General features: G+C 40.8%; 2 protein-coding genes and 1 pseudogene across 7 annotated transcripts; 1 reads left to right on the top strand and 2 right to left on the bottom strand.

Annotated features, from left to right (window-relative positions):
* Window positions 1-9,495: 9,495 nt before the first annotated feature.
* LOC117020321 (stress-induced-phosphoprotein 1-like) lies at window positions 9,496-13,930 on the bottom strand (annotated as a pseudogene).
* A 16,446-nt stretch (window positions 13,931-30,376) lies between these two features.
* REPS2 (RALBP1 associated Eps domain containing 2) lies at window positions 30,377-238,171 on the bottom strand. Of its 6 annotated transcripts, none has more exons than XM_033109675.1 (18): window positions 237,766-238,171; window positions 191,536-191,659; window positions 185,424-185,572; window positions 181,360-181,486; window positions 175,237-175,334; window positions 157,248-157,383; window positions 150,917-150,980; window positions 148,714-148,856; window positions 141,892-141,986; window positions 136,616-136,682; window positions 135,101-135,154; window positions 130,321-130,366; window positions 127,072-127,208; window positions 102,684-102,745; window positions 58,395-58,478; window positions 57,186-57,331; window positions 46,489-46,594; window positions 30,377-35,852 (listed from the first exon to the last, which is right to left on the bottom strand). In XM_033109675.1, the coding sequence occupies exons 1-18, from the start codon at window positions 237,997-237,999 to the stop codon at window positions 35,784-35,786; spliced, it is 1,941 nt and encodes a 646-aa protein (XP_032965566.1). In that variant the 5' UTR covers window positions 238,000-238,171; the 3' UTR covers window positions 30,377-35,783. The 6 variants fall into 6 exon arrangements, with proteins under 6 accessions (XP_032965566.1, XP_032965556.1, XP_032965547.1 ...); XM_033109665.1 differs by having other exon boundaries at window positions 136,616-136,685; window positions 181,360-181,483; window positions 237,766-238,170; XM_033109656.1 differs by having other exon boundaries at window positions 136,616-136,685; window positions 237,766-238,170.
* A 46,015-nt stretch (window positions 238,172-284,186) lies between these two features.
* LOC117021425 (60S ribosomal protein L11-like) lies at window positions 284,187-284,813 on the top strand. Its single transcript, XM_033104550.1, has one exon. The coding sequence runs from the start codon at window positions 284,198-284,200 to the stop codon at window positions 284,735-284,737; it is 540 nt and encodes a 179-aa protein (XP_032960441.1). The 5' UTR covers window positions 284,187-284,197; the 3' UTR covers window positions 284,738-284,813.
* Window positions 284,814-288,358: the final 3,545 nt, after the last annotated feature.

The following is a 288,358-nucleotide window of genomic DNA, read 5'->3' on the forward strand; positions in this document are numbered from 1 at the left end:
GCCTCTGAGCACTGGGTGGGAGGTGGAGACATTCCAAGGCCACCATGAAGCACAGCTGAAGAGCTATAGCTGTCCTGGCCTTAGTTGGGCAGGCCAGGCCGAGGAGACTTGACAAATAGGCTGGAGCAGAGGAGGCGCCAACATCAGGGGACCTATAGGCCGGGTGTCTGGTGGTGTGGCCACAGGCAATAGGCAAATGGCCAGACAGAGAGGCACATGGAGTCAGGGACATTCTACAAAGTTTTCACTGCCTGGGACAGACCTGGCCTTGGGAGTCTGGCAGAGTGATGGGCAAAGGCTAGGTCAAGCCACTGTTGGTGCCAGGAAGCCAAGCTACTGGTAGCACTGCCACAGCTATGAGATGCTGAGGATGGCCTGTTGTCCCAAGGAGCAATTCTAAGGGACATGTCTCTCTCAGAAACATGTGGCCCCAAAACACTTCCAGGGACAGGCATGGAATTGCTCCCAGGATGAAAAGGGTAACGAATGAAAACTATCTCAATCTTGCTCAAGAAAACTCCTAAGGAATCCTCATGTTTCCTCAGGAGGGCCTGTCCCCACACTTACAAAGAAGAATTGAGAAGCCAAATGGCAGCATCCATTTTGTTTAGATGAGGAGCTCAGGGGTGCGTGGGGAAGAAGGAACAATATGTCCCAGACTCAGAAAGGACAGTGGCAAGCTTTTGTTGTTGTTGTTATCATCCTTTAAAAGAACCTTTTAAAAGATGTGTTCATTTTTGAAGATTTATCCTTTTAAGATTCCAATCCTAAAATGCCAGGACCAGTTTTAGAATTCACAACCAAACAGGTCAAAACAGATTTAGACATAAATATTTTCCTGTGCATATGGGACTGTCCACAATTGAGTCTCCTCTCCTGGAAGGAAGCTGTCTAACTTGAAAGCACTGTCTATCTTAGTGCTTTCCTTTGTTGCTCTCACAGCCAAGACCACATCCTGGTCATAGGCTCCTTAGGCCCAGAACATGGCAGGAGGCTTTTTACCTTGCTAAAGCCAGCAACACCAAATCTTTGAGGGGTCCAATACCCCAAAAACCTGTGAAGGTGCTTACATCAATCAGGGTGAGGAATGCTAGATGCTGTAACAAACAACCCCAAAATATCAATGACAACATGATCAGAGTTTACTTCTTGCTTATATGCAAAGTCTACTCAGATGAATGGTTCTCCTCTAAGGAGAGTCTCAGGAATTAAGGTTGTATCTGTCTTGTGGGTCTATCATCCTGTGTGTTCAAGGTTACCCTGGTATATCCAGCTGTCAGATAGGGCACAGGGAGAGCATGTGGGACCCTATACTTAATACCTGGCCGTCTCAGCCAGAAGATTACACACACCCCTACCACTCACATCCCATTGAAAAGAACTTGTCATGTGCGAAGAGAGCTGGGAAAATACAGTGTCTGGCTGAGCAGCCCATTTCTAATAACTGTACACTACAAATCTCTGGGAGTCAGCCAGCCATGTCTTCCATAATGCCTCTTTACCCATTGAATTACTTCCAACCTCTTTAGGATGACATTCAAGGCTTATCCTAATTCAAGTCAGGAAGGCCATCTTCTAGCCAATCAGGATGACCCAGTTTCTCCCCAGACATATTAGTTAGCTTGTGTTGCATAGCAAACAATTTCAAACCTCAGTGGCTTAAAAGAGCTATTTATTTAGTTCACGATCCTGCAGGTTGGCAATTTGAGTTGAGTTCAGCTGAGAGATTCTTCTGGTCCAGCTATGTTCACTCATGTGTCTATGGTCAGCTGCCAAGTTGGCTGAGGGCTTTGGGTCTAGAGGGTTCCTCAGCCGGGCCAGCTTGCCTTTGCTTCTCATGGTCTCTTATATTCTAGTAGGCTAGTCCTGGCTTATAAGCATAGCAATGGGAGGCTTATAAGAATGAGAGCAGAATAGCACAGAGCCACTTGAGGGCCAAGCTCAGAACTCACTCACTTCAGCAGCATTTTATTGGACAAAGCAAATCGCAAGGCCAGTTCAGATTTAAGGGGTAGAGAATAGATTTCTCCTCTTAATAGGAGGAGCTTCAAAACTACTACACCAGATATGTACTGTACTCTCCATGCCTTCCTGACAATGTGCCATCTGACAATTCCAGTTGAAATGCCTCCTATTCCACAATGGCTTTTGCTGTAGTTTAGGTTCTCCCAAAAGCAGAGCCCGAGACAAGGACTTAAATACAAATGTTGAGAGAAGTGAGGAGAATAAAACACAGATGGAGGGAAAAAACAACATAAGGGTGCTTTACTGAGATCCCGGCTGTAGGCAATAAGAAGTTGATTTCACAGGAATGCCTGAGAAACTATGGGGTTCCTCTCAGAATTGTCCATCCTTCAAAGAAGTGGAGCCCGGAGCCTTTATCCACCAGCAACCCTATTTTTATTGGTTGAGGGTTGCCCCTGAGGGCAGTATCTTCCCCACACCTTCGGGCTGCTCTTGCATATGGACGAAGCCAGCTCACACAGTATCAGAGGAAAGCCCCGAGGCAGAAAGAAAACACGTGCAGGCTGGTAGGGGGATGCTGTCAGGAGGACCCTGAGCTTGCCTGGAACGATCCACTACAGCTGTGTCTGAAATCAGAGACCAGGGGATGTTTTGTGAAGTACCAAAACCGCTAGGTGTAATTTCCCTGATGACTTTTTGGAGGGAATTCTCCTTCCTCAGGGATCGTGTGCTCTGAAGCTTCCATGAGTCCTATGACAGCTATTACACACTGTTTTTAATTGCAGACATTCATGTGTGTGTATAATCTCCTGGACTACAAGCTCCTGAAGGACAATGGCCACACTCGATAGAACTTTTTAGACCCCTATGACCAAGCCCTATCCGTTTTCTTGGCTGAGTAAAGGAAGAAACTCCTAGATCCAAGACATTGTCCTCTGTCACTCAAATACTCTTTCAACTGTAGGTAACTGTAGGTATCTATAGTGTGCAGTGCTAGAGGGGTGGTACAAAAAACAAAACAAAAAAATCTAAAACAAGCAGAAGACCCACACTCCCCAATCTTGAGATTGGGTATATTAACCAAACATATACACCATAAAGCCTGAGATGCCCAAAGCAAAAGGAAGCATGTCTAAGGCAGTGCCACGGGAGTAATCTGGGGGATGATGATTATGCAGGGAAGACTCAATGGTGGTGTTGTATTGGTCTGGCTGCCATAACGCAGGACTCACTGAAGGAGGAGATAATTCAATTAAAAGAAGGTGCCAACTTCACCAAATCATTCATTATTTTTATAATGTCCTCCTGGTCATAAATATGATACATGTGCAATACAGAAGGGTTACAAGATGCCAAAAAGAACAAAGAATAGAGTTGGCACTCCTTCATAATCCTACCACACAAAGGTAACCACTGAAAACATTTTGGCACAGTTCCTTCTTGCTTTCTTCCTACATATTTGTTACATGATTGAAGTCATACTGGATGTTGACTCCTGGTTTATTTAGCATGAGAACTAGAAGAGACAGAAAATGAAGTTCAACTTCCTCACTATATAAATGAAAAATGGAAGGCCCGAAGAAATCAAGGGATATCTGAAGGCCCCCGAGCTGAGACCTGAATGGAGGTCTCCCAATCCCAACCCAGTGCTCTTTTTATATGATGCTGCTTCTATTTACCTCTTCTTCCTCCTCACATAATTGTGAAGACAGACAAGAAACTTATGTTTGGGGGTTAAGATTTCCCAAATCAGTATGTACACTTAAAATTATCTGTCTAGGGCTGGCCCAGTGGCTCAGGCGGTTAGAGCTCCATGCTCCTAACTCCGAGGGCTACCGGTTCGATTCATGGGCCAGTGGGCTCTCAACCACAAGGTTGCCAGTTCAATTCCTCGAGTCCTGCAAGGGATGGTGGGCTCCGCCCCCTGCAACTAAGATTGAACACGGCACCTTGAGCTGAGCTGCCGCTGAGCTCCCGGATGGCTCAGTTGGTTGGAATGCGTCCTCTTAACCACAGGGTTGCTGGTTCGACTCCCACAAGGGATGGTGGGCTGTGCCCCCTGCAACTAGAAATGGCAACCGGACCTGGAGCTGAGCTGTGCCCTCCACAACTAAGACTGAAAGGACAACATCTTGACTTGGAAAAAAGGCCTGGAAGTACACACTGTTCCCCAATAAAGTCCTGTTCCCCTTCCCCAATAAAATCTTTTTTAAAAAAATTATCTGTCTACATGTTTATATATTGTGTGGAAAGAGATAATGGCTGCCAACAGGCCCACTGTGAGAGTTCAAGATGATAACATAAATGAGAAAGCACCCGGCATACAGCAGGGACTCCAGAGTGTGGCTGGGTGTACATGTGACGGGCATATAGAGCGAGGCAGAACAGAAATCCAGCTGTTTTTTCCACATGTCCTCAAGTGTAGGCTCACAATGTTCTGTTACCCATGCTGGAATATAAAATAACAAACTTCTCAGCCAGGAAGGTGGTTCTGCCAGGTCTCCTCTGTGTCTGGGTAGATTCATTTTTCTATAAACTTTATGGTCCTTTGCAAAGAATGACTACAAGGGCTGCAGATGTTGCAGGCTCCTGTGAGCAGATGTTCACAACTCTAAAAATCTCGGAAATTATACCTCAGCCTTTTAAGTCAATGAGCTAAAACCCAACATAACATTCTGGGCTCATTTATTATTTCCCCCATTACAGCAGGCTGTGGATTAGGAACAGTGCAACAAACGCACTTCCTGGGGAGTAGCCCATGGTCACCAGAGTCACAGACAAGCCCAACCTCTCAGTGTCTTAGCCACTATGATTATTGTCTGGGCTTAACCGACAACACAAACCCTCTGGTGTCAGAGGAGGAATATGTTCTGGGACTCTGTGGGTGGCAAAGAAGGCAACACCTCTCCCACCTGTCTTCCCACAAGCAACTTTCAACCCCTCCACTGCCATTGTCACCCATGCCAGGGGTAAGAGAATCGAAGCATCATAAAAAAGCTTTCGGATGATTGAACCTCCCTCCTGTGCTGGAACCCAGTGTAGTCATATAAAACTTATGTATAATAATCAGGAAGGCTTAAAGGAATTTTAGAAATAGAGCATTAGCAGAAGTCACAGTTTGTTTGCTTTCTCTCTTTCTTTGAGTAAATGCAAGAACCTCTCTTTTGTTCTCATATATCTGTCTAAACACACTTTATGGGGAGGGATCAGGTTACTTGTAGAAAGCTATGCATCATTTCTCTTCAAAAATAAGGACGGGGCATAACATTCTCACCACCATGAGCAAACAAGTACACAGGCTGTTCTCTTTCCTCCCCTCCACAAACCTCTCCTCCCTTCCCATCACCCCTTCCTCCCAAATTTGGAAGTCAATGAGTGGTGAATAACAATCTCGTGAGCATGATGTTTCATCATTAGGCCAGGGTATTGCAAAAAAGAAGACTCCTAGTAGCTTTCCAAAGTAGAGCCTGTTCAAAACCACACTCTGCTCCTCCCTCGGACAACTAAACAGGATGCAGACTGGTTCACAACCAGGATCCCTGCAGATTGGAAGAGAGTGGCACCCTTTGAAATAAAGTTGGGGGAAAAGCCACATAACAAATATTAGGCTCACGTTAAATGCCCAAGAAGAGAACAAGATTCCCAGGCACTGGGAACAATTTTTAACCAGCAAACAAATAGGCACTTCATTGCGGAGCCCCTCCTAAGCAAGGCAGCCAGGATCCAGTCTGGTTCTATTAGTGGCAGTGGGCAAAAGTCCAGGTTCCCTTACTTTATCCAAACTGGTTTGTCCATCTCTCACTTAAATGTGCAGAGTTTGTTCTCAAAACTCATTGCCAAGGGCTTTTCTCACAATCTGACTGACTCACAAGATCTCTTTGGTGGAGTAAACCAGGGCTGTTTAGTAAGTTTGGTGGTCAGAAGTTGAAGAAGTTCCCATCTGATGGCTTCTATTTTCTCTATAAAAATGATGACAAGTCTATTTCCTGTAAATTAAATGCAGGTGGTGTGTGTGTGTGTGTGTGTGTGTGTGTGTGTGTGTGTGCACGCGCGTGCACATGCATGCACACTGGTGGAGGGCAAGGTCAAGGAAAACAGAGATGGTTGAAATTAACTCTTGCAGATAATGGGAGAAAGAGAGCTGAGGACATAGAGAATGATTGTATAACAGTTTTGAGACCCCAGCTAATTTGGACAGTCTAACTTTCTTTGTGCCATTGTCTGATTTTTTTTCCCATGTGCCTAGCTAAAGATTGGATGAGTCTGAGATCTAGACTGACCTAGAGGCGGGTATTGTCAGGTGAGTGCAACAAAGGACAATAAGGCCACGAACTTGAGGATATTTTCAAGAGAGTGAAGAGTACCTGGAGAGAACATCAGAGAGAAGAATGCCTGGAGCTCACACAAGGCAAGATGCAGTGCCCGTTCACACCAACCAGATTGGAAAACCTTATGAGGCAATCAGGCAGAGTGCTCAGAAGCATTTTGCCTCAACAGTTGGAAATAATGATCCCTAAACTAGGCTCTAGTCCTGCCTAACAAATCTTAAAAACAAGACCCAAAAGAATCAACTGTTTCTAAGTAATCGAACAACATCCCAGAAAAAGGAGAAACTATTTAGAGGAATGCAAAAATATCCAACACCCAACAAGGTAAAATTCACAATGTCTGGAATTTAATTTAAAAAATACCAGAAAAGCAAAGAACAAGGAATATCAATCAACTGAAACTAGCCTAGAATGACAGAAATGATTGAATTAGTAGACAAAGTCATTAAAAGTTACTGTAATTATATTCTATATGTTCAAGAAGCTAGAGGAAAGAACACAAATTAAGTAGGGACAGAAATAGCAAAAATTTAGGTATAGTTCTTTAAAGCATGTGTGAAGGTCGAAAGCAAAACATATAATATTGTATGATGGGTTTCTCAATAGATGTAGATGTACTGTATAAGTCAACTATAGCATAAAGGGGGGAGAGTAATGGGATCTATATGGCAGTGAGCTTTCTACATTTTCACTGAGGTAGGAAAATACTGATTCTAAATAGACTGTGAAACGTTAAGTATGCATTCTGCAATCCCTAAAGCAACTACTAAAAGATAATCAGCTCTTTAAAATACACCACAGAACTGACCCAATGAAGGAAATCTGACTCTGATGCAATGAAAAAGTTAATAAACCATCAGAAAACTACCACCAGCATGATTATGGATCTAGGACAGGAGGTCAGCAAACTGCGGCCCGTGGGCCAAATATTTGTAAATAAAGTTTTATTGGAAACCAGCTATGTTCATTCACTTATATATCATATATGCCTGTTTTCATGCTACAATGACAGAGTTGAGGAGTTGCAACAAAGACCACATTGCCCACAAAGCCAAAATATTTACCATCTGGCCTTTTACAGAAGAAGTTTGTTGACGCCTGCTCAAGTACCATACAGCCTCAACCCAGGCCATAGCAACAAAATGAAAGCCCCACAATCTGCCTCTCAACACCCATAAAGCTAGAGCTTCACACGGGACCACTGTAACTGCTGCTGCAGGGAAACAAAACTCTATAACTGTATGTGCCACGGGAAGCATGGCATCCACTACATTTCCACTTTGCAAATCTCTCAGGGAGGTATTATCAGGGAAAAACCTGGGACACATATGGAAACCAAGCTGTAAGAGAAAATGAGAAGTGAATTTAGCTTTCCAGCCCCCAGCATGCAGTAAGGCATGCTATAGAGGTTTTGGAATGGAACTGGGTGGGCCAATTTGTACTATCTGCCAAACCACCCACCTTGGTGGTCATCTGAATAAGGAATCCACACCCAAGCCAACAGGATGGAGACAAGGAAAAGTTTTAAAGAGGAAAATAGAAGGCACTTACTTTGATTATTTAATTTGTATTGAGATATAAAAATGCAACCAGATGATGTACCATTTTACAATCTTAACAGAAACGTATGAGGTTCCAATTTCTCCACATCATTGCCCAAACTTGTTATTTTCTGTTTTTGTTTTTGTTTTGTTTTGTTTTGTTTATATTACCATGCTAGTGTGTATGAAGTGGTATCTCATCGTGGTTTTGACTTGCATTTTCTAATGACTACTTGTGTTGAAAATTTTTTCAAATGCTTGTTGGCCATTTGTGTATCTTCTCTGGAGATAAATCTATTCGAAGATTTCATCCATTTTAAAAATTGGGTTATTTGATTTTTATTGTTGAGTTGTAAAAGCTCTTTACATATTCTGGATACTAGTCCATTACTGGATATATGATTTATCAACATTTTATCCAATTCCATGAGTTGTCTTTTCACTTTCTTGATAGTACACTTTGAAGCACAAAGTTTTTAATTTGGTGAAATATGATTTATTTTTTTCTTTCATCACTTGTGTTTTTGCTGTCATAGCTAAGAAATTATTTCCTAATTCAGGTTATGAAAATTTACATGTACACTTTCTCCTAAGAGTTTTACAGTTTAACTTTTGCATTTAGGTCATTGGTCCATTTTTAAGTTAAAGTTTGCATATGACATGAGGTAGTAATCCAACTTCATTCTTTTACATATGGATATCTAGTTATCCCAGCTACATTTATTGGGAAGGCTATTTGTACCTTATTGAATTTTCTTGGCATCCTTGTAGAAAATCAATGGACCATAAATATAAGGGCTTATTTCTGGAATCTCAGTTCAATTCCATTGACTTATATGTCTATTCTTATGGCAGTGCCACACTGTCTTGATTACTGTTGCTTTGTAGTAATTTTGAAATTGCAAAGTGTAATTCTTTCAACTTTGTTTTTCTTTTTCAACATTGTTTTAGCTATTCTGGGTACTTCGAGTTTCCATATGAATTTTAGGAAATGCTTCTCAATTTATGCAAAAAAACAAGCAGCTGGGATTTCTTAATAGGGGTTACAGTGAATCTAAAGATCAATTTGGGGAGGACTGGCATCTTCTCTTTTAATCCGTGAACAAGAGACACCCTTCCATTTATTTAGGTCTTCTTTAATTTCTTCCACTGATGTTTTGTAGCTTTCAGGATACAAGTCTTGCACAACTTTTGTCCAATTTATTCCTAAGTGGGTTTTTTTTTGGTTGTTGTTGTTTTGTTTTTATAACCACGCCCATCTGGCTTGTTTAATTGGAGAAGAGGATGTGGAGTTACCAATGTGAAGACAATTGGGACATGAGGCTGGGAAGAACACCCTCCCCTCCCCATACATGCCCACTGCCCCAAATAAAAAATAACCAACTAGGGGAGAGCAGCTGAGACAGCAACTGGGGGCACGGGACGGGACGGAGACGTAACTCAAGGGCAGCTGAAGCGACCATGCATGTGCTGGGCGGGCCCAGAGGCAGCGGCTGTAGAGTAATGCAGGTACAAGTCTCTGTATCTTCCACACAGGTCTGTATAAATATATGGGGATTAAGTTGTTTGCTTTTCCCCCTTCTCTCCCTTCTGCTTGCCTCAGTCCCAGCTCCTCTTTCCACATGAGGACAAAAGGAAGGCAGATGATGAGCAAGTCATCATCACCGAATTGCGATGAGACCCACATCCATCAGCTTCTGGATCTTCTGCGCTATTACTGGATTCTTTAAGTGTTCTCTCAGTGCCTGGGGGTCCTTCTGCATCTGTTCCAGGATGAGCTGCATGGCCGGGTCGCTCATGATCTGCTACACCTCAGGATCGGCCCTGGCCCATTGCTGCACATCTTCGGGGCTGTCGTGTCAGTGTTGGTAACCATCTGGGGCCTCTTTACAGTTGGAGTCCAGCTCTAGTCCCTTCCGGTAGACATCCATAGCTTTTGTGTAGTCCTCCATCACTTCTAGGGCAGCTGCTTTCTGTGTATAACCCCTGATGAAGGTTGGCTCTAGCTGGATACATTCCTCACAGTCCTTGAGTGCCAGCTGAAACTCCAGGAGTTTGATGTAGCAGGCAGCTCAGTTGCTGTACAGTTGGGAATTTCTTGGGTTCTGTTTGATGGCTTCGGTATAATGCTTCATGGCCTGGGTATAGTCCCCTTTCTGAAAACATTCATTGCCTTTGTTCTTCTCCTCCAAAGCCAGGTCGGGGTTTATGTAAGCCAGCAGCTTTTGTTCCTTCAGGATTTTCTCTGCCTGTTGGCATTTCTTGAGCACATCTGGCGTTCGGTGCTCTGCCAGACACTTGTTGTAGAAATGGATGGCATCCTTGTACTTTTCTTCTTTGAAGTAGGAATTGCCAATTCGAGCGTAAGCCTTGGCAATCTGTCGATAGTCTTCCCGGTTTTCTCGCCCCACTTCAATGGCCTTCTCACAAAGCTCCCGGCATTTACTGTAGTCGCCCTTTTCGAAGTACACAGCTGCTTGATTGGTCAGGTAAGTCATGTTAGTGGGGTCCAGGTCCTTGGCTCTGTTGTAGTGCTTCAAAGCTGTGTCAAAGTCTCTTCGTGTAGGCATCATTCCCCAACTCTTTTTCTTTCAGTGCCTGTTTCTTATTCTCTGGAAGATCCCCTTCCATTGGCTCTGGCTTGGTCTCCTTTTTGGGAGGAGGAGGTGGTGGTGGTTTGCAACTTCCTCCTCATCATCCATACTGCCCAGATCGACTCCAAGGAGGACACTGAGAGTAGTCATGACCCGGGGATCTTGCAGTTTCGTGCCCAAGTCAGATGGCTTATTTCGTAGTTGTTCTATCAGTTCCCGGTAGGCAGGATCACTCAGCAGCGTCCTTTTCCTGGGATCACTCTCCAACTCCTGGTACAGATTGGGCGTGTTGAAAGTGTTCATGAATTTCCTCTCTGCCAATTGTGCCGCCATATTCTGTAAACCCTCTTTGAGCTAAGGATTATTTGCTTCATGTTTTAGACCCTCCTCATAGGTTTGCTTGGCTTCTTCAAATCGGTTTAAGAACTCAAGAGCTGCTGCTTTTCGCGAATAGCCCTTGCCCCAGTCAGGCTTTAAGTCAACCGTTTTGCAACCATCCTCATAAACCTTCTGGTAGTCTCCTTTCTTGGCGTAGGCTGCTGAGCGATTGCTGTAGAGGACATGGTTCTGGGGATCTAACTTAATTGCTTCAGAGTAGCACTGTAACGCATCGTCGATGTTGCCAGCACTCAGGGCCTTATTGCCCTTCTCTTTTAGCTCATTCACCTGCTCCTAGCCGGCCCCGTACTCCGTTGAATAGGCTCCTCCGTCCACTACGCATTCCCAACTCTCCTAAGTGTTTTATGCTTTTTGTTTCTTTTATAAATGGAATTGCTTTTTAAATTTCATTTTCAGATTCTTCATTGCTTAGTATATAGAAATACAACTAAATTTTAATATTGCTTGTGTGTCCTGCAACCTTGCTAAATTTGCTGATTAGCTCAAATTGTGTCTCCGTGTGTGTACGTGTACGTGTGTGTGAATTCCTCAGAATTTTCTATATATAAGACCATGTCACCTGCAAATAGAGATAGTTTTACTTTTTCCTTTCCAATCTGTATGCCTTTTCTTTCTTTTACTTGTCTGACTACCCTGGGTAGAACATCCAGTTATATATGAAATAGAAATAGCAATAAGGGCACATCCTTGTTTTGTTCTGATTCTTAGGGAGAAAGCCTTCAGTCCTAACTATGATGTTAGCTGTGGGTTTTTCATAGGTATCCTTTATTAAGTTAAAGAAGTTCCCTTCCATTCCTAGTTTGTTGATTTTTTTTTTTATAATGAAAATGTGTTGGATTTTGTCAAATGCTTTTTCTTTGTCTATTGAGGTGATCATAGGGTTTTGTCCTTCATTAATATGATGTATCACATTGATTCTCATACATTGAAACAATCTTACATAAGACAAATATCATTTGGTCATAGTACATGTGGATTTTGTTTGCTATTGCTTTCATAAGGATTTATGCATCAACAATTGTTATGGATATTGGTCTGCAGTTTTTTCTTCTAATGTCTGTTTCAGTATCAGGTAATACTAGCCACATGGAATGAGTTGATAAATGTTCCCTCCTCTCTATTTTTTGGAAGAGCTTGTGAAGTCTTGGTGTTAATTCTTCCTTAAACATTTGGTAGATTTCTCCAATGAAGTCATCTGGTCCTGGGATTTATTTTTGGGCAGTTTTTTGATTACTGATTCAATGTCTTTGCCTGTATTCAGATTTTCTATTTCTTCTTGACTCAGTTTCAGTACTCATGTCTTTCTGGAAATTTGTCTATGTCATCTAGATTATCGAATTTGTTGGCATACAATTGTTCATATTATTGTCTTCTAATCATTGTTATTTCTGTAAGGTCAGTAGTAATGTCTCCATATTCATTACTCACTTTAGTAATTTGAGTCTTCTCTTCTTTCTTGCTCAATCTAGTTAAAGGTTGGTCAATTTTATTGATCTTTTCAAAGGCCCATTGATATTTCTTTATTGTTTTCTATTTTGTATTTCATTAATTTCCACTCTAATCTTTTTCATTTCTTTCCTTCTGCTTGCTTTGGATTTAGTTAGATTTTCTTTTTCTAATTTCTTAAGGTAGAAGGTCAAATTATTGCTTTGAAATCTTTCTTCTTTTTAATGTAGGCATGTACACCTATAAAATTCTCTGTAAGCACTGCTTTAGCAGCATCCTATAAATTTTTATCTATTTATCCCTTCAATTTTGTCAGCTTTTGCTTCATGTATTTTGGAACTCTGCTGTTAGGTGCACATATGCTTATAACTGTTCTATCTTCCTGATGAATTGACCATTTAATCATTATAAAATGTCCTATGTAGTAATAATTTTTACCGTAAAGTCTATTTTGTCTGATATTAGTATAGCCACTCTAGGTCTTTTTAATTATGTTTTCATGATACCTTTTTCTGTCTTTTTACTTTCAACCCATTTGTGTCTTTGAATCTAAAGTGTGTCTCTGGTACATATATACAATGGAATATTACTCAGCCATAAGTAAAGATGAAATTCTGCCATTTGTGACAACACGGATGGATCTTGAGATTATCATCCTACGTTAAATAAGTCAGACAGAAAAGTGGAGAACCATATGACTTCACTCATATGTGGGATGTAAAACTGAAACCAACAAATGAACAAAACAAACAAATACTTATAGACACAGACAACAGTTCAGTGGTTACCAGAAGGTAAAGGGGGAGGGGGGAAGTAGAAGGGGGTCAAATATATGGTGACAGAAGGAGATTTGACTTTGGATGATGAATACACAATGCAATATATAGATGATGTATTACAGAATTGTACACCTAAAACCTATATAATTTTATTAACTAATGTCACCCCAATGAATTTAATAAAAAATAATTTAAAAAATAAAGTGGGTTTCCTGTAGATAGCATATTGTGGATCTTTTTTTTTATATTCATTCTGCCAATCTCTGCCTTTTGATGATTTAATCTGTTTATATTTAATAATATAGGATTTATAGTTACCGTTTACGATTTGTTTTCTACATGTATTATGTCTTTTTTGTTCCTATAATCTTCCATTATTGCCTTCTTTTATGCTAAATAGATATATTTAGTGTACCACTTTAATTCTCTTTTTCTGTATTTTACTATATTTTTATTTTCTTAGGGATTGCCCTGAGGATTAAAATTAATATCTTAATTTATCATCTAGTTTGGGTTAATACCAACTTAAAATCAAATATATAAAACTGTTGCTCCTATGTAGCTCCCTGGATTATTGTAAGCTTTTGGCTAATTTCCAGAGTTCTGAAAAAGTTAATTTTGACCATTTCTGCCAGTGTTCTTGTTGCTTTCATGCAGGAGAGGCTTTTTGGAGGTTCTTGCTCCAACTTCCCTAATGACATTATTCCCATAAACGGGTGCCTACAATCTTGGGAAGAAGTCCAATGGAGTAGCTAATGGTGTGGAAGTAAAGATAACTATTATTGCTTCTCAGTCAATATATAGCTATGGAGGATTGCATTGTTTCTAATTATCCACTCTCTCTTTACCTGTGCCCTCTGCCCTTGCAGTTCTTCCATCTAGAGGTGGAGTACACTTCCCGGTTCCACTGATAATGTGGCTTAGCCATATGCCTTTCTTTGGCCAAGTGGAATGTGGACAAAACAAGGGTGCCAGTTCTGAGCTTAGACCGTAAAGCAATTGATGTTTCCACTCACCGCTTTTGTGCTTCTGCTATCCCCATTGAAGAACATGTGCAGCTCGCCTGCTGGTCCAAGAAGGAAAAGAAAGACACGGAGCCAGCCTGGACTCAACCTAGAACTAAATTCACCCAAGCTTGGTCTACATCAAACGTCAGCCAACTCACAGGTGTGTGAACAAGAACAAATGATCCAAGCCACTGAATTTGGGGCTGGTTTATTATGCAACATTATTGTGGCAATAGCTGACTGATACGATACATATTGTTTTGATCACACCCTTTTAAAACCTGGACCTCAAATATATCTACCAGTTATTTGTGCCATCACCTCTTCCCTTCTCTCCCTCCTAACAAATGGAAGAGTTTGCTCCACATTATCTGGTCTAAGATAAGGAGCCATTTTTAGCTTTTTGTCAGTTATATATGAATATTTGGTATGAAAGGCAACAACGATATAAGATCTAGCACACTCAAGACAGCCTCAATCTCTCTGGGAAGCAGCCAGCAAATCATTCTCCAGACAGCAGAAACTCAAGGTCAAAAGACTAGGCCTTTTTTTTTTTTTTTAAAAGAGAAATGATTAATTCTTCCCTCTCTGAGGGGAACATTTTACAACAGGGAAAGCTATAATGGAAAATCACTTTCATTCCAAAGATTTTCCTCCAGAAAACTAGGTATTTCCTTCAGAGCAGTTTGAGATCACATTTTTCTCATTGGATGACATCATTTTGGGATGGAAAAGTGCTTTTGCCTCAGTATCTTTCTGGTCAAAATTTATTCAACTCCTGTAAGTTCTTGGTTCTGAAAAATGGTAGATTGTGAGGAAGATATGTGGGAGAATCATTGTTAAGATACTTGGTAAACTTTATAAGTGTTTTTTTTTTTTTTTTGAAGTGTTGGTAATTTTCTGTTGACTACTGCTACTGTGTCTTGCTCAGTTAAATTTTGTCTTTAATAGGTAAACTCTAATTTACTGATGATGTTAATCATGAATGATGACCATTTCCTGATCACTACATTAAGGAATGAAGTACAAGGTCGGACAATTAAGTTCGCGAACTCATCCTAGAAAAAGTGCTACATACCTCATTGCTCAATATCACTACAGTCACCTTCGAAGTACTCCCTTTGGGAAGCTATGCACTGACGCCAGTGCCTAGTCCACCCTTCAAAGCAATTTTGGAAGTTTCTTTCTGGAATGGCCATCAGAGCTGTCGTCATATTAACCTCGATATCCTGAATGTCATCAAAATGTCTTCCTTTCAATATTTCCTTATCTTCAGGTAAAGAGGAAGTCATTGGGGGCCAGATCAGGTGAGTAGGGAGGGTGTTCCAATACAGTTATTTGTTGACTGGCTACAAACACCCTCCCAGACAGTGTCATGTGAGCTGGTGCATTGTCGTGATGTAAGAGCCATGAATTGTTGGTGAAAAGTTCAGGTCGTCTAACTTTTTCATGCAGCCTTTTCAGCCCTTCCAAATAGTAAACTTGGTTAACTGTCCAGTTGATACAAATTCGTAATGAATAATCCCTCTGATATCAAAAAAGGTTAGCAACATCATTGCAACAAGTTCACGAACTTAATTGTCAGAACTCATATAGAAGAGTTGGTTAATTCTGTTCTGGATATAGGAAATAATGTGTTCTATGATGTGGGAAGTAAATGTACATGTATGAAAGTTTAAGCCTAGCATTTCACTAATGCCTCTGCCCTCAATCTTAAGACATGGTTTATGTATGTAACTCCCTTCACGAGGGGCTTATGTACATCAGAAGTATTGGTTTTTTAATGAAAGAGAAACATATTTTCTTGAGATCCAAAGAGTAAACCAAGTACAACTGCCACTTTTTTTCACATATGGTTATCTAGTTGTTCTGGCACTATTTATTGAAAGATTATCCTCTTTCTATATTGAATTACCTTGGCATCATTTTAAAAAATTAATTGGCCATATATGTAGTGGATTATTTCTAGACTATATTTTGTTCCGATGATCTGTATGTCTATTTTTATGCCAATGCCATGCTGTCTTGATTACTGTAGCTTTATAGTAAATCTTCTAATCAGATAGTGAGAGTCCTCCAACTTTGACCTTTTTGTTTTCAAAATTATCTTGGCTATTTCGGTTTCTTTAATTTTCCATATAAATTTTAGAGTCAGCCTGTCAGTTCTACAAAAAAGGATTCTAGGATTGGATTTTCACTAGGATTGCTTTGAATCTATAGGTAATTTAAGAAGCATTGACAACGTAACATGTTTGAGCCTTCTGATCCATGAGCATGGTATATCAAGAAAGAAAAATAAAATTCAGTCTTGTTTAAGACACTGTTACTTACAGTTTGTTGTTACATGCAGCCAAGCCTAATGCTAACCAATAGAGGCATCCACAACTCCTTATAAATGCATAAAATACTCAATTAAAAAAAAATGGATGGAGATGCTCTTTTAAAAAAAGGATGTCAAAAGGACACCAGAGTCAACCTGAAGGAGTTTCCAATTGCCAAAAGTGAAACAATTTGAGCAATAAAATACACAATGATAGCACTGAATTTATAATCCAAAGAATAAACTAAATATCCATGAGTCCATACTGATATAAATAAATGGGGAATAAGAAACAAATAGTCCTTACAGAAGAATTTCAAGTAACATATATAGAAAGAATGAGATAAATTAAAAAATCACCCTTAGAACACCACAGCAGTCATTGCTGCAGGCAAGATTCATTGATACGTATGCATACTCGTATGTCAAATTCATCAAATTGTACACTTTACATATGTGCAGACTGTTCATCAATTATACCTTAATAACACTAAGAAATTATTGATTTTGTTTAATTTTATTCTCTAATAAAAAGTTAACAATTTGTTGCTTTCACTCTAGTAAAGGAGGTGAACTTTCTTCACTACAGCAAAGAACTGTTTGAATATCTATAGTTTGTATCAGAGCATATCCAAGGGACTCAGAGTAGGCCTTGTTCATGGTCTGCCCTTATGCTCTCCCCCTTACCACTTCAGGTGCTGGCCCAACTTCTGACAGCTGGCACCTGCATTTGCCTGATGGACTTCTCTGAGTGCTGAAGCCTACTTTGCCTGTCCATTTGTCAGGCCAGAAGTGTCAGAGAATTAATGCCCCCAGAGGAACTGCCCTCAACTAGTGACGGCTGAGAATTGATCGGTGTATAAATATCCCAGCTTCCTCCCCCCCTCTTGGGTGGAGTAACTCTGAAAAGCATGTTCCACGCTATTTCCCAGAGTTCCATTACAAGATTATGCTCTCCAGTTACCTACAGAGCTAACTGGCTCAATAACGTACCCTTTATTGGCTGCTTTCCCATCCTGTCTCACTTCCCCACTTCCCCACTGGCATTTCCTTTACTTTCAAATAAGCCACTTGCACTACTTCCCTCAGGGCTAGCTTCTGGGGGAACTCAAACTAAGACAAATATGTAGTGGGCACCTTTAGTGAACACATGAGCATCTCTTAGAAAAATTGCTAAGGAACATATGCCTCTTGTAGAAAAACTACCAAAAATTTCAAGAACCTAAAACTTGGGTTTTTTCCAGCCTACAAATATGCTTTAAAATTACTCTATAAACAAGTGCAATTAAAAATAAGTAGTAATATATGCAACTGGCTTAAAGTTGACCTGCTTTTCACCACTTCTGATGGATATGGGCAATCTTGGCCACCACTCAGTTTATTCTCAAACAGTATATATTTGTCTATTTGTCATTGTTCAGCAACTCTTCACTCCTGGGGTTTTTGTTTTTGCTATCCCTTACTTGTTTGTTTTCATAAGACAGCTGAGAAGAAAAGAGAAGGGCAAGCTCATTGCACAAAGCTTCAGCTTTATAAGGCAATTACTTACCCTAATAAGAAGGAGTGCTGAGCTCAAGGCTTGAACACAATGGGTTGACAATGAAGAATTTGCATCATTCATGAACATGGTAATTAAAAGCCATGAGAAATCTAGATATTGGAAATGAAATGGTTCTAGAAGTAGCAGCAGCTGACATGGGTTCTTATCACCTCTAAGGAGAGAGTGTTGTTGGTAATTGTAATAGATTGCAAAAATTGCCCAATTCTTAACCTTTCCCTGTATCCACACCCCCGTTTGCCATGTAATTTTTAAGTGTTCTTCTGCTTTAACTTGGGGCTCAGCCATGTGGCTTACTTTAGGTCAACAGGATACAGGAGAACATTATACAAGTAGAGGCTTGAAAAGAGCTTTCATGGTTGGATTTGCTTCGTCCTGTCCTCTGCCATGACCACAAGAACATGCTCAGGATGGATGCTAGTGGATGAAAGACAAGTGGAGCAGAGCCAAGTCGCCCCACTCACTTTAGCCAAGGCTATCTTGAACCAGCTGATAGTCAGCTAATCGCCAGATATGTGAGTGAGCCCAGGCAAGACCAGATATACTGCCCAGCTGAGGCCAGCTTAAATTGCCAACCTGCAGACACATTAAATTTATACTTAATATTTGAAGCCACTGAGTTTCACTGTGGTTTGTTACACAGCATTTTGATGGAGACAGATAATGAATACAGTAAGGTTGGAGATTAGGCAGTATAACGTTTCTTGGGACAATAAGGCCCCAAATTCACATAAAAATGGATAAATTCAGCAAGTCATCTAAATACTCATAAATATCTAGATAAGTGATGGATTCTAAAACACCCAGCTCAGAGGTTGCAAACTAATGGCCCACCATCCACATCCAGTCTAGAGATGTGTTCCTATGGAATACCGAAAGCATGATTTCTTGTCTTAAGTCAGAGAGAATAAGTGAGTCTACATTAAAGAGCTCACCTCTATTAATTTAAACTTCTTTCTCTACTATGAATCGGATGTAAAAGCTAAAGCTAAACCCTGGGGTCAGGAAAACTTGACTCTGTGGATCAGACAGGGCTCAGTCAGAGAAACAGAACTACTAGGAATGACACAGAATAGGAATTTATTATAGAGATTTAACCTTAAGCAATTATGGGAGCTGGTAAAACAGTCTCAGTTGGGCTGTTTCTTCTGCATCTGGTGCAGAGCCTATAGCCGGGTAGGCATGAGGAAGGTGAGAACAGGAGTAACTGACACCTGCGAGGAACAAGCTGGAATGGGCATTGGCCTTTCCCCTCTCCAAGCCTCCAACCTTGCTGCTTTGGGCGACCTACAGAAGTTGGTGCTCTTGCCATGAAGCCACACTGACACCTGGCCTAGGATTTAGAGAAGCTGAAGGAAGTGATCCTGCAATATGTGGAACTACAAGCCTGGCTGTTGCTCCAGAAACAAGGTGCACCAGCCATGAAAAGGTGCACAAGCGGTAACATGGCCTGACCTACACTGACCTCCTGACAGCCAACATGGCTACTGTTTCATTTCCACCTTCCAATTCTGTTATAAATTTCTCCTGTGGCTGACTCTAACTAGAATCATACAGGGAGGGGAACTCTGGGAAATATAGTACCAGCTTAGCCAAGTTGACACATTTTAAAGCCACCACATCTTGACAATTATGTGAACAAGTGAAAACTTAGCTGGAAATCAGGAAGCCAGCTGTTATATCCTAAGTCTTAAATTTCTGGATGAAAACTAGAGAGAGAAGAGCTCTCTAGTTCATGCTGTGTGTCTCAGGAAACTTTTGACTGCAAGTGAGTCAAACTGGCTTAAATGTTTGGAGATTTCTGGTCTCATATAATAAGAAGTTCAAAAGCAGTATGGTTTCAAAGAAGGCTAATTAATGGGTCAATGACTCCATCTAGGATCCACGTTCTTCCATCTTTTTGCTCGCTATCCTCAGCATGTTGGATTTGTCCTCAGGCTTGTGTCTTCCTGGTCACAAGGTGTCTGAAGCAGTTCCAACTATCACATCCCCACACACTAATAACCAAAATTGTCTATTTTTGACACGAGAAGAAACCTTTCCCAGAAGTTTCCTTAGCAGACCTCTTTTGACATCCCATTGGCCCAAACTGGTCACATGTCCACCCTAAACCAATCACTGGCAAAAGGAATGGGTTTATACAAATTTAGCTTCCTAGCCTATGATCATCTCCACACAACTTTTTCTCTCATTTTAATTATCTGCTTATGATATAGTCTCCAAAGTACAATTATTAGGTCAAAAGGCATGATAGTACTTTTCATTTTTTTCAAAAAGTATAAAGCTAAATAGGCCCTGTTATTAACGTTACTTTTCCTCCCTGACTTCATCTTTGGATTATTTATATACTAAGCCAACCAGTGTCTAAATGGGTTAGCCTTCTCAGAATCACATGGTTACCCATTACCTGAACCAAACTGGGTTTCTATTAGCAAAGAATAATAGGAAAGATGGGTGAACAAGGGCTTTTTTTTGTGGCTATTCATTCACTTGGCATTTATTTTACATCTGCAACCGTATCAAGAGCACCAGATATGAAAGCTCCACAGAAAACATGTAGGGAAGGGGGAAGAATTTCTCCTTAGCCCAAAGAAATAAAGTGTGACCATCTTCTGAGTTCTAGAGGGAAGCTTAAAAATAGACACGAAACAGCCAACAAGCACATAAAAAGATGTCCAACATAATTAATCATTAGGGAAATGTAACTCAAAACCACAAGGAACCACTTCACACCCACTAGATTTTCCCAAAACAAGGAAAATAAGTGTTGGTGAGGATATGGAGAAATTGAAACCCTGATATATTGCTGGTGGGAATGTAAAATGGTACAGCTGCTGTGGAAGAGTTTGGCAGTTCCTCAAAAAGTTAAACAGAATTATCATCACCCAGCAATTTTAGTCCTAGGTTCCCCTCCAATACAAATATTTGTGCCCACAAAAACTTGTACACAAATATTCATATCAGCATTATTGATAATAACCCAAAAGTGGAAACAACCCAAATGTCCACCACTGAATGACTAAACAAATTGTGGTTTGGACAAAGGAATATTATACAGCCATAAAAAGGAAGGAAATACTGCTACATGCTACAATGTAGATGAACCTTGAAAACATGATGCTAAGTGAAAGAAACCTGACACAAAAGGTGACATATTATATGATTCCATTTATATAAAATGTCCAGAATGGGCAAATCTATATTGATAGAAAGCAGATTAGTAGTTGCCTGGGACTGGGGGAAGGAGGAATGGGTAACGATTGCTCAATTAAACCTCACTGAATTTCTGGGATGATGAACACGTTTTGAACTAGACAGAGGTGGTGGTTGTACCTCACTGTGAATGTACTGCCACTGGGCTGTTCGCTTTAAGATGGTTTATTTCAATTTTTTAAAATCTTAAAAAAATAAAATGGACACATGAGAGAAAATAGCTTTTCCCACCTTGTTAAGAATAAAGTAGTTGGAAGCACTAAAGCCACCTTGTGGTCAGGGAGACACAAGTCTGAGGAATAACAAGCTTCTAAAAGTGGCAGAGCAAAAACATGGAAAGGACCTGGGTTCTACATGGCTTGTCAAGCCATTTACCTGATCTGCCATAAAAACACACTTCCGCGGGACTTTTTTATTTTGTGAGATAATAAATTCCCCCATTAATAAGCCCTAGGGATGTAGTATTTCCCACATGCTTTCATGTTTTTCTTTTATTTATATTTGCTGCCTGGAAGCTAGCAGCCGTCTAGAAATTTCCCTGAATGACTCCAGGTATTCCCATAATCATTTTCAGGCACCTCAGGTTTTGAAAACACTCCTCATCTACTCACCTGCAGAAACCAGACACGCACCATTCCTGCTGATATAAAACCAAAGCCCTGTGAACCTAACCACTTACCGAAGCTAACCATTCCAGACCTCCCAGAACACAGGCACATTCTGTCCAGAGCTTATCTATAGTCCACAGGCACTTGAAATTCCATAATCAAAAGGAACCTGACCTTCAACAGAATGGATCTCTTTTTAGTCTCAATCTCACTTCGATTAATTTTCATGTTTCTGTATATGCTGCTGGGGCCTCTTGCCGTTCCCACTACTGTATTCGTACACACATGCATATAAACACACTTCACTGTATGTTCCTGGAGAAAGGTCACTCAGAAATGGTAATGCCACAAATCCCTCAATGTAGTTTTACCTCAGCTTCCCCCACGCCATCTCCCAAGAAAACCATCTTTGGGTGGAAGTGGAAAGGAGGCAGGAAGGCAGTTTGCCACTTCCTGCCCCTGCTCCACCCTGAGCCGTGAAGGAGGGAGACATCCTTTGGGATGCTTGAGTTATGGTTGTGGGGGTCTCACGTTGGCAGCCACATCTGCCATTCAGCAGGAGCCAAGGCAGGGTCTCCTTTGTATTCTCTAAGACATTTTGTATGAATAACTCGGTTAACGTCCATTGATTTAAGTTTTATGTCAGGTGTAACAAATCCCAACTGACGGATGTGATACTGTAGAGCTGACAAAATGCTTCCACATGCATCACGTTATTTAATTGGGCCTACAGTACTTCATGGTGGGTCATCTTGTCCCAACTTCATGACAGGAAGCCAAGGAGACGTTAGGAGAAGTGACTTCCACCTAGCACAACCTGGTAGTGGCAGCCGGGATGCCAGCCCAAGCCTTCTGATCCCAGATGGCTTGCTTTTTCTGTTCCCGGTTGTGGACATCTGGGGCCCACCCAGCCTCTGGTACTTGCCCTCACAGTCCTCCTCTGAAGGACTTGGGAATCTCCGGGGATGCCCAGTTGCCAGCCCACAGTCTAAGCTGTCTGAGGCGTCCTTTCCTAATGTCACTGTTACAACATCTATCTGCGACTGTGCTAAGAAATGTTGCTTTCAAGGCCAGGCTCATGAACTAGGGAGAAAATAATAACTGTGTAGGGCTGATGTACCTAAGAACAGACTCGCCTCTAGACACCCACTAGAAACACCTGCTGTACCTCTATGACCATTGTTTTATTTTTCAAAAGACAGTCTTTCATAAAAGAGAATGACTGCTCAGAGAGGTCAGAAAAAGCCTTTTATCTTTTGGCCTCTCCCTCATCCCTTCTTACCCAACCCCAGGAAATTCCTGGTAGACATCATAATGTTGGTAGTTGAATGAAGACTTTGTATTAGTTTCCTATTGCTGCCATAACAAATTACCACAAATTTCAAGGTTTGCAAAAACATACATTTACACAACCAGTTTTATAAAATGGCTCTGTAAAAAATAAATTCATTAGTGCGATGGAAAACAAAACACATACATTTATTATCTGACACGTTTGAAGGTCAGAAGTCTAGATACAGGATGGCTCAACTGGGTCCTCTGCTTAGAGTTTCTCAAAAACAAAATCAAGGTGTTGGCAGAGCTATATTCACTTCTGGAGGCTCTGGGACTGAATCTGCTTTCTCGCACATTCAAGTTGCTGGCAGAATTCAGCTCCTTGTGATCACAGGGCTGAGGTCCTTGTTTCCTGGTTGGCGGTCAGCGAGAAGCCTCTCTCCGCTCCCCATGGCCACCTGCATTCCTCATCACACTGCCCCTGCCCCTGCAGGTCCCTCTCATGCTTCACACCTTTCTGCCTTCCTCTTCTGCCTGTAAGGGCTTATGTGATTACATTGGGCCCATTGGATAACCCAGGATAATCTCTTTAAAGTCAGCTGATTAACAGCCGTAATTACATCGGCAAAGTCCCCTTTGCCAGGTAACGTGGTATCACCACAGGAGTACCATCAGAGGGCAAAGACGATGGGGGGCAAAACTGTGCTTACCACAACCCAGCTTCCGGTGGTTCCCACGCGTCTTGTCCATTCCACGTGCGTCCATTCATCATGGTCTCCAAGTCCAGATGTCTACTAAGTCTCTTTGCAGTGTTTAGGCTTTCTCTACGGTGATTTAGGATTTTTCTATAATTGTCCTTAATCCCTCAGAGTTCTCAACAATAGTCTTTAATATCCACATTTCTACTAACAGTCTGTTCAAGGCAATCTATGCTTTTTTCTATCACGCTGCCATGTCCTGGGTACGTTACTTTACTTCTCAGGGTTAAAAATTTCTTCATCTACATAATAGTTCTAGTTTCAAATTTCAGGAGCAAGAACACCCCACAGAATGATCTTAATCCTCTCCCATGTGGCTTTGGATTTCAGCCGCTACCAGGTTCCATAGGAAGAATGTCATCAAACCGTCCAGGGGGTCACATTTTGGCCTGTTCAAGAAAGGAGGGGGAGCAGTTTGGCCAAGTTGTTTGCTGGTCTTGAAATCAGGGATGGGCTGGTGGTCTCTGAAACGATCTCTGAGACAGAGGTCCCTGTATCTTCTACTTCCCAAGGCTGGACACACTGCCACAGCCTGACAACAACCAACCAACAGTCCATTTTTAATTTAACAAACACATGTGTTGCACTTAGTAGGCACTAAGCATTAATATTTTACATTTATATTAACATATGGGCACCCTTACTGGTAACTTATGGAAGAGGAAGTGAGGCACCGAGAAGCAAGGAACTTGCCTAAGATCACATAGCTAGCTGTTAAGGGATGAAGCCAGGATCAGAATCCAGGCAGTCACACTCCAGAGCTCAAGCTTTTAACCACTATGTTATGCTGCCACACTGCCATCTTTTGGGCCCCCTCTTCTTATTCATCCTAACAGTGGGGTCAGAAGAGGTGACAGGATGAAATGATCCTCCCCACCTCACCCCACTGCCTCCAACAGGACCATCAGAGAATTAAGGAAGAGCAGTGCTTGGGAGAACAAGAAAACCAAAACCAGAGTTAGAGAAGAGGTGGAAAGTAAGGAAGTTGGACAACAATGAGCTCAAAAGGTTAAACATTTAAACTCTGTTTCTCCATGTCTTCTGCCTCACTGCAGCTTGAAGCTGACTTGCGGGGATGCTGAGAAATCCTCGAGCCACAGAGCAGAGTGAAACAGGAATCAGCTGGGGTCTTCACAGGGCCCAGCAGGCTGAACACACAGTGGGGGCAATAAAAAAACTTGGTAAAATCATATTTTAAAATAAATTCCTGAATTATTGTTGTCTATAAGAGGAGGAGGAAGTACTATATAAAACCTAAATTCACTATGACCAGTCATTCCGCCATCTAAGAGAAAAATTTCTATTATTGAGAAATAGGAATTGTCTCTTCCCCTTACAGAGGCTGGGAAGGAAAGAATGAGAAAATATGGAAATGTGAGCACTTCAACCATTCTTCTATGCTGCTAAAGGTGAGGTCGCAAACTGGCAATGCATGGGTTCCAGCTAGCTCGCAGACATGTTTTGTTTGGCCTTCATAATGGTAGCCTGCAGTGATTTTCCCCTCTCAGTGTTTTAAATTGCAAATAGTTGCCAACATATAAAAAAATAGGCAAGAATCTTTTGACAGATATACTGCAAATAAGTTCTGTTCCACAGCTTGCCAAAACTCTTGGTTGTGAATTTTGATAAACAGAAGTTCTTAATGAAATCTAATTTATCAATCTTTCCCTTTATGGTTAGTGCTTTGTATACCGTGTTTTAAAAGCTCTTTATGAAATTCCGGAAGATATTATCCTATGCTTTCTGCTAGAAACTATTGTTTCACCTCTCACATTTAGATCTATGACCCATATTGAATTAATTTTTGTGCAGGGTAGGGATCCAGGTTCATTTTTTTTCCACATGGCTATCCAATGGCTCCGTCACCGTTTATTGAAAAGACCATCTTTCCCTGCCACTGAATTATGATGGCATCTTTACTGTAAATCAAGGGATCATATATGTGTGGACGTGTTTTGAGGCTCTCTATTCTGTACATTGATCTATTTGTCTAACATTAGTAATACCACACTTTTAATTACTGTGGCTTTGTGTCATGAAATCTAGTCCTCAAACTTTGTTCTCCTTCAAGATTATCTTGAGGATGATAACCTTGGTATTATCTTGATACTCTTCATTGGGATGCACACTCACCAAGGGTGCATGTATGTATGTTATTACTCAATAAAAGAGTAAGTATCATAAAAAAAAAAGAGTAAGTAACACAAAAGGGACTTTCTGGAGGGTGAGGGAGATGAGATATTGAACCCCTCTCAAGGAATCAGAAATCTAGCAACACAGGAGCCTATGTGATAATAATGTAGAGCTGTCTCTACAGGCGGAGTATACAAGCTCCAATCTGTCATGGGCCCCACCTCTTGTCCCCTATCACTGAGGCAGATGGGCTAATGCCACTTTCCTTAGTCCTGACTGGCTCCACTCATTTAAATTGCTGCTTGGATTCCTGGACTAATTTAGCAGAGCCTGTTCATGTGGCTTTGACCCCGAGAAGGGGTGGCTCTGGTAATGGTGAGGGGAAGGCTCCATGGCTCTGGATGATTGAGGGAAATGGAGGGAAACCTGAGGGGCTCCTTTAGCGCAGGTTTCTCCACCTCAGCACTATACTGACATTTGGGGCAGGATCATTCTGTGGTGGGGCTGTCCTGTGCACATAGGACGTTTACCCCTGGCCTCTACCCACTAGATGCCCCTCCAAGTTGTGACAACCAAAAATGTTTGTAGACATTGCCCAGTGTTCCCTGGGGGACAGGGGCAGATTTGCACCCAGTTGAGAACTACTGGCCTAGACCTAGAGCAGAAACAGGAAGGGCAGGAGATCGGCAGTGCAGGTATGGGCACCGGTCCCAAATATTGGCAGGATGCCAGAGGTTCCCACCTGCCCCCCCACCCCGTTCCCTCAGCCAGAAGCAGAACAGGACACTTTGAGAGAGAAAGAGTGGACTGTGCAGCACGGAGCTGTAAACAGGACAGAGGCATCACAGGCTCCAAGGGGCATCTTCTGCATAGAACGCAATGTGAACAATATCCCCTCGAGTTGTATGATGTGGTCGCCCTGGATATAAGCTATTTACGAGCTCCCATCTCCCTAAGGATTCTGAAATGCTGCCCCTTTCCCATTCCTCCCCATTGCCCATACACAGACACCCAACGCCTCCTGTAAATGATGCTTAGGGGAAAATAGATGGCTCACCTATCAAACTCATGCCTAGGAAGCCCGAGCCAGAAGTGACTAGGATAAAAATCTCACTTCTTCCACCGTTACCTCTGCCTCGCAGAAAGACCGAGATGCAGGCTCTCACCACACGTGGGTTGAGGTTCAAGCCAATGTCATTTGCATTTCAAAGGCCCAGCATCACAAATCTCTGTATCTGTATTTAATTTCATTCCCCAAGCATTATCTTTCCTCCTCTTGGCTTTCCGTCAGCCTTGTAGTTTTGATTAAGTCTAATACAGGGGTGGAGGCACATGCTCTGTTCCAAAGTGATGTACCCAGAATGGGAGTGGTCCACCCCAGGCACAAGAATAAGGGATGCATTCTCTGCAGAACATTTTAAAACAATAACAAAAACGGACTAAAAGTCAGTCTGCTCTTATTATCACCATGCACCAGGAATTCTAAAATGTTTTAGACACTGGTCAATGATAAAATGCTCCTCCCCCAATGAATATTCTGTTGGTCTATGTTCTAAACAATTACTGTGGCTATTGTTGTTTTAAATGTGTATATGTAATTTTATGTTTATAACATAAGCAACACTAGCAAGGCATAAATATTACATATATACACACACATATACACGTGTAGTATTTATGTCTTCTGCTGATGTTGCTTTTGTTTGTGATGCTGGAGAACACAGTAAGTCTCTATTTAACATCGATAGGTTCTGTGAGTAAGCAAAATGACGTAAAATGAAACCAATTTTATCACAACAAACTAACTGATGTATAAATAAGACTTAAGTTTCTACAGCATCTCATCAACATTATAACAAAACAACGTAGAATAAAATGACGTTATTTAAGGACCTGCTTGTACTCACAGGTGATTCTTGAAAATTTTTGCAGTTTCTGAGCCAAATCCTTTTTTTCTGCCAAATCTGCTAAGAGGATTTCAGGGCAAATAACTGAAGGTATATCTGGGTTACAATCTTAAAGATCCTTCTTAGTCTATGTTTGAAACAAAAATGGAATATCTGCAAATGCTAATGTTCACACTTCCAGAACACCTCATATTTGAAAACAATATGAAGTGGGAGTTTGCCATGGAGACGTTACACTTGGAACATTTTTGCCCCCAGGCTTGGGAATATTTCAGAATTGTTAAATAACCTCAACTGAGAACTCTTGTTCAAAAGGAACTGGATATTTCAGCTTCATTTCCAAACTCTTTATTTCTGCACTTTGACAAGCCTTCTTGCCAAAAAAAGAGACTTTCACCTCTCGGTCATCTCGGGGCCCCTGATTTCCCCCACCCAAAAAAAAAAAATGCTGAGGATGGAAAAAGTCTCACGTCATCCAATGGGACTCCTGCCTACCAGGGTTCAGTCCCTTGTGTTCTGGGCACTGGTCCTTTCTCCAAGTACACGCCAGAAGACATGTAACAAATCAAACAAACAGGCTGGGTTTATGTTAGAAACACTAGTTTACAATCTTCCAGTGAAGCATTTCCTTTTTAGGGGGCAGAAAAAAACCGGGAGAACACAAATCACTCCTGGAAGACTAGTGAAGTGACTTCATGCATTTGTGCTTAAATCTCAAAAGGGGCTGTAATTTCAGGGTGCTTTATGTCTTCTCATGATGTGCAAGGCCTTCCCATCTGGCCTTGTGTACAACTCTTGCCATTTCCCCCCCTCTACATGCCACATCCACCCGTGCTATCCAGAGGAGAATCTTTCGCAGTTCCCAGAATACCCCTCACTCTTACCCTCCCTTGCCTTAGCATACACAGCCCCCTCTGCCTGGAACACCCTCCTCTTCTAAGTTAATGCCTAGCCATTCTTTTAAGACTCTTCCATGAAGACTTCCTGGATCCCTACAGTCTGAATTGGATGCCCCTCCAGTGTGCTCTTTTTCTCCTGAGTTCACAGCTAGACTACATTTCCCAGTGTCCCTTGGAATTAACTGTTGTCATATGACCGAGCTTTGGGAAATGAAATATGCCAAGATGTGTGTCACTTCTGTGAAGATAAATTATATCCTCTCCACAATCTCTCTTTTCTCCACACGCTGGCTAAAAGCAGAAAACTCTCTAGCCCTAGAGGAAGAGGGAGGCACACGCAGGAAGAGTCTGGGTCCCTGCATAAGCATAAAGAAAATGGAACGACTATGACCACCCCCTGTGGACTGTAAGGTAAGTGAGAAACCAAATTCCACTGTGTCAAGCTGCTGAACACTTGGAGTTCTTTGTTACAGCAATTAGCTGACCGTGACTAGTACATCAGAGCACCTATCCCACACTGAACTGAATTCATTTGCAGGTGTCTGTGAGCTCCTTGAGGGAAGGGATTCTGCCTTGAAGGTCTCATCTCTAGCTCCTGTCACCGTGCTTGATACACAGTAGGAACACAGTACATATCTGTGGCAGGGAAGGAGGAGAGGGAACAAACTCATGAATGGACACTGTAGCACAGCAGTCTGCCCTGGAAACATTTTTATCCTTTGCTCCGAATTAGCTGAGCCCCTGGATGAGTATTTTGCTGCTGTGCACATTTCCTTGACTGTAAAATGGGGTTAGCTAGCTCAGAAGTTCAGCTTTAGTGTGCATCAGCGTCACTGGGAGGGCTTGTTAACACCCGGACTGCCAGGCCTTCTCCCCGAGTTCCAGACTCAGTTAGTCTGAGGTGGGTCCCAAGACTTTCATTTCTAGTAAGTTCCCTGATGACGCTGAGATTGCTGGTCTGGGGACACATTTTGGGAAACGCATGCCTAGACGGTCTCAGATCTCTTTCATCTCTGAAGTGAGTGACCTGGTGACCCTCACCAGTACTTGGGAAAGCTCAGGGCCTGGTGATCTCCAGTGTTAAGCTTATGAGCCAAATCGTGGATGCTATGTCAGAGTGAGTCTGGCATTCAGAACTACCTGATCAGAAGCAGCCTACGTGTGGCCCAACATTTACATCTACACTACAGAGTAAAACCCCCACCTGTTGGAGACTGGTGCCTCCTACAAATATTCAAATTTTAAATGTAAGAAACTGCAACTGAGATGCCAGATTACTTGGTCAGAAGCCAACTCTTCCTGATCCCTCCCCTTCGCCCCCACTCCAACTAAGGACATTATGATGGGAACATTTTTCAACAAAAAGAACACCAACAAGATAAAGCAAATAACCTGACCCCAAGCCAAGTTTTCAATTCAGTGGATCTTTAAAATGCACTGTGAATTAGCAATGATTTTCCATGACTGCCCGGTATGTACTGTGTACAGATATTTAAGGACTAGCTCAGATAGATCACGAGGAGGTGAAAATAACCAAATCTCAGACTTTGATTTAATTGAGAAAACCTCCAGCTCCTTTTAATATCACCTGCATTAAAAGCACAAGACCAAATGCAGACCATAAATATACTGACACCAAGACTCTATAAAAGCCACACTTAGTTATCATACATTTATTTTTAACAGAGCACCTCAGTTTCACATCATGTACATTTTCCAAAGTTCGAGATTCTTAACTTATGTTCTTCACAGACTTTCCAACAAGTGTGAAAAAGAGGCAGGAAGGTTAGCTTGAGTTTACAAGTCACAATCCAAATATAGGATACCCTATATTTATGTTTAAGATCAATATACATAATGTTCCCAATGCTTAACAAATGAATGAAGCTCTGGCTGAATAAAATATTAACACAACTTGTTAGCACATTATCATGAAAAGACAGAAGGCATCAAATATATATTTTGCTGTTACTCATTTTACCGTTCAATGTAGCTGTCGTGAAAAAATATACATGTTTGCTTTCGACGTTAAAATAGACCATCAGCTCATTATTTCTCCTGGCCCGCTGCTACAAAAACTAAAATGGCTCTTCCCGCCTTTGGCTCACTTGAACATCGTATTTGTGCTCAAGACAGAAAGGATGGTAGTGCTAAAGAAAAGGGTATGCTCGGCTCCCAAGGTGGGTGCAGCTGAAACCCTCACACCAGCTGCCTTAAAACAAAACAAAACAATACAACTCAGCTGACCCAATCGTCAGACAATGGGGTTATTGCATCAACTGCAGGAGCTTTGGGCTCTAGTCCTGTTGTCCAACAGAATGCCTGAGGGCATAACTGGTACCTGAACGTTTCCTTATTGTGGTCCCCAAAGTCCAATTCAAGCCAGTGTTCTCTGGTCTTCAGTCATAAACCCACTTTCTTCAACCTCACACAGCCATTAACTTAGCTTAGAGCAAGATAGGAGAACTCACAAAACACAAAAAATAGACACTCCTCTATGTTAAGAGCAAAGCAAGGCTCCTGTAACTGGAACAAGTCCTCTCAGTTGAAACCCTGCAATATCTTTTAGAAAAGGTTCCTTTAATATCATCTGTGTTAGTCAATGGAGAAAATAACTATAGAAGCCTAAAAGCAACTATCTACCTGGAATGTCTTGCTCACACAACAGACTGGCTGTTTCAGGGAATGCTTGGAAGGCAGCCTCTGAAAGCCTATTTTTGAGGAGGGAAGCGGCTCTTAGAATCTGCCATTGCTTTGGAAGTCTGGCCGTCCATGTCTGTTCTTACAGTTGCTGGGTCACATAACTAGATGCATTTCTCACTGCAAACCAGCAAAACAGGGTGGCTCGCAGAGTAAGACCCACACTCAAGTATCCCTCAGTGAGTGATCTGTTGGCATTGGTGGGCAGTCCCCCTTAGCTTGTGCTGAAGAAGAAGCAAGGTATGCCAGCTCAAGATTTCAAAGACCCAAATTCCCACTTCTTACTAGGAACTTGAACCACACTGAGTCATGATGCAAAAAACCCATAACAAAACACCAATAACTAAAGTGTAAATTCAAGTGATCCTTTGATCAGTTTTAAGAGTACATTTGAAACAGAATAAACCAGTTGGAAAGAGAAACCAGTTACTAGTATTCTAACCAGAGGAGAAAAAGGCCCCTCAACGGATATTTCATTCTGTTCACATTTATCATTTTCAAACCACAACCTACTGAGTCCTACTTGTCAATACTATAGAAAGACCTGGTTGCTATGACATTTGAAATTTTTTTATATGTTTAAAATCACATTCCCTTGGTGATATCTAGCCAGGAGGGGTGATTCTACTTTGTGTTGAACAAATGTTTTTAGCTCTAAGGCGTTATACTACAATTGAGATCTTTCAAACTACAGCTTAGAAGAAGACATTTGTAAAAGCTTGTCTTAATTGCAAGAAACACATCCCTGTTCCTGATTATTTTCTTATTGATCTTATGAGTATACATCTATTATTACCATGATTGTGAGATCACTTAACAAATAGACAATATCATCTAGAAGCAGACTACAGAATCAAGTCACATATGAGAAGAATGCATCATAATAGTTCAGACATTGGTAGGAAATCAAAGGAAAACTCATGTTTTTGATCACTCACCCTAAAGTATGCTGAAATTGAACATTTGCAACCCAAGTAACTAAAGATATACTGAAGAAAACTATAACTTATTACATATTGAGTTCATTTCAATCACAGTAGTCTATTTTAAAAACAAACTCCCATAAGGAATATAGGAATGGAATCTATTCAAAGCAACAGCTCTTAAAAGTTCTGCCAAGAAACTCGGTAATTTATTGCATCATGAAAGGTGAGGTGTTCAGAAGAATAGTTCAATCATATTTTTCCCTTCAGATTTTATTTTTTGTATCAATCCAAGAGAAATATCTAGATCTAAAACTCATTAAAACATGTTTTGATATTTTAAGACTGATATTTTAAGTACATAAAATTCAACTAGGTAAACAGAAGAAACCCTTCTAATCTAATTTTAGCACTGCTAGAGGCTAGAGGACCTAACTTAGAATCCATAAAATCATGCTGGCAGCCCAACTCTGCCAGTAGTTACCTCTTTCTATGGATTCTTGGGCTAGGAACTGCGGTTTCTCAGGGCCTCAGTTTCCCCACAAACAGCAAGAGATGGGTACAGGTCCTCTCAGCTCAGAATTCCTATTCTCCAGTGACAGGAAAATGGGCATAGCTTCCAGTTAAACTGCCTCCTCTCCCAGGCAGGCCCAAAGCACTTCTCAAATATGAATAAAGCAATTACATCCTTCCAACTAAAACAAATATCTGCCTGGAGGACAACATGTACCACCATTCCAGATATCTACCTTTTGGGTTTGCTTCATGTCTGCCGGAGAGGGAGGTTGCAAAAGCAATATGCCACACACAAGAGACACTGAGGTACCCAATACAACTGCTTTCAACTCCTATTGTGCTTTCATCCTTGGGAATACAGGACCCCTACGGAGAGGACCACTTAACAACAAGGTTATTAAATCCCCACAGATGGAGGCAACACTGGCCTTCTGTCCACAGAATTCTGCCCAACAAGCATGTCTAATTTTGGAGTAGTATCATAGAAGAGGTATAATGGTGATTTCAATAACCCAGCCTTCCTATAAATCACAGTAAAGGCTCAGAGAGACATTATCAGGAGTTATAGTCCTAAATCGAAAGTGCACATCCTAAAAAAACAGATACAGGATGAGCACTCGTTAGGTAATAATAATATGTAAGTATAAGTATGTGTATGTGTTTGTATTTGTTTTTTAATCCACTTCTAAGCTACTAATAAACTGTGGTCACTATAAGCCCAGTCACAAAAGTTGGGTATAGATTATTATTGGTGTGTGCTTTCATGCAATGCCCACTTGAAAGTATTAGTGAGACTGCGCAACTCATGGGGCTTTGATTGTCCAATGCAAGTTTGTTTGTTTTTTCATGAAAACTAAAGCCTAGTAAACAAAACCCCAGCCTCATGTGGCTCACTCTGGCGTTGGCTCAATGAGGAAGACATGTCAATATTTTAAAACTGCAAGATATAGAGTAACATTCCTTAGTTTATATGTCTGCTTACTATCTCGAGTGAGTGTATATGTGCTGGAAGATTATCAGATAAAGTGCACATACTAGTCTTTCCTGGATTGAATGTAACAAAAGGCAAACATGCTATAAAATGTCTGCAACAAGGACACTGTTGATAAAATTTGTTGCAGCCCCCAGATCTCAGAACATGGGAAAAGAGATTAACTTTGCACTGACCCATTCATGATCTTAGGAAGGGTTTAAACGGATTCCAAACCCTTCCTACAGGGATCCCCCCACACACACAAAAAAAGGCAGCCAAAAGGGAAGACAAAGGGGAATAGAGAAATATTCAAGATTTGTGATTTTCAAAATCAAATCAATTCAAAAGCTTTTAATATGCGCAGAACAGAATAAACAAAGTTTTTTTCCTTGGAAAAACATCATCTGTTTGAGCCTTTCTCTTCTGCCATTAAGCTATTGATAAAGCTTGCCAATGGAATAAGGAAGTATTAAATAAACTCCGACTTTTCCAAAAGCTGTCAACTCTATTGAAACCAATGGCTTAGTCTCATGCTGCAAACCTATCCTAAACCACTTCAAAAAGGACCCTAGGCACACCCCAGCCCTCTATCCTAAGAATGGGTGAAGTAGTAAAATGCTGAAGAGACAGCATTTCTTGCCATCAATCTCTCAAAGTGATGTTAAAGCTGGTGTACCCTGATCCCTGTGACGGCCGGTCAATTCCCACTTTCATCTTGAGCTCTCAGGAGACGCAGCAGCTATCAGAATTTCTATAGGATACTGACTTCTGCAATTCGAGCTCACTGTTTAACAGCACTTACGCTGGAGTCAGTTGGGCCCCTTTGGACTGCATGTAAACCAATCATTTCCCAAGGGTACACTGCACAGAGAACCAAATAGTTGTATATCCAGTATCAGAATTGGCTTTCTTTCATTATTTCTTCATACCCAATAATACACTCACAATCCAAGTTAAAATAACAGACAAAAATAATTACCAGAGATCATTGGATTGTTGGTAACAACCATTCCCCCCCTTCTTCCCGTTTGAATAACTGGGTTCAAACAACAAATATTTATCAATCCAAACAGTCTCATCAGACTCTCCTATTTGAGGTGTAGTTCCCAAATTCATGCATTTACAGATGTGTTATCCCATGCAGGGTAAAAGTAGAGATCTGGCAACTATTTATTTAATGTGATTGGGCAAGTTAAAGCACATTGCTCTTGTCCAAAAATGTACATGAAAGGACTGAGTTATCTGGGTTGACGGCCTAGCTGGGCCAAGTTCAACAGATCACTGACAAAATGTCCACTTTACAGGGGTGTAAAGACCCAGTAAGTCTTTGACATTCAGTAGAAAACAATAGTCATGTATTATTTATAGCTAGATATAATATCAAAATGGCACTAGAGAAGCAATTTTTGGCATGTGGTGGTAGAGGGCACAGCGCCAGTCTAAATCTGATGCTTTTGTTTTATTTTAGCTTTTGTTTTTATTATCATCATGCCAAAGACTATCCAGTTAGAATTCCAATTATTCAGGAAACCAACCTACTGTACATGATATACATACAAAAATAAAACAAGCATCCTGAAGGTACTGGTTATAAGGTTTTGTACAAATCATAAATTCTTCAAATAAATAATGCTATAAATTGCTATTTGCTAGAAGACTGATTTTTGGTAAGGAGCAACATCTAACACCTTGAGGAAGTATTTAAGAATGGGAGAGAAATTCCACGGATAATTACAATTTCAAGTGTCATAATCAGTTGTATTTTTCCACCACAGTAAAACATATGAGTGAAGTACAAGAGAAAAGGTGACATGGATTCTATTCCGCTGCTCACAGCTTTTGACACAGTCAAACATAGATGACAAGTAGTTGGATTGAAACATTCGAAGGAAAGATCTTGGCAGAAAAGGTCACCCACTATATTACTTGGACCTTAGGTGATCACAACACGGTGACTGGACGAAGTTGTTCCAATTGGTTTTCCAATGCAATCCGTTCTTGATGAACCTCCTGAGTTGTATAAAACAGAGAGAAGAGAGACAAAAAAAGCAAAGGGGTCATTTCCTGGGTTCATTCCCTACTTCATCAGATATTAAAAAGAAACTTATAACTGGACCTACAAAGATTTAAGTGCCATAAGGCTCAAGGATGGGTAGACTGGAAGGTATCATGTTTACAGCTGGTGACTACACAAAGGAAGCTTCACATTTTGTAATCTCTCAACTCCTTTCTGAAGATGATGAAATGAAACTGACTGAGCACCCCACCCCACCCCCACTCTCCCGCTGCCACTTCAATCTCACCCTCATTTTTAACAGGATCAGTGGCTGGCAGAGAATGTTAAAAATGAAAAGACTGATCAGGAGGCGGTAGAAAAGCAAAAGCAGACTCCTAATACTAAGAAGTAAGCCACCAGGGACTCAATTTCTAGTTCAGCCTCTGGTTTCTAATCCAGCACCATACTCAGACAGGTCTGAGGGATGAAAAAGTACACTGGTCATCCCTCCACCAAAGTCTCGTCCAGGCTCCTGCACAAAATACAGCTGAAGGTGTGACTTCTGGGTGAAAGGCAGAAAAAAGGATCAACAATATGCTATATGAGAATTCAAAGTTTCAGCCCTAACACAGATTTACTGGCAGGGACAGAGGGGGACACATAAAGGCATTCTTAAGTAGAATAAAAGTGGGAAAGAGTTCTATATAAAGGCTCAATTCTGAGATGCCCCACAAGAACCAAAATGCTAACAGCTAGCATACAACTCAACAAGCATTTATTCACTCAGCTTCCCACCTGCCCATCCAACAGTCTTTGACCTCTATCTACAATGATTTTGCTCTAGGTTGCTGGTACCAGCAAAGAACAAGACAGATCAGACCAATGCCCTCATAGGGCTTATACTCGAAAGGCTACAGAAAGACAATACATTTAAAGAACAAGATACTTTCAGAAGGAAACAAGTAAGATGATGTAACAGAGAGTAATGGGGAATCTGGGGAAAAGGTGGAGGTGGCGGTCAGAAAAGGCTTCTTGGAGGTGATGCTATTTGAGCAAAGACTTGAATGAAGTGAGGGGTGAGCCATGTGAAGACATGGGGGAAGGATATTCAGGGAGACAAAATGGCAACTGCAAAGACCCTGAGGGAGGGAACAAACTTAGTGTTTGATGAACAAAAAGATCTATGTGACCAGGGCAGAAGGAGCAAGAAAGATGTTGGCAAGAGGTGACGTCAGAGAGTCAGGCAGGGGACTTATGGGCAGAGTAAGGAATGTGTACACCATTCAAAGTGCAGGGGTGCAGCCTAAAGGGCTCTGAATCAGAGAAAGCACATGGCCTGATTTGGAATTCAAGTTTTTCACTCTGGCTACTGAGTAGTGGGGCAAGAGTGGAAGCAGGGAGCAGCTGGGAGGCCACTGCATGGACCCAGGTAAAAAATGAAAAGATTTTCGATTAGGGTAGCAGCCATGAAGATGGATAGAAGTGGATGGATTCTGGATATATTTTGAATCTAGAACAGATAAAACTCGTTCATAGAGTTGATGTAGGAGAGAAGGGAGGGGATTTTGAATTGAACAAGTGGGTGCTGGTAGTGGCATTGAGAAAAAGAAGACTAGATGAGAAATAGGCATTTCAAGGAGAGGCTGGGGAATTAAGCATCTGAGGTGTATATATTATATACATTAGGAGAAACAGTTCAGTACGCAGTTGTAAATGGATGTCTAGCACTCGGAGGAAAGAGAAGTAGGGCTTAAAATATAAACTTAGGGTCGCCAGGCTATGGATGGTCTTCAAAGCCATAGGACCATATGACATCATCTAGCAAAAAAATATATAGATAGAGGTTATGAGTAAAATGGAACTGAACACATGCACCATACTCATTCCCTTCTGGAACGCTACTAAAAAAAAACAAAAAAAAATTATTTTCAAGTCACAGACACACAAGGACAGGGAAAGCAAAAGGAAAGAGGTAATGGCAATAAAATTTGTAAGCTGGAAGGCAAACTGATGAATGGTAAATGACTTAGCAAATCCAAGAAAAATAAATGTGGAGATTCTACCAGTTGCTGAATATGTCTCTTCCAATTAAGCATTATGGAACTGAAGAAATCACCACAAAGATTCAGGAATCCACTGGACCCACTGTGAGGTGGACCTAAGCTATAATTCCACTGATCACCTGACCTCCACAAGCTCCTACTCTGCTTGGTGCATCACAGTGACATTTTGGGTCTCCTGGAATTAGTGTTAGTTCAGAACCAGTGTCCAGTAATCCCCATAAAATCTGATTATTCCCTTTCCCCAGTGCACAGTCACCCTGACAAATAGTCACAGGTTTCTTTGGGAAAGCCTAGGAGAAAGATTAACAGTATAAAATTTTGGCTGCATAATGGGGTCATTCCTTCTGGGGACCCAGATGCCTCTTTATTCAAGGGGTTCTGCATTTGTAAACTGAAGAGTTTGGGAGTTGATTGAGAGGCTGTGAGTAGAGCTCTGTTTTGATGGTTAATCAGACTTGCATTCACCAGACCTGGAAGTTTTTCAGTCACAGATCAAGTAAAGAAAACTGAACGGTAAAGTAAGCATGAAGATAAAAAAAAGAACCAACCTGATTTTACCCAGAATAATCCCTGAAATACTCAAAATGGCAGCACCAGATACCTATGAAAGTAGGCCTGAAAGAGGGCAGGAGGACTCGCTAAAATAAGTATTGGTTGAAAGTCTGCTTCAGAAGCAATTATATTTCCAGATCCTTTCTGCCACCATGGCAGAACGCTGAAGATTTATTCCTTGAAAAGGTAAAAGAGAGGGTCCCAAAACATGCTATTAACTTCCAATGAGTGTTTTCACACTCCTTCTAAATATAAGCAAAGAAGGACCATCAAATATTAAAGGAAAGCATCGAATGAGAAATACACACAACAAAATAAAAAAAGCAAGTATTCAGGAAGAAGGAAAACACTATCATCAAAAGAAGATATTACAACAATGAGACAAGAATAGGATACCATCAAAAAGAAACAGAACAAAAAATGAACTTTATTAAACAAGGGGATATTTAGAATTTAAAATTAAGTAAGGAGGAGGAGGAGGAAGGAGAAGACAACGATGACAACGACAATGAAGACGAAGACGACGAAGACAAAGACGACAAAGAAGACAAAAAAAAAATTTAAAGAACTGAACTAAGAAGTCCAATGTCTGAAAAACATCAGCAAGGGAGAACAGTGAAAATGGCAGGGAGGGATAATCAACAGCAACAAAAGTAAAGAAAAGTCTCAGAACTGAAGAATATGGGTTTCCAAATTAAAAGGCCTTACCAGTATAGAGACCGATGGATGAAACTGACGTACACCAAAGGAGAGAGAGAAGGAAGGAAAAACAAAACCAAATAAAGTACAAAATAAAAATAAGGTCACATACAAAGATTCATAAAACAGAATGAAGTTTAACATTTTAAAAATAATTTTATTCTTTATTATCATACGCTAAAATTGACTTTTTTCTTTTAGTGAACAGTTCTATAAATTTTAACACATGCACCGACACATACCCACAAAGAGGATGCAATACATTTCCAATAAGCAAAAAGCTCTCTGATCCTACTCATTCATATACAAACTCTCACCTCATACGTAACCCCGGACAACCACTGGCCTATTTTCCAGCACTATAGTTTTGTTTTTTCAAGAATGTCAAGTAAAAGGAGTCATGCAGTACATAACCTTTTGACACTGACTTGTCTCACTCAGCATCGTGTCTTTGAGGTTCATCCAAGTTGTGTGCATCATTCCTTTTTACTGCTGAGTACTACTCCACTGTGTGAATGTACCAGAGTTTATCCATTCATCCTTTGAAGGACATTTGGATTGTTTCCAGGTTGTAGCTATACCATAAAACTACAATGAACATTCATGTACAGGTTTTTGAGTAAACATAAGTTTTCATTTCTCTAAGGTAGATATCCAGGAGTCGGACTGCTGGGTCATATGGTAAGTGTATATGTAACTTCATTAAGATACTGCCAAATGATTTTTCAGAATGGGGTACCATTTTGCATTCCCATCACCAATGCATGAGAGTTCCAGTTGCCAGCACTTGGTGTTACCACTATTTTCTGTTTTAGCAATTACAGTACGTGTGCAGCGGTATGTAATCATGGTTTTCATTTGCATTTCCCTAATGGCTAATGATGCTGAATTATCTTCTCACATGTTTATATGCCATTATTATATCCTCTTTGGTGAAGCATCTATTCAAGTCCTTTGTCCATTTTTGAGTTGAGTTTTGAAAATTCTTATTATTGAGTTTTAAGAGTTCTTTATATAATCTAGATACAAGTACTTTGTAAAATATGTGGGTCATAAATGTTTTATCCCAATCTGTAGCTTGTCTCTTAATTCTCTTGACAGTGTTTTTGGCAGAGCAAGTTTTTAATTTTGATGAAGTCCAATTTATTGATTTTTTTTTTTATAGATTGTGCTTTTGGTGTCATTTCTAACCCCACGTCATGAAGATTTTTTCCTGTATTTTCTTCTAAAAATTTTATACCTTTATGTTTTACATTTGCATCTATGACTCATTTCACAATCTTTGTATAGGGTAGTGAGGTTTAAATCAAGGTTCATTTTTTTACATATGGAAGACCAATTATTACAAAACAATTTGTTAAAAAGACTATCCCTTCTCCATGAATTGATTTCATGCCTTTGTCAAAGATCAAATGGATGTATTCATGTGGTATATTTCAGGACTCTCTATCCTGCTCTACTGATCTATGCATGAAGTTTGATATTAAAACGATTCCTCCATATTGTCCATCTTTTTCAAATTTGTTTTAGCTATTCTAGTCCCTTGGCCCTTACATGTAAGTTAGAGGATTAGCTGGTCTATACCTACAAAAAGTCCTGCTGGGATTTTCACTGGTATTGCATTTAATCTATAGATTACTTTGGAGAAAACATCACTACTATGTTAAATCTTCCAATCCACAAATAGCAGATGCCTCTTCATTTATTTTGGTCTTCTTGGATTTCTTTTAGCAGCACTTTATAGTTTTCAGTATGCAGATCCTGTGTGTTTTGATTACTGTATAATACCTAAGTATACATTTGGGGGAGGGGGCAAGCCATTGTGAATGGTTATTTTTTTCAAATTTCCACTACCAGTTGTTCATTGCTTATATATAGGAATTATTGCTTTCTGTGTGTTGACTTTGTATTCTGTGACATTCATAAACTCAATTAGAAAATGAAATTTAAAAATACAATTCAATTTGCAAAAAAAATTTAATGCCACAAAAAATTCAATACCACAATTGATCATTTAAAATTCAATATCACAAAATACTGGGAATTTAACAAAAGATATGTAATACTTTGTATACTAAGAACCACTGACAGGAATTTTACAAAATCTAAATAAATGGAGAGATGCAGTCTGCTCACAGATTGGCAGACACAACATTGTTTAGATGTAAATTCTCCTTAAACTAGTCAATAGATTCAATGCAAACCCAGTCATAATCCTAGCAGGTTACTGAGTAGCAAAGGACACACCAATTCTAAAATTTACATGAATCAAAGGGCCCAAAATATTCAAAGGAATCTTGAAAGAAATCAGGTTGAAAAAGTTACGCTACCTGATTTCAAGACTTACTATAAAGCAACACTAATCAAGACTGCCTGGTACAGGTATAAGGATCAACAAATTGATTAATGGAACAGAATATAAACCCAGAAATAAAGCTATACTTATATGTTCATTACATTTTTCATAAGGGAACCAAAATAATCCAAGAGACTCACTCCAGCTTGCAGGTCACACACATAGGCTCAAAGTAAAGGGATGGAAAAGATATTTCATGAAGTAGACACCAAAAGATAACAGGGTTAGCTATACTTATACTGCACAATAGACTTTAAATGAAAACTGTAACAAGAGACAGAGAAGGTCATTATATTATGTGAAAAGAGTTAATTCATCAAGAAAACATAACAATCGTGAATAGATATGTACACAACATCACAGCACCTAAAGATATTAAGCAAATACTAACAGATCTGAAGGAAGAAATAGACAATATTAATAGGGGACTTCAATGGCCCACTGTCAACAATGAGTGTATCATCCAGACAGAAAATCAGTAAGGAAATGTTGGACTTGGACCATACTTTAAACCAAATGGACCTAACGGACATATACAAAACATTCCATCCAACAGTAGCAGAATACATATTCTTTTCAAGCACACATGAAACATTCTCCAGGATATATCATATGATAAGTCACAAAACAAATATTGGCAAATTTAAGAAGACTGAAATCACACCAAGTATCTTTTCCAACCATAATGTTATGTATGAAACTAGAAACCAATTAACAGGAGAAAAGTTAGAAAATTCACAGGTATGTGGAAATTAAACAACATACACCTGAACAAACAATGAGTCAAAAAAACAAATAAATAAAAAGGGAAATCAAAAAGAATACTGAAACAAAAGAAAATAGAAACACACCATACCAAAACAAATGGTCAACCAGTACTCAACACCACTAATTGTGAAAGAAATGCAAACCAAAACCACCATGAGATATCACCTCATACCTGTTAGAATGGTTATTATCAAAAAGACAAGAGATAAGTGTTGACAAGGACGCGAGGAAAAGGGAACCCTTGGCACTGTTGGTGGGTATATAAATTGGCAGAGCGACTACTAAAAAAACAATATGGATGCTCCTCAAAAAACAAAAAACTATCACATAATCCAGCAATCCTATTTCTAGGTATATATCAAAGGAAATGAAATCAAGACCTCAGAGGGATATCTGCATGTCCATGTTCATGGCAGCATTATTTACAATAACCAAGATGTGGAGGTAACCTGGCTGTCCATCAATGGATGAATGGATAAAGAGAGGTGTACATGAGGTCTGACAATTAAGTTCACGAGCTTGTAGCAATGATGTTGATAACCTTTTTTTGATATCAGAGGGATTATTCATTACGAATTTGTACCAACTGGACAGTTAACCAAGTTTACTATTTGGAAGGGCTGAAAAGGCTGCGTAAAAAAGTTAGACAACCTGAACTTTTCTCCAACAATTCATGGCTCTTGCCTCACGACAATGCACCAGCTCACACAGCAGCGTCTGGGAGGGAGATTTTAGCCAGTAAACAAATAACTATTGGAACACCCTCCCTACTCAGCTGACCTGGCCCCCAAAGACTTCTTTCTTTACCCGAAGAGAAAGGAAATATTGGAAAGAAGACATTTTGATGACATTCAGGACATCAAGGGTTATATGATGACAGCTCTGATGGCCATTCCAGAAAACCAGTTCCAAAATTGCTTGGACTAGGCGCTGGTGTCGGTACATAGCTTCCCAAGGGGAGTACTTCGAAGGTGACCGCAGTGATATTCAGCAATAAGGTATGTAGCACTTTTTCTAGGGTGAGTTCACGAACTTAATTGTCTGACTTCGTATATATAAAATGGAGTATTACTCAGCCATAATAAAACAATGAAATCTTGCCATCTGCAACAACATGGATGGACCTAGAGGGTACTGTGCTGAGTGAAGTAAGTCAGACAAAGAAAGACAAATGCCATATGATTTCACTTACATGTGGAATCTAAAGAACAAACTAAATAAACAAACAAAACAGAAACAGAAACAAACTCATAGATACAGAGAGCACTTTGAAGGTTGCCAGATAGGAGGCGGGTTAGGTGGTGGGTGAAAAAGAAGGAGGGGTTAAGAAGTACACATTGGTAGTTACAAAACAGTCATGGGGATGTAAAGTACAACATAGGGAATATAGTCAATAATATTGTAATAACTATGTATGGTGTCAGATGGGTACTAGGTTTATCGGGGTGATGACTTTGTAAGTTATATAAATGTCTAATCACTATGTTGTACACCTAGTTGTAATCACTATGTTGTACACCTAGAAAGTAGTATAATATTGTATGCCAACTGTAATTGAAAAATACTTATTTTAAAAAGAGAAATACAATAAATTACACTTTATCAAAATTAAAAACTTCTATTTATGAAAAGATACAGTTAAGAAAATGAACAGGTAAAACAAAGACTGGAAGAAAACATTCATAAAGCATACATCTGACAAAGGACTGGTAACCAAGATAATATAAAAAGCATCTACCTACAACTCCACACACACACAAAAGACTAAAAACTCAATTTAAAAAATGGCCCCAAATTTTAAAAAGCACTTCATAAAAAAAAATATATGACAGGTAAATAATCACATAGAAAAGTGCTCAACGTAAGCATCAAAGAGATGCAAAATAAAAAATAAATCACCACAAGACTGGCTAAAATTAAAAGAATAATACCAAATGTTGGCGAGGATGTGGAACAATTGGAACACTCATACATTAGTGGGGGCAGTACAAAGTGCTACAGCTACTTTGGAAAGAGCTCTAGCAGTTTTAATAAAACGAATCACACAAGTCACCATATTATAATATCCACTAATCCTAATCCTAGGTATTTACCCCAGAGAAATGAGAATGTATTCCACACAAAGACTTATTCAAGAACGCACTTTTATACAAAATAGCCAAAAACTGGAAACAGCTCACGTGTCCATTAATGGGAGAATTGATAACCAAATTGTGGCATATTCCCTCAACAGAATACTCAGCAATAAAAAGGAGCAGATTGCTGACACATGCAACACTGTAAGTGAATTTCAAAAACATAACACTAAGTAAAAAGTTTTACACAAAAGTACATGTTAGAGGACAGCATTTCCATAAAGTTATAGAATAGGCAACACAATGCCATCAAAAATTTAGAAGAGTGGTTACCTCAGTGCGAATGGGGCAGGAAATGACTGGGAAGGAGCAAGAGGGAGCTTCCCGGAATGATGGGAATGTTCTATATCCTGAAAGGCATTTGGGTTTCGTAAGTGTACGCGTTTGTTAAAAACCCAGCAAACGTACCCGCAAGATTTGTGCATTCATTGTATGCAAAATTTACATCATAAGAAAAACCTGTAAAAATACTGAACTCTAGTAAATGATATGCATGCTAGAATATTTAGAGGACATGCACAGATGTCTTCAATTTATTTGGAAATATGTTGAAAATAAGATGGACTGATGGACAAGAAGGATGGATAAAGGAATAGATAGGTGATAAAACAAGTACAGGAAAATGTTAATGGTAGAACCAAAGTGGTGGCTATCAAAGTATTTACTGTATGATGGTTTCAACTTTCTTGTATGCTTGAAAATATACATAATGAAATACTGGGGCAAAGGTTGGGGGATGGGTAACAAAAGAGAAATCGAAGAAGGAAGAGACAGCAGAGAATGCTAAGGAGGAAGCACTGGTGAAGGAGAGCCAAGTCTAGTTTCCCACATGTCAGTTAGAAAAGTAACTTCAGAGGAGGGAATGGCCAATTGCATAGATAATTCTGAATTCAAATAATAATAAAACAGGCCCATTGGAATTGGCCATTGAGAGGGGTGTGAGTGGTGGAGAGTGAAGCCACACTGAAATGGAGGGAGTGAAAACTGTTGGTGAGGAAGCAGAGATGGGAAATAAAAAGAACTACTAAGAATCGTGGCTGTGAAGAAGACCAGAGGTCAGCATTAGCTGCACAGGATGTGGAGTCACGATGAGGGACACTACCAGAGCGTGTGCACACGTGGATGGAAATGACCCAGTAGAGATCAGGGGAGGGGACACAGTGTGCAGAACTGTGTTCCCTAAAAAGATATGTTTAAGTCCTAACCTCCAGTGCCTGTGAATGTGACCTTACATGGACATAGGATCTTTGAGGATGTAATTTGGTTAAAATAAAGTTACACTAGATTAGGCCAGGCCCTAATCCAATGACATGTGTCCTTATAAGAAGAGGACACAATAAGAAGAGGAATTTGGACAGAGAGAGACACAGAAAGAAAGCCCTGGGGGAGCGAAGGCGGAGACTGGAGTGACGCGTCTACAAGCCAAGGAATGAACGCCAAGCTGCCCGCCACCAGCAGACCCTGGGAAGACGAGAGGCAGCATCCGCCCGACAGCCCTCGGAGGGACACGTGGCTGTGCTGACACCCGATTTCAGACTTTCAGCCTCCAGAGCTCGGAGACCACCGAGTGTAGTACTGTTGTGGCAGCCCTGGAAAGCTGATACACGGAAGACTAATAGTGAAGAGAAACAGGCAATAAAGACGGGTGACGTCCTCAACAAGGTGATCTGGCACCATTTCCAAGATATCAGGGGAGGAGGCAGCCTTTGATAGTATCAGAGCCAACCTCTTCCACTGAAATAAGTATGGCGTCATTCAGGGCAGACCTAAACAATTAAGGGTTTACCCAGACGCTTGGGACAAGAAAAAATGCTTCAAACAGCCTTTGTAATAGAGTCTCTGCTCTTTAATTGACACACAATATGCAGTCCACATATTAGTCACTAGTCTTCCACTAAGCACCCAAGAACCAACCCATGACACTTAAGTACAGCAATGCTCTGCCCTCCAAAGGAGTCTGAGAACAAAGAGGCAAGTCTCACCAAGAGGAATAGAACCAGATGCTCGGCCAATGGTCAAAACAGAACAAAACAACCAGGTGGAAAGCCTGACAATCCCACTTTGGGAAGCCCCTTACCTTGAGCTGCTGCTGGAGTTCACTGTTCAACCGAGCCAGCACCGCATTCGCCTCTTTATTTTTGCGGATAGCAGTTTGAATAGCCTTCTTCTGCTTGGAAGACTGTCTACAAAAAGGTACAAAGAGTTCAGTGAAACAGAACTTAGAGGTCTGGACCCTGGACCCTTGTCAGAAATCTCTGATTCATGAGAAGTGCTCAACTAACAAGGGTCTAACGTCATAGGGCTCCACAAATAAAACCATACATTTGCAAGCAGGCAGGCAGGCACACACCAAAAGAAACAAATTTGTTGGGATGAATTATTTACACTTGAAGTAATTCCCATTTTGTAACTTGAAGAAAAGTTGTGAATTGGGCCTTTTCGAACACTTTGCATTCCCTTTATTCCAAGACATTTTAATAAATATTTCTTCCTGGCAAACCACATTAACTGGAATGCCCTTTTTGGGTAAGCATTAATGGCATTTAAGAGACCTGCAGGTGGCCCCTGTGGACAAGTCTGAAGGAAAAAAAGTAGAAGAACATTCTCTTTAGCAAAGATCCTGCATTAACTGAGCCAACCTACAGAACTCTCCGGTACTCCTTCATTATTAGGCATGAGTGCCTGAGTGTGTATGTGTGTGAGCCTGCACATACATCTGTAGCACTTGAGAAATACACAGAAATGTTTTAATACTACTATTCCCAAATAGAGTCAATAGTAAATTCACAGAAAACGTTTAAGTAGGGTGACCATATGTCCCACTTTGCCCATTACAGTCCCCGCCTACACAACTTGCCTGGCCCTAATTATTCTTAGCACCCTTTTTACCCCCCTCGAAACTGTCCATAGTTTGGATAAAAAATCAACATGGTTGTATGACCTACAACCTTATATCCTACAGCAAGAAATACTGAATTCTCAGAGCAAAATGGCAATTTAAATTCCCCTAGAAAAACACACATATTTGTAATCACTGGGAGATGGGTTCTAGGCCAGAGCAACGGAACTGGAATGCACTGTCCCCACTGTAGAGATCTGATTAATATTCAGAGAATATACTCTATGCTAGCCACTCTACTAATCTGTAGAAGACATACATATTCCCTTCCCCAACAAATTTAAAGATTATTTTTTTAAATCTACTTAAAATCTACTTTTAAAAATGCATAAACTGGATTTTGGTTTCAGGACACACTTCTCTCTATTCCTCCTATTAAGTATGTACAGTTAAAACCCTGGACATAATGTGTAAAACAAACATAAGATGACTCCAAAAAATGGAATGAAGACAGCAAACCAACTAGGGAACTTGGCACCCAGGGAAACATATAACAGTGAATGCTCTGGGTTTTCATTTTTGCTTCATAGATGGACAATAGAGAAGTTGGCAATCCATAAATGCCAATGAGGGCAGACCAAAAAACTTCTCCCAAAATCCTGCTCTCCAATCAAAGAACTTGGAAAGAGGCAGCCTAGCAAGACAGAAAGTGGACACAATATCCCTCTTGAATATAGATGCAAACTCTTTTAACAAAATATCAGCAAATATAATTCAGCTACATATATCATGACCAAGAGGAGTTCATTCCAAAGATGCAAGACTGATTCAATATTCAAAAATCAATCAACGTAATCCACCATCTTAACAGGTGAAAGAAGAAAAATCACACGACCATATCAATTGATGTAGAAAAAGCACCTGATAACACTCAACACCCATTCATGATAAAAACTCAGAAAACTATGAATAGAGGTGAACTTCCTCAACCTGATAAAGAATCTCTGCAAAAAAATCTACAGCTAACATATTTAATGAAAAACAGTGTTTTCCTTCCTAAGATTAGGAGGAACAAAACAAGAATTTCTACTCTCATCACTATTTTCAACAAAGTGCTGGAAGTGCTAGCCAGCACAATAATGTGAGAAAGGGAAATAAAAGGCACACATCTTGAAAAGGAAGAAATGGAATTATCCGTATTTGCAGATGACATGAAGGTCTATGTAGAAAATCCCAAGGAATCTACAAAAAGACTCCTACAACTAATAAGTTATTTCAGATGTATAGAAGTGAGTTTGTAGGATAGAAGATTAATATACAATCATTAATGGTATTTCAACATAATAACATTTGGAAATCAGAATAAAAAATGATATCATTTACAAAGATTCAAACTGAGATCCTTAGATATATCAAAACACATACAGAATTCACATGCTGAAAACTATACAACACTGATAAAAAGAAATAAGATCTAAATAAATGGAGAAATAAATCATGAGGTGTGATCACAAATACAGTGAATGCTTAAATAAAAGAATTACAGTAAAAGACACATTGCTATTAATCCCCCTCAAAATACTCCCCCTCACTTCAAACACACTTATCCCACCTTTCTTGCCACTTTCTGAAGCAGTTCTGGCAGTCCTCTTTCATGAGTGTCTTTAGTTGCGCTGTCGTGGCTGCCTCGATGTCCTGAATCGATTCAAAACATTTACCTTTCATGGTCATTTTGACTTTGGGGAAGAGCCAGAGTTCGCAACATGCCAGATCCAGTGAATAAAGGTGGATGAGGACACACTATAATGTTTTTGTTTTACAGAAATTGCCATACCAGAAGCAATGTGTGACACGGAGACTTTCTGTTGTGATCACAAAATACAGTGAATGCTGCTGCTGAGTGCCATCCAACGGAAAGGCAGGGACCTTCAACATGGGAAATGGCACGATGAACCTTAGTTAACAAGTGACAAGTTTCAGCTTGTTTGGTGCAGTCAGTTGGGTGTGAACTATGGTTGAGAGAAGGTGTGTTTTAAAGTGTGCTATAAATCATCCTCCATCATGACAACGTTCTGTGTCACACATTGCTTCTGGTATACGGCAATTTCTGTCAAATAAAAACATTACGGTGTGTCCTCATCCACCTTATTCACTGGAGCTGGCACCGTGTGACTCCTGACTCTTTCCTAAAGTCAAAATGACCGTGAAAGGTAAACCTTTTGAATGGATTCAGGACATTGAAGCAGCCACGACAGTGCAACTAAAGACACTCATGAAAGAGGACTTCCAGAACTGCTTCAGACAGTGGCAAGAACGATGGGATAAGTGTGTTCGAAGCGAGGGGGAGTATTTAAAGGGGAATTAAGGGCAATGTATCTTTTACTGTAATAAATTTTTTAATTTAAACATTCACCATATTGTTCGATCACACCTCATATTCATGGATTGGAAGATTCAACATACTAAAGACGTCAACTCTCCCCAGATTGATAGAAAGGTTTATTACAATTTCTGTCGAAATCTTAGCAAGATTTTCTATAATTCAAGACAAAATTATTCTAAAATTTATAATGAAGTCAAAGGAATTAGAATAGCTGAAACAATTTTGAAAAATAACAAAGTGGGAGAAGAAATAGAAGATTTATATACAGGTATAGTATCAAGCAATGTAGACAGTAACCACAACTGTGTGGTATTGGCAGAGGGAAAGACACATACGTAGATCAATGGAAGACAACAGAGAACCCAGAAACAGACTCACATTAGTACAGTCAGCTTATTTTTGACAGAGGTTCAAAAGCAAGTCAATGGAGAAAGAATAGCCTTTTTCAGCCAACAGTGCTGAAGCAATTCAACATCCATAGACAAAAAAAGAACCTTGACCCAAACCTCACATCTTATATAAAAACACAAATGGACCACCAATTTAAAGGTAGAGTGTAAAATTATAAAAACTTTTAGAAGAAAACATAAAAGAAAATCTTCAGTACCTAGGGCTTGCTGAAGAGCTTTTCGATGCAACACGAAAAGCACAAGCCATACAAGAAAAAAAAAATCAATAAGTTGGACTTCATCAAAATTTTTAAAAATCTTGCTCTGTGAGACTCCATTAAGAGTATAAAAAAGACAGGCCACAGACTGGGAGAAAATATGTGCAAACCACAGATAAGACAATTGATTTGTATTTAGAATATATAAAGAACTCCCAAACTCAACAGTAAAAAGAAAAAAAATTCAATTAGAAAATGGGCAAAGGACATGAAGATACATGTCACCAAAAAGGATATACGATGGTAAATACACACATGATAAAATGTTCAACATTACTAGCCATTAGAGAAAGACCACAATGGGACAGCACTACACACTCATTAGAACAGCTAAAGCAAAATAAAAAAATAGTGACAATACCAAATGCTGGCAAGGATGTGGAGAAACTGAATCTCTCAAACATTGCTGGTGGGAACATAAAATGGTACAGCCATTTTGGAAAGCGACTTGGCAGTTTCTTTAGAAAACAAACCTGGATCAGCAATCACATTCCTGGATATTTATCCCAGAGAAATGAAAACTTAGGTATACCCAAGACCCTGTACACAGATGCTCACAGCAGCTTTATTTGTAACACTCAACAACTAGATATAACCAAAATGTCTCCAAACAGGTGAATGGCTAAAAGAACTGTGGTACATCCATGCAATACAATACTGCTTTGCAGTACTGATTGAGATACATAAAGACTTGGATGCATGTCAAGGGTATTATACCAGGTGAAAAAAGCCAAACTCAAAAGGTCACATGCTGTGTGATTCTATTTATATCACATTCTTAAAATGACAAAATTGTAGAGACAGAAAACAGGTCAGTTATTGCCAGGGGTAAGGAATGGTAGGGAAGAGAGGGTAGGTGTGACTCCTGTATCTTCATAACAGTGCTGGCTACAAGAGTCTACACATGTGAAAAATAACACAGAACTATAGTTGACCCTTCAACAACACAGTTTTGAACTGCATGGGTCCACTTACATGCAGATTTTTTTCAATAAACACCTGTACTGTTTTTGATCCACGGTTGGGAGTCAACGGATGCAGAGGGCTGACTATATGCATTGATTGACCCATTTTATTTATTTAATTTTTTAATTTTTTTTAAATTAAAATTATTGGTGTAACAATGGTTAGTAAAGTTACATAGGTTTCAGGTGTACAATTCTGTAATACATCATCTATATCTCATGTTGTGTGTTCACCACCCAGAGTCAGTTCTCCTTCCATCACCATATATTAGATGCCGTTTACCCTCTTCTACCACCCCACCCCGACCCTCTGGTAACCACTAAACTATTGGACTGACCTATTTTATATACGGGACTTGACCAACTATGAATTTTGGTATTTGCAGGGTGTCCTGGCACCAATCTCCGGCAGATACCTAGGGACAACTAAGTTTTGGGGGAGTAAAAACTTATACATGGATTTTTCAACTGCATGGAGGTTTGTGACCCTAACTCCTATGTTGCTCAAGGGCCAACTGCATACACATACACTTTCCCAGTGCCAAATTCGTGGTTTTGCTATTATCTATAGTTAGGTAAAATGTAATCATTGGGAGAAACTAGGTGAAAGATACACAGTACTTCTTTATACTATTTCTGTAATTTTCTTTGAATCTATACTCAAAATTAAAAAAACAAACGACCAACTTTGTTGCTAAGAACTGGATGCCCCTTCTTAAACTACTACCACACTGTGTGTGCCCAGCTTATAAAAGTTTCTCCCTTCTCTGGGAACTGTCTTCATTCCCTTCCCCCTCCTCCACAGGGATGGGCTCCTGGCAGGCAGCCCTATTTGCTGTAAGGAAACCTCCTCTCTATTTTCACACTTGCATGGATGCTGGCTCATGCTGAGCTGACCACATTCTCTCTCCCAGGGATGTGAGTTATGGCTAAGAGTTCAGTCCAGCCTGGCCCTGCAGTGTGAGAATGTAAGCCATGGAGCTGAAGGTGGTCAAGAAGTCATCATAGATAAAAATGACAAAAAACTCTCTAAGAAAATTAAGAAGAATCAGAAGGAGCCCCAAAAGGTTTACAATCATCTCTTCAGTCCATTCCTGCCACCAGTTTCCATGAGTCACCCCTATATCCTTATAATGAAGTACATGGTTTTGCTACCTCAAGTTGCTTTTTATTATTTGCAACCACAGGAGCCCTAAATAATGCAAAGAGAGGATTAGGCCCAGCATACCTCTGAAGGGTTCAGCAAAGGCTAGCTTGCCTTACCCTCTTTAAAGTGCTTCTAGAGTTTGCCTGTTCATATTCTCCTAATATTGCTATTCACTGTTCCAGGCTGGGGTCTAACCAGCCTGATTTCCAAGGAGGAAGATAAAGGAATAACAGTTCAGCAGACATTAATCTTGCACAGTTCTGTTGCTTATTATGCTATCGATTTAGAATTGCAGCACTTGGAGGCACCGTTCCACTCAAGGTTTTGTGGCAGAGTATCCTCAAAAGCCTATTCTTATTTTCAGTTGCATATCATCCTGAGTGTGAGCTAGGCACATGGCCATCCAGCTAGAAATGACATTTCCCTGTTTCCCTTGCAGGTAGGTAAGGCCGTATGACAAAGTTTGGGCCAAAGGGATCAGAGAGAAGTGATGTGTGCCCCTTACGAGCCATGCCCTGAAAAGTAATCCGTTTTCTCTCCATTTGTTCCTTCTCTTTTCCTGGGGCGGGGAGCCGGAACATGTTCATGGAGAGACATCTTCTACCATATGGATACAGGCAACCCCCACGGGGATCCAGAACAAGAAGACAGAAGGTACCTGGGTTCCTTGAAAAAGCTACCCTATGCTTCTGGAACACTCATCAACTCAGACTTTTACATTCAAAATAAGTTAATTTCTATGTTATTTGAGCAATTGTTACCTGGTTTTTGTTCAAGCAGTTAAACTAATATTTGAAAGAATATAAACTGGGGTCTCTAGATGAGAAAAATCTTTTTAACCTTCACCGTGGGCCTTGGTTTCTCACAAGGAATTCTGAGTACAGCTTCTATGCACTGAACTTGTATTGCCTTTTCTCTACTTGAAAATGGTAGGCTTTCATTTGAGATGCCAATCATGGACCCCACAGACATTCTAGTACTGCCAAACGTGACCCCAGGCACATAACGAACACCATGCAGGTGAGCAGACAGTGGCTATGGGGCACGCCCTGGGGCAGTACAGGACACCTCCCTGTAACCTTGTCTGAGGTTACAGAGAAGAGCAGAAGCCAGAGAGGCCGGCATAGGCTCAGCCGTACTACTGTCACACAACATCCTCTATCTCCAGACTGCACAGACCATTCTATTTTCCCAAAGTGCATCCAAAGCAAATACACGAGATGTGGGGGGAAACCAACTAAACCAAATTATTTTTATGAAAACCCACTTTTGTTCCTATGGGAAGCTCATTAATGACGATACAATCTGAGAGCTGTTTATTACTTATAACCTGGACTCAGCAGCTCACTTGGAAGGAACATTTTATTAGTTGCTTTGCCCTAAATGGAGTAGACAATAATTACATCTGAAGGAGAATTTGTTTCTTATCATAGGCCAGTTCTGATGCTCGTTTCCCAAAGAGCTGATGACCCTTTTTTAGCCTTTCTTAACCAGTGTTCTGTTAGAGAATTAAGAAAATGACTTGTGACTCTTTTCTCAATTTCCCCAAAGATAACACATAGTAGAGATGACTCTAGATCAGGGGTGTCCAAACTTTTTTCAACGTTTTTCACCAAGGGCCATATGCGATAAAATACACAAACAGCCGGGCCACTCACTCGAAGTGAAGTACATAGTACCTCACCTGGTTTATTTAAGTAAACTAAATATATTTTTGGAATTTGCTGCAGGCCAATTAACAATGGATTGTGGGCCGCAGTTTGAACACCCCTGCTCTAGATGAACAGAAGAAAGGTTAACTTACTATAGACAATGGATGTCTAAGGGCTTCAGAGCTTAATTCTCTCCTAGAACCCTGGTTGAGAAAGGACCGTATAGACTAACCACCATGTGTCTGGCTGGCTGTCTCTTCAGGGATTAAAACGTTATGAATCCTAACTTGCTTCTTATCACTCCAAAATAAAGTGGTCTGTGGATTAAAATAAGTTATATGAAGTTCCCTGATTCCAAAGCTTACATCCCTGCCATTTTAGCACGATTTGTGTTGCTTGTGGGTGCTGGTCTCTCAGCCTGACACCATGTGGTTACTTACCTAGTGACAGAGTATCATGGTGAGGGACAGTCACCAAATTGGCAGATAAATATCTCCTTTCAACAAATGGTGCTGGGACAACTGGATATCCACATGCAAAAGAATGAAGTTGTACCCCTTCCTCATACTATACACACACAAAAATGAACTCAAAATAGACCATAGGCTTCAATCTAAGACCTAAAACTATAAAACTTTTAGAAGCAAACACAGGAACAAATCTTCATAAACTTGGGTTAGGCATTGGTTTCCTAGATATGACACCAAAAGTACAAGCAACAAAGAAAAAAATTGATAAGTTGGACTTCATCAAAATTTAAAACTTTTGTATTGCAAATAATACCGTCAAGAAAGTGAAAACACGACATACAGAATGGCAGAAAATAACTGCAAATCATATACTGACAAAGGACTTGTATCTATAATATGTAAAGAACTCATAACTAAAAATAAAGATAAACAATCCAAGTACGAATGGGCAAAGGATCTGAATAGACATTTCTCCAAAGAAGATATACAAATAGCCAATAAGCACATGAAAAGATGCTCAACATCCTTAGTCATCATGAAAATGCAAATCAAAACCATGAGATACACTTTATACCCTCTAGGATGGCTATAATTTAAAAAAAACAGATAATAATAAGTATTGGCAAGGACGATAAATTGGAACTAATACATACATTACTAGCAGGATTGTAAAATGCTGCAGCCACTGAGAAAAACAGTTTGGCAGGTCCTTAAACTGTAAAACATAGACTTACCGTAAGGGCCAGCAATCCCACTCCTAGGTATATACTCAAGACAACTGAAAATGTAAGTCCACACAAGAACTTGTACACAAATGGTACAGCAGCATCATTCGTAATAGCAGAAAAAGTAGAAACAACCCAAATGGTCATCAACTGATGAATAGATGACTAAAATGTGGTCTATCCATACAATGGGCCATTATTCAGCAGTAAAAAGTTAAGTTCTGATTCAGGCTATAACATGGATGGACCCTGAAAACACTATGCTAAATCAAAGAACACAAAAGGCCACATGTATGATTCCATTTACACGAAATAGCCAGAAGAGGCAAATCTATAAAGACAGAAAGCACTAGATTAGTAGTTGCGTAGGATTTGGGGGAAGAAAGAATGGAAAGTGACTGCTAATGGGCACAGAATTTGTTTTCAGGGTGATGAAAATGTTTGAAAATTAGATTGTGGTAATGGTTGCACAGCTTTGTGAATATACTAAAAATCTCTGAACTGTACACTTAAAAGGGTGAATTGTATGCTATGTGAACTATATCTTCATAGAGCTGTTAAAAACAGATGAAGAAAAGAAAATGAAAAAGATCTCTGCGTGAACTCGGCCAGCTGCCCTGCCAATCCACTTTGGAGGATGTTGCAGCCTCCACTAACTAACTAGCATTCATGTGAAGCAGAGATTAAAGTGCAAAGCTGGGGTAGAACAGGCAAGTTTAGCCATCTTTATCTCTGATAAAGATCTATCCTCTAGGCTTGAGGGTGGCTGGCAGATGACCATTAAGGACAAAATCTACTTCCTTTATGCACTGACAGCACCAGGGAACTGTCCATTCGGAAAAACCAAAACCAAAAGCAGCGTCTAAAGAAGAGTGCTGCCCAGATTCAGAATGGGGCTTTGGCTTCAAAGGCAAGCTGCACCCACAGAACCTGTTGCTTTTCTTTCCATCACCGTGTAAGCAGGAGAAAACCCACAGCAGCCACTGAGATTGCAAGGCCCCTAGAGCAGTGTCATGATGTATCTTGACCATTTACATTAGTGGCCAGTTGGGCTCACTTGAAGTCATGCACAGCAGGTTTCTGCCCTCAACACCTGGCTCAATTTCACGACAGGGAAACTGAGGCAAGTGATCGCCCTTCTTAAAGCCAAAGCCTTCTGCAGAAAGATGGTTTGTCCAGAGCATTGCTCTCGGTCCCTGCCCCCTCCAATGTCTGTTATAGCTGGTTACATAGATATCTTGGAGGCTCTGTAGGTGACCATTCTGTGCTGAGATGATAAACAACAGAAACTCTTCATGGGGATTGAAAAGATCACAGGGATGTAAAATATAGAATAGGGAATAGAGTCAATAACATCGCAATAACTATGTACGGTGACAGATGGGTACTACACTTACGGGGTGATCACTTTGTAAGGAATATAAATGTTGAATCCCTATGTGGCACACCTGAAACTAATATAAAACTATATGTCGATTATAATTAAAAATCAATTAATTAAAAAAATTACATGCCATGTCTATGAAAGTTGGGTCTGAGGGTCATGAACCTAGCCAGTTGCCCGAGGGAAACATCAGGTAACACAGGCAAGGAGGGAAAACTGACACTTACATCACTGTCTTCTTCCCAAGAAAATGACAGCCAGCACAAGACAGAAATCAGAAGGAGAGGAAGAGGAGAAATCCAACCAAACCAAAACACACCACGGCCTTGTCCTGGCTTGTCCCTTGGGTCAGGATAAGTCCCACAGCTTAGAAAGCCTCTTTCTATGTGACTTGGAAAATATAACCCTATCATATAGATGAGGAAGGTAAGACTACAATCATAAAAACATGCCTGTTTATGGGTATGAGTGTAAAGTAAACATGTACATGAAGATGTAAAACCAAGTCTCCAACCCTGCTCTCACTTATCTGTTCTACTTACTTTTGGACTGTTGGATGGGGTTTCACGGCTCCCACAGAAGCTGGCCCGCCAACGGTGGTAGACGCCTCTTGGTTTTCTGTAGCTTGATTTTCAGGTCGTAGTTTCCTACGGATAGGCTTTGATGGGGGCTGAGAGTGTGTCACATCCTGCAGATTACAAACAAAATGAAAAACGCAAAAAGCTGAAAAAGGCAATGCTCTCCCCCATCATGCCAATGCCCTCTGTTCCTCTAAGCCCATCCCCAAGGGCAAGCATGTGCTCTATTCAAACTCCACACTCGACTATTCATGGCTCAGCAAGAACTGGAGGGACAGGGCGTGAGATTCCAGGGGACTTCCTTTCTTCCTCATTTTTTTTTCATGCCTGCAGCCTATTACCTCTTTTTGTCACCTGGAAGGACATGAATGAGATTCCAGGGGCCCAGCCACCCTCCTTTCCTTTCTTTTCTAAATTCTATGCACATCTTACACCACGGAGCCTTTTCTAACTGAAGACAAAATTCGCTTTTGCCTCACTTTGGGCTTTTTGGACTGTGTTATAAGTTTTGTAACGGTCTCAGTCATGTACTCAGCATTCTCCTACCCCCAATTCCTACATGAAGTCAAGCTCCAGAGCCAGTGTCTTCTGGAAGGAGACAGTTGGCATGCTTGTCAGAGGCCCCTGCCTCACCTGTGTTCCCGAGCCCAGGGCTCGCTCTCTATCCTGGGAGAAGGGGCTGAGAAAATGGGGAAGGACGGAAGAGGGTGAGAAGATGAAAGGACAGCACAGTGAGTGCTGCTTATTGAGCAAGTGACGTGTGACTCAGTGACACGGCTGGGCTGAGGTGAAGACGCTGGGACGCAGAGACCACAGCAGAAAGATGGAGGTGGGGAACTACTGTGCCCTCCAGAGGCCTTCCTAGAGGCTTAGCAGTGTGCCACGTTCTGCTAAAGGCCACTGTCCCTCCCCACCGCAATCGTTCATCTTGCCGAAAGCAAGGCTGCCATATTTAGCTGGGAGGCTGAAGAAGAAAGTACAAATTGTCAGCGACATCAAGGTCCAGCCTAGGAATCATCAGGATCCCATCTTCACAAAGAACCCCAATTCTACGAAATCTAGGTCATTAACATTCACGTCAGGACCTGAGAACCTTAAAGAGTAGATGTGCGGACAGAGGCCCAGGGGAGGGCTCATGGCACCACGACAGTGGCACATCCGTGCTGGCCATACCTTCTTTGTTGGACTACTCTCTGCAGCTTGAGAGGGGGCTCTGTTCAGCTGGGGGTGTAACTCAGCCTCGGACGCTTGTTCAGACTGCAGCAAAAGATCAGAGAGGATACAGAATTGTACACCTGAAATTTATGTAATTTTACTAACAATTGTCACCCCAATAAATTTAAAAAAAAAAAAAAGCAAAACCATAACCATCCAAATACACCATGAAGAGCACTCAGGAAAACAGTCACTATGGGGAAACGGATTTAGAGCAAGTTGCAGCCAAGCATGGGCAGGTCTGCTGATCCTTGGGAAAACCTTCCATAGACCCTGCTCTTCCCTCCTGTCCCTCCTCCCAGCATTGTTCAACCTTAGGAAAAGGAGTCATGGGGATATCATCTATAAGTGCACACATGCATTGTGAAAAACCAGCGCTTCACGAGCTGAAATTAAAAATAGCAAGGCTTATCGGAGCAATAAGGTTGGGGAAGAAATGAAAAATTTAACCCAAGACTAACAAAAATAATAATCATAATAAAGAACACAGAAATTTAAAAAATATATTAAATTCCTAATAAAGAAACCATCTAGTACGCATGACTTTTTACCTTAAATAAGGTTGTGCGTGTAAGCGTGATGGAAGGAGTAAACAAAGAGGGTTCTGCTGCTGAGTGTTACAAAATCAGTGAATGAATTCACAAAGATGGTTAAGGCCTGCCCCCAGAGCCCTTTCAGACAGAGCAGGCACCCAATAGCCAAGCGAAGACCCAGGAAGCCTGGGCGCCATGTCTCCCCCTACCTCCGAGGTTACCACATTCAGCTGTGCTCGACTACTTTGCTAGCAGGCACTGATGCAAAACAACATGCTGAGAGAAAAACCCTCCATGTGAACCAACAACTGTACTGACATCAGTCCTGTACCCACACACGAACCTGCGTTACAGAAACACACACGCAGCACACGTGTGCCCACGTCATCCCTAACCTGGCCCTCTCTAACCTCGTGTGTGTGGCTTCTTCCTTCCTGCCTCTTCTGAAAAGGCTTGTCCCCAAGAGTGCCACTGCTCTCCTATTTAGCAGATTCTAGTTGCCTCTTCTCGTCTTCTCCAGACCTTCTGCTCAGCACAGAACCGTTGACTACCCTTTAAAACCTCAGTCCCTGGCATCTGATAAGCCACGGTCTCCTACTTTCTTTCCTGTTGACTCCTCTTATCCCCAGATTTAAGATTTCTCAAGGTTCTGTCTTCAGTTCCCCTGACCCTCTTTGTCCATTCTTTCCCAGAGTAATCCCATCTGCTCCTCCATTTTTACTGCCCAAGCTAGAAACTTCGATTCCCAACCAACTCCCCACCTGGTCTAAACCTACTGTGCAGGCACTCAGCATGCCTGATTTCTAGTTCCAACTTTTTGTTATATAGCCTTCTCCTTTTCACTAAGGCTAACTATATTACTATGATGACTATTAATAGATATTACAAAACACAGAACACTATACGTTACACACGGCTCTAGGTGCTTTGCATGGATTTACTGCAGTAAATTTCAGCATCGCAGCCTAGGAAGTGGTTATTATCCCCATCTTATTAGTGAAGAAATTGAGGATCAAGAAATTAAGCAACTCACCCAAGATCACACAAATAGTACATTCTGAGCCCAAGCCTCAGGTCCCAAGCTTGTTTTGTGATATTACACTCTACAACATCAGCTACTCTTGGGCCAAGAACTATTTATTGAACAGCTACTACAGGCAGGCCCTATGCTGCCACTGGTACTCAAGGATGAACAAGCCCCAAACCCTGTTTACAAGGAACGTGAAGTCTAGCAGGAGGCAGAGAAATAACTAGCCAAACATGCCTCAGTGGAATTAGGACGATGGTAGGGAAGTGTGGGGGCTCCAGGAGTATCCAGCCTTGAGGGTCAGCAAAGACTCAGGGGAAGATGATGTCCCAGTGGAGACCTGAGTGATAAGCAGGGTGCAGCCAACCAGAGGGGCACTGCATAGGGATGGTGAGAAAAGAGGCTTCAAAGGCCTCTTACGCTCCGACACCCAGAATATCAGCCTGGGGTACCCCAAGAACACAGAGGCCACTCACCAACATGGGAAGCATGGGAGCAGCAGGTGTGAGGGGGAGCTTGCTTTTTCAGCGTAGTGAGTTTGAAGTTCGTGGGAAACATCTAGGCGAGGCCGTCCAGGAGCCACTCAGTGTCAGGAGTCTGGGTGATGGAGACCCACCTCCCCTGACTGTTCTGACAAATGGCATCTTACTTCAACATCTGCTAGCCTACTGTCTGCTTTATTGATGGCCGAGTGAGGGCCCAATAAGCCCATGAGCTGTGCTAAAGAACTGCAGCTTGGACCCGGGGACCGCTTCCTGCGTTCCGCATGAAAATCTGTTGCTCAGAACCCATATGTTCTGGCACCAAGCCCATGGGCGCAGCCCCCTGCATGGGCCCTGGCTGTGCATCGCATGTCCCACTGGCCAAGCAGAGAGGAAAGGAGTCACAGACCAGCCACCCTGCCTTTCAATCAGTCAGCTCCCCTCTACCATCAGGCAGACAGAGAGAAGCGTTTGCCCTACCGCTCCCTTTCCAGGGGAGATGAGTGAAATTTCCTTGTGGAAATACTGAGGAAAACGATCATTTGGATTCTCTTTTGAACAAAAATGAGGATCCTGAATACAGCAAAAGTACTCAAATGTCTTTGTCATCACCTTTGTTTTCACTTAAATATCTCTAAAACCACAAACAACAATGGGTTGGGGGTTTGGAAGGAGGAGAAAGCAGTTGTGAGACCGGTCTGATGTTTTTTTCATTTACAAATTTACCTTCCCAAAATGGCATCCAAGGGCCTGGGTTTTCTAGCTCTGTGACTAGTAACAAAGCACTCCCCATTGTTAGGTCAGGCTAGGTGTAACCACCAATCTCCTTACAAAGAAACTCAAGACCTTCCCACCCCTTTCTACTGCTTCATGACTGATTCTAAATGGGTCCGTTTGTTGAACATTCAGAGGACTGAATCTCATGAGGGGCCTGGAACACAGGAATCAGGAAGGTCCTGGAAAGGCAGAAAGTCACCAGAGCCAGAAACTATCCCAGGAAAAGAGATGGGGAAGGAAAACTAGCTTTGTGGTTTAAAAACAAAACCAAAAAACCCAAAAAAAACTAAACATGAGATTTAGATATGAAAAGCCCTTTCTTCCCAATAAACTATTTCACTTCAGGAAAATAGTATGAGCCTTACATTAGACTTAGCAGCTGGAAAGCAGAACAAACTGGGGAGATTTCTTTGCTTCTCTTCAGACTTTTTGAAGTGAACAATTTGGGGAGTATGATAACCCAAGAAAGCAGGGGGACCTCAGTGGCTCCCTTTTTTCTCCATGTGTTAGAGAAAGGAGGAAAAACTCTGCTATCGATATGGACAATATACCCTTGTCCAAAAGTTTTGGTTATCTAAGCTGAAATCCAATGCCTGCATCTTGTGAAAGAAACAAATGTTTAGATTACAATTAATATTGCAAATGGCAGTCCTTCCCTCATTGCTCCATGTGTAACAACATGTACTCAGCCAGGATGTGGCAAGCCAGGAAAAATTTACTTTTAGCCAAGAACTCATTGAAACTCGAGCTAAGGTTCCTTTTAAAAATATATGTCATATTTTAATATTAATACTCCCCTACCCACAAATGAGAAATATATTTTCATTCTAATTTTGCAACAAAAAGCCTGGATAGGTCACATGAACTTGGAAGGTGCTGCTACTCAGGATGTGGAGACCTGCTCTGGGGCTTTGCCCATTGCCATGGTTGACAGGACAAAATGGCTCCTGCTCAGCTGGCTCCCCAGAAATGGACATAGGCCCAGAGAGGCTAAGCATGTTGATTCTCTACCAGAAGGGTTTATTCAGTTATTCAGATATTTATTTTATTCATTTGATGTGTCACGTTCCAAGAATCTCAGGTTCTGCTTCTAGGGAACTGGACCTCAAACACCGGGAAAGTGCTCCCAGAAGAGGGGGGTAAGCACTGTAGGATGGTCCTCCTTTGTCTCTCAGATCACTTGTTCTGGGGAAGCCAGCTGCCATGCTGTGAGGACACTCAAGCAGTCCTAACAAGGAGCCCATGTAGCAAGGACATGAGGCCTCCTGCCAACGGCCATGTGGGGGAACCATCTTAGAAGTGGATCCTCCAGCCCCAGTCGAGCCTTCATATGACTACAGCCTTGACCGACATCTTGACTACAGCCCAACGAGAGACCCTGGAGCACAACCACCCAGATTAGTTGCTCTTGAATCTCTAACCCACAGAAATCATGAGATAATAAATGTGAATTGTTTGGGGCTTCTAAACAACCACTCTAGTATGTCTGGAATTCGGGGTCTAGTGGGGTGGAATAAGGGTGAACAGTGGAGAGGAACGGGAGAGCGGAAGCTGGAGAAGGGCAGTGGAGGGGATCAAATGTGGTCTTACAGATCATTGCCCTGGATTGTCTATTAGCCACTCAACCCCATCTTCTGCTTCTATGACCTTCCCTATATTGCAGGGGGGTAGAAGCCTGGGAACTACAGTTATAGAGTTCCACAGAGTTCCTTCTTGGCACTGAGAGTCATGCACATGAAACCAAGAAGGTGAAAGAAAAGCCATGTTATTGCTCCTCTGGCAGCGGTGGGCAGAAAAGCCTGTGTTTCAGCCCTCAGAAGGCCTTGTAGTGGCCTCGGACATTTTCCTTGAAATCACAGCTTAAGTGCTATAGGCAGGCTGAACGTCCTGAACTGTATCCTTCAGTTCTTACAATGTCTTAAATTTTCAGAAAGTTGTGCCAAACCCTAATGTGGTGCCCTTCCCTCATCTGTGTTCCTCTAACACATCCAATTTTTTTTGTTTAAGTACCAAATTCCTTGAATGAAATCTCTTCCGGTGAAATACCTAGAGTGGTTTGTTTTCCTGACTAGACTTGGTTGACATCCCTGTTCGGGATTTGGAAATTATCCTGAGGGCCCCAGGGGCCCCCAAAGTATTTTAAGTAGGGAAGTGATCTAACTAAATTTGTATTTCAGAAAGATTAATCTGGATCCAGTGAAAAATGGATTGGAAGCAATGCACAGTGGGGGAAGGGAACTCAATTAGAAGGCCAAATAAGAAAACAAGACAAAAGATGACGGTCACTGAAACCAGTGTGGTGGGAGTGAGTACAGGCAGAGTTGAGAGCTATTTAGATTGTACACTGGTGCATCGTTGGTGATTGGTAGAATGTGGTAAGTGAAAGAAAAGAACAATGGCACATGAAACCCAGGTTTGATCTTATGGGTAAATGCTTCACAGAGAAAACAGTTAAAAACAAGACGAAAGAAATGTGTCAGCATAGTAGCTGAGTAACATGAAGCAGGTCATCACAAAGCCGTACTAGAAGAACCCATCAAATAGGGGTTCCAGGGAACCCCAGTTCCACGAATTCTCTAGAGCAGGGACTGGTAAACTTTTTCTGTAAATAGCCAGACAGTGAATATTTTCAGTTGCCCTGGCCATTCGATGGCTGGGTCTCCAGGTCTCCATTTGCAACTTGCCAACCTGCTCTTGAGTGCTAAAGCAGCAGAGACACTACAATGAATGGGCGAGGCTGTGCTCCAATAAACTTTACTTACAAAAACAGGTGGCGGGACAGCTTTGGCCTGTGGCTCACGGTTTGCCAGCCACTAGCCCAGAGGGAAAAAGAATTAGATAAGCTTAAGAAACACTGCATAGTCTATCTCCCTCTTAGAAACTCGGAGCACATAGCAGTCACACGCTCTGAGATCCTGTGAGGTAAAGGGAGCCACTACCTTCGATTAACCCAGCAAACTTATACAGCTACTTACAAAAATTCTTCTCATGTAACTTCTCATGTAACAAAACTTCTTCTCATGTAACTCCTATTAACATCCAGCAGAACTAGTGTTCTGTGGAACACACTTTGGGAAACACAAAACTACAGACTGGGTTATAGAGGAACAAAGGAAAAACATTCCATTTCACTTGAATGCCAAATGCCATGTTGCACACCCAATCCTTCAAGAGGAGCATTCTCTACAGGGGTTAGTAGATCCAAGTCCAGGGGCCCCTACTGTACACCTGTCCCCCTCTCACCTTCGCCAAGAGCATGAGGCAGGGTGAGGATGGGGTGGCTGCCTGGCAAAAAGGGCTCCTCTCCCTTCTTTCCCTTCCCCCCATGCCGCAGTAGCAGCTGCTGCTGCCAACGACTCTGCACGAATTTATTTACTGGGCTCTTTTAAAACCTTCTGGACACAAATACAATAAAAATAATTCATTATAACAGTTAAAGCAGATGAACGCAACACTGATAAATTATGAATTTTTGTAGGTAGCTTAAAAACGACATGTCTCAGATTCCAGTTCCAGCCAGGCAGTCCCACTTGACAAAGGTCCCATAGCACCCATTGGACTCCACGTGCTCATCACATCTCATGCCTGGGCCACTGCAAACATTTCAGCAGATCTTTTCCCAGCCTTCAGTTTTTCCCCCAGTCCACTCCACCCTGCACACCACTGAGGAACTAATTTTGTAAGGCACCTTCTCATCAAAACACTTTTTCTCAAAGAGCCTCAATGGGTCCCTAAGGCCTATGGCACACAACACAATCCCTCAGCCAGTTCAAGACCTTCCATCATCTGGTTCCAATTTACTTCAGCATCATGACGACGTTAGTTTGCCAATATAGAACTAACTCCAGGCACATTTTTTAAATTTTTTTCTTTTTTAAAGTTTATTGCAGTGACAATTGTGAGTAAAGTTACATAGATTTCAGGTGTACAATTCTGTATTACATCATCTATAAATCCCATTGTGTGTTCACCACCCAGAGTCAGTTCTCCTTCCATCTCCATATATTTGATCCCCCTTACCCTCATCTCCCACCCCCCATCCCCCTTACCCTCTGGTAACCACTAAACTATTGTCTATCAGTTTTGTTTCTCATTTGTTTGTCTTGTTCTTTTGTTGTTTTTGGTTTATATACCACATATCAGTGAAATCATATGGTTCTCTGCTTTTTCTGTCTGACTTATTTCGCTTAGCATCATACTCTCAAGATCCAGCCATGTTGTCACAAATGGTCCTATATCATCTTTTCTTACCGCCGAATAGTATTCCATTGTGTATACATACCACAACTTCTTTATCCATTCATCTATTGAAGGACATTTTGGTTGTTTCCATGTCTTGGCCACCATAAATAAAGCTGCAATGAACATTGGAGCACACGTGTCTTTATGTATAAATGTTTTCAGATTTTTTGGGTAGATACCCAGGAGAGGGATTGCTGGGTCATACAGTAATTCTATTCTTAATTTTTTGAGGAACCTCCACACTGCCTTCCACAGCGGCTGCACCAGTCTGCATTCCCACCAACAGTGTATGAGGGTTCCTTTTTGTCAACAGCCTCTCCAACACTTGTTACTATTTGTCTTGTTGATGATAGCCATTCTGACTGGGGTGAGGTGATATCTCATTGTGGATTTTACTTGCATTTCTCTGATGATTAGTGATGTGGAGCATTTTTTCATATGTCTATTTGCCATTTGCATGTCTTCTTTGGAGAAATGTCTCTTCAGGTCCTCTGCCCATTTTTTTTTTTAATTTATTGGGGTGACAATTGTTAGTAAAATTACAGAGATTTCAGGTGTACAATTCTGTATCACATCATCTATAAATTACATTGTGTGTTCACCACCCAGAGTCAGTTCTCCTTCCATCTCCATATATTTGATCCCCTTTACCCTCATCTCCCACCCCCCACCCCCCTTACCCTCTGGTAACCACTAAACTATTGTCTGTCTTGTCTATGAGGTGTTTTTTTTTTCTTAGACATTTATCATTTCTATCTCTCACACTGTGGACCCCCCGCCCCCCATCCACTATCTCTCGGACATCGCACCGAGCCATCCCATTTCCTCTATCTGCACTCCCAATGCTGTACTCTGCCTCTTGTAAATGTATACATACCTATATATACATATATATATAATATTATAGTTGGCATTCATTATTGTTCAGCTTCAGGTGTACAGTGCAGCCTCTGCCCATTTTTCAATTGGGTTGTTTCTTTTTTGTTGTTGAGTTTCACGAGTTCCTTGTATATTTTGGATATTAGCCCCTTATCGGAGGCACTGTTTGCAAAAATCTTCTCCCATTCAGTTGGTTGCCTCTTTATTTTGTCTATGGTTTCTTTCGCTGTGCAGAAGCTTTTAAGTTTCATATAGTCCCATTCATTTATTTCAGCTTTGACTTCCTTTGCCTTTGGAGTCAAATTCATAAAACGCTCTTTGAACCCAAGGTCCATAAGTTTAGTACCTATGTTTTCTTCTATGTAGTTTATTGTGTTAGGTCTTTTTTTTTTTTTTTTTTTTTTTTTATATATTCTTTTTTATTTATTGGGGTGACAATTGTTAGTAGAATTACATAGATTTCAGTTGTGCAATTCTGAATCACATCATCCATAAATCACACTGTGTGTTCACCACCCAGAGTCAGCTCCCCTTCCATCACCGTACATTTGATCCCCCTCACCCTCATCCCCCACCCCCCAACCCCCTTACGCTCTGGTAACCACCAAATTACGTTCCCCAGATTAATTTTCAAACCCCGTGGCCATCCTGTGGTCACCGACTGCCCTCCAATCCCCTCACCTTCCCCCCCACCCCCCACTCCCCCCGCCCATCTAGCAACCCTCAGTTTTTCCTCATTGTCTCCCAAACAGTTTCTGATTAGTTCATTCACTTATTCTTTTCTTTAGAATCCGCAAATAAGTGAGATCATATGGAACTTATCTTTCTCTGTCTGACTTATTTCACTTAACATAATGTTCTCTAGATCCATCCATGTTGTTGCAAATGGTAAGATTTCTTTCTTCCTTATGGCTGCATAATACTCCATTGTATAAATGTACCACAGTTTCTTAATCCAGTCATCTACCGATGGGCATTTTGGTTGTTTCCATGTCTTAGCTATTGTGTATAGTGCTGCAATAAACATAGGAGTGCATAGAGATTTTTGAATTGAAGTTCTGGATTTCTCCGGATAGATACCTAGGAGTGGAATTACTGGATCATAAGGTAGTTCCATTTTCAGAATTTTGAGATACCTCCATACTGTTTTCCATAGCGGCTGCACCAGTCTGCAATCCCACCAACAGTGCACAAGCGTTCCCTTTTCTCCACATCCGCGCCAGCACTTGTTGTTTGTTGATTTATTGATGATAGCCATTCTGACTGGGGTGAGGTGGTATCTCATTGTGGTTTTTATTTGCATTTCTCTGATGGTTAGCGAGGTTGAGCATTTCTTCATATGTCTGTTTGCCATCTGTATGTCCTTTTCAGAAAAATGTCTCTTCAAGTCCTCTGCCCATTTTTTAATTGGATCGTTTGTTTTTTTGGAGTTGGGTTGAGTAAGTTTTCCATAGATTTGTGATATTAATCCCTTATCAGATATATCACTGGCAAATATCTTTTCCCATTCAGTAGGATCCCTTCTTGTTTTATTGATGGTTTCCTTTGCTGTGAAAAAACTTTTTAGTTTGATATAATCCCACATGTTTATTCTTTCTCTTAGTTCCCTCGCGCGAGGGTGTATATCAGTAAGAATCTTACTCCGGGTAATGTCTGAGAAGTTTCTTCCTATGTTTTCTTCTAGGTATTTTATGGTTTCAGACCTTACATTTAAGTCTTTAAGCCATTTTGAATTTATTTTTGTATATGGTGTAAGGAGGTGGTCCAACTTCATTTTTTTGCATGTGTCTGTCCAGGTTTCCCAGCACCATTTATTGAATAGACTGTCATTACTCCATCGTACATTCTTGCTTCCATTGTCGTAGATTAAATGGCCATATAGGCGTGGATTTATTTCTGGACTCTCTATTCTGTTCCATTGATCTATGTGTCTGTTTTTATGCCAGTACCATGCTGTTTTGATTACTGTAGCCTTGTAGTATAATCTGAAGTCAGGTATTGTTATACCTCCCACTTTGTTCTTATTTCTCAAGATTGCCTTTGCTATTCGGGGTCTTTTATGGTCCCATATAAATTTTAGGATTATATGTTCTATTTCTGTGAAAAACGACGTTGGCAGTTTGATAGGAATTGCATTGAATATGTATATTGCCTTAGGCAGTATGGACATTTTAACTATATTAATTCTTCCTATCCATGAACATGATATGTGTTTCCATCTATTTATATCTTCCTTCATTCCTTTCATCAGTGTCTTATAATTTTCTGAGTATAGATCTTTTACTTCTTTGGTTAAATTTATTCCCAGGTATTTTATAGTCTTTGGAGCGATTGTAAATGGGATTGTTTTTTTAATTTCTCCTTCTGATGTTTTATTATTGGTATATACAAATGCAACTGATTTCTCAATATTAATTTTGTATCCTGCCACTTTACTAAATTCATCTATCAGCTCTAATAGCTTCTTGGTGGAGTCTTTAGGGTTCTCTATATATAGTATCATATCATCTGCATACAATGATAACTTTACTTCCTCCTTACCAATCTGGATGCCTTTTATTTCTTTTTCTTGTCTGATTGCTGTGGCAAGAACTTCCAGAACTATGTTGAATAGAAGCGGAGATAATGGGCATCCTTGCCTTGTTCCTGATCTTAGGGGGAATGGTTTTAGCTTTTCCCCATTGAGTATGATGTTAGCTGTGGGTTTGTCATATATGGCCTTTATTATGTTGAGATAAGATCCCTCTATTCCCACTTTCTTAAGGGTTTTTATCATAAATGGCTGTTGGATTTTATCAAATGCTTTTTCTGCATCTATTGATATGATCATGTGATTTTTATTTTTCATTTTGTTAATGTGGTGTATCACATTAATAGATTTGCGGATGTTGAACCACCCCTGCATACCAGGGATGAATCCCACTTGATCGTGGTGAATGATCTTTTTAATGTATTGCTGAATTCTGTTTGCTAATATTTTGTTGAGGATTTTTGCATCTATGTTCATTAAAGATATCGGCCTGTAGTTTTCTTTTTTTGTGGTGTCTTTGTCTAATTTTGGGATCAGGGTGATTGTGGCTTCGTAAAAAGTGTTTGGGAGTCTTCCCTCCTTCTGGATTTTTTGGAAGAGCTTGAGGAGAATTGGTGATAATTCTTTTTTGAACGCTTTGTAAAATTCACCTGTAAAGCCATCTGGTCCAGGGCTTTTGTTTGTTGGGAGACTGTTGATTACTGATTCAATTTCCGTGGTGGTAATCAGTCTATTCAGGTTTTCTGTTTCTTCTTGAGTTAGCCTTGGAAGGTTGTACGCCTCTAGAAAATTGTCCATTTCTTCCAAATTGTCAAATTTGTTGGCATATAGTTGCTCATAGTAACTTCTTAAAACTCTTTGTATTTCTGCAGTGTCCGTTGTCACTTCTCCTCTTTCGTTTCTGATTTTATTAATTTGGGTCCTCTCTCTCTTTTTTTTAGTGAGTCTGGCTAATGGTTTGTCGATTTTGTTTATCTTCTCTAAGAACCAACTCTTGGATTCATTGATCTTTTGTATTGTTTTTCTGGTTTCTATTTCATTTAATTCTGCTCTGATCTTTATTATCTCCTTCCTTGTGTTCCCTTTGGGCTTATTTTGCTGTTCTTTTTCCAGATCCCTTAAATGTGAAGATAAACTGTTGATTAGTGATGTTTCTTGTTTCTTTAGGTAGGCCTGCAAAGCTATGAATTTCCCTCTTAGGACTGCTTTCGCGGCATCCCAAAGATTTTGGGTCGTCGTGTTTTCATTTTCATTTATCTCGAAATATCTTTTGATTTCTTCCTTGATCTCCTGCTTGACCCATTCATTATTTAGTAATAAGTTATTCAGCCTCCATGAATTGGTGTGTCTTCCCGTTTTTTTCCTGTAGTTCATTTCTAATTTCATAGCATTGTGATCAGAGAAGACAATTGGTATGATTTCAATTTTCTTAAATTTATCAAGACTTGTTTTGTGGCCTAACATATGATCTATCTTGGAAAATGTTCCATGTGCGCTTGAGAAGAAAGTGTATTTTGCAGCATTGGGGTGAAATGTTCTGAAAATATCGATTAAATCCAAGTGGTCCAATGTATCATTTAAGGCTGTTGTTTCCATATTGATTTTCTGTCTGGAAGACCTGTCCCTTGTGGTCAGAGGTGTGTTGAAGTCCCCGACTATAATAGTGTTACTGTTGATCTCTGCCTTTATGTCAGTCAGTACCTGTTTTATATATTTAGGTGCTCCTATGTTGGGTGCATAGATGTTTACTAGGGTTATGTCCTCTTGTCGGATCGATCCCTTTATTATTATATAGTGCCCATCTTTATCTTTTAGTATGTTCTTCATTTTAAAGTCTATTTTGTCAGAAATAAGTATTGCAACTCCAGATTTTTTCTCGTTTCCATTTGCATGAAATATCTTACTCCAACCCTTCACTTTCAGCCTGTGTGTGTCTTTTGTTCTGAGGTGAGTCTCTTGTATACAGCATATACAAGGGTCTTGCTGTCTTATCCAGTCAGCCACCCTATGTCTTTTGATTGGAGCATTTAATCCATTTACATTTAAAGTGATTATTGATAGGTACATAGATATTGCCATTTTTAAATTTGTAGTTAGGTTGTTTTGATCTTTCTTCTATTTACAGAAGACCTTTTAGTATTTCTTGCAATGCTGGCTTGGTGGTAATAAATTCCTTTAGCTTATTTTTTTCTGGAAAGCTCTTTATCTCTCCATCAACTTTAAATGATAGCCTTGCTGGATAAAGCAATCTAGGTTGTAGGCCTTTGTTTTCCATCACTTTAAGTATCTCCTGCCACTCCCTCCTGGCCTTCAATGTTTCTGTAGAAAAATCATTTGATAGTCTTATGGGAGTTCCCTTGTATGTAACCCTCCGTCTTTCTCTTGCTGCTTTTAGGATTCTCTCTTTGTCTTTAAGCTTTGCCATTTTAACTATAATGTGTCTTGGTGTGGACCTGTTTGGGTTAATCCTGGTTGGAACTCTCTGCACTTCCTGGACTTGTATGTTGGTTTCCTTCATCAGGTTGGGGAAGTTTTCAGACATTATTACTTCAAATATGTTCTCAATCCCTTGCTTGCTCTCTTCACCTTCTGGTATTCCTATGATGCGCATGTTGTTGCGCTTGATGTTATCCCAGAGGTCTCTTAGGCCATCTTCATTGTTTTTTATTCTTTTTTCTTTTTGTTGTTCCGTTTGGGTGATCTCTGCTACCTTGTCTTCTAAGTCGCTGATTCGATCCTCTGCTTCATCTAGCCTGCTGGTAATTCCTTCAAGTGAGTTCTTAATTTCGGTAATTGTGTTCTTTAGTTCCAACTGGTTTTTCGTTATGATTTCTACATCCTTCTTTATGTTTTCTCTAAGCTCGTTTGTTATGATTTCTACATCCTTCTTTATGTCTTCTCTAAGCTCCTTAAACATTCTTATCACCAGTGTTCTGAACTCTGTCTCTGAGAGGTTGGTTACGTCTGCTTCATTTGGTTCCAGTTGTGGAAGCTTCTTCTGTTCTTTTATTTGGGACGTGTATCTTTGTTTCCCCATTCTGGCTGACTGTGTTTATTTTGATATATTAGGTAGATCCCCTAGAGTTCTTAGTTCTTGCTAGGTTATCTTGTGTAGTATGTGTCCTTTATATTTGACTCGCACCACGTCGTCCTCCTCTGCGTGTGCTCCAAAGGTGAGTCTTGTGTTGTGTACACTGTCCCGTTCAAGAAGATCTTTAATTGCTTCCCGCTAATGAGCAGGTGGGGTCAACTCCTGGGCTGACCTGCCGTGAGACTTGGCTCTGCCCCCCGCAGGGCACTCTGCTGCGTGAGGGTTGACCACCCCAATGTGTTTTGGCCTCTATGGGCTCCAGAGCCTGCCGAGAACCCCCTCTAGGTATGTGACCTGCAGGTCAACCCCGGCTGCACTCAGATTTGGTCTGGAGTTGGCCCCCAGATATGCCGAGTCCCGTGCCACCCAAGCTGGGCCCCGGCAGGGAAGTCCCAGAACAAGGCAAATCACCAAGCACAGCAGCAATGACAACAGCAAAGAAGAAAAGAAAAAAAAAAAAAAAAAAAAAAAACAAACAAACAAAAAAAAAACAGCCGATAACCCCCGCTCGACACAGGCAAAGATATCAAAGATACAAGATAAAGCAAAACAAAACCAAGCAAAGCAAAACAAAGCAAAACAAAAAGCAGCGACCGTCTCGGCCTGAGCCCATCAAGCAATGACCAGGTTGTCCTCTGCTGTACCAAAGAGCCCCCTGCTTATTGCGCAGGCAGAGCCGGTCACCTGGTGCTCAGAGAGACTTTGGGACTGCAGACTTAAAAGCGTGGGCCTGAGGGGTCTGGATGATAGTCTCCACAAAGTCAGTGCAGCTTCTGCCCTTGTCCGCACGTATGCACACCGAGAGGAGCACCACCAGTCCTTTGTCCAGAGCTCGTGAGTCCTAGGGCACTCCTTCAGTGTGTGTGTATGGGTGCGGGCGGGAGATTTCTGATCTGCTGACCGTGCCTCACAAGCTGGGCCCCGGCAGGGCAGTTTCAGAACAAAGCAAATCACCAAGCACAACAACAACAACAACAACAAAGAAAAATATCAAATACGTTCACATGCAAAAACCACCTGATAACCCCACTCGACATAGGCAAAGATATCAAAGATATAAAGACAAAGCAAAACAAGACAAAACAAAGCAATACAAAAAGCAGCGACAGTCTCGGCCTAAGCCCACCAAGCAATGTCCAGGTTGTTCTCTGCTGTACCAAGGAGCCCCCTGCTTATTGCGCAGGCAGAGCCGGTCACCTGGTGCCCAGAGAGACTTTGGGACTGCAGACTTAAAAGCGTGGGCCTGAGGGGTCTGGATGATAGTTTTTACAATATCAGTGCAGTTTCTGCCCTTGCCTGCACAAATGCAGACTGAGAGTGGCACCACCAGATATGTGACCAAAACTCTTGAGTCTTAAGGCACCTCTTCAGTGTGTGTGTGTGAGTGCGGGCAGGAGATTTCTGATCTGCTGGAAGCCCAGAGCTGCGCCTGCCTCACTGCTGATCTCTGGGTGTGTCTCGGCCGCTGCACCCACCCCACCCTAGGCAAGCCAGGAAGGGTGGGGGCTGGAGATGGAGGGGTCTTCACTCTCCCAGCCCAGCCGTGCGTCGCCCTCTTCCCGCAGGCCAGAAAAGGTGGTGGCTGGGGGTGGAGGCGTCTCTTCTCTCCTAGCGCAGCCAAAATCACGCACACTGCCCAGACTGCCTGGGTCAGGGCTGCCCGTCAGGCTTCCCAAAGCGTGAGCTTTTGATACCACTTCTCGGTTCAGGGGCCGGTTTAAGTCTCTGGAAGGGCGGGGTAAGATTGGAAGAGCGCGGCGGGGGAGGGGCCTAGGTATGGAGACTGCGCCCCCCGTCCGCCGCAGGGCGCGCCGCCTTCCCGGCGGGAGAAATCAGCCGCGGGACGCAGGGAAAGAGCCGCCACCCGGTCTCTGCGCTCTCCGCTCTGCCTGGGCCCCTGTGCGCGCCCGGCACAGCGGGGCTGCACCGCGGTTTCCAGTCCTAGTCTCTGGAAGGGCGGGGTAGGATTGGGAGAGCAGGGGGGGAGGGGCCCAGGTATGGAGACTGCGCCCCCCGTCCGCCGCAGGGCGCGCCGCCTTCCCGGCGGGAGAAATCAGCCGTGGGACGCAGGGAAAGGGCCTACCCCCGGTCTCTGCGCTCTCCGCTCTGCCTGGGATCCCGCGCCTGCCCGGCTCCGTGGTTTTCGGTCCTCGCCCCCGCCAGCTGAGGCTCCGCTGGGGGCTGGGCTCTCCCGCCGCTGCCGGCCGGGCGCTCCCACACCGCTTCTCCTCCTCCTCTCCTTGCTCCGTCCAGTTAGCTTACCCCTAAGAATTTCTTAGCTTCAAGCAATCCACGAATCTCTCCACTACATTGTGTGGTGAGCGAAAATTTCCTCGATGGGTTATAGTTCCCGTTTGCAACAAGATCTGGAGGAGAACTCAGAAAGTGCGCCCTGCTGCCGCCATTCCTATGACGTCACTCCCTGTGTTAGGTCTTATATTTAGGTCATTGATCCATTTTGAATTAATTTTGGTACACAGTGACAGACAGCAGTCTAATTTCACTCTTTTGCATGTGGCTTTTTAATTCTCCCAGCACCATTTATTGAAGAGGCTGTCTTTCCTCCATTGTATGTTTTTTGCTTCTTTGTCAAAAATTATTTGTCCATAATCACGTGGGTTTATTTCTGGGTTCTCAAGTCTATTCCATTTGTCTATGTGTCTGTTTTTCTGCCAAGCCCATGCTGTTTTGATTATTGTAGCCCTGTAGTACAACCAAAACTCAGGGAATGTGATACCTCCAGCATTGTTCGTTTTTCTTAAGATTGCTTTGGCTTTCGGGGTCTTTTATGGTTCCATACAAATCTGATAATTTTTTGTTCTAGTTCTTTAAAAAATGCCATTGGGATTTTGATGGGGATTGCATTAAATCTGTATATTGCTTTGGGTAATATGACCCTTTTAACTATGTTGATTCTTCCAATCCATGAGCATGGAATGTCTTTCCATGTCTTTGTGTCTTCTTCAATTTTTTAAAAAAACGTCTTATTGGTTTCAGCGTATAGGTCTTTCACATCGTTGGTTAAGTTTATTCCTAGGTATTTTATTCTTTTTGTTGCAATTTCAAAAGGACTGGTTTTTTTTTTCTTTCTTTTTCTGAGAATTCATTGCTAGTATATAGGAATACAATGGACTTTTGTACGTTGATTTTGTAGCCAGCAACTTTACTGTATTCGTTTATTGCTTCTAATAGCTTTTTGGTGGGGTCTTTAGGGTTTTCTATATATAGCATCATGTCATCTGCAAAGTGATAATTTAACTTCTTCATTCCCAATTTGGATGCCTTTTATTTCTTTCTCTTACCTGATTGCCCTGGCAAGGACTTCCAACACTATGTTGAAAAGCAGAGGTGATAGGGGACAGCCGTGCCATGTTCCTGAACATAGAGCAAAGGGCTTTGGTTTTTCACAGTTAATTATGAGATTAGCTGAGGGTTTGTCATATATGGCCTTTATCATGTCAAGGTATTTTCCTTCTATACCTATTTTATTAAGTGTTTTAATCATAAATGGATGTTGTATCTTCCCAAACGCTTTTTCTCCATCTATTGATATAATCATATGATTTTTGTCCTTCGTTTATGTAGTGTATCACATTGAAGGATTTGCACATGTTGAACCATCCTTGTTTCCCGGGGATGAAACCCACTTGGTCGTGATGAATAATCTTTTTAATGCATTTTTGCATTCAATTTGCTAGAATTTTGTTTAGGATTTTTGCACCTGTATTCATCAGAGATACTGGTCTGTCGTTTTCTTTTTTTGTGTTGTCCTTACCAGGTTTTGGTATCAGGGTACTGTTGGCCTCATAAAATGAGTTAGGGAGTATTGTGTCTTCTTCAATTTTTTGGAAGAGTTTCAGTAGGACAGGTATTACATCCTCTTTGAATGTTTGGTAGAATTCACTAGTGAAGCCATCTGGTCCCAGACTTTTGCTTTTGGAAAGGTTTCTGATAACTGATTCAATTTCCTTACTGGTGATCGGTCTATTTAGATTTTCCAATTCTTCATGATTCAGCCTGGGAAGGCTATATGTTTCTAAGAACTTGTCCAGTTCTTCTTGTTTATTGAATTTGGGGGCATATAGTCCTTCATAGTATTCTTTGATGATCCTTTGTATCTCTGTGGCATCCTTGATAACTTCCCCTCTTTCATTTCTGATTTTGTTTATTGGTGTCTTTTCTCTTTTTATCTTAGTGAGTCTAGCCAAGGGCTTTTCAATTTTGTTAACCTTTTCAAAGAACCAGCTCTTTGTCACATTAAGTTTTTCCATTGTGTTTTTGTTCTCTATTTCATTCAATTCTGCTCTGATTTTTATTATTTCCTTTCTTCTGCTGACCTTGGGTTTCATTTGTTCTTCTTTTTCTAGTTCTTTAAGGTGTAACGTGAGATTATTTATCTGGGATTTTTCTTGTTTCTTGAGATAGGCCTGTAATGATATAACTTTCCCTCTTAAAACTGCTTTCACTGCATCCCAAAAATTTTGGTAGGATGTATTCTCCTCCTCATTTGTTTCTATGTATCATTTGATCTCTACTCTTATTTCTTCCTGGGCCCAATCATTCTTTAAAAGTATGTTGTTTAATCTCCACATATTTGTGGTTTTTCCTGCTTTCTTTTTGCAGTTGATATCCAATTTCAAAGCCTTGTGATCAGAGAATATGCTTGGTATGATTTCAATCTTCTTAAATTTGCTGAGGCTGATTTTATGTCCCAATATATGGTCTATCCTTGAGAATGTTCCATGTACACTAGAAAAGAATGTATAGTCTGATGTTTTAGGATGCAGTGCTCTATATATGTCAATTATGTCCATTTCATCTAATGTGTCATTTAGGGCTGCTATTTCCTTATTTATTTTCTGTTTGGATGATCTATCCATAGCTGTTAGTGATGTATTTAGGTCTCCTAGTATAATTGTGTTTTGGTCAATTTCTCCCTTTAGTTCTGTTAGTAGTTGCTTGGTATATTTCGGTGCTCCCTGATTGGGGGCATAAATATTGATGACTGTTATGTCTTCTTGTTCTATAGTCCCCTTTACCGTTATGAAATGTCCATCTTTGTCTCTTGTTACCTGTTTTATCCTGAAGCCTCTTTCATCTGATACCAGTATGGCTACACCTGATTTTCTCTGGGTACCATTCGCTTGGAGTGCCAATTTTTACCCTTTCACTTTGAGTCTATGCTTGTCCTTGTAGCTGAGATGTGTCTCTTGGAGACAGCATATGGTTGGGTTTAGTTTTTTTGATCCAATCTGCTACTCTGTGCCTTTTTATTGGTGAGTTCAGTCAATTTACATTTAGGGTGATTATTGATATGTGAGGATTTCCTGTCATTCTCTCTTTAGTTTTCTGGTAAGGCTGTGTCTCCATTGTTTCTTTGCCGTTTTGTTGTTGCCTATTATTTCTGTGTGGTGGTATTCTACAATGTTTCCCTCTGTTTCTTCTTTTATTACAATATATATTTCAGTACTAGATTTTTTTTTGAGTGGTTACCATTAAGTTTATGTAAAAGAAAATTTAATATTTAGAGTATTTCATTTTCTTCAGCATGCTTACTTTCTCCATTCCCATATTCCAGTTCAGGCCTTTACTCTCCCCCCTTTTATGTTTTGGTTTTCACAAATTATCCCTATTTATGATGGTTGAATAGCCTCCTTCAGTATTTCTTGTAATGCACGTTGTGTATTAGAAAATTCCCTCAGCTTCTGTATGTCTGGAAAGGTCTTTATTCCTCCTTCATATCTAAAGGATATCTTTGATGGATATATTATTCTTGGTTCACAATTTCTGACTGTCAATAGTCTGAATATTTTATTCCACTCCCACCTGGCTTGTAGAGTTTCTGCTGAAAAATCTGATGATAATCTAATGGGCTTTCCTTTGTAGGTTACCGTCTTCTTTTCCCTGGCTGCCTTGAGGATTCTTTGTTGTTGATTTTAGACAGCTTCAATACAATGTGCCTTGGAGAAGGCCTGTTGGGATTGAGGTAATTAGGTGTTCTATTTCCGTCTTGGATTTGAGGATCCAGTTCTTTCCACAAGTTTGGGAAGTTCTCATTGAGGATTTGTTTGAATATATTCTCTGTTCCCTTCTCTCTTTCTTCTCCTTCTGGTATGCCCATTATTCTTATATTGCTCTTTCTGATAGAGTCAGAAAGTTCTTGTAGAGTTCTTTCATTTCTTTTAAGTCTCAAGTCTCTTTCTTCTTCCATCTGTGTAATTTCCAGGTTTCTATCTTCGATGTCACTGATCCTTTCCTCCATCTGGTCAACTCTATTACCTAAGCTGGCTATTTCATTCTTCATTTCTTTTATTGAGTTCTTAATCTCCAGAAATTCTATTTGGTTCTTTTTTAAAATTTCAATCTCTTTGGTAAAATGTTCATTTTGTTCTTTGATTGTGTTTCTGAGTTCATTAAACTGCCTGTCTGTGTTTTCTTGCATCTTGTTGAGATTTTTAAGAACTGCAATCTTGAATTCTCTGTCATTTAAGTCACATATTTCCATGACTTGCAGTTCATTTCCTAGAGACTTTTCATTTCCTTTCTGAGCTGTCTTGTTACCTTGGTTTTTCATGGCAATTAATGGTTTATTATTTCTCTTCCTGGACGTCTACAGGAGTGGGTTCTGCAACAGGTTGATAGAGGTCTTTCTTTTGTTTTTCAGTAGGTGTTGGTAGAATGTTTTATTTTCTCTCCGACTGCAGCCTTCTATTCTCTCTCACACTGTAGTGTTCTGTTTTCTCTACACTATTCTGGCTTCTCACACAATAGGGGGATTCCCTGGAAGGCGGGCTTCTCCTCTGTGAACAGTTCACCTGGGTCACAGGGCGGAGTGTCTGTGTGGGTATGCAGAGAGCTTTTGAAGTTCCCAAGTTCTTCCTGCACCAGATTCAGAGCCCGTGTGCTTCAGCAGCTCTGTTTACTCCTGCAGGGATCCACCCAGATTGGTGGGGCCAGGGGCGGGGTGGGTGTGAGATGTGGCCCGAGCAATGGGGGCGACCACCACCACAGCCGGTCCTGCTTCCACAGCTCCCTCCCCTTTGCCGGAACTAGTTGGGCTTCGAATCTGTGTCTGTGGACCACAGTTCTCAGAACAGCAAATATTCTGTTCTTTTGATCTGACACTGCTACTGTTCCGCTTCTAGCACCGGGCAGGTGGGGGCGGGGCGAGCTCTGGGAGGGTGGGAGAAGCCAGCTAGTCTCAGGGCCTAAGGCTTCCAAACCACCATTTTCAGCCTTCTTACCTCAGTCTTTGCTCCGAGGTCTCTGCCGTGAGCGTTGGGTTCAGCCGTGTTATATGCTGTCCCCTCAGCCCTGTGGGCCATAAGTGGAGCCCTAGCAGTCCAAGTTCTTCCCTCTCCCGCAGCTGCGGTAGTTCTGGGATGCAGCGAGCTCGGAGCACCAAGCTAGGTCTGTGTCCTGCGCCTGTGCGGCTCTGTCTCCGCACTTCTCCCTTCCCCCCTCCCCCACTCACGCTATTCGCCCACCTTTAGGTGATTTCAGTAGTGGGCCTCTTTGTCCTGCCTGTCTGCTGTGCAGGGAGTCCTTTGTGGAGTTATAGTTGTTCAGTTTGTTGTAAATTCTAGGGGAGATTTCAAGAGGCTCACCTCACGCCGCCATTTTTATGACGTCCTCCCAGGCACATTTTTTACCTCAATCTTCAAACACACCAGCAGTTTCTTCCCAAATCAGTTATGTTTGTTCTAGACCACCTAGCCCAGTGGATCCAAAATATTGCTGCACAGGAAAATTATCTAGGGAACTTTTATAAATTACAGATTTTTAGATACTACCCCAGGCTTTCCTAAGTATAATCTCCTACAAGTGGAGTATTTGAAACTTCTGTTTTATCAAGCTCCCTGGGTGATTTATATAGAGCCAGTGCAGACCAACTGAACCACTGATGGTCCAAACTCTTCATTTAAGAGATGAGAAAACCAAATATCCAAGGTTCTAGACTGGAAAGGGCCACAGGTGCTCCAGCAAAAACTAACTAGAATTCTTAATTGTTTTCTTGTCCATTTACTATGGAGGGAATAGGGGGTGTATGCAATATGGTTCCATAAATATATGTATATGAAGCTGAGCAAAATCTTCAGCAATTAGACTTAAGTCAAACTTGCAACAAAAAAGAGTCAAATCTCATTTAAAAACTAAGTAGTCTAATTGCAGAACTAATTGCTAGGGTGGGGATAATTGGTGACTTTTTAAAAAATATGTAATATTCATGCTACTGACAGATTAGAAATAGAAACTAGTTTCACTTATCACCCAAGAATCCAGGCAGATCCCAAGAGTGGGGATCACACCAGCAGTGGCACATGAGCAGACAATCCCTCTACAACCTCTAAGGGCTCTACAGCATCTTACTCCTATTCTAAATGTCACTCGGTGCCTAACTTTCACCTGACCCCATCTCTGCTAGGTAAGGGCAAACCATGTGGTCAAACTCCAGCATAGAAGATGCAAAACCAATGGCCAGCAGCACACTTGCCATAGCAAAGCCCATCATCCCCCAACAGTCTCAAGAGAGTGTCCAAAGGACTGCATTCTCTGTAAGAACAATTACCAAAACCCATGACCCAAGTGACCTGTGAGAGGTAGAAAGAGAACTGAAGTATAAGCACCTGGAGGACAGGATCTGCATCTTATTTCACTATACTTTTCCTGGTGCCTAAGCTGAACCAGCAAATAGGAGGTCCTCTGATCGACGTGTGCAGTGAGCTAGTAATGAACCCAACACCGTTTCATGTTCCACTGGACAAGTCAAGAATTCATCCCACAGTGACTAGAGCCATAAAGCACAGCAGTTACCAGGCACAGGCTTCGGAATCAAACCCAGGTTTTGCAATTGTTTGTTGTATAATCTAGGCATATGCTTAACCTCGCTGAGCCACAATTTTCTTTGTCTGCAAAAGGGGATAATCCACCCAAACTCCTAGCATGGTGAAAATTAAGTGAAGCATCTGTGTAGAGTGCTAAGCACAATTTTATAGTAGCTGTTCAATAATGGCAGCTACTATCATAATCAGAAGTAAAATTACAACTGGTTTCCCAGCCAATTCAACACAGGGACTTTTCCCCTCTTGCCAAAAGATGAAAACCTAGACTGAGAAAGTGCTGACTGCAGTTTAGATTATAAGCAGATCTCCTAAAGCAGGCTATCCACAATCCAAATTTGTGCTACTGCTACCAATACTGGAGAGAAGAGATTTTTTATTTTAAATAAAGCCCTTTCAGACTTTCAGATTTCATCATCACTGCCTCAAACATCTCAGGCAGTTTGCACTGAATGTCTCTGGTGGCCCCCTATGACTGGCCAATCCAACACTGGAGACACCCGGGGGAACACTGACAGAGGTGCTCAGGGACAATTCTGACAGAAGTGGATAATCAGGAACTATAATGGGAAACTAGCCCCTGGACACAGCAGTGGCACAGCATAACCCCTTGGGGATTCCTGGAACCTCCTGGATTATGGCCAACATCCATGAAACTGACTTACTGTTACAATTATAGGTCTATGGACACTGTATTTTGGTCTAAAAGACAAATATTTTGACCACAACTAGGGTTTTGTTCTTCTATTTCCAATTTCTAGTAATAGAATAGAGACCTGATCAAGTCTGAGCCACACCCTCTACTCATCACATACCTAAAGCCATATTATAATGCCATTTGCATAGCCAACAACCTGGACCTCACATATAAGGTGATCTATGGGACGATTCGCTTGAGAATGAGCCTCTTGAGACTCATGTTCCCCACTGGATAAAGCTTAAGAAAGATGTGACATGCAGGCCTCTTGCCACACCAAACAGACCCTTACTAAAACAGACACCCATCACCATCACAATTCAAAGGCATCTGGTTATGACGCCTTTAGAAATCCTTTTTGCTGGTCCCCAATCCTAGATCTATATAGGCCTGGCAACAATACCTAAAATAAATAAACATTTCAAAGTCCTAGCCACTCCCAATATGTTGCCATACTTATCATTTTGAATCCCCTTCTACATTCCATTGTTCTGTATTAGTGATGGAATTTTTGAATAACATCTTTTCTAACTACTGATAGCTCATACTTAGACTATGAAAAATGTCCCCTTTTGGGTTGACACCGCCCTTCCTGCATGAGCTATGTCTATCAGAGGAGGGTTGCTTTAGAAAAAAGTCCAATTAGAAATAACTGGTTAGAGAGAGAGAGCTATAAAAATTATGTTTAAGAGTTAGGAACCAGCCATAACATAAATTCAGTATTGATGAGGATGTCAAACTAAAATGAGAATACCGTTGGAGTATAAATTACTACAAATACTTTATAAAACTGTTTGGCAGTATCCACTAAAGCTGCACACATGCTTACCGTGTGACCCGGAAATTCTATTCCGGGTAGAGACCCCAAAGAAATGAAAACCTATATCTACTCAAAAATTTGTAGATGAATACGCATAGCAGCATTATTTATAATTGCCAAAATTTGAAAACTACCCAAATGTCCACGAACAGTATAAAACAGTGATATATTTGCACACACAATGGAATACTATACAGCAATGATCTACAATTACACACAATATGGATGAATCACACAACAGCATTTAAGTAAAATAAGCCAGACACAAGCGTATATACTGCACAGTTCCAATTGCATAAGGTAGAAAACAAGTAAAACTCATCTGTGCTGTTAGAAGTCAGAATAGCGGTAACACTAAGAATAAAGAATAAAAACCAGAAAAGAGCATAAAAGGGGCTTTCTGAGGTGCTAGTCATATTCTGCTTTTTTATTTCAGTGCTGATTACACACGTGTGTTTAGCTTGTAAAAATTCACTGAGTTGCATGTTCGATGTGCACTTTTCAATATGCATATTACACTTCAATACAAAGTTAAAAAAAAAATCCAGTAGAGCCAATTTCCTGGAATGTCCTTAAAGTGCCACCTAGTGGTACAAGTTAAATGTAAACAAGAAGGATGATTCCTCTCTAGTGACTTCAAAAATATGGCCCCATTTCTAACAGCACATTCTGGAATTGGGCTGAAACAGTGCCCTACCTAAACTTAAAAAAACAAAAACAACACCTCTCCCTGGCACACACAATCCTGACAGCAGGATTCAGCAGCAAGTAAAGCTGTCTGCTACACAGCACACTGGTTCCACTGAGCCCGAGGCACATCTCTTCCTGACTCCGCCTGCAATCAGCCATGTTGGGAGTATTTACAACACAGACATTGGCCAAGGCTATAAACTGAGGCTTTTTCTTTTTTCAGAGAGGTTTACAAGCACATCGGTAGGTGATACCTACAGAGCTTGCTGAGCAGAGCAGGGTATTTAGGAGGGAGTCCCGAGGAAAGAAATCCTTTATCCCATTTTCCCTGACAGGTTCATTGTCCTCTTCCTCACCTTGGCATAACTCTTCTAATTATGCTTGAGAAACACAGAGTTGGGAAGGACCACCCACAGTAAGCCTTTGAAGCTGCCAGTTGAATAAAGGATAATTGCTCAAGGTTTTGCTTGTACAGTCTGAAAGACGGCATCTTGGTCAGACAAAGGTCCTCAGGCCAAAGCCACAACCTACAGACACAGACATTGTGATCCTTGAGTCAGGAGACGGCGTGTTAAAAGGCTGGTGAGGGACCAATCTGTCTGTCCACCGAGTCTTCTCCTGATGATGTGGACTTGGCTTGCTGACCCCATATAGGCATAGGGCCAGCCCATGAAAGGTCACAAAAGTGGGAAAGAACGTGATCCTGCTACAAGTGGTTTAGTAAGCCAGTCTGGCACTAATTCTGGACTTGTGACCACTAACTTCTGGCTATCCTGAGTCTGTTCTTCTGTGTTTGCCAACTAGACCCTGTCTGTATGTCACTGGGCCCGCAATAATAATAATTATAACAGCTAATTGTCGTTGAGGACTGACCATATGCCAGGCACCGTTATAAGCTTTACAGATATTAACTCACTTAAGCATCACACCAACCCTATGAGTACATACAATCATTATCCCCATTTTACAGATGATGAAATTGAGACACAGAGAGGCTAAGTAACTTGCCCAACAACACACAGGCAGTAAGAGGCAGAGAGATAGCATTTGAACCCTGGGCCTGCGTTCTTAACTACACTGTCCGACTGCCTTCCTGGGCCGACCTCTGGTGTCCTCCATTGCCTTTTCCCATTAATACCATAGCACATTTAAGCATACTCCAATCCAGCCCCACTTCTGCACTTGCTCCTCCCCCGACACTTACAAATGCTTCCTGGTTTCTGTCACTGTGTGGTGGGGGGGTTAAGAGAAGAGAAATAAGGATTCTATTGTTCAGGAACCTAAAAGCCAACCATAACTGACCCCCAGGGTAAAAACTGGGCTATTTGTTAGTTATAGGAAACAACCCTACAACCCTTGACAATACAGCATGAGGAAATAGGTTTAAATGAGACACATGGAAAATGCCAGTTATATATGTACAGCATGAGGAACCACAGAATGGATGGCATTAGGCATCACTGCCTTCAGAAGGCGAGGCAGGATGAAGGAGCTACGGGATAAGGAGCATACCGCCACCTTTGACCTTTGTGCTCTCACAGTTCTTAGCGAAGTGTGGGCCTCTGATAAATACATTCCATTAACACCTGATGAATTATTAGATGAACTTATGGCATCTTCCAGAGGAATGATGTTAGTTAGGAAAGTAGGCTGTATATGATAATATTATGAGCACAATCTAATAAGGACGGGAAAACTAAGAAAGAAAACAAGCTATCAGTGGTGGGGTCAAGCTAATTTATGAAGCGGTTTCAGAACATAAACTGTATCCCTGATAAAGATAACATGTCAACTCAGTTGTTAAGAAGAGAGAGATTAAGAAACTAATTCGGAGATGTGGATCCACAGCAGGATAGGAGGAGCTGGCACTCTGTAGCTAGATAGCCAGGGTTAGAATCGCAGCTTTAACTTGCTGCGGGTGACATGGGGCAAATTCCTGAAGTTCTCTGTGCCTTATTTTATTTATCGGCAAAATGAGGATAGCAACAGAACCTACTGTACATGGTTGCTAGGATTAAATGGCTTAATATTTGTAAAGCACTTGGAAGAACATCTGGCACATAAGCACTATACTTAAGTGCTTAGTAAATTAATAAAATAAATGGATCACAAAGCCTCTATGGTTTGTCTATTTCTAAAATCAATTTTGAAGTGCATAAATCACAGTTGTTTATGATGCAAAAGTTTTGCCTTTTTGTTCCCTTTTAGAAGGTGAGATAAGGATTACACTTGGCCTTTTGCTAAACCAAATATGACCACACTGACCAAAATGTGAAAGCTATTTTGGCCAAGATGAATGTAAGTTTGCACTGGGTAAGGCATTTTAAAAATAAGCATTTTAGCTTAATGTAAGGAAATACTTCATATTTACAAAATTATTGGTGGGCACAGAGACAGGAAATTCTTGTTAACTTTTGCTTAGCAGATCTATATTAATTTTTGTGACATGCAACAAATGAGTTTTCTCTCTCTAAACGTTTATCATTAAATTTCTAGCACCTCCATGAAATCCTTTCCCAGCTCTCTTCTACAACAGCTGGATCTGTCACTCACTAGGTTCCAAGTAGCTCACCTTTGCTTTCTGAACCTCAACTTCCTCTTCTATAAAAATGATATGCAATGACAGATTTGAGGGCATGAGCACAAAATTAAAGACTTAGACTCACAAGCCAGATAAAGATCCGGGTGGAGCCAAAACATAAAGTGGCAGATTCGGAAGCAGGCAGAGGCAGCAGAGAGCTCACAAACAGCAGAATAACAGGCATTTAAATGCCCCATGAGGCAGGGAACTTGCTCCAAGTTCATTCCCTGAAGCCAGGGGTGAAGGTGGTGTTTCATGACCGGTAAAGCTGCAAAACCATGATGGAGCCCGTGAAGGTACTCGGGGTTGTCTATTTAAGAAAGGAAGCAGATATAACATTGCAGCCTGGTCTTGGGCGAAGCCATCATCTGGTGCCATCTGCACAATCCCTGACAACTGAATCAGATGGAAGTGCTGCACCTCAAGTATAAGAACTGGTCCTAGACTGGAGGCCCATGGGTGCAGGGCTGTGAGGTGTGGTTGGCAGAGAATCCACTGAACTGCTAGGAAGGGAGGCACTCAGAGAACTGAGAATGAAATTTAAACTCCAATTCAAAATAAGACTGCTAAACAAATTTCAAAAAAACATGAAGAATAAAACCAACACTAAGCACAGCCAAAAAAAAAAAAAACTTACCCCTGACAAAAATGAAAATAGAACAACTGGAAAATAATGTTTAGAATCCTCTCAAAATTAAAAGTAGGAAATGTATTCTAAAAAAGAACAGTATGTACCACAAATTGGGAGAGTCAAACAAGAATAGATATAAAAAAGAATGGATTCTAAAACCTTGAATCACACACAGTTATAGAAAAAGAGTTATTAATTTGGAAGACAGAAATTTCATCCAGGACCAGCCTACAGAGATCACAACATAAAAAGATAAAAGAGCCATTACTAGAAGTAAAAGATGTGTTGACAGGCATAGAAACACAGCTAATTGGAGTTCAAGAAGAAAATAGAATAGAGAATAAAAACCCACAGAGATACGACTAAGAGTGTTGTAAAATTAAAGACATGATTTGCCAGATGGAAAATGCATACCAAACATCACCTTGGAATAAATAAGTTTAAATCTATGCCTAGATGCATCACAGTGAAATTGAAACGGAACATCAAAAATAATGATAAAGTTTTAAAAGCCACCCTAGAGAAAAGAAACCAAAAAATAGACTGACAGTAGAATTCTCAATGGCAGCAACAACAAAAGCCAGAAGAGAAGGAGGTAATACATTCAAAATGCTGAGGGAAAATAATCTTCAACTTAGAATTCTGTACACAGTAAAATTACCATTTAAGAGAAAGGGCAGTAAGAATTTACCACCCAGAGAACACGGATGAAAAAAACTACCAGATGATATATTTCAGTAAGCTGTTTATTTGACCCTGACAACAGGCTGGAATCATCCTAACTATATGATTATGCATTATTATAAGTCTTATCACAAGTTCTGAACTCGTGGTCTCTAAAAGTAGCCCCCAATGGTTATTTTACCCGGATGAAGCTGTGAATGACTTTTTCATTCCAGTTGTCATATCACAGAGCATTTTTTCCCTTTCCCTCAATCCTTAATTATAAAAGGAAACCTTTAAAAAATAAGCTGCCTAATTTCCCCACCAAAATATCTTATTTAAAATTCTACCAACTGCTTAGCAGTCTATCTCCAAGTGCTTAACAGTAGACATTGACATTTAGCACTGAAACGTCTGGAGATCTTCATAGATACCTCAATCACACACATACTACACAGAGCCTCCCCAAAATAGAGAATGTACTTATATAAACAAATTAGCATAAGATACATAAATTATAAATTAATTACTTAAGTGACTCCTTTAGACAGCTAAAAAAAAGTTAGTGGAACCACAAGTGCCGGCATGGATGTGGAGAAAAGGGAACGCTTGTGCACTGTTGGTGGGATTGCAGATTGGTGCAGCCACTATGGAAAACAGTATGGAGGTATCTCAAAAATCTGAAAATGGAACTACCTTATGATCCAGTAATTCCACTCCTAGGTATCTATCCGGAGAAATCCAAAACTCCAATTCAAAAATCTTTATGCACTCCTATGTTTATTGCAGCACTATACACAATAGCTAAGACATGGAAACAACCGAAATGCCCATCAGTAGATGACTGGATTAAGAAACTGTGGTACATTTATACAATGGAGTATTACGCAGCCATAAAGAAGAAAGAAATCTTACCATTTGCAACAACATGGATGGACCTAGAGAACATTATGTTAAGTGAAATAAGTCAGACAGAGAAAGATAAGTACCATATGATCTCACTTATATGCGGAATCTAAAGAAAAGAATAAGTGAATGAACTAATCAGAAACAGTTTTGGAGACAAAGAGGAAAAACTGAGGGTTGCTAGATGGGCAGGGGGGTGGGGGTAAGGGAGAAGGTGAGGGGATTAGAAAACAATCAGTAACCATAAGATGGCCACGGGGATTGAAAATTAATCTGGGGAACATACTTTAGTGGTTACCAGAGGGTAAAGGGGTTGGGGGTGGGAGATGAGGGTAAGGGGGATCAAATATGTGGTGATGGAAGGAGAACTGACTCTGGATGGTGAATACATAATGTAATTTATAGATGATGTGATACAGAATTGCACACCTTAAATCTATGTAATTTTACTAACAATTGTCACCCCAATAAATTTAATAAAAAAAATACATAGAAACAAATGACAATCAAAATACATCCTATCAAAATTTTGGAGATGCAGCGAAAGCAGTTATAAGAGGGAAATTTATATCATTACAGGCCTATCTCAAGAAACAAGAAAAATCCCAAATAAATAACCTCATGTTACACCTTAAAGAACTAGAAAAAGATGAACAAGTGAAACCCAAGGTCAGCAGAAGAAAGGAAATAACAAAAATCAGAGCAGAACTAAATGAAATAGAGAACAAAAAGACAATAGAAAACATTAATGTGACAAAGAGCTGGTTCTTTGAAAAAGTTAACAAAATTGACAAACCCTTGGCTAGACTCACTAAGATAAAAAGAGAGAAGACACTAACAAAATCAGAAATGAAAAAGGGGAAGTTATCACGGACACCACAGAAACACAAAGGATCATCCAAGAATACTATGAAGCCACCAAAATTATATATATATATATGCCACCAAATTCAATAACCTAGAAGAAATGGAAAAGTTCTTAGAAACATATAGCCTTCCAAGCCTGAACCATGAAGAACTGGAAAATCTAAACAGACCGATCACCAGTAACGAAATTGAATCAGTCATCCAAATGAGAAACAAGAACTCATAGACACACACAATAGTTTAGTGGTTACCAGAGGGTAAGGGGGGTGGGGGGTGGGAGATGAGGGTAAGGGGGATCAAATATATGGTGATGGAAGGAGAACTGACTCCGGGTGGTGAACACACAATGGGATTTATAGATGATGTAATGCAGAACTGTATACCTGAAATCTATGTACTTTTACTGACAATTGTCACCCCAATAAATTTAAAAATAAAATAAAAATAAATAAAAAAAATAAAATAAATAAATAAATAAATAAATAAATAAATAAATAAATAAATAAAAGAAACTGAATCAGTCATCCCAAACCTTCCCAAAAGCAAAAGTCCAGGACCAGATGGATGCACTAGTGAATTCTACCAAACCTTCAAAGAGGATATAATACCAATCCTGCTCAAACTCTTCCAAAAACTGAGGAAGAGACAGTACTCCCTAACTCATTTTATGAGGCCAACAGTACCCTGATACCAAAACCTGGCAAGGACAACACAAAAAAAGAAAACTACAGACCAATATCTCTGATGAATACAGATGCAAAAATCCTAAACAAAATTCTAGCAAATCGAATACAAAAATGCATTAAAAAGATTATTCATCACGACCAAGTGGGGTTCATCCCCAGGGCACAAGGATGGTTCAACATTCGCAAATCCATCAACGTGATACATCACATAAACAAAATAAAGGACAAAAATCATATGATTATATCAATTGATGCAGAAAAAGCATTTGACAAGATACAACATCCATTTATGATAAAACACTTAATAAAATAGGTATAGAAGGAAAGCACCTTAACATAATAAAGGTCATATATGACAAGCCCTCAGCAAATCTCATAATTAATGGTGAAAAACTGAAGCGCTTTGCTCTACGTTCAGGAACACGACAGGGCTGTCCCCTATAACCTCTGCTTTTCAACACAGTGTTGGAAGTCCTTGCCAGAGCAATCAGGCAAGAGAAAGAAATAAAAGGCATCCAAATTGGGAATGAAGAAGTTCAACTGTCAGTCTTTGCAGATGACATGATGCTATATATAGAAAACCCGAAAGACTCCACCAAAAAGCTATTAGAAACAATCAACGAATACAGTAAAGTTGCCGGCTACAAAATCAATGTACAAAAGTCCATTGCATTCCTATATACTAACAATGAAATCTCAGACAAGAAATACAAAAATCAATTCCTTTTGCAATTGCAGCAAAAACAATAAAATACCTAGGAATAAACGTAACCAAGGATGTGAAGGACCTATATGCTGAAAACTATAACACATTTTTGAAACAAATTGAAGAAGACACAAAGAAATGGAAAGACATTCCATGCTCATGGACTGGGAGAATCAACATCGTTAAAATGGCCATATTACCAAAAGCAATATACAGATTTAATGCAATCCCCATCAAAATCCCAATGGCATTTTTTAAAGAAATAGAACAAAAAATCATCAGATTTGTTTGGAACCACAAAAGACCCCGAAAGCCAAAGCAATCTTAAGAAAAAAGAACAATGCTGGAGGTATCACACTCCCTGACTTTAGCTCGTACTACTTGGCTACAATAATCAAAACAGCATGGTATTGGCAGAAAAACAGACACATAGACCAATGGAATAGAACTGAGAATCCAGAAATAAAACCACATAAATATGGACAGATAATTTTTGACAAAGAAGCTAAAAACATACAATGGAAGAAAGACAGCCTCTTCAATAAATGGTGCTGGGAGAATTGGATAGCCATGTGCAAAAGAATGAAACTGGACTATCTGTCACCATGTACCAAAATTAATTCAAAATGGACCAAAGACTTAAGCATAAGACCTGACACAATAAACTGCATAGAAGAAAACATAGGTACTAAACTTATGGACCTTGGGTTCAAAGAGCATTTTATGAATTTGACTCCAAAGGCAATGGAAGTAAAAGCTAAAATAAACGAATGGGACTACATGAAACTTAAAAGCTTCTGCACAGCAAAAGAAACCATCGACAAAATAAAGAGGCAACCAACTGAATGGGAGAAGATTTTTGCAAACAGTGCCTCCGACGAGGGGCTAATATCCAAAATATATAAGGAACTCATGAAACTCAACAACAAAAAAACAAACAACCCAATTGAAAAATGGGCAGAGGACCTGAAGAGACATTTCTCCAAAGAGGACATACAAATGGCAAATAGACATATGAAAAAATGCTCAACATCACTAATCATCAGAGAAATGCAAATAAAAACCACAATGAGATATCACCTCACCCCAGTCAGAATGGCTATCATCAACAAGGCAAATAGTAACAAGTGTTGGAGAGGCTGTGGAGAAAAAGGAACCCTCATACACTGTTGGTGGGAATGCAGACTGGTGCAGCCGTTATGGAAGGCAGTGTGGAGGTTCCTCAAAAAATTACGAATAGAATTACCATATGATCCAGCAATCCCTCTCCTGGGTATCTACCAAAAAAAATCTGAAAACATTTATACATAAAGACACGTGTACTCCAATGTTCATTGCAGCTTTGTTTACGGTGCCCAAGACATGGAAACAACCAAAACGTCCTTCGATAGATGAATGGATAAAGAAGTTGTGGTATATATACACAATGGAATACTATTCGGTGGTAAGAAAAGATGATATAGGACCATTTGTGACAACATGGATGGATCTTGAGATTATAATGCTAAGTGAAATAAGTCAGACAGAAAAAGCAGAGAACCATATGATTTCACTGATATGTGGTATATAAACCAAAAACAACAAAAGAACAAGACAAACAAATGAGAAACAAAACTGATAGACACAGACAATAGTTTAGTGGTTACCAGAGGGTAAGGGGGTGGGGGGTGGGAGATGAGGGTAAGGGGGATCCAATATATGGTGATGGAAGGAGAACTGACTCTGGGTGGTGAACACACAATGGGATTTATAGATTGTGTAATACAGAATTGTACACCTGCAATCTATGTAATTTCACTAACAATTGTCACCCCAATAAATTTAAAAAAAAAAAGGTTTACTGTGTACTTCTATGCAGTACAATCAGGAAATATTTCTGTATTTGGCTGTTACCCCTTTCCTACTACCTTCCATATACTCATTTCAGTGGATGTCTAATATTCTGTTAGGCGGATATACAATACGCTTAATCAGAGCCTCTATCTTGGACATTTATGTTGTATTGTTTTTATTTTTATCGATAGTAAAACAGATGTCATCACAGACCTTTTATTTTCTTTTAAGTTAGTTCTCGGGATAAAATCTAATGGCATTTGTTGATAGTTGGCAAAACTTTGAGTGCGCCTTTTTAAAAAGTGGGATTTATACTTAATCTTTTCTCTTCTATTCCAATGCCAGTATTTCGTCACTATTTCTCTGTCTCTTGTCCTTGAACTTATCATTACGGCCATTTCTTTTGCCTTCTGAATTTCTCATTCAGTGCCAACTGTTTGAGAATAATAGTTTTCAAATTCCTTTCATAAATCTGTAGAAGAGGACTTGTAGAACTCTCGAGATTCAATGAACAGAAGTTGGTCTAAACCACAGCTGTTGCTTTATGCTACACTGACCTGGAGCTATGATTAGCTCTTTGAATAATCTATGAACCAATTCTACAACTAGCAAACATATAATAAAATGTATTGTCAAAGTCAATGCAGGAAAAAACATCTTACACAAAACAATCATTTACTTGAATATTCAACCTTGATAAATTCAAAACAATGTCACCTACAGTAAGAGATAAATTTATCAGAACCTGGTTTTAATGAAAATAGTCTTCTATTTTGACCAGAGAACAACACAAGCTTAAATACATGCGTGGTCAGTCTAGCTAAAGGTTTGTCAATACCTGTATTATTGATCTTTCCAAAAACCAGCTTTTGGTTTCAGTGATTTCTCCATTGTTTTTCTATTCACTACTTCATCTATCGCCTCTCTACTCTTTATTTTCTTCCTTCTCCTAGCTTTGGTTTATCTTGCTCTTCTTTTGCTAGTTTCTTATGGTAAAGCTGGCTGATTGATTTTGGGGCCTTTCTTATTTTTTCCAGTTTTACTGAGATATAACTGACATACAGCTCTGTATAAGTTTAAAGTGTACTACATAATAACCAATACACACATATTGCAAATGATTCCCACAATGTTCAGTTAATATCCAATCTGCTCATGTAGTTACAATAATTTTTTTTCCTTCTAATGAGAGCTTTTAGGATCTACTCTTCTAGCGACTTTCAAATATATCATAGAGCAGTATTAACTATAGTCACCGTGCTGTACATTATATCCCCAGGACTTATTTCTTATAACCGGAAATTTGTACCTTTTCACCACCTTCATCCAATTCCTCCACCCCCAACCCTTGCCTCTGGTAAGCACAAATCCGGTTTTTTCCTATGAATTTGGCTTTTTATTTTGTTTTAGATTCCACATGTAAGTTACATCACACAGCATTCGTCTTTCTCTGACTTATTTTACTTAGCATAATGCCTTCAAGGTCCTGGATCCCTTTTTTGTTCTCAATATAAGTGTTTACAACTACAAATTTCCCTAAGTACTGCTATCACTGCATCCCATAGGTTTTGTTACATTTTGTTTACATTCATCTCACGGTATTTCCTAATTTTACTTGTAATTTCTTCTTTGACCCATTTGTATTTTAAGTCAGACAGAGAAAGACAAATACCATATGATCTCACTTATATGAGGAATCTAAAGAAAACAGTTTTGGAGACAAAGAGGAAAAACTGAGCATTGCTAGATGGGCGGGGGGGTGGGGGTAAGGGGGAAGGTGAGGGGATTAGAAAACAGTCGGTAACCACAAGATGGCCACGGGGTTTTGAAAATTAATTTGGGGAACGTAATCAATAATGTTGTAAAGATTTTGTAGGGTATCCGATGGACACGTGTCCCATTTGGGAGACCACCTCAGGGGAGATGCAGATGCCTGATCACTGCACTGTACACTTGAAGCTGAACAATAATGAATGCCAACTATAATTTTATATATATGTATGTATATATACGTATGTATATACTTACAAGAAGCGCAGTACAGCATTAGGAATAGAGACAGTGAAAATGTAATGGCTGTGCGATGTCAGAGGGATAGTGGATGGGGGGAGGGGGGTTCACACAGTGTGAGGGAAAGAAATGATAAACGTCTAAGTATTACTTTGTCTTGTGCACCTGGAACTAATAAAAAAAAAAAGAGTATGTTGTCTAATTTCCACATATTAGTGAATCTTCCAGTTTTCCTTCTGCTATTTATAGTTTTACTCCATTGTGGTCAGAGAAGATACTCTGTATGATTTCAATCTTTTTAAATTTATTGAGCGGCAGCCGAATGGCTGAGTTGGTTAGAGTGTGAGCTCTAAACAACAGCGTTGCCTGTTGCCTGAACGCTAAACATCAGCGTTTCTGATTCCCACTGAGCCAGTGGGCTGCGCCCTCCACGACTAGATTGAAGACAACGAGCTGCCGGAGGGGCAGCCGGATGGCTCAGTTGGTTAGAGCGCAAGCTCTCAACAACAATGTTGGAGGTTCAATTCCTGCATGGGATGGTGGGCTGCACCCCCTGCAACTAAGACTGAGAACGGCGACTGGACTTGGAGCTGAGCTGCACCCTCCACAATGAGATTGAAGGACAACAACTTGGAGCTGATGGGCCCTGGAGAAACTGTTCCCCAATATTCCCCAATAAAAAATTTTTTGAAAAAATTTATTGAGACTTGTTTTGTGCCCTAACATACTCTATGTGCACTTGAGAAAAATGTATATTCTACTGTTGTTGAGTGGAGTGTTCTATAGATGTCTGTTTGTTAGGTCTAGCTGATTTATAGTGTTTTTCAAGTCCTCTACTTCCTTATTGGTCTTCTATCCATTATTGAAAGGGAGATAGAGAAGTCTCTATTATTATAGAACTGTCTATTACTCCCTTCAATTCTGTTAAGTTGTGCTTCGTGTATCTTCGAGCTCTGTTGTTAGGTGTGTATAATTTTATGATTTATCTTCTTAATGGATTGACCCTTTTATCAATACATAATGTCCTTCTATGTCTCTTGTAACAATTTTTGTCTTTAAATCTATTTTGTCTGATATTAGTATAGCCTCCCCAGCTCTCTTTTGGTTACTATTTGCATGGAATATCTTTTCCCATTCCCTTACTTTCAACCTATTTGTACTATTGGATCTAACGTCAGTCTCCTGTAGACAGTACATAGTTGGATATTTTTTAATCCATTCTGTCTCTGCCTTTTAATTGGAGATTTTAATCCACTTAAAGTAATCACTAATAAGGAAAGATTTAATTCTGCGATTTTGCTATTTGTTTTCTGTGTTATACCTGTTTTGTTCCTCAATTCCTCCATCACTGTCTTCTCCTGTGAATGAATTTTATCTGGTGTACCATTTTTACTACCTTCTCATTTTTTTCTATATATATATTTTTTTCTTAATGGTTACCCTAGGAATTATAAACATCGTAACTTTATAACAATCAAGTTTGAATTAATACCAACTTAGTTTCAATAGTATACAAAAACTCTGCTTTACAGCCCCACCATCCCCTTTATATTATTGTCACAAATTACACAGTTATACATGTTTGCCCATTAGCATAGATTTATAATTATTGTTTTAAGCATTTCCCTTTTAAATCATATAGAAACAAAGAGAGTTTTAAAAAAACAACACTGCAACACTACTGGCTTTTATATTTACCGTGTTTCCCTGAAAATAAGACCTAGCCAGACAATCAGATCTAATGCGTCTTTTGGAGCAACAGTTAATATAAGACCCAGTCTTATTTTTCTATAAGACTGGGTACAATATAAATATATTAATACAATATAAGACCGGGTCTTATATTAATTGTTGCTCCAAAAGACGCATTACAGCTGATTGTCCAGCTAGGTCTAATTTTCGGGGAAACAGGGTACCAATGTAGCTACCTTCACCATTTTTCATTTCTTTGTGGCTTTGAGGCACTGTTCAGGGTCCTTTCATTTTAGCCTGGAAGACTCCCTTTAACATCTCCTATAGGGCAGGTCTACTAGTGACAAAGTCCTTGAGCTCTTGCTTATCTGGGAATGCCTCAGTCTCCAGTGACACTGTCTGTAGGGCCTGTAAAGTGCCTCCCCAGGCCACCTGCTGCCATCAGGCTCGGGTTAAGAGACAATCTCCCCCTTTGGTCTCTGCTGAAGCCATTTCTGCTGGGTAGGAAAGCACTACCCCAGGCTGTCTGTTGCCACCAGATGAGGGACAAGAGATCAGATTCCCCAGTCGGTCTCTGTTGACACCAGAGGGAAGGGCATCTGTAGTGTTTGGCTGGGGTAGGGACGATATTGTCAAACAGGTTTATATCCAGCTTGGCTGCTCCTTTCCCAGTCCTCTGGCCAGACAGTAGACTTTTCTTGGGACTGTGTTTTTTTCGTCTGTATCCATTGATGGTTCCAGGTTGTAGGCTTATCTAGTGCCCAGTCCAGGATACATTGGAGACTTAAAAAAACTCAGAGAACTCATTGCCATGCCATTCCTCAAGTCCTAAGATCCTAGCCAGTCTGCTTTCCTCTTTATATCTTTCAAAGTCCTCCTTCTGTTATATTATGTCCAGGGTTTTTAGTTGTACTTAGCAGAGGAGAGCACGGAGAAATTACTCTAAGCCCCCAATTGTGTTTTACAGTGTTTCATCTATATTTGCAACAAAAACTTTCTTGGACAGGGGAAAACAATACATAATCAGAGACCTTAAGCACTAGAAGGATCCACGTAGTCTAATTTTCTCATTTTATAGAAGAGGCAGTAGGTCTTGGAGACTAATTTGCTCACTTCCCAAAAAGCAATAGAGCTACACAGTAGTAGGGCTAAGAGTAAGACCACAGATAGACACATTCACCCAGTGTTGTACAGCTTTCAGTAGGTTCTTTCATCATCACAGATGAAGATAAATCCTGGGCCTAGATCTTCCTCCCTTAATCACTGCAATATTCATTAACACACTGTGATTTTCAGCTAATCTACAGCATGTACTATAGGACAGAACAGAGTAAACACTTTGGAAGAAAATGAAGATGGCATCTTAGGTGATGTGTGTTTGTAAATTCTCCTCAGAATAATTACTGAGTTTCTAATACATAAATACATAGAAAAACACCTCTTGACATATACTAAATTTATATGTTAATGAGTGAAAATTAGGATGTTGTATATACTTTAGAAAGCTCACAAATACGCTTTACCAACACAGCCAATGTATTCAAGTTAATTCAGTGACTAATGTACATTACATGAGGTCATGTGAATATATTATAGCAAAAGATCTCATGGTATTTGATGTATGCCCACAGAGTTTTAATTTGATAAAGAAAAAGGCCATGAAATTTTAGAAGCAGTGACATTTGTATATTGTTTATACTTAAAGAATGTTTCTTCCTGTTTTCTTACAGATATTTGAAAGTTCCAATGAGATAATACTTCATTTTACTCCCTTAAAAATGGATTTAGTATACGGCCAAAATGGATTCAGCATGTATATACTTTAATCAAATTTACATCTTAAAAAATATATTAGGTAACCCTGATAAGAGGCTTACATAATCACTAGTAATGCCAAAAAAAGAGAGGTCTAAAACTTTTAATTTCTCCCAGGAAAATTTACTATTTTGTATCATCAACTGTGTATTAACCATGGAAAGAATACTTGAAGTGATAGGATATTCATTTACAAGGACTGGGTACAGTTTTTTTAAAGCACAGAGTGTCAAATATTTCAGAAGAAGTTTAGGACCTACAGATGCCCATTTGAGTTTAAGTGAACCTCAGTCTTTCCTTCTAAATGAAACAAAGGCAGTAATTTATAAAAAGTTGTATCTAAGAAATTTGGCTTTGAAATAGAGCAGCATGCCCAGCATATTCCGTGGGGTTCCGTATTGCCTTAGGGACCTGATTCTGTGTAGCCAGATGACAAAGTCAGATGAGGGATTAGCTGTATATGTTCATGGCTAGTCCTTCATAATAGTACCCATAGGACCTGAGGCACAGTGACCAGTCCTTCCAGCAAGACCTTTCCATCGTGCCCTCTGATCCTGCTGATATCAGTCATTTCAAGAAGCCCGACTCCCATGCCATCCGTTGTAATCTGGGTTCCTGTCCCCATGGGGTGGGTCTATGTACATCTCCTAACCTGACCTCGTGCGTCCCACTCTCCCCAACTCAAGAAAGCCTTCCACTGTCCCCTTTAAGAACTCCTGGCACAGCATCAACAAACCCCCACATTCTCAACTTCTTCACTGAACAATCCTTCTTCTTGCCTTAATTCAGTGCTTCTCAATCCTGGCTGCACTTCAGAATCACCTGGGCAGCTTCTTAAAACTCCCCATGCCCTGGCCTCACCCCACACCAAAATCTCTGGGGGTGGGACCCCGGCCTCAGTAGGTTTAGCTCCCCCAGATGATTCCAGTGCACACAAGGGCTAAGTGACACCCTGCGCTCTCTCCTCAGGGGCCGCTCCCCAGGCAGAACTCCCTGTCAGGAGGCCCTTTCTCTCCTACATCCCAGGCACCACTGGGACTTGAGTGAGCAGGCCACTTGCTCTACACTGCCACCTCCAAACATTAAATCCCTCGCCCTAAGACTTCGTAGCTTTCCAAATTTCGGGCAGTTCCTCAAACCGCCTTGCAGAGGAGGTTTCTTTGCACTTGCTTTTTCTCTACAGTAAAGCTGTGAATACCTCAGCCATCTAAAAAGTTTTTGTTTCTTGAAAACTCATTTCATTGGTCACCTCCGCCCTTCCATGAAGCCCTCTTGGTCTCTCTAAGCTTAATATTGATAAAATGCTTCCTCCACAGTGCTTTCATCTTATAGTGCTATTTTAGTACTCGTTACACTGCTAGCAAGGCACACCTGCCATTATAAGGTGAGAAATTACGAGTATAAATAGGAAAATTCTGAGTACATTAGTCTACCGGGAGCCTCAATTCATCGAATGTGGTGCTAACATAATATTGAAAAGATTATCCTTTGTATTGAAAAACCTTTTCTTTATTAAAGATAATTACACTGAAGCTGTGCCTCTATCACAATTGCCACAAGAAATTTGTCATGAGATCAACACTATTAAAGGGATTTAGTTGCTGAAGTACCAAATAGGCCCTCAGCAGAGAACTGACCTACAGGGCAAGCACCAACTCTGTAGATGGCATTTGACTCCGTTCATACGCACACAAACAGTGAGCTAATAAGTTTAACTAACTCTCATTTTAACACTGCTCCCTAGGACCTTATGAAACAGTTAACTATAATTACTGTTTAGTCATATATGCTATGAATCAGTCTTTAAAACAAAACAATGTGTCATCTCTCCTGAGCTGAGCCAAAACACCCTGCCCTGGTCCCTAGTCTGTCCACGGGGAAACGTGGGGCACAAACCACTTGATTCCTTATATATTCACTTGGTCCTTCTTGATCTTACCTACAGTATGAAAAATAAAAAGATCTGGTTCTTTGAATTGATTCCTTTTCCTAATGCTAGGGCCCCATTTGTATAACGTAACCCAGATGTGCATTTCATAGCAGTGCCAGCTAAACTGCATTTTCTGCTGAAAACCTATACTTCATCTCTCTCACTTGATAACAGTAGAGAGATGCTTTGGATGTACGTAGAAATGATCTATATAAACCTTTATGCACATAGCTGCAAACATACAAACTCTTTTATATACTTAATATCTGGAAGTACAACACTGATTGGCCACACAGTTTTTAAAATAGTGTCCCTTTTTAGGGAATAAAACATTTTCTTGTTTGTTACAATCTAGTTTTCCCATTTATCAAGTTAAATAACATGAAAAACTTAAATCCAAGAATAATCCAAAAACATTTTATTTTAATCTCTTCTTAGAGCTACTGATAAATATACTGATTTAAATTATATCATCAGGCTTCCTGGTTTCTCCCTTAGGTACTACAGTTTAAACCCCGTAACAGAAGTCTCTGTAGTTAAGTGTGTGTGTGTGTGTGTGTGTGTGTGTGTGTGTGTGTATGTGTATGTGTGTATATATATATATATATATATATATATATATATATATATATATACATACATATATATATATTTTCCAAAGTCAGGATTATTGTCCATATATAGCAAGGAACATTCAAAAAAATTAACAGAGTAAAAGAATTTAGCATGTTAAAGTGGTTAAAATGACCCCATGAGAGAAAGCAAGAAGGAATAGAAAAACAAGGAAGAAAACAAAACACACTGAAAACATGACAATTTGAAATCCCAAGCTAATGTGCAGTAAATTTTATTTTTCATTTTCAACTCTTCTAGAAAAAAACTATTGGCATAAGATATAAAAATTTAACTTTAAGCACATAATATAGAGATGAGGTGACAGATGAAAGAGGTTTGGAAACGTTCTTACCAATACCTTAAGTCTGGTGTATAATAATGTTTCCTAACCACTAAGCCCTCCGGATATTAATAGGTATTTTATAAATAAAGAGATGAATGGTCACACAAGCTAGGAAATTGCCAGCTTTAACAAAATTGACCAGGTTTCTTTACTGTGGGACTTCAAAGCCTTTCCTGGGCTCATATGCCCTGGGAGCCTCCCAAAGCGGGTACAGAGGCAGCAGCCTGCATATCTCCCAGAAGGCTATTTTATCACAAGTAGTGTGAAGACAAGGTATCCAGGTGCCCCATACAGGTGGTCAGGTGAGTTTGTCCTGGTGCCAGCATTCAGAATCGGGCACTGCACAAAGACCCCAGACAAGCATGTGTGTATTACCCAGGACTTCCTCTTTGGAATGTGTGTGTCCCACTTAGAGGGGACGAAAGGGGGAGGGGGGAGTGGCACGGGGGCTTTCTGCCCGCATTTCTTACACACCTGTCTCTGTAGTCTGAGATCTCCAGAGTCAGGCAGCTGAGGCTCCCTGTTCACATTGTGATGGGAAGTCTAGCAGACAAAGCAGCAGTCTCATTTGTTAACAGTGACTTGAGAATTCCCAGTGCCCTGTCAGATCCTCAAGCCCCAAAGCAGGCAGGAAGCCCACCTGAAGCAGCTCAGATTAGGACTGCTGATCGCAGCATTTCCCAACCAGGAAGGAACTGTTGGCACTTGCACAGCAGGGGGAAGATAAGGAGGTTGGCCACAAAAGCCCTTTCAGGCAGGTCTTCCACTCATTCATCCAGGTGGCTCCCAAGCCCCACTTTGAAAGCAGCAGTTGGCAGAATGCCCACTAATTTTGTTGTGACAAAGTCCAGGTTTGCTGTTGGTGCAAATCCAGCGCCTCCTCTCATCTAGGTCCTCCGTAGGGGACTTGGTAAAAGCCTCAATTGCCAGAGCCACGGATCACTGTCTTCCTGTACACCCAGACACTCTGACTCCAGTGATGCGGAGGGGAGGGACCCTTAGACACGGACCTCGGTTTGGGAGCGGGCTCTACTATTTACTTGCTATGTCACCTTGGGTGACTGGCTTAACCCCTGTGTGCTTCAATTTCCTCATCTGTAAGAAAAGGATTATATTAGCACCTACTTCATAGGGTTTTTGTGGAGATTAGATAATGCACTGAAAGCACTTAGCACAATTCCTGGTCTATTGTGGATACTCAATGAACAGCCAATAATTAAATGAGCAGAAATAATGACCAGCAAAAGGCTTAGGATAGAACTAAAGCTTGGCATCAGATACACAGCAGGGACTCAATAAATACTTGTTGACTGATTAACCAATAATCTCCTAAAGGCAATGCTGGAGTATTGGAAAGGGGGTTCTCACTGGTTTATATGTGGGCGGGAAGAACGGGGCTTTCACCCATCAAACTGAAGCAGGAAGCCAGGACCTTATGTTATTTGCATCTCAAGTTTGAGTGGACGCTAAAAACCATCTAATTCTCCAAAAGAAGAACAAGCAAATGTTAAAAGTGGTTTCAGTGACTCAGCAAGTGATGAGACGCGCCATATGAAAAGGTATGCTCTGAACCACCCAGAGCAATGAGGTAGAAACTGGGACTGTTTATAGAGAAACTGCCTAACATTTTCTACCAAAAGTCAGAGAGGACTTTTAAAGATAAAAAGTTTCTTCAGCAGTAATTAATGAAAGGCAGAGTCCGTAGCACCCTTTATTACACTCCACAGATTTGCTGCTTGCTTCTCATTTTCAGCTCTACAAAGATTGTTGACGAATAAGGCCAGAGTAGCACATGTAAATAACGCAGAATAAATTCACAGGGGAGACAGATTTTGGTGACACGCTCTCCCAACTCCCGCTGTTACAGCTTACTGTTCCCAGGGAAACTACCCTCCTAAAGAAAGTGTTGTGGGCCCAAACCACAGCACTAACCCCAGGTTGATGACATTTTTAGTTTATGCAGAATAAACCAGCTCCTAAAACACTGATCAGAATATAGGCACCCAGACTGCACATGCTATACAGGAAAACCATGTCCCCCACACCAAATGGAGAGGAGCCCCTTCTACTCCTTTCTCTGGATGAAAACCACATGCAACCCTGTACAGCCAAGAGTGAACTAGGACACATTTGCTTAGTTGCTTATTGAGGAAACTTTCCCTTTTCCATATGAGGTTTAGAGACAGGAGGGGCTGGCTGGATAAGAAGAAATTTAAGCACTCTCTGCTCTCTTCAGCCAGATGCTATCTTGGGAACCTGACCAGCCAGTTCTGTGGTGATCCGTCTTCACAAAGGAAGCACAGTGGAAGGACAACTTCCCTACTACCCAACGGTTTACAGAAATCAACATCTGTCTCCTACCTGTGATGGACAAGGTCTCGGAGGGAGCGCTGGTGGCAGTGGTAACAATCCGGACTTAGTAGCTGAAAATAAAAACACAAACTATTAAGGCCCACCGAAAACAAAAGAAAATACCCTTCCATTTGTTAACTAGGATAGCAGTAGCATTTAATATGTTTAAGTTTTTAAAATCCATCTGAAGGCTTAATAAAAAAATCAAGGGAATATATGCTTTTCCTAATCCCGTTTTCATTTTCGTCCTACCCAAAATCCAAGGATAGGCTATTGTGATTAAGACAGTGTAAAACGGCACCATACACAGTTATTACAATATTATTGACTATATTTCCTAAACGGAGGGATCACTTTGTAAATTATATACATGTTTAACCACTATGCTGTACACCTGAAACTAATATAAAATAATACTGAATGTCAACTATCATTGAAAAATAATACTTTTAAATATTATTTTTAAAAAGACAGTGTAAAACGATAAGGAAAAGACACCCTTTGATCAAAAGACTGGAACCCAGCACAGGAAAGGCAGTCAATTCCTCATTATTCTGCTGTTAATTTTTTTTAAATTTATTGGGGTGACAATTGTTAGTAAAATTACACATAATTTTTTAGTTTCAAATAATCTAGGACCTGTGGCTTCTCTATTTCTCCCCAGTTCTCGGCCATTACACTGCTCATTAGCTCAGCAAGCAGGCTGGAGAAGCTAAGAGAGCAAGGGTCCCAACCAGGCAGCTCTACTGCCAAGTGAGTGGTTCTGAGAAGAGCAGGAGAGGCTGGAAGTAAAGGGCTAAAATGATAGTTAGGGATTCTTCCAAGATCTCCATTTCCTTTTCTCTCCCTGATACTTATTTTCATGGATGAGTAAATCTGTTTCTAAAATAATCTGGCCCCATTTGAAAGATCTTTTGAAAGAAAGTTTCAAGTCTAATTTTTTTTTTAATTTTGTGAGATACAGAGAAAATTTAGTTAAGCCAAGAATGTCTGAACTGTAACTTAAGGAAAATAAACATCTGCTATTGAATTATAAACAAAGCTATAATCACAAAGAAATAAGTTTATCATCACACACTGGCAAGTTAAACCACATTCTTAATAAATTTCTTATAAAAGCACACCATGCCCTATATAACTATAAGTATATACAACTATTTTTGTGTGTGTGTGTTTTTTTGCAAATCTGTAATATGTGTGCTAATATTTAGACAATTTTCTCTGCCTCAAAAATAAATCATAGCAACGTGCCAAGAACATAGAAGTTTCTGCAAATCACTTTTGATTTGACCTAGCTAGATCAGACAAGCTAGAAGATGGAGTTCGGGGCTTTCCACAAAGGTAATTTCATAGAGATTTTACATTCTGAGCCAATGCACGGATATGGTACAACCATGTGGACCCATCAATGATTTCTCTCAATCTGTCTTTCATTAAAATTTATGAAATACATCACTGGGTCAAAACTCCAGAGGTGGTGAGACCTTGAACAGTCTTCGACAACAAAGCACGTAGCAGCAGAGAATGACAAAAGCCTCAGGAACCATCTCAGGCCCCTGCTCTGTAGGTCCTTAAGGACTGGGCCTTTAAACTACCAGTTACTTTGAAAACAAAATGAAAACACAAACAAAAAACAAAATCTATTCATGCTTTCAAGGGAAAAGCCTTGCGCTAGAATAAAGTGTTTGTTAAAATAACCCTTTATTAACAAAAGACGACTAAGAAGTAAGCCATGTAATTAAACTGACTTCTGCTTCCAGCCAAGATGGAATAACAGAGACCAGATTTACCCTCCCATTTGAAATAGGCAAAAACAAACATATGGTGTTTTTTATATAAAACAACAGTTTAAGACCCTAGAACAAAACATATAAAACAAGTTTTCAAGACAGTAGGAAATTAGGCAACAAAAGACAGTGATCCCCGAGAGACAGGAAATAAACATGTGACTGTCCCTGCTTACTGCCCTGAGAGTTACTAGAAACAGGACCTATATCCAGATTCATGTCTACGCGTAATTTCATTTTCACTCTTACTTAACTTTGAAAAACAAACAAATGTCCTATTTTTGTAAAACATGATGTAAGGGTGTTTCTGAATATACTTTTGCATAAAATTATATAACCTACAAATATTAACAGCAGTTTTGTTTCCTCATTTCGGTGCCTTTATCTATTTTTTTGTTTTTGCTCTTACCTGGCTAGAACATCTAATGTAAAGTTGAATTATAATGGTGATAAGAGCATTCTTGTCTTCTCTTGATCTTAAAGATAAGGCTTTCACTATATCACCATTAAGTATGGTATTTGCTGTACGTTTGTTTTACATACCCTTTAATGGATTATGAAAATTCCCATCTATTTTTGAGATTTTTTTATCATAATTTATTGTTGAATTTTTTAACCAAAGATGCATCTCCATCGAGACAATGGTATGATATTTTCCTTATAATTTGTTAATATGATAAATTACATTATGAATTTTTTGATATTAAAACACCTTTGCAGACCTAGGATAATCCCAACTTGGTCAAGTTTTTCTATCTGCTAGATTTAGTTAGCAATAGTTTGTTTAGGATTTTTGCAACTACATAAGACTGACAAGTGAGTTTCCTTTCTCATCTGGTCCTCTGTTACACTTGATTCAGCTGGAGAATGCTCCCGTCTATACTCTGGAACAGGTTGTGTAAGATTGAAAATCTCTGGTTGTTGCTGAATGTCAAGTAAAGCTTGAAGGCAGAACCATCTGGGCCTGGAGTTTTCTTTGAAAGAAAATTTCTAATCATTTTGCTTAATTGTCACAGGATTATTCAAAGTTTCTAATTCTTAAATCAGTTTTGATAAATATTTTTCTACGCATTTATTCATTTTGTCTAAATGTTCACATTTAATGCCATAAAGGTGCTCATATCCCCTTTATCATCTTAATCTCTGCATATGTGATTTTCTTTTTCCATTTCTAATACTATTTGTGTCATCACTCTAGTTTTCCTTCATTAATCTCACCTGACATTTGTCAGTTTTATTACTTTTCAAAAAAAAAAAAAAAAACTTTGAACATTTTTGAGCCTCTATATTGTATGCTTGCTTTCTGTTTCATTAATGTCTGTCATCTCCTCCCATTTACTTTCTTTGGGCTTATCCTATTTTTCTTTATCTAGCTTAAATTGGTTGCTTAGCTCACTAATTTCTAGTTTTTCTTCTTTTCTAACATAAACATTTAGGGTATAAAACTTCTTTTCTAACATAAGCATTTAATGTATAAATTTTCTTCCAAGTATCTCTTTAATAGAATCTCACAGGTTCTAATATGTGATATCATTCACTTTTAAAATTTTTCCTAATTTCCATTACAATTTCTTTATGATGTTACCTTCTGTTTGAAGTTCATTCTTTACAATTTCCTTCATTGAGAGTCTATTAGCAGCAAGCTTAGTCAGTTTACGTGACTGGAAAGCCTTTATTTTGCCCTCATTCTTGAAAGATGATTTCATTGGGTATAGAATTCTAGACTGACAGCGATTTTCTCCCAGCACATTGAAAATAAGATTTCACTGTCTTCTGGCTTCCATTATTGCTATTGAGAAATCGGATATCAACAGAATCACTGTGTTTTTTTTTAATTAAAGTTTATTGGGGTGACAATGGTTAGTAAAGTTACATAGGTTTCAGAATTACTCTTTTTTAGTAGGTAGTCTGTCTTCTCTCTGGTTGCTTTTAAGATCTTCTCCAGTTTTGGTGCTTTGCAGTACTAAACTTTACCCTGTGTCTGCATATGTATTTCTTCATCCTCTTTTTCTTGCGTAACCTGCTGAGCTTCACTGGAACTTTAGAACCAAGTGGCAGCCTATTAACTTTGAGAAATTCCCAGGGATTCTTAAAATATTGTCTTCCCACCATTTCCTCTTAACTCTCCTTTGGGAGCTATTTGTTTAACTGTGCTGCATTTTGGATAATTTTCTAAGATCTATTGTCCAATTACCCACCTCCCTCTTCAACTGTACTTAATGTCCTGTTAATCCAGTCTTTGAATTTATTTCAATTACTAAATTTTTCATCTCTAGATGTTCTATTTGGTCTTTTTTCAAAATGGCTTTTTCATTTTTAAAATTTCTTGACTACTCACTTATTTTCTTCATCTCTTTTCTTCCAACATATTAAACATATTTATGTAACAGTCTGTGTCTGATAATTCCATAATCTGAGAGCTTTGAATTTTCTACTGTTTTGTTGCTTCTGTTGGCTTTCTCTTACCGTGTTCCACTTCCTAGAGTGTATGGCAACCTCTGACTCTGAAAGCATATTCCTCGGAACTTTATCTGTTGAAATACTTCACGGGCTGGGTAGAAATCGATTAAATAGTTCAAGAAAACTTCCCAGAAATGAAGAATATGAGTTTCTAAATTTAAAAAACCCACTGAGTATCCAAGACAATGGGGGAATAAACAGATTCATGGCAAGGCACATCAACACAAAATTTTAAAATACTGGAGTTAGAAGATTCTACAAGTTTCCAGCAGAGGGTGGGAAAGGAGAGCAAGCCACATACTGTGTTTTCCCGAAAATAAGATCTAACTGGAAAATAAGCCCTAGCATGATTTTTCAGGATGCTTGCAATATAAAATAAGCCCTACCGTATTTCCTCAAAAGTAAGACTGAGTCTTATACTAATTTTTGCTCCAAAAGACGCATTAGGGCTTATTTTATATTATGAACATCCTGAAAAATCATACTACAGCTTATTTTTTGGTTAGGTCTTATTTTTTGGGAAACAAGGTGCAAATGATCAGGCATCCACATGGTTTTACACATCTTAACGTACCATTGGAAGCTAGACTTCATTGGAGCAATGCTATCAAAATTCTGAAAACTTATTTCCAACTGACGATTGCATACCCAAACTAGAAGCCTGCATGGTGGCTCAATTAAAGATGTTTTTAGACATTCAGGGTCTTAAATTGAAGTCTATGTACCCTTTCCAAGAAAACTACTCAAGGATGTTCTCTACCAAAACGACAGTAAACCAAAAAAGAGCAATACAAGTGCGCTGATGATATACGCGTAGGATAAAGGAGATCCAACATAGGAAAAAGAGGGAGGGAATCCTTGGATGACAGTATAGGGAGATGCCATGATAAAAAACTATGTAACACACATAGAAAGACTGTCACTTCAGATTTCTTCAAAAAGATCAAACTAATACCTGATATGCCAGAATTTCATAACAACAACTTTGGAAAATTGAGGGAGTCTACAGTTTATTTGGGGGCAAGTACAATAGAAAAAGAAACAAGTTGATTATTCACTCCAAGGCAACCAAAAACCTGTGCAAGTAATACAAGTAAATTATTTATCATATGGTTTACATAGCCAAAATTATAATGTAAACACTAAATATGAATTAAGCAAATTTACAATATAACTATACTGGGAGGGTGGAAGAAGGGAAAGTTACTACGAAAGAGAAGATAGTAGATGATGACTAAAACTGAAATGTCAACAAGAGGTTATACAAATATGTTATTAATATGAAGGAAATGCCAAAATAATCAACATTAAAAAATCCTGTAGCAAGAGTGTATTCTCCGAAGTCTTGAGGTATGTCAATGGCCTTGGAGGAACTTGTCAGACTTCAGTTTGTCCCCTCAGTTCAGCATGGAGCCCTGGACCTTCCCCTTCAGCATGTCAGGATATCAGCTGGGATGATTCACTTTTCCAGCTTCTTCCCTATCTTTCCAGACTTCATGTCCACTGACTCCCAGTCAAGAGAAGGGAAAACTAAAAGTACCTACTCACTTCACTTCACTCCAGACTTGGAGTATCAGTAAGAAATCTCAAGATTAGCCTACTCACACACATGGCTTCTGGAGGGAGGCAGGCAGTCGAGAGTGCTCCCAAAGCCTCAGATCTTCCCTTAGCTGCCACTCTTTCCAAAACAAAACATTTGATAGCATTGCTCCAAAAAGAAATGCCATTAGCTCATGTATCATTCCTCGTTTGGATGCTGCTGAAAAATCTCTTCCATGCGTTCATGATTCTGTGTTCATTTCCTTTAATGGTAGGAGATATTAATCTAGCTTCATTCTACCAATTTTATGTCTGATTCATTTTTTTGTCTCCCATAGCACCTAAACATACTGCTTTGTGTTTAGTAAGTACTCACACAGTGAGCAAATACTTGAAATTGAATTTAGTAAAGCAAAATCTCCTCTTACAATATTTTTAGTCCGTTCATGACCTTCAATTAGACTCAAATATTTTATCCAGCATGTTCTAATCCATTTTTTAAAAAAGAAAAAGTAGGGGCGGCCAGATGGCTCAGTTGGATAGAGCACGAGCTCTTAATAACAAGGTTGCCAGTTCAATTCCTGCATGGGATGGTGGGCTGAGGCCTTGGAACTAGATTGAAAATGGCAACTGGACTTGGAGCTGAGCTGCATCCTCCACAACTAAATTGAAGGACAATGACTTGACTTGGAGCTCATGGGCCCTGGAAAAACACACTGTTCCCCAACATTCCCCAATAAAAAAACTGAAAGAAAAAGTATACCTTCATGCAAAGTAAAACTGAAAAAACACTTTGGCTTAATAATCCAGTATATACATGCACAAGATGACAACGCACCTGTTAATAACAACAGTGCTTTCCCAGAAGGGAAGAGAAGGAAAGAAGAGGGGAGAACATTTTTTCAGCAGACATTAAAAGCTAACACACTCGTGAAGCAATGGCAGGTTTATCTCTGAAGACTTACAGTTAATAAGGTTGAACACCAGATTATCAGCAAGGCTTTGCGAAATCAAAAAGTTTTGTAAGTGTAATTATAGAAAAATAATAAATACCCAAATCCTAAAAAATGGATTAAAAAGTTCATGAAACTGCCATTGAATTCTAAATTCAGAAAACGCAGTAATAATTTCCAGTGTTTATTAAATCTGTTGAAAGATGTGCATTTTTTGACACTAATTCACTAAATCTCAGCTTTTTGATATCTTCATCCAGAACTCTAACCTCTAAAATTTTGTATCCTCTTACTTCATTATGCTTAGAAATTTCCAGGCAAAGTATTATTCATAGATATTACTGTCTATTTAACTAATTTCCTTCAGATTTTTACAAAGCCCCAAATCAATGACTAAATGAAAACATGTTCCAACTTACTGAGTGGAAATAAAGCAGCAGATGTGGCAACTGAAAGCTTCAAGGAACAGAAAGTCGATTCTTCAGGAGAGTGAAACTTGGAATAACTTCAGCTGTGGAAAAGGGCTCCCATCCCCCCGACTCGGAATATTTTATGAAGAAAATAAAAGCATTCAAATGCCAAAGAACAAAACACTTATAGGATGGAAAATGTTGAAAGGAGCCTGCCAGTGGGACCTACACTTTTAAGTATCAATCAAGTAGAGAGTTAGCCATATGCAAAGCTTCAAGGATTTCATCAGGAAGGACCATTCCTCTTCTTGGCAAGTTCATCAAAATGGCTATTTCTTTGTAATAGAAATCGTTCTTTCTTTCTCTCCTTTCTAATCACAAAAGCATGTGCAAGCCCATGCCTATTCCCCTGATCACCCAGTTACACATTGTGATGGCTTCCTACGTCATATACACCTATATACATGATAAAATGTTTGCCAAGACTACCTTTCCAACAATACCTGCCTCGATCCCCTAATGATGCCCCCACTTATCCCCCTAGATACAAGCTCATTCAATTCTCTGTTAAACAGAACAATTTTTTTTCCCACGGGTTAAAAGAGATGAACTTACACATGCCTTGGAAATGTTCAACAGGGAAAATGTTAATGACTGAGTTTAGAAAAGTAATAAGATCACATTCAGTTCTTTCACTTTGAAGGTGTGAAAATGGAGGCCTGGAAAAGTAAAATTATGTCACCGAGTTCACAAGGCTACTTTCATGCAGCAATCGGTATCACATTTTGAGTCTACAGGACAGGTAGTGGTAAAGAGCAGAAAAGGGCACTGAGATGGGGCTAAGCAGCTGGACAGGGGCTTAGTCTATTTCCAGAAAATAAATATGTCAGAAGGCTGCAAAGCAAGAAAGCACTGCAATTTTAAGGAACTGAAAAAATGCTTCTAACTATGCTATACACCACTAAGTCAGATAAACAAGGTGCTAAACACTATCTAAAACTGTGCCACTGTAGCAAATATTTAGCCTTCTGATTCACATGATCACCACTTCACAAGACTGCATCTTACTCCCCTGATGTAAAATTCACTGCAGTACAGGCATAAGGACATATAGATCAATGGAACAGAGTGAAGTCCAGAAATAAACCCTTATGTTCACAGTCAAGTGTTTCAACAAAGGTGTCAAGGCAATTCAACAGGGAAAGGAGAGTCTTTTGCAACAAGTAGTGCTGAGACAACTGTATATCCACATACCAAGAGATGAACTTGGACCCTTACCTCACACTGTACACGAGAATTAAACCAAAATGGATTAGAGACATGAATGTAAGAGCTAAAATTATATCACTTTTAGAAGAAAACAGGAGAAAATCTTCAAGACCTTGGGTTAGGCAAAGATTTCATAGATCTGATACTAAAAGCACAATCAAAACAGGAAAGAACTGATAAATTACACGTCATCAAAATTCAAAGCTTTGGTGCTTCAAAAGACACCATTAAGAAAATAAAAAGACTGTTTGCAAAAATCTTCTCCCATTCAGTTGGTTGCCTCTTTATTTTGTCGATGGTTTCTTTTGCTGTGCAGAAGCTTTTAAGTTTCATATAGTCCCATTGGTTTATTTTAGCTTTTACTTCCATTGCCTTTGGAGTCAAATTCATAAAATGCTCTTTGAACCCAAGGTCCGTAAGTTTAGTACCTATGTTTTCTTCTATGCAGTTTATTGTGTCAGGTCTTATGCTTAAGTCTTTGATCCATTTTGAATTAATTTTGGTACATGGTGTCAGATAGCAGTCCAGTTTCATTCTTTTGCACATGGCTATCCAATTCTCCCAGCACCATTTATTGAAGAGGCTGTCTTTTCTCCATTGTATGTTTTTAGCTTCTTTGTCAAAAATTATCTGTCCATATATGATTCCACTGGTATGTGGTATATAAACCAAACACAACAAAAGAACAAGACAAACAAATGAGAAACAAAAACTCATAGACACAGACAATAGTTTAGTGGTTACCAGAGGGTAAGGGGGGTGGGGGGTGGGAGATGAGGGTGAGGGGGATCAAATATATGGTGATGGAAGGAGAACTGACTCTGGGTGGTGAACACACAATGGGATTTATAGATGATGTAATAAAGAATTGTACACCTGAAATCTATGTAATTTCACTAACAATTGTCACCCCAATAAATTTAAGAAAAAAGGAAAACAAGAGAATAAAAAGACAAGGTGCCGACTGGGAAAAAATATTTGCAAATCACATATCTGACAAAGGACTTGTATGCAGAAGATAACAAAGAACTCCAGGATACACAACTCAACAATAAGAAGACAAACACCCAATTAAAAAATGGGCAAATAATTTGAGCAGACAGTTCACCAAAGAAGCTATAGGAATCACTAATAAACACATGCAAAGATATTCAGCATCATTAGTCACTAGGAAAATGCAAATCAAAACCACAACAAAATACCACTTCACACCTACTGAGATGGCCATAATAAAAAAGATAACCAATGTTAGTGAAGATGTGAAAAAACAGTAATCTTCACATATTGCTGGTAGGAATGCAAAATGGTACACACTTTAGCAAATAGTTTGGCAGCTTATCAAGTTAAACATAAATTTACCATATACCCAGCAATTCTCTTAGCTGTGTACCTGCAAGAAATTAAAATACGTCTATACCAAGACCTGTATTCAAATGTTCACAGCAGCATGATGCATAATAGGCAAAAAGTAGAAATAACTAAAATATCCATCATAAAACTAAAGAATGGATAGACACAACGTGGTACAACCATACAATGAATGCTAGTCAGCAATAAAAAGAAATGAAATACTGATACGTGCCACAACATGGATGAACCTCAAAAACATTATACAAAGTAAAGGAAGCCAGACACAAAAGGTCCCATACTATATGAATCTATTTATATAAAATGTCAAGAAAAGACAACTCTATAGAGACAGAAAGTAGATCAGTGGTTGGCTGGGCATAGGAATTAACTGTAAGAAGGGAATTAACTGTAATAATAAGGGATATTATTGGGGTGTTGAAAGTGTTCTAAAACTGAATTATGATGACAGTAGCACAATTTGGTGAGTTTACTAGAAATCACTGAATTGTATGCTTAAAATGGATGAACTTTATGGTCTGCAAATTATACCTTGATCATTTTTTAAAGCTAAGGATGGAAACAAGTATAATTAATCATATGGGAGGGAAAATATAGATGAAACAAAAGGGGCCATAGTTTATCATTGTTAAAACCAGGCGTTCAGTATACTATTCCTTTTCTTTTTTTATATATATTTTAAATTTTTGATAAGTTTTTGATTATTAAAAAAGAAATAGGTATATTCCTAAGATCTCCAAGTATTTATGAAGGCAAACTTTCTTTCCTGTCTCCATGAACTGCCTCACGGAAATCTGCCCAACTTTGTAAATCACATAGAAGAGAACACAGGAAAACAATATTAGTTTCCCGCATCTAGAGGGCACCATATTTATTCTATATCTTTTAACGTTAGATATTAGTGTTATTATCTATAGAAAAGTAATGTGTGGCCCCTCCCAAGTTAAATTAATATAGACTGCTTTCTCTGATAACAAATCTACTGCAACAAAGATTTGAACAAAGATTTCCCCATCTTCAAAGCAGTCTGATGGAGAACAAAGCAATTGCATTCTCTGGATCTCAGTCTCCTCGCCTGTAATACGTGAGAGTTGGCCAAGCTGACATTTAAGTTCTCTTTTAGCACTGACACTCTATGATTCTAGACTTTATTTGCCAGTGTTTACCAATAACTTTTTCTTCCTGATAAGGGTTAACTAAGTCCCAGATGGAGACATAGGCATAGTTAAGTGACAGAAACACATGAGATGTAACCTTGTGAAAATCGGTTCATTTCTCATATTACATTTATATAAATGCATTTCTCCTAATTTTACTATTAAACTCCTGAGGTTGGTTTAAAACAAGCTGTGAGTGTGTGTGCGTGTGTGTGTGTGTGTGTGTGTGTATGCGCACACGCATATACTCACTGAAGGGAAGGAAGGTAGGTAGGCAGGCAACCGGGGAAAAAGAGTCTATTCAGAAAAAGTCGAGAACCATATGATTTCATTGATATGTGGTATATAAAACTGAAAATAACAAAGGAACAAGACAACTGAAGAAAGAAAAACTCATAGACACAGAAATAGTTTAGTGGTTACCAGAGGGTAAGGAGGAGGGGATGGTAGATGAGGGTAAAGGGGATCAAATACATGGTGATGGAAGGAGAACTGACTCTGGGTGGTGAACACACAATGGGATTTATAGATGATGTATCACAGAATTGTACACCTCAACCCTAGTAATTTTACTAACCATTGCCACCCAATAAATTTAATTTTAAAAAAGTCTATTATCTTGACACTGTCGCTTTTCCATCATGAATTTTAAAAATGTGACATACAGGCAGACCGGCTTCTAAGTCTTAAGCATTTCAAAATGAGCTTGTGATGACCACTCCACACTAAAGTTTCTCAATCACTCCACAACCTTTTGCAATGTGGATTAAACCTAGACTGCAATAAACTGTTCTAAGACTTCCTAGGGACAGAGTTTACAAACTCCATCTCCCCTACTCTCCAGTCTTTTTGTCCAGTCAGCAGACTTTAGAGTTCGGGTCTGCAATTACTCCTGAAATATACTTTTCCGGGGGCATGCCAGGCCATGGTACTATGTGAACTCATATATTCTCATGGATTCAGGTCCAGTTGTCAGGACAAAGAAAGTTGGTATTTACATAGGAGGTCCTAAAGGATTCTGACTAGGGAAGTGACATCATAGTTGTGCTTAAGAAAATTAATCCTAGGCCGGCTTGGTGGCTCAGGCGGTTGGAGCTCCATGCACCTAACGCCGACGGCTGCCGGATCGATTTCCACATGGGCCAGTGGGCTCTCAACCACAAGGATGCTGGTTCGATTCCTCAACTCCTGCAAGGGATGGTGGGCTGCGCCCCATGCAGCTAGCAACGGCAACTGAACTGGAGCTGAGCTGTGCCCTCCACAACTAAGACTGAAAGGATAACAACTTGACTTGGAAAAAGTCCTGGAAGTACACACTGTTCCCCAATAAAGTCCTGTTTCCCTTCCCCAATAAAATCTTTAAAATAAAAAATAAAAAGAAGAGAAAAAAAGAAAATTAATCCTGTTGTTCTGTGAAGGAAAGAACGAAGCAAGCAAACCAGACTGGTGATTAGCTTCCCAGGCCAACTGGTATTAAGTGAACCAAAGCAGATATCAAAGAAAAATCAACAGCATTTGACTCCAAAAATCATAACCTACAAAGGTTAGCTCAACAGACTTGTGCACAACCCACCAAACACACCCACAGCTCATTCGAGTTAGAAACCACCCAGACTCAGCACCTGCTCACATGTAACTGTAAACTGGCAGAATGCAGGGCCATATCCGTATTTCTCTTAGAATTCTCCACAGTACCAAGCACACCGTAAGTGTTCAGTAAATACTGCTTAAATGAGTCAGACACTTTTCATGGTCATCATTACTGAACTCTATTTCAGTTTTCAAGATTCTACAAACTCAAATGCATATGAGGAATTTAGTGATGTATTGAGAATTATATTGTTTTACGGGATTCAACTCACAAGTTTTATGACAGTCATAAGTGGAATGTCCAACAATAATGGTTAAATAAACCATGGTCAAAATTAATAAAGGTAAAAGTAATAAAATAGAGTATCACCATTTTGCAACTACCAATGAAATAATGGATCTAAGCAGTGGTTTGCTGGAAACAGTTCAGACCAGCTTGTGAAAGCCAACTGTGCCCACATCTGTTCCAAACCCACATTCAGTGACACATCAGTAAGTGTGAAAGTGGCCATGGCAGGAGTGTTTATACCATCAAGATTGGCAAGTGGCCAGTTGTTAAACATTTACCAACACACTGCTGGATGTAGGCAATGATCAATACCTGACAAAACCATGAGTTAAAAGGCTACTGGGGATCTTTATCATAATAGATGCATCAGGCTAATAGTACATGAACCCACTGATCAAGCAGACATCACAAAATAGCAGCATCAGACATCAGGGACCTCCTCATGTGATGCAGTAGGAAGTACACAGCATCATTAGGAAGGATTCTTGCCAGAAATAGAATCTGATTCTAATCAAGCCTAAATCTACCTACCAGTTTACAGGAAATGCAGGAGATGGGAGAACAGACAACCAGCCAAATACAGAATGCAGAACTGTCTACAGGGTGGATGATCTTATGAATAAATGACTGACTACTGGGGGAGGATTAAAGGAGGACCCACAATTAAAAGAGACTTAACAGATGTCAAAACAAACAGAATGTGCACGCACGCCTTGTTTGGATCCTGATTTGAACAAGCCACTATAAGAAGACATACTTGAGACAATTCAGGGAATCTGAACACTGGCTAGATGACAGATAATATTAAGGGATTATTGCTAATTTTGTTACATATGATAAAGGTTTAGTAGTTAAGATTTTTTAAGGCCCTATCTGTTAGAGATACATATAAAGTATTTATGTATTAAATTACACAATATCTAACATTCGCTTCAAAATAATCTGGGGATGGGGTTTCTCTTTTACATATACTTGAAATTTTCCATAATACAGTTTTTAACAGAGTAACCAGTGTACGGAACATATATAAAAGAATTACAAAATTATCAGTACTGACATGGATAATAGCCCCAAGAAATAATGTAGTACAAAAAAGCATGGGGGAATTATGTACAGTGTGACACCAGTTATTTTAACGATAAAAAGACATGAAATTGACATCACAGGTACACATGTCCATTCATAAATGCATTAGAAAATGTCTCCAGAATGCATTCCCTGGGGAGGTCACTGGGCTTGATGGAGATGAGCTTAAGGGACAGACCTGCAACGTTTGAATTCCACACACAAGAAAGTGTCTATTACTCAAGTGAGTTTTATAAGCATTTTAAAAATAAAGGGTATACTAACATTTCCCACTATATCCTGCAAAGATTTGTGTCCTGTTCCATCCCACACGCCCTTGATAAAGTATGCAGCCAGACAGGGACTGCTGTAAAACTGGAGTGTGGGTATAAAAGAGAATGCACCCTGCCCAACAGCATGACTGGCTGCACCCTCACCCTGGCAAGCCTTTGTAAAACTTCTCCAGGCTTCTGACTTCTGCAGACACCGATCACAGCACTGTGCTGGTACAGAAACTCTCATGTAACTCACTGGGGGGGAAACCCCATAGAGTAAGAAAACAGGAAAAGGCACGAAGACAAGGACAGACAGCACATGGCAACCACACCTTCCAAAGACTGACACTGGCGTGTATCTAGATGAGCACGCTGGATACTGGCACAAATAAGCTTGCAAATACCAGGACTACATTTTTCCTCTGAAAATGTTCGTCCAGCCCAACAACCCAAATATACTTCTATATGTTTACATGACCTTTCAGACTTCAAATTTCATGACAAAGCAACACTACACGCAGCCAACATCTTTTATCTATCAACTACTGAGAAGCTCAAGGGAAATCTCATTTGCTGTCACTATGAATTTTGAGTGTTGTTTCTCACGATAGACCCCACCACAAACAAGTCCAGGCCTGAAAGCAAAGATTCAGGTCGAGAAAGCTAGATGGCATTCCTTGGCTCGTCAAAGACAAATGAGTGCAGTGGCAGCCAAAATGAATACACCAGACTTCATCAAAATTAAAAACTCCAAAGAACACCATCGAAAAAGTTGAAAGGACCACCCACAAAATCAGAGAAAATATCTGTAAATCATGTATCTGAAAAGGGACTTGTGTCCAGAATACATTAAGCGCCCTCACAATTCAACAATAAAAAGACAAATAACCCAATGTAAGAATGGGCAAAGATTTTGAACTGACATGTCTCCAAAGATGACATAAACATGGCACATGAAAAGACATTCAACATCAGCAGTCACTAGAAAATGCAAATGAAAACCATGATACCACTTTATACCTATTAAGATGGCTAAAATCAAAAGAACAGGCAATAACAAGCGTTTCAAAGATAGGAGAAAACAGTCATCCTCATTCACTGCTGGTGACGTGGCAAATTGGTGCAGCTGCTTTGGAAAACACAGTCATCATATGAGCCAGAAATTCCACTCTCATGTATGGTATATACCCAAGAGAAAGGAATACATGTTTCCACAAACAGCTGTACATGAATGTTCAGAGCAGCATTATTCATAACAGCCAAAAAGTGGAAACCATGGATGGAGAGATACCCTGGTCATAAAGATACCCTGGAAATGTCCATCAACTGATAAATGGATACATTAAATGTGTCACGTCCACACAATGGAATATTACTCATCCATAAAAGAGATGAAGTACTGACACATGCTACAACCTGGATAGACCTTGAAGACATTATGTTAAGTGAAAGAAGCCAGGTACAAGACACCATATATTGTATGAATCCATTAATATGGAATGTCCAGAACAGGCAAATTCATAGAAAAAAGGAGGTTAGTGGTTGCCAACAGCTGGGGGTTGGGAGAGGAAAGAAGAACTGAGGATGACTGCTGATGGGTACGGGGTTTTGGGGGGGGGGTCGATGAAAATGTTCTCAAAGTGTATACTGCTAGTAGTTACACAACACCATAAATATACTAAAAGCTACTTAACTGTATACTTTAAAACGGTGAATTTTATAGTATGAGGATAATATCTCAATAAAGGTTCCATTAAAAAAAAAAAAAAAACTGTCCAGACTACCAAACTGAACCTGTGGCTGGCTGCGTCTTGCAGAACCAAAAGTTTGGGGGTAGGGCAGGAATCCCATAATCCTACTAGATTGTTTAATCCCACTAGATTTTAAAAGGGAACATGTGGCTCTCACAGGAATGACACAATAAGGAAAATCTATAAGGTCAAAGTCATCTGTGTGGCTGAATTCATCCTTTAGGGAAAGAACATGAAAGGTAAGTTTAGTCTTGAGAACATCGCTTATTCCCGAGGGGTTTACCATTTCTCAAGTTGCAAAAAGAAACACTTTGTAGAAAACCCAGGAGACTCTTCTCAGCTCACCACTCCAGAAACACACCTCCCTTCCAAGACACAGCCCTTCCCACAACACCTTGCCCATCTGTACGACTCACAATAGAGGCTTTGGGAAGTCCTCCAAACTATTCCCCATTGATGGAGGGGCACTGAAGAGGAATCAGAAGAACATAGCAGAGCTTTCAAGAATGTTCTGCTAATTTTTGATAAAGAAGCAAAAAACATACAATGGAGAAAAAACAGCCTCTTTAATAAATGGTGCTGGGAGAATTGGAAAGCCACGTGCAAAAGAATGAAACTGGACTGCTATCTGTCACCATGTACCAAAATTAATTCAAAATGCATCAGAGACCTAAGCATAAGACCTGACACAATAAACTGCATAGAAGAAAACATAGGTACTAAATTTATGGACCTCGGGTTCAAAGAGCATTTTATGAATTTGACTCCAAAGGCAATGGAAGTAAAAGCTAAAACACATGAATGGGACTATATCAAACTTAAAAGCTTCTGCACAGCAAAAGAAACCGTCGACAAAATAAAGAGGCAACCAACTGAATGGGAGAAGATTTTTGCAAACAGTGCCTCCGAGAAGGGGCTAATATTCAAAATATACAAAGAACTCATGCAACTCAACAACAAAAAAACAAACAACCCAATTGAAAAATGGGCAGAGGACCTGAAGAGACATTTCTCCAAAGAGGACATACAAATGGCAAATAGACATATGAAAAAATGCTCAACACCACTAATTATCAGAGAAATGCAAATAAAAACCACAATGAGATATCACCTCACCCCAGTCAGAATGGCTATCATCAACAAGACAAATAGTAACAAGTGTTGGAGAGGCTGTGGAGAAAAAGGAACCCTCATACACTGTTGGTGGGAATGCAGACTGGTGCAGCCGTTATGGAAGGCAGTGTGGAGGTTCCTCAAAAAATTACGAATAGAATTACCGTACGATCCAGCAATCCCTCTCCTGGGTATCTACCCAGAAAATCTGAAAACATTGATCCATAAAGACACATGTGCTCTAATGTTCATTGCAGCTTTGTTTACGGTGGCCAAGACATGGAAGCAACCAAAGTGTCCTTCGATAGATGAATGGATAAAGAAGTTGTGGAATATACACAATGGAATACTATTCAGTGGTAAGATGAAATAGGACCATTTGTGACAACATGGATGGATCTTGAGATTATAATGCTAAGCGAAGTAAGTCAGAAAAAATAGAGAACCATACGATTTCACTGATATGTGGTATATAAACCAAAAACAACAAAAGAACAAGACAAACAACTGAAAGAACAAAAACTCATAGCCATGGACAATAGTTTAGGGGTTACCAGAGGGTAAGGGGGGAGAAGAGAACAGCGCTCTAGAAGAGGGTAAACGGGGTCTAATATATGGTGATGGAAAGAGAACTGACTCTGGGTGGTGAGCACACAATGTGAGATATAGATAATGTATTACAGAAGTGTACACCTGAAATCTATGTAACTTGACTAAAATTGTCACCCCAACAAACTTTAATTTAAAGAAAAGAAAAAGAATGCTCTGGAATGTTTTGTCATTTCAGTTGCATTCCAGGAGGTGGCAGCAGACTTGCCATAGAGATACCCTGGGTAAATAACGGTAGGCAAGTTTTCAGACAGGTAAAGTCAGTTGGGAAGAACATATCTGGGATACTCTCAGGCACCGTCTGGTCATTGCAGCTATAGAATGAAAAGTAAGTTTTCTGTAACAGGTACTATATATACATGAGGTAATATGTATACAAACTTTAAAAGATACAAATGGTATTCAATGAAAAGTAAGTTTCTCTCACTCCTGTCCCCGGTCATCCTATTCTCTTCCTGAGAGATAACCACTGTTATTAGTTTAAGTATCTTTCCAGAAACTGTGTATACATTCAAGAACATATGAGTACACATTATGCAGCATGCCTTTTCCACTTAATTTCTCTCAGCTAGTTCTCCACTTAGTACACATACCTTTTTCTTTTGAATGGCTTCATAAGATTCTATGATATAGATTTACTGTCATTTCTTAACCATGGAATTAATTTTTATTATCATGATCTAAAAGAAAAGACATGAGCTATCGATGGACAGATACTATCCCTGGATGTGTTTTGTTCAGCCATCACAATGGTTTTAGCATGTGGATCTCAATATATTTGGCCATATGGAAAGTGGTGGAAAGAGCTGTGTACCAACATGCACTCTCATCTTTTACAGTAAGAGGGGTGTCACTGGGAGATGGCTACCTTGCCAGGGTCTACTTGTCTCAGCTGCCTGGCAGCTGGCTATCCATAGGACTAGGTTTCCCCGGTTAGATTTGCGTGGAAGTGCTGAGGGTTCCTGGTCTGAAGCTTTAAAAGAATAGTCATACCCCCTCCAGCCAATGTCTGTTTTCTGCCCGGTGGCTGCTCAATGACTGGACAGGGCTGTTGTAGCAGAGGCAGTTGACCATCACCATGGAAACCGTGGGCTGCAGAGCTTAGGCATGACTTTGGAAGGGGCAGGTCAGTATCAAAAGTGGAAGGAGGGGAGTTCCCACCCTACACAGTAGAACACAAAAAAACCCTTTTACGAAAAACAATTACCTTATGAAAACAACAGTTTCAATGAGGAAAAGGAGGTTATTAGGGTCTAAAAGGTATTGCCTTCCAAGTTTTGGCAATTATGACTAAAATTGCTATAAACATCTATGTGCACATTTTACGTGTGGACATAAGTTTTCGACTACATTGGGTAAATACCAAGGAGCAAAGTTGCTGGATCATATTGTAAGAGTATGTTCAGTTTTGTAAAAAACTGAAACTGTCTTCCAAAGTGGCTGTGCCATTTTGCATTCCCACCAACGACGAATGAAGAGTTCCTGTTGCTCCACATCCTTGCCAAAACTTGGAAGCAACCAAGATGTCCATCAGAAGGTGAATGAATAAACTGTGGTATATCCAGAAAATGGAATACTATTCAGCAGTAAAAAGAAATGAGCTATCAACTCATGAAAAGACACGGAGGAAACTTAAATACATATTACTAAGTGAAAGAAGCCAATCTGAAATGACTACATATTGTATGATTCCAACTACTATAAGACATTCTGAAAAAGGCAAAACTATGGTGACAATAAAAAAGATCAGTGGCCACGGGGTTTTGAAAATTAATCTGGGGAATGTAATCAATAATGTTGTAAAGATTTTATTGGGTATCCGATGGACACGTGTCCCATTTGGGAGACTACCTCAGGGATGATGTAGATGCCTGATCACTGCACTGTACACCTGAAGCTGAACAATAATGAATGCCAACTACAATTATATATATATATATATATGTATATATAGGTATGTATACATTTACAAGAGGCAGAGTACAGCATTGGGAGTGGAGACAGTGGAAATGGGATGACTCGGTGCGATGTCAGGGGGTAAGGGATGGGGGGAGGGGGGTTGTCACTGTGTGAGGGATAGAAATGATAAACGTCTAAGTATTACTTTGTCTTGTGCACCTGAAACTAATAAAAAAAAAATCAGTGGCCAGCCAGGGGTTGGCGGGGTAAGTAAGAGGAAGGGATGAAGCACAGAGGTGGAGCACAGAGGATTTTAGGGCAGTGAAAATACTCTGTATGATATTATAAATGATGGATACATGTTATTATACATTTGCCCAAACTCATAGAATGTTTAATACCAAGAGTGAGCCATAATGTAAACTATGGACTTGGAGTCATTATGATGTGTCAATGCATGTTCATCAATCGTAACATTCCACTCCTGGGTATTTATCCAAAGAAATCCAGAACACTAATTCGAAAAGATATCTGCATCCCTATGTTTACTGCAGCACTACTTATAATAGCCAAGATATGGAAACAAATGAAATGCCCATCAAAAGACAACTGGATAAATTGTGGTACATTTATACAATGGAATATTACTCTGCCATAAAAAAGAATAAAATCTTATCATTGAGAAAACACGGATGGACCTAGACGGTATTATGGTAAACAGTGGGGTTGTTGATCGTGGGAAAGGCGCGTGTAGGGGCCAGGGGTATACAGGAAATCTCTATACCTTCCCCCTAATTTTGCTGTGAACCTAAAAATGCTCTTAAAAAATGAAGTCAATTTAAAAAATGAAAAAAAAAAGGATTGCTTGGACAGTATGACTTTCCTTATAGGAACTTCAGTAATAAAATATGTTTCGTGGCTGTAAGTACAGAGCTCTAAAATCTAAATATCAGTATGCAAGTCCCGGGTTAACTGCCTCTAGATTTTGTCCGCTTACATAATTACTGACTTAGCCTATCATGCACATTTTTGTTTTCTCTCCCACACAGCAGCTGTGTGGGACAGAGAGGATAGCTCCACAACCTGGATCTGCTATCACAAAGGTGATCTCCCTTTTACACACAGTGATGTTATATGAGCTTCTCCCTAGGAAAACACATGCATTCGATGTAACGCAAGCACCTACCTATGGCCCTGGGATCGTCTAGACTCCTGTAAATCACATGTTCACACTCTCTTCACAGACAGCAAAGTTAAAGCCAATGGTCCCACACTGTCAGGGTTGACCTTGTTCATTTTTACGCGATTCCCTTAAATCCTATCCAAATCCGACACCAAGTCTGATTCAGTAATTTAGCCTCCTTCACTCTGTTTTTCACAATCCTGTGATTCTCATTTTTTAAAACAGTAGCTTCACTTTATCTTTCCCTTTCAACTCAGGTCCACATCTTGTTTCACTGTACATTCTCTACCCCCTCTTTTCTTTACCTTTCCTTACTCTTCTATTGTTATAAACAGAGTTGCCCCAGTAGAGTCTGTTTTAAGCCATAAAGTTGGCAGAAAGACGGGGTACTGAGGACCGGAAGGATATGGACTCAGTGAAGTAGCAGGTTAGGTTTGCTTCCCCAAGGCCACCCTCACAATCCCAAGAGCTTCAGAGAAGGCTGGTCCAGAACCTCGTAGGAAAAGTGAGGAGGAGACAAGTGGTCCCTGTGGTTAGGAAAAAGATGTAGCAACAGAAGCTGAGTGAACCTTCTGAGCAGGCAATTCACAAAAAGAATACTAATGGCCAATAATATTATGAAAAGATGTTTGGTCTCACTAGGAATCAAGGAAATACAAACGTCTGCCTATCAGATTGGTAACATTTCAAAGGGTGAACATTGACCAGTACTGACAAGGGTGTGAGGAAACACTCTCAGACAATGTTAGCTGTGGGGGAAGTTGGTAGGTCCAAGTTTTCTGCAGCACAGTTTAGCAACATATATCTACACTTCAAATGTTTATGGCCTTGGACTCAGGAAGTCCAACTTGCAGGATTCCCCCCAAGAAAATAAGTAGATAAAGAAACAAAGAAAGGTAGGGATACAAAGTCTGTAAAAACCTCTGCCTTGTTTATGACGTGAGGGCAAAGTGAGGTAGGTGGGGCAGTCTAGGAGAGAAGCTCGGGACCTGCGGGGGATGGGGCGTGGAGAAGAGAGGAGAGAAGAGTAAGAGCCAGGGAAGGGGAGGAGAGGGGAGCAGGATGGAGCAGAGGGGTGCAGGGAGGATGAAAAGGGGAGAAAGGCTTATAAGGGGCTGTACGAGAAAGAGGCAAGAAGAGCACGCGCCAGGGAGTACTGTGTGAGGTGAGAGAAAGTGTGGGGAAGAGCTAAGGACGAGGAGAGGGAGACACAGCAAAAGACAAGTCTCCATCAATGCACCACCAATTATGGTACATCCGCAGCACACGGCGTTAAAAGAACAATGCAGCTCTCTGTTATGAAACGTAAAGACGGTTAATTGGGATGCTCCAGATATAAAACAGTAAGCCTAGTGCGACCCAGTTTATCAAAAGTGACACAGAAAGACAAGTGCAGCTGAGGGTTTACTCCATGGGCGTCATGGTTCTCAATGGGTGCACTATTCTGACAGGTTTATACTTTACTTCATGCTTTCCTCGTCTGTCGGAATTTCAGTAAGCCATTTCTACCAAGATGCAATACACTAAAATTCTATGGAACTTAGACCCTCGCACTTTCCTTTGAGAATTAATCAACATGGAAACAAATTAAGTAGATACAATGGTACCACCTGCTTTTCATACTGCAGAAGTGCTGCTCTTCATGTGATCAATTTCAAGGGCTCATTAAAATGTCATTTGTGTAAACCTGTACTGGCAAGACAATGGAGGTAGGCTATAAATATAGATGTCACCCGCCTAACTGTTCTTCGGCATTGATCAAACCAAAATACGTTTCCTCTTTCAGTCACGTCAACATTGGAGATGTAAAAAGAAGCTGTCTTAATTCAGGTTCTCTCAAAAGCAGCCCCTAAGACAGGGACTTGGGAACAGGTCTTTGATTCATCTGTGGGGAAAGTGAGGCAAAGCCGGAGGGAAGAAAGACAAGAAAGCGTGTGTTACTGAATGGAGCACCACAGCAGGTAACTGGGGCTTAACCTCTGCAAGCCCTCTGAGGAACAGTGGGTAACAAATCACAGAATGTCCCACTGGGGGTCAAGAACGTCAGGGGGCTTTGTCCTCAGACGCCCTTCCCTCATTGGTCTTCTGTGGGACTGAGCGCCTATGGGCCAAACATGGTGCTATTTGCATATGGTTCATTATCTCACCAAAAACCTAGTTCCATGGAGCATTGGCCCTATTTTACAGATCAGGCATCTCAGATGCAGAAAGATTAAGCCACTTGCTGGAAATCAGTTAACAAGCAGCTGAGCTGGACGCTAAGAGCAGCCTTGTCTCTTCCACCCTGCGTTGCAATGTCATAAAAGCCACAGCACATCCACTCTCAACACAGCTGACACTTCTTGTGCTGACACAGCCCGAGAGATGCTTGCACGTTTCCAGGCTCTCTCCTTATAAGAAAAACGTACTGAGATAACTGGCCAGATTGTTTTAATCTTCTTGCATCCATCGAAAAATCTTCTAGGTCATAATCCGCCAGCTATGTGAGATTTTTATAGCATCATCATCCTTAGCTACTCCCATCCCAAATACCAGTTACTATGAAATTATACCAGAATTTGGATCAAAGTATGGGGGGAAATTCAAGGCAAATTTTTATCTGATGAACTCATGGCAGAGAATCAAATTTCATAGAGCGCTCCAGATTCTCATATATTAAAAAAACATTCTATAACTTTACTGTGAAGAGAGTACTTTATTAGAACAAATAAAACATGCTGAGCTCTGCCGGGACACAGGGGTCAGGCTAATGTGTGAGCCAAAGACTCTTTTCTTGCTTTAGAAAAGATAATAATCTGCAAATCACTAGCATCTGAGGTTGGCTTGATTTAAAATGCACATAGATAGAGAAAGTTCCAGGAAATCACTGTATTTATAGCTTGCCTATACTGGTCAGTGGAAAAGTCCTTGCTGCTCCCCAAATAACACTTGGGACAGCACCGTATCTTAGCACCTTCACTACAGCAAAGACACGGTTCTCATCTGCCATTCCGTAGGTTCCCTAGGTGGACGTCCCTGACGTTACCAGGAGCCAGGGGAGCAGACAGGCCCCTCTGACCTCACCAACCATCCTCCACCCGCGCCTCCAATCCGGCTCTACAGCAGCCGGCTCCAGAAGCCCCCGAAGCCCCCGAGCAGCCATCTGAAGGTGCCCTTGCCGTAGACCCCAACCATCAACCACCAACCATTGAACCATCAGTCACACTGAGAAAGCAGAGCCCCTCAGCATGAAACCCTACAGGACACAGGATCTTTGCCACAAGAAGAAAATGCAGGAGAAGATTCTGGCCAGACACTGATCACCCAGATCTTTCACAGAACCGCAGAAGCATCTGAGGAAATCACAGACAGCACCCTTGTATACAAATTACCAGGATGCAGAGAACAAGACCCCAGCTTCGCACTCAGTGGGCTTTCTGGGGCTGAAGCGTTTTTTATCTTATCCTCTTGCTACAATTTCATTCTTCTTGATCCAGAGCAAGTGTGGGCAAGGCTCCAGACACATGTGATACCTATCTGCCTAAAACTGCTTTCCCTCCCAAGAATCCCACAGCACTGTGGAGACTTTCCTGGGGTGGGAAACAGCCAGGTCCACTCGTTTCCTGGGCTCACTGGCAACACCCATCCACTGATTCCAACGGGAAAGGGAAAGGCTGGGGTGCAGAGCTGGGACACTTCACCTGGCACACTGGGCTGGAAGACTTTATTCAGATCCAAGGAGGAGGCTCTGGAATGGGTTTTCTGTGGCCGCGGTGGCGGGGTGGGTGGGTCCTCGCCTCTTTTCATGGCCTCTTCTATGGAGGTGCTAGAGTAAGATCTGCAGCAAAATAAGGGAAGGTCAGAAGGGAAACAGCAAAGCTTTACTCTCTAAAGTTGGGCTGAAATGGAAAATACCCACAAAAGTCAAAGCTACTACAAAGGACTCACGAGCTCCCAGAGCAACCATGGACTCTACTGTCCCCTAGATGTCCCGATCTGCAATAACTGCCCAAACCCCCAGCCATGAATCAGAATCTTTTTTAACCTCTTTGCTCTTATTATACCTTAGACCTAAATTTACCCAAAAGGAAAAGCTTTCTGTCAATTCAAATCCGTTTCTATGGGAACTGTTAATAAGAATAGCATGTAAACCCTTCTGCTTAGGTACTTGCATATTTTAACAGAAGGGCTCCCTGGTATAAACTGATAGCAGGACTTTCCTCCTGTTTACATGCAAATACGATGGCAGGTACATATGGAGTTGGGACAGATAAGCTGAGAGTAAGAATCAAACATTCAAGGGAATATTCCACAAATGAAAATTCGGGAGAGGAGAACACACATCAATCAGGTTGTCTTACCACAAGAAATGTGGGTTTGGGAAAATTTTCAAAGCAAAGGCCTCCTCTTAACCTCCTCCCTCAATCTGTGACAAGGCAGTAACTACTTAGCCAACTTCTGAGATTGTAATTCCAATAATGACCTTTAAAGAAAAGTGAACTAAACAACTTGCCTCTGGTCACATACATTCGATTCAAACTCTAGTATCTCTTTGCTTCTAAATTCCATTTTTAAAATGTTCTGATACTGTCTATGAGCCAGGGAGGAAATCTTTTGATGGTAGCGGCTAGACTATTTATAAGAGACTACTTATTTTCTGAGTTAATTCAACTCGTCCATTCCTTAGAAATGTTTGTGGAACAAGTTCCCATTATGATTTGCTAAGAAGTGGATGTATACATCTGTTCTATTCAACTTCTTCGCTAAGCTCATGTCAAAGAAGAAAATGACCTTTGAGTCAGAATGTGTCCAAGAGACAAATTAACCTCAGAAAACTGTGCTTAGTAGTTAGCTATTAGAGTAGCACTTATGAAATTACAATCTATCCATTTCTATTAAGCAACTTCAGTTCTTGCTAAAGCTGGTTTTGACACAGCAAGTTTTCATTTTCCTGAATAAGTTCCTCAAAGTTTCTTGGTGGTAGTCGAGAGTTTTGTCTGTCATGCAAGGTTGCAATCTTTAATAAAGCCACTATAATGGCATGTGACATGCTCTGGGGTGGTCTCTGTAACGTAAGTGGCGAGACAGGGAAGGCAAAGGCATGCAGGAGCTAGCAGGATGAATGCTCTAGCACTTTCAACCAGAATAAAAGGGAAGTGATATGAAAGGACAACCAAGTTTTCAAATGGGAAGGCTTGATTTAAAAAGGAAATTAGAGGCCCTAGAGGCTAGAAATTTAAAAACTTTCTATGCCAAATATAGCTTTAGTGACATTTTTCACTCAAGAAAGACAAAATACTGTGTATGTATAATAATGTGTGGGCATATATACACATACAGTTAAGCACACTATCCCATTCAACAGAGCTCATGCAATTTTATCTCCATGTACAGCCCTGTGTATTTATATTTTGGAAAGTTAACTTAATATCAAATAAGTGATACTGAGAAACTATGACGGCAACCAATTAAAATATAATTAGCAGGGAATCAACGAAACGATGAGTGTGGTAGTGTTAGAATGGTGATTTTCCCTCTTGTCCTTACATTTGTACAAAGCTTTATTATTCTAAAAAGGAGGATAAAAATGATTTGATTCTCTTGGTCTCAATAAAGACCCAGTTGGGAGTAGTGAAAATAAAAACATCCAAATTAGACCAGGAGACCAATCCCTAAAGGAATAATATATACAATTTAGCTAGTGATATTAATAACAGAAAATGTGACTATGAGATTTTGTAATTTCACTCACTCTGGGAGAGACAGGAAGTCAGTAGAAGTGAAAACTGTGAGGTTCAATTTACAGTTAACATAGGACACATGAGCAGATTTTTGCAATTCAAAGGTTTTTCCTACTGTGAAGGCAGACAAGTGTTTCTATACCTACATCCTAAAGCCAGTGCAGACTAATGTGTAAAAGATCCATCATACTTTTTTTTTAAAAAAAGAGTACATGTGTTAACCATAGAGAGTAATAATGCCTACACCTTTTTTTCCTACCAAAATGAATTACTGTATCTGTTGATGTTCAAAATATGAACATAGACATCTGTACCTTCTATACACAAGGAAACAAAACCCCAGTTTGGCAAATCCAGACATAAAAGATAAACTAAGGGGTAACTCGGATTTCCAAGGAGGTAAGATTTCCTTAAATGTCAGTATTTCAAGCCTATAGAATGTGATCAGATTTAAATTCACTTTTTCGGGAATGCGTCTAGTAGCCAAAAGAGGGGAAAAGTCACTAAGAGCCAAAGTACAACTTGGGAAAGACACACAGTGTCCTGCCTTACACTGCATCTACTGGGGACGAGCGGTCCCAATACCTACGTCCCTCTTGATGCTCTATTAGTGTTTATGCATTTCTCCTCGCTTCTCCCTTCTGATGTCTGATGTCAACCACAGCTCTGCCTCACTGGCTCTCTCTCCTCTGCTAGTCTCTACTGATTTAAAAACTGTGAAGCCGAGAAGAGGCTCTAAGATAAGATGGAACAGACCATAAGCACTGCTTACCTGAAGCTTCGCGCCTCCCTGAAATCACCATATGCATTTCTGTTCCCTCCTCTAGACTGTACCCCCGACTTTGTAGTTTTTGGTGTTCACCTCATCAGGATAGTAAATATCAGTGTTAGTTACCTTTTAACTGTATTTCCTTCTTTCCAAAGCTACTTCCCCCTATTCATTATCATCCTGCAACCACTGGGGCATATCAGACAAGCCACTTCTTCGTGTCAGGTGACCGGAGAGCAGCAGCCACCATCTTTCAGCGCTGATAAACACAGAAACTAAGAGTCTCCCCAGCAGCACCAGTTCCCTCATGCCGAGTGAACTCACCCATATAAATCCTAAGCTTCAAATCGAAAGGAAAAGGAGATTGCAGGTTGGATGGGTTATTTCTAGTCTAGGAGAAGGCACAAAGGGCATCAAAGCAGAAATTAAACAAACACTACCTGGATCTTGGTCTTGCTTTGAGACTGCTGGAATCCTTAGGAGTGGCTGAAACAAAGATTAGTTGTTGTTTGCTTGGATTTCATTTCTGCAGTTAAACAGGTTTATATGCTGCCCTTGGGCTAGTACAGAACTCATCAACAGGTCAACGTGAGGTACAGGTGTCCATATGGAGAACTTGACCACTTCCAGTTTCGTGACTTTGTAATTTTATTTCTAAAGCTAAAGGCACAATTAAAAGGAAAGAAAAGCCAACATTTTCCTTTCATCAGAACACAAGGAGCCATTCTCAAATCAAAGTTCATTAATGAAGAAATTCCAGTCTAGGGCGGCCAGATGGCTCAGTTGGTTAGAGCGCAAGCTCTGAACAACAGGGTTGCCGGTTCGATTCCCACATGGGCCAGTGAGCTGCGCCCTTCACAACTAGACTGAAGACAACAAGTTGCCGCTGAGCTTCCAGAGGGGCAGCCGGATGGCTCAGTTGGTTAGAGCACGAGCTCTCAACAACAAGGTTGCTGGCTCAATTCCTGCATGGGATGGTGGGCTGCGCTCCCTGCAAATAAAGACTGAAAAACAGCGACTGGACTTGGAGCTGAGCTGCGCCCTCCACAACTAGACTGAAGGACAACGACTTGGAGCTGATGGGCCCTGGAGAAACACACTGTCCCCCAATAGTCCCCAATAAAAAAAGAAATTCCAGTCTAGAAAGATGACCTTCTCAAGGGGTTACCTATTTACATAATGATGGGTTCAGACTTGAGGATTTCTTGGTCTATCATGATAGCCTAGTAATAGATTTTGAACCCTTGAAGGCTAGGAAGAAATCCATCGGGCTACATGTTAAAGTTTTCTTAAAATACACTACCAGAGCAGCATGACCACAAGAAATCAGAGCTCCCACAAGGAAGTTGCAATGAGCTATGCAGCTTTTCCGAAAAGAAAATAGTCTTGTGTCCCCATGTCTCTGTGACCAAATTGTACAGAGAATGTTATGGAGTGAAATCATTAAAATATTCTGTCAACCATACAACTTTCCCTTATCAAATTTCAGTCACAAACTAACTTGCTCACTACCAATGCCCCTAAAGCCTACTTGCCCGTCACAACTTGTCGGGAGTAATTAGAAACATTTACAAAAAACATTAATCCTCTTTTTATGTTTTCAATCCTCTATGGAAGACAACTTTAGAAACCACTAGCTATGCTGAGCTTTTGCAAACACTGCAAATTTTTCATCATAAAATGTCATAAAAATGCATAGAAAAAGTGCTGCTAACTAGAAACAAGGAGAATACAGTATATATTGCTTACACAAATCCTTCCAGAAAGAAAATGTCTCACTGCACCATCCCTTCCTCTTTTATGTTGCTCCAAAGAGAAAACCCTCCTTGGTATGAAGCAGCCTGGATTTATGATGATCATTAAAATCCTTGGGTTAGATAAGCAGGGCAGAAAGGGGAGCTGAAGTGCTAACAAGGCACAAAGCAAACTAGCAATATACATTCCCTTCCATAGGGTCAGCTGCCAAAAAGAAGCATTTCTCCCAACCTAAGCATTTTGGCTTGTCGTAGTGAGAACACAGGCATCTTTCAACTCAAAACCACTGAAAGGCTGCCAGTCCTGAAAAGCGTGGGCAGCCTGAGGACTCTGAGCCCCATCTTGGCCATTACCATGGAAAACTACTACCTCTGCATCCTACAAACCACAGGTAGCAAAGGCAAGCGGACTAAGGGAGCCTCTCCTCCAGACAAGCTGGCTGACATGGGGCTCGGGGGATGGTGTGACCAGACTCACCACAGAGCTGGGGACCACCCTCCAAGCAAGCTGCCCACGGAGCCCGTGCCCCTCTTCTCCCTCAGGCCCCACTGCTTTCCAGCAAGATGTAGGCAGGGGAAGTCTTGGCCATGTGAAAATACTGTTCCCCAAACCAGACCGCAGTGACTGTTAATTCCTTGGTCAATTGCCATTATCTCTGTCTTTTGGCTGGGGCAGGAATGGGTGTGGAAGGCGGGGTGAACCATGCTGGTGAGCGATAGACAGATATATGGGGCGAGGGATGTGGATGAGCAGTGGGGACCAGGCCACGACACTCACTAGCTGTTACCTCTGTGAACCTCAGTTTGCTCACCTATGGAATGAAGAAAATAAAAATGTGGCCCGTTCCTCACAGGGAGAGATAAGAAGGTGAAGGTACTTTGAAAACTAAATGTATTTTAGAATTGCAAAACATTGCTCTCACAGAGCAGTCCTAAGTTTTCAGGCTTAAAAATCTGGTTTCTCAATTTAGCTCCTCCTTGGACAGCAAAGGAGGTGCAGGTGGGAACAGGTAGTGGAAGGAGAGAACGGCTGGACCCCATAAGACCATGGGGTGATAGCTGGCAACTGGGGCAGCAGCTAGATTCAACAACAGCAGTCTAAAGACGACAGTGTGAGGGCAAACAGGCCTAATGCCCTCAGCATGACCTAGAGACGTCAAGAAAAAGCACCACTGTGCAGTGTGCTCTGTTGAATCAGGCTTGAACGTGATGTTAGCTGAGAAATCGATTAGACTCCACTAATACGTATACTTTCAGCAATTAAAAGGGCAAGGGTATATGAAAAATAGGTAACAAGGGAAACCCTCGCCCCAATAACAAAGTCCCATCCCCTCTGTAACCCACTGCACCATCATCTTCATCACCATTATCATTATTACCACCCACTGTGGAAGAGCAAGGCAGGGAGATGCTTCTCCTTCCACCTCCAAAAACATATCCCTGGCAAGTCTTGGTAAGTCTCCACAGGTTTCAGATGAGAAAAAGCTGCAGAGCACTATTCCAGTTAAGTCTTCCATTAGCCTCCAAGGCCCTGAAAGTCAGGCTCAGCACTTGTAGCACGTGACCATCTGCAAAAGTGGCAAGGAATCCAGGCAGATGCCAATGGGCAGGTCATCACTTCTCATTTAGTGGGGAAGAGGGAAGAAGAGTGCCAACTCCCTAGACTACTCCAGGCATGTCATCTTTCCAGGAAACAAAAACTGGGTAAGAGGGCAAGCCTGAAGTTTAATTCTCCAAAAGGCAGTAACTCAACTGAGATCAACTGTCCACATGGCACGGACGGCTATGGAGAATTAGAAACCTCCCCCTTGAAACTCCAGTGTCTCCCGCTGGGAATCCAAACATTCCCTAGGAAAGGGCGCTTTAAACGTGTTTTCAGCTGAGGGATCACCTCATAACCACTCCCCAAAGGGGCAACAGTGGGAAGAACGAACCAGGAACCACATAGCATGCTCCCAGGCAGAATGCAAAGCAAATTCGGATGTACTTCGTGCACCCTTGATAGGTGCTGCCTGGGGACCCACACCGTGCCCTATTCAGTGAAGGAATGATAACAACGATGGCTAAATGCAGGCCCCAGAGAACATGTGATGCTCACCAAAGAAACAGGAAGTTATTAGCTCCAAAGGCTGTTTGAGAAGCACCAATTTAAATCTCTAAATGTAACTAGCTTTTCCTAATATCATCACATGAAGTTTACAAAACCTGGGATGTATCCACTTTAGTATATGTGCTGCCTAAGCGAGCATGGGATGTATCCACTTTAGCTCCAGAAATTAAGAGTTGGAAAGAACCTACCTCAGGCATTGGTCCTACACAAATAGAGCATTTCCCTCTATGATGAAGGAGCCCAAATCAGTTTCAAAATCCAAAACTCAGCTTGAGAACTCCTACCACTTTTGGAGTCATGGCTCATCTATAGTTTACTATTTCTTAACATCACCTTCTAGAGGTAGTGGTTACCAAAATGGGGGGGGGGGTGCCTATAAATACAGATTCATAGCCCTCATCACTGAAATCAATCACATATTCTCATTCGTATTCATTCATTCTCCCTCTCCCTCCCTCCTCCTACTCCCTCCCTCCCTCTCCCCACTCTCCTTCCTCTCCCTCTAACGCTCTTCTTTTAAACCTTGAATGAACTTACTGTTTGGGAAATATTATACTATAGCATAAGCCTCAATGTTATATTGATTCCTTTGTTCCAACTTTAAACAAATAAGCCTGGGAAGATAGCTAGCTAACCCAAACAAACATGATTTACTTATTAAATATTAGGAGAGAGAAAAAAAAACAAAGCAGCAACTTCTTTCATGTCCTCATAAGCAGAGCTCCAAATAGTAAGGCCTTCCCTAGTCAGTTTGTTTTTAACTACGTTCATCTTGATTCAATGAAGAATCCACCAAGAGAGCTGAGGACACAGGCCTGGCTGGCCACATCCAAGGTTCACAGATCCAGTTCCAACTCTCCAAGAACCTGGGCAAACACCACTTTGCGTTCTCTCCTTGGAATCCACTCCACGTATAATAACATTTACTTGCCTTTCTCATGGTGAAGTATAACGACAATATTTGAAATTTTTGCTTTGGAAATGGAAAATTTCAACTGTGGGCCTCCAAGTGACCTACCCCACCAACTCCTCACTCTATACAAAAACTGCAATGGCTTGTTGAAATCTTCTCACCTCCAAGCCTTCTCAATTTTACACTTATTAACAATGAGACTCTAAATTCAAACTGAGTAATCCTTTCAGTGAAACCTAAATTGAGAACTTAAGAAATGACTCTCTTCTCATGCCTGAAAAGGGGTTAAAAAAAAAGCAAAAAGGTTTCCTTGTAATAAAAAAGACAAGTATTTAGAGAGAAACATACATACTATCACAGATATACCAATCTTCTACTCACTAAAACTACTATTTTTTTAAATTAGAATTACATAAAAATATTTTAAAATGGCTTTTTCCTACCTGGATCCTCAGACATGTCCTTTGGCAAAGCTTCATCTGTAGTACTTTTCAAAGCTAACAACGTTTTGTTTTTAAACAACAGAAAGAAAAAGGAGGGGGAGGGGAAAAGAAAACTGTAACATTTTATTTCTGTGGTACATTTCATCCAAACAAAGAACCTCTATCATCACTTACAGAAAATGGTGTTATAAACGTCTATAAGTTGCTACAGCACTTACTAAAACAACAAAGACCTAAAGTATGGAAATAGGTTCTCCCAAGAGAACAAAGCGGTATTTTCAACTTTCCAGAGAGTGGCTAGGAGTATTACCAGGAAATATCAGAAATTTCCCCGTTTCATTCTTGACATCCAGACCAATGACATCAGAATCTCTCTGGGACTGAAACCCAGGCTTCAGTATTTTTAGAGCTGGCCCGGTTGTTCCAATGTGCAGTCAAGGCTAAGGCTCCTAATAAAGAGAGTGGTCAGAGTACAGGCTGCTGCAGACAATGGCCAGTTTGGCCTGCCTCTCCTGAGCAAATATTTAAATAGACCACATGCAACTATTGTTTCCTAATGGAAAACTTGTTTTTCACCTTTAACTCCAGTACAAAGCTGCATCAATGGCAGGTCTCAACAAAACCTGAAATAGCTTCACTGGATTTTAGTCCCTTCAGATAAGCTTCTCATTCACGGGTAGTGAATCAATATCAGATAATAGGAGGAATATTGGCTTGAAATTTAGAAAATCTTGGTTCTTACCCCCACTCTTTTTTCTTACTAAGCAAATGATTCATACTGCCTGAACTTCAGTTAATACTTGTCTCTCAATTTTAGGTGCTAAATACAGCAGCCTCCATTCAGTTTTCTGAGGACTGAATAAGACAGTGTATGAAGGAGGACCTGATGTAACAGATTATAAAGCATTATAGGGAAGGATGGAGTCGGGGGCTGGGGGGACGGGGAGTGTTCCTCCTGCTCTTCTAGATAGTCCCAGGCCAACTCATCTGTGTGCTCGAGCGTAGCTATACCATGGAAGGAACACTGTGCTGTGCTGCCCTCACCCCACCCCGTAAGACAGGAAAATTGTTGCTGGGTTCCACATCACACCCCCACACCACAGAGCCCAGGAACAGACACTGTCCAGAAGATAACTTCCTCATGGATGAGACCTGTGTACAAATGTGCATTTATACTCTGGATCACATCTGCCAACTTAAGATGTTAAGCTCTCAATTCTTTCAGCTTCCAGTCATTTCCTAATCAGTAGGACCAGATTCCAATTAAGTATCAGGATAGCCTGAGGGTCAGCAGTGAGTAAGGAGCCAATGAGTTGGGGGCTTTGGACACTTAAGCTCTTGTTCCCACTTTACGAACTACCGTCTGGGGACAACAATTTGAACCACTTCATCCATCGAAATGTGTTCATATACTGAGCACTGTCATATGCTCTAGAAGCCAACCATTCCAAGAGAATTGGATAAAGAAACATAGGCAGAATGTCCCTAAAGGAAGAAAATTCATTCTTTTCATACCTTGCTTGTCATCACCAGTCACATCTTGGGTAGGAACAGGAAAGTCAGCCATGTCTTTAATAGACAGCTTCTTAAAAAAGAAGAGTAAATTAATTATACAGATTGGAATAGGTATTAAGTGATGTGCACATATGATGAAAATGTTTTAAAAGCTATACATCTTGCCTATATTTCTGTCTTCAGTAAACTCTGACATTTAATACTATTTGCTTTTTTTTAGATTCCTAGTAAGGTATAAGTTAATTTATATTGAAAAATTTATATGCACAGAGGAAAAAAATAACAATTCAGATTGAGACACATGTACAGACCACACGTTAAATCTGAATACAGTGTGGGATTCAGCCAGTGAATCGTGTAGCATTTACCCATTCAGTCAAGAGCAAACCTATACTTTATGTACTTTTTCACAAGCAGAAAGGGGTTCTGACAAGTGGCCCCATAACATGGGTATTTGCCAGGATCTGTTGTGCAGAAGGTGTTCTGCACTGATTCAAACAGCCTGCTTGCCATAGAATAAGAGAATTTTAATGAAGAGCATAACAAAATTTTCTCCTAACTCACACTTATGGGGACAGTATTCACTTATACTAATAAGACGTATACCCAAACTGATCAGGTACTGATTTGTTTAAGATTCTGTTGAAAATCTACCATAAATTTATTTCTTATAAAGTCTCAATTAACATGCACTCCAAGACTTCTGAGGAGGTTAAATAATAATATATATTCATATTATACACACACACACACACACACACACACACACACATATAGATAAATTCTGGAAAGATAAAAATTGAAGGGCAACTGGGTAGACAGAGGAAATGGACGAGAGGAGGACTGGGGACTGGTCATATATGCCTTTTTGGTATCCTTTTTATTTTAAACATTATTCAAAAAATCAAATAAAGAAAAATTTTAAAATATAAAGGAAGTGGGGAAGCAGTTTCCTGGTGCTCCAAACACTTAATTGGTTTACCTGTCGGAATACGAACAACCTCAGAGAGATACACACTACTTCTGTTTTTAAAATGTTCCAAAGAATGGAGTTATAGTACTGCTTGGTTGGAACATGATCTAGGATTTAACAATTCTTCTTGGCATTACAATGAAGTATCTCGATGCAATTTCCTATTCAAAGTCTACTATCTCCAATGGAACAAAGAATGTATCTTAACAGAGCCTTTCTTTCATTTTTCTTCTCCCACTTAGATTATAAACCAGATCCTTAGTAGAAGAAAATGATTTAAGAGTAGAAAATGTAGATAAACATAAACAAACAAAAAAAAACAGTTGAAAAAAAATTTTTATAATCTAAGTAAATGGAAAGACATCCCATGCTCATGGGTGAGAAGACTAAATACGATTAAGATGCAATACTCCCCAATTCACCTATAGTTTCAGTGCAATCCTTCTTGCTTTTCTGCAGAATTGGACTAGTTGGTCCTAAATTTCATAAGAAAATACAAGGGACCCAGAATAACGAAAACACCCTTGGAAAAGAAGAGCGAAGTTGAAGAACTCACAATTCCTAATTTCAAAACTTACTGCAAAGTTACAGTAATCAACAGTGCTGTCCTAGTGTAATGACATATAGGTCAATGGGATAGAATTGAGAGCCCATAAATAAGCCCTTACATTTATGGTTAATGATCTTCAACAATGGTGCAAAACAATTCAATGAGGAAAAATGTTTTTTTCAATAAATGATGCTGGGGTAACTAAATGTCCACTACAAAAGAATGGAGTTGGACCTCTTCCTCAACAGCATAAACAAAAATTAACTCAAAATGGATCACCAACCTAAATGTAAGACATAAAACTCTCAGAAGAACACATAGGAGTAAATCTTCATGACCTTATATTAGGTAACTGTTTCTTAAATATGACACCAAAAGCACAAGCAACAAAGGGGAAAAAATAGATAAATTGAAATTCATCAAAATAAACATTTCTATCAAGGAAGGGAAAAGAAAAACCAAAGGAGCAAATATTTGCCAATTATTTACCTAACAAGGTACTTATATCGGGAATATATAAAGAACACTTACAACTCAAAAATAACCCAATTTATAAACAAAGGATCTAAACAGACATTTCACCAAAGAAGACACACAAATGGCTATAAGCACATGAAAAGATTTTCAATATCATTAGTCATTAGGAAATTCAAATCAAAACCACTAGATACCACTTCATTCCCACTAGGATGGCTAAACTAAAGAAGACAAATGACAAGTGTTAACAAGGATGGGAGAAACTGGAACCCTCATATTGCTGGTGGAGGAATATAAAATGGTGCAGCTGCTTTGCAAAGCAGTCTGGTAGTTCCTCAAAAAGTTAAACACAAGTTATAATATGACCCAACAATTCCACAAGTAGGTATATACTCAAGAGAATTGAAAACATGCTCACTCAAAAACTCGTACATGAATGTTCATAGCAGCATTTTTTTTTCTAACAGCCCTAAATGTCCACCAACTGAAGAATGGACAGACAAAATGAGGCATATCGACACAATGGAACATTATTCAGCAATAAAAAGAAATGAGGCACTGACACAGGCTACAACATGGATGAACTTTAAAACATACTAAGTGAAAGAAGCCGGGCACAAAAGACCACATATGATTTGATTCTATTTGTATGAAATGTTTAGAATAAGCAAACTCAGACAGAAAATAGATTAGTAAGTACCAGAGGCTGGGGGGAGGGGCGAACAGTGAATCACTGTTAATGAGTACAGGCTTTCTTTTTGGGGTGATAAAAATGTTCTCAAATTAGACTATAGTGATGGTTGCACGACTCAACATTCTAAAAACCACTGACTGGTATACTTCAGATGAGTATGGTATGTGAATTATATCTCAGTAAAGCTCTTTCCAAAAGAAAGAAATCTAGTAATCTAAGAAACACTGCTTAAGAGGAGTATACCTGAAATGAGAATCTTTAATTCTTGATGGAACATGGTTACAGCTCTGCTGTCTTTAGAAAAGGACGGACCGCTGAGCAAACTTCTCATGACCTGAATCAGCTCCAGTTTCACTGACAACACAAACACCTATATGGAGTCATCCCTCACAGGGCTGGTACCAAGATCTATTTAAACTCCATGCATGCATTCATGACAGATCAACAGGTTGGCAAAAGAAAAACGAATGAAATAGTTTAGAAGAACACTTGATCATTAGCTATTAAAATCTGACCTATACTGCTTGAATGGCCAAACCATCCATTAACCTTATTATTTCACCCCTGAATTTTGTTTATTACATCATTGTATAAAAGCACCACATCCCAGAAAACAAGTTTTGTTGGGAGTTTCTTGTTGTTCTTTTGCTTTCTTGTTTGTACAAGGCAAACCAAAGACTAAGTAGCTTTTAACCTGCCCCTCAAAAGAGCCCTTTAAAGGACAGAAAAATACATAAAACCAGCTGCACATAAGGTCCTTGGACCGTGTTGTGTCAGTAATTAATTTCTAAAAAAAACAACAAAGCATTATTTGCCTCTGTTGGAAGGGCAAAGACCATCTGATTATCATAGCAAATTAGAACAAAACATTTATCTAGAAAGAGTAAGAATTTATGACTTTTTTTTAGTAAATCACCTAAGAGCCTTATAATTTTACACAAGCATAGCAAAACGGGGATCCTAGCAAAACAAAACAAACAAACACACAAAAACATGGCAACTGCATAAGAGAACTATAGAGGTGACTGGCCTGAAAGACAGACCTCTCCAGACACTGCCAGCAGCCCAAGAGTAGACTGAGGGCCATCAAAAGTGGCTAAATATTGTATCTATTTCTCCGTTACATGCATTCTACAGAAAAGGAAATTTCAAAAGCCAAAACTCTTCAAAAGCACATCTACCATCACTCCTCCTGAAATCACTTTTCTTTACATCTTTTTCCTATGAGTAGAAATCTGTTGAGAAAGTAACACGGAGGCTACGACTCAAAGAAAGAGTAGCAGAGAGGCCGAGAGTAACGTTATCCGAAGGAGCACTGCAGAAGCAGGCTTATTTGATCCCAGAGGAGTGAGGATGTCACCTACAACACAGACTACAGGCATGCGAGCTCCATGGGAAAGAATAAACAATCACACACAGTTACGTGATATTAAAGAAATGGCTCTATATCCTGCCTTGGACTTCTATTATCTTGCAATGGTTTTAACTAGGGTGAGAGACCTGCAATAGGAGCTTACGAATAAACCTCCATTTATTACACATTTTCAGATTTTTTAGGACAGGAACAGCAGCTATCATGTTGTCATCGTAGTGATGATGATGATGATGATGGTGATAAGTGCTGAAATTAACAGTAACCATAACAACTCCTATTTACTGATGCATACCGAAGGTCCACCAGGCATGTGGCTAAGCCCCTACATCTATGACCCACCATGGTAGGAATTCTCTGGGTTTCTCTTGGGAATCATCCAAATCAGTCTTCACTTGGTCCAAATGCTAAAAACCCTGAGGGAGAAGACAACTTTGAAAGCGGTTTGGGGCCCTCAGATACTCATATAGTTCTCAAACCTTCTTTCAAAACTGTTCTGGTTCATTATACCTTGCTAATATTGAGCTACTAAAAATACAACTTTACGCGGGAGGGGTGGGGGGTGGGGGGGAGAGTGAGGGGATTGGAGGGCAGTCGGTGACCACAGGATGGCCACGGGGTTTGAAAATTAATCTGGGGAACGTAATTTGGTGGTTACCAGAACGTAAGGGGGTTGGGGGGGGGATGAGGGTGAGGGGGATCAAATGTATGGTGATGGAAGGGGAGCTGACTCTGGGTGGTGAACACACAGTGTGACTTATGGATGATGTGATACAGAATTGCACACCTGAAATCTATACTAACAATTATACTAACAATGTAATTATACTAACAATTGTCACCCCAATAAATTAAAAATAAATTTAAAAAAAAATACAACTTTACAATGTTTACCTCGGAATAAAAGCTTGGTTAAAGTAAATAACTTGGCTAGCATGCTTCTGGCTTAGTTTGGCTATACCTCAATTTCACCTCTAGAAAGTCAAGAGATGACTTTGCTTGTTTCACCAAATCTAGTTGTAGGGCGAAAAGAAACAAAGATAATTAGAGACCTATCTGGTGTATAGATTTGAAAGACTGAGCCTCAAAGTAAGTACTAAGTATGAAGAGAATGTTATAAAAGCAGATTTTACAGAGTTTATAAAGAACATAAGCTAATGGATTTAATTCTACACACATTCTTAACTCATTAACATATGACAACTTTTACCTCCATCCGATTCAAGTCAGGGGGTTGTTGGTTTGCTGGCATTGACTCAGAATAAGAATCAAATAAAGCACACTCCCACTTGGGCTTAGGAAAAGCTAAGAAGAAACAAAAAGAAAACATAAGAATATGTATTATAGCCATAGCTGACACTTTCCTATCAGCTTTTCTGTGCTTGTTAAATATAACAACAAAATTAGCTAGCTCCTATATATTCATTATGACACTAATCACACTGAGGTAGTATTTTAAGTTCTTTATAAAGTCACCTTACGGGTTTCAACTTGGAACTTCTGTCATCCCCATATTACACATGATGAAACTGAAGAAAGGTGAAGTTTAACTCAAGGTCATATAACTGGTAAATGGAAGAGCAAAAACTTAAAACTGCCAGCAGTCGTGTTAACATAGTAGTCGTTTTCCACATTAACTATCACAATACTTAAGTTTTAACCATGCAACTAGCATAATTCTTAATTGGTACTGTCACACGGGGCAGCCTGCAGGGTCTCTGGTCCCGCTCCCCACATAAGAATGCAGGATATGGCTAGGCCAAAAAGGAACACCCACGGAGCCATAAGTAGGGGAGTCATACCACTATAGTCTCACTGGAGGCTGGATTCACATGACGTGCGACCTGCTGTCCACTTTTCTGCCTGCCAACCGACCCCACTTGCTAACTACAATCCACCGTGCTAACTGCAATCCGCTCTTGCTAGCTCAGCCACCATCTTCTTGCTAGACCCCCATTTGCTGCTAGCGTAGCCATGGCAGTTATATTAGTGGCCGATGGCTCACTGGTTACAGCTGACGGCCAAATAGCCACAGCTGATGGCCATCCAATCACAGTTGATGGCCATTTACTACCTGAGCCAGCACCTTTCCACGTGAGGCCGAGAGCCTAGAAACTGCTCTCTGGGACTCTGTCCCCACAGGTACTAACTATGTGGTAGTTTTAATACTATAAACATTAACTAAGGAAATACTTCATCCTAGCTATTGTTGTTGGAAACAGACAAGATCTTACAATGAATGCTATGTGTCCACAAAAATTTTATGATGTACTCATTTCTTTTGGTTAGCAAGAACAACAAAAGAGTGCAAGTTCTTGCTGATTTATAAGAGAGGAAATAAAAATCACCTTACGGGTTTCTTCTAACATAGAACAGTGACAGGAACTATCAGTTGAGTAGCTGAGTGGCTCAGCATGAGGAAAAATCATTCTACTTGGTAAGCTAATAAATACTTAACACTCATGCTATTTCTTAGAAGTGGATTGTTTCACTGATACTGTGCTAAGGTCTGGCTGCGTGCTGCTTGCAAAAGTTAAAAATTCAGAGACAGGTTGGTGGAAAGAAAAGCAGGTTTCTTCTGAACTCCTGCCCAAAGGCCACCTTCCTGTTCCTAGACGGGGCAGAAGGTCTTATAGGGACACAAGAAGAATAAAGGAAAGGGGGAGTCGGTCAGGCAGGTTCGTGGGCGGACATCCTTCCTGGGGTCTGGTCTGGTTTAAGATAATGCTATCTCTGGACTCCTGGACTCCGGGCTGGGACTGGCCACCACGGCCTGGGGCTTTCAAATCGGATTCCAGTGTCCAGGGGCCTGAGGATTAAGAAATTGCCCTTTTCAGGTTAGGATTCTGTTGATTAAATGGATTAACCAGGTATGGGTAGCCTTGAGAAAGAGAACAAAAACAGAGTTCTTTCGTTAATCAGTGAGGGGAGAAACAAAGAGGAAACAGCTGAATATCAGGGCAGATCTAACTGCAAACTAGCTAGGTCTGACTACAAATGGCTAGATAGGGGCTATGCGATGAGTCCAACTGCACACTAAGTCTAATTACGTATTGATTTCCGAATTTCTCCCTTACATCACTACTTTGTCAAAAATTAAGGAAAAAAATGTCTCAATAACTAGAAAATTTGTCAATATGCCAAAGAGGAAAAGCAGATTGGGGTAGACAATAAACAGATGCTACAAATCAAACTTGTCAAGAGCTGCTATTAAGAAATCAAAATTTTAATGCCATGTGTGATATTGTGATTTATAATAAGAAATATATATTTGGTCTTTGCCCCCATTTCTGGCACAGAGCTCCCAGACCACTTAGAATTTCCTGAGTGATGAGGGCAAAAATGGTGTCTCTCGTTATGTTAATGAGGTGACCTTTGAAACCCACAGAAGAGTAGGGGCCCAGTTGCTAGTAGGAGCCAACCATGTGGTTAGAGGATTGGAAATTTCAGCCCCAGCCCCTGATTTCTGGAGAGGGGCTTTAGATTGAATCAATCACAAATGGCCAACAACTTAGTCAGTCATGACTATGCAATGAAGCCTCCATAAAAACCCAAAAGAATAGCTTGTTGGTCCTCTTTTGGAGAGCTTCCAGGCTGGGGAACCAGAATGCTTCCATGAGCCACTGTGCTGGGCTCCAAGCTCCACGAGGACAAAAGCTCCTTCGTTCAGGACCTCACCCTTTGTATCTCTTCATCCCTTTAATACCCTTTGTAATAAATCAGTAACCTAGCGAGAAAATGGGTTTTCCTGAGTTCTGTGAGCCGTTCTAGCAAATTAATCAAACCCGAAGACGACGTGTGAAAACCTGATTTATAGCCAGCCAATGAGAAGCACAGGTAAGAACCTGGACTTGTGACTGACATCCTGAGTTGGAGGGGCTCACTGGAACCTCCAATGTGTAGCCCGTTGGTCAGAAGTACAGGTAACTAACTACCTGGACTGTAATTATAGTCTGAAGTGGAGGGCGGTCTTGTGGGGCTGAGCCCTTTACCTGTACAATCCGATTCTACCTCCTGGTAGATAGTGTCAGAATTGAGTTGAACTCTCGGACACGCTGCTGGTGTCTGAGAATTGCCTGTTGGTGTGGGGAAGCGTGAGCGCATGCCCGCCCACACACACACACAGACATACACACACACACACAGACAAACATTGAAATGAGTCCAAGAACTCTTTCTACCACGTTTAAAAAAATTGTTTTAATCAAGTGTGAAAAATGGATTGGCATCATTTTTAATCTTTTCTCACCCTCCCACACCTACCAGGGTTTGAAATGCCAACTTCCCTCTGCAGTAAAGTACTGGCTTCTGAGTAACAGCTACCGTAGACAGCTGAGCACAAACACGTTAAACTGTTCATTTGCTTATTCTGGTCTTAATTTTACTGATATTGGGTGGGGCAAACCATGGGCCCTGGTAGTTTTTCTGACTACACCAGGTGGTCTCACTTTCCTTGGTGGAAAACAGCAAAACACATTTCCAAGTACCATTCCACAATCCAGCCCCAAGAGCCGTGTTAACTGAGATAAGATTTTTCTTTCTAGTTTACCAACCCGTGACCTGACTAGAACTACATGACTACTGCCCTATCACGAGGGGGTCTTGCTGGGCAGAAAACCAATGCTTTCGAAAACTACAAGTGCCATCAAATTAACTGCTAAATCTCTCTCCATCCAGCATGTCTCCATCTCGACACCTCCACTGTCCCCTCCCCAATGCCAGCCCTCTGTGGCTGCTGACTGAACTGCTGCCATAACCTGCTCTTCCAGTTCCACCCTTGCTCCCCAAAACCTGCTTTCTGGTTGGCAACCAATATGATCCTTTCAAACAGCAAATCTGATTGTGTCACTTTCCTGCCTGAAGCCCGCCAACGTCATTGCCCTTGATTTGTTCCCACCATCCTCTTCAGTCTCATCCACAGCCCCTCCAGCCATGGCCCTTTGCATTCCAGCCACTGCGGCCTGAACTTGACACCCCGCCCATGCTCCAAGCCCATCCCACGGCTTCTGCAGCACACCTGCTGTGCCCTGCCGGAGCCCACTCTTTCCATTCTTCATCTAGGAGCCCTTAGCTCATCCTTCGTGTCTCAGCTCAAACATTTAATGAAGTCTTCCCTAAGGTCATGTGGCCTCTTACTACAGCTGTACTTCCCCTTCAGAGTACCCATCACTGGTTCCAATTATGCATAGGAGTTTGTGCGTTCATTTAACATCAATCCTCTAACTGCCAGCAAGTGCCATGATGGTAGGAACTCTCTTTTATTCAGCATTCTCAAAAGAATAACACAGGGCCTCTTGTTGTAAGTACTCAAATATTTTTAACAAACTATAGGAAAAATCTATAGCAGAATCCACCCCGTCACCTAAACATGAAAATATCAAAAGGCCCATGGGTAAGCCACCAAATAATCCAACTTTTCCTTCCAACTCTGTCCTTTCATTTTCACTGTTAGGGGAAAATCAGATACAACAATTCTAGTCTCATTATTTTATTGAAAACAAGCTTATACAGTTGTGAATACATGATGGTATCAACCAAATTTATACTCTTCATCAACCTTGCCGAAAACTGGATTAGTTTTAAAAGACTAAATATAGATCAATTAGAAAAATGTTGGGACAAGAACTAAGTTTAAAAAAAAACCCAGAATATCATAAAAATGAACCCCCCAAATCAACAGGAACACTCACATTTCAAAGTCTAAAAACACAGAGAAGACCTAAACAGTTCTGGCCATTTTCTTGAGCTGTGTACAAAGATAAACATGAGTGCTAAAGCATTAACAGCTAAACCCTCAGGGTTTGCCTAAAATATACTGCCACTGAGTATGATAGGGCTTTATGAGGTCTCTCATGTTTTTGTTAGAACTATATAAATATTATTTATGATTAATCCCACAAGCTCGGGAAATGATGTGCAATTTTTGTTTAATTGAAGGGTATGTGATGGATTCCTCAGTTGTTTCTGTATAAATGCATGCTGACAGCCTCCACAGAAGACCAGGAAGAAATAAAGGGCTTCGTTCCAAATGAAGGGAGATGCCTCTAGGCTGGCACTCTATTTTATAGACTTCCCTCTGCTGCATAAGCAAGGCAAAAGCGGCCATCTGCAGCAGTAAAGAAATCAAGAGGCTACTTCTCTCCTGTTAACACTTTTTTCTCAGGGCTTTCAGATTTGTGATATTTTTTATCAGTGCCTTTTGAAACAGTCCATGAAACACGTGGACACCTACAAAGTGACTTCTCAAACAAGGACGCCTGACACCTGGCATAGGTTCCATGGCCATACTGCATCAGAACAATACAACTGCATCAATCAAGATGCAGAAAACGGAAAGCTACATGTGGGCTGTGGGCACGGGAGGTGAGTTTACACAGGACTCCCCAGGGCTTGCAAGAGGAAACAGTAACAGTATTAAAATAAGTAGATAGCCCCAGAGCAGACCTTGGTTCTCTGGTCAGCTGTTTATTCCCATTAGAGAGACAGAAAGCCCCACGTGGCCCCGCTCCCAGGAGAAGGACTTCCTGGATGACCCTGCACAGACTTGATTATGGGACCCATGCAGCCACCAAGACAGCCCCAGGAATGTTGGTGATTCTTTGCCTCAATGGGAAGGGATGGGAACAGATGGGGAGGCATGGGAAGGAATGGGAAGAGGAAATGGATGGAGAGATAAACACCAAAGAGGAAACAGAGCAGTTTGTCATGCTGCCCAATTGCAAACTAGTTCCTGGGGACCTATGAGGGTCTCCCCCAACCTGCAAGGAAGTTACAGCCTGCTATAGTTAGAGAGCAGCTGCTATTAGTTAAGTCCAAACTCTGAAATGAGTAGTAGTTTTTGCTCACTGAACCCTCCCCTTCATACGTTTTATGGGGACATTTGGAGAAGATCCCAGAAGGAGTCACTCTTCCTCAAACATGTTTACCTGTCACTGGCACCAGCCACATACTTGGTCTCTTCTCTTCAAGTCTCAGCTCAACCTCCTCCCACCCCCTCACCACCTAATACAGAAAATAACAGACTTTTTTTTAAGAGTCAGAGACCCAAAGACTGACTTAGGTAAGTCATTGGCCACTTTGAATCTGGTGGTGTTATGAGGAGGGGACAAGACATCATCATCTAAGGCCTTTTCCAGATCCAACCACACAATTTATACTCTATTAATGACTCATCACATTTTCTTTTCACACTGTTCCTTTTTGCCAATAATCATCCATGACTAAACTCTCGTTTTTAAGCGACCTTTCCGAAACAGTGAGAAAGGTTGCTGAAAGCACCAGCTGTTCCTGGACCCTTTCAATGGAAGCTACATTTCTCTGAGTCATAGAAATCAGATCACTGCCTCTGAAAAGGGCAAGAGACACTGTTAATTTGTCCAGTCTTCCAAAGGAATTGATCCAAATGTTGGACTTACCATGACCCTTCCCTATCCAACAGGTATGTGGGATAACTGTTATACTAAGGAGAAAGACAAAGAGAGTTCTATTCCAACCTTCCGGAGTGCTGGAACATTCTATATCTGATTGCAGTTACATGGGTATATACATATGTAAAAATTCATCAAGTGTATATTTAAGATTATAGCACTTTGCAGAGTTCACTGCATGTGATTTTTAAACTTTTTCCTTAGGTATAAGAGTTCTATTTCATTTCATTGCCCAAGGCCACTTGGAGACAGTGGGACATGCCTAAAGACACCAAGTCAGCACCTGGCTGTACAGGAAGTTCTTCTTCTCCATTTTCTATGGGCCAGGAAATTCAGTACTTGCCTACGCCACAATTTTCATGAAAAGGTACATGACCTTGGTTCAAATCCATCCAGAGAGTACTAGAATGAGAATAACAGGTGACTCACATCCAGATCGTCCCTATTACTCCTAAGATGTGAAAAAGTCTAGTATCGGTTAAAGGACATTAATTGTAGATACAAAGGACTCCCCAAAGTGTCTGGACACCATTTCAGAAACAAAAGTTTCTCGTAAGGCCTGGAGGGAAAATGCCTATGGTTTAGGATTTATGATGAGGCCTTACCTGCTTGCAGGTACTCGGGCTGCAGAGTTGGAGGTAGGCCCTCGGGCAGCGGGTAGCCGTTTTTCCGGGCCACAATGAGATGAAATGCAGCACAGAACTCAGGCAGGGTTAGCGCTCCATCACAGTCAGCATCACTAAGCTCCCTAAATGTAACAGATGTCATGAGTACCTAACACCGGGCACAAGGAAACATTTCCTCAGCCTCACACATGCAGACACAGTCCTCAGGCTCTCTGGTGGGGGTCCCACAAACCCATACGAAGGTTCCCCAAACCCATAAGAAATCTCAGGGGGCTACTAGGAGGAAGAAAATGTATGATTGACAGCACTGGCATTGGTAGCACTTTATAAATAAAAATGGAAACTCTTCAGATTCTCTTGTAGGTCTGTTTTACAATGCTGAGTCCACAAGGCAAACAACTATAGCACAAAAAGTAAAATGATGCCCAGAACTCCAGTTAGTTGACAGTCCTTCAGTAATGCCTGCTATAAAGAGCTCCAGACTTGGTGCTCAAAACAGTCAGAGGAAGGGCTGGCCCCGGCCCTTTTCCAGTTGGCCTGGCAATTATACAGTTCCCAGCGCTCAGAAATAAGCGCTTCATTTTTCAGCTTTAAGGAAGATCCTTGAACTTTTCAAGTCGAATAAATGTTGTATCAAAAATTTGCTTGAGAATTCCCTCCTGGGAAAATATAAGTAAGCTCAATAAATACTGGTTGAATTATGTTTTCAGATAAAACTAGCAACTAGGGAAGGCTGGACCCAGATAAGACAGAAAGGAAGAAAGGGAGCGTCTTGAAAAGGCTTATCTTCGCTTCAGTCATTGTTTCCAACTGAAAGGCACAGACCTATTTACTCAGCACAAAAGAAACCTATTTGCCAAAGTAACTAAGACCCTATAAGCTCAACCAGTCTCTTAGGTATACAGAAACAAGTATACTTGTGTTAGGACAAGTAGAGAGATAAGACATATGAAATTGTACTAGAAAGGTGTCACTGCTTGAAAGAAAAAAATATCAAAGGTAAGCTCCGTTATTTTCCTTTGGACCATTCACATTCTCCTCCCCCTCAAATATTCAGACTGCACCAGCTCTGAAACAGCAGCTCCCCAGGGTGAGAAACCGGGGAACTGCCTCCAACGCCGGATGGAGAGAGCACCATTCAGCTTTCATGGATATGTCTTCACAAAAAGATAGAAAGCCTCATGCCGATTATGGTAAGGCTGGGAATTCTGCCAAAACAGATTGTATTCTTTTGAAAATGATAATTCCTCTTTTTTCCCTAGCTTTAAAATCTACTATAAGGCTTGTAAAAAAAAAAATGATGCTAGAATATATTGCTGAAAAATAAATCCAGCTAAGAATCCCAGGGACACTGGCATGCACAAGGATTATTGCAATAGTTTTCCAATAAAATGCACAAAACATGACAAGCAATTTTAAATGCTATCATCATTTTTGAAAATCCTCCTGAAAAAAAGTTTTACATATATATTCCAATGTTTTAATTATAGATTTATAGCAGCACAGTCTCCCACCCAGGCGTGAGGGAGAACAGCCCACATGCAGCCGGGGGTTTATGGAGGCACCGAGCATTTCCATAAACGCCAATGGAGCCATCTGGCCTGGTCCGCCACGGCCCTTCTGGAGCCAGGGAGGCGGTCTGCTCGCAGCACGGCGCCGTGCACGCCACAGCAGCAAGTCCGAATGAGGGCCCAGCTGGTAAACACCAGCCAAACGGACGGAGCTCAGAGGCAGCTAGAAGAGTCAAATTTAACTTAATTCCAAAACATTTGTGGATCTTCTGTTCACCTGGCCTCATAAAATATTATAAAGAATAGCTTTTCCAGGTCCTCTGGTTACGTGTATCACAAGTAGAAAAATGTGAAAATAAAATACACAAGGTGGAAATTCTCATATGCCCACACAATTGATGGACTGAAAAGGGATCTAGATGAGGATAATAAAGAAATTACTTTTTAAATAATAGGTAACATACATAGTGTGCAGTATGTGTCAGACACTGTTCACTGTCTTTTTTCATTTAATAACATTTAATTTTCACAGCAACAAAAATCTAAATTCTGTTTTCTTAGCCTGTTAAAAAAAAATCATTCAAAAGATAAGACTTCTAAAAAGCACCACTAGAAGCTAATGGATGAATATGGAAGACAGAATCATACTACGTGGCATTAATTATGCTTACCATATATAGGAGAGTTCTGGAATGGAAAGCTTTGATTTGGTGAAGAAGTTCTTGGCCACTGAACCTGTCAAGAGCCATTGTTTAAATAAATCATTAATTACTTATCTAGAACATCTTTTACATTTAATGTCAATGAATCGCCATTTTTTTTCATTCAGCACTCCCTACCATATAACAACAAACACAACATATATTAATGAAAGCAACTACGAATCATGTGGCTAAAAACAACATGTGAACAGCTTTTAAAAGAAAATGTAAATTAGAATAGGGCAAAAGAAGCAATGGAATAATACTTCTTCTGACATGCAAATTAAATGAATTCCTGCTTCATTTTTACTGAAAATATGCAAAATTTTACTAAAAATTCAAAATAGAAATTTCAAAATTATTAATGCAAAAATCTGTCAAGCATTTTAAATAAGAAAGTAGTGCACAATCATGGTAGAAAACAGAGCAAAAAGAAGAAAATGAATGCTATTAATCTCATCACACAGAGATAAGACAGGCATCTTGGAAAAGAGTTCTGGTGAGATTTAAGCTCTTCGGTGGCTCTTTGAGCAACTTATCCAGGAACCTCCTGTTACTTTTTTATTCATTCTAAATTTCTCAATACTGATTGGAGTCAGGTCCTCATTCCATTTTACATGTTACATAGCTGCAAGTCCCACCTGCATTTAAAATGTTAGACTCATTCATTATTGAGACTGAAATTTTTATGCTTTCAGCTCTCAAAACAGTTTCACTGTTCAAAAGCCTCAATTCTAACACAAAGAATAGTCAAATCAAAGCCCCAAGCTCTATTTTAAGCGAATAAAGTCAAAAGTCATTCCAGGGCAATTGTAAGTCTCTAACTGGCCTTAAAACAATGAATTATAATGGCCCTTAAAGCAGACTACCGTTGATAGATTATTAAGGATCGAAGGTAAAAGACCCTATCAACCAATGATCTTCTCCCCCAAAGTATCCTGGAAATAATGCTGACATATGACTGTTGGCCATCAATGTAACAACCGTGTCAGACATTTGTCAAAAATGTCTTGAAAGCCTATTTCCCAGCTGTTTTATAGACATAAAAGACAGTTTCCTCTCATGTCATTCTTCTTTTCCCCCCTTGATATCCTTTCTTCAAATCACACTAGGCCCAAACCCACAGCTAGAGACCGGGGTTGGCCTACGGGCAGTAGAGACTGCTGTACCATGGTGTCCCAGAGGGAGACACACTTCCCTGTGGGTGGAGCCCACAGGGAAGCTGACAGCTAACAAGTTCAGTTGTGTCCTGGCTGCCACCTGCCAGAAGAGGAAGCTAAATGAGAGAGCAGAGTGCTTCCTCCTTTGGTGCTGACGAAAGTTCAAACCCTGAGCTGAGCCGCAGCCCCACCCCCAACCACTAGAGGAACCCCAAGCCAGCCTCCTTTCCTTGTTCTCTCCAGCCTTTTTCAGACCTGCTGGGGAGCCACAAGAGGGAAGCTAGACGGGGAGGGGAAGCTTAAAAACTGTCAGCAGCCAAAGGTCAAAACACAGATTCAGACTTGTTGTTATAAGGAGTCTCTCAGTGCAGTAAATGACAGCTACACACAGCACTGATATATCAGGGATAAAATGCTAGCACACCAAGTACATAGAGATCTTTAAAAAAATAAAAACCAGTAACCCAATATAAGAATGGGTAGAGCTATGCGAGTTCACAGAAATCGATGCAACTGACTCATTCATGTTTTAAAAAGTTTCAACCTTGTTCATAAGAGATGTGTAGATTAAAACCACTCAAAGATACAATTTCCTGTCTATCAGATAGGGGAAAATGCAGAAGTTAGTTAACATGTTCTGCTGACAATACTGTGGTGGCAATAGGCATCTCCTACAATCCTGGTGGGATGACAAAATTGCACAACACCAATGAAGGGCTTTTAGTATTATCTACCAAAATCACATTACCCAAAGATACGCTGACAAAAATATAAAAAGACATGCAGAAGGCTATTCACAACAGAAATAGTTGTAACAGCAAATGACTAGGAATAATTCTAATAAGGGACAGGCGGAATAAATGTTTGCACATTCAAACAATTTAGCAGTACACAGCTATAAAAGGTAATGGGAAATATCTCTACATGTGACTATGGCGTATCACCATGATATAGTGTTAAGTGAAAAAAGCAAGGTGGAGAAAAGTATAAATAGCATGCTACCATTTTTATAAGAATAGATGGAGATAAGAATACACACACACACATATATAGATAGATACACACATACATGTATTTGCTTTTATTTTTAAAAATAGACAGAGAAATCATTAAACAGGCGATTACCTATAGGGGCATGGAAGGAACAAGGTAGAGGGCATAGGGATAAAAGCTAGACTTCTTTGTAAATTGTTTTGTAGACTCGAATTTAGAATAATGTAAATATTTTATACAAATATAAAATTAAAGTTTAAAAACACTATCCCTAGAAATTGAAATCAAAACAAATAAAACTGAAAAGAACAAAGCTGAACAAGTCCCACTTCCAGATTTCAGAATTTACTACAATAATCAAGACAGTGTGTGGCACTGGCATTAGGCTACACATATAGATCAGTGGAATAAAATCAACATCCAGAAATAAACCCTCACATTTATGTCCACTGAATTTTGACAGGAAAGCTAAAACAATTTAACAGGACAAAGAATAGTGTTTTTAAAAAATGGCTTTAAGACAACTGGATATACATATGCAAAAGAATAAATTTGAACCCCTGCCTCATACAATACACAAAAATTAACACAAAATGGATCAAAAACCTAAATGTAAGAGATAAAACTGTAATATAGATTCCTTCTTACAAGAAAATATAGAGGTACATTTTCATGCCCTTGGATTAGGCAATACTATCTTAGATATGACACCAAAAGCACAAACAATAAAAGAAAAAATAGATAAACTGGACATCATCAAAATTAAAAACTTTTGTGCTTCAAAACACACCATTAGGAAAATAAAAAGACAAGCCACAGACTGGGAAAAAAATATTTGCAAATCATATATCTGATAAGGAACTTGTATCTAGAATACACAAAGAACTCTTACCTCCCAATAATTTTTTTTAAAAAAAAAGGCAAAGTACTTGAATAGACATTTCTCCAATAAGATATACAAATGGCCAATAAGAACATGAAAAGATGCCCAATGTCATTAATCATCTGGGAAATGCTAATCACAACCACAAAGAGATATCATTTCACACCCAGTAGAATAGCTAAAATCAACAGACAATCTGTAAGTGTTAGCGAGGATGTGGAGTAATTGGAACCCTCACACACTGCTTGTGGCAATGTAAAATGATGCAGCCACTTTGGAAAACATTCTGACTGCTCCTCAAATGGTTAAACAGAGTTACCATTTGATCCAGCAATTCCACTTCTAGGTATATATCCAAGAGAAATAAAAACATACACCTACACAAAAACTCACACACAAATGTTCATAGCAGCCTTATTCTTAACAGTCAAAAAGTAGGAAAAACCCAAATGCCTATCAACTGATGAACAGATAAATAAAATGTGGTCTATCCATACAATGGATTTATTCAGCCATAAAAAGGAATAAACTTCTGATACATAGTACAACATGGATGAAGCTTAAAAACATGACGCTAAGTGAAAGAGGTCAGACACAAAAGACCACATATTATTTCATTTATATGAAGACCCCAGACAGAATAGGCAAATCTAAAGAAAGCAGTTTAGTGGTTACCTAGGGCTGGGAGGTGGGGAGAGCAGGAATGGGGAATAATTGCTAATAGGGGGCTAATAAAAGTGCTGTAAATTTAGATTGTGAATACACTCTGTGAATATACTAAAACCATTGAATTGTAAACTTTAAATGGGTGGATTTTATGGTATGTGGATATCTAAATAAAGACGTTTTCCAAAAACAGACATCACCTAATTGCAATATATGAACCCCTCTTGACCTTGATCAAACTAAACTTTTTTAAAAGGTATTTGTGAGACAATCAGGAAAATCTGAACAATGAAAACTTTATAATATTAAGGAATTTGTGTTCTATTTTTTTAAACATGTGCCAATGAACTATGGTTATTTTTTTTTATTAGTTTCAGGTGTACAAAACAATGTAATAGTTAGACATTTACACCCCTCACAAAGTGATAACTCCCTTCCCCCCAATCTACTACCCCTCTGACATCGTATATAGCTGCAATTCCACTGACTCTATTCCCTACGCTGTACTCCACATCCCACATCCTGTGACTATATATATATATATATATATATATATATATATATATATATATTAAATTATAATTGACATTCAATGTTATTCAGCTTCAGCTTCAGGTGTACAGCGCAGTGGTCAGGCATCTACACAGTCTATGAAGTGGTCTCCCTAATAAGACGAGTGCCCATCTGACACCCTACAAAATATTTACATTATTGATTATATTCCCCAAACTGTCTTTCATATCCCCATGGCTATATTGTGACTACCAATTTGTACTTTCTAATCCCTTTACCTTCTCCCCCATCCCCACACCCCTCCCACCTAGCAACCCTCACTTTTTTCCCCCTATATCTCAGAGTCTATTTCTGTTTTGTTTGTTCATTTATTCTGTTCTTTAGATTGCACAGATGAGATCATATGGTATTTGTCTTTCTCTGTCTGACTTATTTCACTTAGCATAATATTCTCTAGGTCCATCCGTGTTGTTGCAAATGGTAATATTTCATTCTTTTTCATGGCTGAGTAATACTCCATTGTATGAATATACCACAGTTTCTTTATCCAATCGTCTATTGATGGGCACCCCTATATTTATTGTAGTGCTGCTGTGTTTCCCCGAAAATAAGACCTAGCCGGACCATCAGCTCTAATGCATCTTTTGGAACAAAACTTAATATAAGACCCGGTCTTATTTTACTGTAATATAAGATCGGGTCTTATATGATATAAGACCGGGTCTTGTATTAATTTTTGCCCCAAAAGATGCATTAGAGCTGATTGTCCGGCTAGGTCTTATTTTCGGGGAAACACGGTATTCACAATAGGCCAGATATGGAAACAACCGAAATGCGGTTATGTTTCTAAAAGAGGCCTTATATTTTGAGATATATCCTGAAATATTTTCAAATGAAATGATCTGGTAATTGCTTCAAAATCATCTGGGCTGAGAGGATATAGAAATAACAAAACCAATGAGGCAGTGTGATGGGTACATAGGGGTTTGTTATACCAGCCACTCTAGTTATATCTATATTTGAAATTCTGCGAAATAAAAAAGTTAAAAGAAAGTAAAAGTCATTCCTAACAGCTGTTTATTTGTGTTTTTCTCATCATTTGTATACACTGTGAAGAAGCTCACAAGCAATGGGTAAGGTAAGCAAGTAAACAGTACGTGCAATTTGTTTCTGCTTATTTTTTAAAATCATGATGTCGGCATTAATTTGTTATATCGAAAATATTCTGCCTTCAATAAACCCATTACCACCAATCAGAAAATGATGTCTGCAATTATACAAGTATAGTTCAATTACACACCTTATTTCACAAGAGGAAATTTGTACTAGTCTTCACTTCAGTGTCAGGTTACAATTATCAAGGGCATATTGTTATTCTTCAAAATTGAAGTACAAAAAGAAAGTTGTATGAATTTTTTTTCCAGACTCTACTATTTCACTGTTTGTTTAGTCTTCAGCACAGTAAAATGTAGTCACACAGAAATTAAATCAATTCCTCTCAGCCTGAATTTTACATGAGAACTCAACAGGAATACATATTTCTGAAGACAACCAGAAGAACTGACATGTGGGCATAAAAATGCGGGCCAATTTTCCTCCCATATTTTAATTTCCCCTCAGAAAAACCAGAGGAGAAAGTCTTGAGCCAAAGAAAGCGAGCAAGAATTTGAATTTCTACGGCATATATAACATCAGGAGACTGGGCCATTCGCTCTAGGAGGCTACATTACATCCTTGCTCTAATGCTAATATAATGACTAAGCGATTAAAGATGTCGCCTTGGTGCCACACTCTACGAGAATCATTTCAAGAACTGCTCCAGCTACTAAAGCCCAAGTCTGGACCAGGTTCCCCCAAATTCCTATGAAACCCCTTTGAAACTGAAACATAATTTTCCAACTGCCATTGCCAAGTGTTTTTCTGCGTGGTTTATAGTTGACAAGAAAATCGATCTTAGAGGAAAACAAATTGAAGTCAAAGAATGTTGTCGTACTCATTTTGTGTGAACTGTTTCTCAAGATGTACACTGTTATTCACGTGAGACAGTGATCTGGGACCCACACTCTCACCTGTCAGACTTCATTACCTGAAATGAAGGAACTCGGGTCGGGCTGAAGGGATCGGAACTGGTTGACATAGTACTCGCGCTGCTCTTCTGTTATCCTCCAGGGTTCGTCTGGGTAATTACTGTTATCCTGTGGTTCTCTCTCCACTGAGAAGGACTTTCAAAATAAATAAGCAAATGCTAAGAGAGTCTCTTTAGTGAGATGAAGGAGAAATATTAATCACGTTAAAATTATCATGCGTTATATTTATTTTTTTCCTCAAGGGAATAACTGTAAACACCTCATAACTAGAATGTAAACTTCTGAAGGACAGACATCATGCTTTATACTTTTTGGGTATTCCCCAAACTTGTTAAGAGGACTGAGCAGGAAATACTGAGCACTCAGTGAGTGACAAAAGTTTTTCCAGTGTGATGAAGGAAGGCTAAAAAAAAAAATCATCATTCTTATCTTCAAATATTCACCACATTTTGATCCTTTCAGATGAGCTGATAGTAAAATAATCTAGATTCTGTTTAAACCATAAAAAAATCTAGGAAAGCTATAATCACATTGTCTTTTTTTCTGAGACATTCCCATTGTATAAATCTGGGAATCAAAAGATCCAATTTAAATCCCCCCCACCCCCCGATCCCCCCCCGCCCCCAGGTCTTACTTGAGTGGCACATCAGGATCACTGAACCTCTCACCCTGCATTTGTGAACTGGGATTAATACTTAGTAACAGAGCTGGGTGGAGAGAACAGCTGTCATGGTACCACAGACGGGGTAACAGGGGTGCATCAGACATACCACTAGGGGGCGCGCAAGCCACAGTTGAGGCTTTAAGGATGCAGAGAACCAAAGAAATGGTGCAGGAGAAAACAAAGCTTGCTAGGCAGTGGGGAAAGAAGTAAAAATGGTAATTCTGGGAGGATCAGCCCAGGACTTTGCTCCATGCCTCTGATCTACCCTAAAACTAAGGTGCTACTGCAAAGGGCCACCTTCACGGAACACAGGAAGGGTGAGGACAAAAGGAGACTAGAAAAGAAAGGGAGGCTATTCCTGCTAATGAGCCATCAAGTTGCCACTTCTGAACACACTATCAAGGAATTAATCATTAGGAGGGCATTCTAGTCACTATCCCTAAAAAAGACAGCAGACCACCTCCAACGCCCAACACACACACACACCCCATTGCAGGAGGTAATTTTTCCCAGGAACACCTAGCTCTCCTCCGACTACATTTAGAAAAGAAATGAGACCATAAAATTTTGAGCTGTGATCTAACCTTGATATGTCATTTTTGAAGTTTCATACTACCGTGTTTCCCCGAAAATAAGACCTAGCCGGACCATCAGCTCTAATGCATCTTTTGGAGCAAAAATTAATATGATACTGGCCTTATTTTAATATAAGACCCGGTCTTACATAGTATAAGACCAGGTCGTAAATAAGACAAAGTATAATATATAATGTAATATACAATATAATACCATGTCTTACATTATTTTTTGCTCCAAAAGACACGTTAGAGCTGATGGTCCGGCTAGGTCTCATTTTCAGGGAAACACGGTAGGTGAGTTTCTACTAAATGTAAATCAAACCCTTTTTAAATGCCCTGGAAGCCACTATTCATTAAGTTAATACCTTAAATACATAGAGTGCTCTGAAATTTACAAAGCATTTACACATGCCTATCTCATGCAAACATCTCAAAACATTTGAGAGGCAGACACAGCAGGTATCATTATCCTTTTCCCAGATGAGGGAGTTTTCTGAGAAAGGCTCAGAAAACTTCAGGGATGGTCCCATACCCTTCAGTGAACCCCAGCAATCAGCAAATAATTGCCCTCTTTTTTATCTGTTGTTGAAAGTCAAGCTCTGGCATATCGGGTTTTTAAAAATTGGGTTGTATCCATCTGAACTGTTTTCAGAAACCCCTTATTCATTCTGGTAAGAAACAATACAAATCAGCATGGAAGATCAAAAGTCAGTCTGAGCACCTGAGGGACCACACAACTTTCCAAAACGCTACCACCAAATTCCAGAGCCAAACTCAAATGTTCCAGCAGCACTTTGTGAACGAGCCCAGATGTCTGAGCGGGTTCCGGGGGTAGAACCCGGGGGGAGGCTGTCAGCGTGCGCTGGACTGGGGTCCTGGCCAGACGATCACGTGTAGAGCTCACAGGAGCACTGCCCTCCAGGTCAGCACCGACAGAAACAGCTGGAGTAAAAGAACCTAAAGAGCTGGGCATGGACAGGAGAGACAAGAACGGATGTTTATGGGTGAACAATTAAGCAGGCAGAGATGGTTCACAAAGCCGGCGGGACACAGGTGGAAAGCTCCGTCCCCCTGCTTCCCTGAGAATGAAGGCACGGGTATCTCCGTGCTGGGGGTTGGCTGCTGTGTTCCCTGGTTCTGACATGGAAGCTACTACTCCCCTGGAATCCATTCCTTCCCTCCTGGAACTGAAGCTGTCATATCCAGTTGTTGTTAATGTCAGCCCATGTTTGTTCTTTCTCCAATGCCAGGACCATCTGCTCACTCTATTTCTTCTCCCACATAACCTCACTCCTGAGCGGTGTTAGTGGCCTCTTAGCAGGTCTCAAGTTTATTCTGACAGCAGGAATCCAGAATGGACAAGAGAAAGTGATTGATTCCTCCATTTAAAAGCTTACAAGATGACCTATTGCCTAATAAAAAAAAACCCACCTTCTCCACCTGGCCTTCATGGCTCCTATAATCCAGCCTCACTCTCGCAGGATTCTGATGGCCCACATGCTCGCTCTTCATGGGTCAGATGTGTGTGTGTGTTCCAGAAGAGCCTTCCTCTGATCCAAGCCTGCTCAAATCCTGCCCATCCTCAAGTCTCACTGCCCGATGTACCTGCCAGGCCCACAGCCGCTGCAGAGGGCACTTCTGCTCCCCAGCCCTGCTACAAAGATGGGCCTGGCAGGAACGTGCGTACTGCATGACCCGCCTCTCACCCAACTGCGTCCAGAGGAGGCAGGGACACACAGCAGCTGGCATCTGGGATGCTCTGGCATAGAAAGCTCTTCTCTAGCAAGAACAACCTGGACCAGATGCTCATTGTTGGGGATGTGGATAAGAAATATGAAGACCAACAAGCAGAGAAAGCAGACTCTGAATAGGCACCTTCTGTAAATGTATGAGTTATGATGTAGAGAAGGGCCAGGTGGCACGTAAAGTCACGGGGGAGCCAGAGCCAAGCATAAGCAGAACCTGTGAGGCAGAGAAGCACTAGAAAGAGTAGGAGCTGAGGATGGCTGTTGGCAGCCGAATAAGCGATCAGCAAAGCAAAATCAAGGCCACTGGGGCAAGAGCCTGTTAATGGCAGAACAGGCATGAATAACCAAGCAATCCCGCTCCTCGGGACCACAGGGCCACTGCTGGTCTTTCATTTTTTGGATTCCCATGAGAACCCCAACCCCTCCTTATCAAGAAAATTTAAGCTGGCCAGGACAGCTCCTGCTCCCTAAAACCAAAAAGGCCTTACAACAACGAAAGAGGGCATGTGGGCTTGTGTAACCTGTACATGGTGTGGTCCTTCTATTGGCTCGCAGGAAACATGTTAACCTACCCCCTTTACTTTCCCCCTGCTTGTCACTGCGTGTTTTTAACTAATTTAATAAACCAAGTGATTTGAGCATCTTAAAAAATATGAATCCTATTATAATGATGGTAAGCATCACACAGTTTGAACATTGAGTGTTCTTCGCTATCTTCACTCAGGTGTCAACTTGGAGGGCTAGAACCATATCATACATATACTCCTTTATTCCACATACAGTCTCTCTAGCAGCTACATCACAGATGCTAAGAAGTAGTGTGAGGTCCACTTTTTGATGGGCTCTAGTAAGTGCATGGGGTATGTCTTATATTGAAAGAGATGCAGCAACATTACTCTATGCTGTGCTTAATGAAAATCTATGAGTCAGTTTCATAATATAAAGCTTGACATCTAGCAATAGAAGTCCCTATTTGTCTCCCTGTAGTTCACCTATGGTCTGACCTCTAGGGCAAGTACTGAAGTTCCATATCCATAAAGTATTTCAGGGACAGGTAAGGACATATGGAAGCAGTAGATCACATTCCCCATAGCCTCCGGCTGAAATATTCCAAAAGAAAGCTGATCCACTACAAGAAGCAAAATGATCTGAACTTTGCTGCATAAACAGTGACCCACTCATTCACGCATTCATTCATTCACGCATTCATTCATTCCCGCATTCATTCATTCATTCATAGGTACTTACTGAACACCAACAATTTCCCAGACACTAGTCACTAGGGATACACTAATGGGCAAACAGATTTGTTTTCCTAGGAAGCCCCAAGTCCAATTAGGTAGAAAGACAGGCCCTCTCAAAACAGTGCAGTGCATGCTATGATAAGACAAGGTATTCTCGAGTTTTGCTATTGAAAGTGTAACTCCCTGACCGCCTATATCAGCATCACCTCGGGACTTGGTTGAACTACAGAACCCCAGGCCCTACCCCTAGTAAATCATCAACTCTGGGAGTGGAGCCCAGGGAAAGCTGTGGTTTGACAAGCCTTCTAGGTGATTCGAAGTTTGAGAAGCAATGCTATTGAACACGCAAGGCAAGACAACCAAAAAGAACAGCATTTGCCAAGATACCCAAAAAATGAGAAAATAGCCATCTCCTTAAGTAGCTGGGTTGGGCTACAAATAGACAGACAGGGCTGCTAGTGCAGAGAGGATGTTCATGGAGTCTCAAGATGGTCCAGACAAAAAGCAAGGCCCAGATCAGAAAGGCCCAGGTGCACCAGGTTAAGAGGTTTAGACTGGATCTAGAAAACAATAGGGAGTCACAGAGAAGTATTCAACAGGACACTGAAATGATCAGATTTGAGTTACAGGAAGATCACTTCAGGTAAGACCAGTTCAGGCCATATCAGTAACCTGCCAGAGGTCAAGGTGACCCCAGGGTAGAGAGGGCTATGAAAGGAGTGAGAAAAAAAAAGAAAGCCGTCTGGCCACCACCAGAGGAAGGCCCATTCTAGCAATGGATGGCAGCTCGGGACCTCTCTTGTCAGCAGCTATGGGGCCATCTCACTGCAGGACCCAGAGACATGGAACCATCTCCTCCAAATGAACCCAAAAGTCAACCACAACAATCGATACAACTATTCAAAGTCAGGCATCTAAGAGAGAAGGTCTAATTGCAAAGATTGAAGGCACTGAGAAATAAGGGTGGGTGAGCTGTGGAGCCTTGGACTTCCAAGTAGAAGCCAGAAGCAGGAAAAGCTCCCCTTCTGGATGCACCCTAAGAGGCCTCCCCCAGTTCAACTCCAGCTCCAGTGGTTTGGTCGGCTGGGCGGAGATATTTGCTACTTGGTGCCAATTTTGAGCTCTGCCAGTATTTTTAAGAAAAAATAAAAGGAGCGAGAGAAAAATCGCCCACATCTGTCTGCTTAAGCCACATACATATGGTTCATTATACAGTTTCTCTAGACACAGGAGAATTAGATTTGCTTGTATTTAAAACATTCAAACCCTTGGTTTTGTTTCAAGTGAAATGCAAATATTTGGCACTGCAAGTTATTATCTCTCGGGAAAACAGGCTGTTTATAATGAAAGAGACTTCAAAAGACTCATTAAAAAGTAATACTATTAATAAAATCCCAAAAGGTGACATTTACCCCTGAAGTATCTTAAAAATCAAGCATAGCTGAATAATATGAATTGCAAGGAGGCATTGTCAGGGGGAACTTCAGGAGGGTATGTATATTGTTTCAACCATAGAACATTTCTGTTTAGAATATAATCCCGCCCCGGAGGCATCCTGTAAATGCTGCAAGCAAGTCCAGCCATTTCACTGAGGGTGCAACGACCTTATAACAATGTCTTTTGGGTGCCTTAGTAAACAAACCACCTGGAGTAGCAAAAACTGTCACTGAGTGGCTGCCCACCCAGGAATGACATTTTCTGCCCCCTCCCCCTCGCTGCAGTTAAGTGCAGCCACGTGACTGAGTTCTGGCCAATGTAATGTGAGCATGTGTGACTGGCACCACCTCCAAGCAGGGCTAGCACCCTGTGGCACTCCTCTATGCTCTTCCCAGATCTGCGATCTGTTAGATGAGTGACAACTAGACATGTTGTGGTAAGTCATTAAAATACATGGCATATTTGTTACAGCAGCTGTTACCTTAGCTAATCTATTCTTCAAGCAAGGCCCAAAGGGAAAGCAGACCTGCCCAGTCCCAACCAGTCATTCCTGCACAGAAGGTGGAAGCATGAGGCCATCTTCACTTTGTAACTTGACCACCTAATGACAGGAGACGATTCTGAGCCCAAACAACTTTCTAATTATAATTTGGCTGTCCGTGCAGACCATCTGTGGGACAGCACACGGATGCATCTTTACAGCCGTTTTTCTGTATTTGATAGGAGTTTACCTTTCATGGGTTTGAAGGAGAGTCTGGGGAAGATGTACAGAATAAAGAGGGTTAGGGGAAAACTGCTAAGTGAGGAGTGAAGAAAAAGAGCTACACTAGGAGATGGAGCTCAGCAATTTTGTTTTCACATTAAACCATTCTGTGTTACACTCTATAAATCTTGTTAAGTCTGTCTCCCACCCCACTCTCGCTATAATATAAGGTCCAAGAGGGCAGGAAATTTTGTCTATTCTGATCACTGTTGTATCCCTAGCACCTAGAAAAAGTGTCTATCAAATAGATTGGGGTCAATAAATATTTGTTGAATGAGTAAACCAACAAACGATTGGACAAATTGCCAATTCTGGTCGAGACAGAAAGGCTAACCTGAGCTCTCCTACAATGCCTAGAGCTGAACTTTATGTGCACTTTTCAATGTCACTCAACAGTGTACAGGCTGGGCCCTCTCCTTGACCTATGATGTTAGAGCACTTGAAAAAAAAATATCCTTTTTCATTTTTACTTTTTATTTTGAAATAATTATAGATTCACAGGAAATCACAATAAAGAACCTAGTTTTTGTCTGTAGAGAAGTTCGTTCAAATTAAATCCTAACAGAGCACTTTAACCTTATCAGTTTCTTCAGGGAAATAAATCCATAAAATTGTCTTTAACCACATGTTGCCAAACTCACTTAGGGATCTACTTTCAACAGCTTAGAAGGTTGATTGCCAAACTGTAGGCCTCTCTCTGCATCTAACGGGCAACACACAGTTGCTGCTTATTAAGATAAACTAAAATTTGAAAACCACCACTCCAGCCACAGGAGAATGGTAGGAAACATACTCATTACTTTGCTTAGCGCCAGCCACTGGAAGCACCTAATACATGTGACCTGTTTTCATCTTCACAATAACCCTATGAAGTGGGTTCCATTACTCCCAGGTGGCAGAACAGGAAACTGAGCATTAGGGAAGTGGCTTACCAAGACCACACAGCTAGCAAACGGGAGAGCCAGAGCGTGAACGGGGGTCCAACAGCACATACTCTTCATCAGCAGCGCCACAATTCTCTCCCTCTCATCCATCCATCCTGTAACAATGTACCGCTTCCTTTTAAGAACCACCTCACTGCAATGCCGAAATCATTGCAGCAGTTTTGCAGACAGAGGATCTGAGCTTGAGATATAAATATGCTATACTTACATCGGCCTCCCCATGATCTAGTTTAGTTGTAGATTTTGGCCAGTGAACGATTAAATTATACAGACAGCGCATCGTCTTATTTCTCACATAATTTTGGCCCATAAGCATCTGGCATGTTTTCACATCAGGAAAGAATCCCGTGGATAGCCATACAATACAGGTATTCAATCATTTCACTGTTGTTTTAGTACACGGCACAAACACTCTGTTGATTAACATCAGGAATGCTTATGAGTAATCACTGTCTCCAATTCTTCCATCAGAAGCCAAGATCTGTTGCTCCAGAAGGGCATTTTCCCTTTGCAGTTGTCAGGCTTTTGCTCTCTGCTTAGCGGAGAAAAGAGAACTTAGCAGTAAGAGGAGACTGACGAGTCCGCAGACTTCTAGTACCACTGCTCTACTATCCCCAGCCCCATTCTTGCCGATTAGGTCAAGGCTGCCTGTCTCTTCTGCACTATGTCCTCCCCTTAACATTCAAGACAGCCTGAGGTCAGATGGGAAACAGATGCCCCGAGAACTTGGGCTGAATTCAAGGAATGCTTTACAGAAGGAGGCTACAGATCGGAGGTACAAAAAAAGTGCAGATTCTACAGGCAGACAGACTTGGGTTCAAATCTGGGATGGTCAGTTACTCACCATGAGACCTGGGCCAGTTACTTAGCTTCTGAGCCATGAGTTCCCCCACCCAAAAGGCAGTGCCCCAGCCCACAGGGCTCTGCCTACCTCTCCAGCCTCATCGCCCTATCACTCCGAGCTCTAACACACAGGCCTTTCAGTTCTTCAGCTGTCTCCTCCCCATGCTATCTCCACATGGTAGACTGGCTCACTCAGCACCCACTCCGCCCCCTCGGAGCATAACTCCGGGTACTGCAGAGGTTGGCAGGTCAAAACCACACTGTCCAAACACCTTGGCTGCTAGAATTCCAGATGGGGCTTAGGTTCCACTGAACAAATACTCCTACGGAAGACTGATTCAGAGCTGAGTCACATGATGAAAGAGGCAGGGAACAAAGCATTCATTCTGCTGCTCCAGGTCACACATGGTGTGGAGCTGGAGCTGAAAGCAATGGCAGCAGTCGCCCAATTCTGTAGCTTTCTGATTGTGGCAGAAGCAAGGCTTCCTTAGCCATGTGGTCCTGCTGTGTGGTTTTGGGAATTGTTCTTGCAAGCTCAGAATAGTCAGAATACTGAGCCCTTCCAAAAATGTGATGGGCTATCCACACCCCTATTATAAATTCCTATATGCTTAAGCTAGCCAGAGGAGATTCTGTCATCCACAATCAAGAACCCTGACCAACGCATGCCCTTGTCTAGGCTCTTACCATTACGTGAGACTCTCCTGACCTCCCAGCACCACCTTCCTTTGCCTGGTTACCCCTAATCACCCCTCACTTCTTTGCGGAAGCCTTCCCTCACTGTCTAGCCCTAGCTCACATTTCTCTGTTATACGCTACCAAGTACCCCCTGCCTTTAGGGTAATTACCAGTTTTCCATTATACATGCAGAAGTGGGATCATTTGATTTGCATCCATCTCCCCCTCCACTTGGCTGCAAGTTCCCTGAGAGCAGGGACCACGTTTGCAGTCCTCAGCATACCCCTGCCATGGTGACTGACCCATATAAGCCACTTCGTATTTCTCAATGGATGACTAGAGGATGTAATCTTGCAAGTAGTCTCCCTTCCAAGACTGTCAAGAGGACTGAAAGGACACATATGAGGTAAGGGGCCGGCACAGCACTGGGACACTACCTGCCCCTGAGGTCAAGGGCAATGCTGATGGGCCTGGGAACAAAGTGGTACTGTTCTAAAAGAGCCTTTCATGTTCACAGCCTGGTATATATTAACAAACTGAGACCAAAAGGTCCTGGGGAATATGCTGGAAACAAACACCACTCTCCTTTCCAGCTTTCAAAAGTACTTTCTGAGACCAGGGATTCAGTTGGGTGTTTTCAGCTACCTCTGAAGGGCTGATTTAGGCACTCCTGCCCACCAAATCGATGTGGACCGTAGCTATCACCAGGAACGTTCTGGACACCATAAGCCTTTAATGCAATGCCCATACCTGGTAGGGAAAAGCAAAGCTGACCCCACAAATAAAATGCTCATTTGCTTTCATCAGTAGTCTAACTGACCTGCTGTAATACCACTACATGGATGCTAGAATTCGAACGTGGACTAGCCTCCCATTTTGACCCTCCCCCACCACCCTGCTGTCTCTAAAGCATGGACTTTGCAAGCAAGGCCTTAAGGCAGCATCCGATTCCAATCAGTCCTAATATTTACTGAAGCAATGTCTTCGCCCCCCCTCCAAAACACCCTTCAATTTCTATCCCAGGTACCCTTTTATATCCCAGAGTCACCTTTCTTTCATTGATCCAGTATCTTTTTACTATTCTCATCCTGTAACACAAAACATTTTTGCCTTTCATGTAGAAGTACCTCCCAGCAAAGAAACTAAGCAATTAACATCACTTCAATTAAGAAGTGTGCGTACTAGGTAAGCACCTAAAGAATGCAATAAGAGACAGCTAAGACAGCTTTAGGCTGAGAAAAGTCAATTTCAGTATCAAGGGAAATGAAATGTTTAAAAAATAAGGACTAGAACATCGGAAGAAGAATTATAAGTAGGTGAAGAAAATAAGTAGGAAGGAGGCTTGACGCCATGGACAATAGGACCTTTTTGTGGTAACGTGACCCTTCAGATAGACTCAGGGAAGTAGAACACGCTGAGGACACAGCAACCTTTTACCCCTTAGGAGATGGTAAAACTCCAACAAGGGTCTGATGATGGGAAATGAATCTGGTAAAACGAGATGTCACATCAAGAACAAGGTACGTGCATTCCTATAAAAATTAATCAAACCAGTTCTTCCTGTTACACACAAAGGCCAACACACATACATGCTCTCTCTCCCTGTCTTCCTCTCCTTCCTCTCCCTCTCCATTTCTCGTCTCTCCCTCTCTCCGTTTCACTCAGAGGTAGAAAACTTAATTGTCTAAGCAATGCTGAGAGCTCAACACACACACACATACACACACAGACACACACACAGTGTTGACACTTACCATCCATAACAGAAGATTTTCCCAGCCTTAATCTCTACCCATAAACTAAGTAATTCAACTTTACTGCCATGAAGGCTTAAACAAGAACCCCCCACTGCAGGCAGCCTGGGGTGCTCCAGGACTGAAAAGAAGCTGGGGTCCCTACCCTCCTTCCAGGGCCTCCTCTTGACCACACAAGGAGCAGTTTTCCACATTCACTGCAGCCTCTCACTCGACCAAAGGGACAGACACACCAGGTTTTGGTTTCAGACTGGTAGAAATGACAAACCAATAAGGAAACACTGATAACCCAAAAGAAAAAAAAAAAAAAACAAGAGCATAGGATATGAAGAAGCAATTCACAAAAAAAGGAAATACAAATGACTCATAAACTTAAGATGTTCCACTTCACTAATAAAGAGAACTGCTAATTAAAACTATACCAAGACATAATTTTTCACCTATCAGATTGGCAAAGATCCATAAATTTTTTAGCACATTGTGTTTGCATGGGTACGGGAAAATAAACATTTTCATACACTGTTGGTAAGTGGGTAAATTGAAACAATCTCCAATTTGAAAATCTCCATCAAAAATTAAAAATGTGTAGACATTTCTCCCAATTATGCCATTTCTAGGAACTAATACGACATTTCTCCCAATTATGCCATTTCTGGGAACTATTGCATTAGTTCCTAGAAATGGCATAATTGGGAGAAATGTCTACACATTTTTAATGTCTACACATTATACATATGTGGAAACAATGCTGTAATTGCAAGTTCTTAGACGTTGATCAGGGGGCTGGTTAAATGATTTATGGAATATGCACAATGACTCCCATGCATTTGAAAAACTCAAAAAGATGAGGAAGTACTTTATGTATCGGTATAGAAGGTTATTAAAACTTATTGTTAAGCAAAAAATGTACAGTGCCTAAATGTACAGATGCTACCATGTGTGTAAAAAGGTGGAACTATATGTTTTGCACATATTACATAATTACACAGAAGAATACTGCACCTATATTCACAGTATGTGCAGACAATATTCCTAGAACAGTACAAAAGAAATCGGTCCTATTAGTTGCCTCTGGGATGGGGAATTGGATGGAAGGGACACTTTTCCCTCGTGCCCTTCTGTGTCTTTTGAATTTTTGACATACCTTTTTTAAAAGTTTAATTGCTCTTAAGAACAAGAGCATTTGAAAGCTCACAACCCAGGATCCAAACACTAACAGTGTGGCATTTGCTGTGTCATCTGAAGCATGCCACCAAAGCCTTGGCATGCTTTTGCTGTAGCTATGTGAGGAGGGAGACCACCATCAGGTGGCTTTTTAGCTCCCACCCCTCAGGAGAATATTCACGTGTTTCTTCAGTGGCTCATCAGCCCGAGGGTTTGGTTGCAATGGGAGGAGTAGGGGAAGAGGGCAAGACCGAAATGTGCAAGTGGCCTTATGAAGTACCCACAGGGGCACTGTCAGAGCTCTCAGGAAAGGGAAGAGGGGAAAGATTCCAAAATAAGGACCCAAATGCCTGAGGTTCCACAGGAAAAGAAAAAAGAAAAAACCCTCACAAGCTAAATGAGGCCTCAGTGAGAATTCCTGGGCCCTGCAGTCCCAACCTGCCTTGTGGGTCATTTCCCTGGGCTGAGTATTATTAGGTAAGAGAACCAGAGTGGTTGAGGCAGTATCGAGGATGCCCCACTTGTTTACCTGTTTCTTTCTTCTCCAAACTCAGAGCACCAAGTCTCCCATTCCTCAATTCGAAGCCACTTCACCCAATTCTACCCCAATCTTTCAGCCACAATCTCTGCTCTCTCCTCTCCTTACCCGCCCAGCACCCTGGTGCAGTCTGCCCATAAACTGTCTTTCACGTCATAAAAAGTTCTCTCCACGCAATGTCAACTTCCCAGAAAGACTGCTTCCCACTCCCATCCAAACTCTTAGAATGAACAATTGCCTCGTGATGACTGTCAGTTCTTTCCGGATTGATGCCAACACCACTGCAACAGAGCCTTGGGCTATGCACTTCTCTCAGCACCCTTTACACAATCCTTTGCCATTTAGAACCATTCCGAAAGGATCCAAAGAACAAAGAGAATCTGCTTCTGGCCCTAAGTACCTACAGTTAAGTCCAGAGGCAGTGGTGGGAAGCGTAGCAAGAAATTGAGACTGAGTGAGAATGAGGGAAAAAGGAGACAACTAAGTTAAATAAATGTTTTTCAAGTTACAGACTTTTAGAATAACGTGGTGGCTGGCTAGCAATGTCTAACAGCCCGTCTCCTACCTGTTTATTAGAAAACGCCCACCAAAAACACAGCCAAAACTCCTAAGCAGAATGGCAGGGTGCTAAAGTTCTCTGAATGCTGTTTGTCATTATTTTGTCTTTGACGTGAGAAGAATAGTGAGTATCGACAATTTTCCCCAAAAGACTGTTAAGTCCATCCCTCCAGAAAGAGAAGAAGAAATCACTGCATGCATGTTTAGGGTTTGAAAAGTGAGTGTTTTAAAATAAAAGAATTCTTTCTAGTGAGCTCTGGCTGGATGGGTCTTGCATTTGCCAAACCTGTATCCCTAGAGTCAGGTAAAAATATACTGCATAGATTAGATAGCTATAAGAACACATATTTACTTACATATGCATAACGCATTCCTCGAATGATACGAAAGAAACAGACAGCACAGAATGTCTCTGGGATGGGAAACCAATAAAGAACAGAAGCCCCTCCCTCTGGCTGAGCTTCTCAGATAAATGAGCAGATGAGCAACGAACCACTTTTTAAGAATGAAAACTGGAAAGCTCGCATATACAAGAAATATTAGAAAATCCCTGCACTTCGTGTTAACAATTGGAAAAATGCATCAATGAACTGAGACAAAGGAGAAAACAAAGGCAAAGCCAAGATGAAAAGTCAGGTTCCCACCCAGAGAACACGGATCGTGTAGGAAACGACCAGAAGCTCTGTGTGGCAGGAGGACAGAGGGAAGAGAAGCAGTGAGATGAAGAGGACAGCAGAGGCCAAACACCAGGCCCAGGAGCCAGGCAGGAAGGTGGATGATTTCCTGAGAGCAGTGAGCAAAGTATGACAGGTTGCAATCCAGGGAATAGGAGGACCCAATTTCTGAAGCTCGCTTTGCCTACAGGGAGGATAATGGAGTTGAAGAGGGCAAGAATGGAAGTGAGAGGAAAGTTAGAAGCTGATGTAATTGATCTGGTGACAGAAGATGGCCTGAACGGAGGAAGCGCGGAGCAATGGACAGATAAGAGGGGTGTTTAGAAAGTGAAATGCCCCAGACTTGGTAACTGAATGGGTAGGAGGGGCGGGAGAGGATTCAGGACAGTGACCGGCACTCTGGCCTGTGCTGATGAATGGATGGAGCCATGAATGGAAGAGTGAAAGCTGGTTTTGAGAAAGACATGCTTACAGCGACAGTGGGCCATTCGAGTGAAGATGGCTGGCAGATGGAGCTATGTGGTCATCAGCCTCCATGTAGCTCAAGAGCAATAGAGTGAGAATTGGATCTGGGGCTCATCAGCATGTAAGGGGCACATGGAGGAAGGAGAACTGAGAGAAAAGATTAGGAAGAGGCAGTCACAGAAGCAGGAAGAAAACCAGGAGTGGATGGGATCACGCACCAAAAGACGAATGAGTGTCAAAGCCGCCAAGAAGTCAATGAGACAAGAACTTAACACTAGGTAGTTTCTGGCAACTGTGGCAAAAACAGAGGCAGTGGGGTACAGTGGGAGCACAAGGGGCAATTCCAAATCCTATACCAGCAAACGTACAAATGACTTCAGAGTTTCAATAGGTAGGATACTTGGGGAAATGACCTGTAAACACATGGTAACAAATGAAGCAAGAAAGAAGACATTTCTTTACAAACCACTGTCAACCATCCACCAACATAGGATGTGCTCAGTATCAAAAATGCCAAGGGAGAAACATCCAAAACCTGAAAAAAAGATTTTGAAATTCCTAAAAGATTAACCAAAAAGACTTCATTCCAATGTTTGGACGCTGAATTTGGCATAAGCACCTCTAAAATGCCAAGCCCATGAGCTGCAACAGCGCTCGCTCAGGGTCCCTAACAGCCTCCCCCAGGACCCAGAAGCCCCCTCCTCCCGATCAGGCAGGAAGGGCTTGAATACAAGGCCACAGAGGAGCCTAGAAGACAGCCAGTTGCCATCAGCACGCTAACATGGCAATGCGAGCGGAATTCCTTACCCTGGCCTAGCCTGCACCATGCCCAATCCATAGTAATCCCCTCGCACCAAGAACCTTCACTTCAGATCCTCTCATCTACATGACTAATTCAGGTTGGCATTTTGCTTTCTGGGACGTGGAGTCCAGCCAAACCAAGTTGACAGGCATAAGAAGGAAACCTAAGAACTAAAGAAAGAAAAACACATCAGCCATGAAAACCACATACTGCTGTCCCAAGAAAGGCCCCTTGCTCTCATCTTAAGCAGAAGGCAATGCTCCAAACCAGGGTGAGGGAGAGGGACCTCCACTGATGCCAAACAAACATTAAGGGAATCAGACTGCTGCAGACTCTTACAATGGACTGTGAAATCCATTCCAAGTCATTCATGTTACAGAAAAGAGAAGGAACTTGCCCCAAGGTCACACAGAGTTTGGCTGACCCTGGGCAAGCACCTGTCTGTCTTTTTCTGCACTGTACCATAAGTCCTTCTAATGGCCAATCACTGCCAAATCCTTAGGTCCAGCCTGGCTCTCCCCAAAGCTCCAGACCCATATATCCTACCATCTCTGACATCTCCTTTTGGCTATCTCAAAACCTCAAATCCCAACATCCAACACTGAACTCATGATCTTTCCCCAATACTCCCCAAACCAGGTTTTCATCCCGGGCTTCTCAGCTTAACAGATGACAGCACCATCCATCTGGTTCATGAGCCAGAGACGAAGGAATCATGGCCAGTGTTTGAACTCCAGCCCTACCACCACTTCCTACCTGTGACCTAGGCCAAATAAAATAAGGTCTTTAAACCTCAGGTTTATCATCTGAAAAATGGGATAACAAACAGGAAGTACGTCATACAATAGCCCTGAGCACTGAAAGTGGCGACGTGCAGCACATGCCAAGCCCATAGAAGATGTCTTTGTGTGTGCTATTCCCTCCTCTTTTCACCCATTTCCTCCAATCCTACCCTTCACCTCGTTAACATCTACGACTCTGTCTCGTTTCAACTCAAATGTCACTCCCTGCTGGAAGCCTTCCTTGACACCCCTTTTCTACAAAGGTTAGGTCAAAAGCCCTGCCCATGTTTCGCCCTCAAAGCACAGTATAATTTTCATTCACATCATGTATCATAATTACACATTTACGTTGTGATGGTTTGATTCATGGCCATCTCCTCCAATAGCCTATAAGCCCCATGAGGGAAGTGAATGGGACTGTTATACCTCATCTTTGTATTCTCAACACACTGCCTGGCATGGAATAGGTGTTTAGTAAACATGAGTCGAGTGAAGTGCCCAAGAAACATGTTTATCAGCAGAAAAATGGACCTAGAGATTCGAAGAGAAGCCAAAGGATACCAATCCAAGTGAGAACCCCTGGCCATCCATCCCATCCAGTGTGCTAGGTAGAAAGGGCCCAGCAAGCCTTGTCCCACCATTGCCAAGTTCATGCTTTACTGCTGGCTGGACCATCGTTCAAAGCCTTCAGGATTTGGTCTCCACAGCACTAGAATACACTCTGCAAAAACATACACAGCCACATCATGGGGAGTTTTTAGATAAGCTCCAGTCCCCCCGACACCTTTCCTAATGTAACCATCACTCCACTGTAGGTATGATTCTCTCGTTTAAAGGTATTTTTGTAGCACAGGACCTCTAAATGCAGCCAACTACTACCCCTGGGGCTCAGCTGAAGCAACAGCTGTCTGTTCCGGGTTGGGGATAAAACTGAGCTCTACGGAACCTAGGAGAGAATGGTATCTTGTCTCTCCAATGGGATAGCAATAAGGGATTTCCTGCAATATTTTTTACTACACCCAATGTTTACTTATGCAGCAACTCTAGAACCTAGCCTCTTTGGTAATATGGGGCTCTAACGTATAGCGAAGCATTTTAAAGTGCAGGTTTTTTGGACATTGGACAGGCCTGGGTTCAAATTCTGGCTCTGCCACTTAGGAGTCATGCATGAAACCTTAAACCCATTACTTGACCTCTCTCAGCCACAGTGAACTCACCTATACTAACAGATACAACAGTACCTAGATCTTACAGTTGTAGGAATCATTAAACATAAATACACAGCATATGGTTAAAGTATTGTCTTTAAGAAAGTTCCTTGTACACAGAGTACTACCACCTTAGCAGATAAAGTTCTAACCATGCCTAACACAGGTCCCCGTGCCCAGCAGGTATTCACCAAACGCCACGATCTTCCTTATTCCTTGGCCTTTGTCTATTCTGGTCCACACACCAGCCCTTTTCTTTATGAGAGTATCTGACACCACCCTGCTCTTCTGAGTAGAACTGCCTGTGCATAAATGACCCTTCTTCCCAAGTTGGACAACTGAAATGTTATATAAACCATCCTACTTCCTCTTGTCTTTACAGTCAAACAGCAAACCCACTTTTTTCATAATTTATCTCATGCAGGCACACACACAAGCATACACCCTTTTTTGGGAATATGACTTCCCCAGCACTGGACTCAGAGATCTCCACAAGAAAACACTTGCAGACACAGAAAAAAAATAAGAGCGCTTTATCCAAAGGAAAACACTAGAGAAAAGGAGGCTGAAATGTTCTAAGCTATGGGTGTAGCCAGGAAAAACGGAAATATCACGTGTGCTTCTCCCATAATATTTCTTTTGTATCTATTACATATACGAAAGAGCAGTTGCTGCCACTTGTAAAATAACTGTTCTCTGAACAGCATTGGACTGGGCACTGAAGGAGAATACGGAAGAATTACCTCTGCTTTCCAAAAGCTTGAATGTAATTGGAGGTACAAAAAAAATGGGCAACAGCTAACTATGCACTGGATGAGTGGTAATAAAGAATAAGACAGTGGTAAGGTAGGCTTTTTTAGAAAAACTAAAGCTCTCCTGAAGAAGATACCTAATGATTAAGTAGATGAAAGTGGAAGGACTCCTTAGACCAAAGGCCATGAACCAGCTTGGATCGGTGGAGAGACACTGAGAAACACATACAGTAAAAAAGACTGAGGAAAATATATAAGCAACAAAACAAGAAGTACAATATTTGCACGAGGGGACAGTTTTATATGTTTCTTGCGAAAAAAAAAGAAGAGGTCCCGTCAAAAAGCCATGTCCCCAACATCTCCCACTGGCATAACCCCACAACATCTCTTACCCGGATGAGGGAAGCCTGATGCCGAGGGGGCTTGGTTCCTTGGCCCCCCAGCGAGGGTCCCTCAGGCTGGACAAGGGGCTGTCTAGCTTCATAAGGAGCTGAAACAAGAGGAGGGCAAGTCAGCATGGTACACAAAGATTCCACCCCAAAATGATGACTTCATACGCAGACTCATACAGTGCCTGCTCTTCAGGGAAGAATTAGCAAAGGGATTAAGAGTTCCCATGCCTAGGGCCACCTAGCACAAAGAAACCTTGGTACCGCTGGGTACAATTTAACTGAACAATCTAAAGATTCATGGTAAGGCAGGAAAATATTTCTATCGGGTTAACAGTTGGAATAAATTGTAAGGGTGGAATGGTGAGAACCTAAATTGGGATAGAGAACAATGAGTGTTTAGAGAAGTGCCACGTTATAAGTATTCAAATTCTAAATATGAGGTAAACTGTATATACCCTCCTGTTTAAAAGTCTTATTCATCACCCACCACCCAAAGAAAATGAATCTGCATTTTGAACACCAAGAATCAACATTATCGTTTATTTTTGAAAAATAAATGGCACTGTCTTCTTTTCCTTATTGGAAAGAATGTAAAACCAAGTAGAGAAAAATATATAAAAGAATATATTTGATATTTACCATTCAATGACCAACCTAAAAATAATTTTGCTACCTTTAAGAAAAGTTTTTAAGCCACAAAAATGAATGCATTTCTTCATTCCTTTTATTTCCAGAACACTTAATAATGTCCTTGCCAAGATGGTAGAAAAACAGTTAAACGTAACCAGGTAGTATTCAACTCCACTAGAAAGGACAAATTATCACCCACGATGAAACTATTTCTGATCTGTGGGGGTTAACAGTTCAAGTTTGTGGAAGTATGGGAATAAGTAAAAAGCTTTCTTTCTGTGGCTTCCTTATAAAGTTAGGTAGAGAGAGCAGAGCAGCCTGTTATGGCATCACCTTTAGCATAGTGTGATCTTTTGAAAATAAAGAAGGTATAACAACAGCACGTCAAGAACAACCAACCATTTTTGAGCTCACATCTGCTTTTCGTATTTCCTCCAAGAAACTAGAGCACAAGATTGTAACACATCAAAACACATTAAAATATCCAAATCACTGCCTGGCAAATCATTTAGTGGATTTTCAGACCCTGCTAAGAATGATTAAAAATATAAAAACTACAAAAGAAACATACACAGAGAGCACATAATCCAAATCTTAAAAAATAAGTTTCAGCTGGTAGGCAGGTGTCGTCATCGGAGAAGGATTTTTTAAGATCATTCCACTTTGATGAAACACCGAATTAAACTCTTAATGCTGGAAGGTTTGAACCACAGTAAACTGTACCATGCTTGGGATACTAGCGGTTGGCCACACCTGCCTGAGACTGGAAAAGTGAATGTCTGAAGCCCATGTGGTCACAAATGTAAGACACGTGCTCTGATCAGTTCTGTCAGTACCACAGCTGATATTCAGGCCATCACCAGACTGAGTCCTGTCTCATTCTACACTTGGATCTGAACTCAGGAGGTGAAAAGGTAGGTGTTACTTGTTGCCTCTACTTTCCTTCCTCCCAAATAAAACCCAAGAAGATGTGCAAAAAATAATTCTTAGATCCCCTTACAAGAGGTTTAATGAGGAACTGGAAGTATGATCTTTCTCCAACAGAAGGAATATAAAACAAACTCTGAAGATTTCATCACTCAGCAGTTCAAACTAGAACACAGACCACAAGTAACTTCACCATAAAGACTCTACCTCTGCAATCAACCCAGGGAATGATATCCAGAAGGTGACGTTCAAGAATACCTAAGAATTTCAAAAATAAAACGGGTACCAGATTCGAAAAACACAAAAGAAAACACTAGGGCACATGTGAGCACCTACAATGTGCCAGGAGCTGTGCTAGGCACAGATATTTACATTTATCATTTGATCCACAGAGCAAACCTCTGAGGCAGAGATGATTCCATTTTACAGAAAAGGAAAACGGAGGCTCAGAAAAACTGAAATATTCATAGTCACACCAGCTCCAAATGAACAGAAATGACAAATGTAAAGTAAGTCTACCTGTAGGCCCAAGAGACAGACATCATAGCCCATGCTCTTCTGAGTAGGTACCTAGAATTAATACGAGGTGTGATCAGACAATACGGTGAATGTTAAATAAAAAAAAATTATTACAGTATAAGACACACTGCCATTAATCTCCCTCAAATTATTTGCCCTCGCTTTGAACACACTTATTCCACCTTTCTTGCCACTTTCTGAAGCAGTTCTGGAAGTCCTCTTTCGTGAGTGTCTTTAGTTGCGTTGTCGTGGCTGCCTCGATGTCCTGAATGGATTCAAAACGTTTACCTTTCATGGTCATTTTGACTTTGGGGAAGAGCCAGAAGTCGCATGGTACCAGATCCAGTGAATAAGGTGGATGAGGACACACTGTAATGTTTTTATTTGACAGAAACTGCCATACCAGAAGCGATGTGTGATACGGAGTGTTATCATGATGGAGGATGAAGTAAAGACACGAAAGAGGACTTCCAGAACTGCTTCAGAAAGTGGCAAGAACAAGTGGGATAAGTGTGTTCCAAGCGAGGGAAAGTATTTTGAGGGGGATTCATGGCAATGTGTCTTTTACTCTAATAAAAAATTTTTTATTTAAACATTCACTGTATTGTTTGATCACACCTCGTATATCAGAATAAGATGTATAAGAAAAAGCAGAACAGATACTGATTTTGAGATAAGACATCAGATATCAGAAGAAACAGGAAAGAAATGAAAGTAGTTGCCTCTGGAGATCAGAAACAAGTTGAATGGGAAGGAGAACAGTGGTTTTTATTATAGGCATCTAAATATTATTTAACTATATGCATGTATTACTGTGATTTAAACATTTTTTAATATGGATAGTAGTATCCAACTCTGAGGGTGTGGTAAGAAAAAAATAATGCACGTAAAGACCTCAGCACGATGCCTGGTACATAAGTCTTACGGTTATGGTATCGCCAATGAACATTAGCTAAACCACATCCAGCAGGAGAGATGAGCAGGCACCCAGGAGAGAAGCTGAAGAGGAGTTCTGAATGACAGACTGGTCTGATTAAACCATACTCCCACACATGCCCCACCAGCCAGGAATCATGGCAGAATCTTAGACAGGGAAATGACCCCAGAAAAATGTATTCCTAGAAAATTATCCCAGAAGCAAAACTCCTCTCTGAAAAGGTATAAATTAAGAATAATTCTAGAATGCTTAATACTAGAGTCGCTCAGGTTTAACAAGTTTTAGACACATGACTGTGTAGACCAAAGGGCGGATGGAGTACAGAAATAGGAAAGTGAATCCTGGGTTCCCCAGATTGCTTGATGGCATTGTGAAGGCAACAGAGGAGAGGTAAAGAAACAGATGGGGGAAAATATAAAACATGGAAGTCAGAAGAGAAACTGAGTTCAGGAAATGTGAAGAGAGAGAAGAAGACATGGGGGCTTCTCTTCCGTCTTGACCTAAAGATATGTGACAGAAAAGGAAACAGACAAGTAAAGAAAATCATTTGGGGGAAATCCATAGATGTCCTAAACACAGGAATGAAAAAGCTTTGACGTGAATCATATCAATGAAAAGCAAAAATCACAAGATGGACCCAAGCCGCAGAGAGAAAAACTCTCCCTACCTTTGGCTTAGATGGAGAAGTCTAAATGGAAATACCTGTAAACACTTTATGAATGACCTTGCTACAGGGTCCTAATCTATGGCTAGACCCAGAAAACTCAACCCCTTGAGAAACAGGAGACTGTTCACTCAGATTCCTCTCCATGGCTATGCTGTGCAAAGGAGACCCTCTGGAAGAGCAGCTCACCGGCTGAAAGACCATGATTTAGGAGAAAAACCAGGATGGTGTAACAGAAACTTAGAAAACAATGTTTCAACAATGAAAGAGTGACCACAAGGAGATGTTACTTCATGTCTAAATAGAATGGCTAAAATTAAAAACACTGAAGACAAAGAAACCACTGAGAGTACCAAACGCTGACTTGGAGCATGAACTCTCATGTATTGCCAGTGGGAGGCTGCAGTCACTGGAAAGCTGGCGGTTTCTCATCCACCTACCCTCAGTCCAGCAATTCCACTCCTAAGTGCCAGGGAAATGACAACATATGTCACAAAAACTCACACACAAATAATCATGTTCATAACAGTCAAACACTGGAAACAACCCAGATGTCCATCAACAGGAGAATGGATCATGAAACTGTGGTACATTCCTTCGATGGAACACTACTGAGCAGTAAAGAGGAACAAACTACTGATCCGCACAACCGTATGCATGAATCTCCACACTACGCTGAGGGAAAGACGGCAGACACATAAGAGCACGGCCATTGCACAGGATTCCATGTACATGAAGTTCTAGAAGAAGCAAAACTAATCTATGGTGACAACAACGAGACCAGTGCTTGCATTGGGGAGCAGGGAGTGACTGAAAAGGGACATCTCGTGAGTGATGGAAATGTTCTGTTCTTGATCAAAGTGCTGGCTACACAGGTGTATTTATTTATTTCTTAAAATGCAAACTGAACATTTGAAACGTGTACGTTTTATCATCTGTAAATTTTACCTCACTTGAAAAAAGAATAAAGGCATGGACCACCTTGACAGAGGCTGCTGAGAGGCAAGAAAGATGGAGAGAAGCGGGCTGTTTCCTTGCATCTGGGGGAACGGTAGCCCAGTTTGAATGGGATGAGAAGAGAATGGGGCATGAAATAGAATGAATACAGACGAGATTTTTTCAGGAATGTCAAAAAAGATAGAGTAGATCTTGGTGACAGGCTGATGCAGTAGAACAAAAAATGACTCACCTGTGAATTAAAAACCAAAAACCAGGCACTGTGCTAGGCACAGGACTCCAACTTCCAAGGACGAATAAGATTAGGAATGAAAAAAGAAGCCACTTGTAAAAACAGGAAAATCGTGCAGGAGAGGCTATGAGAGGAAAATGAAGACTTCTCAGCCCTGCTGCTTTGCAGACGCCAGTGGGATGTTCACATGAACAATACTACCTTGCATCTGCAAAGGACTTAATTTCCAATCAGATTTGATCCTCATGCTCTCACTAGTCCTTACCACATGCTTCACAGCAGTTAAATGGCTTGCCCAAGGTCACATAGCGAGTCACATAAACCCACACCTTCTGATTCCAATCAAAGATTTTTCCATCATGCCACACCTGCTTCTCTCTGCAAGATCACAGCCTCTCTCTAGTCCAGCCTAGCACACATTGCATATCTGTGTCCCTCTAGAAGTCACTGCTATTTTCAATGCAGCAAAACCCTGCAGAAACTGGGTCATTTTCAACCACAGCCCACAAAATAAAAAGGGGGGGCTACGAATGTCCAATTCTAGAATACCTCTAATTGGTCAGACCTTAAACTAGGAGCCTGAGCCCCAGGAGGACAGGATGCTGCGGTGAATTTATGGAGTTTCAGCACTGCAGCCCAGGCAGCCAACGCTGCAAGCCATCCTCACAACCAACTACCGTGGTTTCCCTGCAGCGTGGCCAGCACAGCACACGTGTGGGCAAGCGGGCAAGCCCACACCTGGGCACACTGAGAAATGTTTGACGTGTTTCCCCGAGCATTTCCCTTATTCTTATTCCTAAACACAAGAGCTAAATATTTTCACTTATGTGATCGGTCTTTAAAGACTGAATCAACCCTTGCTTTTGCAGAGTTGTATTTTTAAGTAGTTTCATAAAAGCAGTTACTATATAAATATGTTTGGTACATTTGCAGAAAAGGAATAACAATTCCAAAACAGTACAGACTCTTAATATGCCATGTTCTTGTGTAATGAAATCTGTATATAAAGGATTAAATGACCTAAATCATTGTTTACAAGTCTAAAGATGAACTAGTTTGTAGGACCGGAGGACAAGGCATCACTAAGATATGTTTCATTAAAAAAAAAACCCTTGAGAGTATAAAATGAAACTGAGCTAGGTTTCAAAAACAGAGGTAATTAAGTCCGGAGATTCAGCAGCTGGTGGCATCGCTGCCTGATATATTAAAGAGTCTCTAACCCCACCTAGGACAGCTGGCCCCGAGATGGGCTCTTACCTGGATGCATCTGCTCCGTGCTGCTCCGCAGTTTGCTGTAGCCATGGCTCAAGGGCACCCTCTGGTAATGAGGCGGGGAAGAAGGAGGGGAAGCGAGGGGTGACATCGTGGGAGACTGTGTTTCCTGCTTCAAAGAACCAGAGCAGAGTTCAGAAGCGATCACGCGAGGAGCCTGGCGCCCTGAGCTGCAGTTATGAAGTACATATAATGCAACTCTAATGCTGGTGAGCCGGCTGATTTAACAAATGGAGGAAATGTTTTCTCAAAAATACAGCTGGGTTAAAAAGCAGTGTCTGAAGATTCAAAAGTCTCCCAGAGAATAAAGTGTCACCCGCGCTCAGGTGCCTGAATTACTAACACAAGCCTGGAACATTTTCAGTGATATTCCAATCATATTTTCCTTTGGAAAATAAAAGACACTGATTACATGAACTAACGTTCATACTCCCCAATTTTGATCTCTTTGTGGATAGGCTCAATTTTCATTCATTAATAAAGGCCCCTATTTCCGCATTGACACTTATCAAGTCTTCCAGCAAATATGGGTATTAAAAATATTTAAAATGCTTAATGCTAAATATTCTTGGAGTTCACTATGCCAAGTAAAATGTCAGCTTTTTTTTAGCTTTTTTTTTTTTTCTTTTTGCACTGAGAGATTGCAAAACACTAGGATGGAGCATTAAATGCACTACAATTCGAATCTTAATTCAAACGTGAACTTGATGCTGGACCCTACTCAAGATAAGCAACCTTACTCTGCTACCCTGTTTCCCCGAAAATAAGACCTCGCCGGACCATCAGCTCTAATGTGTCTTTTGGAGCAAAAATTAATATAAGACCCGGAATAATATATTATATTATACTCAGTCTTATACTAAAATAAGACCGGGTCTTATATTAATTTTTGCTCCAAAAGACACATTAGAGCTGATGGTCCGGCGAGGTCTTATTTTCGGGGAAACACGGTACTGGGTTTCCTCCTATTTTCTTTTTTAATGTTACTAATAGACTGGTAACTTTGGAGTACCCAAGTATCAACAGTACGTTTTATCAACACAGACACTATGTAGGTGCTACTAGTCTAAAAATTATGCAAACTGAGATACTGATTAACACTCTTCTTCGAGAGTATTTGCTTTGAAGTTTTAGCTCATACCCACTATTGGGTGGGCCTAGCATAAACCCAGCCTGAAGCAAAAGTGTGGTATATATACACAATGGAATACTATTCGGCGGTAAGAAAAGATGAAATAGGACCATTTGTGACAACATAGATGGATCTTGAGACTATAATGCTAAGCGAAATAAGTCAGACAGTAAAAGTAGGGAACCATATGATTTCACCGATATGTGGAATATAAACCAAAAACAACAAAAAAACAAGACAAACAAATGAGAAACAAAAACTCATAGACACAGACAACAGTTTAGTGGTTACCAGAGGGTAAGGGGGCAAGGGGGTGGTAGATGAGGGTAAAGGGGATCAAATATATGGTGATGGAAGGAGAACTGACTCCGGGTGGTGAACACACAATGGGATTTATAGATGATGTAATACAGAAGTGTACACCTGAAATCCATGTAACTTTACTAACAATTGTCACCCCAATAAACTTTAATTTAAAAAAAAGATGTGTTTTTTAATCAGTTTCAGATGTACAAAACAACATACTAGTTAGACATTTACACCCCTCACAAAGTGATAACTCCCTAATCTACTACCCCTCTGACGTCGTATATAGCTGTTACTATACCATTGACTATATTCTCCATGCTGTACCTTACATCCCGTGACTACTATATATATGTATGCAGGAATGTATATGACATTCAATATTATTGTACTCCAGCTTCATGTGTACAGTGCAGTGGTCAGGCATCTACACAGTCTATGAATTAATCCCCCCAATAAGTCCAGTGCCCATCTGGCACCCTACCTAATCTTTATAACATTCTTGACTTTGTTCCCCATATTTTCTTAATCATGCAGCCAGGGGAAGGAGCCTGGAAAGCTCCCAGGGCATCAACCATCCTGGTATAGTGGACCCTCCTTCCTCCACAGATGCTGGTGGGAAAACACGCCAAAGAGCGTTGACTGAAGATACCTATACTCCTTCTTATATACATCACTGAAGAACTAGTCTAAAATGTATCAGAATTATGAAAGCCACAGTGCACAGAGTTATTTAACAGGATATGCTATACCTCATTTAACTATAAATATAAAACTTCCACAGGAACACCTCATAGACCCAGCATTATCAGAGTAAGCCACAGAAGTTAGTTTTCTGACTTAATCCTTTAATTACATTGCATTTTAAAAACATTTTAGTGCTCGCTTCGGCAGCACATATATTAAAAACATTTTGATTTGTCTTCCTAAAATATAACAAATTTATTTGCCATACAGAAAATATTACATTGAATATAATTTGACTTTTCTGCATGACTCAGTATCTTTATTAGAAGTATGTGCTATATCTTGATGCCCTCAGGGTTCACTAATGTGTAAGACTATTTACCTCTTCTTGATAGGCTCACTCTTCTGGAATTTTACACTTCTGTCTACCAATCACCGCCTATTACAATTAGTAGTCTTATTTTAAAAGCCCATCCCCCTTATTCTTGTTCCTAAGCTGTTAAACGTGTAATGGCAGCAGTTCCCAGGATTGCATTCCAAACATGCTCCCCAAGAAAGGATTCCCTGGTGAAAGAAGTTTAGTACACGCAGATTGCCAGGTCTCTCTATTGCAGGACTTTTCAGGACATTTAATGTACTAATATACACACTGTGAATCTCCAAAACTGAGGATTTAGTCTTCCCTCAAGTATAGAGTATGAATCATCATTCTCCAAACATATTTAAGCAGAGAAATCTTTTCCCCAGACTTTTTTGGACAGGACCTATTAAAAACTCCTAGAAGTTACATCCACTCCTGAGTATTTATCCAAAGAAATCCAAAACACTAATTCGAAAAAATATATGCACCCCTATGTTTACTGCAGCGCTATTTTACAATAGCCAAGATATGGAAGCAACCAAAATGCTCATCAACAGACAATTGGATAAAGAAATTGTGGTACATTTATACAGTGGAATATTACTCTGCCATAAAAATGTTCACCATTTACAACATGGATGGATCTAGAGGATATCATGCTAAGTGAAATAAGTCAGACTGAGAAAGACAAATACCATATACTCTCACTTATATGTTGAATCTAAAGAACAGTATAAATGAGCAAACAAAACAGAAATAGACTCAGAGATACAGAGAAAAAACTGATGGCTGCTAAACGGGAAGGGGGTTGGGTGATGGATGGGAGAGAAGGTAAAGGGATCAGGAAGTACAAATTGGTAGTCAAAAAATAGTCACAGGGATGTGAAATACAGTATGGGAAATATAATAAAAAATGCTGTATAGATTATGTAGGGTGTCAGGCAGGTACTGGACTTACTGGGGGTGGATCACTTCATAGATTGTGTAGATGCCTGACCACTGCGCTATACACACCTGAGGGTGATGTAAAATACTGAATGTCAACTATAATTAAATACACACACACACACACACACACACACACATACATACACGAGATGTAAAGTACAGCATAGGGAATACAGTCAGTGGTATTGTAATAGCTATGTACGATGTCAGAGGGGTAGTAGATTGCGGGGGTTATCACTTTGTGAGGGGTGTGTAAATGTCTAATAAAAAATTTATAAAAAGAAAAACAAACAAAAAACTCCTAGAAGTTACATTTCAAAGAACTCATTTGGAAATGCTGAATTAGAGAAATTAAATAAGTGTGCTAAATCAGTAGCCTTCCTTTGGACACAATTCTACATTAAGGGGGGCTCTAAAGGGCCCAGGGGTGGCTCATGGTAGTTCCTCTGCGCCAGCGTTTTTCTTGCTACAAGGAAACTTCCCTGGCTCACTTCCCAGTCTGTAATTGTATTCCAGATGGTGAGATTTGCTGGAAGCTTGACAGCAGATATAAGGCACTGCTATGTGAAGTTTCACGGTCAGAATGAAATGGACACGCCTGATCAGACTGTTTACCTGTTTGTCCTCATCATCCATTCTTTTGAAGGTGTTTTTTTCCGAGATTAAATATGGAATCTGAACCGTAGTTCCATGCAGCTCGGCTGGGTTCCCAAATCGTATCTCACCATCGGTCTTTGACATCGTAAAGCGAGGCAGCGGCAATTCTTTAGGACCAGAATCAGAGAAGCTCATTGAGACTTTATTTTAAAACTGCAAAAAGGGAAACTCAATGGCCAAAAAAAAAAAAAAAAGAATCACATTTGAGGAAAAATCACAGAGCACTAAATATAGATTAAATTTTTACTTTGACACAATGAGGACCCCTATAATAATGTCAAGATAGAAAAATGCTATAGTTTTAGCACGGTGTTCTGACTGAACATTTTTAAATGCCATCAAACCACCGCAGAACTAATTCAGGTTTTGGACTCATCGTACACTTTAGCCTTTAGTCCAGCACCAAGAAAAATGGTGTGATATTATATGAATACAATAAGGAACAAATGGTAGCAGGCAAAACTTATACTGTGCTTCTTCTATGCCAGACACTGTATTAAGATCTACAAATATTAACTCATTTAATCTTCACAACAGCTGACAAAGTAAAACTACCATTAGCTTTCTTGTACAGATGTGGAAACAGACACGAAGAAGCTAAGTGACATTGCCAGCATCACACAGCTCACCTGTGGCAGAGCTGGCTCTAACCCAGTCAGCGCCCAGTGCTACTGCCCTACAGAAAGGTCCCTCATTCCTAGGGCAAGCTTCCTGGGTAGAACAGTTTCTCACCCTATGTCATTCCTTAAAGGGTTTTCACACTCAATCTCCAGTTGTCTTTTCATAATGGAATAAGGAAAATGGTATCAAGTTAAAGCAATTAGTCCAATATTCAGCCAGATTCCACTGTCAAACCCATTAGCCACACTCACAATGCTACAGAGAACTGAAATGCAACAGTCTGGTATATTTACTTATCGTTCAAATCTGACAAAACTATTCTGAACACAGAAATGATACTTTGGCACACGTCTAGTTCTCAGCACAGCAAATCACACACATCACAAAGAACTCCAAAAATGGGGATAATATTATGAATTACGCATAATGATTTGCATCTGTACCCATCGTTCAGGATAATACTCATCAGTGTGCCTTTGTGCTTCCATCAACTCTCTATTCCAAAAACACAGCTGCAATTCCAATGATTGATGTTGTGCTAAAGCCAGAAAACATCTTAGCAACAGCAAGCAAGTATCCCAGCTCCCCAGGCAAAGAAGGCCCCTGGTTCTCTAATATCCACATCATGTTTATTTTTAGTTGTTATGTCCACATTTGATTCAAAGAAGTAGGCAATATGACAAATCCCTGCGTGATCAATCAGCCAAGGACCCGAGAGACATAAATAGAATAACCAATCTGGAAAATTAAACCAAGACTCTCCTAAAGAGAGGATGGCTGCCATGTTTAATGCTTTAAAGTTTCCCAACCTCGGCAGCTGTCCAGCACCCAAGGCAGGAACGGACTTCAAAAGAAAAAAAAAAGGCAAGAGAAAAGAAAATCTAGATTCTTACTACCGTATTATAAATCAAATATAAGCTAATCCTCTGGTTCAATTCTCAGAAAGGTATTTGTTTCAGCTCAGTCTGCAAAAAGGATCTGAAAAGATCGAACAAGATCACATGAATAATTTGCACCCTGATCTGCCCACGAGAGAAGGACTCTACTCCTGAGGTCTACTTGAGGGAGAAAAGAAGTCAATGGGCAGCACTTGTAAGCTCCCCAATGGCTCCAACTAGGGTGAAGCTAGAGATGCCTAGTGCCAATATTTAAGGAGGCACTCACTCTCAGGCCCATGTAAATGCAGAGTCAGTACTTACACGGCCCTGAGAGTGAGTGGCCCCTTAAATTATGCACTCTGGGCACCCCTTGCCTCACCCCACTTCAGGCCTGAGTATAACCAAATATGTACTCATAGTTGAAGCAAAGCTCTTGAAAATGTTCCACTTGGCTCTAGTTAGAAATCACTCTCAATCCTGGCTTTACATAAGAATCACCTCGAGGAGCTCTTAAAACTCCTGACACTCAGGCCATTCCTTACACTAATTAAATTAGAATTTCTGAGGGTGGCTCCAGGTACCTCTATGTTATATACCTACCTTCCTACCTATCTATCTATCTGTTTTGCATTTAAAGCTCTTTAGGTGGTTCTCAAGTGCAGACAGGTTGGCACCCAGGGCCTGAGAAAGATGACTTCTGTAAGAGTTCCTCGGGAATTCCAGCTGAATCTGAATTCCGGCTGTTGAAGCTTGCAAAGTGACAGATGATTAAGACTAACTCCCCACGCATAAGCATTCATCTCTTCACTCATTCACTCCTTCAACAAACATGCCCTGAGTGCCCACAATGCCCCTGCACCACGGGATCTGTTACCAGATCCTTCTCCTTCCCCTTAGGTAAGCTCTCAGACTACTGAAGAAGACAGACAAAAAAGTTAGTGAAACCGGTGAAGGAGTATTTATAAACGCTAATAAAAGTGCTCTGAAGGAGCAGATGCTGAGAGAGGATAAAGTAGGGAGGGGATTGTTACACAGAAGCATCATCAACCAGGCTGTCCAAGGATTACCTACCTCCCTAGGGATACTTTTGTTTTCACTATTTACTCTTGATTAGGCATTTCACAATTCTGAAAGGGTACAGATTAACTTGTAGAAAACTGTTAGCTAATTTGTGTCTAATAGCAACAAAAATGAATTTCATCTTAGAAAAGAGTATAATAACAAAGTCCCAGTTTTATTGCCCTAAAGGACATTAACCAATTTTATATGTAATTTAGCAATCTTATTCCAGCCATGTTCTTTCCATGACTATAAATACTCCTGACTCTCTTATACTTTCTTGAACCAGCTTTACTATACGCTGGTCCCTTCATTAATGAATTAATTTGACAAGACCTACTTTAGATAGGACGGTGGGGACAGTCCCTGAATCCTGAAGGATGAGGAGGAGGAGCCAGCCATGGGAAGGAGAGGGGGACAGACCACTAGGAACCCAAGACCTTGAGATAACACGATGTTTCCTGCCCCAGGAAAGAGATGGCTCAGAAATGGCTAGAAGGCCAGTGAGGCTGGGGGACAGATTACAAGCATGGGGGAGAGGACTGACACGAGGATAGAGAAATAGGCAGAGACTAGATCATGCAGGGCTGTCAGATCAGTGCAGGGACTTTGAATTTGGTACAATCTCCAACAGCAAATCACTGCAGGGTTTTAAGGAGGAGGACAAAATGATCTGATGGGTATTTTGAAAAGACCACTCTTACTGCTGTGTGGGGAAAGGAACTGGAGTAGAGAAGAGGCCAGGAAACCAGTGACAAAACCACTGTGGTATCCAGGTGAGTGGCTGAAGGTGGCCTGGCCTAGTAGGGGCAGAGAGGTGAAGGGAGCCGGGAGGGAGACTGGAGCCATGTGCCAAGACTTTTGATGGATTATACTAGGAAGCGAGGGAAAAGGGGGAGTCAAGGATGACTTACAGGTTCCTGGCTTGAGCACTGTGCATGGTGGTGGCATTTCCCGAAATGGGAAAGGCTAGAGGTTAGAGGTTAACACATATACACACAAGCGCACGTCACTCATGGAGTAATGGCCGACTTTTCCAGAAGTAAGGGTGAACTCGCAAATGCCTGGGTGTGACGGGGCTACCACAGCCTTTCAGATCAGGTTCTCAGAGAGCCGTCTCTTTGGCCTTCAAGGTTTGTGTCATCACACATTAAGCTAATGGATTTCAAGCAACAAATTGGAAAATCCTAAGTGGCAACTCGAAGTCTGGCCCAATCTTGCCCTGATTCTTACTCAACATATGCTGACTGCAAATAACTTTTATTTAATAAATCTTTAAATGAAGGAAGAAAATTCAGAATTAACACTGAGTATACTTAAACCCTCAGAGGTAAAAGACACCAGGATTAATAAAATACAACCGAGAAAGCCCTGTATTTGTGAAAAAGTGTCAATCCTGTACACAAGTGATAATTTAGACAATCCTTCCCCTTTTTCCCCTCACCCCCCAGGAAACTGAATTGCATATCTGGGCACAAATCAAGTAAAAAGGCTTCAGCCTAACTTAAAATAAGCAACAAAAGTGTCAGAAGTTTATTCTTGTATACAACAAAGCAGCTCCAACTTTTCCAGAAGGTAAAGTTGGACAATACTACGATAAAGCTTAATGACCATTTACACTGGTGGAAACTCACAGTGCCCACCACAAATTCAAACTCAGTGTGATGTAAGTTTAATCACAGCAAGGGACTTACAACAGGGACTGCTATGTCTTGTAGCAACAAACACAAACCTGCTGCTGAAATAATGCTCCATCAAGAAACCTGTTTCAAAGAACCAAATTATATAATACCAAGGGGTGCCTTTTGGGTCAGGTTTTTTCCCCACTAGAATAATATTCCACAATTACAGATTACTGAAAGAAAGAACAATCAAGAAGAGACTACTCTGCATAGCAATAAAGAGCTTGGGAACTGGAGGCTGAGCTCCTGGCTCCAAACTCTACTAACCTGGCATCCTTAGCAAGTTACTCAAGCCCCCGAGGGATTACAGGACCACGGCGGAGACCCCCAGCGCTCACCCATCACAACTCCTGGTCTCCTTGCAGGCATAGGAGAGAATTATATCTCCCCCAGTCTGCTCTGCAGTTCACTAGATCATGTGACAAGTTTCGGCCAATGCTCTGTGAGCAGCAGTAACGTAACGTGAGTCACATCCAGGCCAAAGCATTTAACTGCTAGAGATACTGACAAACTACTTCTCTGTTGAGGAAATTATGGGAACAGGTGCTGTGTTGGAGGTGCCACAAGACAAAGCAGCCAGGATCACAGAGCCACCACGTGGAGGGCATGGAGGGCATGGAGGACGTGGAGGGCATGGAGGGCATGGAGGGCGTGGAAGGCGGCTGCCCTAAAGGATCAGGAAGCGAACCTTTGTTGTGTTAAGGCACTGAGATTTCCTTGGTGTCAGTTATCACAGCTGACCCTAGGCAATGCAAACTGACACAAATACCTAATTTAGTAGGACGCTGTAAGGACTCAGTGAGACAGGGCCTGTCATGCACTAAGCCTTTAATAAAGATTAGCAGAATGATCACGGCCCTAGATGGGGAGTGTAAAAGGGCTTTGTTTCCCCTAGTCAAGCTATCACAATCTTCTCAGCGCCAGCTGTCCTACAAGGTTCCCATGGGCTAACCATAAATCCTCAACCCACTTCGAGGTCTACCAGGGACCTCACAGGATGGGCATGAACCATTGAGTGGTTTTTAATCTCAAAATGAGCCTAGGAAAAAGCTCCTCACGGCTGTGTGGACAGATGAAAATGACGTGTATCAGAGTGAATTAGCAGAGGACCCAGCACATCCTTGAATAATCAATCGCCTTCGCACAGATCCGTAACAATACTGAGGCGTATAAACAATGGTAGGAATTTGGGGCTCTGCTTCCCGTTTAATTTGTAGAAAGTGCTCACGTATACAGTGGGTTGGGGCAGAGATGGCAAGATAAGAAAATGTTCAACCCAAACTTTGAGAAGATAAATTTATTCTGCCAAAATTTTGGTAGCCCCAAAGTACGTACTAATCAGCAGAACAGTGCTTCAAGAACTGGGAGATTAAAGGATGACCAGGTCTAACACGACTGGCAGGGACAAGGGACAGAGAAAAGAGGCAGTTCCACACAAACTCTCCAAGTCGCGGGTCCCCTTGGCCCTAAGAGCCTTAAATGACATTAGAGATTCCTCAAGTGGAAAATTAAACTGAATGTTACTATTTTGCCACAGGCCCTAGAATTCCTGCCCCCATCTCTTCCTGCTAAAGAATGAAATTTATTGTAACAGTAAGTCAGTTAAAGGGAACTAATCTCAGGTCACTCTCTGAAATTTTTTCCCATTTAAAAAAAAACAAAAACTAAGATACCTGCTCAGTTTTCTTATTTTAGTTTAGAGAAGAGTTGGAAAAAGCAAGGAGAAATTCCACAAATGCTTATACAACACGCCTTAAACCCACTAAAAATGGTTCTCAGAAATAAGGAACCTGTCGCAGATAATAAAATGTATAAATGGGAGCTACTTACCACACTTAATACTCTCGATCCGCACAGGGAGGCCGGACTGTGCTGCAGCAATTAATTTCAAGGCAACGTAAAACTGTGTTGGCCCAAAATAACCAATCCGCTTGGCACCACACAGTTCTGTGATCTGAAAACAGACAAGAAAAATGATGCTGAAAACCCCGTTTCATAACAGGAAAATGAGACAAGAGACATTATGAAATCTCAAGGATTTCACAGGGTAGCTAAGTAAAAGTCCCTGAAGGACCTATATGTACACCCTGGTTTCTTTTTCCTCCAGTTTACAGGGAGGTTTTCAATTTGGATAATTAAATTCTACCTACTCATGATGTTTCGGGACTGAATGATTATGCCTCCTCTTTCAGAGATAAAAATAAAGGTGACAAAGGATGGCTGTTACTCTTCTTACAAAAGAGAGTGACTTTTTCAGGGGGTGGATTCTCATGTACAAAGTCTAGAAAGTCACTGGGGTGAAAAGAGAACAGCTTAGTCATTACCACTACCTGTGGATGATCCTAGTTGATTGAAATTAAAAGTGATTAGTTTTAAAGTTCTCAGACAAAATGATTTCCTGAGCATTACAGTTACATCTTGAGTGCTCACAGGAACTCAAAAGAAGTGGTATACACACATATATTTTCAGGATACTGCAATCTTTCATTTGCAGACCTTAAACTAACACATATCCTATTGGTAGTTTTCAAATAAACATTCAATGACTTTTTAGGTTATTTCAAAGTAATAGATACTCAAAAGTTCAAATAGTATACATAGTAAGTGGGAATGAAGAACTAAAAAGCATCCCCCACTTTCTATGCCCCAGAGAAAATCACTACGTATATTCTTCTACAAATGTTCCATGCATATAACACCTGTGTTTTTCCTGTTGTTTATTCAATACTTTATACAAATAGACTATCATATACTACTTTGCAACTTGATTTTTCATTCAGCAATGCTGTTTTCATGCTTCAAGACATCTCAGCCTGGACCCCCACCATCCTGATGACAAAATCGTATCTCCTTAGTACGGCATGCAAGTCCTTCCCCAACCTGGCCCTGGCTTCTCTCCTCTCAACCCCAGTGACACTCACATGCACGCAATCCCGAAGCCGCATTCAGCTCCTCCTACTTCCCAAACACATCTTGTCCTTTCCCATCTCTGCATCTAGTGCATATGCTGCAGAAGATGGGAAACGAAATACCCTTAAAGTCAAGGGTGGTTTATCAACGAAGAAACGAAATCAGTTTTATGACTGTGGACAACTTAATTTAATCTGCCTGAAACCTAGTTTCTTCAGATATAGAGATGCTGTCTCCTTCGTAAGACGACTGTGAGAAAAAAAGTTAGATAATATAATAAACGAACATAACACAATGCTTAGCAATATTCAGTAATTATTGGGTCCCACCTCACTCACCTGAGACTGGAACACCTCCTTCCCCACTAGATTTCACTTCCCTGTAGCTCCTTCCCAAGTCCCCAGGTATGGTTTGTTTTCCCAGTGTATTACATGACTACTGAAATGTTTGAAAGTGTCCATCACAGGATACATTGCCTTAGATTTGCTTCATAAAGGGGGGAAGGGAGTAGTGGGGAGTATGGGTGAAACAAGCCCGACCAAGAGTTGAGAACTGTTGAAAATGGATGATGGGTTCATGGGGGTTCATTCTCCCACGCTGTACTTTTGTATACATTTGAAATTTTACACATTCAAGCTTTCAATGTCTATTTCAGCACTTAGTACATTATAATTATGTTTATCTCTGCCTCCCATTGAAATGTCTTCTCTCAAAGGACAAGAGATAACTTCCATTTATCTCCTAGCACAAGGATAAGCCCCAGGATATAGTCAAAAAATTCTTAATCAAGTGAATGAACCAAACCTCACAACTAAAAAGTAACTGAGTTTTACAATACAATCCCTTATTGTGAATAAATTATACCTCTTCAGGTACAGGCTTGCCTATACATAGAAAAAAACACCACCACCAACAATGCAATTCCAACACCAATACAGCTGTCTTGCAGAATAATTCCTAATATTAAGAAATTGTAATCTTTGGTATGCAAATAAATTAACAACTGTATTTCAGTCAGCGTTAATTTAGCATCAGGTTAACCTTCCGTTGTTCCTTTACCATAATCACCACACAGAACTGAAAAGCTCTTAACTAAAGGTAACTGAAATTGCTGCTAAAATATTCACTACGGTACTTTGAGAGTAGCACCCAAATGTGACATTAGTAAACCGCCTTCTTTACCCTGAATCTGTCCTTTGGTCCCATATACCACCAGAATCACTGCTTTGTAGCCAATGCAGAATATACACACGTAAGTGAGGTAAGTGCATTAGTCATTTTGTACACTAAACCTCCAAGAGACATGCCAAGAGTTTTTTGGAATATTGAAGCCACAAGGAAGATAAACTAATCATAAGCCTTTGGAACTTGCATATGTAAGCCTGAGACTTCTCAATCCCAAAAGCAAGTTAATTTTGTACAGTTTGTTTGTTTATCGAGGTTCAAAATGTTCTAAGTCTAAATTCTCCAAGGAAAAAGCTCTAAATTGTGGGTAGAAATGTTTTAATGTAATCTAAAGAAAATAAGGTGGTGCTTTATCCCAGGTTTTCGATTAGCAGGAGAGATCTTATATAACTGCTCTTTCAAGCAGTCCAAGTTGCCAAGCTTTTCTCAAAATAAAGAAAAATTGAAAAGATTCCACTCCTCTTCTTGAGTCTAAACTCCAAACCTGTAACACTCTCAGCTGGATCCATCTTAGGTTACACATTGTGCAAATTTCTACTACAGAACAAGAACCTATGGACCAGTGTTTGTTTTCTCAGGTGGAAGGCAAAAGATGAAAAAGAAATGGATGAAATCAACTTCCTTACAGCTTACAGATGTACACTAAACTGTCGGGGTGCTGGATAAGAATCAGAAAAAATTCACCGACCATTGGGGAGGAACCTGGACAAAGTTCTGGAAGAAGATTGAAGGCCACTAAAATAGCTCCCCTCCTACCTAATTCTGAAAGATTAAGTGACTGTGCTGAGTAATCAGTCCACACCCGCTCCAGTTTGCCTGAAATAATACTCTTTCTGAGCTGAAATGTAATAAATTTCCAGAAGTGATCAAAGGTTTGAGTAAGCTTCTCCCTTTCAAGTATTTTTAAAGACTTCCTGAGAAAGATTTAAAATTTTAAAAAGTCTTGGTGGGAGGGGTTGGAAGAATTCTACACGCGCACCAACGGACCCCTCTTTTCTATTCTCTATCCACTGTAGCTGGCTAAGTTCAGAGTCTATGCTTACACACTGACTGCTTCAAGTCATACCCCCAGACTCGTGCAACTTCACAAGCCATCCTCCACATTCCAACTCCGTGACATCTTATTACAACAAGATCAATCCCCTCCACCCCAACCCCAACTCAAACGGGCTTCCAGGGCTCCTTGTTCGTTTTCCTGTAAAACCCAGACTCCTGAACATGGCTTCTGAGGCACTCCCATCGACCCAAACCACCTTTCCAACAACACTGTGCCTGTCTCCTCCCCACCCTGCATCTAAGGCTGCAGTCACTCCAGATGCCAACTGTCTCTCAACACATGACAGCCATTCAGGGCTCTGGGCACCTGGTGCGTCCCCTGCCTGGAAGCTGGATGTCTCCCAACTTCTTTACCTGCCAGACTCATTCTTCAAATCACCTCAAGACCAACGTTATCTTTGAAACCTTAGTCAATTCCATATGGCAGGTTTTCGGCATTCCCATAACCCTTTTCGCTACCTTTCTATCATATGACTAGCCTTATAACATAATGAAATCGGTATTTTGGTCATTGTCTCCACTGGATACCATCTCCTTCCCCTACCCTCCACATGCCCAACAGAAAGCAAGAGTATATCTTTATCATTTGTATCCCCCAGGACTCATACTTTAAGATGCTTGTTATATATTCAGTCGCTCAATGAATGTTTGTTAAATTAATTAGTTTTCACAGCCTGTGGTCGCAGAATTGTTCTCCTTTCTGTCATCGTGTAATTACTTTTACATATGGTTGCTAAATTGGCTTTAGTCAGCTCACACTATATAGCCCTAAGAGTTCCTGCAGGAATATAACCGAATATTATTCTCGGCTCCTTCCCTGCTCGGCTAGGAGGGGCTGGTTAGGGTCAAAACACGAGGAGAGGGCTCCGCCATGTTTTATCCTGGTCCTCTGCCTCGCAGCACCCCGCGCTGCTCCACATCCGAGCCTCCTCCTACTCAGCACACCCCCCCAGGGAGTGTCAGCCTCCGAGTAGGCACCCTCAACAACAGAAATATAGAGGAGAATGTGAAGTAGGTGCTTACAAGTTGTACGTCAGCCTCTCAGGAAATAGCTGAAAAGCCACATCAACTCTCCTGGCTTTCCTTTCCTGTTCATTTATATGTTCTCAAAATCAAGAGGGACTTTCAGTCCAGAGGCACCTGGGTGAGCTCCCCCAAGAAAATATGAAGCCCCATATCTGTACCCAACATTAGCGACCATAGTATATGCTAAGCCAAACCACCACACTATTAAAGAGAGGGCAGACATTCAGTGCTTAGGCATGGTTTCACACAGAGAAGCCTACTGATACCTGAAAGTATTAGTTTAAAACGTACTGCGTGTCTCCCATTGAAAGCACTGTACTCAGTGCTATGCTAGCAAATGACCAACGCTAAACAAAACAACTTTTTCTTCTCCCTCCCCACTATTTCTTCCTCCCTCCCTCCCCACCCATAAGTACTTTTATTATTCACCTCCCAAGAACAGAGATACTCTCCTAGGCCAGCAAATCAGTATTATCATACGACGTATCACCCATTCATTTCCTCAATTATCCTAAAAATGGCCTATGAACGGGATTTTCTTTTTCCGATCTAAGACTTAATGAATGTTCATGCATTCCATTTTTATCTTATGTCTCCTTTGTCTTCTCATAATCTAGAACAATCCTCCTCGGTTCTTCATGACACGGAATCCTTTTAAGAGTTCAGGCCAGTCGCCCTGCAGAACGTTCCACATTTTGGATTTGTCTGTTTCCTTGCGATAACACTCAAGACAAACATTTCCGGCAAGAACATCACACAGATGATACTGTGATACAGCAAGAAGTACACATCAGTGAGGGGCACACAATGTCAGAATATCCCACCATCGATGGCCAAGCATGACCATTTGGTTAAGGTGGTAACTGCCAGACCTCTCCATTGCAAAACACGTTTTCACATAGTACTTTGAGACCACGTGAATATTCTATCCCTGGAAAATTCAGCTTTTGAATCTGTTAAACACTAATTCTAAGTAAGTCTAGCTAAATTACATCAACATCTACAAAACTGAAATCCTAATGCAAACTCACCAAAAGATGGGGATGATATTTATTCCATGAGGTAGGTGTCATTACCTCCACTTTATGCACTAATAAAACACCACAACTCAGAAAGTTAAGTGATATGCTCAAGGTCACAAATTCAGAGCCAGTACTCAAGCCTACATGTGCCTGGGTCCAAAGCTCAGGGTCTTTCCATTACATCAGAGGTTGGAAAACTACTGTTCACGGGCCAAACCTGGCCCAGTGCCTGGTTTTATATGGCCCATGAGCTGAGAATGATTTTTACAGATGAACATTTGCAATCAATTTGATGATATGGAACACTAACTTGGAATCCTGTTAGATAAAATGTTATCCCCCAAAGAAGTCCATGCTTCTTACGAGTAGACCCGCATTACAAAAAAAAACACTGTACTCATTATATTCTGAATTACATCAATAAAAAGTTTGTGGAAGTTTATTTTCTCTTTTGTTATATAAGTACCTGTATAATGTCCTCAATTTTTGCCTCTTGCCCTACAAAGCCTAAAATATTTATTCCCAGGCCCTTTACAGAAAGGGTTACCAACCCCCACATAATAACACACTGCCTCCCTGAGCTATACTTTATATCCTTGCAGATAACCTCAGGAGCCACGGAGAAAGGGTATTTTTTTTTAATAATCAGCTACACTTAAAGAGCCAACTTAAAGAGTGAACACTTCCATTAGAAGAAAAGAGTACACATGTATTGGTTCCCCCATTCTCCACCCATTCATACACGTGTAAAAATTTTTCAGAAGCTTTCAAACAAGGGCTTCCTACAATAAACTTCCACAGCAACCAATTGGATGGCGTATTTCAGATATGAGCAAAATCTATGCAATAAAAATCAGATTTTGCTTTTTTTCAACTTTAAGGTATAAATGACAAATAAAATTGTCATATATTTAAAGTGTACATAGTGATGATTTGATACACATACATTGTGAAAGGATTCCCACCATTCAGATAACACATCACCTCACATATTGACCTTTTTGTGGGTTTTGGTGGAGGGGTTTGGTGAGAACACTTAAGTTCTACTCTCTAAGAAAATTTCAATTACACAATGCAATGTTATCCACTATAGTCACCATCTTAGGCATTAGATCCCCAGAATTTATTCATCTTATAACTGAAAGTTTGTACCCTTTTACCATCCTCTCCCCCATTTCCCCCAGCCCCAGGCAACCACCATGCTACTGTTTCTGTAAGTTTGACTTTTTTTTTTCATTCCACGTATAAATGAGATACCATGCCATATTTGTCTTTCTCTATCTGGCTTATTTCACTTATTTGCTTTTTATTTTTAAAAGTGAGCGGTGTTATAAATCTTTATAACCGTTCTTTGAAAATGTCCTGCATTTGTGAACACATAATGATCCAAGATCTCCCAACATGTAAGCTATTCCCAAGTTGCATACCAATTTTGAAAGCTACATTACCTTTCAGATCCCCCAAGATGCCATTTAATTTACGACTAGAAAGCTATAATGAATTATAGGCCAAATCCAGCCCAGATGATAAATACAGGCCATACTGGCAGAGGCCATGGCCCAGATCCGGTTTGTCAGCATTCTTGGCCCAAGGCCCAAAACTCACCCCAGGAGTACCAGCCTGCCACTCTGGCTCAGATGGAATCTGAACAGGGAAGAGGCTCTGGGCAAAAAATCAGGAACATGTACGTTGCTAGAGGAAGCACAGATCACTGTAACATCCAGACACCATTTAGCAAATCCATAAGAATTACAATGAACCTTTTGATCTAGCAATTCTACTTCTAGGAATTTATATTCCATTTTACACAAGCAAAATGACACGTACAAGGTCATTCAATATGTATCACCAAAGATATAGATTGGAAAACACCTAGAGGTCCATCATCTAAAATAGTTGAACCGATTGTGCTTCATCCACACGATAGAATTCTAGGCAGCTCTAGTGGACATCTGTCATATCTGCAATTGCCATCCTCTTTTGAAAAGCCTTTCTCTATTTGGAGAACTTTCTCCACGTGAAAGCTGAGAATCAAATTCCTAGGCTCCTTTGCAGCTAACCTGCAAACAGGTGACAAAGCCTACACTGATCAGATCGACCCACACAGGTCTTTGCTTTAGAAGTGAGAAACGTAAGGAAGGAGGCTCTGCTCAGAGCTTCCACTTTTGCAGGGGGGAAGCTCCGGTAGCTGCGAGGCCGGCTTCCTGGCTCAGGATGACTGATGGTGGAAGCAAATGCAGTCGAGTCAAATCCGCACTGTCTGCTGCTCAGTGCAGACGGGAGCACCGGTGGCTTCTACTTAATACTAGTACTACTATGCGCGGCTTAGGGTTTTGTTTCTGGAAACTTGATGCCGGCCTGTACTTTCAGCCCTCCAAAGGATTCCATGAGTTACCTAAACTCCCAATCCCTTTTTGGCTTCACCATCTAGAGTGCATTCAGTTGTTTGCCACAAAAACCACCAACCTAAAAAGGAACGAGGAAGCTCTTTGTGTACTGACATGGAAAAAGCATCAGGTTAAACTGTTGAAAAGAAAAAAGCAGGGTGCACAATAGCTGGTATGGTAGGTACTTTTTTTAATTAATGGCACTTGATGCGCTTACTTATATATTCATAAGCTGGAAGTTGAAGCTAACGAACCTGACTGCCTCCAGGAAAGCAAATAGGTTGGCTAGGGCACCAGGGAAGAGTTTACTGCATTTCATTTTGTACCTTTTGAATCATGTGGCTGGATTATCTAGTTAAAAATGAATTTAGAGAAATTGGGAAGCGTACAAGACAAAGCCTAAACCCACATCAGCAAGAAATATTACAAACGTACCCCAAACCCATTCCCCTTCCACCTGCTCTAAGTGCAATTTCAAAACAAAGTGCCCAATTGGCTAGAATTGCAGCAGTCCTCATTCAACGAGCCCAGATTTAACACACACACACACACACACACACACACACACACACACAGCTCTTTCCTGTAAGTTGCTAACACAGAACAAGGCAGCGGCTTGCTTTATAAAAACTATCTTTGTCAAAGGGAGCGCTGTTTAGCTGGGTGACGGCCAGGGAGGGGGAAGGCACCTGGCCTCCCTTGGTCTCATCTACTGGACTGAAGCAGTCAGACTGGATAGAATGCAAGACTTTTTCTCGATTCAAAAATTCTATAAAAAGGAATTTTGTGGGGTGAAAGCTAAAACTATGGTTTGAACCTCTCCCTCTGGCACTTACCACGTCTACTTTATGTTATGGCTCCCAGTATACCTGTGACACCCGCTACAAGGCTGTAAGTCTCATGAGGGCAAATCTTGCAGTTTTAAAACCACCCTTGCATTCCCCATAGCACCCATTCCATTGATTTCCCACTAGGAAGGTTTTTGGGATAAATTAAATATGCCTACTGAGTTTTAACTCTTCACTGCACTAAAGAGAACCCCTATCTATGCATGTTGTTTTGTACCCTTGAATTGTGACTTACATGAATAGTGACCTACTCAAGACATTTTTTTCAAGTTTTAAAGGATCAGAGACGGTACCTGATCCTGGGATAGCAAGAACCTCAGGTGAGTTCAGATAAGTCATCTCATAATCACCTGATCCCAAGCAAAGCCAAAGAGAAATACAACATGTCCTCCCAAAACTTTGAATTTACTCAGTTTTTGTATGGAAGGGAGAACACTTTTATACTAAAACACAGAAATACATTAAGGAGTCAAATACGAAATTAATAAGGTTCTTAAATTCAATGAAATTCTACACTCAGGCTAGCTGCTTTGCTTTTTGCACAATGGATTAGCATATATGGGTTTGTCAGGGTGATTCTACAGTTTTTTAATCATGCTCCTAGATTGTCCTCCGGAATGAGGAAGGATTATAGGTTCGGATGGCATTTGATGACAATGATTTCTTATTATGATTCTCATAAACAACACCTTCTTTGGCAAGGCAATGCCACAGCTTTTCAAGCTGCCCAGCTGGCTACACATGCAGGCTCTCATCTCGGGGCTGGAACCTGCCGGGGGAGAAAAGAAAGAGGGACTCAACAACTCAAGTGTGGGGAGAGGGGAAGAGATCCATGGGGAGTGAACCACCAAGGACAAAGGAAGCATCCTCCCACCTGAAGGGGACAGTCACCTCATGTAGGAGAACAGTTTCGGGAGAGAAAACAGTAGAATCGACAGTAAGAACATTTACTGAGGGCCGACTGTGTGCCAGGCACTGACTTAAATGCCAGGAATTGATGAAAAGGAAACAAGCACACGTGCACACACACGCAAACCGGCCTTCACACCAGAACTGAATTAAAATGCAATTACAGCTCAGATTACAAAAAGGAAAATTCATTTTAGGATTCTGGCCCAGGTTTCTAGGCTGTGCATATCACAGCACTTTGTACAGCTGGAGGCAGCAAAGTCTCAGGTGAACACACAAATGCCCTGCCAGGATCATTCAACAGAGCTTTTACTGGTGCTGGCACCTCAGACTTACCTCAGCAGCCAAAGGATTCACTTTTCAGACAATTTGTTGACATTTTTAGTGCTTTTCAAAAATAAAATTACAAGTTGGGATTATTTGGTATTTTTATTATATAAGTTTGTTGATTTCAATTCATTCTATAGTTTATCTTTTATTTTCTATACACGCATGCGTGCGCGCACACACACTCATACACACATTTCGTTTTTAAAGAAACCAGTGCCTTAGTGAGAGGAATAGAGCAAGCCGACATCTCATGCAAGTGGAGCATCTGTGTATTATACGGAGATCCTCGAAATGCTTTCAGAGGGAATGAACAAATGGAAGTTTGGTCTCAGATCACACCGGCATTCTCACTGTACAGCCTAAACGCAGACAGATTGGAACCCTCCAGCATAGAGTTGAACTCATACCAAAAAGAGTTTTTGGTGGGGTAGGCAATCTGACTCCATTAACTGGGTTGCTTTGTCAGATTCCTAGTGAAGACCTCACCCGATTGTTAACATAACAAATGCTCCTCTTGCCTCCCTGACATTCTGGCAGCCGTCTCTGGGAGGTTAGCCCCCTTCAAAGCAGGCTACTACTCAGGGCACTGAAGTGGAGATGCCCCCTCCCTGTTCATGACTTCTCCCGCTCAACAGCAGAACCTCATGACAACCAGCACACTCAGTGCCTTGCACCCCCATGGCAAACACAGATGGATTCAAGGGCCTTCAGCCCAAATAGCCGGAACCCAGCCCCAAGCCCATCCTGCTACTGGTGCTACTGTAGCCTAATGGCCAAGTCCTGGGGACCACCAGAGTGACGTCTTTCTATGACCAAATCCCCTTTCTATGCCCCAGCTACAAATGTCCATCCTTTTCCCTCTCTAGCTTAACAGACACCCATCATTTGAGGCCTGGCCTTCTTCTCACCTGTCTGTCCGTGTCCTGTACCTCAGCTGATACCCAACCCCCCAAACTGTCCCTGTTCTTAGATCTCCTGGCACTGAGCTGTGCTTGTCAGGAGGGGCCTCCCAAGGACCCAGGTGGAAGTCCTATCTCCTACCTTGAATCACCAGTAGACACTGTTTCATCTGCCCAGGTAGACGTTGCATTGCCTGATCTGATACAATCCACCCATCCCCCTAAATTGGGGCCCTCTCTAAAATGGATGAGCGGAGCCCTACGTCCTGATTTCTCCCAAGACATTCTATCCCAAGTACAGTCTACTTGCACAAGCCTAGAGATTTGACAACTTAGAGATATTTGACAAAGAACAGTCCCTGCTCTCAAAGGGTTTATAATCTGCCATGGCCCGAACGTTCCCCTCCAAGAATTCTTATGTTGAAACCCAACCTCCCTCCCATGTGACTGTGCTAGGAGGTGGGGCCTTTGGGAGGCGATTAGGGTTAGATGATGTCAGAAGGCTGGAGCCCTCGTGAATGGGATGCATACCCTCCCAGTCACAAGAGAGCTTGCTTCCTGTCTCTGCTTTCCACCACGTGAGGACACAGACAGAAGTGGGCAGTCTACAAGCCAGAAGGCTCTGCCCAGAACCTGACCGTGGTGGCGCCCTGATCTCGGCCTTCCAGCCTCTGGAACTGTGAGAAACCCATTTCTGCAGTTTAGAAGCCACTCAGTTTACAGTATTTTGTTATAGCACCCTGAGCTAAGACATAATCTAATTGGAGAGTGTGTATCAAAGAAGTCCGAGAAAAAGGATCAACAGTTCTCAAACACCCACTACACCCTATCCAGGCATTATGTTTTTATCTTTTATGTATTATTTCTAATATTTCAACTAATCCTACATGAATGGCTTTGCAGATAGGCACTTCAGGGTTCGACAGGTTATTAGAGAAATTCTGGAAAATGAGAAACCACCTGAATTGAAAGACCTTGTTCCCAACAATTTGTATTTGTAAATGTCATGTGAACCAAGTTCACTGTGCAAACAGGCAAGCCCTTATGCTCACTAAGCTCTCCCATTCATTCGGTTCATAGGCAGCCGCTACAGTACGGAAGCGAGTCTCTTTCGGCCCACCAACTGAAAGACACATACTGTTTGCACCTTGGCAGCCAGATACATGCAAATGAGGCCCCACTATTTCCTGGCCTTCCAAATGGCCATGGGCATACATCTGTGAAAGAGGGAGCAGGTGGAAAGAGTACAGCCTCAGAACTATTTTCTCTCAATAGAACCAAGGAACAAACCACAAAGCTGGCTTCATCATAACTGTGCTGTAACCAACTGAGCTAACCGGAGTCCAAAACAGAAACTAATGAACACTTGCCATTTTTCTTTTGGCTACGCGGCATCAAAACCTCCTGCCAATGTTTATGAAATTTTCCACCTGTCTTCAGCTAAAGCAGCTAAAATGTCACATCCTCACTTTCCTGATTTCTTCTCAATGAGGGTATGGGCAAAGAAGACCTGAGCTGGGCCAGACACACCACACGGGTGTGATAAGCAATAACGAGTGAAGTGAAGCAGGAGGAAGAGTAGAGCATTGTTTTCTACAAACAGAAGCAACACCAGTTCCCAGGGGTGGCAGGGGTGCCAAGCCCTACACCCGACGTCCAGTGTGGGCAATGTGTGGTGTCGCTAGAGGCGTCCCGTACTCGGGAGCTATACAGAGCCAGCATCCCACCGGACCAACTCTGTGGTGTGGCCTGGCTGTGGTTCCGGCAGTGCTGCCCCTTGCTTGTGCAGTTTTCAAGCCTTTTCACCAGTGTTCCCCGAGAAAGACTAACCCACTCAATAGCCTGCCAATAAAGGCCTTTTCTGCTTAAATGACCCACAGGTAACTTCTGTTCACCAGATCGTGTTACTAAGAATCCCGCTTACAGAGGTCAGGTCAAAGGGGTGCCATGACTGATCGAGAGCAGTATCAGCAGTATCAAATGGTCTACTGCTGTGTAACAAACCACCCCAAAACGTCACTGCCTTTTATTTAGTTCATAATCCTGGGGGTCAGCGATTTGGGCTGAGCCAGCTAGGCAAATATACTGATCTGGGCCAGACTCCACCGACCTCAGGTGGGGCTCACTCAGGCTTCCGCAGTCAGCTCTTGGGTCTGCATTCCCTCTGTGGAGGAGGCCTCTCATCCTCCAGCAGGTGAGCCTGGGCTTTTGCCCGTGGCAGCAGAGTTCCCAAAGCAGCAAGAACTGAGGCGGAAATGCTTCCGGCCTTGGCTCAAAACTTGCACAAGGTCAGCTCTACTGTGTTCTATGGTCAAACCAAGTCACAAGGCCAGCCAAGACTCTGAGGAGGGGGACACAGAGTCCACCTCTCGATGAGAGGAGCTGCAAAGTATGGGGGGGATTCTGCATTCTACCACACCTGTTGGATAAATAGCACAATGGGGAAGCTGACACAATAGAGATAGCCCTAGGTGTTCCCATTTAGTAGGTTTGCTTATATCTAGAATCTGGATTCTCTCCAGCATTTCCATTCACCACTACCAATGCCAGCCACTGATTCAACAATAGCTCACTAGAATCACTAGAGGCAATAAATGTACAATGCTGAGTCTGTCAACTCTGTAGCCTGTAAACAGTTTCGTACAGGTGTTCTGAGACCCAATTTCAATTTGGTGGGGGCGGGGTGGGAGGAGGGGGGCCACAAACCAACAACAAGCAAGGTGTTTGAAAATAAAACTCAATTCTGACACTGTCTGTCTACCCAGAGATAGCACCAGATTCCACAGGTTGAGGACTCCGTCCTACGAGACTGCCCCCCTCCAACTTCACACACCACTTGCAAGTGCAGGTGCTTACCTGTGCTTCTGACCAACTGGCTAAAAATCACAGGTTCCCACAACCTCCTTCTCGGGTTCGATTAATTTGCTAGAGCGGCTCACGGAAGAACTCAGAGAAACGTTTTACTTACTAGATTACTGGGTTATTATAAAAGGATATAAGTGAGGAACATCCAGACGGAGGAGATGCACCGGGCGAGGTCTGGGGAAAGGGGGAGGAGCTTCTGTGCCCCTGCACCACGCCCCCCCTCACCTCCACTGTGTTCACCGACTGGGAAGCTCTGCAAACCCCGTCCTTTTGGGATTCTTTGGAGACTTCATTACACAGGTACAACTGATTAATTCATTAACCATTGGTGGTTGAACTCAATCTCTAGGCCCTCTCCCCTCCACAGAGGGAGGGGAGAGGGACTGAAACTTTCAAGCTTCTCGTCGTACGGTTGGCTCCACTGGCAACCAGCCTGCATCCTTACGTGCTTTCCAAAAGTCACCTCATTAATATCAAAAAAAGACACCTTTATCACTCTTAACACTTAGGAAATTCCAAGGGTTTTGGAGCTGTGAGCCAGGAACCATGGACAAAAACCAAATATACAGAGGGTGCCAAAGAAATGCATACACATTTTAAGAAAGGAAAAAGCTGTATTAAAATTGTAATACTCAATATATACCGATAACAAAAAATGAATACAAGTCATGTGTACACATTTTTTTGGCACCTCCAGTATATTTGGTCATCTGAACAGCCAAATATATATTTTTCTTATAAATGACAATATTGCAGCAGGCCTCTTGGCACTCTCATATATATGGGGTGTGCTAAAGGCCAGAGAATGGAGTCGGGTGCCATCTGACACCCGCTCTCTAGCTTTGGGCCTTTCTTTCTTTGAACTTGTTTTTCTCCCCCAAAGCTCAAAATCAACATTTTCCGCATATGAATAAATGGATAGTTGGATCACCTCAGGCAGAGGACTAGTTAATATTCCTAAGTTACAGAAAAGCCTACTATAACTTTAAGGGAATCTAAGAAAGCTCTGTTCTGCATTTGTTATTAGGATCTTGAAGAGGTTTAACCATATCCTCTTCCAAGAGCCACTCAAGTTGGCAGATCCCACAAACTGAAACTAGATGTTTCCCTGACAACTGTTGAACCGAGAAAGGAAGGGCTCCTGCAAGAGATCTCCATGGAAACCACCCAGTCCTTGCATCTACCATTTACCTTATACATTGGCTGTCATTCAAGCACATAAAATCAGCAATAAAAACGTAAGGAAGTTGGAAGGACTTTGGAGCAATGAAGAATGTCTATGTTTGGTATAGTGAGATTTTCCAGGAAAAAGAAAGCATATTCAATCCAAATGTCTCAGGACTCACATTGAGAAGCCTGTTCGTGCCCAACCCATTTTTTAAAATACCTCAAAAAGAAGTTTTAAAATACAGTGTACTAGTTTACCTAGGGCTGCCGTGCCAAAGTACCACAAACTGGGCAGCTTAAAACAGAAATTTGTTGTCTCATCTGGAGGCTGGAACTCCAAACTCAAGGTATCAGCAGGGTCGGTTCCTTCCTAGTGCTCTGAGCGAAAGCCTGTTCTCCTAGCTTCCAGTAGCCCCAGGAGTTCCTTGGCTTGTAAATGCATCGCTCCAATTTTCATCTTCACATGGCATTAGCCCTGTGCGTCTGTGTCTTAAAGTGACTATCTTCTTATAAAGATTATAAGAAGTCAGATTGGATTAGGGGCCTACTCTACTCCAGTATGACCTCATTTTAATTTGGTTACATCTGCAAAGACACCATTTCCAAATAAGGTCACATTTCAAGGTACTGGGTTAGGACTTCAATATATCTTTTTGGGGGGACACAATTCAACCCATAACACACTGCATTTATATAAAGTATTTGATATGACCTATTCACTGTTTGTTAAAGAAAATTGGTAGCTCCATTTAATTTGTGGTTTAATCAAAATACAAGGTTCGTACTTGCTCACACAGCCACACTTAGCTACAATGAATTCTGATCAGTGCAACCTTTACTCTGGACAGCCATGAGCCCAAGCTCAAAACTGGAGTTCCTACTACAAAAGAGAAAAGGAGGATAAATAATCAGGGGACAACTAGAAATCTCTATTGCATAAGCAAATAGAAAAATCAATTCTGATCAGTGCAACCTTTACTCTGGACAGCCATGAGCCCAAGCTCAAAACTGGAGTTCCTACTACAAAAGAGAAAAGGAGGATAAATAATCAGGGGACAACTAGAAATCTCTATTGCATAAGCAAATAGAAAAATCAATTCTGATCAGTGCAACCTTTACTCTGGACAGCCATGAGCCCAAGCTCAAAACTGGAGTTCCTACTACAAAAGAGAAAAGGAGGATAAATAATCAGGGGACAACTAGAAATCTCTATTGCATAAGCAAATAGAAAAATCACTCAGGAAAAACAAGTCAGTGTCTGGATACTCTGGCCCTTAGGTGAACACCCACAGCAGAAACAAGATCATAAAAATTAATGGTGCTTGGAAGTAACCTTGGAGCTGAAATGAAGAAACTAGTCTGTGTCTAACAGAAACCCAGAGGCAAAAAGCACTCAAAGGGCACACTATGAATAGCATCCCAAATTAGAAGCACTTGAGGAAAAAAGTCAATCATACACCTACAAACAAGGGACTCCCAGGGACCCACATGGCTCCATTTTAGAACAAAACTGGGCGAGAACCTTAGAACACCAACAAATATACAAGTGTTACCTTATTTAGTATTTATGACTCTTCTGACACTGATCCCTTTAGATCTTTTTTCCTTAAGTACTTTTTTAAATTAAATTTTTTATTTTAAAATCATTGCAGATTCACATGCAGTTGTAAGAAATGATACAGAGAGACCCCGTGTAACCTTTTACCCCGTTCCCCCCACAATGACAACACCTTGCAAAACTCTAGTGCAATATCACAACCATGATATTGACTTTGAAACAGTCAAGACAGTAAATATTTCCATCACCACAAGGATCCTTCATGCTGTTCTTTTATAGCCAATCACTTCCCTCCCGCCCCTGCCTCCTCAACTTCTGGAAACCACTAATCCATGCTCCATGTCTACAATTCTGTCATTTAAAGATTTTCTCTCTTTGCTTATATAAATGAAATCATACAGTATGTCACCATTGGGGATTGGCTTTTTCACTTAGCATAATTCTCTGGAGATCCATTCAGGTTGTTGTGTGTATTAATAGTTCATTCTTTTTTATTGCTGAGTAGTATTCCATGGTATAGATGTACCAATTTGTTTAACCATTCACCCATTGAAGGACATCTGTATCATTTCCAGTTATGGGCTATTATGAATAAATCTGCTATAAACAGTCACGTGCAGGTTTTTATGTGAACATAAATCTTCATTTCTCTGGGATAAATACAATGCCCAGGGGTGTCACTGCTAGGTCAGACACGGCAGTTGCATATTTAGTATTTTTAAGAAACTATCAAACTGTTTTCCAGATGGGCTATATTATTTTACATTCCCATCAGCAAGGTATGAGTGATCCCATTTTTCTGTAACATTTTTTATTTCAGCTATTCAGATAGGTATGTAGTGATACCTGATTTGGCTTTAATTTGCATTTCCCTAATGGCTAATGATGTTGAGCATCTTTTTATGTACTTGTCATTTGTATATCCTCTTTAGTAAAATGTCTCTTCATGTCTTCTGCCAATTTTCTAATTGGATTATTTGGTTTTTTACTGTTGAGTTTTGGTTTTACATATTGCAGATACTTCTTTGTCAGATACATGGTTTGCAAATATTCTCTCCCACTCTGCAGCTTGCCTCTTAACAAGGTCTTTCTTGAAGTAAAAGTTTCTAATTTTCATAAAATCCATTTTATAATTTTTTCTTTATATAGATCACACTTTTGGTGTCAAGTCTAAGAACTCTTCCTAGTCCTAGGTCCTGAAGATTTTCTATGTCTTTTTTTGAAAAATTTAGTTTTATGTTTTACATTTAAGCTTGTGATGCGTTTTTGGTTACTTTTTATATAAGATGCAAGATTTAGGTCAAGGCACTTTTTTTTTTTCCTACTGATGTTCAACTGATCCAGCATCACTGGTTGACAAAGCTATCTTTCCTCCTCCATTTAATGGCTTTTGTAATTTTGCCAACAATCAACGAGGCATATTTATGTGGGTCTATTTCTAGGGTCTTTGTTCTGTTCCATTGATCTATGTATCTATCCCTTCACTAATATCACAATCCTGATTATTATAGTTATGTAAGTCTTGAAATCAAACTAATTCCTCCTACTGTATTCATCCTTTTCAAAATTGTTTGTGCTATTCTAGTTCCTTTGCCTTTCCTATAAATTTTAGAATAATCATATCTATATCTACAAAAAGTCTTGCTGGGATATTTTTACAGGAATTATGTTAAACCTGTATATCAATTCGGGGAAAACAGACATCTTTTTATGTTGTATCTTCTAATCCATGAACATGGTATGTCTCTCCATTTATTTAGATCTTCTTTGATTCTTTCATCAGCCTTCTGTAGTTTTCAGCATACAAGTCCTGTGGCATGCTTTGTTAGATTTACACCTATTTTTTGAGCAATTGTAAATGTTATTGTAATTTCAGTGTCATGTATTCATTACTAGTATACATAAATACAGTTTATTTTTGTATGTTTATATTGTATCCTGTGACCTTGCTGAACTCACTTATTAGTTTTAGGAGTTATTTTGTAGATTCCTAGAAATTTATACACAGATAATCATATTATCTGCAAACAGGGGCAGTTTTATTTCTTCCTTTCTGATGTGTATGCCTTTTATTGCCTTATTGCACTGGCAGAATTTCAGTTGAAAAACAGAGATGGGAGCAGATATCTTTGCCTTGAAAATGAACTTAGCTAGAACCTCAGAGATGTAACAAGAAGTGCAGGGAAAATAAAGTAGTAAATATGTAGATAAATCTAAATTAGAAGTTGGCAAACTAAGGCCTGCAAGCCAAATTGGCCTGCTGCCTGTTTTTGTAAATAAAGTTTTACTGGAGCATGGGCATGCACAATCATTCACATATTTTCTATGGCTGCTTTGGCATTACAACAGTGGAATTTAGTTGTGACAGAGACAATATAGCCCACAGAGGCTAAAATATTTACCATCTGGCCCTTTATAGAAAAAGTCTGCTGAACTCTAATCTAAATAAACAATGCCTGTATAAAACAATGTCTTGTAGAGTTTTATAGTACTAAAATATAAGGTAAAAATAACATAAGTTGAGAGAAGGGAAAAGTGGAGTTAAAGATCCTTGCATTGTCCAGAAAAAAGATAAAAATGAATGGTAATAATTTTTTACCAAAACACCCCCTAAACACATCCTCTTAGGTTAAGAAGGGAGAAAAACCTCCATCTCTTCTCATTCCATTGTTTATCGGTCAAATCAACAGAGAATCACTCACCCACTAGCACCACAGGGCAGCAAGATGCTATGCATCCATAATAAATCCCTCTTTAAAATATCTGCAAGTTACTCACCAGTTCCAAACCATCCATCCCCCTGCTTTTCACTGCTAGGGTGACCAATTGTCCTGGTTTGCCTGGGACTGAGGGGGTTCCCAGGATATAGGATTTTCAGAGCTGAATCTGAGAAAGTCCAAGTTGTTCACCCTACTTACAACTCCAATGGCCCATACAAGTGAAATGGACTGAGTTTGGCATGACTAGTTCTTTTTTCCATTCACTTCTAGTAACCTAGTGAGCAGGTGACAAAGTGGAACTCATTGAAGTCAAGCACAGGGTCCTCACCTATAGGTGTCACTTGTAATTGCTTCTCAAATGATACCTTTGAAAGAACACAAACCCCAAGGCTCCTTAAAGGTGCAGTGTGTCAGCAAGTTAACTGAAATAGAAGAACTCATGGATATCTTGTCAGGCTCTGTTTTCTCACTTTCTAGATCCCAGTGTCCTACTAAAGGATACCAGTATGTAGCACAGAAACAAAATCTATTTTAATCTAAGAGAATTGGGAAACTTCCAAAGAGCACTGACCTGAAAAATCTTGACAGAGCAGAGGAAATTGATTTTCTACCAAAGCCATACAGAGGATTAGTCTCAGATTTAGGCCAATAAAAGATTTACATTCCATCCAAGTCCCAATATAACATGATGCACAGATGAAAACATGCTCGTGAGCTGACATAGCTGATACACATTAGAAAGTCCAGAGTAAACGTCAGCTCTTAAGAATGCTAGTCCCAAAGGTAAAAACAAATATATAAGTTGCATAAAAAGTCTGTAATGAATCACAACAGAATCAGTCTTTCAAATAGATTTTTCATAATTAATTTTTATTCTCATTCTGGCCCCATTTCAAAATGCCCAGAAAACCTCAGGATCAGAAAATGCCATCAGTCATGCATGTATAATGACCAAAAACTTCTTAAGATTGATAATGGATATCTTAAAATTATAAAAACCTCCAGCTTCCCAGCTTTCAAACCCCCATGTCACCATCCATGCAGACAACTCTGAGACTATACTTCGTTTTCATTATAACCTCTATTAATGATGGTGAGATCCCTGTATACAGCTACACTTAGAACCAAAAGTAGTACTGGTGACCAGCTTGACCTTGATTGACCTGGGCATCTACACTGGGCAGTGTAAAATGAGAAGGCAGGTCTGCCCATCAGGGGGCCACCTATTCTGGCTACAGTGAAAATCAAAATTAAAGCTGCCTCTTTCACAATGCTCTTCACTTTTGCAGATTTTTTTCAAATACTCAATTTTTTTCAATCTCCCTATGTCTAAGAAAGAAAATAAGATGCATAGCATGTCAAGTCAACAGATAAAGTCAAGAAAAGCTATTACTGTGTAAATGAAGCATGACATTGGGACAGTAGGAGTCAAGAGCGACAGTTTGTGAGCCAGCCTCTGTGTACAATTGGTCACATTCAACTGAACACAATTTTGAAAGAAAAAGGAAAATACTTAAAGGAAGCAAAAAGCTCTAAGTGAACGCAATCAACAGTGGTTAAAGTGATGGGTTGATTCGTGAGGTGGGAACATTTTTGATTTCATGGTTGCACGATTAGACAGAGTAAATCCACATACCTCTGTACCCAGTCAGGGCCCCTCTTTTATTCCCCAAAGCTCAAACCAAGTGTAATAAACAAAAGTACAGTTAAATTGCTTTAGTAAGAAGAACTGTTAACATCCTCAGGTTTCAGGAAAACCTAATTCAACCTTAAAGATATATAGAAAAACTCAGTTCTGAATTTGTTTAAACAAATCCCCTTTCCAAGAGCCACTCAAATTGATGAGTACAACACTAAGTGGAAGGGGATGCTTCCCAGCAATCGCTGGATGAAGAAAGGAAGGGCTCCTGCAGGAGGTCTCCATGGAAACCACCCCGTCTTTGCATCTACCGTTTATCTTATACTTTGGCTGTCATTCAAGCACATCAAATCAGCAATAAAAATGTAAGGAAGTTGGAAGGGTTTGGGAAAATGAAGAATTCAGTGTTTGGTACAAGGACATTTTCTAGGGAAAAAAAGCACCAGCAGCCCAAACTTCTCAGGACTCAAGAGGCCTCTGCTAGTTCAGTTCATTAAAATACAAATCTCCCAAATAAAGTATGTGCAAGATAGGTTTTATATTAAGTATTTAATTCTGCCCATTCACTAAATGTTTCTAAGAGCAGATTTATATTTTCATTTATGTTGTTAATGATTTGGGCATTTAAAAGAATGCAATCCTGGTTTGGAATTTTAGAATATGAAAAGGAAATGCAATTGATAATTTTGTAACTATGGGAAATAAGAATTCTACACATGTGGTAACCAGCCCCAATGAGCTCCATCTCCTAGTAGTCGTGATGCCCTTGTACAGCCCTTCCCCACATGATATCAGGGTTGTCTGTGTGACGAATAGATTATGACAGAAGTGATGATATGTGACTTCTGAGGCAAGGACATAAAAGATACTGTGGCTTCTGTCTTGCTGTCTCAGATCCTTCACTCGAAGGCCAGCTGCCATGTCATGAAGACACTCAGGCAGTCCTAAAGAGAGGCCCATGTGGTGAGGAACTGCCAACAGCCATGTGAGTGCACCATCTTGGAAGTGGATCCTCCATCTGCACTCAGGCCTTCGGAAGACTGCAGCACTGGATGACAATTTGACTGCAACCTTGAGGGAAATCCTGAGCCACTAACACCCAGCTTAGCTTCTCCTGGATTCCTGATACTCAGAAACTGTGTAAGATAATAAATGTTTGTTGTTTTCAAGTGCCAAGTTTTGAGGTAATTTGTTATGCAGCAATTAATAACAAATACAACACACAACAGTTATCACTTGGGCATTGCCTTCCTTTTTTAACGTTGAAACCAATGCTAAAGAAGTAGTATAGCAGTGTGGAAAGAACAGGGTTCTGCAGGCAAACGTATTTGGGTCAAATCCTAGGCCCACCACCTAGAAGCTGTGTGTTCTTGGCCAAGTTACTTAACTCCAGTGTCTTAATTTCTTCATCTAAAACAAACTAGAGGTGGGAATATGAATTTCACAGAGTACTTGTAAAACATCAAAATATATATAAAGGGCCTGGTACTAATCAGGGGTTTTCAACCGAGGCACTACTCACATCTTAAGCCAGCTAGTTCTTTGTGGTGGGAGCTGTCCTGTTCACTGCAGGATGTTTAGCAGTATCTACCCACTACATGCCAATAGCACCTTCCCCAACTGTGTTAAAAAATACCTCCAGACATTGCCAGTTGAAGCCATTATGATTTGGTGAGTACTTGATACTTTAGCACAATGGTCCTCAAGCAGAGGCGATTTTGTACTCCCCACCCTGAGACATTTGGCAATGTCTCGAGAATGTTGATTTGTCTGCGCACACGCGTGTGTGTGTGTGTGTGTGTGTGTGTGTGTGTGTTGGGTAGACATGGGTTGAGTCTTGGTAAACTGTGGTGTGAGTTTTGTGAAGTCACCTGCGAATATTCTTTGTGATTAAAAGGTTAGTACCTCTGGATGTTTTAGGAGTTGAGAGACTGCATAATTGCTTACAAATATTCACTGTCCCTTTCTTGATATCATCTTTGGCCAGTGGCCTGTGAGGGGATGTGATGTGTGCCTTCATGAAGGTAGAGGCTTTGAGAGCTGGCAGGTGGTTTGCCATGTTTCTTTTCCCTTCTGCCATCATGAGCGGTGACATTCCGGATAGGCATGGCTTCAACAGCTTGGGTACCAGAATGAAAATGATGTCGGGCAGAACCCCAATACTCAGTAATAGACTTTGTAGCATGAGCCAGGTCCGGCATTTCACTTAAACTTCTTCCCAGTCATTCGGCCATGTTTCCTGCATATGTAGTCCCTGCCACAGAATGAAACGGTTTCATGGCTAAACCTCTGGTCTCCCCACCAGCTTAAGTCAGAGAACAGCTCCACGAGAAAAAGTCAAGGTCCCAAGGCCCATGGGGCATCCAAGCTCCCACCTCTGCCCCACAGAGGACTGTGGCACAGGAAAGGAGGAGGCAAGAGGCACTGTGTGGGGAAACTTCTGGAAGAGTGTGACCCCTCCACCACAATCCACACGAAAGTGAATAAGAACCCCTTCTCCCCTCCCATGGACTTAACAGTGATCTACGAAAGCAGACCATCACAGACCCAAACACCTTTTCTTCTTCAACTTCTGCCCATGGTAATAACTTATCCCCTGAAGACGAATTCTCAAATGAAAGTCAAAGGTGACTGCAAAGTACTTTGTAGGACCCACACATGAGCCAACAGAAAAGAATTACCTTTTAATTTTTCACTCTTTTTTTAAAAGATTTTCCATAAAAGGCACTTCAGTGAGAAACTACTTTCTTAAATTGTGATCAGAAAATTAAGGTATGACAACTCTTATAATCCACACTCTGTAAGGAGAGGTTTTTCATTTTTGGTGTCATAGGCCCTTTGGCAGTCTGGTGAAACTTTATGGATCCCTTTTAGGAGTGATGTTTTTAAATGCAAAAAATAAAACATAGGATTACAAGGGAAGCCACTTATATTAAAATAGTTATTAAAATGTTATACTAATTTGTGATATAGTAATATATATGCTCTTTTTGATGGCATTAAATATCAAGAACTAGCAGAAACTCTAATAACTGCCCAAATTCTGAAGTAGGATTAGCATAAATGATATTTCAACATATCTACAACAGCTGTGATGCAATATGAAACTGATTTATTAATGACAAAATCACAGGTGGGGCCAATAGTACTGTGATTTGTTGCCTGCATTCATTATTTGATGAAAATGCTAAATAGTCATTGTTAGTCAAAATAAATATGTACTTTTTTCTCCATCCAAGGTCAGGATCCCCTTGAATTCTGTCCACAGATTCCTTGGAGATCTGAGAACCCAGGTAAAGAATCACGTTTAAAAATGAGTAATAAGCTAAGATGTGAATCCTTCCCAGAAGGATGCAAGTTTTCAGATGTCTGAAGACACCATTTAGAATGTTTTCTTTATAAACCATATAGATACAAAGGGTTGTGATTTTTGTGGGTTTTTTTTTTAATACTGCCAATGCCTTGTCCCCAGCACACAAGAAAGTGAATGTTAATTAATAAATAAATAAATAGCATCAACACCTGGGGTAAGAAAAGTAACCCATGTTCACTTTTATTCTGGACATGCTCTTAACATAAATCCTGTTGTTAGACTTGGCTGACTGCCTAGAATTTTACCTGGACTAGTCCTTAACCATGGGAGAGAAAGCAAAATTTATACTACCCACAGAATTTATCCTCTGCCTACCTCCTACACTTCTTGAAATTGTTCTCAGATTTCCTAATCAATATTGAAGCCAGTAAATTCTCCTGTGGCTATGAATTTTGGCACTCTTAATGGTATCCATGGAAACGTCCTAATTGAAAACATTCAGTTCCCATTGGATCATCTTATCCCATGAAACATTTAAGAGAATTCGTTTAAATCCTCCCACATATTTGACACCCTATAAAGAGTCTTGCAGTGCTAGGCAATAGAAATACGGTATGGAAGGGAACCTGTAATCTGAGCATGCAAAATCGTTCTAAGGAACTGCTTATGGGCACTCAAAACCCTGATAGGATGTGTTTGCAATGCTTGGGAAATTTAGCATTTTGTCTGTAATATAAATGGCACTCTCAAGTTAGGCAAAGCTTATCAGAAATTTCCCTTTTTTATGGTGTTAAAAACTGACCGTTTATTCACTTATGCCATATTAGATAAGGTGTTAGAAACTGAGAGCCACTTGGTTTGTCACCTTTCCTTATACACAGTATTAAGTGCCCCACAATTTCGAGTTAGAATCAACATCACTTTCCCTACTTTAAAGACTCAGTGCTACAAACAATAAATACAGGATCATAAAAGATCCAGCTCTACTATTTTCTGCTTGTCCAAGGCACATCTGTTTTGTGTTATGAATCGGTACTAGAGTGAAAGGGTAGGGAATCAGATGCCGCCAGAAAAGAAAAGCTGTTTTATCTTTTTATACCTCTTCTTCTTTGCGTGTACAACGGGGGTCAGGATGCCATGCCCCTTTTCTACCAAAATTGTAGCATTACTGCCCCTGAACGCAAGCCTTACCCTGCCCATTCCACATCCCAGCGGCACTGCTCCTCCTTCTACTGCTCCCTCAGCAGGAGTGACTCGGGACAAAAAGAAAACACAAGGGCACGGACAGAGCATGGACACCAGCCAAGGCTGACAGAGTTTCAATAACCTGGGATTAGAAAAGCTGGACAAATATATTTATTATCAAGATCTTTCAACTTGTTATTATCAGTTGACTTTTATTGAGTAAAAGGTCTTCTGTGCTCATGCCAGATGGCCAGGAGAGCATTAGGAAAGCATTTCTGAAGAACGGTGCTCAGTAATCCAAAACAAGCCAAGAACTTGAACCTCCTGCTATTTGGACAACCCATCATCCATGCAAAAAGGAGAGGAAATACCATGTTTCTTCTTTCCTTTGGGTTTCTACCCTGATTGGGTTATGAATGTGACAAAATAAAATGATAAACATCACAATCCCAATAGCAAATATATATTTTGCCAACATTTAATTGCATTTAAAATAGCAGCTTTCATTTCATCACCAACCTGTAAGAAGTACAACTACCGAGGGACCAGCGTGACGTGAGAAGCCTAAGCTGTGTGCAGAGTCCCAGAGGACGATATACCACATGGACAGAGACTGGCCACGGACACTGAGGAACCATCCCGAAGAGTGAAGAAGCTATCTTGGAAGTGGAACCGCCAGTCCCCGCCGCCCAAACAATACCATCTAGAGCAGAGATCAACTGCCCAGCTGAAACCTTCTGAAATCCCTGACCCACAAAACTGTGAGAATGGTTACTATAAGCCACTCAGTTCTGGGGCGGGTTTTCAGGCAGCGCTATAGAAACAAAAGTCAGCACCTCTTCCAGGAGCTTCGGTACCACCAGAGAAGCAACAGTAAGGTGGTCTGACCATTCTTCAGACACGAGTGGAAAATGAACAAGGGTCCCTTCCAGCTGGCTCACACCTCAGAGTCACCTATCCTTAATCGTCAGGCAGAAGTTAGTTATAGCAGGAAACGGGTGCCTGACTTCTGGCCAGCTCATCCCACTAGGAATCATTAAGCCCCTAGGTGTACTAATGGTGAAAGGTTTCTCCCAACGGCAGGCAGCCTGGAGTCGGACCCTAAAGTAACCGCCGACTCTTCAGATAAATGACCTCTTGCCTCTCTAGGGATCCTCCCCATGTGTGGGAACCCCAGAGAAATCCCGTCAACGGTTTGGCAGGTCCCTAATCAACATTGGGTTATGCAACCTACCAATACACTCATGTCTCAAGGGCAAGCCACTCACAGGCTAGTCCTAGAGTCTTCTCATGTCATCTACGTCCCACCCGAACCAAGCAATGTGCTACAGTCTCCAGGCCTTGTCAAACCTATCAAGGAAATGAAACAGACACCCAACACCACACAGCAAAGGACTGCATGGGTCATCCGGGTAATTTGATTATTTGAGCATTTTTAAATCGATAGTTGTTTCTTCAGCTGCACAAACCAGGCCATGTGGCCATGCTATCTATATGCTACGGTGCTATTGAAACTAGTCGTAGTAAGTATTCCTAGCATAGAAGAATGATTGGGAGTGAGTGAGCCCTCGAAGAACACTGGAGAGTGTTGCTAAGAATAAGGAGCCCTTTCCACTCTGCAAAGTCTTTTACAGTTTTGTCCCAAAGCACTCTTAGGAGAGAAGTTACTTTTGTTACGTTCACTTTACAGGCCAGGAAACACGGACACAAAGACTGCTGTGACGAAGTGCCTTTATGAACCCTGGGCTTCTAACACTGCTAGAATTTATTACAATTCATATGTGTCTATACCCATCGAGCCACATACAAGAGAGTGGATGATGTGAATAAACTACCCAATTGGTTAGACAGCCAGGATGGAAAAAATAACAGGCAATATAAACTCTGCTCTGCCAGCCTAGAGGAATAATTGCACTTCTCCTTACCCTTACCCCAGCCAAAATACCCCACCCCCAGAGGTAAAAATGGTCAAACTAATGATTATTTCTGTCAATTTTCAGAATAAAACTGCTTCCTTTACCAGGATTTAGAGTTACTATATAGTAATTCATGCCAAAATGCAGAAATTGCTCTGTTTATATGGCAAATAATATTTTTATCATAGTCCTGATATGGGAGAAAAAGTTGAGTTACCTTATTCCAGACAACACAGGAAGCTGGTGTTTATTCTAAAATATTGTGATGGCATATAAAATGAGGTTAACAGGAGCTGAGGGAGGGGGAGATGGAGAATTATTGTTTAGTGGGCACAGAGTTTCTGTTTGGCATAAAGAAAAGTTCTAGAAATCGATTGTGGTGCTGGTCGCAAGATGCTGCAAATGTACTTAATGCCACTGAATTAACTGTACACGTAAAATGGTTAAAACGGTAAATTTTATGTATATTTTACAACAATTTAAAATTTTTAAGGGAAAAAATGCCTGCATGAGGAAATAAAACAGTCGTGAATGGCTAAATCATGCATTAACATTTCAGTGGGAGAAATATGACGCAAGAAAGAAAAGTTAAAACACTTTGGATTTCATGTTACATATATGTCAATCATAATTTTTCAATCTAAACACTGTTATAAGAGGCTTCACAGTATCAATCACTCTGATATTTCATATCTAAAAACACTTCAGACTTACACAATACTTTAACCAAATGATCAAAATTTAAATCACCAATGAGGGGCAATGAGACATCATGTGCCTCCTGAGGCATTCATTACCTGAGAAGACATCGCTTATTCAGTATCCAGACAAAAGTGCATAACCTTAATCTAAACATGGAAGCCACCAACCAAATTGGATACATTCTGCAAAACAGTGTCATGAAATACCATTATTGAAAATGTCAATGTCACGAAAGACAAGGAAAGACTTACAGGAAGGAAACTAGAAAGTCATGACAAATAAATTCAGCATGTGATCCTGGGATGGATCCTGTATCAAGAAAAAACAAAAAGATTCCTACAAAAAACATTTCGAGGACAAATGATTTAAATGGAATACAGACTGCAGACTAAAGTATTGTATCAACATTAAATATCCTAAATTGAATAACTGCATGTGCTTGTACAGTTTTCAAAATTAATATGTCAGTGGAAAACTGTTGAAAACAATATGTTGACTAGATACTGTAAGGCAAGCTAAAGAAAAAAAAGAACTGTTAATAAATGCTATAATCGAATTATTAAAAACTATCTCTCATACAGGTATGGGTTGGCATTTCTGAAACTACTTTATGAGTATACTAGAACTAAACAAATAAATATATAAATGTAAACTGTTAAGGCATAGAAGAGCATGATGTATGTATGCAACGTAATCTCAAATGGTTTAGTATAGATAGATAATAAATAAATGGATGGATGAATGGGAGGGAGAGAGAGAGTAAGAAGGAGGGAGGAAAAGAAAAAGAAAATATGCGTATATGTAGAAAGAGAAAGAAAATAAGGCAAATGTGACAAATGTTAAGTAAATCTAGGTAAAGGACCTACAGAATTTCTTGGTACTATTCTTGCAACTGTTCTGTCAGTTTCAAATTACTTCAAAATAAAAAGTTTAACTTGGGTCCCTGAATCACTACATGGCAGAACACCTACACCACCAGAAATACTCACATTGGAAAAGAAAGCTTCTGTTGTGTTAAACCCCTGAAAGTTGGGGTCCATGGTTGCTAATGTTCCACTAACCAATATGCTAGGACTTTAGTATAATTGATCTTTGCTTCTTGTAGGGCACAGCTCTATTTTACTTAAATATTTATCACATATACTCTAGGAAATAATATGAAATGAAATGGATATGGGTCCACCAATGAATGATAAAAATTAACGGGCAAAATTTGAGGAGAAACAGGTTATTTGCATAGTCTCAGAGCATCTCCCCCAAGATACTTTAAGTACAGGAGGCAAGATATCCCGCAGACACCAACCCAAGGAATCAAAGTAAATGTAATCAGTAATAAGACATACCAACATTATGAACTCCATGACCCAATGCACTGAAAAGAATGCATCTTCGTTTTTCTAGTCATCTTGCCAAAAATGCACAACCTTATTCAAATCATAAGAAAACAAACATCAAACAAACCAAAATGGAGGGGCATTGTACAAAATAACTGATTGATACTCTTCAAAAAGTGTCATGGAAAACAAGATAAAGAAACTGTTATAGACTAGATCAATCTATGGAGAAATAACAACTAAATGTAATATGAAGTCCTGGATAGGATCCTGGAAGAGAAATAGACCACCAGTGGAAAAACTGATGAACTCTGAATAAGGTCTGCAGATTAGTTAATAATATTGTACCAATGTTCATTTCCTGTTCTTGATCATTGTACCACCGTGTTTCCCCGAAAATAAGACCTAGCCAGACCATCAGCTCTAATGCGCCTTTTGGAGCAAAAATTAATATAAGACCTAGTCTTACTTTACTATAAGACAGGGTCTTTAATATAATATAATATATTACCAGGTCTTATATAAGACTGGGGCTTATATAACATAAGATCAGGTCAATATAATATAATATAATATAATATAATACCGGGCCTTATATTAATTTTTGCTCCAAAAGACGCACTAGAGCTGATGGTCCAGCTAGGTCTTATTTTCGGGGAAACACGGTATGATTGGGTAAGCTGTTAACATTAAGGGAGCAGGGTGAGGAATATAAGGGAACTCTGTACTATTTTTGCACCTTTTCTAAAAGTCATTTTCTGTAAGCTCCTCTCTTGAGTGACTGAATATTCCTACTGGATTCAAAATACATGGAACCTCTACTCCCACTCAGAACTCCTTTAGAACAGTAACACAGGGCTTTTTTAAAAGGCTTAAACCTACAAAAACAAGAGAAAGAGAAAGAACAAAATTATAGTGGCTAGGAAACAGATGGACATATACGAGTAGAGACTACAGGAAGTAGAAACCAAGAAGGTCAATTTATACAACAGACTCTGGGAAAGGAACCAACTCTCTCTGAGGTGTAAACAGAGCTAGAAGCAGGAGGATAACAGCATTTCAAACATAAGACTCCATTATTTTAGGTAGCATAAGAAAACACTGCCAAATGAGATATGACATAATACTTGACCTCTTAGCAATTATCTTAGACTTACTAAAGGAACTCTTTTTAGACGTACTGTGTTTCCCCGAAAGTAAGACCTAGCCAGACAATCAGCTCTAATGCGTCTTTTGGAGCAAAAATTAATATAAGACCCGGTATTACATTATTATATTATATTATACCCAGTCTTATAGTAAAATAAGACCAGGTCTTATATTAATTTTTGTTCCAAAGGATGCATTAGAGCTGATTGTCCAGCTAGGTCTTATTTTCAAGGAAACACGGTATATTTTTATCATTCATATACATAAAAAATAAGCAAAATTAATTGCTCAAGATTTTCCTAAAACTTCTTCACATTCAGAATTGGACTTTTGTCAATCTTTTTTACTAAGAGTGGGCAATGTTCATATTTTTCCACATTGTTGTCCTCTGTGCCATAAACAGCATTCGGTGACATAGCATTCCTTTAGAGAATCCATTTCAAGAAAATGGAACCATTAATACTCAGCTCTGAAATTATGTAAAGCTAAACTATTTTTTACTTCTGCTTGAGTTTGTTGCTAAATACTGGAGGAGCATCCAATTTACCACGTCTCTCACTACTCCTACTCCTACCCATTTGGTTCCTAAGAGTTAACAGTGCTCCCCTCTAGACTCCAGTAGCCTTTCCCACGCCACTAACACCCAGTCTGCAAGCTTTGATGCAATGTAAGATACCATTAAATGTGAAATGTCCTCATTTTAAGTGTGGGGGGGAGGAAAGGGGACATGTGCCTGAAAAATAAATACAACAAATCAAGACAGTGTGGTACTAGCATAACGATAGAAATACAGATCGATGGGCTGGACTGACCAGTCCAAACATAAATCCTTATATTTATAGTCAATTGATTTTGGACAAGGGTCCAAAGCCATTCAATGGGAAAAGAATGATGCCAGGACAACTTTGCAACAAATGACACTAGGACAACTAGATATCCATATACAAAAAATAGACCTGAACCCCGACCTCACACCTTATATAAAAATTAACTCAAAATAGATAAAAGACCTAAATATATGATCTAAGACTATAAAACTCTGAGAAGAAAGCATAGGAATAAATCCTTGTGATCTGGGGTTAGGCGATGGTTTCTTAAATATGAAAACAAAAACATAAATGACAAAAGTGAAAAATAAATTACCCCACCAAAATTAAAAATGTTTTGTGCTTCAAGAAAGTGAAAAGACAACCCACAAAATGGGAGAAAATTTTTACAACTCATTTATCTGATAGGGGACTTATACATAGAATATATATATATATATAAAGAACTCTTACAACTCAGTATTTTATAAAGACAAATAACCAATTTAAAAATGGGCAAAGGATCTAAATAGACATTTCCCTAAGGAAGATATACAAATGGCCAATAAGCACATGATATCATCAACATCATTAGTCATCAGGGGACTGCAAATTAAAACCACAATAAAATACCATTTCTCACCCACTAGGATGGCTATAACTGAAGACAGACAATAACAAATGTTGGTGAGGATGTGGAGAAACTGGAATCCTCATATGTTGCTGGTGGGAATGTAAAATGGTGCAGAGCTTTGGAAAAGAGTCTGGCAGTTCCGCAAAAGGTTGAACATAGTTACCATATGACCCAGCAAGTCCACTCCTACCTAATTAACCAAGAGAAATGAAAACACACATCCACATAAAAACCTGTACACAAACATTCATAGCAGCATTATTCATAATAGCCAATAAGTAGAAACAATCCAAATGTCCATCAATTGATGATATATGGATAAAATGTGGTACATCCATACAATAGAATATTGAGCCATAAAAAGTACTGACATATGCTACAACATGGATGAATGTTGAAAACGTTATTCTAAATGTAAAAAGGCAGGCACGAATGACCACATATTGTATGATTTCATTTATATGAAATGTCCAGAACAGGCAAATCCATAGAGAGAGAAAACAAAGTTGTGGTTGTCCAGGGATAGTGGGATTGGGCGTGACTGCTAACGGGTACAGGGTTTCTTTTTGGGGTGATGAAAACATTCTGGATAATGAATATACTAAAAACTAAACTGTACACTTTAAATGGGTGAGTTGTATGGTATGTGGATTATACCTCAATAAGCTGTTATTTAAAAAGTGGGGAAACAAGAGATAAAGGAGAAAGCATATTTTTAAAAAATAATTGCATGAACGTTCTAAAGTTGATTATGTTGAGTATATTATATCCAACAGGATGAACGTAGAAGATGTAATCTTTATCATATACAGGATTTATTAAATTAAAATAGGACAATCAGGGTAGGTGTCTCAGTTAGGATTATTAAAGTATCAACGTTTACATGTTAGTTGAAAGTCCAAAAGTAGAAAGCAATATAGTTAGAAATAAACAGAGCTGGGGGAATTATAATTACTGACCTAGCAAAGGAAACACATTAACTAGTGAAGTGATAAAAGTCATTACTCTCCCTCATTTGAGAAGGATTATGAGTATTATGATAACCAATATGGGCATAGAAAGAGAGCTGAAATCAAGTATATTCAAGCTATGCCATAATACATGAAACTAAGCTTGCGAAAACAGTAACATTAATGGAAGAGAGGAAAATATAATACATACCAAAAGAGAAATCAAACACACATGAACCTGTACATAAATCCAATCTGCTTTCTTTTTTTTTTTTTTTTTTAATGAGTGGCCAGTTAGCTCAATTGGTTAGAGCGTGGTGCTACTAACACCATGGTTGCAGATTCGATCCCCACATGGGGCGCTGTGAGCTGCGCTCTCCTTAAAAAAAAAAAAAAAAAAAATCCAGACTGCTTTTATTATTCAGTACAATCTCCCATTCTAGATGTAGAAGAATATAGAGTAGGGATTGGCAATTTTATTCTGGAAATACTTTAGCTTCTGTTGGCTATATAGTCTTTGTTATAACTACTCAACTCGGCCGCTGTAGTGAGAAAGCAGCCACAGATAATACATAAACACAGGAGTATGGGTGTGTGCTAATAAAACTTTAAGGAAACTGAAATTTGAATTTCATATAATTTTCACATGTCATGAAACTTTCTATTTTTTCCCCAACCATTTAAAAACCATTCTGAGCTCATAGGCCATACCAAAAACTAAAAAGAGATAGGTGACAGAATGCGTTTGGCCCGTAGGCTGTATTTTGCCATCCCCCGATAGAAGAATGCTATCGGAAACACTTCAACATAGTGAAACACAAGAAGGAGCAGCCAGGTCTCATATACTGCACAACAATACTTACCCGAAACAGAAAGGCACACTGGTAAGTATGCTGCATCTAGAAAATGGTGACAAAACTCGTTAAGAATATTTATGGGAATTAAGTATATTAATACACACAAAAAGTTCTAAGAATAGTATTGGATACCCAGCAAGCCATTCAACAACTATTTCCGATATTATTAGCAAAAAGATATTCATACTGAGTCCAAGAGAAAAGACAGAGGCGATGATTCCATTTCTGCCGCAGAACAATGCCTATCTGAATTAGAGAGGTGACTTTTAGGTCTAAAGTTCCCAGGCACGGTATTTTCTCAAGAGAGCCGAAAATTCTCAGAACGATAGTAAATTTTGTTTCAGCACCAGGAGCTGTTATTTACATATGAGACAAATTTCTAGAAGAAAGGCGAGAGGATGACAAACTGAGAATTAAGCTCTAAGAAATTGACCAAAGGACTTTTCAAAGGAAAAACTAAGATTATGATCAACAGCCCATCCTTGGCTCCACGTGTGAGACCAATGTTCAAACTAGCAGGGGGAACTGACTTTCACCAAGGATCTATCTGTTCCATTTAAGAAAAAACTCCAAGAAATTTATATTTGATAAACAGCTCAGAGCTCACCTAATTCCACCTGGCTGCTTGCTATTCCTTGGTTTAAAGTACAGGCACTTAGGCAGAACCATTTGTTCAAGAATAAGAGAATTCTACTACTTGCCCTCACACCCAATCTTGTGTAGAGAAGCCATTCACCTATCACCATGACAGGTGGCTCCAATCATTATACTTACCTGGCCTGCAAAGGAACGTTTATAATTCATAATTAAACAGAGCACCACTACCTGCCTATTACAGATAAAATTACATTTGGAAAGAAAAAATAATCAGTATTCATTTTAATTTCACAACTTTAAACAATGGAATGCTGACAAAGCACCCTGCTTGCTGGACATCCACCCAACCACCTGTCACCAACAGCACCCTTGAACACAAAGGGCTATTTTTATGTAGTACACGATGGAGATAGATAATATCCCATTGCCATGACAAGGTTTCCAGAAGATACATTAGCCCATGAAGAATGCAAAAGAGGACAAAGCTGTTCCTTTGCATCTGCCTTTACAGTATATGAGGAGAATTCCAAGATTTTTTAAGTTTGCTCAATAGGGCCTGAGTGAGTCTGAGCAACACACAGAGAATCTGAAGTGGATACATATATACACAGAGAGCAATGTTTGGGTGAGGAAGAGTCCCTACAGGAATCCTATCCTTCAGGGAATGAAAAAAGCCCAACTAACACAAAGCCGTACCACCAAACGTTACAATGCGCTTTCCACTCCCCTGAATTCATTTCTGGTCCTAGGGCGACCTTCCCCACCACGTGCAGCTACTCCTGGCAGAATCTCCACGAGGGCCACTCCATGGCTACGTTTTCTCCAGTGCCCTGAATAAGAACAAACACTGCAAGTCATGGAAATGCCCTACTCTAATCAAAAAGCACACACACCCCATCTCCAAATGCAGACAGATGGCCGCAGTACTCACGGCTTCCCAGGAGCGCAAAACCGCAACTCAGATGGGCAGGCCGCCCCTGTCCAGCCATCTCCTACCCGTCCCAGAGGTCTTACACCCAGGTCCTGCTTGGCACAAATGGACTTCCCTTGTCCCCACACCAGCCATGCCCCATTCGCCATAGGATCCAGGGCAGTGGTGCCCAGGCCAGGTCGTAGCCCATGCTGGCTTTTCCTCCACGTGTTCGTTCCCCAGAGCCATTCCCAGCCCTTCTTCATCCCCTGTCCCTGAAGGCTGGCCTCTAGAAGCTTCAACATCCGGGCTCCCCTGCCTCTGGCTTCCATCTGAGTGAAGACAATGAGAGGCACTGCAGCACATCAGACGGCAGGAGACAGAGTGAGTTATCTGTCCCTCAGCCCATCCAGCCTCACCTGGCCACCGTCTGACAATCTTCCGGCTGCGTTCTTCTAAACAACTGCGTCCGCAGGGCAGCCAGCTCTCACTGCTCCAGCACCAGCATTCCGTCCCCTCGCCCCTTCAGATCTAGGGACAGCACGGGCTTCGCGCTGCCGCTAGTTCCCTCCGTGCTTCAACACCCCTGCTTTCAGTAAAACCCTGTGAGCATGCCACTTCCTGCAGGGCCCTAAGCAATACGTAGCCTTACCCTAATTTCTGATGGCTTCCGTGGCTCCAAAGTTTGATCGGCCTTGAGCCTAGACTGTTCCATGCTCTGCTTCAGCATACCACAGAAGCTCCTTAGAAATGGCCCAAAACCTTACTCAGACACACACCCATGGAATCCATCACCCTTTAAGCAAGAATTCCAACATTTACATAGAACTGCTACGAAAGCAACAGCCTCTCTATTAAGGCACCATCAGGAAACCTTCCTTTCTTTTTTAGTTTGTCTCCTTGACAAAGAGCGAATTTCAACGCAAATAATTATGAAAAGTGTTGCCAGAAGTCATGTATCTCTGTGACCTTGGGCAAGTTACCGAACCTCTGTGCCTCCATTTTGTTTTCTTCAAACTGGAGATGACAGGGTCGGCCGCTTGGCTCACTGGTTAGAGCGCAGTGCTCATAACCCCAAGGTTGCAGGTTTGATTCCCACATGGGCCAGTGAGCTGCGCCCTCCACAACTAAACTGAAAACAACGACTTGACTTGGAGCTGATGGGTCCTGGAAAAACACAACTGTCCCCCAAAATTCCCCAATAAAAATTTTTTTAAAAGGAAACTGGAAATGACCATACCTACCTGGTGGTTTGGTTGTGAGAATTAAGTAAGATGAGTGTTCTACCAGTATAGGACAGACCAAGTACACGGTAATCAGAAAATAAATGGTTAACTGCTACTATGAAGGTTATCACCATATATCTATAACCAGAGTAGATTTTGCCCCAGGGACATCTGATATGTCTGGGAAACATTTTTGGTTATAACAAATGAAGGAGGCACAGATACTGGCATCTAGTGGGTAGAGCCCAGGGATGCTGCTAGACATCCTACAGAGCACAGCAAAGAATGACCCGGACCCAAGTGTCGCAAGTGCCAAGGTGAAGAACCCTTAATCTAGAGCAATAAATAAATTAAACGATCTAAAACATCCACATGTGAAGCTGTACGTGCTTTAGTTCCATTGTCATCACTCAGTAACAGGACTATAACAGTACCGGAGTATATGCAAGGAAGAGGAGTTAAAACATTTTTAAACTGAAAGATCACAAAGGAAAAAAAGCAAGCACACCAAACATCTCCAAGGGCAAAAAGCTGTTCGTGTATTATCATCTGTTTTTCACAAGGCTGACCCTGAACTAAGGGAGAAACAAGGAGATTACTCTATTAATTGTGGTATTTGAAGGCAGCCAGGACAAACGTTACACATTTAGAAAGCCTCCTTTTAAAAAACACAACAATTCTTAAGTGCTGGCTTTTATGGGATTAACTTCAATTAGTGAAAAAATTAACACAGGAGACCACTTAATTACCCCTAGGAGGCTGAACAAAGATATTTTTCTGTAAACCAATGGCAAAGTGTTAGAAATGAATTACGTCAAAGCAAACATTTATTACTAGCCTACTGTTAATAGCCTCTCCTGGTCATGAATGAAATTATGAAGATAGCTGGGTTTCTCCAGTCTGTTAAAATCACTTTTGCCTTCAAGGCCATGGTCTAGCCAGTCTCAGAAGTAGAGATAATAGTGGTAAATAAGAGAGGCCCAACAGCCAGGGGTTCTCTGGAGTGAGGCAGAGCTGAGAGGGCCAAATAGAAAGGTCAGGAGCAGAGAGAGCTCAGAGCTGGAACTGCAGGGACCCCAGGGGCTTCTGGGACGGCTGGTTGGGGTCCTGGAGAAGGCAGCTGAGCATTCATTCACTCTGGGCTTCCTTCCCCGTTGCAAGACAGACTAGAGGCAGAGGGACCACAGCAGCCTTAGGGAATCTCATTCCTGACCCAGCCTTGCCAGCAGTGCTGCTACCATTCTGACTTTGGAAATAATGAACTCCGAAGAACTGAAATTTCTAGTCTGGACACCTTGCAACTCTTCAGAGCAGGGCTTCTTAACCATTTTTGTGCTGTGTCTCCCTTTGGCAGTCTGCATGGACCTCTTCTCAGAATAATGTTTTTAAATGCATAAAATTAAACACTTAAAATACATAGGATTATAAAGAAATATATTGAAATACAGCTATCAAAATATTAAAAAAACAAGTTTGTAGTAGTAACACATGTGTTTATTAACACAATGAGTAAGATCAGCCAGTGCATCTAAATTATTGTAAATTGTCATTGAAATACCTGCAACAACCGTAATATGATTTAAAAACTTCCTATTTCTACAGGTGATAAAGTCACAGGTACTGCTACCGTGTTTCCCTGAAAATAAGACCTAGCCAGACAATCAGCTCTAAGGTGGCTTTTGGAGCAAAAATTAATTATATTATATTATATTATACCCAGTCTTATAGTAAAATAAGACCCAGTCTTATGTTCATTTTTGCTCCAAAAGACGCATTAGAGCTGATTGTCCGGCTAGGGCTTATTTTCGGGGAAACACGGTAGTACTGCTGTGGTTTGTTGCCTGCATGCATAATAGAAGGAAATGCTTGATTTCAGCTCGGGGTTAGTATAAATAAAGATGTACTTTTCCCACACCTCAGTTCACAGACCCCTGGACTGGACCCTGCTTTAGAGTAGCCCGTGCAGGAGTGAGCAAGCAGGGCATTCACGTCTGCTTTTCCACTTTTTTCCCCTGCCTCTTACTAGTTGAGAGGAAAAACAAACTGCCTAAAGACTAAACTTGAAAAGGATACCTAAGAAGATATATATTTGCCAGTTGTCCTTGGCATACGAAAATGAATTATGCATGAAAATATTTTTTGAGAAGATAAAGAAATTGGAAATGAGTGGTTGAGCAAAGACATGTATGTATTCCGGCCGCAAAAACCTAAACAGAATAATTTTCTGCTTCAGAAAATTCAGAAAGGCAAGCGTGGTGGAGACCCTAAGGTGCCCCTCACCCCAAATAATTCTCACTTCCTGGTGTGTGTGCTCTCGTATAATCCTCTCCCCTTGGATGCAGACAGAACCTGTGACTTGCATCTAACCAACAGAATATGGCAAACATGATGGGACGTTAGTCATCTAAGCTGACTGGAGAGAAACTCCTGCTGTCCTTTAAGGAGCCAACAGCCACGTTGGGAACTGCCTGTGGAGAGGACCGTGTGGCAGGGACCTGTGGGAGGCCTCTAGAAGCTGGCAGCTTTAGTCCTAAAATCATAAGGAACTGAATTCTACTGACAACCACGGGAGCTTGCAAGAGGTCCCCAAGCTCCAGAAAGGAACGCTGCCTGCCAACACCTTGATTTCACCCTTAAAAAACTCTGAGCTAAAGACCCATTTAAGCTGTGTGAGGGCTCTTGACCCATAGAAACAATGAGATATCAGATATGTGTTATTTGAAGCTGCAATTTAAATCTGTGGAAACTCATTATAGACCAACGGGTAACCAGTGCAGTAACCACTAGCAGGAGTGACCAACCATCCCAGTTTACCTGGGACTGTCCTGGTTTGGAAACGGTAAGTCCCATGCATGCCCCCTCGGTACTGAACAACCCAGGTTAGTGGGTTGCTGCTGTGATCTGAATGTGCTTGTCCCTCCAAAACTCATGTTGAAAACCTACCCCACAACATGATGGCATTAGAAGGTGGAGGCTTTAGAAAGTGCTTGGCCGTAAGGGTAGAGCCCTCATGAATGGGATTAGTGCCTTTATAAGAGGCAAGAGAGCTCCTTAGCCCTTTCCACCATGTGAGGACAGCGTGAGAAGACACCAGCTAAGAACCAGGAGAGGGGCCCTCACCAGACCCTATATCTGCCAGTGCCTTGGTTTTGGACTTCCAGCTTCCAGAACTGTGAGCAATAAGTGTCTGTTGTCTACAAGCCAACCAGGCTGTGGTATTTTGTGAGAGCACCCCGGACAGACTAAGACAGTTGCCCACCAACAGACATGTACTGAAGAACAGAAGGATATAAATACAAAATACTAGACACTTACCATTAGAAAACAAATAGAAAGTTTCAAAAAACCTGGAAAGGAACCAAACCCTCTTTAAAAAGTTACCAATAATTAGGAAAACAACTCAAGATTTCCTCAAAATCAATTTTCTATACCCTTAAAGTAGGGCAGTCCCTAGTTATGAGTGTGAAACTAGGACGATGTTCAAATCCATCTTGTATTTCTAGTCTTCACTTTGTTCCTTTTTCAATCTCCTTATTGGTTTCCCCGAATTATTCCAAACCAGTTCTCAAACATTACTATCTTAAAGACTACCAGTGGCTTGGCTGCATGAAACCATCACTCAGACTTGCCATTTGACCACAGTCATGGTATCTTTTCTGCCCATATTAAACCCCTGCATGCTCCCATCTCCTCTGTCCACCCCCAGATATCTTCCTTAAAGACAAAAAACTGTGAATCATATGATGTCTGAGACTTGCTTCAGGATAACAGAAGAGGAAGGGAACAAAAGGAGGAATGCAGATGTAATGGAATCAGCCATGTATTGAAGGCTGTTGAGCCTGGGTGACAAGTGCAGAGGAGTTTAATGTACTTTTCTATCTACTTGTTTGCGATTTTCCATTTGAAAAGATTAGGAAAAAATAAACTGATGAAAGCCTAATCAATTAGCTCAAAAGTACTCTAACATGCTCAAGAATATCAGTGTGCATTTTGCTATCTATAAAGGCATTTTTAATATTCGTACATGTTTAGAACAGTCCCCCAGTCACATGACAGTCTATAAAAAGAAAAATGCCACCTACTTTCCTTAGGCCTAAAGGTTTCTACAGCACCATAATGATGTAAGTAATGAAGAGTAAGTAAAGAATAAGTAAGTAATGAAGTATTTTTTTAAAGGAAACATAAATGAACTAGAGCTATATGTGTCAACAAGGATGAATCTCAAAAATATAACAATGAGAGGAAAAACAAGTTGCAGAAAGTTACAAAGAGGATGACACTCCTCATTTTAAGTTGAAAAGCCATATAAAACAATAGATTGTTTTAGTGGCATACACACACATATATACACACTATATACAGAGGGTGCCAAAAAAATGTATACACATTTTAAGAAAAGAAAACTATTAAAATTGTAATACTCAACATATACCAATAACAAAAGATGAATACAGGTCACGCTTGACTTCTGCAATTACAAGAGGTGCTCAAAGCGGTTACCATCAGCGTCCAGACACTTCTGATTACAGCGAACTACTGCTTGAGCAACGCTGACAAAAGTGTCCACTTGTAATACATTTTTTGGGCACCTCCAGTATATACAAACATATGTATATATACATACACACAATATATACACATACATATAATAAAGTATTAAAATTATTTTCAAATTATGCACACCAAATTCAGGATAGCGGTAACCTCCGGGGTAGGAAGAGAGGAAAACAGGACCAAAAAAGGGGTCACAGGAAATTTTCTCACTAACTGGGCTGTTCTTATGCTGAGTGTTGGGTGCACAGTTATTTGCTGTATAATGCTCTAGCTTGCACACCTGAATTTTTTTTTTTATGAAAAAGTCAACAAGTAACAATTATGCAAATGTCCTCCTTTTAACCAATGAGTTAAACCACTTTGGAGCTTACTACATCTGCTGGCATTCATTATCTTTTACAAAAAAAAAAAAAGGAATAAACACTTTCTATCTCAAACAGCATATATTCCTAGTTACTGTTTCAGTATGCTGGCCTTTCTCTTCCTAAAGTACATGCTACAAGGGGATATGATATAAATATGCAAAAATAGAACATTGTTTCATCTGCGTTTTTTAAAAATAGTCCTGGCTAATAACCAACAACAGGAAAAAGTTCACAAGAATTTTGTCTTTTGCCTATAGTTTTCTTTAACGTCCAAACAGTTGCTTCAAAGAATTGCAAGAAAACCTTTAAATATGACTTCCATCCAAAGGAGAGGCCATGTGCAGGAATTTTTAAAATATCCCCTACTTCTCATTGCTTTGTTTTACTTCTTTATCTCAATCTAAGCTGCTTAAACAATCAGACATCATTTATTGGCTTTTCTCCCATTCAGAGATTTCCCCTGATAATACAGAATCAACAGTGTTTTATAACTATTCCCCTTAATGTCTAAGTTAACTAACAAGTCAGACATAGAAAGACAAATATCGTATGATCTCACTTACATGTGGAATCTAAAAACCAATCAACCAACCCCCACTCCCACCCCCAATGCATAGATACACAGAACAAACTGGTGGTTGCCAGAGGTGGGGAGGTGGGAACGGATAAAGGTGCTCAAAAGGTACAAACTTCCAGTTATAAAATAAATAAGTCATAGGGTTGTAATGTACAGCATGGTGCCTATAGTTAATAACACTATATTGTATATTTGAAAGTTGCTAAGAGGGTAAATTGTAATAATCTCATCACAAGAAAAAAAGTTTGTAACTGTGGTGATGAATGTTAACTAAATTTATTGTGGTCATCATTTTGCAATAAATATACAAATATCGAATCATTATGTTGTATACCTGAAACTAATGTCATATGCCAATTATATCTCAATGAAAAATAAAGACACTATTTCAAAACAAAGAGTTAACTATCATAAAAATGAAAATAATTATAATGACTACTTGAAATATTCAAAGCATTCCCAAAGACTAAGACACCATTCTAAGATCAATATTATAAATGAGACTACAGTTTGTTAATTCATTATGTCAAGCACAAAACTTGCCAGCTTAAGGTAGACATTTTATTTCTAGATGTTTTATTTTAAATATTCTCTTACTCAAACTCTGAAGAATAAACACATCTGCCCTGAAATGTAAGCTCTATGAGGACAGGAATTTGTGTTTGATTCATTGCTATAACCTCAGCAGCTAGAACCGTGTCTGATGAGCAATAGAAACTCAAATGCCTCAGATACACATCAAACCCAAACCTGATTCCCACCATACCCTATGCCTGCTAGTAAAATGCTAGCCTTTGAATACCAATGAAATACTTCACAACCTGGGAAACCCATCACTCTAACATTTGTAGTCCTTTGTCTTGAAGTATTTAACAAAAACTATTTACCTGTTTCTCAGATACTGATATTTTCTTTTTCTAATTTAAATGTTTCATTCTACCACTTTTCTACCTATTACTAGAATCCTTTTAAAAATAAATCAGCACATGAAGATATTCTATAAAGAGTCCCAAAGGCCTTTTAAAATAGGCTATTATGATGCATTAAAATATAATTCAAGATGGCAAATAAGCACATGAGAAGATGCTCAACATCATATATCATTAGGGAACTGCAAAATAAAAGAACAATGAGATACCACTACGTACCTGTTAAAACAGCAAAAATCTAGAACAGTGACAATACCAAATGCTGATAAGGACGTGGAGCAACAGGAACTCTCATCCACTGCTGGTGGGGATGCAAAATAGTACAGCCACTTTGGAAGATGGTTTGGCAGATTCTTACAAAAGTAAACATACTCCTACCAAATGATCCAACAATCATGACCCTTGGTATTGACCCAAAGGAGCTGATAACTTAAGTGCACACAGATGTTTATAGGAACTTTACCCATAATTGCCAAAACTTGAAAGCAACCAAGGTGTCTTCCAGTTGGTGAATGGATAAATAAACTGTAGTACACCCAAACAACGGAATATTATTCAGCACTAAAAAGAAATGAACTATCAAGCTATGAAAAGATATGGAAGAATCTTAGATGCATATTACTAAATGAAAGAAGCCAATCTGAAAAGGCTACATACTGTGTGGTTCCAACTATACGACATTCTGAAAAAGGCAAAACTATGGAGACAGTGAAAAAAATCAGTGGCCAGCCAGGGGTTGGGGGTAAGGGGGAGGGAAGAATAGGTACAGTACAGAGGATTTTTAGGGCAGTGAAAATACTCTATATGATACTATAAAGATGGATACATGTCATTAGACATTTGCCCAAACCCATAGAACGTACACCACCAAGAGTGATCCCTAATGTAAACTGTGGACTCTGGGTGATTATGACGTGTCAATGTAGGTTCATCAACTGTAACAAATGTCCCACTCTGGTGGGGATGTTGATCATGAGGGAGGCTGTGTGTGTGGGGGGGACAGGAATATATGTGAACTCTGCACCTTCCCTTCAATTTTGCTGTGAACTTGAAACTGCTCTGAAAAACTAAAGTCTATTAAAATATATTTTAATAAATTATATACATATATATACATATACATTTCAATTGAAAAAATCCCTAAGATGATTCACTTCCATAACGAAGTAACAGTTGTAGTGTTTTATTTTTACTCCAACGAGGAGACAAAATTAAGTATTTTTATGGAACATTTACTCCAGGTAAGAGTTGCACCCTTCCTGGAACATTATGGTAATCTTAACTGCATGCTTACCAAGAAGAAAAATCTGGCTGTCACCATAGAAACTACAAAGGCTGGTTGGTGCCACCATGATTTGAGCAGTTATACCTGTTGGGCCACTTAATTCTGAACTTATTCAGAATTTCAGGTTTCTGTTTAACAGGGAAAGGGGGAAAAGTCCACATTTGTTTTAAATAATGGCTAATACACTCATGGAGGAGTGCAAATCTAGGTGAATGAAGCATGTGCATGCATGCACACACACATATACACACCCAGACACACCACACCCCACCAAAGTGGTTGGTAAAAATGAAGTGGCTGCCAGCTGCTGGCTTTGTTTGAATCTCTTCTGATTACATTTCCCTGTCCAGGATGGCTTTGTTGTTAATTTTCACCTGTAAGGAGAAGATTGGATGACTGCAATGGTGTTAGGTTAATGGGGAAGAATGTATTTTGTTTTGCTGGGCTGAAAAGGGGAGTTTAAAGCTCTGAGAGATTTACTACAAGCGATTCTCTAGGGACGTCCCCTTTTGCCAGCATCAGAAGCAGTCTTTTGCAAGCAGGTTTCGACCGTACATCAAGAATAGAATCTAATTCATGCAAAGGCACTGTGATTTGGGTTCTTTTTAAATCATCTGTAAATCAAGGGAGCATGGATTGTAATACCAGGAAAGCCCCTTCCCCAACTCCTAAAGAGGAGTTACCCAACATAATTCAGATTTAATATACCTAACCTTCTCTTATCACACTCCATCTATTACTGACAACAAAACAAGCCTTAATAGTGCCCAGCTGTCACTTTCTGTGTAGCCTCAGTCACTTATTCCTCTTCCAGTTGAGAAGTAGTGACAGCATTTAATCAATTTATTATGCTTGGGAGTATTCTGAGGGCCTGGTGTAAAAACCATGGTTTCTGTTTTAATACACTGACTTTTTTTCTCTACGTGGTCCAGCTCAACTACTCAACAGCAGTGGCAGAGCTATCTACATATCAAGGACTTCTTAAGGGACAATCAGCCATGCTAAATTCTGTGAATACTAATTATATTTTCAGAAATCCTGAATTCTAAAAGGTGAACGATTACAGTGACTAAAGTTACGCTCACAGACAGGCATATGCAAGCTTCAGCAATATAAAATGCAGTCTTAAGCGATAAGGAAAAATCCCTACAAACAACGATATTGCGAGTAAACCATAAAACCTTCAGTGCGCCTTTGGAACTAGATTTTAAAATACCATTCCCCACTTTAAATATTCAATTGATGTTAACTTTCATACTGGCTATTGCTTTTAAGAAAAGTTTCATTTCACGTTTTGGGCCTGATATTAAGAATCTCATCACCATGTAGTGCTGGTAACATCAAAAGACTAAGTGCTTATCAAGTAGTCTTTCTCCAAGCTCCAAGGAAAGCACAAAACAAAACCAGCATCTGCTGTGGAACATACCCTCGTACTTTTCCAGGTTTGGAGCAGCCAAAAGAAGGTGCCTGTGACACACGTTACTTTCCAATTCTATTTTCAAATCCAAGTAATGATAATACGGGCAATACAGTTGTCCCCCATGGCAGACCTCTGGGTTCCACCTCTAGCCCTAAACAGGAAGCTTGGCTCTGCCCTGACAGACGTCCTATTGCAGCCCTGTGTCCCTGCTCTGCAACTTGTCATTAAGGCTTTCTAGGTTAATACTGATATTCAGTATTATACTGAATCGGTTTAATACTGGTATTCAGTTAGCGGGCAATATATACAGTAGATATGTACATATTACAAGTATATAGAGCGGACAACATTTAGTCCTGGGCCCCTGACCCTACAGACACACACACCACATATACTTCAAGTTCAAATCCCAGCAAGCCCCCCACCTCGGGCGCCCACCTCTTCCCACCCAACCAGGAGAGGGAAGGGCAGGAGCGAGCAAGAAGAGGTTAAACCACACACCAGCCAAAACAAACACCACTTCCAGAACAAGGCAAACTTTGGGTCTGGACGGCTGCAGAGCCCCAGAAATAGCCGGAGGAGGGGACGGAGTGCCAGTCCGTCTCAGGGAAGGAAGATGGGGAGCGCACCCAGCGCTGCTAAGCTGCAGAAGAGGCTGGTGTCCCCCGGGGGACTAGGGCGTCGCCGCCATTCCCGGCTGCGAACCCCCTCTCTGCGACCTGATCAAGGCCTCTGGGTCCCTGTGGGCAGCCTTATCGCCCGACCCCGCCCCTTGTCCCCACAGAAATGATCCTCACAGACCCGTAGGGGCAGGGGGTGCGAGGACCTACCTGGTGCAGCGTTTCGGCGGACAGCTGCGACGCCCGAAACAGGTCGGCCACGGGGCCCGCCGCTGCGGTGGCTGTCCCGGGGGGGACCCTGGCGGCCTCAGGGGGCCCGGACCCGGCGCCCCCGCCCGCAGCGCCGATGCACCGCGCGAAGATCTCGGAGTAGCACTGCTGCTCGCCCTCGCTCAGCAGCAGCGGCGGCCCGGAGCCGCAACCCCCGCCTGCCGCCGCCTCCATAGGGCCTAAAAGGGGGCCCGAGGGAGCACCGTCCCCGATGGGGCGCTGCCGCCTTCACCACAGCCTCCGCTGCCTCAGCCTCGGCCTTGGTCGCCGCCACCGCCCCCACGCCCCGCAGCTGCGGCGCGGCCGCTTCCTCCCGGCGCCTACCGGCCCCGCCCCCGGACTTGAATGTTGTGCCTCCACTGCGCGGCACATGGAGACAGGCGCGGCGCCGACCAATCTAAGCCTGGGATGACACCCCGGCCCCGCCCCCGCCCCCCGCCGCTCGCCCCGCCCTCCCCACGCCCCGCCCGCGCACCGCCAGGTAACTAACTCCGCACGCCTCCAGCCTGGCGCGGGTTCACCTGCTCCACCCGCGCCACCCGGCTGGAGAAGGCGGGGCCAGCGCCGCTCCGCGCCCACCCTGCACGTGAGGGGCGTCTTTGACTCTCCGCCCAGGCAGGGAGGTGGAAGCACCTGGAGAATGGCGCTTTTCTGGGGGCGGGGAAGGCAGTGGTGTTTTTTTTCCTAGGATGCTGGAGCAGGTGTCCTGCTCACCGCACGCCATGCCCTTCCCAGAAAAGGGACGAGGCATGGGAAATTAGGCTTTCCTTTTTCCATAGCAGTACTGCTTAGGTCCTGAAAAGCTGGAAAATAGAGATCTTCATACGAATGGAGTCCCAGGAACTCCCCATAATGTTCAGGGTGGCGGCGAGGTTAGGCCGCTTTCTAAGGGATGGCTCAAACCTGGAGTTGAGCCTTAAAAAGGAATAACATCTATTAGTGTTAAATACTAGGGTAATAGGAATAAAAAAGACCCTGGGAAGAACTGCACATGTATATGCATTAAGCCTCGCTGGGAAACAAATCAGTCCAAGGTTAACCACTAATAAAAAATACGTTTTAGAATTTGGTTTAATAAAGAGATATATAAAACTTTCATCCCAAATAGTTTTAATTAAAAACAAGACAAACAACATCTCAAGAAATAGCACATGATGGTAAATATACTTTGGTATTTTGGTCAACTACAGTAAGGACCAAGGACAGGAAAAGAAAAAAAATCAGTAGATGGTTAAGGGGGTGGGAGAGACATATAAGAAAAAAAAAAGAAAAATTATGTCAATTCATAAACAATAGCCAGAGTAATATTTCCTTTTTGGAATATGAAGAAATGAAAGAGAAGAGGATCCACTCCAAAAGCAGGAAGTTCTTATCTCTTCACTAAGATTTCCTTACACAAGATTATGAAAGCAGTAGGCTTGGGGACAAGAGTACAGAAAGGATAGGTAAGTTAGGAGCAGCAAAGGCTAACTTAGCTGGGGAACTTCCATTTCAAAATCTCACCACCATTGTATCTTCCACAACTGTAATACCTTCTCAGAAGAACTGGAAGCCAAGAGATCATGTTTATTCTCTTCCTACTTTCCAAGTTCTGTATAGGCTTCCCTGAGAATGTCCCATCATTCTAACAGAAGTTAGAAAGGGAGCCATTATTCATGATAAATGCCAAACCCTAGTTTCCCCTGTGACTCCTGCGAAAAGAAACGTGAGGTGTAATAATCCTTAACATTCATAAGTTCAAAGCCACATTACCTCGTTTAAGCCCCACAGTAACTCTCTGAGGTAGGTTGGGAAAACATTTTTATCTTGATTTTGCAGATGAGAAGATGGATGCAGAGACCGTGGGATTTGCCCAACTGAATATTAGATTCAGAGCTGATCTTCATTACTCAACTCAGTTTAATAAATTTGACAGATATTTCTTAAGCACCAGATACTGCAGAGATGGGTAAAAACTCTCACATCTGTACCTATCAATCCATCAATCAACACTTACTGGTAAACAGGGAATATTAACTATGTCCCTCCAGGAGCACTGTGAGGGATTTTTTTAAAAAATACAAGATGTGTTGCTTTCAGGGAGTTTGCAGCCTCACTGAAAAAGACAAAACTAACAGAACAAATAAAAACAAACAATAAAAGACAATATATAATTAAGTGCTAAATTGTGTACCTCGAGCTAAGTGTTGTGGGAGTTTAGAGAACAGAGAAAATCCATGAGCCAGAGTTCAACCAAAAAGGCTTGATGAAGGGGGCCTGAGATGGATGGTGACAAATGGGTGGGGCTGGGGAGATGAAAGGACAGGACTGAGAAGGAGGATCAAGGGAGAGGGAGGAGCCAGAGACACTTGGTGCCAAGGAACAGATGAGTGAGGGACAGTAAGCGGTAAGCGGGTAGGGGCGGGAGGGAGGGGCAGCCTCTGATGGGTTCTGGGATGCCAGAAGGCAAGCTCAAAGAACCACAGGTGCGGTCACAGTGACCGAACAGCAGTAACATTTAAACGCAGGACACAGGAAGGGAAAATAGCATTTTAAAAATGTTTTTATATCTAAGGAATGCCAAGTACTGTTCTTTACTTCTACAAGCTTTTTGAATAGAAGAAATAGTTACCAAACACATATGAGAATGTAGAAACTCTAAACACTCATATCCTTAAGGCTGACAGTAAACAACATTTTAGAAGAGAATTTCTTTATACTCCTGCAGTTCTAAACTTACACACTTGTTTGGGCTCCATCATGGCCAGAAAAGCTAGAATGATAATATATTCAGAAATAGCTAAGAGATGGTTTTTAAGTTGTGCTTTTTTTCCCTTTAAGTCCAGCTTCAGTGCCTCGAATGAAGATGACAACAAACTCAGAAGACGGCACCGGTTACCTATAGGGAAGAGTTTTCTAAAGCACGGGTTGGAAAACTAGATCCAGTTGCCTGGTTTTGTATGGCTCAAAAGCTAAGAATGGGTTTCACAATTTTTTAATGGTTGAAAAAAAAATAGTACTTTCTATGCATTGAATAATATTTCAGGACATGTGAAAATTATTTAAAATTTACATTTCAGTGTCCATAAGCAAAGTTTTATTGCAACACAGCCACGCCTATTCATTTATGAGTTGACTATGGCTGTTTTCACACTACAGTGGCAAAGTTGAGTCATTACTTGAAACATTTACTCTCTGGCCCTTAACATAAAAAAATTTCGCTGACTCCTATTCTAAAGTATGAAGACCTAATATTTTCTTATACCTACAGTCAATTTATGGGTCACCTGGGAAGGGGCGGTATGGAGAATTCTATTTGGCTTCTCTGAGCCTCAGAATTTTCATGAGTGATATGGAGATACTTAAGATTATATCTCGGGGCCGGCCCGGTGGCTCATGCAGTTAGAGCTCCATGCTCCTAACTCCGAAGGCTGCCGGTTCGATTCCCACATGGGCCAGTGGGCTCTCAACCACAACGTTGCCAGTTCAACTCCTCGAGTCCCACAAGGGATGGTGGGCAGCGCCCCCTGCAACTAGAAACGGCAACTAGCAACAGCAACTGGACCTGGAGCTGAGCTGCGCCCTCCACAACTAAGACTGAAAGGACAACAACTTGAAGCTGAATGGCATCCTCCACAACTAAGATTGAAAGGACAACAACTTGACTTGGAAACAAGGCCTGGAAGTACACACTGTTCCCTAATAAAGTCCTGTTCCCCTTCCCCAATAAAATCTTTAAAAGAAAAAAAAAAGATTGTATCTCAAAGATTGGTGAACTTTAAAAAGTACTTACAAGGGACTGACCAGTGAACAGTAGGCCCCTCCATCTGCGGTTTCACTTTCCATGGTTTCAGTTACGTGTGGTCAACTGTGGTCTGAAAACATTAAATGAAAAATTCCAGAAATAGACAATTCATAAGTTTTAAATTGTGTGGCGTTCTGAATAATGTGATGAAATCTCTGTGCCACCCACCTGGGAGGTGAATCATCTGTCCAGCATCCCTCCGCTGTATATGCTCCGGACCCATTAGTCACTCAGTAGCTCTCTCAGTTATCAGTATGACAGTGCTTGTGTTCACGTAACCCTCAGAGTAGCCTAACACTACGTTCTCCTCACTTCGTCTCATCACGTAGGCATTGTATCATCTCACATCATCACAAGAAGGGTGAGTACAGTACAAGATATTTTGAGAGACCACATTCACATAACTTTTATTATAGTACATTGGTATAATTGTTCTACTTTATTATTAGTTACTGTTGTTAATCTCTTACTGTGTCTAATTTATAAATTAAGCTTTATCACAGGTGTGTATGTATAGGAAAATAACATAGTGTATATAGGGTTAAGTACTATCTGAGGTTTCAGGCATCCACTAGGGCTCTTGGAACGTATCCTCATGCATAAGGGGGATTACTGTAAAGACTAAATCATCACTTCTTTGGCTGATTTTAACTTTTGTTTTGCTAGAAGTTTAAAAAGGCAGATCTTTAACAGTGTGAGAGGGAGTCCTATTCCCCTGGCCGCATTTTTTCATGAGACAGTTTCCTCTATTCCCCAGGAGGGAGTATTGATGAAGTAACATTGGTGCTTCTCCCAGCTCCTCTCATTTACTCTTCTCTAAGGAAGAAGTGATGGAAGGGAAAAGAAACTGATCATTCCTGGTTCCAACAGTGTCTCTGTCCCTGCCCTCTCTGTCTCTGTCTGTCTCTGTCCCTCTCTCTTATTCATATTCTCTCTCTCCCTCCCTCTCTCCCCATATATATATATATATATATATATATATATATCTCCCACCCCCACCATCACCACCCCTGAATTCCACTGCCCTCAGAGGGGACTCCACTCTATACCTGCTTCCACATGGAAAGTCCACCTAGTTTGGGGTCACACTCTGTCCCTACTTGCAGGACTTGATGGGTATAAGACAGCAATTTTCTTGCAGCTTCCCAGGTAAGGGCCTGTTTTGTAGACGTTCTCTGTGGTGGGGAAGGAACAGGGTAGGGAGAGTAAGAAGAAGACTGACTGTGGACACAAACCCAATCCAAATGTCCAATCCAACTCCAGCGACAATAAAGTTGATGATGGCCACATGGACCTCACTCATAGAGGAAGAGAGAGGTTGGAGAACTTGGATCCCAGTATGCTCTACAAACCACTAATAACAATGGAATATTACAAGTTACCGTCTCTCCCATAAAACCAGTTTGGTGAAATTATGTCCTGTACCCGTGTGTGTGTGTGCGCTCGCGCGCACGCGCCTGTGTGTGTGTGTGTGTGTGTGTGTGTGTGTGTGAGAAAGAGACAGAGACAGACAGACAGACAGACAGAGACAGAGAGAGACAGAGAGAGAATGTGCCCTCTTCCTTCCTGTATCAACTCTATCCTCTGAAGCAAAGGCTGCACAAATTGAGAAGCAACAGTTTGTTCTCAGCAGACCTGCTGGCCTCTAATGTAAGTGATCAGACAATCACCTCTCTCCATGGAATGAAGCCCCTTTGGTAGCCCTGGGAACGGCTGAGTAGAAACGCTAAAAAGCTTTCTGTGCACTGGGAAAGTCCAACAGTTATGTCAGATGAACTGGAGCCAACAGTTCTCACTACTAGTTAACAATAGCAAGCTGTCTAACCTTGGGAAGGCAGCTTCCTGCTTTGTTTCCCTGAATAGGATTTTGGATAATAATTATCCTAGTCATATATTTTCATGGTGCTTTTGAAAATCACCCATAATACTCAAACATACTGTCAGAGCTTTTTTTCTATGTTTTAAAGGAATAAGAAAAAAATCTGCACTTTATTCAGCACTTCGGTCGGCACAGATTTGAGCACGAATTATTATTGATTACATTGATAAAACTCTGAAAATCAAATTTTCAGAAGCTATTCATGTTTCTGAAAAATGGAGGGTTTGCTAAATGAGTCAGGGTCGGCTAACTACTGAAACAGCATGAAAATTCTCAGTGGGTTAACATAATAATGATTTGTTTCTTGCTCACGTCACAGTCCAACAAGGGTCTGTGGATGGGGGTGGTTCTCTTCATGGTCATTCAGAGACACTCTCTAGTTGCCCCGCCATCCCCTGGGACCTCAAAGTCCTCCACGAGATGCTGTGCATCAGGCAGTTTTAAAAATAAAGAGGGAGCTCAGCAAAACTGGAAAGAGTGAGAGCGTGGAAGACTGCTTACATAGGGGGTTTTATGGGCCAGGGCCAGAGGTGGCACATATCACTCTCCCTGCTTTCTATTGGCTAGAGCTGAGTCATATGGCAGTACCGAACTGCAAGGGCATTTGGGAAATGTTGTCAAGCTGTGTACCCAGGAAGAAGAAATGGGTTTGGGGAACATCTAGCCAGACTCTGACATAATTGCCATGTAAAAATTTCAGACCTATTGTACACAATGTTGGTTCACGACCACGATTCCTGTCACCAGGCAATGCACCCATCAGTGAGTGTTGTCTGCTAACAGCTCACAGCTGTTCCCTTCTTTAAAAGACTTCCGTTAGCCAACCTGGAGCCACTTCTTGGAGGTTACACCTCCACACGCCCCACAGAGCAGCCCACAGTCAATGGCTGACTGACGTGAAGTACAAAAAGCCAGCCCCTCGCCTCAAGACGAGACCAACTCTGTGCTCTAGAGAGCCCTGTGGGATCAGGTTGAGGCAAGTCTACAGCTGAGACGCCTCCTTGCTTAGCTCCTTCTCCAGCCCCACTCTGCTACTTTCACTCTCCTTTGCCTGAGGGCTCTCCCTCAACAGCACTTACACAAGAATCCCCATTTCAGTTTCTGCTCCCAGAAAACCCAACCTGAGCCAGGATTTTACATCAGAGAGTAACATGGCTCACATGCCATAGAAAAAGCATGTACAGCACAAGTCAATCTGTAAATATTTAAGTGATCTCAGTATATAAACTTACATTCAAGAAACAAAAGACCACTTTCCCAACACTGCAAACAGGATCTTTTTATGGTGAATATGGATTTTGGCCTCATTCTTCATTTTTGTGTCCTACCCTTTTCTACTTTGACCAAGTTGATGTGGCTACTGGGTTATCTAGGATCTGAGTCTCAGCCTTGCAAGGCCAGAAATACATACAGCACTTCTTTGGAGACATGGCAACCCACAGGAGGGTACATAAATCACAATTCCAGTTAACTAATTTACGTCCACAGCAGTATCTGTTCTGTGAACCGTAACTCTCAGGTACATAGCATTCCCCTTCCAGGTGCATAAGTTCTCTCTGGAGATAAATTTTAAATAATAAAATTGCTTCTCCAATATAGAACCATAGAAACAAACAAAGGAACAAATAAGGACAATGAGCATGAAAAAAATTGTTTTTCACAGTCCAGGATGTTTCCAAGAAGCATTTTGAGAACAAGGAGCACATCTTAACCTTCTGGTATCCAATAAATGATTGGTTTAAAATCTAAGGTGGAATCAGAATTACCTGGAAAGTACTAGAAACACAATGGCAAAGTATCCCTTCAAGATTTCCTGTCACACAAAGCTTATGTTTGCCTTTGCCACTAAATCTCCTCCTAGTTTAAATCTACTTTCATGACATAATTTTATATTTAACTTCGTGTTTTATTTTACATTTTTACTCATTTCTTTAATTCTCTTCTCTAGAAGTTCCAGCCAGTCACTAGGTGTCCAAGATGGCGCACTCACGTGGCTGTTGACAGGAGGCCTCCATTCCTCCTTATATGGACCTCTCCACAGGCTGCCTGAGTGGCTTCGGGACGTGGCAGTTGGCTTTCCCCCAGAGCTAGTAATCCAAGACAGAGTGCTTCTACAACCACGCTGTCTTTTATGACCTAGTCTCTGAAGAGACACACCACTTCTGCCATATTCTATTTGTTAGAAGCAAGTCACTAAATCCAACTCACACTCAAAAGGAGGGGGATTGAGCTCCAGTTCTTGAAAGGACTGTCAAAGAATTTATAGACACATTTTAAACCACCACACAAGTCTTCACAGAACTGGTTCCTAACTATTGTCTTGTTCTTCACAGAATCCCTCTCAAATTTGCAAAGTGCTTTTTAATATGGTTTTGAGTTCAAACTGATACCAATCTGTTTATATCCTTTCAATGAGAACAGACAGGATTTTAAAAATTCATAGACTTTTTTTTTTTTGGCTTTTTGGCTTTTTGTGTCTGGTGTCTTTTACTTGTAATGTTTTCAAAGTTCATCCATGTGGTAGCATGTGTCAGTACTTCATTCCTTTTTATGGCTGAATAATTCCATTATATGGATACACAGTGGTACCTCGGTTTTCTAACATAATCCATTCCGGAAGACCGTTCGAGTTCTGAAACATTCGAAAACCAAGGCACGGTTTCCCCATAGGAAATAATGCAAAATGGATTAATCCGTTCCAGACCTTTAAAATCAACCCCTAGGGCCGGCCCGGTGGCTCAGGCGGTTAGAGCTCCGTGCTCCTGACTCCGAAGGCTGCCGGTTCGATTCCCACATGGGCCAGTGGGCTCTCAACCACAAGGTTGCTGGTTCGACTCCCGCAAGGGATGGTGGGCTGCGCCCCATGCAGCTAGCAACGACAACTGAACTGGAGCTGAGCTGCGCCCTCCACAACTAAGACTGAAAGGACAATAACTTGAAGCTGAACCACACCCTCCACAACTAAGATTGAAAGGACAACAACTTGACTTGGAAAAAATCCTGGAAGTACACACTGTTCCCCAATAAAGTCCTGTTCCCATTCCCCAATAAAAAAAAAAATCAACCCCTAAAACCACAAATTTAGCATGAATTTTACTATTTAGTGATACCATAGATCCATAAAACGTACGGCATTCGTAAACCAAAATGTTAATCAATGGAGATGTTCGAAAACCGAGGTACCACTGTTTCACATTTTATTTGTTTTACATAGACATTATTTTAGTTTAACCTTTTTTTGCAATAATTTCAGATTCACAGAAAATTGCAAAAATAGTGCAAAGAATTCCTGTATACGTTTCACCCAGATTCTCCAAATGTTTCCGCATTTATTTTATTATCTCTCTCCTCTCTTTCCCTCCCACCCTCTTCCTCTCTCTCCTTTTCCCTCTCTTTCTCTGTATGTTTTTCTGAGTCATTTGAGAATAAGTTGTAGGCATAATATCTCCTTACCTGTACATTTCCTAAAAACAAGGATATTCTCCTGTTTGACCACTGTACAATTATCAAAATCAAGAAAGTAACTATCATCTAATAGACAAACTTTATTCAATTGTCAGCAATTGTCCCACTAATGTCCTTTAGAGTAAAAGAGGGAAAAAGCTTTTTTCCCTCACCCAGAATCCAGTCCAGGAACACATGTTATATTTAATTGCCACTTCTCTTTAGTCTCCTTTCATCTGGAGCTGTTCCTTAGTCTTTCATGACCTTGACATTCTTGAAGACTACAAGCCATTTATTATCTCTGTTGGGAGCAAATAGTATTCAATTTGTTTACAAACCTGCATCTTCATTCCTATATAAGCTTTGTAAATCATTCTGAGAAGTACATGAAAATAAGCACTCCCAAACATTTTTTTTTTTATGACAAGTGAGGTTTATTCTAGGGATATTAGTCTGATTCAATATTCAAAAACCAATCAATGTAATCCACAAATTAACAATCTACTCTGCCATCTTGACTGGAAAATCTCTGCTACATATTTTTAAAGTCTATCAATGGCTTGTGAGCCAAAAGATAATTTTGAGAATTAATAAAGGGAAATGATCTAGCATTGATCTTGCCTTCCCAATGAAGCTGTACTACTGGTGAACCAAATAGTAGATGAAGCAGAATTATAAAAGGAATGACAGAATTAAAATATCACCATTTTGCAACCCATAATGAATATATAAATCCAAACATTGATCATTAATGGTTGCTAACATCACAAAAGGAGTCAAACACTACGTGCTTCTGGCTAGACATACACAACTCTACCTATGAAGTTCAACTGCCAAAGAAACAAACCTGAGGGGCAGCCGGTTAGCTCAGTTTGTTAGAATGCAGTGCTCTTAACAACAGGGTTGCCGGTTCGATCCCCACATGGGCCAGTGTGAGCTGCGCCCTCCACAACGACATTGAAACAACTACTTGACTTGGAGCTGATGGGTCCTGGAAAAACACACATAAAAACAAAAACAAACAAACACAAAAAAACTGTACTTCATCAAGTCTCTAAATCAGCACTGTCCAATAGAAATATAGTGCAAGCCACTATGTAATTTTAAATCTTCTAGTCACCACATTAAAAGCAACTAAAAAGAAATATGTAAAAATAATTTTACTAACATTTATTTAACCTAATATATCTAAAATATTATCATTCAACATGAAATCAATATAAAATTATTTAAGAGATAGTTCACATTCCTTTTTTGTACTAAGTCTTTGAAATCTGGTATATATTTTACATTTAGAGCATATCCAATTTCAACTAGTGTTAAAGAAAATAATTATTCAGACACTGGTTAAAGATGATAAGGCAGCCTTTATTCAAGGAGGAGACTACTACAAGGGGGTTTTTGCAGTAGGGAAGAGAGATTGGCCTCAACTCTGAATACAACAAGGACAAGTGGAGATTTATAGCCAAGAAGCAAAGTGAGGATCAGCAGATGGAAAATTACTAAGAGGAACATCAAGGCTAGAAGGATTCTTCTAAAATGGACACAACAGGATTCTTGCTGACAGCAGGCCAAGGTGATAAAATATTGAGGGTTGAGGATGAGGAATTTGATCAGATATTAAGCGTGAGAGATTTTCACCAAACTGACCCAGAAGGATTCTTGCTAAAACTGAATTAAGCAGGTCAAGGATAAAGCCCAAAGGCCGGAACCTAACCAGAAAGAGGACTCAGAGGAAGCTGACTCAAGTTTGGTCAAGCAGAGAGTCTCTGTCACTAGTCACATCTCAGGTGCTCAATAACCACACATGGCCAGGCTACCCTAATGGACAGTGCAAACTCTAGACAGAACTATCAATGGGCAGGAAATGCAGAAGACAGAGGAATATGTCAGACACCACCTCAGTGAAGTAAGCAGCCAAAGCTAGACAGTGGGATTCTCTACAAGACAATTTGATTTCTTCAACAAATAAATTGCAAGGGGGGAACAGATGAAGGAGAAACCTCTACATGAAACCAGATTTAAAATGCATATAATCTAATCTTATTTGGATCCTCATTGAGATAAACTAAAACAAATGTATGGCACTTAGGACACAAATGGAAATTTGAACACTGGCTAGATATTCTATGATAATAATTATTGTTTGATTTTTTCAGGTGTGATAATAGTTTATACTTAGGTTTAAAGAAAGAGTCTTTATTTTATGAAGATACATAGTGAAGTATTTATGGATGAAATTATATTGCTTTCAGATTCACTTCAAAATTATAAAAGGTACCCATTTATATGAAATATCCAGAATATGCATATCCCTAGAGATTGAAAGCAGATTCGTATTTACCAGGACCGGAAGGAGAAGGGAATGGGGAGTGACTGCTTAAGGGGGTATGTGGTTTCCTTTTGGGCTGATGAAACGGTTCCAAAAATAGGCAGTGGTGATGGCTGCACAAGATTGTGAATTACTAAATGCCACTTAATTGTAAACTTTTAAATGGTAGAAATGGTGGGTTTTATGTTAGATGAATGTTACCACAATAAAAAAGGAAATATGTTTGAAAGAAAAATAAAACTATAATGGGGGGGTGTATATGGGATTACAGATTAAACAATGAGTTAGAGTTGATAATTGTTGAAAGTGGGTGATAGATACATGGTGGGGGCCATTTTATTAATCTGTTTATGTTGTGTATGTCTAAAATTTTCCATAATAAAATTTTTTTTTAAAAGTCAGTCAACCACAAGGGAAATTTGAATATGGACTGACTATTAAATAATGTTAAAGAATATTGCTTATTTTTAAAGTGTGATAATGACATAATGGCATAGTGTTTATGAAAAACCAACCCTTATGGATGCATTCTGTATTATCTACAGGCAAAATGATATGGTATCTTGAATTTGCAATAAAATACTCAGGCACAAAAGAAAAAAACAGGGAGGGATTAGTTGGAAACAAGAAAATTGAAAAATATTGACAACTGTTTTAGCTGAGTGATCAGTACAAGGGGGAAATTATATCAATCTCTCTAATTTTCTGTTTGAAGTTTTCCGAAATAAAATATTTAAATAAAATATCAGCCCTTATCAGCACCCCTTAGCAGTCCCATTTTTCATTCCAATATGTAAGCTCTCACCTGGACTCCTGTATCTAAGTGTTTTGAAGCTTAACATTAGACAGAAATTTTAAATAAAATAACAATATTAGGTCATTCCTTTCTCTTTGAAAACAGTGAACTATCTGGCAACTACTCAGATTTTTTTTTTTTAAGAATGTGACTGCATGAGAAAGTTCAGCACATCTGGTGGACGATGCCTGCCTTCCTTTTGCACTGAAAGAAATAGAAGAGTATGTTCATTTTGAAGAGGATGTTTACTTCACATGTGGTGTATTATCTTCACAAGACCACCCCTTAACTGAAACAGGAGCACCAATTAATAAGCCATATATATATATATATATATATATATTTACCTTCAGAATCTGTTGGGGAAATATGTTTGCAGTTTCCATATTACTATACATGCCCACTCAGTAACAATGAAAATAACAACACTGGATTTTTACAAATTAAAGAGTTTATCACCTCTGTAATTATTTCCATTTTGGAACTGGAGTGCTGTACTTGCATTTATAGAAAAAGGCCTTAATGAGGCTTTAATCTGAAGCCTTGTGCAACAGAAAAATTGGAAACATTTTTGAGTTCATGAAACTCATTCTCAATTTTGACCTAAACCAGCTGTTTCATTTAAGCCAATGGATTTAAAAAAAAAAAGAACAACAACAAAAAAAAACACCTATCCTTTCTGGAGCCAGATCCCACCTAGCAAAGCCTCAACAGACTTCTTTCTGGTCCCTTAGAAAAGCACCATTAGAAAACTTTCACAAGCCTGTAACATCCCCAGTGATTGTCCTTAATAACTGGCTTAAAATACATATTTAGCCAAGTATGTGAGAGTTCATCAAATATCTAGCATGACTTACCAGGATGGCTATAATCAAAAAGAGAGATAACAACGAGTGTTGGTGAGGATGAAGAGAAACGGGAACCCTCATGCATTGCTGATGGGAATGTAAAATGTTGCAGCTGCTTTGGGAAGCAGTCTGAATTCCTCAAAAAATTAAAACAGAATTGCCACATGACCCAGCAATTCCACTCTTAGGTATAGGAAATCTGACAATTAAGTTCGTGAACTTGGTTCATGAACTAGTTGCAATGATGTTGCTAACCATTTTTGAAAGCAGAGGGATTATTAAGAATTTGTACCAACTAGACAAACAGTTAACCAAGTTTGCTTTATGAAAATGCTGAAAAGGCTGGTGAAAAAGTTAGACAACCTGAACTTTTCACCAACAATTCATGACTCTTGCATCAGGACAATGCACCAGCTCACACGGCACTGTCTGTGAGGGAGTTTTTAGCCAGTAAACAAATAACTGCATTGGAACACCCTCCGTACTGACATGACCTGGCCCCCAATGATTTCTTTCTTTGCCCAAAGATAAAGGAAATATTAAAAAGAAGACATTTTGATGACATCCAGGACATCAAGGGTAATACGACGACAGTTCTGATGGCCATTCCAGAAAGAGTTCCAAAATTGCTTTGTAGGGTGGCCTAGGCACTGGTGTCGCTGCATAACTTCCCAAGGGGAGTACTTCGAAGTGATATTCAGCAATGAGGTATACAGTACTTTTTCTAGGATGAGTTTGCAAACTTAATTGTCTGACCTTGTATACCCAAGAAAAATGAAAACATATGTCCACACAAAACTTGTATACATATGTTCATAGCAGTATGATTCATTATATCCATAAAGTGGAAACATCCCAAATGTCCACCAACTGATGCATAGATAAACAAAATGTGGTATAGGCACATAGTGAAATATTATTCAATAATAAAAAGTAATGAAGTACTGATACATGCTGTAACATGGACAAACCTGGAAAACATTATGTTAAGTGAAAGAAGCCAGACACAAAGGACCACATATTGTATGATTCTATTTATATGAAATGTTCAGAACAGGCAAATCTAGAGACAAAGAGTGGTGCCTAGCGCTGGGTGGGAGGAGTGTGGAGGGAAATGGGGAGTGAGTGATAGTGGGTACAGAGCTTCTTTTTGAGGTGATGAAAATGTTCTAGAATTAGTAGTGATGTCTGCAAAACCTTGTGAATATACTAAAATCACTGAATTACACACTTTAAAGGGCTTAATTTTATGGCATGTGAATTATGTCTCAATTTTTTAAAATGTTCTTAAAATAAATAGCATGTCACTACCACCTCCCCATTATCTCCTTGTAGGAGCAAAGGAAGAACAGTGTACAGTGGGTACGGCAACAATCTAGTTCCTCTCCTTTACCCAAGTCACGCTTGGAATTTAACCCCCAGCCTACACCAATCCACACTGACCCAAACAGGCAACACTTCACACCGGGTGTTGCCATTCTTTGACACTTCATTATATAGTGCAAATGCGACGATCACCTTGGATTATGTTAATTTAAAACAGAGGCACTCCACAGGGAGAGCAGGGGAATGGAGCCTTCTCAAATGGTGCCCTTTCTAAATCTTGCCTCCCCCTGCCTCTTTCTTACCCTGGATCAGAGTACCCAACAGAAGCCCGTGGCTCTGGAGAGTAGGACTGCATGAGGCAGCACCATCTGGGTGTCCAGGTGGAGAGGGCAGATCTCCAGCCTTTTCCCAGGCTTCCTGACAGCCATTTCTCTTTCCCACCCTGTAGGGGAAAGCACTTTAATAAATAGCTGTCGTGTCTCACTTGACACAGTGGGTAAGTTTTGGATGTGTTTCTGGAACGGTATGAACCAGATTTTCAAAGGGATAACTAAAATTTGAACAAATTCAGGACAGGCTTAAAAAAATAAATCTTATTATGAACCATTTTGTTAAATGATTAATTACCTCTATTTTTTTGTTGAGTCATTCTTGATTTTCATATATCTAGTTTACACAGGAGACATATAAATATAGATAGTTATACATACTTGAATATTTATTTATATCTATAATTAATCATAGAAGAGCTTCCTGAACCCAGAAAATGATTAAGTTCAGATCTTAAGTAGTGAAGTTACTTTAAAACTTTCTTTTTAGCAACTTTCAAACCATTCATCCAAAACGTACTTAGTTGTTTTTTTAAGTAAATGAAAATTCTCCCTTAAATTAATTTATATAAGAATGAGGAAGAGTATAAATATGTTTAAAAAAACTAAATTTTAAAAAATATTTTGTTGCCCACATTTTCAATAGATGAGTGGATAAACAAAATGTGGTATATACATATAATGTAATATTATTCAGCCCTAAAAAGAAAGGAAATCCTGACATATGCTACAATATGGATGGACCTTGAGGACATCCATAAAAGAAAGAAAGGACAAAGAAAGGCAAATACTGTATGATCTCGCTTATATGTGGAATCTAAAAACATCAAACTCATAGAAACAGAGAGAAGAATGGTAGTTCCCAGGGGCTGGAGAATGGGGAAAATGGGGAGATGTTAGTCACAAACTTCCAACTATAAGATGAATTCATTCTGGGGATCTAATGTACAGCATGGTGACTGTAGTCAACAATAGTATATACTTGAAAGTTGCTGAGTAGATCTTAAAAGTCCCAACCTGTGGACTGCTGATATTTTCATAAATCACACTGTTAATGCCAATGGCTCTCCTTTCTGTCAAGGCTTTCCTGTCCCCATCCACCTCTGATCATCCTCCAACAAGTGCTGAGTGCAGTCCTCAGATCACGAGTGATGCCTGATGTCCACAAAAGGGGTCCGCACACAGTTCAGGAGTCTCAGAGGAAAAACCAAACAATTGTGTCCACATACATTTCACAGACTTGAAATGTAAGATAAATTACGATTTTTCACAGAAACTTCAATCATTATAACAATCATAAAGTCTGTGCACCCACCATAAAGACTCAATTGATCAGTTTCTTTCAGCTAACATTCCGTTGCTAGGGTGCATGTGATCTCAACTAACGTATTTTTATGTCACTTGCATATTATTACTTACATTTGTCCAATTTCCATTTTTACTGTAACCAAAGTGTGTCCTCATATTCCCAATTTGTAAAATTGGGTCAGCGGTCCATTGGAGCATAAAAGCAGTTAAGAAAGTTATCTAACTACAGCAGTGCAGAATAAAATTCATAAATACAAAAAGTGCATCAGAAGTACATGTAAATCACCTGAAACTAATACACACACAAACACACACACACACCCACACACACGAAGTGAGGGTAAAAATTGAGCTGACTCTGTATTGCTGGAACAAGAGAATCTGTAAGTGTGACGAACAGACAAAAAAGGATAGGAAAAAAATACAACAATTATATAAAAATCAGATTTTTATCTCTAGATCCCTGTGCTTTGCCTGTTCTGAAATTGTCAAATAGCGGCAGGAAACCACTGAAGCCTCTGGATACTGTTCATAAACAAAGCACAATGAATGACCTCTCCGGTAAACCAATGGAGATGTTACAGAATAAGCTAAAAATTGTGCTGTCCAGGATGCTAAAGGTTCAAGTTGTACGACTGCCAAGAAGTTTGTAAAACCACTCACAAAGTTAATGGAAATGTTATGCTAAGAAGGAAAATGGAGTGGCCTGTTGCCAAAATTCTCTGATCAAATGGTGGTGTTGTACATTCCCTAATATCAATGGCATTCTCTATAAACAAGCACTTATTATGGTGTTTATGTGGATAGATATGTCACATTACAGCGACAATAAATTTGCTTTTGGCCTATGTAATGAGCATATATGAGTGAGAAGTGCTCCGAGTTTTCTTTTCTCTATCTCTGAATACCCATGTTACACAGTGATTTTTCATTCAGGTAAAAAGTATTGTGGGAGCCAGTGCTGAGGTATCCCCAGCTATGCAAGCAGCAATGCAGAGCTTTACTAGGTAAGTCAGATTGGTGGCAAGTGACAAAAAAATAGTTGAAATTGCCTTAAGCCATGGAGCATTTATTGGCTCACACAACTTAATCCAGGCACTCAAACAACAGCATCACAAATTGTTTTGTCTCTATTTCTCCTCCCTACCAGCTTCATTTTCAGGCTCCACAGAGTGCCTCCCAGCTGCTCCGGTGGCACATGCTCTCTCTCAGGTTGAAGTCCAACTGGCCACTCTTCCAAGAGCCCCAACTAACATCTACTTGAATCTCACTGGCTAAGTCTAACTGGGTCACATGTCCATCCATGAACCAGCTTCTCTAGCCAAGAGAATGCTGTGCTTTGACTGGCCACATTTGACTCACCAAACATCCCTGGAACTGGGGATGAATTCGACCCTCACCAAAGCATAGAGTCTGAGGTGCAAGAGGGGTTGATCTTCCAAAGGAAAATCGGGAAATGGTATCAAGCAAAGGATGAATGGATGATAGGAAGGGAGGAGAGAAGAGATGCCAACTACAGTGTGTGAATAAAATGACACTTTTTCCACACTGCTTGATTCACTCAGGACAGCCGGATGTCAGAAATATGCTTCTTGATTCAATGTGGAAATGGTCTGACCACACTGCCACCACTGCATGCTTTTTTATTATGCTGTGAAAAGAAATAGGCAGCATATATAAGATATGGCTTTTCCATACTGGAGTGCATTAACTATCAAGAAAAAGATGTTCTGATAAACACAACACTGGCCGTGCCAGGAAGACTATTTCTGCATACTCCAGTGCTTGCTGCTTTCCAATATGCAATTCAGTGATGTATCTAATACATTGTTTGTCACTCGAGATCCAAAATATTGTGATTTCTAATGTCCACCAAGATATTGGACTTTTTAGAGAAGATCAGACTGAGGTGCAAATGACTCAATCATTAGGACTTTGACCCTCGCTCAACCTTTGGATGAGTTCCTTCACTTAATGGAGAAAGATATCACTGCTGTATTTTGGGGTATGTTTCAGAATTACACGCTATTCTAGTGAAACAAGGCAGATTGACCTCATACATATATCTTGGGTCCCTTTTGAAACTGCACTGGAAAGACGGAAAGGAAATTGTGTAAGGCACAAACTCACAAGGAAACAGAAAGCCCTAGAGAAGATGATAACAGATAAAATATGACAACAAAATTTTGAAATCTGGAAGGTAGATGGCCAAATGACATATGATATAAATAAGCAGAAAAAGCTAAGTGCCTGCAAGGTGGGAACCCAATAAAAAGTAAGATAATCCATGTCACAGAACCCCCAGAAGAGTTTAGGAACTACAGGAAGAAGGCCGTCTGAAGGTGGAATGCAGGGTGGAGCTGAAAAAAGAGTGGGTGAAAATTCCTTCAAAGGAACAGCTAGACCCCAGACCTTCATCCTAACCCCACCCATTTCCAAATATAGAATGGATACCTGTTAAAAAATTTCACTTAATTATAATGAAGAAACCTGCAGCACTGCAAAGCTCGTTCAAAGATCATCAGAGAAACTGAAATGCATAGGAGATCTGACAATGAAGTTCGCGAACTTTCTTGCAACGATGTTGCTAACCTTTTCTGATGTCAGAGGGATTATTCATTATGAATTTGTACCCAATGGACAAACATTTAACCAAGTTTACTATTTGGAAGTAAAAGGCTGAAAAGGCAGCATGAAAAAGATGAAAATGACCTGAACGTTTCGCCAACAGTTCATGGCTCTTGCATCACGACAATGCAACAGCTCACACGGCACTGTCTGTGAGGGACTTTTTAGCCAGGAAACAAATAACTGCATTGGAGCACCCTCCCTACTCACCTGATCTGGCCCCCAATGATTTCTTTCTTTACCCGAAGATAAAGGAAATATTGAAAGGAAGACATTTTGATGACATTCCGGTCGGACATCAAGGGTAATACGACAACAGCTCTGATGGCCATTCCAGAAAAAGAGTTCCAAAGTTGCTTTGAAGGGTGGACTAGGTGCTGGCATCAGTGCACAGCTTCCCAAAGGGAGTATTTCGAAGGTGACCGTAGTGATATTCAGCAATGAGGCATGTAGCATCTTTTCTAGGATGAGTGCGAACTTAATTGTCTGACCTCGTATACTCAAGCAGGAAAAACATGCTGAAATAAGTTTGTTAATTTACCAACGAAACTGTTCATATCCTACAGGCCAATAAAACCATAACCCTTGAGGTTGTCATTTCTACTAGACATCTCTGTTGAACAAAAATCTACAAGTTAACATGTAAGTTTACAGAATATGAACCCTAATCAATAGAAAGTAGTATGTCAAACAAAGGTATACACTCCTAGAGAATGAAATTATCGTAGGGCTGGCCTTTTGGACAGTGCTGCAACATGACATTGAAAAGACATTCAGTCACCCTTTTGCCTTGCTTATATGTTTTGAATAATTTTTCTTCATAAGAGAAATAAATATGTCTTTGAAAAGCCATAATTTGAATACTTATAAGTATTGCCCATATTACAACAGCAAGAATATTCTCTCACATGTGATTTTAACCTTTTCTGCTGTACCAGCTCCTTTCCCTTAGAACACTGGGGATTTTTAATTAAACTTATTGTGGAGACATTGGTTAGTAAAATTACATAGGTTTAAAGTGTACATTTCTGTACTACATCATCTACATATCACATGGTGTGTTCACCACCCAGAGTCAGTTCTCCTTCCATCACCATATATTTGATCCCCCTTACCCTCATCTCCCACCCCCCCAACCCCCTTACCCTCTGGTAACCACTAAACTATTGTCTGTGTCTATGAGTTTTGTTTCTTTGTTTGTCTTGTTCCTGTGTTGCTTTCAGTTTATATTTCACAAATGAGTGAAATCATATGGTTCTCGACTTCTTCTATCTGCCCTATTTCCCTTCGCATGATAGAACACTGGTTCTTCAAACTAATTGTGTAAAACATCACCTGGGGTGCTAGTTTTTAAAAAGGGCAGATTCAGGCCCACCAGAGGTTCTGACCGTATTTTAAGAAAACACGCCTTAGTGCATTAAATGCTATAGACGGATAGTCACAAAGTATAGATGGGTTTTCCACTGCCTGGACAGAGTCCAGGGACTCAAATGAGACAAGCACCGTGCTCACAAGGCTCCCTGGCTCTGTCTACAATGGCCCTCCAGACTGTTCTCTCCACATATATCTCCAGGTCCTCAAAGTCCCACTGGCCTCTTTCTTGCTTCCTCTTTCTCCTTCCTCAAACCTCAGCTTGTGCATCCCTGAAACCAGGGCAATCCTAATCTCATTGTTGTGTCTTCGTTTAATATGATTTAAAATCCTCTTGTTTATGACTTAAGTGCAGTTGTTTTAATCCACTTGTTTATGACAAAGACAAAAGAAGAGTTGCTTTTACAAGTAAAGTTGTCTTGGTATAGGGATGAAGTGAGTTATGTCAGGATGTCATCATCTCATCTCTTGTCCTTGAAAAGCAGTCAGCAGACCAGCTGCTAAGGGGCCCCGCTGGGGGCTTATGGAAAAGAACTTGTGGAAAAGCAACTATGGCAAAGGGACATTTACACTACCAATACTGAGAGCTCCTGAGAACTATTCGAGAGTGCCGGTCGGGGCAAGGACACACTTTGCTGACCGAAACAGCTCTCTAAAGATCTTGAGGCACTTGCTCCTGCTGTAGCCAAGGTGACTCTTTGGTCAGCAGTGGTGCTAAACCGGGCAGCAGTCTCAGGAAGAGAAGGGACATCTGTCCCCCCCGTGGGGACATTCTCCTCATAGGCAGTGGCACGAGCCACGCACGGGTCCCTGGAGTGATAACCCTCAGAGCAGCCAGCCTCCCCACCAACACGGGCACCTTCGTTCTCTAGCAACGTGCTCCAGCAACAAGGGACTTTCGTTTTTTGTGCTGTCAGCTGGAAGTCAGTTCGAGGTTGGTTAAAGCCATCTCTCCTGAGAAACCAAACTCATATAAAAAGGTACACCTCAGCTGAATTTGGACTTTATTCCATTCCTCTCCCTTTGTCTGGAACAATACTGCAAGTAATCTATCACTGTTTTGGAGTGAGTTACATCTCTTTTTCCCTTCAAATTTCTGATCGTTTTTTATTTTTGTTTTTTATTAACTCTATTGGGGTGACATTGATTAATAACATTATATAAGTTTCAAGTGTACAATTCTATAATACATCGTCTGTATATTGCTTTCTGTGCTCACCACCCAAAGTCTAGTCTCCTTCTATCACCATATATATGACCCTCTTACCCTCTGGTAACACCCTACTGTCATCTGTGTCTATGAGTTTTTTTATTTTGTGTGTTCGTCTGTTGCTTTCTGTTTTATGTCCCACAAGTGAGTGAAATCATATGGTTCTTGTCCTTTTCCATCTGACCTACTTTGCTTAGCATAATATTCTCAAGATCCATCCATATTGTCGCAAATGGCAGTATTTCACCTTTTCTTATGGCTAAATAATATTACACTGTATAAACGAGGTCAGACAATTAAGTTCACGAACTTGTTGCTACAATGTTGCTAATCTTTTTTGATATCAGAGGGATTACTCATCATGAATTTGTACCAACTGTACAGTTAACTAAGTTTACTATTTGGAAGGGCTGAAAAGGCTGCGTGAAAAAGTTAGACGACCTGAACTTTTTGGCAACAATTCATGGCTCTTGCATCATGTCAATGCACCAGCTCACACGGCACTGTCTGTGAGGGAGTTTTTAGCCAGTAAACAAATAACTGTATTGGAACACCCTCCTACTCACCTGATCTGGCCCCCAGTGATTTCTTTCTTTACCAGAAGATAAATGAAATATTGAAAGGAGACATTTTGATGACATTCAGGACATCAAGGGTAATACAACAACAGCTCTGATGGCCATTCCAGAAAAAGAGTTCCAAACTTGCTTTGAAGGGTGGACTAGGCGCTGGCATCGGTGCATAGTTTCCCAAGGGGAGTGCTTCGAAGGTGACCGTAGTGATATTCAGCAATGAGGCATGTGGCACTTTTTCTAGGATGAGTTCACAAACTTCATTGTCTGACCTCGTATACCCACGAAAAATGAAAATATATGTCCACATGAATCTGGTGTTGGTGCATAGCTTCCCAAGGGGAGTACTTCAAAGGTGACTGTAGTAATATTCAGCAATGAGGTATGTAGCACTTTTTTTCTAGGATGAGTTCACAAACTTAATTGTCCGTTCTCGTATGTACCACATCTTCTTTATCCAATCATCTGTCAAAGGACACTTAGGTTGTTTCCATGTCTTGGCCACTGTGAATAATACTGAAATCAACATAGGGTACATATATCTTTACACATAAATGTTTTCAAATTTTGGGAGTAGATACCCAGAAGTCGAATTGCTGGGTCAGGTGGTAGCTCTATTCTTAATTTTTTGAGGAACCTACGCTATTTCTTTATTGGCTATTAAGAGACATCCTGTATTCTATTGGCTTGTGAAATTCCCACAGAGAACCTGTGTTAAATAAATGGCTGGCAAAGACCAAATCAGTCTCTGAGCATAATTTTGTTGCCCAAAACAAAACACCCAGCCTCATACAGTATCATTCATTTCTTTCTCTTCTCTCTTCTAACGTCTCTGTTTATGAATAAACCTTACTCCCAACTCCTTTAGAGTTCTGCCCTTTGATTTACAAAAACCTTGCCTTTCTTCAAAAACCCTGGCTCACACAAATCAAAAGCATTGGTTTTTACAGTATGTCCAATACTGGCTCTCTCAAAATACCACCAGTATAAACCACTGATGAGCAAAGCCGAGCTGACTGCTCATTGCAGTAAGGGAGAGTACTACCTTGACAGTCTTATAGCATCTCCAAAGAGCAAAAGCAAAATTGGGATATTTGCCAGGCTTTTTGGCAGGTCTGGTTTAAGGCTGGTCTTTTGATCCAGGGGCTTGATTAGCATTGAGTACGGATCAGGTCTTGATATATGACATAATTGTTTTAGGATTGGTGGACCCAATGAGGTGAGTGTTTCCATCAAATCTTAAAGAACCAAGAGTTGTTTGATGCTACCTATTGAGATATTGAGTAGTCTGAAATTCCTTTAAATCAAAAGGTTTCTGAACAGAACAATAAAGTTATTTACACTTATTTTCCTAGGGGAGTTTCCTGGGGCAAAGTCATTATTGATGAAGACATGGGAATCGTAAAGGCATGTTAATATAGGTAGTAAACTATGTGGGTTTTCACTCTCAACCACAACCTCTGAAGTGGGTTTCAGAGCCTATTTTTGTGATTAAAAGCTAGACATTGACTTTCTCTTTGCATTCCTGCTGTAATAATGTTTAAAATCTTCAAGATAGTGGATGCCTCTGGCTTAGTGTGGTAAGACTCAGTTTTATAAAGTACCAACTTGAAAGCACCTCAACATATCTCTAGCTTTTATCTTCCTACATATTATAAATATGTTCAAACCTCTTGAATTTTTAAAAATAAATCTCTCCAGGTAACCTGGAGGCTCACGTGGCACTCGTCATTTCCTGTGATTCCCACTGTGTGTGGCTCCTCATCTTGCTCAGATACCTACTCCTGCAGGACAGGGAGGGTTTGCCATCTCTGCATCCCAGTAGCTCCAGGAATAGCTCCTGTGCATAGCAGGTGGACCTCAGCTGCTTACAGAACTGCATTAATAAGGTAGACAAGAGAGAGCAAAAAAAAAAAAAGCAAACGAGCAAAGTCCCAAACATAAACAATAACAACCTCCAAGCTTTGTGAAATAGAGGCCCACAGTCACTGTTGCTATTCTCTTTCCTCTGTCCCTTGCAATCTGTCTTCTGTCTCCTCCACTCCACTGATTTGGCTAAAAGTATGGATAACATCATAACTACTAACTCAATGGCCATTTCTTAGTCCTTATCTTGCTTCAGCTCCCTGCCCAACTAGAATTGCGAAGGAATTATCAGAGAGGGTGAAAAATAATCTGGGAAAGTATAGCATCATGGAGGTCTACAGAAGAATTTTAAGAAGGAGTCAGTAATCAACATTGTCAAGTACTACAGAGAGATAGGACCAAAAAAAAATCATCCCATGCTTTTGGGCAGGTAGGAAGTTATTTACTTGAGATAGACTTCAGCCCCTTGGGATTCAACATATCCCCCCATGTTCTCCTTCTACAGCAGTTTCTACCATTCAACCATGGTTTGGCATTGACTGCAAATGCTGGCAGAGACCTGTTCTCCTCCAACCAAGGATGATGCACATTCCTGTTGGTTTATTACTAATTCCAAGAAGCCTATGCTAATAAAACCTTGCTTCAAGTTGTATTTGGGGATGTTCTTGTTTTATCTTTTTCTCCCACTCTTCATGTTCTATGCAGCAGTACGAAGTGTACAGACGTGGTCAAAGCTCTCACAAAGACCACCAGAGCCACCCCTTTGGTCAAACAAAGCTGGGTTTATTAAACTTGCTGAGAAAGGGAGAGCCCAGCCCCAAGTTTACAAAGTCTTAGTAGCAACTTAAAAGAAGGGAGTTAGAGAAGCCAAATACATATAGGGCTCTGGGGCTGGGCTCTGATGTTTCTGAGGCTGGTTGGTGTAGGCAGGCAATGAACATGTGTCAGAATTTGTAAACCACACAAGTTGCTGAACCTTGGAACACATGGGTCTGAATAGGCTGATGTTAAAACAACTTGAGCTTAAGCAGTTTTTGTTACAAGTTTGTGGTTTGCCTTTCTGGGACAGATAGTTTATGTTAGCCATTATAGGAAATTATGCTATAAACAGTGTTCTAATATGACACTGAAAGAACATGCAGCCATCCTTTTTCCTATTTCTAAGTTTTGCTTTTTTTTTCTTAACAAAAGTAAGAGCTATGCATTAGAGGTCTGGGAGCAATATGATACAGTGCATAGATGACAACCTATAGATCCAACTCAGTGCCATTGGCAACAGTGCTGGGTTAAGGAGGATTTTGAGCCTGTGTCTGGGATCTTAAAGAAAGAATCCTGTGATCTATTACCACTTTCTTTTAGGGTGCTTTCTGTTCTGTAGAAATTGGAAAGCTAAAAACGACATTTTCGGGCCGGCCTGGTGGCTCAGGCGGTTGGAGCTCCGTGCTCCTAATGCCGAAGGCTGCCGGTTCGATTCCCACATGGGCCAGTGGGCTCTCAACCACAAGGTTGCTGGTTCGACTCCCGCAAGGGATGGTGGGCTGCGCCCCATGCAGCTAGCAACGACAACTGAACTGGAGCTGAGCTGTGCCCTCCACAACTAAGACTGAAAGGTTAACAACTTGACTTGGAAAAAAGTCCTGGAAGTACACACTGTTCCCCAATAAAGTCCTGTTCCCCTTCCCCAATAAAAAATAAATAAATAAAAAAATAAAAAAAATAAAAAACGACATTTTCTAGATTCCCTTGAAGCTAGAGTGTCAGACATACTTTGGGTTCTGCCAATCAGATGCCCTCAAGGCAGCAGGGCACGAGGCCTCTCTGTGCTGCCATGGATGTGGCCCCAGCTCCTGAGCTTCCCTGGTTCTGCTCAGCCAGAACACGGCTGTGCATGTCTTCTTTGGACTCCGTAAGCCAAACCAAGACCCTGCCATCAAATCTCCTTTGTTACTTTAGTAAATCCTAGCTGGGCTTGCCCCCTTGCAACCAAGAGTCCTGAGTGATATACTTATTGGCACACAAAAATTTATATTCCATTTTAGGCCCTCACAAAACCCATCCACAAACACCAGATTTAAAAGCCCTACTATTAGGACTGAATAATTTATCATTTTACTTTGTCTACACAATACTGAAAATCTAGTAGAAGGGTTATGAAATCCTTATCCATATGCCTATAATCAAGTCATTATAAATAATACCTTTGAAAGTTTCAGGAAAAAAATTGCCTTATTCTCCTCCACTGACTCACCATAGTACCTGAAATCTACTCTTAAGGATATATCTCCCAGTGTTAAACTATGACACCTTATCTATTCTTTTTTTTTTTCCAACAAATAGGTACTGCACCCCTACTGCAGTGGGCACTACACTACGTGAAGAATATGGAAATGATTCATATGCCTCCATGGAGTTTTCAGTCAAGTGGGGAAGAAAGACAAGTGAGTCGGGAATCTCTTATTTAAATGCCTCTGATTATGGTCCATTAAACCAAATAAGAAATTTATTTACAAAATACGCAATCAGTTTGGTATTATTTACTAAAGCTAAATCTATGCCATCCCATGACCCAGCAATCCCACTGCTAGATGCAAAGCCAAGAAAAATGGTGCATAGGTCTACCAAAAGACTTAAACAAGAATATTTAAAACACCTTTATTCCTACTAGCTTAAAACTGGAAACAACCCAAATGTCCATCAACAGGACAATGGGCAAACAAAGTATGGTATATTCATACAAAGAGAAAACTACACAGAAATAAAAAAGAACAAATTCTTGCTACACCCTCCACATAATGATAAGTGAAAGAAGCCAGACACTAAAGAGTACTTACTATATAATTCCATTTAAATGAAGGTCAAGAAACTGATTGATGGTGATAGAACTCAGTAAAGTGGTTACCTCTGGGTTGGGGAGTGGTATTGACTGGGAAAGGGGCATGTGGAAACCTTCCGGATGGCTTTAAATGTTCTATATCTTGATCTGAGTGATCTCTACATATCGGTTTACATATGTCAAAATTCACTGAGCTTTACACATAAGATTAGCACATTTTTACTCACTTTACTATTGTTTTAGTTATCTATTGCTGCATAACAAACCACTCCAAAACTTAGTGGTTTAAAACAATGACAGCTATTTCTGATCACGCACAGTTCTGTGAGTTGATTGGGTAGTTTATCCTCTGGGCGTTTCAGTCCAATGGTGGCTGAGGCTGGGTTCTTCTGGAGGCTCACCTGGGATGCTGGGATAACGGCTTCGCACCTGCTCCATGTAGTCTCAGAACCTCTCCTCATCACCTGCCCTCTCCACATGGTCGCTCCAGTAGGACGGCTCCATGTAACAGCCATAGGAGTGGGCCACTCAGACTTCGCTCACAACCTGCTGTGAAGAGCACAGTTAGATGACAGCCTCCCGGGGTTATGCCTTTGGGATCTATCACAACCTTCACACCGACGCTACGATCTCTCTGGGCCTTTCCTAGCCAGTGTTTGAGTGCAGTGGGGGTACTAGAGCTAGGCTATTCCTGCCCATCACAAGACTTCTCTAATGGGCAATATTTACTCTGGGGCTGCCCAGTAGCCTGGTGAAGAATTTCTCAGAGCCGCATTGTTTCTTACTGAATCATCCTTCCTTTCCTCTCTCCTTTCACAAGTCTCAGATCTACAAGACAATCTGACGGCTTTCCCAGGCTACTCCTGCTTTCTCTCCCTTTATTCTCCACTAGCATTTCCCCCAAGTCTCTTACATATATAATTTGGTCTTGGTGTTTGCTTCTTGGACGATGTACACTGTGAGGGCTCCCAAAAACGAGTGTTCCCAGAGAAAGGAAGTAGAATGTAGGCCCAGAACTGGCCCAGGGCCACTTCTGCCACATTCTATTGTTTAACTCAAGTCCCAGACCAGCCCTTTCACCAACCAATGTGAAAGGGGAATACCAGGGCACGAATAGTGGGACCATTTATGAAGACCAGCTGCCATAACTGAATATATGTTGTACCTCAATTTAAAAAGTTTTTTTAAGTCTTACATTTGAAGAGGCTCTGAACCCTGGAGCGGGAGGTAGGTTGTATACTGGGGAGACAGAACATCAGAGGTGGGGGACAGGCCTCTCAAGGGCATCACCTGGGTTCCTGCCACGTGGCAGTGCTAAAAGGAAGATTTGGAAGTGCCGCTGCCCATGTTTGGCTTCACACGTGGGCTTAACTGTGTGACCTAGATGTATTCCATTAACAGGGGCCATTCATCTGTCAGCTCAGCCTTGTATACCTCCTGGTGATTGAGGCAGGATATACAAAGGATGGGTTAAGACAAGCACTGGTTGATTTTAGCTGTGAGCTCTTGCCATAAAGTTTTCAATTTAATCATTATTTGAGTTTAATATAAACAGTAATCTGATCTAATTAAGTAATTACATTGCATCAGATTTGGCAGTTAGAAAAGCCAAACACGCCATTATGCTGTCTTTAAAAAAAAAAAAAAAAGAGAGAGAGGGAATAAGACTCAAAAGAGACAACAATTTTTTTTCATGTATACATAGGGTGCCAAAAAAATGTATACACATTTTAAGAAAGGAAAAAACTATTAAAATTGTAATACTCAATATATATAGCAAGAGCAAAAGATGAATACAAGTCACGCTTGACTTCTGCAATTACAAGCGGTGCTCAAGTGGTTCCCATCAGCGTCCAGACACTTCTGATTACGGCAAACTACTGCTTGAGCAACGTCAACCAATGTGTCTACTTGTATACGTTTTCTTGGCACCCCAGTATTGTGCCTTACCAAGAAGTGCTTGTAGTCAAAGGATCAAAGAAAAGCTAAGACAGGAAATAAAAATAAAAGTTGAGGCAGGAAGGGCAGCCTTTACTGAAACACTGAAGTAGGATTGGAGTTAAACTGCAGGACCATCAGGTTCAGACAGGTAATCCATGGAGAGGAACCAGGATGCTCCAGTGTGGATGGTAAAGAACCTCCTAGAAGGCCTTAGTCTGCAAGAGGATCTTTTGCACTGTATGGTATTTGGGCAGATATTTTCGTGGATGGGACGCGAGTGGGAGGGTCTCTTATTTTTTAAATTGAACTATAATTGACATAAAATAAACACATAAATGTTAAGTATTACAGTTCAATGGGTTTTGACAACTATATATCCGGGTAACAACCACCTAAATCAAGACACTGAATATATCCTTCTTCCCAGAAAGTTCCTTTATGCCTTTCCAGTCAATTCCCATCAAATCCCTAATCCCCTCCAACCACTTTCTGATTTTTACCACCATAGGTTAGTTTTGCTTGTTCTAGAATTTTATTTACATGGAATCTGATAGAATGACTTCTTTCATTCAACATAATGTTTTTGAGATTCACCTATGCTGTTGTGTGTCCTATTTACTTATTTCCTTTTCATTACTCAGAAGTATTCCATTGCACAAATATACTGTTATTTGATAATCCATTCTCCTGCTGATAGAGTTTTGAGTTCTTTCTAGTTTGGGACTCTTATAAATACAGTTACAACAAACATTTTTGTACAGTATTTTGGGGGACAAATATTTTCATGACTCATGAGAAAATACCTGAGACTGGAATTCTTGGGTCCTAGAGTAGAAGTATGTTTAAGTTTATAAGGAACTAACAAAAAGTTCTCCAAAGTTGTACCATTTTAAACTCCTACCAGCAGTTCAAGAAAATTCCAGTTGCTCCATATCCTTGACAATATTTGGTGTTGTCGGTCTTTTTTTATTTTACTCAGTGTAGTGATATCTCAATTGGGTTTTAATTCTACTTCCATGATAACTAATGATGTTGAGTACCTTTTCACATGCTTATTGGACATTCCTATGTCTTCTTTGTGAAGTGTCTGTTTTTAATGCCTTCAATCTGCCTTTTTTACAGCCTGCTTTATCCCCCTTAAAGAAGCAGTTATTCCAAGTTTGTTGTCTGAGAGAGTTCTGTGATAAAACAGATCAATTCAAGCAGTACATTTAGCCAATATTGCTTTTTATATTGGTCCAGTTTCACTGTTAAAAAGCAAATACCCTTGCTCAAATAAATTGGTGTGATCTCCCCAAAGAAAAATGCTGACTCTAGTATCTTATTTCCAACTCAGGGGTATATGAATGCACTCTAAATAAACAGTTTCAGCACAAGCACAACAACTGGAGGCAATAATCTATTATAAATAAATGATGTTTTAAAAAACCAATCTATTTGCTTTTAAATGAACTCTGGCCTAAAGCAACATTGCAAATCATAAGTAATTCTATTCCCACAAAAAGAGGCAGAGGCAACAAGCATTATATATATATATACATACATATATATAAATCAATGGGTCTTCAAAGGCTTTACAGTAGTTGGCATGAAATAAACTGTAGGGCCTCATAAAGGATGAACAAGAAAACTTTATTTTCATCCACTACAAAGTGTTTCAACAAGAATGAAACTCTTACAGAAAGCAAGTCTTGTATTTCTGAGGTAGGTTTACACCAATTCATCTCACTTGAATGTTAGGTATCCCAAGGTGACACCAGATACATCTTTAGACTTAAGGATTAATCAGTTTGAACGTTTGATTATACCATCTTTGCTCATGAAGACTTATTAATTGGTATTTTTATGTGCTGTAAGGAAGTTAATATTACTGAATGTAACCATAAATGCGATGGTAGAGTGTCGTACAATGGCCATCAGGTATGTCTCATCCACTTAAACTTCACACAAAAAATAATCTTTTTTCTTCCTGTGTATCTATTGCATTATGCTCACATTATAACATTTCAAAGGTCTCTGATTTCTGCCTACTTATTCTTATATTTGGACTTGGTATTTTCTTGAGTACTGATGCCAATTGGTCCCTGCTTCACAATAATAACTTGTTTTATCTTGAGTAGTTTAGTCGTGTTATACTGAGTCCCCTAGAGCAATGCTTCTCAAGGTTTCCTGTGCATAGGAATCCCCTAAAAATCTCGTTAAAATGCAGATTTTGATTCATTAGGTCTGGGGTGAAGCCCAAGCTTCTACATTTCTAACCAGCTCTCAGGGGATGCCCTTTCTGCTCACCTAAGAATCCCACTTTAGTGGCAAGGGGCTAAGAATAATCATAACCTTGTCACTGTTGTGATACTTTAATATAATTTACGATTACAAATTTTTAGGTATACAAATACCACATGATGGCAGATAATGTACTTTGCCTACCCAATTGCTATCTCTTGTCCTCCAACCCCCATGCATCTTCTGTTTGTTAACAGAACTCCCATTTTATTTAGGGCAGCAATCCAATCTTGGCTTTCTGCTCCTTTTACTAAATATCCACTTTCCCAGGGCCCCTTGCATCTAAGGGTGGCCATGTGACCCAACACTGGCCAACGGGATGGGAGGAAAGAAATCTCCTAGGAGGCTTCTGGGAAAGCTTTTATTTTCCTGCTCAAAGAGACTGTGATGCAAGAAACATTTTTCCCCCTGTAAATCAAATTAAACCTCAACAGCCAAACACTTTGCTGACAAAGGCTATATTCGTGTCCTAGGGCTGCCATAACAAATTATCAAAACTGTGGTGGCTTAAAATAACAGACACTTACTCTCACATAGATCTGGAGACCAGAAGTCCAAAATCAACGTGTTATTAGTGTTGGTTCCTCTCTCCTAGCTTCTGGTGGCTGCAGGCAATCCTTTGCATTCCTTGGCTTGAAGATGCATCACTCCAATCTCTACCTCCAACGTCAGATGGCCTTCTCTTTGTCTCTCTGCATGTCTTCTCCCTGTGTCTCTTATAAGGACACCTGTCATTGGATTTAGGGCCCACCATAATCCAGGACGACCTCATCTTGAGATCCTTCCCTTAATTACTTCTCTAAGGCCCTTATGCCAAATAAGGTCACATTCTGAAGTTCCAGGTAGACATATCTTTGGGGGGATGGACCCCATTCGACCCACTACACAGGCCTAAATTGTATTTTTGGAGGGACCACCTCCTTTAGCTCAGACTTGAACTCTGGGGCTTACGACATCCAGGACATTTGGGAAAGGGCTTCTTAGTCTACCACAGTCACTGTCCAAGCTCCTAGATCCCTATGAGAGCAGGGATTTCTCTGGTAGATCCATTCATTCCCCGCCAGGCTCAGCTTCGGGGATCCACACAGTGACTCCTAAGGTACACCGTGGTCTATTCTCAAGTATTCCTGTGGCCTTCCTGTCAGAGGAGGAAAAAGTCCCCACCACTGCCACCACTTACTCCTTGGTCTCCCAGGCCTGGCTATATAATTCGTGGGACCCAGTGCAAAATGAAAATACAGGGCCCCTTGTTCAAAAATTACGAAGAATCTCAAGAGAGTCACAGTAGAGCATTAAGACAAGCATAGGGCCCTGTGCAACTACCTGGATCATTCACCCATGAAGCCAGCCCTGCTTCCCAGTCTCCAAGGACTGGGCCAAATCCATCAAAATTCTCCCCTCCACTCCCTGTCCCTTTGGGAACATGAATGAAACACAAAACCTTTACCTCCCTTTGGGGCCTAGAGACTGGAACTCAGAATGCAGGGCCTGGTTGAATGTATAGAAGCAAGGAGAAAGTTGTCTCAGAAGTTATCTTTCTGATGAATCCACAGCGTAAAAATCAGATAAGATACAAAAGAGTATACAAATTAATGTGTCGATAACTTGGTCTGTTAAAAAAGAAGGGTGGCTAGGGGCAGCCGGTTAGTTCAGTTGGTTAGAGCACGATGCTCGTAACACCAGGGTTGCAAGTTTGATCCCCACATGGGCCAGTTTGAGCTGCGCCCTCCACAACTAGATTGAAACAACTACTTGACTTGGAGCTGAAAAAACACACTTAAAATAAATTAAAAGTTAAAAAAAAAGGGTGGTTTAAAAAAAAAAAGCCACCTTCACATGTTCTGAGGATGCTGGAAATCATTAGTGTGGGTCTAGAAGTTAAAAACAAACAATGAAACCATGTAATAAAACAAAGAACAACCTCCTACCAAAATATCACATTACTTACCTTCTTAGTCCAACTTAAATGACTTTTTAAATTCTTAAATGTTCTATGGAATAGGGAAGTTACTGACCAAGTTCTTCTGGTGTATGTTTTAAGAACTGTCACCAAAGAAAATGTTAGCCTTGCAAAGCCAACCACAAGCTGAAATGCAAAAAGAAATGGGAACTGAGCAATTTAAGGTATTAAAAATAGAAATTATAACTAGTAATATTATCACCGTTTCCTGGGTTTTTCATTTCTTTCAGGAACACAAGTATGAAAAATATTTAACCTGTTAAAACTTTTTAAGATGATTGTTTTTCTGAATTTAAGCATTGTTAGAATTCTTAACAGGTACCCACCCACTCTAAAGGAAATTGACAAAGTTTAAATTTTTCCACCTAAGTAATTATTTCTACATTTAATACATCATGTCAAGCTGAGTTTTGTTTCTCTTAGGGCTATAGAGCTATATATTTCTGCTTTCAGTATAAGCAATAGCAGCAGATCGTGTTTCCCACAAAGTTTGCTATGAAGTTTTCAGAATTTCAAGTTTGTTGTTGTACAAAGTAAATAAAACAAAATATATATGACTTGAAAACGTTTCAGTTAGTCTCTTAATATACACAACCCTACAACTGTGTATAACTCACTTAAATACAAGTAAACTTTTATCCCATGAGAAAAATGAAAATATAAATATGTATATGAAAAATGCTTAATTTTACTAGTTATTAAATTATCCCATGAGAAAAATGTGCAAGTGGTAAATATATAGAGGGTGCCAAAAAATGTATACACATTTTAAGAAAGGAAAAAACTGTATTAAAATTGTAATACTCAATATATACCCGTAACTAAAGATGAATACAAGCCACGTTTGACTTCTGCAATTACAAGAGGTGCTCAAAGTGGTTACCATCAGTGTAATTTTAATACAGTTTTTTTCCTTTCTCAAAATGCGTATACATTTTTTTGGCACCCTCTGTATATAAAAATGCCTGATTTTACTAGTGATCTTAAAATGTACTTTTTTTTTTCTTTTTGGTACCCTTTTATCAACCTCTTCCTATTCCCCCCACCCCTCCAGCCCCTGGCAACCACTCTTCTACTCTGTTTCTATGACTTTGACTTTTTTTTTTTTTTTTTTTAGATTCCACATACTCGTATGTGATACCAGGTAGTATTTGACTTTCTCTGTCTGGCTTATTTCACTTAGCATAATGCTTTCAAGATCCATTCATGTTGTCACAAATGGCAGAATTTCCTTCTTTCTCATGGCTGAATAATATTCTATTGTATATATTTATCACATTATCTTTATCCATTCATTCACTGACAGACACTTAGGTTGTTTCCGTATCTTGGTTATTATGAATAATGCTGCAGTGAACACGGGGGTGCAGATATCTCTCTGAGAACCTGATTTCATTTCCTTTGGATAAACACCCAGAAGTGGAATTGCAGGATCTTACGGTAGTTCTATTTTTAATTTCTTGCAGAATCTCCATACTGTTTGTCAAAGTGGCTGTACTAATTTACATTCCTACCAAAGGTGCACAAAGGTTTCCTTTTCTCCACATCTTTGCCAACACTTATTATCTCTTATCTTTTGGATGACGGCCATTCTAACAGGTGTGAAGTGATATCTCATTGTGGTTTTGATTTGCATTCCCTCCTGATTAGTGATGCTGAGCATCTTTTCATCCACCTGTTGGCCATCCATATGTCTTTTAAAAATGTACGTTAAAACAATCTATGCAAATATTCATCATCTAAAAATTGCCAGCTAAGAGACTCTAGAGATATAAATACAAGAAAGATATAGTCCCTACCTTTGAGGATCTTATAGTCTACACAAAGGGAAACAGGCATGTTAACAAATGAATACAAAAGTTATGTAGGTGTAAAATTAGAAATCTCTATGTTGTTTGTTCTATAGGTTCCAAAGAAGGAAATGTTCAATTCTACCTCAAGGGTAGGGTGGGCTTCCCTAAGGAGGTACACCTTTTTCTGTCTTGAAAGATGTTCAAAAATCAATGTTAGATTAGTGTGTGGGACTCAGAGTGGGTGACTAAATTCCAGTTGAAGCAGCAGGAACAATGATATAGGGTGAGAAATAGTAAGGTGCGTTCAGATAACTATAAAAAGCTCAGTTGCCCGGTATCTATGGTTTTGAGGAGGGGAACAGAGGTAGAGTGAGATAACTGGGGCAAGCAGTCATACGTCAGAGCTAAGGATTCTCTGAACTTTATCCCACAGGGACTCGTAAGCCATGGGCTAGTCATTTATATTTATTTCTTAGCCTAGATCAGTCTGATTTAGAGTGGCTATTAAGGTCAATGATTACTGTAATAGAGTGTTAACAAAATGGTTGCCATCATTGGGCAATCCCTTTCACTCTGACTCCTGGCTTGGCCATGTGACTTGCTATGGGAAATGAGACAATAACAAACACGAGACTTGAAGCGTGTTTGCACTTTGAGGCGCTGTTCCTGGGAACCATTCAGCCATCACCATGTGAATAAGTCCAGGCGAGCCTGCTGGAGACACATGACCGGTCACGCTGATCACCCCAGCCAACACCAGCACCCACTCCAGGTATGTCAGTGATGCCATCCTAAACCAATAGTTTTTCTTAACACATACTCATTAAGGAAAACCAAAAAGATAGAAAAAAGGAAACGTGTCATCCATAGTTGTGCTACCTAAATATAACCATTATAAGCTGTTTTAAGGCTCTTTATTTCCAATCTTTTTCTCTGCACAGATTTGTTTTCTATAAGGTGCTAATAATTCTATATGGATAATTTGGCATTGTGCTTTTCAAATTGTATTTTAAACGTATGGTTTTTTCATTATTTACTCTTCAAAACTTCCATCTTTAATGAAAGGATCATAGTCCATCCAGTGAATAAACCATAATTTCTTAACTGTTGCTGGGTATATGCGGCAGTAAACCTGCATAAGCATAAATCTCTTCCCCAATTTAGAATTATTTCCTTAGAATATTCACATTGACTAATTAGATCAAAGGGTATGAATATATTTTAGAGCCAATACATATTGATACTTTCACAGAGGATCTCATACCAAATTACACACTCATCAACATTGTCTGAGCACCCATTTCACCAAAGCCTCAGTGACTCCGTGGGGTTGTTGTTGTTCATTTTGGTTTGCTTTCCATCTTTGTTAATTTGGGTAAGAAATTAATTCTAGTTTCCATTTTAATTAATTGAAAAGTTGGAAAGTCACATTTATCAGTCCCTATCACAGCACTGAGCTAGTTGATTTCTCAAAATAACTTTATTATAATCCACACAATAACTGTTCCAAATTCCTACAGAAAAGTATCTAGAAGTAGCTATCTGTGTGAATCTGTGTTTGCACAGTAATTTACAAATACTGAGAAGATGTCAGTTACCTACATCTAAGAATGGGCCTGCCCACATGAAGATTATTGGTGAGAGGCCTAAACATCCCCTAACCTACCCAGTGGCATTGTTAAAGAAGAACAAGAGCTGGACAGCAGTTAAAGTGGTAAAAACAGATTTTATTCAGGACTACTGCAACAGAGAAAGGAGATCTCAGTATAGAATGGGGCTAAGTTCTGAATACAGCACGGGCAAGTGGGAATGTATAGCCAAGGAGCAGGCTGAGGGGGCAGTGGATGGAAAATTACTAAGGGGAAATATCAGGGTAAGGAGGATTCTGGCTAAACTGACCTAATGGGATTCCTTGCTGAAGACAGCCCAGGGTAATCGAACATCACCTAGGGGATGGTGAAGGCTGTGGAACCTGATTAGATATAGAGGGGGATCCAATATAGGGGGTGGGGCTTCTGGTTAACCTGACTTAGCAGGGTTCTTGCTAAAACTGGATTTTACAAAGGGAAGTGCACAGATGGTCCAAGTAAAATGTTCAAGAGCCTAAGTAAAGTTTGGTCAAGCAAAGAATCTTTGTCAGCATCACCAGGGAATTCACACCACAATATTCTTCCAATTTACAGATGAGTACCCTCAGCCTTGGGGATTTTAAGAAACTCGCTCAAGAGTCCGGATATAGAAACATCAAAGTGTGTACATAGAATACCAGGGCAGGGTAGATGGGGTTTCTTGGTTCATAGAACAAAAATAAAACGAAGTAGCAAGAAGGGTAATACGTCATTACAAGATCTTTCTCATATATCTCAAACACAACCACTTCTCACATCTCTCCTGCTGCCACCCCAGTCCAAACCACAGTCATTTCACCAGAACTACCCCAGTACGTGTAGCCTGCTTAGTTCCCCTGATCCCACCTATGCCCTTCTACAGTCTTCTTCCACGTGTCTCCTAAATATTTCAGCAATCTTCATGTTCCTTTTTTTCATTTGGTAGACAAGGAAACTTGCATAGATAATTCTGGCCAGCCTCTTCTCACAACCCTTTCATCTCTCCCCTCAAGAGAAAAAAGAACTAAAAGTGTGTGAGCCCAAGCTGACCCATTTGCTGACTGTAGGACTTGGGCCTCGCCCATGCCCGGATGAGAAAGGCAGCCTGACCATTGTCTCAGCCTCCTTAAACAGTCTCCCTTACTCTCCTTGCTCAATTCCCAACCTACCAGATGGAGGGAAATACCTCTATTTTGGGTTTTTTTCCCCATAAACCTTAAGTATCTGCTATGGGACAGGTGCTGTGCTATTTACTAGAGACAGGATGGTGAACAAGACACAAATGGTCCTAGTATTTTGGACCGTACATTCTAGCAAGGGGACACTGAAACACCAAGTAAATAAACAAAATAAAGAGAAAGTTCACACAGTAAGATAACTACAGAGAAGAAAGCAGAGTGTTACGTTAGATTAGAAAACATTAGAAAGGGAGCTGATTTGAGATTGGGTGGTTGGCAAAAGTCTCCCTGGGAAAATGACATTTAAGCTGAGACTCAAAGAAGGAGGAGGAGGAGTGGGGTTGGGGTGTGGAGACACAGAAAGAGAACAATAAGTTCAAAGGCCCTGAGGTGGAACGAACATTGGCAAGTTCAATCAACTGAAAGACCAGAATGTGCTTGGTCCACAGCGAGCATAAAATTTGCCTGAGAGGTGGTCAGGAGTCCAATTAGGTAAGGCCCTAGAGACTACAGTAAGGAGTTTGGATTTTATTCAAGATATAACAGGACGGTATTGCAGAGTTAATTAGGAAAGAGAAATAATCCAATATCTCTTGATAGTTTGTAGGAAATGGATTGGAATGGTGAAGGGTGACAGTGGGAAGACCATATAGGAGACTGGCTCTGGTCAGGTTAGAGATAATGGAGGTTGGAACTGGGCTGGTAGCCATAAAGATGGAAAGAAATGGGGAGATCAAAAGACATATTTGGGAGGTAGAAACAAAGGAAACTGCTTTCAAAAATCCACTTTCATCAAATAGTAATAGACTCAATTGTTTTGTTAGTAATAAAAAACATGAAATATCCCTAAACCAAAATGGCAAAATGGCAAAAAATAATATATATATATATATATATATATATATATATATATATATATATATATAAAGAGTATCCTAGAAAGAAAAGATAAGTTATATTGCCATTTGTGGTTTAGGTATAAAGAAATTATTCTAAAGGACTTAGACGAAATATGGTATTAAAAAATCTGTATGAACTGTTGCATAAGTGCCATCATATTTGGAAAAACGTATCATTCTAATTTACCTGAAATGAGAAAAAAAAAACACGTTATATCCAGGCACTTATAACTGGATGACTGACGACTCACAAAATGTTTACCCATTTAAAAATATTTTTAAAAGAAATTTCAGGTTGGATTAGATGTAGAAGGTAGAATCAAGAATGGCTCCAAGGTTTCTGGTTGAGCAATCAGTTGGTTGGTATTGACTTTTAATGAGATAAGGACAACTAAGCAGGGCATGAGGTAAAGGTTGTACACAGGGATTAGAAGTTCAGTTCTGGACACGTTAAGTTTGATATATGGGCTTAGTCTTTTTGACTCTGGACAAACACAAGATGGTTCTTGAGGAAAATAAATGTGACCTAAATTGATGCAACAACAAATTGAGAACTAGTAACAGAGAGACAGAAAAAAAGACAGAAATTTGTATAAGACTTTCCAAAAATAAAAGCACCCAGAACTGTTGTGTTTCTTACAGAAGTTATCTGAAACTTGCAAATAATAATACTATGAAGTAGGTACAAGATTACTGCTCGCTTATAGATGATTAAACGAAAATGGAAACTTTAAAAAACACATGCAAACTACACAGCTAATAAGGGAATGAGTTAGGATTACATAAATTGTAATAATATATGATAAATGTAGGATAAGATTACTTTATTTTTCTATCACCTTGTGTCAGACAGTATTTGTTCCCAGCTCTAAATCAGTCTTATATTCTAGCTGATGATGTCAGGGCTTGGAACGCTGCAAACCACATCTTTGCCAGTAGGGGGAGCTAGAGTAAGTGATTGTAAGCCTGGAAAAGGAAGAAGAGACGCTCCTCTCTGTCTGCTCCCCACACCTTGGCAGCAGCAGCTCCTTCCCACAGCAGCATCTGAATCCAGCCGCTAGCTTTTCCAACATTTGCAGAGCCAGCTTCATTGTCGCTGCACCTCAACCCCAGAGACAGCAGCCCCAGTTGGCAGCACCCTTCCCCTGAGGTCTGGGTCCCAGTCCCCTCATCTAAGTTTCTAAGTTTTAATCATTCTAACTTCTTCCTTTTGTTCACTCAGCCATGAGACCTTTGAGTTATCTTTTTATCCTTTCATGGTTAATGATTCTTTATATTAATTTTTTTATATATTATAACCTATTATTTATTTTAGAACTGAATACAGAGTTATAGGATGCCCCTTTAACAGTGATTTTTCCCAGGTTATCTTAAAGCTAAAGCGATAATTGCAATTTTTCAAGAAAATGTATTGTAAAAAAGCTTTCTTTTTCCCAATTGATATAATACGACTCAATATAGATTCCATACATAAAGAGAGCCCTCTTCCAGGTGACCTTTATTTTCCTCCAGAACTTATTTTGCAAAACTGAAATTTTGTTCCCTTTGACCAACACCTCCATGTTCCCGTCCCTCCAGCCTCTGGCAACCACCATTCTACTCTCTGCTTCTACGTGTTTGACTCTTCTAGATACCACATGTAAGTGAGATCATGCAGTATTTGTCTTTTGTCTAAATAACTAATTGGGTTTCTGTCTCCTAACTGACCCTGATTGATACAGGCCTGAAAGATGAAAATTACCAGCCCATGTCATTTATGAATACAGATGTTAAATCCTAAATAAAATGTTAGTAAATTCAGAAGCAAAACAGTTAGAGGCATAAAATGGATGGGCCTGGAGGAGCAGGCCCAATTAGCTAAACCATTCATTTAACATATTCTTATGGAGCACCACCTATAGGCAAGACACAGTCAGGCCCCAAGATTGGGTGAAAATACTTATAAATCAAGTATCAGATAAAGAATTTGTATCTAGAATACATAATAACTCTTGCAAGTCAATAATGAGAAGTCAAATAATCCAATTTAAAAAATGGGCAGAAGATCTGAATAGATATTTCACCAAAGGAGATAAATGAATGGCCAATAAGCACATGAAAAGATGCTCAACATCATTAATGAAATGCAAATTAAAACCACAAGGATATAGCCAGCCACAAGAATGGCTATAATCAAAAACACAATAACAGGGGGCGGCTTGATAGCTCAGTCGGTTAGAGCGCAGTGCTCTTAACAACAAGATTGCCAGTTCGATCCCCACATGGGCCACTGTGAGCTGCACCCTCCACAACTAGATTGAAACAACTACTTGATTTGGAGCTGATGGGTCCTGGAAAAACATACTTAAATAAATAAAAGTTTTTTTAAAAAAAAAGACAATAGCAAGTGTTGGGGAGAATGTGGAGAAAATGGAACCCACATAGATTGCTGGTGGCAATGTAAAGTGGTGCAGCTGCTACAGCAAACAGCTTGGCAGTTTATTAAAAAGTTAAACATAAATTTACCATATGACCCAGTATTTCCACTCCTAGGTGTGTACCCAAGAGAAACTAAAACATGTCTATACCAAGATTTGTATTCAAAAGTTCATAGCAGCATTATGCATAATAGAGAAAAACTGGAAATAACTGAAATGTCCACCAATGGGTGAATGGATAGACAAAATGCAGTATTCTGAGGTACGGTTCATTGAGAAAAGCTGGATAAATGATTGGTTCTTTCCCTTTATTTACCAGCTTTATAAATAGTCATTTGATTATCTAACATTCACCAAAGATGACCAATGAATTTTTCATTGTTTTTTTTCCTAGTAATCATGATGAACTTATTGATTGATGAATATTTGGTATAGTTTCTATTCTTTTTTTTTAAGAATGTATTTTCTAATTGAAAATGGATCAAAGACTTAAGCATAAGACCTGAAACCAATAAACTACATAGAAGAAAACATAGGTACTAAACTTATGGACCTCGGGTTCAAAGAGCATTTTATGAATTTGACTCTATGGGGACAGAGCCCCAAAAAGCAGTTTCTAGGCTCTCGGCCTCACATAGAAAGGTGCTGGCTCAGGTAGTAAATGGCCATCAACTGTGATCAAATGGCCAGCAGCTGTGGCTAGTTGGCCGTCAGCTGTAACCAGTGAGCCATTGGCCACGAATATAACTGCTGTGGTTACGCTAGCAGAAAAAAAAGGGGGAGCTAGCAAGAAGATGGTGGCTGAGTCTGCAAGCGGCACAGTGAGGGTTGAGAATTGTGTTGCTCCTGGTTCCTGTGTCTCCAACCCAGCCGCCAGTGAGAGTATAGTGGTGTGACTCCCCTATCTATGGCTCCGTGGGTGTTCCTTTTTGGCCTAGCCATACCCTGCGTTATGTGGGGAGTGGGACCAGAGACCCCACAGACCCCGCAGGCCTTCCCGCACGACACATGGCGAAGTCGGCAGGATCCCCTGCACGACACATGGCGCAGCGAGCAGGGTACGGTGTCGGCCAAAGCTCCCCGAAGGGCGGTGGAGCAGTTTGTGCCTATGAACACTCAGTTGCAGGAAGACCAGGAGGAGCAGCTGCCTGAGAGCTGGAACCCCGTGGAGGGGTGGGAAGACATCGACGGTTCCCCAACCAGCAGAGGCCGGAGAAAGCGAAGGTGGTTGCGGCCCTGTGGGCTGGGAAGTGCTTGCTGAGACAGCCCGGATGCAGGACTTGTAGTCCCAGGAGGAAATGCTTGCTGAGTCCTCCATGGGAGCTGAGGGTGAGGTCAAGGTCATCCCTCACCCCCAGGACAGCCCTGGCAAATGACTATGGACTATGGGGAATTGCCTTCCATCCCTAATTTAATGGACAGCTTGACTGTTTGGGAACATACCACCATGTAGTGGAACTGGGGGATGTTTGCTTTTGTGTCTTGACTGGCCGCCATTGAGAATATGTAAGCACCTTGACTGTGAGCCGCTGTTGTTCCAGCACGGTACCCTGAGAGGCCCAGAGAGAGTGGCAGTGCCCTGAGAGCCCTGGCTGTGTCCAGGAAGTCTGGCTGTGTCCAGAGAGAGTGGCAGTGCCCTGAGAGCCCTGGCTGTGTCCAGTAAGTCTGGCTGTGTCCAGAGAGAGTGGCAGTGCCCTGAGAGCCCTGGCTGTGTCCAGGAAGTCTGGCTGTGTCCAGAGAGAGTGGCAGTGCCCTGGGAGCCCTGGCTGAGTCCAGGTCTGGCTGTGTCCAGAGAGAGTGGCAGTGCCCTGAGAGGCCCTCGTGTGCCCGGGTAGACTAGTGGTACCCTAAGAAGTCCAGGAAGTCTGGCTGTGCCCAGAAGTACTGGTGGTGCCCTGAGAAACCTTGGCTGTGCCCGGGGAGACTAGTGGTACCCTAAGAAGTCCAGGAAGTCTGGCTGTGCCCAGAAGTACTGGTGGTGCCCTGAGAAACCCTGGCTGTACCCGGGGAGACTAGTAGTACCCTAAGAAGTCCAGGAAGTCTGGCTGTGCCCAGAAGTACTGGTGGTGCCCTGAGAAACCCTGGCTGTGACCAGAGAGCTTGGCTGTGTCCAGGAAATGGCATTCACCTCCAGGCTCCTCGCACAGGGCCCCTTGCGGAAGACGCTTGTCGCGTAGATTGTGAGGCGAGACCCTGTAGGGGTGGAGTGTGGGGACAGAGCCCCAAAAAGCAGTTTCCAGGCTCTCGGCCTCACATAGAAAGGTGCTGGCTCAGGTAGTAAATGGCCATCAACTGTGATCAAATGGCCAGCAGCTGTGGCTAGTTGGCCATCAGCTGTAACCAGTGAGCCATTGGCCACGAATATAACTGCCGTGGCTACGCTAGCAGAAAAAAAAGGGGGAGCTAGCAAGAAGATGGTGGCTGAGTCTGCAAGCGGCACAGTGAAGGTTGAGAATTGTGTTGCTCCTGGTTCCTGTGTCTCCAACCCAGCCGCCAGCGAGAGTATAGTGGTGTGACTCCCCTATTTATGGCTCCGTGGGTGTTCCTTTTTGGCCTAGCCATACCCTGCGTTCTTATGTGGGGAGTGGGACCAGAGACCCCGCCGGACACCCCGCGTGACAGACTCCAAAGGCAAGGGAAGTAAAAGCTAAAATAAGTGAATGTGACTATGTCAAACTTAAAGTTTCTGCACAGCAGAAGAAACCATTGACAAAATAAAGAGGCAACCAACTGAATGGGAGAAGGTTTTTGCAAACAGTGCCTCCGATAAGGGGCTAATATCAAAAATATACAAGGAACTCATGAAACTCAACAACAAAAAACCAAACAACCCAGTTGAAAAATGGGCAGAGGACCTGAAGAGACATTTCTCCAAAGAGGACTTACAAATGGCAAATAGACATATGAAAAAATACTCAACATCACTAATCATCAGAGAAATGCAAATAAAAACCACAATGAGCTATCACCTCACCCCAGTCAGAATGGCTATCATCAACAAGACAAATAGTAACAAGTGTTGGAGAGGCTGTGGAGAAAAAGGAACCCTCATACACTGTTGGTGGGAATGCAGACTGGTGCAGCCGTTATGGAAGGCGGTGTGGAGGTTCCTCAAAAAATTACGAATAGAATTACCATATGACCCAGCAATCCCTCTCCTGGGTATCTACCCAAAAAATCTGAAAACATTGATCCGCAAAGACAAGTGTACTCCAATGTTCATTGCAGCTTTATTTATGGTGGCCAAGACGTGGAAACAACCAAAATGTCCTTCGATAGATGAATGGATAAAGAAGTTGTGGTATATATACACAATGGAATCTTATTCGGCGGTAAGATGATATAGGACCATTTGTGGCAACATGGATGGATCTTGAGGTTATAATGCTAAGCGAAATAAGTCAGACAGAAAAAGCAGAGAACTATATGATTTCACTGATATGTGGTATATAAACCAAAAACAGCAAAAGAACAAGACAAACAAATGAGAAACAAGAACTCATAGACACAGACAATAGTTTAGTGGTTACCAGAGGGTAAGGGGGCAGGGGGGTGGTAGATGAGGGTAAAGGGGATCAAATATATGGTGATGGAAGGAGAACCGACTCTGGGTGGTGAACACACAATGGGATTTATAGACACACATGTAATACAGAATTGTACACCTGAAATCTATGTAACTTTACTAACAATTGTCACCCCAATAGACTTTAATTGAAAAAAAAAAAGAATGTGTTTTCTAGTTGTTGAGGGCAGTGGTAATTTTTTTAAAAAAGATTTTATTGGTGAAGGGGAACAGGACTTTATTGGGGAACAGTGTGTACTTCCAGGACTTTTTCCAAGTCAAGTTGTTGTCCTTTCAATCTTAGTTGTGGAGGGCGCAGCTCAGCTCCAGGTCCAGTTGCTGTTGTAAGTTGCAGGGGGCGAAGCCCACCATCCCTTGCGGGAGTCGAGAGCCCATTTTTGGTTGAGAGCCCACTGGACCATGCGGGAATCGGCCCGGCAGCCTTTGGTGTTAGGAGCATGGAGCTCCAACCACCTGAGCCACTGGGCTGGCCCAGTTTCTATTCTTAATAGCTTTCAAATTGATACACATGCATGTAAAATACTGAAAAAAAAAAAAGAAAAAAGTCGTCCATAATCATGTGCATCACAGGCAAGCATTGTTAACATTTTGGTTTGTTTCCTTCCAGTCTTTTTTCTACACATACAGTTTCATTGGGTGAGAGTGCACTAGATTCCAAATATTTTAGCATTTCTTCAACACAAATTTGAACACTGCCGTCTGTTAGAAAGCAGTAGGGAGAGGACAAAAGGCCAGTCTCTGGCCTTCCGAGAGCTCAGCACAGTGGTTCCGTTATATCAACTTGGTAAGAGTACACAGTCATTTTCCCATGAATTCTATGCTCCAGGAGGCTGCAGTCTAGCAGGGAAGAAAATATAAATATAAATAATTATAATTCAAGGTGAAAAATATGAAGTGGCCGGAAAGGAAAATGCTATGGGAGTTGAGAGGAAGGAGAGGTGATTTCTAATCATGTTGCCTTCCCAGGGCATTGCCTTCCCAAGCTGAATCACCTTTGCTCTGGAGCATCTCTTGAGATGTTACTATAATCAATCCAAAAAAGAAAAAAAGGACTCTAAATCACTTCTTCCCTTGGCCACATGTTAAAATCATCCGAGGTGCTTTTAAAGATCTCAGACTGCACTGCAGACCAATTATACCAAAATTTGGGGGGAGACATTGAAACCGGAGGCCAAACGAGTCCGGGGCTCGAGCTGCCTGCGCCACTTCAGCCAACAGATCGACACAGGAGTTGGGCTATAGGATAAGCGTTTGTTATCAGAGCATCGGTGGTCTGACAAAGCAGCAGGTTCACATCTCCAAAAACTGCCATAACATTCTCTGACCAGCCCGGGGTATTTAAGGGAAAATCTGGGCATTCCTGCAGAGGCCACGTGACGGTTCCAGGGGTCTGCATGGAGCCTTCCCTCTGGCCACGTGGCTCTCCAACGTGCTCATCAACCCAGGAGCAATGATGACAGTAACCTGGAAAGAATGCTAGGCCATAAAGATTGTGATCAGTAAGCATGGGGGTATTAATTATAAGTTTCAGGGTAATTTTCTAAAACAGGGAACTGGGACAGAGGACATTTCCAGCTCAAGCCTCAGGGGGATGATCTACTACTAAGCTTTAGGGCAAAGAAAGGTGAGGCTGAGGATGCGGCGAGGCCTCTACTACGGGGGTCCCAACTGGGCCCTGCTTCGAGATCAGTGTTTTTTTAATTCCCCAGAATTTTTATTCCAATGTACAATGAAGGTTGAAAATTGACAGAGTGTTATTGTATCCAAAGCCTTGTGCTAAATTCTCTGCAGTGCTGTACGTGGAGGCACTGCGCTTTTTAATAACATGCTGTTTTAACACACAGTAATTTTCCTTCTACATGTCTGTCTGTTCAAGCAATTACAGAGAAACAGGTTAGTCATTTGAACTCATAACTATTTGTACCTTATTAATTGCCCACTCTAACAGAACTAGTGGACTTAACATGCAAATGGGAACTACAAGTTCAAAGCTATCCAAAAGTTAATGATTTACTCTCCCATGTTGTTGCAGAAAGATGAGTACTTGATAATACTTGTGTTTATTTTGAAAGCAAAGGAGATGCCTGCCATAAAGAACCATTCCAATCTCCATTGCTCTCATCTAGAAGTCTAAAGTTGTAGCTGCCTTTTAAAAAAAAAAAATCCTCTCTTCCTGTCTCTTATGATGGCGCAGGATCAAGGTGAAAAGGAGAACCCCATGCGGGAGCTTCGCATCCGCAAGCTCTGCCTCAACATCTGTGTGGGGGAGAGTGGAGACAGGCTGACCCGGGCAGCTAAGGTCCTGGAGCAGCTCACAGGCCAGACCCCTGTGTTCTCCAAAGCTAGATACACCGTTAGATCCTTTGGCATTAGGAGAAATGAAAAGATTGCCGTCCACTGCACAGTCCGTGGGGCCAAAGCAGAAGAAATCTTGGAGAAAGGTTTAAAGGTTCGAGAGTACGAGTTACGAAAAAATAACTTCTCAGATACTGGAAACTTTGGTTTTGGGATCCAGGAACACATCGATCTGGGAATCAAATACGACCCAAGCATTGGTATCTACGGCCTGGACTTCTATGTGGTGCTGGGTAGGCCAGGTTTCAGCATCGCAGACAAGAAACGCAGGACAGGCTGCACTGGGGCCAAACACAGAATCAGCAAAGAGGAGGCCATGCGCTGGTTCCAGCAGAAGTATGACGGGATCATCCTTCCTGGCAAATAAATTCCCTTTTCTGTCCAAACGACAAATAAAATATTTTCCGTGAAATGTAAAAAAAAAAAAAAAAAAAAAAAAAAAACTTTATTGTGAAATAATTTCAAATTTACAGAAAAGTTGCAAAAATAGTACAAAGAAATCCCACATATCCCCTTCACCCAAATCATCAATTGTTAACATTTTACTACATTAGCTTTATCATTCTCTCGATTAGATACATACATAGATACACAGATACACAGATGTTGATATAGATAATTGTGATCCGATATAGATCATTTTGATCCTTATGAGAGTCAGTTTATACCTCTTTACCCCAAAATACTTCAGAGTGTATTTCCCAAGAATAAAAACACTCTCGTACATAATAACCACAGTTCAATCTCAAGAATCAGAAAATTTAATGTTGATATAATACTTTTATCCAATCTACAGTTCATATAGAAATTTTTCGCACTCTCCCAATAATGTCCTTGCCAGCACTTCTTTCAGTCCAGGGCCAAATCCAAGAGTACTCTGCATAGCATTTAGTGGCCATGTCTCTCTAGTCTTCTTTCTTCTGAAACAGTTCCTCGGCCTTCTTTGCCATTCTTGACATTGACATTTGTGAAGGGTGCAGGCCAGTTATGTTATGGAAGGTCCCTCAGTCTGGGTTTATCTGATGTTTTCTCATGATGAGATTGAGTTACTCATGTTTGGATGGGGATAGCCCATAGGAGAGTTTGTGTCCTTCTCAGGGTACTGTATTACAAGGATCATAAAGTCAGCTTGTCCCATTCCCGTGAGGTTAACTTTGATCACTTGGTGAGGCAGGGATCTGGTGTCTGCCAGCTTTTTCCACTGTTAAGTTACTAATTTTCCCTTTGTAATATCATTTGGGGGCGGGGGGGGCCAGGACTAAAATGTGAGGTGCTTGGGGACAAAATGTAAGGAGACACTCACTCTCGGGGGCAGACAAGTGCTAGTCCAGCCCCTGATAAGGTGATACTATTCTCCCTACCTTCTCACATGAGCAATTCATCTGCCATCTCTTATCAGGTTCAGGACACACTCTTGCAAACTTAAAATTATGTTATCAAATTTCAAAAATCAAATTTTGGCATCAAAGGTAATCTAAATGAGAAGACAAAGCAGGAAGCACAATCCAGATGGCCAGGGATAAAAACAAAGGCACAGCAAGTGGGAAAGGATGTGTTGGGCAAAATGTCACTGATGCTTAGAGCAGAGGGTACGGGTCAGGATTACTGTGCAGGCCTCCAAAATGGGCCTCCTAAGTCCATCTCTGTCCCCCTTCGGTGCCTCTCAGCACAGGAGCCTGAGGGAGCCACCCCCACGTCACTCCTCTTGTGCTCACCAGGCATGCGCCCACCCACCCACCTTTCTGACTTCTCCCATCATTGCCAGAGCTCCCAGAGCTGCTCTGCTAGAACAAAGCGAGCTCTCCCGACCTCTTTGTGCTAGGTCCTTGGCCAGGAACATCGTGTCCCGGACAGCCATGTGGCTCCCTCCCACCCTCCTTCAGATTTATGCTCAGCGTCCTCAGTGAGGCCTTCTCTGACCACCCCAAAAATTCTTCCCTGCGCACTCCCTAGCTCCCTTCTCTGCTTTACTTTTCTCTAGAGCACTTACTACCACCTGATGTACAAACATGTGTCTTTGTTGTTTCTAGTCCATCCCCACTAGAATAGTCTCCTCCAATATAGGGATTTTGTCAGTTTTGCTCACTTCTGGATCCGCAGTGGCTAGAACATGCCTGGTACATAAGAGCTCATTAAGAGTGTGTGTGTGTGTGTGTGTGTGTGTGTGTGTGTGTGTGATACAGAGACAGAGAGAGAGAGAGAGAGAGAGAGAGAGAGAGAGAGAGAGAGAGAGAGAGAGAGAGAGAGATCAGATAAGGTGGTTGAGAAGTAGGTTGGAACTCAATGCTATTGACTCTCTAACAGAATGGATTTATCATGAAGCTAACAAAGCTTAAGGATAGGTCCTCGCAATGTGTTTACGAGGCCATATGTTCAAATTTTTTTGCAAAAGTAAAATGCTTAAGCTGAAATCAGTGAAAACCACCATCACTTTCCATTCCAGTGTCCCCTCACTCACACTTCCTGTAGTGGTTTTGCCCTGTATCAACTTAGCTAAACTGGAACTCTGTTCTCTTCCTTGTATGGTTGCAGGTTGGCGCTGGCCACCACAGACACTTGATGGGAGGCACATGTGAACCAGCAGCCATATTTTTGAAGCTCTGAAAGTTAGTCGGGGTGCTCGGCGCTGTAGCAGCTCGCACGCAGGGTCACTGATCTGATCCCCTACTTAGATGGCACTAGGCAGCACTTAGGCCCTCAGCTCCTTCAGCTGAGACCAGATTCCTCCTCCCACATTGAGCTCTCCTTTCCAACTGCTGGTCCCTACGACCTATAGCAACTTCCACTCAACAACAGACAGAAGCAGCAGCTCACAGACTCATCCACCAGTTCCCATAGCTCCCAAAGATCAAACCCTATAATGAGTCCCTTATATCACTCATGGCAGTTCTGCTTCTATGATGAACCCTGACTGCTCAGGGGCACTGGGGGGCCACAGGCATTTTGGAGGCCCAGCTAAGGGGAAGTTGAGTTGGAGATGCATTTCACTAGGATTCAGAGAGATGTAGTTAACATAGTTTACAATCGCTTCCATGAATGGTTAGGTCACTGACAGCCATCCCAAGTAGGAATGCCTCCCAGGAATGCTCATATGATCCACTGCCAACGGGCATATGGCAATGTTATCATGTCTTAGGACACCTGGCACCAGAATTGTGTAGGTAGTGGACAGGAAACAAGGTTTATGTCAGAACCAGAAGCAAGTCTACTGAAAGTTCTTTCAATCACATTATGTAATTTTGTTTTAGATTTTGTGACCTTTCTGGTATTTGTCACCTTTTTAACACTTGTAATTTGTTATGATTTCTTTTCTCATTCCAAATAATTAACCACTTTTGTACCTAATATTGGATTATTGAGTTGGTTTTACTGTTCTTAAAGAAAGCCCCCAAACTGCATGAGCGTCGGGATCCATGAGACCTGGATCATCCCCTGCTCTTAAATATCAAGCTGCAGAAGTTGGCTTTTATCCTAGAAGGAATCAGGAACCATCACAGGATTGTGGCAGAATGGAATAATCAGACTTGCACGAAGAGACGGTTCGCTGGAGCAGGGTCACATTGGCTCATGAGAGCTATTACATTTTCAGAAATTTTACAGAGTGGTTGACATCATATCGGTAGCTTAAAATCAGCCACTGTGGGAGTATTTATACCACAGAAATTGGCAACTGCTACAAATCAGGCCTTCTTCCACCCCCAGCCCCAGAGAGTCGGTTGTTAAGCATATACCAACACATCACTAGCACCAAGTGATTTCCTTGGTCATAAATCTTCATGAGAAAATATGCCCATAATTAATTTACTCACAAGCGTAGCTGATAGAGATGGGGGTTACAGAAGAGAGAAAGGATAGAGGGCATCACAGAGGAGATGGTGTTTAAGAGCTTTGAGTACCTGAAGAAGGGAAATAAAAAGGATGGGAAACTCCCAAGACAAAACTGTACTCAGCCCCCTACTTTGCCTAAAATTAATCCTAATTGCTTCTC

Source organism: Rhinolophus ferrumequinum, chromosome X, assembly GCF_004115265.2.
Source record: "Rhinolophus ferrumequinum isolate MPI-CBG mRhiFer1 chromosome X, mRhiFer1_v1.p, whole genome shotgun sequence".
In the NCBI taxonomy this organism is placed as follows: Eukaryota; Metazoa; Chordata; class Mammalia; order Chiroptera; family Rhinolophidae; genus Rhinolophus; species Rhinolophus ferrumequinum.

Excerpts from the sequence above, each read along its gene's own strand:
- REPS2 (XM_033109656.1), bottom strand. The coding sequence starts at position 237,999 with ATGGAGGCGGCGGCAGGCGGGGGTTGCGGCTCCGGGCCGCCGCTGCTG. Across the intron at positions 175,335-181,359 it reads CACGGAGCAGATGCATCCAG|CTCCTTATGAAGCTAGACAG; the intron begins GTAAGAGCCCAT and ends CTCTTGTTTCAG. Across the intron at positions 135,155-136,615 it reads GACTGGTGATGACAAGCAAG|CTTTGAAAAGTACTACAGAT; the intron begins GTATGAAAAGAA and ends AAACGTTGTTAG.
- LOC117021425 (XM_033104550.1), top strand. The coding sequence starts at position 284,198 with ATGATGGCGCAGGATCAAGGTGAAAAGGAGAACCCCATGCGGGAGCTT.